General features: G+C 39.7%; 1 protein-coding gene across 46 annotated transcripts; it reads left to right on the top strand.

The window, feature by feature from the left end:
* Nucleotides 1-38,770: 38,770 nt before the first annotated feature.
* On the top strand, nt 38,771-203,120 carry CDC14A (cell division cycle 14A). 46 transcript variants are annotated; one of them, XM_070592401.1, is made up of 17 exons: nt 43,562-43,693; nt 45,623-45,713; nt 63,273-63,348; nt 69,272-69,316; nt 75,905-75,997; nt 102,874-102,953; nt 119,990-120,056; nt 123,099-123,161; nt 135,135-135,222; nt 142,443-142,673; nt 149,498-149,636; nt 168,310-168,469; nt 178,609-178,724; nt 180,963-181,010; nt 183,072-183,194; nt 183,910-184,243; nt 201,128-203,120. In XM_070592401.1, exons 1-17 carry the CDS (start codon nt 43,600-43,602, stop codon nt 201,155-201,157), a joined length of 1,878 nt encoding a protein of 625 aa, XP_070448502.1. In that variant the 5' UTR covers nt 43,562-43,599; the 3' UTR covers nt 201,158-203,120. The 46 variants fall into 46 exon arrangements, 45 of the variants coding, with proteins under 45 accessions (XP_070448519.1, XP_070448527.1, XP_070448521.1 ...); XM_070592439.1 differs by lacking the exons at nt 43,562-43,693; nt 69,272-69,316; nt 201,128-203,120 and adding exons at nt 44,132-44,820; nt 185,432-185,442; nt 188,476-188,667; XM_070592404.1 differs by lacking the exon at nt 43,562-43,693 and adding an exon at nt 44,137-44,820.
* Nucleotides 203,121-210,909: the final 7,789 nt, after the last annotated feature.

The raw sequence follows: 210,909 nt of genomic DNA, 5'->3' as shown, positions 1-210,909 counted from the left end.
CTGTTTTAACAATGGTGCATTCCTCCAGATAAGAATATCTTCAAGGCACCAAATAAAGGGACAATTTGCAATATTAGTCTCTGAAAAGCCTACTCAAACTAAGGTATAAGTAAAGCTGTATCTTATTTTATATATTTGCATGATTTTAAGTAGGGAGGTGAAAGCTTCAGAGTTTATTTTCCACAGATCAACATTATGTCTTCAAATAAATTTTTTTTTCCAGATTATTAGGAGAAACATTTTCATTAGCTTTGCCAAAAGGCTACTAGAAAGTGTAAGTCTTTTTTTTTTTCACTTTGGGAGTTTACTGATTAGTAAGAATTATGACTTACTTCTTTGCTCTCTATTCATCCTTACAATGTAGATTGTGTTTAGCTTCTATAATCTGTATTATTAATATTCTGTAAATATGTACACAATTATCAATATATGTTTTTAAGCCTCACACTTGCTCAGTAACCTTTTTGCTATTGATTTCCACTAAGCTCTGTCTAATCCCAGTAATTAACCACATTCATCTGTATATTTATGATCTAATTTTTTAAAAAAGAGCGTCAATCTCACTAAGATATGTTTCCATAAAATTTTACTTTTATATTTAATAATATTTCAAAATATGTATTTGTTATGCTCAATTGTGTAGTAATACTAATTGTAATTAATCAAGCCAGGAGAAATTTAAAACATTTTTAAGAGTCTTGTTCACTGAGAATTTTAAAATTTAATGCAAATTAATAGGCATATTTTTATTGCAGAGACATAAGACAAGGTGAACTTTTAAGCATAAAAATGTGGTAAAATTGGGTGACGGGAATGGAATGTTGTTTTTTTTTTTAATTTGTTTTTGAGGAAGATTAGCCCTGAGCTAACATCTGCCTCTAAACCTCTTTTTGCTGAGGAAGACTGGCCCTGAGCTAACTTCTGTGCCCATCTTCCTCTGCTTTATATGTGGGATGCCTGCCACAGCATGGCTTGACAAGCAGTGCATACGTCTGCACCTGGGATCTGAACTGGCGAACCCCGGGCCATCAAAGTGGAGTGTGTGAACTTAATGGCTGTGTCACTGGGCTGGCCCCTATTGTTTTTTTAAATAGAGATGGTGGCTGTCAAACAGCTATGGTATTTAGAGTCCAGTGGATAAATTTAAGAGAGATGGAATAATCTTATTTGAAAATGACAATATTTATAGCATTGAAATGAGATTCTTTGTTCTAACTGTTGAAACTTACGATAGAAAAATTTTCATTCCCAAATATCTGGCTAAACAGTATTTCTTTTGTCTGTCTGTATGGGTGTTTCCAGAAGAGATCAGCATGTGAATTGGTGAACTGAGTAAAGCAAATGGCCCTCCCCAGTGTGGGTGGGCCTCGTCCAATTATTTGAGGGCCTGAATAAAACAAAAAGGTGGAGGAAGGTTGAATTTACTCTCTGCCTGACTGCTTGACCTGGAACATCAGTCTTCTGCCCTGGGTGCTCCTGGTTCTGCAGGCTTTCAGACCCAGACTGGCATCTACACCATTGGCTCTCCAGCTCCCAGGCCTTGGAACTATACCACTGGCCTTCCTGGGTCCCCACCTTGCAGATGGCAGATGGTGGGACTTCTCAGCCTCCATAATCACATGAGGCAATAGTTTATAATAAATCTCACTCTCTCTCTCTCTCTCAATATGTATATTGAGTATATATATATAATCTATTGGTTCTGTTTCTCTGGTGAACTCTGATTAATACAAATGGTGTTACCAGAACCTATGAATTTAAAGGGAGGGGTTCTCTGGGACTGATGTTGCGATCTGTCAAGAAGGGGTATATTTATATTTTAGCTGGTGATCAGACCACAGGAGCATTGCAGCTGGTACTCAGACTTTTAAGGGAGAAGGATGCAACCTGGCAGGTGCTTGGATGGTTCAGATGGCATGGGCCAGCAGGTGAGGGAGCACAGTGAGGCTAATATTCCTACTGCCAGGGGGGCACAGGAGGGTATGTGGCAGCACAAGTTGAAAGAAGCTCAGAGCCATAGTCTGCTGCTGCTGGAGCACTCCTCAAGGGAACTGGAAGCAGGAAGAGCCCTTTCTCCCTCTTTCCAAGCTCCATCCAGGGCTTCCCTTTTGCAGAACCTAATCAGAAGCCAGTTGACAAGGAAGTCTGGAAATTATAATTTACACACCCAAACATCATGGAACAGAGTTTTGAAAGGTGTGCTTGGAGCTGAAAGACAGTAAATAGCCAGCAGAATCTATCTTTTTTGGTCATTCAGCATTCATTTACATGTTTCTATCCTACAACAATAGCAGCTTTTTGCTTTTGCCTAACAAGATACAGCTATACTTTTTTCAAACTGATATTTTCATCCTCTTCCTCAAAAGAGAGGCCCAAAGTCCCTGCAGTCACCATAACCATCTCTGGGTGATGTTATTGTCTATTTTACTCAATCCCACTGAATATTCCATAACATATAGACTTAAATTGTTAAGTTAATTAGCAATAACAGTCTTTACATAAAATAGGGATGATGAAGGGGAGGAGAAAAGTGAGTAAATATTTATCAATATATACATAACAAGCAAGCAAATTTGCATAACTACCACAATCCTGTTTACTCATATTAGCAAATGCTGTACACTATATTCCCTTTACCCTCACCTGGCACGACAGCCAGTCAGGGTTCTTTTCCTAGTGGAGGTAATTCAAACCTTCACTCCCAAAGGGTGTAAATCTTAGTGGTCTGTCTTTTAATGTGTTGCTGTAGTTTGCTTAACTTTTACTACTGGATTTGAGAGTACTCAGAGATACCTCAGAGAATGCCTTGGGCTCTAGACATAGTCCTTCCTGCCTCCATTGTTAGAGCGCCACTCAGCTTACCCTTAGTAATTGGGAGCAATTGCTCTAGCAAAAACAATGATCCCTTCTTTGTTATTTCAATATCATGAGAAGCTCAACATGGCCAGTGGTAGTGTAATCTTCCAATTCATTGGAGCCATTCTTGTTGTGACATCTGGTGGAAGCATTCCTCTTTTGGGAATTAAAAACCTCTAAACCAACAGCAATCAAAGTTGCAGGATGGGGAACAAAATTTTGGGAGATGTAATTAACTGTAATAGTGGAGGAGCCACTCCCACTTCTACTTCTTGATCCATGTATTCTGGTGATGGAAGAGAGTACCCTATATTAGTCTCTGGTCCCAAGAAGAGTTCACATCCTATAGGATAGTGCCCTAACCTTTCAGAGTGTTATTTCCCGACTGGCACTGTAACTGAATCTTCAGTAGGCAGTCTTATCAGCTCTGCTGCTTCTGAAGGATGTCATACCTAGCAAGACCAGTAAACTCTATGGGCGTGAACTCACTGGCACACTTCTTTAGCTGAGAAATGAGTTCCTTGATCAGAAACAATGTTGTATAGAACAACCATAAGGCCACAGATCGTCTTTATATTTATCTGTTGCTGCATAACAAGTTGCTTCAAAATTTATAGCAGCTTAAAACAATAAACACTTCCTGTTTGTCAGTTTCTGTTGGTCAGGCATACAGGACCAGTTTAGCTGGGTGGTTCTGGCTCCTGGCATCTCATGAGGTTGCAATCAAGCCAAGCTGCTGGGTGAGCTACAGTCATCTCAACACTTGAATGGCGTTGAAGGATCCACTTCTGATCTCACTCTTGGTTGTTGGCAGTCTTCAGTTCCTCCCAGGCTGATAAGCTGTGGACTTTTCCGTAGGGCTTCTCACAGCAAGGCAGCTTGCTTTCCCCAGTGTGAGTGAACTGAGAGAGAGCCCCCAAAATGAAAGACAGTCTTTTTATAACCTAATCTCAGAAGTGATATCCCGTCATTTCTGCCATATTCTATTAATTAGAATCAAGTTACTAGTCCAGCTCATACCCAAGAGGATGGGATTACTCAATGGCATGAATAGCTGGATGTGGGGATCACTGGGGGCCATTTTAGAGGCTGCCTACAACGGTCGTACTAGCAGAAACACAGACCATAGGGTTTGGGAATAAATAACTATTCTTTTCAGAAACATCTCTTGGTTTGCTGCTGGGCCCTGGTAGAGACTGAACTTCTGATCTGGGACATCTAGAGACCGTATGACCCAAGCTCCCCAGGATGAACTGTGTGTTTTCTGACTCACTAAGATACAAGGTGTTGAAGGCATCAGCAATCCAACATCAAGTGGAAATGATATAAATGAGATTAGGTGCAGATAGCTCCTAAAGACAGAAGCATGAGTCTCCTGCAGCACCTACACCTGCTACGTTACCACCTCTCTGCCAACCGATGGCCCCGTGGAGAAGTTCCCACTCACCAGTTGACTGAGGAAGAAAAAGCTAAGGCCTAGTTTACAGATGGTTTTGTACAATGTGTTGGCGTCAACTGGAAGAGATGCTACAGCATTACAACCCCATTTGGGGATAGCCCAGCAAGACAGTGATGATGGAAAATCCTCCCAGTGGGCAGAACTTTGACCAATACATTTGGTTGTCCACTTTGTCTCGCTTGAGAGCTGATCAGAAGTACAAATATACTGATTCATGGACAGTGACTGGTGGTTTGTCTGAAATGTTGGGGATTCAGAAAAAAATTTTTGGCAGATTGGTAACAAAGAGGATGGGGGCAGAGGTATGTGGATGAAACTTTCAGAATGAGTATAGGGTGTGAAAAAAATGTGTGTCCCACATGAATGTTCAGCAAAGGGCATCCATGTAGAGGAGACTTTCAATAACCAAGTGGACAAAATGCCTCACTCTGACTGGCAGCCAGCCTCTCTCTGCAGTTAGCTTAGTGCTCGCTCAGCAGCCACAGTGGTGGGGATAAAGGTTATGTGTGGGCCCAGCAACCTGGACTTCCCTCACCACGGCTGGGCTGGCCCTCGTTGCTGAGTGCCTAACCTGAGCAGAGACTAATGCTGAACCCTCCTCGCAGCATCTTTCCTTGGGAAAGACCAGAAAACTACCTCATGGCAGGTTGATCACAATGGAGGACGCAGCAATTTGTCCCCACTGGAAAGAACTTACTCAGGATATGGATTTGCCTTCCCTGACCCAGTGCTTCTGCTAGTATGACTAGCCTTGTAGTAACGGAGGTTTGACACAATAGTGCTTCTGATCAAGGAGCTCATTTCTAAGTCATCCTTATGTTCGGAAAAAGCAGCTTTCTTAGAAAAGGGAGGAAGGTAATACATCAAAATGTTAAAAGTAGCTGTCTAATGGGAATTAGGGTAATATGTATATATTGCTGTTTCTTTCCATTTTTCCTTATTTTCCAAATTATCCTGTATCTGGAATAATACATGATATTATAAAGGCAATTGAAGATAGTTTCTAAACTGCACTCCTGAGACAGTCCAGTTTCCTGATAGGAAAGGATTGCTTGGAGGGTGCTCTATTGTGCTCAGGATTTCAGTTCTGTTCTTTTCAATCCCCTCAGGCACAGACCATTGTGGTCTCAGTCAGTGGCATTTCTCTGTAATCTCAGAGATTCTCAAACTTCGGTGTACACAGCATCTCAGGGGGCTTATAAAGATGCGGACTCCCACTTCTCCCCTCCCTCAGAAATTCTGGCTGGGTAACTCTGGGTGGGAGCCAGGAAGCTGTATGTTTTTAAAAGGACCTCCAGGTGAGTGACTCTTGTTTAGATTGTCCACGTAACACCCTTTGAGGAACACTGCTCTAGATTTACAGGAGGCTCCAAGGTTGGGGAAAAGCTAGGAAGAATTCAAGTTAGACTTGGGAAGCAACAGGAGCAAGTTGTCATTCTGTTGTCAGTAGGATCAAATTCCAGAAACACAAGTGGAAAGACAACTCAAAATCTTTTTTGCCTTTGCTTAGCTTTAATTCAAAATGTAGCGTGTTACTGCACGCACATTACCAGTCTGGGGAGGCAGAAGAGTTCTCTCTGCATGAGGAAGGCTGCACAACGTAATGGGTGCTGGGATCAGATGGCTCTTTCAAGAGCGTATCACACCTGGCTCCAGAGCCAGTGGGGACAAACAGATGTAAGTGTTAATACTAGCTTCGCCACTTACTAGTTGTCAACTTTAGGTGAATTAAGTTCTCGGAACATTGGATCTTTTATGGAAATAATATTTTCGATCTATTACCGAAGTATGACTTGACTTGAAATACTTAATCATTGTAGACCTTAGTTCTTTCATAAAATAAAGAGGACTAGAAACTCTGATATTCTTTGCAGCTCTAATATTTTCGTATATTTTACTAGGGACCTATTTCTTTTATAAACTAAGTGAAAACATTCAGATAACTGCAGAAGACATAAAGTCACAATGTTTGAGATAAAAGCCATTAAAATAATTCTGCTTTCTTGGGCAGAAAATTTTTTAATAATCACTATGTTCCTAATTTGAGTAATGATGGATAAGGCAGTGATTACTTCAAGTGAAATGAGACTACATAGTGAAGCTGTAGGGCAGTCTTTGGACCTGCTCCCTAAGGGTGCCTTGTCAGACAAATCCTGTGAACATCCTCAGTGGACTGTCTGTCATGGAAACAGAGTGTCCGGTGATGAGAAACTGGAGTTCCATCACACTGACCCTGAAGTTAACAGCTCCAGAGTGGGGTGTATGGAGAGTGAATGGGGGTCAGCCCCATGGCCGAGTGGTTAAGTTTGCACACTGCTTCAGCGGCCCAGGGTTCGCTGGTTCAGATCCCGGACGCAGACCTTCTGCTCATCATCCCATGCATGCTATGGTGGCATCCCGCACAGAACTAGAATGACCTACAACTGGATATACAACTATGTACTGGGGCTTTGGAGAGGAAAAAAAAAAAAAGAGGACGATTGGCAACAGATGTTAGCTCAGGGCCAATCTTCCTCACCAATAAAAAAGAGTGAATGATGCCAAATTCTTAAGGAGCCTTTGAGCTAAAATAGGGCATGGCAACTCATCTCACTCCAGATGTGTCTCAGATTTCCCCCCTCTCTGTCATCAGCAGAGAATACAAAGGGCAAAGATTTTCCTGTCAAAGACCAGGAGCCTGGAATCCTGCCTTTTCCCACTTTCTCTCACTTTTCTGGCACCCACCTGTGCACTTCAACACACATTGTTTAGGTTTATGTAGACAACTGACTTTCATTGCACAGCAGGGATTCAGAGGCACAAACTACACAGTTGAGGTTTTTTCTCGAGTGTGCTTCATATCATTCGGTGGGCTTTACATAGTTATTGAATCTCCCAGTTATGCATACTTGCCAAATGGACTTGCAGGTTTAAAGTACTGCTCTTCTTGGCATTGCACTTAGCTCTCAGGTCTCTTAAGGACCTCACCCTTGGAAGTATAATTATTCTGGTGGCCCTTTCCCCCTTTCCATGTGGGCCTTTCTGTTCCCTCGAGGGCTTTCCCTCACCCCAAGAGGTGGCAGGTGGCATCACCGAGTCAAACAGAAACAGAATAAATAAATAAACCAGGCTCAAGAAAGCCAGGTTCGATGAAGCACAGAAAACGGAAGGGGCTACTCGAGTCTCCCAGTGGGAAAAAGTTCGTGAGAGTCTGGGGTTGTGGAGAAGTTACAAGACAAACCAGGAGAGCACTCAGGAAACCAGAAGCAGATACCGAGCATCACAGACGAGAAGACCTCGAAACTGAGCTGAAGTCTGCTGCAGAAAGGAAGCACCGTATGCTGTTCTCTTTGTGCTGTTTTGCTGAATTCTCGTTTTATGAGTGACCCGGGTTACTTCCTTTCCCAGACAGGCTAGTCCACTGCAGGGCCTAAAACTCACCTTGTCTCCTCTGAAAGAACATGATTCTGTCCTGTTTGTAATCCAATCCAGATCTATACTCGGGCCGTTGGTCAAAGCTGCCCTGATTTTTCCTCAATAATTTGGCTTGCGTATCTTCTCTGTTCCTGCCCTAGAGATGCTGTTTTTTCTGTCACTCCTGTGTTATCCATAAAGATCCTGGGTAATCTATTGTTCCCTATCTCCTTATTTTTGTTTTTTCTATCAGACAGTGATATTTGGGTTTCTCTCTATTCTGTCTACTTACCTCCTTTGTAATTGATCTTCTGTCACACTCACTTTTCTACCCTCTGCTTTTTCTAGCAGGTGTTTTGGTTATTCTCTTAGAGTTTCCCCCCCTTTCTCTTGCAGGTATTTTTTTTAGCTCATCACAACTTCACTTCCTGTTTCTCCTTCATTATCAGTCATCTTAGATAAAGTAGGGTTTATTTCTCAGGAATTCTCTTGGCTCACATATATCTCATGCCTTTTCACTGTGGCTACCACCTTGATAAAATTTTACTGTCTTGCATTGGAACAGTGTATATCAAACTGCATTTTTTATACAAGAATTTTAAAAATTTTGTTTTTCCAATTCCATTATTATTTTAAAAATTAATATAAGCATATTCAGGATCATCTGGGTGCCTATTTTATGGCCAAATACTATCATAAAATTTCAGTATTCCCAGTTACACATATAATTGCATAAGTACCAAAGAGAACATGGTTAGACTTAGCATATAAGTGACACATTTGAACAAAGTGGAGTCTGAATGACATCGTGGTGCATTGTACAGATGAATGTTTTTCAGTGATGCAAATGCAGAGAACTAATGGGAGAAATGAGTCGCCACAGGCAAACTGAAACAAACCTGTACTGGAGCAGTTAATACCATGCCTAGTTTAAACCAAATCGTATCGTCAGTCAGCTTAATGTATTAATTAAATTAATGTTATTAATTTAAATGAATGTTCATTTTTGGATTTGATTATAATTAATTTATAAAAATTTAAAGCTTTTTTAGTTGTATAAGAGTTGTATATATGAAAGGTCTGTAACTTTTTTATTTGAGAATATTTATATAACATTATAATAAGAAAAATTTGTCAGGCTTCTGTTTCCAGCCAAGATAGAGTAACAGGGACTATTCTTCTGCCTGAGACAGCTTAAAAAGTGAACAAAATATATAAAGCAATAATTTTCAAGATATTAAACATCAGACAATGAAAGATAGTGTTTTCTGAGTGATAGAGAACAAACACAGTGAGCCCTGTGATTGCCCCAGCTGACTTCCAGGAGGACATTTCCAGGCCATGACACAGGGAAGGGAAACCAAGGAAGAGCCTGGTAAACTCTCTGAGTTGAGGATGTTGACTGAGAACTTGAGAGCTTGATGAGTGGGGTTTGCTGGACAGAGTACTGGAGATGGGAGAGAGAGCATCACAGACAAAGAAGTCCAGAGCCTACAGAGGGTTCCCCTCAGATGCTCAGCAGAGTCCTGAAGAGTGCATGCATATCAGGAAACTACCTGAGGCTGTGAATCACCTAAGAGGATTAGAGGGAACAGGTACTTGGTGCTCACACAGGGCTAGGAAAAGTACCTGTCCACTGCCCATCCCCACCCCCAACCAAATTAGAAACCCAGCCAAATTAGAAAATTCACGGCACGTTGTGTAGAACACTCTGAGCAGTCATGCCTCAGAAGTGGAAAATAATTAGCCCTAGAATAAATGCTGAATTGATCCCACCTAACAAAAGACAGATGTAAAAGGGCCAAACTGTCTCCTACTAACTTAAGTGCGGCCTGGAACCAACCTCAAGGATATTTACAAGAATACAAAAATATCCAGCCTCCAACAAGGTAAAAAACACAATGTCTGGCATCCAATCGAAATTACCAGGCAATCAATGCTGCAGGAAAATTTGACACGTGATTATAAGAAAAATAAATCAATAGAAATTCATCCAGAATTGGCAAAGATGTAATCATCAGACAACATTAAAATATTATGACTATATCCCATATGTTCAAAAACCTATGAATGTGTTAATTAGAGACATGGAAGATATTAAAAAAGACCCATTTAGAACTTGAAGAGTTGAAAACTATGATATCTGAGATGAAAAATTCATTGATAGAATTAAAGGCAGATTAGGCATTGCAGAAGAATAGATTAGTAAACTTGAAGACATAGCAATAGAAACAGTCCAAAATGAAACATACAGAGAAAAATGAGTTTTAAAAGGTGAGCAGAGTATCAGTAAGCTGTGGGACAACTTCAGGCAGTTTAAAATATATGAATTGGATCCATGAAGGAGGGGGGATAGAAAAGTATTTGAAGAATTGATGGCAAAATTTTTCCACATTTGATGAAATTATAAGCCCACAGTTGTAAGAAGCTCAACAAACCCCAAGCACAAGATGCGTGAAGAAAACTACGGCAAGGTCCGTCATAATCAAATTGCCCAAAACCAGTGATAAAAAGATAATCTTAAAAGCAGCCAGAAAAAAAAGACACTTTACATACAGAGAAAAAGATAAGGATGACCACAGATTTCTCTCAGAATCAATGGAAGCAAGACAACTGTGGAGCAGTATCTTTAAAGGGCTGAAAGAAAATAATCATAGGCAAAATTATCTTTTAACAGCAAAGTCAAAGTACTTTTTTTGGGCCTACAAAAGCTGAAAGAATTAACCATCAATAGATCTAAACTACAAGAAATGTTAATGAAGTCCTTCAAGCAGAAGGAAAATGATACCAGAGAAACCTAGGAGTACACAAGGGAGTGAAGAGCATCAGAAATGGTAACTCTAGAGGGGGGAGGGCAAAAGGGGTGAATAGGCTCACATGTGAGGGGACGGACTATAATTAGGTTTTGGGTGAACATGATGTAATCTACACAGAATTCTGTTACGATGTACATCTGAAAGCTATATAATGTTATAATCCAATGTTACTGCAATTAAAAAAATTTTAAAAAAAAGAAATGGTAACTTCATGAATAAATGTATGCTTTTGTTCTTATTTCTTAGAGCTCTTTAAAAGAGAATGGACTGTTAAAGCAAAAATAATTTTTTGTGGGGTTTATAATATATAGCAGTAAACTATGTGACAACCGTAGCACAAAAGCTGTGAGGCGAGAAATAAGAATATACTTTTTTAAGTTTCTTATGCTATGTGTGAAGTAATATAATTGGTTCTGCTTCTGTGATTGTGCCCTAAATGATTCAGGCCCCGTGAAAAATGTGTTGGGATTTTTAATGGAATTACGTGCAATCTACAGATCCGTTTGGAGTCTTTCTGTTCATAAACATGGTATGTCTCTCTGTTAATTTATGTCTTCCTTAAAGTCTTCTAATAAAGTATTACCATTTTTTTCCATAAAGGAAGTATACTTCTTTTGCTATACCTAGCTACTTTATATATTTGTTGCTATTTGATTTTTTTAAAATAGACTTTCTTTTTTTGGAGCAGTTTTAGGTTCATAGCAAAATTGAGCAGAAGGTACAAAACTTTCCCACCTCCTGCCCCAGGTACACACAGCCTCTGACACTATGAACGATGCATACCAGAGTGGTACATTTGTTATAACTGGTAAACCTAAAAGGACGCATCATTATCACTGAAAGTCTATTATTTACATTAGGGTTCACTCTTTGTGTTATACATTCTGTGGGTTTGGACAAATGTATAACAACATGTTTCTATCATTATAGTATCATACAGAATAGTTGCACTGCCCTAAAATTCCTCTGTGCTCCACTGACTTTTCCTTTCTTCCTCCCAACCCCTGGCGACCACTGATCCTTTTACTGTCTCCATAGTTTTGTCTTTTCCAGAATGGGATATAGTTGGAATCATACGGTATATAACCTTTTCAGATTGACTACTTTCATTTAGTAATATATATTTAAGTTTTCTACATGTCTTTCATATGGCACGACAGCACGCTTCTTTATAGCACTGAATAATGTTCCATTGTCTGGATGTACCACAGTTTATTTATCCATTCACCTACTGAAAGGCATCTTGGTTGCTTCCAACTTTTGGCAATTATTGAATAAAGCTGCTGTAAATGTCTGTGTGCAGGTTTTTGTGTAGACTAAGTTTTCAGCTCCTTCGAGTAAATACCAAGGAATGAGATTTCTGAATCATATGGTAAGAGTATGTTTAGTTCTGTAAGAAACTGCCAAACTGTCTTCTTAAGTGGTTTTACCATTTTATATTCTCACCAGCGATGAGTGAGAGTTCCTGTTGCTCCACATCCTCGTCAGCATTTGATGTTGTCAATGTTTTAGATTTTGGTCATTCTAATAGCTGTATAGTGACTGAATATGTCTTCTTAAAATGCCAATTTTCTATCTGCTTGTTGCTATTGTATATTGATTTTTTAGATTGATCTTTAAATCAGCAAATTTGCCATACTGTCTTATTCTAATAATGCGTCTGTAGAGTCTTCTGTGTCCTCTATTTAGGGCATCGTATCATTTGTGAGTGATGGCAGTTTATTTCTTCTTTCTAATCCTTATTACCATTATGTGTTAAGAAAATATCTGTTGAAAAAGAGAATTTTCAGCCATAACCTGAAGGAATCTGGCCATAATATGAATAATATAAAACTTGAGACTCTGTTATAAGGCTCCATCAATCTAGACAACTGTTTTTATTGCTCACATTTACCAAGATGGAGATCTTGAATGGTCGTAAACTTATAGCCAAAGAGCTTCTTTAACAATTACTCTAAAGTTCTCAAAAACTGTAAGCTCTGATTCTCTGAACTTTCTTTGATATTATTAAGGCAAATCTAACAGCAGGAATGACAAACAACAAATTTCCCATAAAGGGAATCAGGACCCTTTTTTACTTAGGGCCAAAGTCTTAGAGATATGGTTTAACTATGTTTGCGTTTTCTTTCCCCCCAAGTAGCTGCTGAAGCAGAGCCTAAGCCTCAGCCCTACCTAAACTAAGCAGAGTATTTTGACACATTAAGTACCTTCTCCCCATCAAACAGGCGTCCTGTTCTTTGCCTCCGCCAAATGAGCGGCCGCGTCTGTCAGACAGGAAGAGGGAGGAGTTAGAGGAGCAGAGAAGCAGGCTGGGGCAGCAGGGGGTAACGTAGCCTCCGAGTTGTGGTAAAGACTGAGAGGAAGCAAACAGTAAAGAGGCTTACTTTTCCAAAAAACATTAAATTTGGGGGAAAAAGCTAAGTATTAAAAAATATAAAAATACAGTCCTCCATGGTTCAACCACCATTGGGACTTAAATATGAGCATAAAAGTAGAGTTGGATGAGTAGAAATTTTAAAGAATAAAATTGGGATCATAGTCAATATAGTTGTTTTTCCCCTTTATAGATCATGAACATTTCCTCATGTAAGTATGAATTCTTCAAAAATGCTGTTTTTAAATCCAACAATTCAGAAGAGAAGCAGAGTTCACTGGTCAAGACCAATGTGACATCTAGGCCCCAGAAGAATCAAATTCTCTTGGGGTAAGCAGGACTAGACAACAGCAGAGCAGCAGAGATGAAGGCTATATTGAGTCTCCCCAGGACCCACCCCAGATGCTGTGAGAAACCAGAGTCGCTCCTTGAAAGGAGACTTTGTGTCCTCATTTGTGCTCTGGGTTTACTCGTCTCTGAAAGTCGCAGACCTGAGGCAAAGTCACAGCTCCTCAGGTAAGGAAAGAGGGCACAGGAACTCTCCTAAGAGAGGAAAAGGGTAAAGTGAAGTTGAGGGCAAAGAGAAGAAAAGAAAGAACAAACCCAGAAGAGACAGTGAAGTCTGCCCTGTATAATTTTTGTTTATTTTCTTGTCTGCTTGTTGTAAAAGAAGTAGATGGCATGAGAATCTTGATAACACTCAACTGGGAGTCAGGGAACCTGGGGGTTTTTGCTAGCTGTGATTTTGTTGTGGGGTCTCCCATAAAAACATGAACAGTAAAAAAAATAAATAAATAAATAAATAAAATAAAACATGAACAGTAAAAGTCATCCTTACTCCATGGAGATGGGAGGTAGCATAAGTCCTTGAGCGGTAACTTCATTTAATGATTCCCACAGCCTATATTCAACTCTGCCTTCTTTTCAAAGGAATGTTCCTGTATTTTCAGTCATCAGCTTCACATTTTTATCTTATTATTTCACTTCAAATTCAATTTGAATAAAACTAAACTCATTGCCCTACTTCCACCACCCATCCAAGTTCATCTTCCCTGTTTCCTATTTTTAATTTGTTTTTCACTTTAAAAAACATGTATTAAGCATCTGCAATGTGGCTAGATGCTGTGCTAGGTACCATGCTAAGGCTAACCCTCTCTGGGCTTTAGGGGATTTACAGCACAATTGGTGGGGGCATGGACGGTGACTGGTGAGACGCCTTATAAGTCAGTTTACTAAAGTGTGATTATGCTAAGGACCAGAAAATATCCTTAAATTCTAAATGTAATCAACCAATTAGCCCCTTCCTCTCCATTTCTCAGTTGATACCCTAGACTGAGCTCTGATCACTTTATGCCTGATATATGATAACAACATGGTGAGCATGGAGAAAGGCCCTGGGTCCAAGAAAGAGCCAAGGTTAAGTGAAAGATACTCATGGGGCTTCCTGGCAATTGGTTGCTTCCTTCTATCAGAATTGATATTCTAATTGGAGTGTTTCAGTAATTTTTTACAACAGACATGTCATCAACTATATTTCTAAAATTCTAGTTATTTCTACAAAATAACAATTCCACAAATAACAAATAAACAATTCCACAAAATACAGAAAGCTGGTAGGTGATTGTCAGGATGTTCTGTCAGAAGTTAAGCCTTGTTTTTTCTTCTCTAAGGAGAAAATTGCCAGAGAATTGCTTTGGAACTCAGAAGGAATGTGCCATGCCCCCACCAGAAGGTCAAGGTAGGGTCCTTTACCTTGGAATCTCTGGAGAGGCTCCCTTAGATGGTGCCAATGGACCAGAATCATTGAGGGAAGCTTCTCTGGGAATGGTGGATGCAGGTGGAAGAGCCCTAATTGTCCTGAGAGAGAAGAGAAAAGAGGCACCACCTGGGAGAGAAATTTTAGAATGCTGGATAATTGGGATTTTTTGAAGGCTGAAGAGAAGTCGATACAAATAGTGAGATTAAAGATTCAAGAGAGAATTAACAAGGTCTTACACTAGCAAAGGGAAAGGATGGAATCAAGGACTGTAGTTGAAGGATTAGCCTAGGGATAGAGGAGGAATATTTCCTTCTCTCAAATTTGTGGGAATAAATAAATGGTAGTTAGAGATGCAGGGAAATATTGAGGTGACTGGATAAAAGTTAGTCATGACATTTGGATTATGGCAGAGTCTTCAGAAAGACATGGTTTAAATGCAAATGCCACCTTGGAGGGGACTCATAAACCACCTAGGAAAGCAGAAGAAAATGGGAAGGCTAAAGGCTGTCTCTAGACAAAATTATGAGATAGGAGAAGTTAATTTTCTTCCTCTTCTCACTTCTCCTTTCAGCATCCTTATTGCGTGTTAAATTCTACTTAATCCTGTGTTCCCCTTTTCTTCAGAAGCTATGCTGATGCTCTTCCCCAAGGATTTCACTTTAAGGTAGATGTCAGCCAAAATGATGTTTAACTGCAACCTTCATCTTTGTGTTTCTGAGGTTCAAAGTGCCTTTAAGAACCATGTAGCTGACTATAGAAAGGACCTAGAAGAGGGTGGAAACTTAAAATGTGTTTTCTTCAACTGATTTCACCCAATTACTAGAGAATACACATTCTTTTCAAGTAAACATGGATGTATGTAAAAACTGACCATGTATTTGTTCATAGAACAAATTCTTTAAAGTTTCCAGAGAATGAATGCCAAATAGAAGACACTCACTGACATCAATGCATTTAAGTTAGAAATCAATAACAGAAAGATACTTTAAAAATTCTATACATCTGGAAATTAATCAATGGGTTAAAGATAAATCATAGTAGAAACTAGAAAATAGTTATAATTGAATGATAATAAAGACTGTATAAGTAAACACTTGTAGGAAGCAGCCAGAGCAGTACTTAAGTACACATGGAAGGATGCTTGATCACATTATTGTCATGGAAATGCAAATGAAAACCACAGTGAGAAACTGTATCATGCTCACCAGAGATTGGCAAAATTTTTAAATGCTATGTGTTGGCAAAGATGTGGAACAACAGGAACTCTCATGTGCTACTGGTAGAAGTGCAATTTAGTCCACTATTTTGGAACAGAGGTTGATATTACTCAGGAAATTTGGAGATATACATATCCTATGACCCAGAATTCCTCTCCTAGATACATAACCTATGGACTCTTGTATATGTGCACCCGGGTGTATGTATAAGAACGTTTATAGGAGTATTATTAGAAATAGCCTAAAAGGCCAAGCAATTCAAGTGCATATGAAGAATGGCTAAGGAAAGCGTGGTATGGGCATACAACGGAATATTATAAAGCAGGAAGAGGAATAGCCAATGAATGACTGCCGCGGGGACGAATGGCAAAAAATCTTTAACCTGAGAAGACAAGTCACCGAGACAAACATCAGTGTATTCCCTTTATGAAAACTTTAAAGACATGCAAAACCCTAAATTTATTTTATTGGGCTACAATAAATCCCAAAATAATGGGACAACTCAATATTTAGATAAGCGATTACTCTGGGGATAGCGGGAGGGAAGGACAAACAGACAAAAGGCACAAAGCAGCTTTCCAAAGTGCTGGTGATGTTCTGTGACTTAAGCTGGGTGGTGGCACATGAAAAAAGTCTACATATTATTATAGAAGATATATACATAAGTCATATATGCCATTTTGTATGTTTGACATATTTATATTACACATATATGTAATATTTTTCATAACGTATTTCACAACAGGAAAAATTACTCTGGTAACTATATGGAAGACGGGAGAATAGTAGATTCAGGGAGACTGGTAAAGCTGCTGATGCAGTAGTGAAGAAATGGAACAAACGACGAAGCTCACAATCCTCTTGAAATAGATTTTAGGATTTTTTTTTTGTTTTTTAGATTGGCACCTGAGCTAACAACTTGGCAATCTTTTTTTTTTTTTTAAAGATTGGCACCTGAGCTAACAACTGTTGCCAATCTATTTTTTTTCTGCTTTTTCTCCTCAAATCCCCCCAGTACATAGTTGTATATTTTAATTGTGGGTCCTTTTAGTTGTGGCACATGGGACGCCACCTCCACGTGGCCTGATGAGTGGTGCCATGTCTGCGCCCAGAATCCTAACCAGTGAAACCCTGGGCCACCACAGCGGAGTGCACGAACTTAACCACTCGGCCAGGGGGCCGGCCCCCGATTTTAGGATTTTTGAATTAATGGGATACCGTAAGTCGGAGGAAAAGAAAAATTTGATGATTACTCAATTTTAAAGCTTGTGATAAATTTTATGAATTAATAGAAAATTTTTGGAAGGCTAACCATAAACTAGCAACAATGTTTCATTGGAACAGTTTCACTGGAATAGTTCCAGGCCCAGGAGGGAGGGAAACATGCTTTTCATAGTCTCTTTTGAATTCTGAACATGTTCACGTATTACTTATACGAAAAATGAACAACAAGATTAAAGAGTAGAGATTTTTGTTTAGCTCAGATACGGCTGTTCTAATTTAATGAGGAAGAATTTTGTAGTAGCGATACAATTTTGGAAATGATGCCATCTATGTTTCGTGATCTGCTGCTGAATTGGGCTAAATAGTAGATCATTTGTATTCATCCTGGGCTAGGCTGGAAGTGAGGGTTGAGCACCCTGTGGTCAAGGTCCACTCTTGTCAAGGTAAAACATGGGTACTAGGGTTGCCCCTGGCTAGGGCTGTGGGTGGGGAAGTCCCTGTGATTGACATGTTTGATATAACAGCACAAAGAAACTATAAAATACTCCCAGGTTGATTCTTTTTTTGTGTGTGAGGAAGAGTGGCCCTGAGCTAACATCTGTTGCCAATCTTCCTCTTTGTCTTGAGGAAGATTGTCACTGAGCTAACATCCATGCCCATCTCTATTTTTTTATGCGGGATGCCACCACAGCATGGCTTGACAAGTGGTGCTAGGTCCAAACCTGTGAAGGCCAGCTGCTGAAGCAGAGTGCACGAACTTAATGCTACGCCAATGGGCTGGCTCCTCAGGTTGATTCTTGTGGCTGCAGCAGCATCATTTAAAAATTATGAGGTGAGGTTGATCCTTGACACTATCTTACCTGCTCTTTCTTTATTTTTTCCTGTCAGGATCCCCTCTTGTATATAATTCTACATATATGTTAGCTAGTCCTCTGTAAGCTGATAACTGATAAAGCCTTATGATGTTAACCCTCCAGGGAGGATTCTGCATTTTTATCAGAAATCTGAAAATCAAAAAACCCTCAAAATTAAAAAAAAGAATGAATGTTATTGTGAGCTTTCTGATAGTCGTGTCTTTTCCACTACACTATTTGACTAATCCTAAGGCTGATCCTGCCTCTCATTTTACGATGTCATTTACATAACATAAAAATTTTGATCATTGTTTTATTTAATTTTTATTCCTACCTTGCCTCGTGGCACAAAATATTTGAGGTGATTTATAATAAGCACATACCGTAAAGTGGAGAGCAACAAATAAGAACATTAAAAATCAGGCCCAGAACTAGAGATATATAGAAATAAAAACTACAGTAGAAAGGCATGTTCGGGCACACAAGCAGAACACAAATGAAGCACTAGAATTGAGTTTCAAGTTTGGTCTAGGATTCCGGGTGAAAGTGAAAAGGGAGACATGATAGGTTACTGGTTATTCCCTCCGCCTCCTCCCACCATCCTCCCAAAGCCCACTATTTCCTTAAGGGAAGTATATAGGTTTTCCTAACGTATGACCTTAGAAGAAATTTCTCACATGGCCCTATAAGCTTTTTTATCACCACTGAGTCCACATACCTTTGCATAATAAAGGAAACAAAGCCAAAAAATAAATAAATTTTAGCTGAATTAAAATTGAATGAATGGTTAACTTGTGCTTTGGGCAATGAAGGAAACAGTAGGTATAGCTGACATGACTTGAGAGAGCTGTGTATTTGTTTACTAATTTATGTCTCAGTAGCAAATAACGAGGGATTTAAGAATCCTCATATGCATGCTTTGGAAATATCATGCAATCACCTGATACAATTGCATCATTTTTTTTGGTTTAAATGAAAATAGTTGAAGTGATGTTCACTTGAAAATTTGTTTGCTGAACTTTGTGATTCATGTGTTATTTGATAGCATATTTAAGTTGTTCTCTATGTAATTAAATACCTTTATTTAATGGGCCACTGGGGAAATAATTGTAGGTTCTCAGGAAAAGTTTTGTTTAGCATGCTTAACATTGACCTGGATGAAGAGAGAGCATGTTGGTTAAACGTGTAATGGACACAAAGCTGACAGGGTTAATTCAAACAATGGATGACAGAATCTGGGTCTCAGTCTATCTTGGGCCCTTTAAATGACCATATTACAAATTGTCTGAGACATGTTCAAATCTAGCCAAAAGCATTTCTGCCTGTCTGTGGGATTTTTCCAGACCACTTCTTGCTCTGAGCTTCTGCTCCTTGCCACGCTCTGTGGCTCTGCTTGTTCAGCCCCTCTCATCCCAGGATTTGCTGCAGGTCTTCTCGCTTCCTGACCTATTTGGACCCACTTCTCCAGCTAGGCCCTTGGCGCTGTTTCCTGGAGACGATCTGGTATTCACCCTTTGGCTCTGTGCCCTAAAGCTCTGTGGAAAGGGCGCTTCTGCCCTCCCCTGCTCCTGAGAGCCTGACCCAGCTTGGCCCAACTTGCCATGTTTCCTCATGGTATGTGAGGGTGAGTGTGGAGGAGATTATCAGTGTCTACCTCCTTTGTGTGTTGACTGAAGTCAAAGAGTGAGGAAACCTAAATGCTACTCTGAGTTGTTTGACAAAATGAAAAAGCTCAAAAGTGTATTCATTCATTAATTCATCATTTGTTCATTCACCGTCCATTGTGTGCCAGGTTCTGAGAACACTGAGGTAGAAATGACAGGCACTGTCTGTCTTCACAGAGTTGAATTAATGGCAAGGAAGAAAGTAATTTTAAGGCAGCTTTGTGTGTGTGTGTGTGTGTGTGTTACATAGAGGACATAGGTGACTAGAGGTTTAGGCAAGAGTGATATGACAAAGATGGTGTGTCCTGAACAGCAGGTATTAACTGATCTAGCACAGTGGTTCCAGACTGCAGTGATTTCTCTCCCCTGCCCCGGAGACATCCGCAATGTCTGCAGACACTTTTGATGTCACAACTGGGACACTGCTACATAGTGGTTAGATGTCAGGGTTGCTGCTAAACATCCTACAGTGCATGGGACAGTCCCCCAGTACAAAGAATTACTGAGTCCAAAGTGTCAAAAGTACTGAGGTTGGGAATCCCTAGTTAGCGTATGTGTCAATCCACATGTTTCTGAGAGAGCAGCTATCAGGAAAGATTCCTTTAGCCTGGTAGTTATTATTATTATTAATGGCTGACATTTATTGAGTGCTTGCTATATGCTAGGCATTACGGTAAACACTTAAAATGGATTATCTCATTTAGTCATCAAAAACTCTTTGGGGCGGGTATTATTATTAGCTCTAGCTTACAAGTGAAAAAACAGGTTTAGTGGCATAAAGAAACTCACCCAAGATGTCATTGCAAACAAGTGGCAGAGCCGAGAGTTGGATCCAGGAAGTCTGGCTCTTTACTCTTCACCACTACAGTTAGCAGCTCTAATTCAGAGGCCAGGCCATCCCTTCACTTGTTCCTTAGCTCATTAGAAAATGCTTGATGAGCCAGCCCTGATGGCCTAGTGGTTAAAGTTCAGTGTTCTCACCACTTGGTGGCCCAGGTTCAGTTCGTGGTCACAGAACCACACCACCCTGTCAGTGGCCATGCTGTGGGGGTGGCTCACACAGAAGAACTAGAAGGATTTACAACTAGAATATATAACTATGTACTGGGTCTTTGGGGAGAAAAAGAAAAAAAGGAAGATTGGCAATACATGTTAACTAAGAGTGAATCTTCCCTAAATAAAAAGGAAAAGAAAATGCTTTAGTGACAGACTGAGCTAGCTCAGCCCTCTATTGGTTTATAGGCTTCTTTAGAAAGCTGAGAGGAAAGAGAGGTTGACATAACAGTGCATAGTTCAACCCAAATTTGGGTAAAGAGAATTTAACATTACATCAAAACATCAGCGTCTAATTTATGATTAATGGTTCTCCCACATGGGTGTGCAGCTGGCACATTACTCTGACCCAATTAAAGAGAATCAACCAAAACCGTTAGTCATATCTAATTCAGCCATGATTGTGTTGACACAGAGGAAGCCACAATACTATAAATAGCAGAATTGAGCTAATAGACTTTGATGCAGTCAGCTTTCATTATCTTATACTTTGACATTACTTTTCATTATTTTACACTTCTGCTTGACTAAGAGCTTCTGGGCAGTTTTTGATAGAATTTTAGGATGAGGCTGCACTTTCTGTCAGTTCGGTGTTTTCCAAAGGCAAAGCTACAGTCCACTGTCATCCATACCTTTACCTGCATTACAAAGTCTGAACACTCCTGGACTGTAATTTGATCTAGTTCCTTAACCCTAACCATCTAACTGATAGAAAGTAATCGAACACCACGTCTGCCCATGTGATAGGGCAGAATTCTTCTGTCTTCTCACCTGAGTACAACAGGCTTGTGCCACCCAGAAGAATGAGAAGGTGACTCAGAACATGTGGGGTCCTGACAGCCCAAGGGGATATCCTTATGAAGAAGAGGAAGTCTGGGCTCCACAAATCGCAGGTTAGTGTGAAGTGACTTCACTTTCGTCCCAGTAAGTTTCTGAAATGACTTGTTCTGAGAAATGTATATGTGTGTAACCACAGATTTGGCTGTTTCGTTTTGAGGTCCCGGAGGAATATGTGGCTATGAGCATCTTTAATGTGCCCGAGGTGTTTTTAGAAAGAGTAACTTCCCTAGAATTTGTGTCTCTTTAGCTGACAGTGAATATACCCTTGTACTCAGGGCCAGTAACAACTTCTAGTGGGTTAAAGGGCAAGAATGTTGAGTTTCTTTTTTTATTATCTCTGCAGTCTGAACTGTTCTCATGTAAAGGGGAGGCTGGCTGGTACAGATTTTTTGTGGCTAAGCACCTTTTTTCCAGCTTGTTTTCAAGACTGGTCTATTACCTTTCTCCCTTTTAATTCAATAGGTCTCAGAGACACTATTTCATTAACCACCTCTGAATTCCTGGGATATGGCTGCCTGGTGTTTTTTTTTCTCTTGTCCTTTGAAAGTTATGGAGAGGTTAGATATCTTAAACTGAACGATAATATAGTGATAAAAGCAACCAGCGCTTATTGACTGAAATGTGCCTAGTACTGACTGCCTTAAATGCACTCTCTCACTTCATCTGCGTAACAGCCCTTTTATATATTTATTCCCGTTTTACAGAGGAGAAAAATGAAGTTTATATTAAGTAATACAGGTTGGATTAAGTCATGCAGCTGGTAAGAAAGCAGTTAGGCTGGGATTTGAAGCCAGGTCAACTGACACCAAGGTTCATATGATTAACCACGGTCTGAAAAACTGTAGAGCATTGGGATGATGGAGGAAGAAGGGCAAGTGGAGTGGAGATAAACTAGCGGAACTTTCTTCCAGGAGACTGACGGGATATCAATTTGTTTCTAATTTTTCTCAGCCAAGTCCTGCTTCTGTATTTCACAACAGATCTGAAAGTGGCAAACTGTTCCAGGAATACTGATGCCAACTTTCCACATAGATAATACAATATTTTGTGAATTTCATTTTTAAGGGCACACAAAACATTTTCCTAGTGTTACAGGCTTATTTCAGATAGAGTTTCCTACCCTGCCCTTTTCCCGTTAAGAGGCAAATAGAAGCTTAATTAAGCCTCTTAGTTAAGAGGCTTTGTTACTACTAGTAGTAGTCATTGGATCAGAGATGTAATATGCTGAGTTATAATTTCTATCCGAAACTCTATGTGTCTTTACAAGGACGTTTCACAATACTTAAGTTCTGCAGTCTTTGCACACACCACAAAACTTTAGGGGAAAATAGGAAAGGTAGATTCTTCTTGAATGCTTTCCAATACTCCTTTGACTGTCATCTACTTTTGATTCAGCTATTACACCTGCAAATTTTCACCTGATTCATCCGCAAAAGAAGGTAGTAGAGGTGGCAGCTAGATAAGATATTTCGTTGTAATGTACAATAGTAGCTACTGTTTATTGAGCACTCAACTATTGGCCCTGTGCTAAGGTTAGGTACTTTACACCCCATTATGTCGTTTCATCCTCACAACCCAATATGCAGGTACTAGTGTCATCCCCGTTTTACAGATGATAAAACTGAGGTGTAGAGAGGTTTGGAAACTAGTTCAAGTCTCAGTGGTAGTGACAGAGCCTAGAATCAATCATAGGTCTGCTTTCAACATCAGTATTTTCAATTTTGCCTCCAAGATGTCTGAGCTTCAGACTAATGATGGTGAAATGTATGAGACCATTTTTTCTTTTGTTTTCTGCTAAAAATCTGATGGATCTGTTTTTTAACTCTGACACCAAATTATAGCTTTAAACAGCACCATAAGCCTTATTTACTATAAATGGAAGATCAAGAAATCATGAGGCACAGGTTTGTGTTGTAACACTCCACATGCCTCAGCCTGGTGTTAGAAACTCTCCATTATTTTTCTAGTTTTATATCCTAGAACTTCCTTTCATGTACCCTTTGCTCAGACACACTAGATTACTCATCATACTCTAGACAAGCTTCATCGTTTTATGTAACAAATTTATTGAGGGTTTAATACATGCAAGGCATCCCTTAAATCTGAGAAAAGCTAAAAAACAGACATACCACAGTCTTGCAGGGATGGCAGTCATGGACTGAGATGTCTTTAGTGCAGATCTTAGTATGATAAGCACCCCTAAAGAGAGGAGCAGATAAATTTCTGTGGGAACACAGGAGTGGGAATGACTAAGTCTAATAAAAGTAGCATTTGAGCTGGTTCTTGGCCAAGAGGATCTTGGCAGGTAGAGATGGTGAGAAGAGCATCCCAGGCATTCTAGACCTTCCCAAAGCTGTGCCATCATGGAAGGCACAAGCAATAAAGGGCATGATCTCCAGGGAAGAGAACTCTGCATGGCATGGAAGAGGACACGTATAAAATCAGGCATGGCTGAAGACAAGCTTGCTAGGTGGTGGAGGATGGAGGGCCAAGGGCCTCAACTTCCTGATAAGGAATGTGGATTTTGTTCTATAGGCATAGATACCATTAAAATCCACAGAGCTTACCAAGGCCTGCAGGTGCTCTAAGATCTGCCCCACCCCTCCTTCCTACTTCTCTGGGGCTCTGTTTCCTGTCACTTTCACTTTCACTCAGTCAGCTCCACCTACCCTGATCTTCCCTGATCATCCTTGATTGCTCCAAGAATGCTCATGGCTCACCAGCTGACCTCGATGGAAAACCCTTTCCCTGGAAACAACTCTTTCCTTAAATACCTGCATAGCCTACTCTTCTGTTTTCTTCAGGTCTTTGTTCAAATAGTACTTTATCAGAGAGATTCCTCTGACTACCCTATGTAAACAGCCATGTGTCCTTAAACCCAACTTTATTCTTTTTCGTAACTTTCATCACCATCTGAAATATTTATTTGTTTACTGTTCTTCCTCTCTCCTTCCTGTCTCCCCTACCTGAAATGTAAGCTCTTTAAGGGCAGGATTTTTTGTCTGGTTTGTTCACTGTTATATTTCCAGCCTTAAGAACAATGCCTGGTACAAAGAAGATGCTCAATACATATTTGTTCAATTAATGGATTAATTCAAATTTGAATTTCCAGCCTCTGGAGCCCCTTAGAATGCTCTCTTTTTATCTTATCAAATTTTTCTTATTGGGGCCCTCCCCATGGCCAAGTGGTTGAGTTCCCATGCTTTGCTTCGGTGGCCCAGGGTTTTGCTGTTTCAGATCCTAGGTGTGGGCATGGCACCACTCATCAGGCCATGCTGAGGCAGCATCCCACATGACACAACCATGGCACTCACAACTAGAATATACAACTAGGTACTGGGGGGCTTTGGGAAGGAGGAGGAGGAGGAGGAGGAAGAGGAGGAGGAGGGGGAGGGGGAGGGGAGGAGAAGGGAGGGGAGAGGAAGGAGAAAAATTGGCAACAGTTGTTAGCTCAGGTGCCAATCTTTAAAAAAAAATTTTTTTTCTTATCTTTTAAGGCCATGTGCAAAAGAATCACCTGGAGTGCTTGTTAAAAAATGCAGATTCCTAGCACTCACCCTGAGATATATTTATGCAGATAATCCTCTGATCACGTGTTTAGAAACTGTAAGATCTGTGTCAGTTTGGACTCTTATGTAGCTAGTTACAGACAATAGAACTCAAATGGGCTCAAAGAAAAAGGCTCACAAAATAAAAAGTAAAACATTTCATGTGTAGTTTCTTCCATCATTGTTGATCCAGTCATGTCCCTAAGTCCTGTTTCTATTGCTCTCTACTCTTTCTTCCACTGGCTGGCTTTGGATTCCACTTGGTGGCAAAAAAAGGCAGCTACAGTTCTCTCGACACCGTCCATCTGAGGGGAAGGAACAGCTTTTTTGAAGCTGCTATGGCACAGAGTTTGGGATTCTTTCTCTCTCTGGCCCAAATTGTATCCTCTCTTCATCCCCAACTCAGTCACTGTGACCCCTGTGGAGGATAGGACTTGCTGATTTGCTATGCCAGCTAAAGCCCACCTCTAAAGCTGAGTGGCGAGGATGAGGTTAATGCTACCACAACCATGTGTTTGAGAGTGGTTGAGGGGTAAGTGTTTCAAAGGAAAATTAGGCTGCTATAGGAGGAAGAGGGGGAAGGTAGATGCTAGTCAGACAGCCAACATAAGACTAGCTTCGTCCTTTCTCTTTCCTGTGATTGACTTTCTGTGTTCCCAAGTTTGGTCCTGATGGACCACTACTTTGTGGGTTGGTTTCTAATCTCAGTTGGAAAATATTTTTCCCCTATTCCTTCCTGTAGCTATTTCAAATACTCACCACTCTCCACAAAACTCCTACCTGATCCCACTTCTTCTCTCTTAGGTGATCTCAACTTCCAATTCATAAAGAAAATAGAAGCAATTAGACAAGTATACCATTTCTACTGCTTGCCCATCCAATTCACAAACTTACATGCACTTGTTCTCATCTTACTCTCCCCTCCAATAAACTTAGAGTTGGAGTTGACAAACTATGGCCTGTGGGCCTGTCACATGTTTTTGCAAATAAAATTTTATTGGAAGACAACTGTACCCATTTGTTTATGTATCTATGGCTCCTTGTGCAATCCAAAGGCAGAGCTGAGTAGTTGCAATAGAGACTCTGTGACCTGAAAAGCCTGAAATATTTACTATCTGGCCCTTGAAGATAAAGTTTGTTGATCACTGTCTTGGAAGATGGGGTGATCTTCACATGATTGAGTCTAATCTTTCTCCTTCTTGATCTCATTCTCTTCTGTTTCTTCAGATTATTTAGGCTTTTCCTCTGCCCTCAGCCTCTCCAACTCTATTGGCCCCTTTCCCTCATCCTACCAGTGTGCTCAAAGATACCAGTCTTAAAACAAAACAAAGTGAAAGCCAAACAAAACTTTCCTTTAGTCCTTCAACATTCTCGGAACCCTGCCTTATCGCTCATTTCCCTTCTCATTCAGGCTTCTTAAAAGTGGTGCTTACATGATCGGTGTCATATTCCTCACCTTCCAGTCACTTCTCAAATCAGTGAAGTCTTGTTTCTGTTCTCACTATTTGCTGTTAGTTATTTAAGTCAATAGGTCTAATTAGTTAATTAAACCATTTAACTAATTAATTAAAATATTTGTTGGGGTACCACTATATGGTAGATTCTGTGCCAGGCTCTGAGACTCAATAGTGAACCAAATCGGCAGAAATTCTTGCCATGTGGAGTTTATAATCTAGTAGGGGAGACAAACAATGAACAAAGTGAGCAAAGTATCCAGCATGTTAGAAAGTGATAAACGCTGTGGAGAAAAATCAGTCAGGGAAGGGAGCTAGGGAGTGCTGGTGGGGGATGTCAGGTTCATGTTTTAAAAGAGTGATGTGGTCATGGAAGGATCACTGAGAGAATGACATTTGAGCAAAGACCTAAAGGAAGTGAGTGAGTGAGTCTCTGGCAGAGGGAACAGCAGAGTCAAGAGCCCTGAGATGAAAGTGTATCTGGAATGTTCAAGGAACTACAAGGACCAATGTGGTTGGAGGAGTAGGAATAAAGGGCAGAGTGATAGGAGATGGGGCTGGAGGGGAAATGAGAGTCTAGGTCACTTGGAGTTTTACATACCGTTTTAAGGATTTTTGGCTTTTACTCTGAATGATTTGGGACAGTAGTAGAGGGTTTTGAGCCAAGAATTGATATGATCTGACTTAGCATTTTAAAGTGATCCCTCTGGCTGCTCTGTTAAGACTAGACCATAGTTGACAAGGAAGCCGGTTAGGAGATTGTTGCAGTTATTCAGAGATGGTGGTGGCTTGGATGCAGTACTGTAGTGGAGAACTTTTCCAGTTCTGAATATATTTTGAAGGTAGAGGTGACAAGATTTGCTACAGATTAGATGTGATATATGACATAAAGAGGGGCTTCAAGGATAAATCCAAGGTTTTTGGCCTGAGCCACTGGAAAGGTAGAATCGCCATTAACTGAGATGAGGAAGCTTGTATGAGGAAGTTTTGGGAGAAAGATCAGGAGTTCATTTGGGGGCACACCTAATTTGAGGTGCCTTTTAGACATTCAAGTGAAAATGTCTAGTGCGCAGTTGGATATGCAAGTCAAGAGATCAGTGGAGAGGTCAGGGTCAGAGATAAACATGTGGAGATTGGCAGATAGATCAGAGTTAAAGCCACATGACGAGCTGAGATCATAATGGGAGTGGCTGAGATGGAGACGTGTATAGGCTCCGAGCACTGGGGTACTCCAATTTTAGGAGGTTAAGAAAATAAGAAGAAACAGAGTCTGAAAAAGCAGCAGCCAATGAGTCAGAAGGGGAACCAGGAGACATAGTGTTATGGAAGCCGAGTGAAGAAAGAGATTCAAGGAGGAGAAAGTAAACAGCAGTGTTCCATTTTACTAATAGGTCAAGTAAGATGAGGACTGAGAATTGACTGTTGAATTTAGCATTGTGTGGGTCACTGGTGAGCTTGACAAGAGCAGTTTTGATGGAATGGTGGGTACAGAGGCCTGGTTGAAATGTGTTCAGGAGAGAATGAGAGGGTAAGAATTGGAGACAGGGAGGACAGGAAAATGTTGAGGAGTTTTGCCATGAAAAGCAGCAGTGAAACAATCTCAAGTAGACAAATCCAAAGACACGTGTCATTTCTGATTTTGTTTATCTGTTAACTTTGACACTGTGTACTCTAACCTCCCCTGGCTCTAAGACTTCCATCTGCCAAGCTCTGCATCTCTGTGCCTAAGGAATTTCTCTGAATCCAGCATGTACCAAAGAGAAGTGTCAGAGAATTAACATCCTCAGGAGCAGCCCTCAACCAACAGCTGGTGGGAGGTGGTAGACAAAAAACAGAGCTCCTTTGCCCTTTGGGAGAGTTGGGGATTCTCAGGGGCAGGTGGTTTTACACCATTACCTGGTACACACAGGGAGTAAGCTCCAGTTGCCCACAGTGGTAGCTGGGCTTGAAGACACACCCTCTAATGGTTGCCTCCCCACTCCCCGGTTGGTGTTCTCTGCACCTCTCAAATAAATTACTTGTACTTGAATCCTTGTTTCAGAATCTGCTTCTTGTGGAACCTGAGCTAAGACACTGCATATTTAGACATAATCTAGAACTTGATACAGCTCAAATGGCCCCATGTTACTCAAATAGTGACTTTTGGCTTACAGTTCACATATTTGCAATTAAAGTCCCCTTCCTAAAAAACAGTTTTGGGCGATGTACCTAGGCATTACAAAATGGGGAGATTGAGATAGCTTCCTTCCCCAAATTATCCATGGGTTTTTCTTCCTGTGGTAATAAGAAATATTTGGTCTTTGTTCCTGACACAGAGCTTCTAAAACCCTTGGGATTTCCTGAGTGATAGGAGTGAGAGGAGCATCTTTTGTTATTCACTACAAGTCATATCGGAGTTTATGCTAATGTGCTGACCTCTGGTGGGCCCCCAGATACCTTCCGGTGGAGGCTGGTGACCAGAGGAACAAACCACGTCATTAGAGGGTTGGAACTTTCAGCCCCTCCCTAGACTTTGGTGTCTGAATTGTTGTGAGTAGAAACACTAGAGAACTACCAAGAACTAAATTCTTTTAAAATGGTACGTTGCCTACATTTTGAAAGCATTGGCACCCTGAGAGAATTGCCTGGTGTGGGGATGAGAGTAAAAGTCTGATTTCATGTCAGATGTGTTCCTTTTGTATGTGTGGTTTTTAATCATATAAAGTCTAGGAAATTATTAATTAGACAATAATGTTCTTTTAAGTGATTTTCCTGTTGGAACACGTTATGAACGTTAATTATTCAACCTAGAATCTGTGAAGTAGACAAATTATTTTATGGTCAGAGTAACTATACTCCTCTTAAGAGTCTGCGATTCTTCCCAGTGCAGCAAACTCAATAATTTTTAAAATGTGAGGCTTCTTTATAAGTAGAGAAAGGATACTAGATACCCCCTTTTTAATGTAGCTAAAGACATACTTTCCTTCTCTCTACTTCTATAGAACCTGAGAATGTTGTACTTCTAGAATCATTTGAGAGCCTGCCCAGGAAAGTTGTAGAGAATCTGACTTCAGGAGTTAAGCTCCAATTCTCTTAGCACCACTGTGTCTCAATATCTCAGTTGTGGTGTCTTGTGAGAAGAGGATACCTACTTGGAGCTTCTTCTCATTCTCTTTCAAGAGTACCTCTTTCTCTACCTACATACACCTTAAGGTGTTGATATTCCCCATGGCTAATTCTGGTTTTCTTTGACTCTTGTTACATACACTCTTCACTGGAGATTTTTTTTGTTGTTGAGGAAATTAGCTCTGAGCTAACATCTGCTGCCAATCCTCCTCTTTTTGCTGAGGAAGACTGGCCCTGAGCTAACATCTGTGCCCATCTTCCTCTACTTTATATGTGGGACACCTACCACAGCATGGCTTGCCAAATGGTGCCATGTCCGCACCTGGGATCCGAACTGGCGAACCCCAGGCCACCTAAGCGGAACGTGCGAACTTAACTGCTGCGCCACTGGGCTGGCCCCTTCCTTGGAGATTTTTGAAAAACATATCTATGATATTTACTGTGTGCTATGCACTGTTCTAAGCGCTTTACAAACAAAATGGTTTTGTCTCCATGGTGTTATGAGGTAAGTACTCTTATTATTCCCAATTTATAGACTAGGAAACTGAGACACAGGGAGGTTACTAATTTTCCCAAGTTGCCATCACTGGCCATTTGAGGGGCCAGGGCGTGGCCTTGGAGAGTCTGTCTCCAGAGGTCATGCTCTTTATCACCTCAGTCTGCTTATCCTGCAATTTATAGACTATGCCTATTCTTTGGAGATTTTCTACCTGTCAGTCAAGCCCATCTATCTCTCCTGAGCTTCAGATCTATATATTCCAATACTTAATATGTATTTCCATCTCATTGTCCAGCAAATACTTCAAATTCTAGATAACACAAACTGACCTTATTTTATTCCCCATCAACATCCTATAGAAAATGGCCTCACCATCCAGCCAGTGAAGAGTCACAATTCTGGGAGTTATCCTTGGCTCCCTTCTTCCCCCTCAATTTCTATATACATCTGTTTTGCATATCCTGTCAATTGCACTTCCTAAAGGTGTCTTGAATTTGGGCTTCTCTTTATGCCCACTGCCATTTACCCTCATCATTTCCGTCCTGAATTACCAAGTAGTAGGGGTTCCAATTTGGACATAAACCATGTCCACCACTGGGATTCATACAGGCTTGGGTATATCTGATGAACTAGTAGGGAAAGCCCTCCAAAAGTCTATTTGTAAAAAGAAAAAAAAGTCTATGGAGGGGGGCAGGAGAACTCAATGTGAAGGAAAGAGGAAACAATAATGAGCTTGACCTGGCTGTGTTACTTTTTTTTTTTAAGGATTGGCACCTGGGCTAACAACTGTTGCCAACCTTTTTTTTTTTTTCCTGCTTTATCTCCCCAACCGCCCCCCCATCCCCACCCCGTACATAGTTGTATATCTTAGTTGCAGGTCCTTCTAGTTGTGGGATGTGGGACGCTGCCTCAATGTGGCCTGACGAGCGGTGCCATGTCCATGCCCAGGATCTGAACCCTGGGCCGCAGCAGCGGAGAGCACGAGCTTAACCACTCGGCCACGGAGCCGGCCCCTACAATTTTTAATAATGCCTTTAAAAAACTGAACGTAGAACTTGATACAGAAGGCAATAGTGTAATGGTTAAGATGATGTGCTTTGGGGACAGTCATGCCTGAATTCCAGTCCCAGATGCATTAACTATTCAATTTTGGGCACATTTGAACATCTCTGAGCTCAGTATCATCATCTGAAAATGATTATGTGTGATTAAATATTGTGGCTAAATGATAATGTATGTGAAAGACTTGCCATACAGTCTAGAACAAATAGGTATTCAAAAATAATAACTATTATTACTAATTATCTTCTACGGATATGCATTTACATAATCTTCCTAATCATCACTTTGACTTTTGCATAATAGTCAATTTATTAGATGAGTTATAATATTATATACTTAACCCTTCTCTCTTTTGTAATTTATTGTATCAAAAACAGAGATGGCCTATTGTTCCAACTTGTTTCTTTGATTAATGAGGATTTTTACCACGTGTTTACTGACTGAACTTACTCTTTTGTAAATTGTTGTCTGCATTCTTGTGATAGTTGTGATTTCTTATAGATTTGTATACATTTTATACAGAAAACATAATAACTCATTATTGTCAAATTTCCTGAATATATTTTCTCTGGTTTGATTATTTGATTTTTAAAATATTTAACTCTTTCACTCATGCAAAATTCATTCCAGTGTGGGTGAGGCATTTAAATCATTTCCCCCATATTTCTAACCAATTATCCTAATATCATTTATTGGACAGTCCTCTATCATGTTCAAAATTGCTTTCCATATTTCAAATTCTTTGTATGGTCATTTCAGAACCAAAATTAGTATCCAAAAACATCTTGTGACCCAATTTCATCACTATATATCTCAGAGTTTCACAACACTATCTTAGCCTCTGCTCTTTGTAAACTCCATCTCATTATGTAAACAGCTTTCCACTCAAAGAAAGTATCAGTGCCCCAAATGCTGAAGTATAGCCTTTTAATTTGTCTTCTCATCAACTAACTCCTTTCATCAATGACAGTCCATGCTTAGTCACAAACAGTAAGAGCCTTTTCTGAAATTTTTCCATGGAGCTCAGAGCCCACAGTAGAGTTTCTTCTCTACCTTGGAGTTCTTACGTCACCCATAAACACTCAGAGAAAAAGCTAATCCCAGCTAATAACGATGGGTTTGGATCTTGTAATATCAGCCCTTAGGTACTAATATTCATGTCCTTCCCCATCATTCTCACTTCTACTTAATACTTTTTCACCATTTTCTATGCACTGCACCAGAAACTGTCCAAATAATTATGTGATTTCCCCTTCTAGAAATGCTCTGTGACTCCCATTGCTTGAAGGATAAAGGTCCAAATTCTTTTGAATGGTCTATGAGGCCATATACAATCTGGCTCTTGTCATGTTTCTAGCCTCAACCCCACCTTCCTTCCCCCAAACAGGAAGATAAGTTCTTCCAAGACCAAGCACAGGAACCTATGCTCTGACCAAATATCCTAGGTCAGGTTTACAAGGCCCCATCATTCAGAGCTCGAGAAGAATGAGGCAAGGCAGGAGGGTGGGGTAGACTTGACAATGACCCCATCCCACACCAACTGTAGGCAGTGGACACCTAGATATCCCTTCCCCAGGATACCTTCTTGGGATTGTGAAGGGAAGAACTGACAAAATAGCTGCCCCTACCTTTAAAGGATATAACAGTGGAGGAGTTCCTTGGCCAATAGTCCTTGGGTCCTACCTACAGATCAAAACACTAGAGAAATTTGTGCAACTCTTGCTTATTGCAGAGGTCTAGGGGAAGGGATGATGTCACCATGGAGATGAAAGTAGGATTCAGGATACATTATAAAGGCAGAACAGGCAATTCACTTGGAATGATTAGAGGTGGGGGTAAGTTAAGATGACACTTGGAGTTGGCTTGAGCAACTAGGTGAATGGTGGTAATATGTAGTGAGCTTGGGAAGTCTGGAGACGGAAGAGGATTGGGGTGGAAATCCAAAGGTCTGGCCAGGGGCATAGCCTCGCCTCCCCAGGCACCTGCAGTAGGAGCAACCCTGCCACAACAGAAGGACACATGTAGCCCACACAGGGGACACTCCTGGAACACTTGGAACTGCTGACAAGAGGGAAGAACACTGCTGGTCCTCATAAGGAACCTCTTGCATAAGGCCACTTCTCCAAGATCAGGAGACATAGCTGACCTACCTAATACCTAGATATAAGCACAGAGAAAGAGGCAAAATGAGGAGACAAAAGAATATGCTTCAGGTAAAGGAATAGGACAAAACGCCAGAAAGAGAACTAAACAAAACAGAGATAAACAATCTACCTGACAAAGAGTACAAACTAATAGTCATAAGGATGCTCACTGATCTTGGGAGAAGAAGAGATGGGCTCAGTGAGAACTTCAACAAAGAATTGGAAAAAAGAACCAATCAGAAATGAAGAATACAATACTGTAAATGAAAAATTCACTAGCTGGACTCAAATAGCAGAGTAGATGATACAGAAGAACAGATCAGTGAGTTGGACAAAAGACTAGAGGAAATCACCCAAGCTGAACAGTTAAAAGAAAAAAGAATTAAAAAGAATGAGGACAGTCTGAAGGACCTCTGGGACAATATCAAGCACACTAACATCTGTATTATAGGTGTCCCAGAAGGAGAAGCGAGAGACAAAGGGGCAGAGAATCTACTTGAAGAAATAATAGCTGAAAACTTTCCTAATCTAAGGAAGGAAACAGACATCCAGGTACAAGAAACACAGCACCAAACAAAATAAACTCAGAGAGGCCCACACCAAAACACATTATAATTAAAATGACAAGAATCAAGGATAAAGAGAGAATCATAAAAGCTGCAAGAGAAAGGCAACAAGTTACAAGAAAGGAAAACACATAAGGCTATCAGGTGACTTCTCAGCAGAAACCTTACAGGCTAGAAAGGAGTGGCACTATATATTTATAGTGCTGAAAGGCAAAAATCTCCAACCAAGAAAACTCTACCCAGCAAGGTTATCATTCAGAATGGAAAGAGAGATAAAGAGTTTCCCAGAGAAGCAAAAACTAAAGGAGTTTATCACCAAGAAAGCAGCCTTACAAGAAATACTAAAGGGACTTATTTAAGTGGAAAAGAGAAGAACACAAACAGGAATAAGAAAATTATAAAAAAAAATAAAATAAAATCACTGGTAAATGCAAATATACAGTAAGGTAGCAGATCAACCATGTATGAAGCTAATATGAAGGTAAAAAGACAAAAGTACCAAAATTATCTATTTCCATGATAAGAGGGTAATGGATACAAACACACACATACAAAGAGGTTAGATATGATATCAAAAACATAAAATGTGGGAGGAGGGGAGTAAAAGAGTAGAGCTTTTAGCAAGAGGTCAAACTAAAGAGATCATCAACTTAATATAGACTGCTATATATGTAGGTTATTAAATATGAACCTCATGGTAATTACAAACCAGAAACCTATAATAAGTACACAAATAATTAAGAGAAAGAAACCCAAACATGATACTAAAGAAAGTCATCAAACCACAAGGGGAAGTGAGCAAGAAAAGAAGAAAGGAACAGAGAAGAACTACTAAAACACTCAGAAAAAAGTAACAAAATGGCAACAAGTACATTCTTATCAATAACTACTTTAAATGTCAATGGACCAAATGCTCCAATCAAAAGGCATAGGGTGGCCAATTGGATAAAAAAAAACAAGACCTATATATATGCTGCATACAAGAGACACAGTTCAGACCTCAAGACACTCACAAACTGAAAGTGAAAGGATGGAGAAAGATACTTCATGCAAATGGCAATGAAAAGAAAGCTGGGGTAGCAATACTTAGACAAAATAGAGTTTAAAACAAAAAGTGTAACAAGAGACAAAGAAGGGCACTACGTAATGATAAAGGGAACAATCCAACAAGAGGATATAACACTTGTAAATATCTATGTGCCCAACACAGGAGCACCTAAATAAATAAAGCAATTATTAACAGGTATAAAGGGAGAAATAGAAATGCAATAATAGTAGAGGACTTTAGCCCTCTACTTACGCCAATGGATAGATTATCCAAAGAGAAGATCAATAAGGAAACATTGGCCTTAAATGACACATTGGATCAGATGGACTTAGTAGATAATACAGAATATTCCATCCAAAAACTGCAGAATACACATTTTTTTTCAAATGCACATGGAACATTCTCCAGGATAGATCACACATTAGGCCACAAAACAAATCTCGATAAATTTAAGAAGACTGAAATAACACCAAGCATCTTTTCTGAACACAATGATATGAAACTAGAAATCATGGGGCTGGCCCAGTGGCCAAGTGGTTAAGTTAGTGCACTCTGCTTTGGAGGCCCAGGGTTTCACTGGTTCAGATCCTGGGCACAGACCTAGCACTGCTCATCAAGCCATGCTGAGGCACCATCCCACATAGAACAACCAGAAGGACCTACAACTAGAATAGACAACTATGTACTGGGGGGGATTTGGGGAGAAGAAGAAGAGAAAGAAACAGAAGACTGACAACAGATGTTAGCTCAGGTGCCAGTCTTAAAACAAAAAGAAAAAAAGACCTGAAACCATGAAACTTCTAGAAGAAAACACAGACAGTATGCTTTTTGACATCAGTCTTAGCAGCATATTCTCAAGTACCATGTCTGACCGGGCAAGGGAAACGATAGAAAAAATAAACAAATGGGACTACATCAAACTAAAAAGCTTCAGCACAGTGAAGGAAATCATCAACAAAAAGAAAAGACAACCTAACAATTGGGAGAAGATATTTGCAAACCATATGTCTGATAAGGGGTTAATATCCAAAATATATGAGGAACTCATACATCTCCACAACAAAAAAATTAACAACCTAATTAAGAAATGGGCAAAAGATCTGAACAGACATTTCTCCAAAGAAGATATACAGATTGCCAATAGGCACACGAAAGGATCTTCAACATTATTAACTATCAGGGAAACGCAAATCAAAACTACAATGAGATACCACCTCACTCCTGTCAGAATGGGTATAATTAATAAGACAGGAAACAGCAAATGTTGGAAGGGATGTGGAGAGAAGGGAACTCTCATACACTGCTGGTGGGGCTGCAAACTGGTGCAGCTACTATAGAAAACAGTATGGAGATTCCTCAGAAAATTAAGAATAGATCTACCGTATGATCCAGCTATTCCACTGCTGAGTGTTTATCCAAAGAACAGGATAACACAAATGCATAAAGACATATGCACCCCTATGTTCATTGCAGCATTATTCACAATAGCCAAGACTTGGAAGCAACCTAAGTGCTCATCAACAGGTGAACGGATAAAGAAGATATGGCATACGTACACAATGGAATACTACTTCGCCACAAGAAATGATGAAATCTGGCTATTTGTGACAACATGGATGGACCTATAGGGTATTATGCTAAGTGAAATAAGTCGGAGGGAGAAAGTAAAATACTGTAGGATCTCACTCATAAGTAGAAGACAAAAATGACAAACACACAGGTAGAGACAGAGATTGGGTTGGTGCTTATTAGAGGGGAAGGAGGGAGGGAGGGTGGTGAAAGGGGTGATTAGGCACATGTGTATAGTGATGGATTATAATTAGTCTTTGGGTGGTGAACGTGATGCAATCTACACAGAAATTGAAATGTAACGATGTACACCTGAAATTTATATAATGTCATAAACCAATGTTACCGCAAAAAGAAAAAAAAAGTTCTGGCGAGGAACGAAGTGTTTGGAAAGGGTTGAGTCAGCTCAGTAAGTCAGTGCTCTTCTTGTAATTTTTTTTTCTTTCCAGTGGGCAAATTGGTAATGCTTAGGTTAATGATACTCCAAGAACTAAAATCACTTTTGGAGGAATGCTGTAAATGGCAGTAATGAGGTAAAGTCTATTGGGAAAAATTGACTAGGTAAAGCACCCAAGAGCACCAAGAAAGGCACCACGATACACAGACAGATAGTGTGTGTAGATAAGAATTATGTCTGTACGCTTGTGAATGTTTTCTTCGGGAGGAGATGGGCAAGACTGGGACTGGCTGTCCCTTGGGGGCTCCAGGGTACATGTCATGCAGTATAGCCTCTCTGCTTTTGTTTTTAATCTTTAGGCACAGTCAACTTGGCCTCTACAAAGTCAAGTAATCAAATTGTTCATGTTAATTTACTATTTCTAAAAGTTATTTTTAAAGTCAACTTCTCACACATCCCAAATTAACTTTTGTTAGTTAATTAAAATATTTTAATAAAGTGTAATTCTTTTATATTCTGTTTTTTATATTTCCTTAGGGTCATTTTACTAAGAATTTAGAGGAAATATACATTGTCTCATCAACATTTATCTCCAATATATGCAAATTAAATTTCTGTAATCTCAGACAACTCTTCCCTTTATGCACTTAATTATGTTCTGCTGAAGAAAAAAGGAGCAAGTTCTACTTTGTATTTTTAATAGTGAGAGGAAAAAGAATGAAAGATCCAATTAAGTGGGCCTTAGTCTATCTTCTTGCTATAATTCTGCTTCTATGGAGATTAACGGAGTAAGCTCCAATCTATTTACAATTAGTTTAACTACTTTGCAGACTATTTCTGGCAATTTTAAATCCACACCTGACTAGGCTTTGCCTGTTTAATATATTTCATTTTGGTGCCCCATTGCCATCTGGATAAAGTCCAAATTTTTAGCCTTTGTTACCAAGATCCTGTCCCCTCTCCTCCCACTTCATACTCTATGCTGAATCCAAATGGAATTACTTCAGATCCCTGAACTAACCTTTCTCTCTATTGCTTCCCAGCCTATGTACATACTGTTCCCTCAACTTAGGACTCTTTCCTTGTGTCTTCCTCCTTCCCACCTCCCCTGCCACCTTGCTCCTTCTGTAATCTGGCAACCTCCACCGGGCTAATTCCTCTTCAACTTTCAAGTCTAGGATTCTGCAGGGAACTCTTTCCTTGCTTCTCAGCACTGATGCTCTTCACAAAAGCTGCCTAGTGCTCTGAACTTACTCCAACCTATCATGTATCGTGCTTATGGAGCCGGCTTGCTTATCTATATCCCTTTCTAGAATGTAAATTCCTTAAGAACAGGAAATCTGCCTTGTTCTTGATTGCAATCCCAGCACCTAGCACAGCGCCAGGCAAACAGTAGACAGTAAATATTTGCTGAATAAATGAATGGCATAAATATAAAAACATATGTTTGATGTTACAGGAAAGAAAACACAGTTATGAAGAGAAATAAATGGAAATTACTCTTGTTTGCGTGGCTGTTAGATTATTCATGTCACTATTATCTTACATTAACAAATCCAAATTGTACTTTAGAAATAATCTGAAGAATAACAAACTCCTCATGCAGGAAGGCTTGGCACATGGAAGATATAAAGTGTGTTTTTTCCCATGGGAATCAGTACAATTATAGGCGTTAATAACAACAGCAGCAAGAAGAACCATCAGGAATCTGTTCAATAATTGCGTAGTATTTGTGATTGGAAAAATGGAAACCAAAGGTCTCTCATTAGTTTATTGAAAATATCATTTTTTCCTGGAGTTTCAGCACAGGATCAGGCACCAGAAAACCTAGAGTTCTAAAGGGACATCAAGGGTCACCACGGGAACCGCGGGGAACAACATTTGTGTCCCAGGCTTCTGAAACAGAACGATTGAAAGAACGTGAGCCACAGCAGGGGAATTTAGGAATCCACTGAGGTTGCCTGAATGGGGTCATCCCCAGTCACACCCTAGAGACAGCACCACGGCCACAGGCAATCAGAAATGAAAGACGACAGTAACCTGTACCCTGTGGAGTTGTCTTCAGTTGATAAAAAGAGCTTCTCTGTGAGTGTATATTTTGCTTATGTTGTTAGCTAGGAGTAAACGAAGTAACAATACCTAGATTCAAATAAATATAATAATTTGAGGCTTGTGAACATCGGATTTTGGAAATAATTTAGTATTTAATATAGGCTTTAACATTAATAACAAATATACGTATACTATGGCATTACAGCATGGCACTTGTTTAATTCTACTATTATTCCTGGGAATTAGAAATTATTATAATCCTTATTTAATGCCAGAGGAAACAGTCTAAGATAATGCATATACAGTTGGTGATAGTGTAATGCCTGAAACCCGGGTTTCTGTTTGTAAATTCAGTATTATTTCCACTGCTTTAAGCTATAAAGGAACTGATTTATTATCCAAGTGATGCACATAAGTTCATCTCCCAACATGTTCATTACTCATTTACTTATTCATTCTCCAAATATTTGTTGAGCATCTGTTTTGTGGTAGTTTATTCATCTGTAAAATGGGAATAATAATAGTATCTACCTCATAGGAAACTGATGTGAGAACTGAGATAAATTGCTGTGCTTGGTTTTCAATAAAACTTAACTACTAACTATCATTATTTTCCTGATAGAAAAATGTACAGAGTATAGTAGGGACATGTATTAAACAGGCATATGGGAGCGAATATTAGAAACATGAGATTAAAGCATAAACTTCACTTGATCTTTCTCAGCAGGGTGATGGTGATGAGAGTGTTAGTAATTGAGGTAGTGGTGATGGGGTGAGGAATATTATTTTATATATTTTTGGAGAAAAAAATGTTCCCTTCTTTATTTTTTCTCCAAAAAGAGTAGGAATGACAAATAAATATACATGGATAAATTCTTTAAATTTAAAAACTGCATTGAGACGTTAGCCTATTTGAAAAATATAGCAAACTGGCCAATAAATTGAGCATTATTAAGTATATTGACCTGGCCATTTAATTTCTAAAACTTCATCTTTCTTTACTGGCTGCATTAGTCAAGGATGAGATGATTATTGAAGTGAATTGTTTTATTTACTGCTCACAAAACCAGTATTTCTTAAATTATGTTCTGTAGAATGCTGGTATGCAATTAATAATTCACAAGGGTGGGAAAATAATTCAAATTTTTGTAAAGGCCACATGTCAACAATAGTAATGGCAGATAACACATCTTGTATTTTTTCATTGTTTAAATTCTTTCGATATTTTCCCTAAAATTTTGAAGAAATTAGTTAAGATATTATACATATACACTATTATTGCTTGATATTTTATCATCTCAAAAGCTTAAGAACCTATGAGCTAAACAATGTAAGATAAGCTAACAATAGTTGGTATTAGAGAAAATAATGAATACTGGGCTTATTTTTACCACCAATCACGTTTGTCACTTTGGAAAACATTTACCCACTATACACCTCAGTTTCTTCTTCCCTTTTCTTTCTTCTATTTTGCCCCATAATCTTTTACTAGTGAAATATTTTGTAGGATCCCTGCCTGCTCACCCATCACTGTCCACCCCCATCCCCAGGTGAGGCCTCTGTCACCTTGTGCTCCATGGAGCTGTTTGAAAACTGGAACTAGCTGATCTCTCAGGTCCCTTCTGGTTCTTACTATCTTTGATTTTGTTTTGCAATTCTTAAACAGGCATTGGTGATTAGTGTGATGCAGATTATGGCTGGGTTAGGCCAAGATCTTAGCGTCTGCAGGCAGCTATTTCATAAGCCACATGGTCTAGGTACTTTTGGTATTGTGGTTGTACTGTAATAACTTCTTTTTGGTATCTACATTTCACTAAAAGCTGCTGTAAATTATTTTCAGCATCAGTCAAGAAGTTAATTATCAAAATATTTAAACAATTCAAATTACTTTGAATTTCATATCATTCAGCAGTGCAGGTTTCTACTTCTTGTTTCACAGTTAAACTGAAAATTAAGTTTTAGAAAGAATTTAAAGTACGTATTCTATATTTTCTTTTACTTTCTTAAATAACATCATCATGACTGAACAAGCAACTGAAAGAGCCTGTTCTAATGAGAAATGATAATTTAAAAGAATAGAATAGGTAAATATCACAGCTGTCAGGCCTTTGGCAATCGTAGGTGACTTTTTCTTTGCCCTCTTCCAACAAGAGAGAATATTTTCCTTTTCTCTTGAAGCTAAATGACAAGTTAGTTCTTTTATGTTTTTCGTTGCTTTTGTTCCCATCTGATTCTCCCACTAATGCTTTTTTTCTGATCTCAGAACTGGACACACCAGGTCGCCACTGGCCTGCGTTCAGTTCTGAGACACTTTATGAGGGACACAGACAAACTGGAGAGGAGAGGACTGGACAGCAAGGAGGCGTGAAGCCATGTAATTCAAGAAGAGCTTAAAGAAAAGAGAGCTTTTAATCTGGGGAAAAGAGAAGAAGCGGTCCAAGGGAGCTGCCTTTGCATTTTTGAAGAGTCGTTGTGTGCAAGGGTGCCTAAGGGCGTTCACTGCAGCTTGAGGGGGCAGAATGAGAACCAGAGGGTGGAGCCGTATGTTGAAGCTGCCTCCAGCAGTGAGTTTGTAGCTGTGCAGGTGAACAGGCAAGGGCTGCAGACTGTCTTTCTGGGTGTCCCAGGCAGAATTCAAGTAATGTTTGCACAGTGAGACCAAATGTTGTCGTTTTTAAGCCTGAGACACTTCTAGACTTAACTGCTAAATTTCTATGTATAACATTACCTTCCTTTTCTGCAGTTGAGTGATATCTTAATTCTCTTAGTATTTCCTTAATGCTTGAAACACCTTTCTTTATTGTTGTTTAAAATAAAAGTAAATTCCTAATATTTATACTAATTTGGGTGATTGGCAAGAAGTTTCTTCCATTATGTTCCTCCAGAGACTGTGAAATCATGCCTTTATTATGAAACTACAACCAATAGGAACTTTGACTGTATGACAATTGAGAGAATAGTGTTTTATGATCTCATTAGAACCTTGACATGTGTGTGCTGTGTGCGTACTATCTTGTTCACCATTTTTCTTATAGAATTTTCTATACCATTTAGATGGTATGGATTTTGGTTTAGAGAAATTTGATTATACTGACAATCACTTATTTTCCTTTCATGAAACAATAAAAAAATTACTTAGAGTCTTGTTAACTCCAAAAATTTCATATTGTTATATGCTAAGGAAAGATAAACTTTTGCATTTTCAGTTCTTAATTTTAAGGACTTCTGTTTGTTCAACTCATGATTCACTCCTCATGACGAAAATTTCTAAGCTGGAGAATTATATGAAAGAAAACGTTTTTGTAAATTCATTTTAGAAAATAACGAGAGGGTATTCAATTAAATCTGCCTTCTCTGAAAGTGTAGATTTAGAGTTCTAAGACTGCACTTTGTGAAACTAAAAGTTTACGCATTGAATGAGAACTTGGACATCTTTTTCTAATACAACACTTGGATGAAAAATTGTTGGGAAATTTCTTAAGTGACTACATGAATTTGAAATCATAAATTTGGAAATAGATCGCCATTTTTGAATTAATTTAGCCTTTTCAACAAAGTAGATACGTTTATTGAGACCTCATTGAGTATATTTATATACTTTGCTTTTCCATATCTTTCACATATAAAATTTCAATTAGAATATTTCAGTAAAATAATTTGAATTGGACAACATGATAGTTGACACCAAGATTAGAGGGAACAAATAGGCAAAATCCAACTCATTGTGTGAATATGCACAACATGTTTGAGGTGCTTCCCTGTGGCGGCCCGTAAACCATGAATGCATCTCAAAAGAGTGGCGCACTCATTACAACTCATCTTTTCAGGACTTTTTACAGTTTTAAAAACTCTTTTGAGATATTTTTTTCTCACGTGAAGATTAGGGGCGGTAGAAGGTCCTCTTTAGTGGTTCTTCCAGCTTCAATTTTATATGGTTCTAGCCTGAGAGTTTGAAGATTTGGATGTTCGGATAGGTTTTTCTTTTTACTATCTTACAAGAACATATCCGATTAAAATCACCGAGATGTTGTGAATATTTTTTCCGAATATCTAAGTAACATTCGTTTATCATTTTGTGACTGTTTAGCCAGCAAAGTTGAATAACGGGCTAAGACCAATGAGTTGAGCTTTCCTCGCTGGCCTCAAAGCGCTGCTCCGAACTCAGTCAGTCGGCTCCTCACTTGCGCGCCCCCTTTCTCCCAAGAAGTAAACAACCGACTGCGAATCCCACGGCCGGCGTAAAGCCCCGTTTGCGGGGAAACCACTCAGAGCGCATGCTCCTCTGATGATGGGTCTGTAGCGCCATTTTCATATCGAAGGGACTGCCTTCTAATTAGGCACGTCCGTAGAGGACACTCGGCGTTGCAGTTGTTCAGGCCGTATGAGGAGCCTCACAGAAACCCCTCAAGGGCTTCTTTGAGAGGAACCACTCCCTGCAGCGCTTCAGCCAACTCTACGTAAAGCAATTCTTTTGTGTTAACCTCCCCCGTGGACTAGAGTCCCGCTCTCCTCCGTTCCCCCCTCCCCCCGCTGGCCTTGTTCCCCTGCCCCGCCCCCCTCCTGGACCAGAGCAATATAAAGGCTAGGCATTTGTGATGATTTTGAGCCCACAGTGGCGGCCCACATGAAAGGACGTGGGGAACCGGATGGGAACGTTTTCCTCCGTAAGAACAAAGCACAAATTATACCAGAGTCTAGAATGTGTAGAGGAAACCAGTACGTGTTCTTCTGAGCTAGGAGGTAGTGCTTCTTTTTTAAATTTATTTTTTATAGAGAAGGAGATCCATCAGTGGTGGGGATGGGGGTTGGTTGAAAGATTAGCTATAGGTAAGGCAGGACACGGAGATCTGAGATCTTTAATTGTGTGTGTGTGTGCGCTTACATGTAAGAGTTGAGAGGAACGTGGGTGAGTGGGGCGAGAGAGAAAAATAATGAGACAGAGAAGAAAAATTTGGAGTGGGAGAAGACTTAGTGGGTGCAGGAAAGGGGCGTCGGCGCATCCTTGCCTGTGAAGCTGCAACTTCGCCCTCCCGGACATCCACTCCCAACTCCACCGCTTCATTCATAAGTTTCTGGTCCGGGCGCCCCGCCTGGCTCCTCTGGGCCGACGGCCCCGTTTCCTGTATAGCAATTGGTGGACGACAACAAAGCCTTAGCAACCGGCTCCTAGTGACCCGCAGAACGCCTCGTAACTGGGGCGCGGGGCCGACACGGAGAAAGGAGCGGGGCTGTCCCTTTAAGGGATGGCCGCGGAGCCGTGAAAGTGGAGGGGGCCGAGGGAGGGCGGGGAGGAAGGTCTGGGGGCGGACCTAGGGGGAGGAGGAGGAGGAAGAGTTGCCGCTGAAAGGAGGTGGCGAAGGAGGAGCCAGAGCAGCTGCTGCCAGCCCGCGGGCACCGGGGTCCTGCCCGCTGCTGCACGAGTAGCCACGGGCGCGATCGGTGCCAGACGTCTCCTCCTCCATGATCACTTTGGGAGCCGGGGGAAGACTTTGCCCGGCCGTGAGAGCTGGTCTGCGTTTCCCAGGCGCGGCAGCGGCGGCGGAGCAGCAGCAGCAGCCCGGTCCGAATCGGAGCGGCCACAACCCGGGGCGTGTGCGCCCCGCGCGGAGCGGGCTCGGGTTCCCCACGGAATGTCCCCGGGGCTCCTGGCGCGCTGACCCCCCAGCCGCCGCCGCCTTCGGCGCCTGCTGCCTCTCTCGGGCCGGCTCGGTGTTCGGGTCTGCAAGCTTCCCGGCTCCTGGGCAGTGGGGAAGCCCCCCGGGGCGGGTGACCTCAACTGGCCCCGACCCAGCCCTCCCCCGTGCGTATCTCGCTTAAGATGGCAGCGGAGTCAGGGGAACTAATCGGGGCTTGCGAGTTCATGAAAGGTGAGAAGCAGCCGCCCCGCATCCTCCAACCCTCCCTCGCCCCCAACTCTTCACTTCTCGCCCCTACATCCTAACCGCTGCCCCCGGCTTCTCCTTGGGCCCCCAGTGTCCTGCAGCCGCTGCGCGCGCTCTCGTCCCCTCTCGGCACTATCCTCTCCCCGAGGACCCCCTGCTTCCGGCTTCTCTGTCTTTCTTGCGTCCCTCGTTCCTTCTGCAGCTCCCTCAGATGGCCTCTCCGCTCGGTAATGGGACAGCGCCGGCTTCCGCCGGGCTCCTGCACGCAGTTCGTGGGGATCCTGCTCCGGGTGATCCTTTAGATCGCCTTTATCCTACTATTGCTGGCCTCTATTTTCAGGACCCTCCCCCCCCCCCCACCACACCCCCCTGTCTCTCCTCCCTTCCTCTTCTTGAAGTCGCCTGAGCTGCAGGGGAGAGGCGCGCCTCTCTCTTCCCCTTCCGCGGCTGCTGAGATCTGGAGATTTCTGAACCAAACTTGCATCTCCAGTTCCACGGGCACCCCCGGCTTCTATCTGTCCCCGCTGGCCTGAACCAAGGGACGTATGGGAGCTCTGGCCCTCGCTGAGTCCCTCAGTCAGATGTTCTTGCTTTTCTAATTGTTGTGCTCCTGGGTCTCCGCCGCTTTCTGGGAGAGGTCAGGTTTCTGCAAGAATTCTGCGTGTTCATGGGGTCTTTAAATAATGGGTAGCAGTTATTTTGATCCTTCGTGTATTATCACCGCCCGCCACCTCCAGCTTCCCTGCTTCTCATATGTTTTCTCTCGTCTTTTAAACTTGTCTTTCAGATCGGTTATATTTTGCTACTTTAAGGAATAGACCAAAAAGCACAGTAAATACCCACTATTTCTCCATCGATGAGGAGCTGGTCTATGAAAAGTAAGTTTCTATTTTGTTTTTTCTCAACCATTTAGCTAGTTGGCTCTTTGGTGAGCAGACACTGTGCACCTTTATGGCAGTTTTATTCTCTTTCCCCCAGTGTTGCAAGTAACAGTATCATTTGTTTAGGCTCAGGTGCCTGGGGAGAGGTGCAGGGAAAGTTGGTGTAGTTGGAACCTGTCAGCACTTCAGTCCTTTTAGACATTTGTCTGTATTAGTTCTTCCTGCCGCCACAGCAACTGCGGCTGTCGATTCCTCCCACTCCCCAGGGGAGGCCCAGGGGGACACGCACTCTGTGCTGGTGGACTCCGTCATGGGCCTGTGAATCAGTGACCGAGTATTTATGGAGCAGCCGCGGAGCACAGGGCGCTGTGTGTCTTACAGGTGCTTCAGCTCTCCGGGTCACAAGGCTTCTGGTGTCTCCCAGGAGGTTTTTGTTTGTGCAGCTCATTTTCGGGAAGTGGGACACATTAGCTGCAGGGAACAGTATCCAAGTCATATCTATGAGTAAGATTTCACCTGTATGACACGTTATTGATTGAGTGACTTTATTTGGGTGCCCCCTCCCTGACAGTATTATTTTCTTTGCCTGTGAAGAGCTGGTCGAGGAGTGCTGAGTTACTTTCTTTGGTTACTTTGCTTCTGTGGGATTAGGATTTGAGAGTGGGAGATAAGTGTAGGGAACTGTTTTCTGTGAAAGACCGTTAATTTACAGGAAAAAGATACCCTAACTCTTTAAGTATAGTAAAAATTTAAGTAAAGAGAGATAAATCTCTATTCAGTAAAAGCAAGAGATAATAAGGAATAAAAAGGAGGAACTGACTCGATTATGTCTTTTTATTAAAAGAGCTGGTGTTTCAGACTAGTCTAATATAGTCTAACTTAAACATTTAATTTTACTTTCTTGTTGTTTTAACCAAACATGCAATTAAATGAACATCGTTACATGAACCATAGTCACGCTAGTAAGCTTCCTAGGACTTGTCCTGTTAAAAGGGATCTTGGCAGTTATGCCTATGAATTTGTGGGTACCACCAGGCATTCAAATAGTGAGAATAGTCTTGACCTTCAAGAACGTATCTTTTATTTGAGGGAAAACAGTCTTTAATTGTCACTTGCTCATAAGGATTCTTGAAACTGATGTCTTTGGGACATTTCTCTTAGTGGTGCTGGGAGCAGGATGCTTCTTGAATGGCTGGAGTGAAAGTGGGAATGAAAGAGCCCTTTGCTGCTGCTCATGAATGCCCAGAGTTGCTGCAGCAAAGAGGTCTAAATCTGTGGTGTCAGATTACAGCTCTGCTCCCAGACAGAATGGGGTAATGCTCCCGCTCTCTGACCCTTGTACCTGGATGATGTCACTGCCTGCAGTGTTTATTGAGTATTCACTCTATTGTTGGGAATGTGCGTTGTTGTGGCTTTCTGTTTGTGAGTTTAGGGTTTGGGAACCTCTCGTGAGTCTGAGGGTAGGGACTGTGCATATGCCATTCTGTTCAATTCTGTAGTGACTAACGTACCAGAGGTGGTTAATGTGTCATTGATCAAGCTCCAGTCATTGAGGTCTGAGTTGCTCGTCTTGGGATTGCTAGATGGTAGATCTAGCAGAAAATTACATTTAGCCAACTAAGCACAGGGCTCCTTGGTTTTTTGATTCTAGTGTTGGTAGGTGAGGGACATTTTTGGTGTGATTTTAATGTTGGTATTTAAGAATAGGGCTACAAATCACATTCCTCTTATATTTATACTACTGTGTTTCTTGCTGGAGAGACCACCCAATTTATATTGTGAGTTTTGATGTCATTTGAAACTATGATGAGGACTTCAGTCCGGGGAGAGTGTGTACTTCTTTGCCTTTGGACTTGCCCAACTATTGTGCTACAGGAGTGGCTGTGCTTCTGATCACCCACAAATCCATCTTTCTTGTTACCCCAACAGATTACACGTGGCTAGATGATGTAGAGAATACAATGATGATGAACGCATGTATTACCTTCAGAGAGCTCCAAACCTGTAGGGAGAATGACAGGGCTGCCGTGAGAGGTATAGAAAAGATAACTGCAGTGAGAGAAACGTAACCCCTGTGCTAGGAGGAATTCACAGGTGGATGGGAGCACATCTGGTTGAGGGGGTCAGAGAAGGCGTCACGGAAGAATTAGGATTGGCTTGAAGGAGGACAGGCGGAGATGTGAGATCCCCGAAGCGAGAACAGCACGGATGAGGAGGGAGGCTCTGGAGTGTGTTCAGGGAACAGTACATCCTCCACTTTGCCTGATGTGCATACAAGTCACATGGGGATGTGGAATATGAAGCTAAGAGGTCAGTTGGGGGCAGAGGGAATGCCAGGGTGAGGAACCACAGTTTCCTTGGTACGAAGTAGGACTCCCTTGAGGGTTTGGGGCAGGCCATGGTATGACTGGGTTTGTGCTAATTGCAAATAATGGCAAACATTTATTGAGAATTTAAATGCATGCCAGACCCTGTTCTAGGTGCTCCACAATTATTAATTTATTTCATTTCATGACAATTCTATGAGGCAGATACTATTATCATCATTATTGTGCAAATGATGAGAGTAAGGTACAGAGAGGTTAAGTAACTCACCCAAGGTCACAGAAGGAAGAATTAGCAGAGCTGGAATTTGAAACCAAGCCTTCTGGTTCTTGAGTACATATATCTTCTCTCAAAAAGTTAATGTGATAGCATCACTGAAGGTGGGTTAGAGAGGATGTAGGAACCCACTTGGAAAAATTCTGGAATATTCAAGTGCCTCGATTAGGATTGGTAGCAATAGTGATGGGAAGAAGGGATGTGTATCATGTCACTTGGCAACAGATCAGGTGGGTGGGTTGGCGGGGTGCTGAGGAAAAGAAGTCGTCGAAGTCCTTAAGACAGAAGACCTGGCTTTAGTGGGGAGATCAGGCATTCCATTTTGCTCAGGTTGAATTTAAGGAGTTTAAGGGATATCCACATCAGTGCTGGATCTCACATAAATTCGAAGTTCTTAAATGTGTGAATTTTCCCCAAAGAGAAGGTAAAGCTGTGAGAATGGTCTGATTTCTGGAGAGAAAGAGAAGATATCAAGGTCTGTATTTCACAGGCAGGGCCAGGATGAGAGGAGCAAGGGAAAGTGGTGGAAATAAGCAGCCAGAGACTTTGGTGCACAGACGCTGCAGGAGAGGGAAGAAAGGGGAGAGGGCCAGGAGCTGTGGAAGCCATCTTGTCTTGTCAGCTCCACTTCTTGGAAGTATAGAATAAGAGAGACTGCAAGGCCCCTAGAAGGATGTGTAGTAACCTGGGTTCTATCTGTGGAGGATGCTTGTGGTGAGAAAAATCTTGACTGTCCTATCAGAGTGTACATGTCTCTAAGGAAAGAAGTATATTTATGTCCATTACCACACAGGGCCTTGTACAGCTGTGTACCTGTGTACTTATTTGCTGAATGTATAAGTGAAATGTTGCCTTTCTGGCTAAATTGTCACCTTGGAAATGCATCTATTATTTTTGAATCAGGAAGTAGACTTTAAATATTAGACTGTGGGTACCCTGGACACAGCTGTGTTTTGTGCAGATGTTTATTTAGTTCTAAAAGGATGATAGTGCTCCATGATTAAAATGGCAACCTTCTGAGAAGCTGGTGGAGAAAATTTCAGTGGCCTCATGAGGTCAGGCTATTAGAAATGAAAGTCTGAATTTTCTGCTTGATTTTTAAACAGAACTTATCTCAGTATAAAGGCCTGAACAGTTTTGGTGAAATGGGGTTGATTAGAAAGCATACATTTGTCCTTGGGTTATGATTTCCCAGATCAGAATTAAAATCAGAGTATATCCTATCACACTTGTGGACAAAAATAGCCCCATAAAAAGGGAGCCTTTCAGAGATTTATGTCTATTTGATTAAGCTACAAATAATGCACAACTCTCCAGAAAAGCTAATTCTTTGGTTTTGGAATTGGGCCCTGTAATCCAAATAGAGGCTTACTTTTATAACTTGGCTCAAATTTTTTTGGTTCAAAAGTTAGCAAAATCAGATCTGGCCCTGTGGCCTAGTGGTTAAGTTTGGTGTGCTCTGCTGTGGTGGCCCTGGTTTGGTTCCTGGGTGTGGATCTACACCGTTCGTTGGCAGCCATAGTGTGGCAGTGACTCACATATGAAAAAATAAAGGAAGATTGGCAGCAGATGTTAGCTCAGGGCCAATCTTCCTCAGCCAAAAAAAAAAAAAAAAAAAAACTTAGCAAAATGAAATATGTGAATTGTTATAAGCTTTATGTGCCCCTCCTAATGGTGTTGATGGGTGTAGGGTTGGATGTTAATGCATAGAACGCCAGTTTGCTGTGAAGAGTAGTGTAGAGGGTCTTCCTTTTCAGCCTTGTCTGTTTTCATTTCTTCTCTTATGTTTGCAAAAGGAAGGTATTGAATATGCAGGCGAGAACTCTTCATGGACATACTCTGGGGACTGAATATTAAGCAGTTTCTGAAGTGACTCAAAGAATTTCACCAAATGTTTTAGCATGGAAGAATGAGCAGCCTCTAATGAGGACTAATTAACTAAACTGAAGATTTAAGTAATTTAAAATGTTCAGTTTTCATTTAAACTTTGGTAAAGCAGCCTGATATTAATGCAACCAGGAATTTTTGGATAAATAATTTTAGAAGAATGATTTCTTTTATGTAGTCTGTAGCATAGGTTTGAGTCAAAGTGTGAACCTAGGGCATCTTTGAGAGAAATACAGAAAAGCTTTTTTTTGCCAGGAAATGTTTGTGGGAATGAAGTATTTAGGTTAGATAGAGGTGAGAAGAAACGCTTTTGGTTTTTCAATTTTCATTTCAAATTTAATATGTAGCAAGTAGGTTAATTTAATGGAAAGGGGAATGCCATTTAGGCACCTGCACACATATACATGTATATATGATTTATGGAGCCTGAGGGCCATCATTTGATACCTCGGCTCTCATTATGAGTTGCTACGATGTGGACAGAAGAGGAGATTTAGTTGAATTCAGAGACAAATTTCACTATGAGAATAAAAATAAAATCATAACAACAGCTAAACCTTTATAGTCCTGTGCCAGAGAGTTCTATGTACTTTACACACATTAACTCGATCTTCAGAACAACCCAAGGAGTTAGGTTCTATTATTATGGCCACTTTATAGATGAGGAAACTGAGGCCCAGAGAGGGTAAGTAGAGCCTAAGGTCACTGAGCTAGTAAGTTGCTGAGCCGAGATTCAAGCCACAGGCAGTCGAGCCTAGAGTCTAAGCTCTTCTGCTTCCAGCAGGTTCCCAGTTGTCCTGAGTCTGAGGCTGGTGAGGAGGGTGCAGAACAGCATTGCCCCTCCCTGGTGTGCTTGGCCCCTCTAACTTGGGTGGTGATGGTTTTTGCAAGAAATGTGCCACTGACAGTGTGTGCACAAACTTTATGTTCAGGCCGTATCTGGGAATGTTTTTTTCACAATTCCACTTTTGTGGGTGTAATTTTGCTTTTGTTCCTTTCAGATGGCCAAAAAAAAAGTCAATTAATTAATTATCATTGTATATTAATAGGATGGATGAAAACAAAGGAAGCCCAGTTTTTGTAAGCCTATAAAAACGGCTTTTGCAGGCTGTTTGGTCAAATACTCTTGCTGCTTAACTGGTATAACTTAAGATGTAATGATTTCTGCATAGAATTCTCCTAAAAACTCAGAAAACTCTTTAGCTTTTAAAAGATGGTAGGTTTATACTTTCTTCCCCATTTCTCCTTGCTTCCAAACTAACCTTGCAAAAATAACCCAGTATTGTTCAGAGCCACTTTTTTTTATCCTCTGTTTTGAACACGAGTTTTAGGCGTGTGCTTGTGTATTGCATACCTGCGTGTGTGGCCAGCAGTCCTCTGTAGGATACGTGATGAGGAAACCGACATATCGGGGTACGGTCACCAGTCAAGTCTTAATTCTCTGACCCACTAGAGTCAAATTTTGCTTTCTAGATAGTGATTTATTAAATCCGTAATGTTTTTCTCTCTTAGGCATTCATAGTGGGTAGTTGGTCTCTGATCTTCAAAAAGGCAACCTGTTATTCACTGCTTTCAGTTTGCTTGTGATAAGCTTGATGAAAATCCAAAATTTAACTGAGGTGCTAAGGACTCAGGTAAAATTAACAGGGCTCGTCTCAATCAGGCAGCCGGTGAGAGGGATCCGAATGGGCTGTAGGAGAGTCCAGTTGGGAGCTGTCTGCTGTCCAAGTTCTTTCCAAGCCAAGTCACCACAGGGCGACTTCATTATTTTGTTTGAAGTAGATTCCTAAGACATCAGATGTTCTCATTTGTAAGTTCATAAACACATTCCAAAGCCAAAAGTAAGTGACTTCTACTTAGCCACAGCTCAATACACCTTTGTGCTTAAAAAAAAAAAAGAAAAAGAACAAAGACTTGACATATTTTTATGGGAAGTGAAAAAAGCATAACTTAAAACTTGTAAGCGGTTGAAAATCGCTACCGAAGAAACTACCGTTTAGACGGGGTAGATTTTGGTGCACAGCACTGTGCTAGTGCTATGGGGATACACAAATACGTAAAGAAGGAAGTGAAAACAAATACAGTGCAGGACAATATGTGACAAAAGCTGCACATGTAGATGTTAGGAATCCAAGAAAGGAAGAGATTATTACTGCCCAGGGTGATAAAGACACAGAGTGATGTTTGAACTAGCTTTTGAAGGGTGTGTAAGAGCCAAGAGTATACTTTATGATCTCTGTGAAAACAAGTACTACCTGTTTTTGCTTCCCATGTGTCCCTACACCCAGTACAGTGCCTGCCCTAGGGAGGATGCTCAAGAAATTTTAGCTGAATGAATGGTGAAGAAAGAAGGAAGGAAAGAAAGAAAGAGAATTTAGTGTTTGGGAATAGCAAAGTTCTGGTAGGTGAGGCAAAATATTTGGATGCAGAGAGAGCACAGGTGAGTCTGGACACTCGGTTGGGGACTGGACTATGGAAAGCCATTTGCTGGCTTAAGAATGACAGAGAGACTGATCAGAACTCTGCTGTAGGACAACTACTCATGGCTGGGAGGTGTGGGTGTGTTAGCCTGTTGGTGAATTGGATTACAGTTGCAGTAATTGGAACAGGAAGGCCAGACTCGGGGGCTAGACAGGATGGGTTGACTGTATTTGGGAGTGACCAGATGAGGAGGGAAGGAAGAAGTGAAGGTGAACTCAAGGTATCTGGCTTGGGTGATTGGGAGAAAGTGACACCTCAAAGTAGGCCACGTACGCAAATTGGGGGCAGGGGCCGGCTTTTTGTTGCTTTGTTTTATTTTGGGGATGGGGAGACATGTAAAAAGAGAGGGGTCTATAATGAAAGTAAAAGAGGAGTCTTTGTTTTTTGTGATTTTTAAGTAGGAAATAGACAATGCCTGTCCTGGGTATTTAGATATTTGCTTTTTTAAAATCTCGAGTGGTGGGTGGAACAGCTGATCTCAAGTTCCTTTCTGGCTCAGTGACTTGAGCTGGGCTTTCTGCACTTCAGTGTGGAATTCATTGTTTCTTTAAAAAATTTTTTGAGGCTTTAGTTTCCATTTACTTAAAAAAAAAGAGTTGGTTTTGTTAATCAACTAAATACTTCCAGGACCACCAAAGAATCAGATGTTGAATGAGAACCATCAAAAATATTGCTCTATTTATTGGAAGCACATAATCCTCCCAGTCCTTAACAACTTGGAAACATCTGGTAAATGATCACAATTATTTGTGATTGACAGTGAATTCCTTTATAGAAAATAGTTTGTATGAATAGTTTTTGAATAAAATGTTTGAATAAAACGTTTTGAATAAAATGTTTCATTTAATAATGTAATATTTTGGTCTTAAAGGTATTCACATCTTGTTGATGAATTGAAGAATTTGTTAGTTTGGACTTGTTCTTTTGTTATAAAGTTTAATTTTCTTTTAGAACCAGAAGAGATGGTTTATTTCAAATTTGCTCTCCTTGATGGATATACTCTAGTAATGCATTTATCCAGTGTTGTTGGAGAATGTGTCATTTCAGTGAAGCAGCTTCTACAAACAGTTGGAAAATCACATCTTGAAATATCAAAGCAGGGGTTTTTTTTGTATTTTTTTTGCTGAAGAAGATTTTCCCCAAGCTAACATCTGTGCCAGTCTTCCTCTATTTTGTTTGTGGGTCACTGCCACAGCATGGCTGCTGATGAGTAGTATATGTCTGCGCCTGGGAACTGAACCTGGGCTGCCAAAGTAGAGCATGCTGAACTTAACCACTAGGCTACGGGCTGGCCCCTCAAAGCAGTTTTATAATTTATGGAAACCTTGCTAAAATGAATCTACATATCTGCCCTCTTAAAGAATTTACTGGGGCTGGCCTGGTGGTGTAGTGGTTAAGTTCGTGTGCTCTGCTTTGGTGGTCTGCCGTTTGTGGGTTCAGATCCCAGGCACAGACCTACACACTGCTCATCAAGTCATGCTGTGGTGGCATCCCACATACTAAACAGAGTAAGATTGGCACGGATGTCAGCTCAGGGCCAATGTTCCTCACCAAAAAAAAAAAAAAGAAAAGAAAAGAAAAAAATTTACTGATTATGAGTTGCTTTTTTTCTGTAACACTCAGATTCACTGAATACATTGGTTGTGCAGTTTCACTGTAATTCAGGGATGGTTTCAGCAGCTCCTAAGGAATAAAGGGCCCTCTGCTTATATAGCAGATGGTGCCTGTTTGCTAAACATCTTGTGTCCTTTAGTGGATTTAATTTATTCAGTCAGTTTTTATTGACGACTAACTGCTATGAGTTGAGTACTTTCTAGGTGCTGCTTACTGTCAGTGTAGCTTTTGACGTTGCTGCTGATGTACCAGCCCCTAAAAGCTGCCTTGTCCCTATAAGCTGTCCTAATATACTATGGGCATAGAAACCAGACATCACATTTTATTAGCCTTTGATAGGAAATAACACTAAATAGACTCTCTTATAAACATAGCCAAAGGCTCTGCGTTTTGTGGCAGGCTTTCGAAGAAGCAATAAGATTTTGTGTTTTGGCTTACTTGTGACTCTCTCTTGTATTCCAGATTGAGATTTCTGAATTGGGGGTCCTTGTATAACTGATTTCTTATCCTCTACATTTCTCTTCCTTTTAAGAGAGTGTGGAACTAATATAGCATTTACATTAGTCTTGGGAGTCAAATTGTTGATTCTCCCCCGCTGAGTCAATCTGAAATGTTAAAAATGTTTTATTTTTTTCTAAGTGTGAGATAAAGAGAAATGTTTAAAAAGATCTCTTGTAGGAAGCTGTGAATGGTGGGCTTGTAAAATAGTGCCTTTCCTGTTCTGCCAGACCTTTTCTCTAGTGTCAAGTCTTGTGCTTTGTTCCACATGCCCTCCAACAGATTCTAGAAAACCCAAAAGTAATGGATAATTTTAAAGGTTTAGGATGATTTTTTTTTTTAAAGATTTTATTTTTTTCCTTTTTCTTCCCAAAGCCCCCCAGTACATAGTTGTATATTCTTCGTCGTGGGTCTTTCTAGTTGTGGCATGTGGGATGCTGCCTCAGCGTGGTTTGATGAGCAGTGCCATGTCCGCACCCAGGATTCAAACCAACGAAACACTGGGACGCCTGCAGCGGAGTGCGCGAACTTAACCACTCGGCCACGGGGCCAGCCCCTCTTTTTTTTTTTAAAGATTTTATTTTTTTTCCTTTTTCTTCCCAAAGCCCCCCACTACATAGTTGTATATTCTTTGTTGAGGATGATTTTTAACTTGGCAAAACTCTGAGACAAAATTGAAGGGGCACCGAAGCAAAAAGGAGTTGGGGTAATGTCTAGTTGGAGTGAGTCTGTGTAGATTGAGGGTTACTTCTGGCGCAGGCCACCTTTGGAGTAGACCAATGATAAAGATGCAGGCTGTAGGGGAGACAGGGCTGGGGTGCTCCGACCCTCTCCCTGCCCTGGAGAGGTGGACGATCTCACTGCTCTCCATCCCTCTTGCTGTCCCTTCCTTCTTAGGTCATTTTTGTCAACTTAGTCTTATTTTGTACCCAAATTTAGTAAAGTGTGATATCTGATAGCTCTCCCCACATTTAACCTGGTCTATAGTTTAGAAGGATTTAATGGAAGAAGGCAGTATTTTTGCAGATGAACCAACCAAGTCTCAATCTTTCGTTTGTTTAGTCAGTCATCTCTGTGCCAGGGGCTAGGGATACGATAGTGCATGAATTCTAACCCAGCCCTGTTCTCATGGAGCTTATAGTCCAGTGGGCAGAGGGAGGATGTTAATTAAATATTTGGTCATAGGATTATTTGTCATTGCTCGAAGAAAAGCCCTCCAGTTCTTTGGAAGCTCATAACAATGGAGCCTGGCCTTGTGGGGTGGCGGTAGTGGTGTGTGGGGGGGTGTGTGTGAAGTGGGGTGGGGGTGGAGGTAGGGGTGGGGGAGGGATCAGAGAAGACGCTCCTGAGGAAGTATGATGGGAGCTGAGACCTAAAGGATAAGTAGATGTTAGCTAGGCCAGGGAGAGTAATGTGCTAAAGGCCTGAGGCAGGAATTAAAAGTAATATCTTGGCTGGAGCTTACTAGTAATAAAATGGGGGAAATGGTGCAGAATGGAGCCCCAAAGAGAGATAGGTAGGGCTATACCGGGGCCTCACAAGTAAGTTTGCAGGTTTTGGTTTTAATTCCAAGAGCTTAGAGAGGTAATGTGGTCATCGCCAGGGTGGAGAGTAATTCTTTTCCTTCTCTGGGCCTCAGTTGCTTTATGAAAGGTGAGGAGGGTTAGTCTTTCCTGTTCAGGGATCAGTCGTCACTCTGTTTTCCACCAGAGCCCTGTGAATACTGTCTGCAGAGCCCTCTTGCTTTCAGTACCCGCCGTTGAGTAAAGGGGTTAATTGACACAACTTGGGAATGTTTCTGTAGGAGTGAATTTTAATCTTACCAGTGCATTCCTGAAGAAGTCTCCTTTTGTTTTCATTAATCTGAGTCTCAAAGGGGGTTTTCATTAATTGACTTGCTCCAAAGAGGGAAGTCACAGAATTACAGACCCCAATGCTGGGAGGTTCCTTGAACCGTCTAGTCTGTCTTTTGGCTTTAAGGCAAAGTGGCAACACTAACCCATTTTGCAGTAGCAGCAGCTGATGCTTAAGTGGCCCTGCTACTTGCCGCAGGTTCGGAAGCTACTAAGTGGAGAAGGGTTCCTCATACTCCCAGTGTTGCATTCCTGAACTTTCCTAAAACCCTAGATAAGGTACCAAAGACCAGGAGTGAGAGTTGATATTGGGGTTCTCTCCTTCCTTTGTGGTCTGGACAGATGTCAAACTTTATGCAAGTACGTAATTAGTAGTCAATAGATGTCAAGCTTCCCACCTTAGGAAGCTGCTCTCTGGACTCTGGGTTTGTTCTCTGGCTGTGTGCAAAGCCTAGTGAATTTCAGGGAGAAAACTGTGAGGTTCTTCCCCAGGAGACACTCTGAGGGAAATGCCTCTGTACCCAGACCCAGCACATTGAGAGGGCAGAGCGCATCAGATCGTGCGAGGAGTCCTTGAGAAACATTTGAACTGTTGAATGGGTTTGTCCAATGTGGATAACCAGAGTCATTGACTTTCTGGACTCTCATAGATAATACATATAATAATCTATTATATACATGGCTAGAAATGTTGTATAATGGGGTAATATAATATCATAGCCTGGAAAGAACTTTAGACGCCATCTAATTCAGCAGCTCCGTTTGAAAGAGAGGATGTGGGGTTCCAGAAAGCCTAAGACATCGGCCCAGGGACGTGGAATGGTCTAGTTGGGCCTAGAACCCCTTGCTTCCCAGTGGTCTTTGGTTTTCCATCAGAGTCTCTGTGACCGATGTGGGGCTGGGAAGCTTCTTAGGTGTGCAGCCTCTATTCCCTAGGAAGTCGACATCAGTGTGACTGGTTTGTTATGCTCTAAGGGCTTGAGCAAAAACTCAGCCTTGGAGTTTGGTCTTAGATTTGCTGAGTAGTTGAGGCCTTTTTGGAATTTGATCGTTATCAATTTCAGCCATGTACAGGAACTTTATCATCTGACCGGAGGGGTGCTGATAGCATTCCAGTGCTAGGGAAAACCTTAGATGGTGTGCGCAGCCTAGAGGGCTGTACTGATTAATTTCACCAAAATTTTGCACACACTCACACAAGCACACACGATCTCCCCGTGCTTTGGGGGATACTGCTATCTTAGCATTTAGCACAATGTAATAATATGTTTACTTGTCTTCTTAGTAGGTGGTGAGCTCCTGGTGGGTAGGGACTGGTGGTAGCAGGTTTCAGTAAATATTTGAGTGAGTGAGTGAATGAACAGACAGAAGTGTCAGCAGTGCTGATAAAAAATTGAAGAGTGGCATGCCTTATAATGAACTTAGAGGATCTTTTCATCCTATTTTTTTTGTATTGTCAACACTCTTTGATTTATATGCTAACTTGTAGTGCCTTGCTCAGCATAGATGGTCATAAATTTTGTTGAAGGAGTTAGTATTGCTTGGACTGTAGCTTATTTTTTGGTGAGGAGTTGAACATTTTCAAAGAAAACTTCTGATATGTAGAATAAGGTACAACAGTGCCTTAAACAATGATTCCTTTGGGAATGGCCCCACTTAAATTAGAGTATGTTAGAAAAACCAAACACAAAATGATGATACATCATAAACTTCATAAATCTTGTGAGAAGAGTTAGACATGTTGGGTATAACAAAGACTTCTAGGCCCGACTTCTATTCCCCTTCGAATCTGTAGGACCAGTACTGTGGGTAGTGGATGACCCCGTGGGTAGTCGGTGGCCCTGGTAAATGTTTGCTCTGATCCTTGGGCTCCCATTTCTTTGTCCTCGTCAGAAGCAGATGACTCTCTCTTCCCTCCCCTCCGCACTTGCAGACTCCAGTTCTATTCTTTCCTGTCAAAACAGGAAAGAATTTGATTTTAGCTATTTACACTTACTGAATAAGAGACAGATTGACTGATTTTCACTTAATAATTTATGAGTTTCATTCTAGTTATTAACCCATAATTTGCCAACCTCACAAGGGGGAATTTACAAATAGATAAGGGAGATTTATTCACTTATTTGCTCATTCATTCATTTGGAGGGGGAGCTCAGGGTACTCTGAAATAATAAAATAATATATCCATGGGTTTCCCTGCCCAAATGAGACCACATTTCCCTTTACTCCCCCACCCAAGACACAGTGGGGGCCCTTGCCTGGCTGTGCCTCTGGAGGCCTCTTCCAGGGAGTTGCCAGAGTGGGGAAGACGCTCTCCAGGCTCATTCACTTCAGGCTTTGGGGCCGAGTCAGCCTTCGGGTGTCTTTACTGTGTCTCTGTAAGGCTTATCTCTAACATTTCTCCTTCCCTTTTCACTGTCCCCAGGTTGACGACAATCCATTTCTCCTCTTCTACCGTAAGCCCAATTCTTCCATTCTCCTGCCTCGGCTCCAAGTTACCCGAGTACCTATTTTATACTTTCTAGCACATCTGACTTATCTCAATTGATTTTTTTTTTTTTAAAGATTTTATTTTTTCCTTTTTCTCCCCAAAGCCCCCCGGTACATAGCTGTGTATTCTTCGTTGTGGGTCCTTCTAGTTGTGGCATGTGGGACGCTGCCTCAGCGTGGTCTGATGAGCAGTGCCATGTCCGCGCCCAGGATTCGAACTAACGAAACACTGGGCTGCCTGCAGCGGAGCACGCGAACTTAACCACTTGGCCACGGGGCCAGCCCCTCAATTGATTTTTTCTTTCAAAATTTCTTTCTAGTGAATGGTCTGGCTAATAAATGTGTTTGCGTTTGCCCCCACCTCTGATGAGGAAGAGTCTTGCAAAGAAGCATGTTGTTGGAAGGTGTCTTCTTCATTTGTGGCATTTTATTATACCAAAATGAGTGGTAACCCAGCATGATGTGAGCAGCTATGACCATTTTTTTTTCAGTGATCTTGACATTTTCAGAAATGTGTTTAGCTGGTTAGAAAACTATATATAGTTGTCAAACTATTTTATTATAAATACATATGAATATTCTTAGAACTGTAAGAATTGTAAGGATGTATAAAATGACCTTAAGATAGAGTTTGTTGGCTCTATATTTGTCTGTGACAATTCTGACTTTTGAAGACCTGTTCTGAATTGCTCTTGGCTGTGCAAAATTTTGGACTGAATTTCTTAGAACGCGTCTCTCCTTTTGTAGGATGTAAAAAGCTAGCCCATTAAGCTTCGAGATATGGTGAGGTGGGAAACCCTCTGGGTTGGAGTGCTTCTTTTTCTTCTGCCCTTAACCTGGGGCCATGGCGCAAGGTAGAGGTGTACCTTCTTCATTGTAGCTATGCCATGTTCTTAGAGAAACCTGTCTCTTTGAGGGACAGTAAAGCAGAGTGGGGACTAGATCCTATTCTATTTTTTTGTCCTCCTGTGTTCTATGTCACAAACTGGCTTTTTGGAAATATGACTCCCTTGAACAAAACGGAACAAAAATTACCAGGGCCTAATCTCACTGTTGGGAAATATGTGGGCCCCTGAAGGGGAAGGCCATGGTCTTTAAACATTTTATCTATATCTCATGCCAATGGTCCTTGGCAGTTTCTCTAGTGTTTTATGGTTATTTTTGTTCTTATTTTATTTTTTTATCTTGATCAGTGTTGTTCATCAGCACAGAACATTTTCTGCCTTGCTAGAAATTTTCTGTATTTGCATTGTGAAATTTGGTAGCCATTAGCCACATGTGGCTTTGGAAGGCTTGAAATGTTCAAAAGGAGAGGCCTGACTTTTAATTTACTTAACTTTAATTAATTTAAATTTAAATAGCCACATGTGGCTAGTGGCTACCGTGTTGGAGAGTGCAGATCAACTTAAGGACGAGGTCTGTATTTGATTTACTTTTTCCCGTGTCTTTAGAGTACACCAGTTTATTTTCCTGGTGTTTGGTGAAACAGATGTGTTTGTTTGCCATGTTGCTTCCAAAAGTGCCCATGGCTAAGCTGACTGTATCGTTAGAAACTGTACAGCTTTGAGTTTGAAATTGAAGTTGGCTTGTAATGGTTAGTATGAAACTGGAATGATGTGACCTGAATTCTTTCTGCTTTCCAGAAATTTGTTGAAAGTGAGTTTAAAAAGCTGAAATAACCATAACTAAAAATTCCAGATTTACTTTAAAGTTCTAGGTGTCAGTATTCATGTTCAAGTAGGAAAAAAACAAGGTATGTTGGTCAAGTGTTGCTTCCAATAACCCAAGGACAAGGAAATCTCTGTGATAGAAATAGGGCTGCCTTAATCAATGCCTAGGTGCTTATTTTATACTCTTTTTATTTTGTTTTTTTGAGTGGATTCCTCTTGACAGGTCTTGGACTTGTCAGTAATTAGGTGTTATAGGCATAGTTCATTTTGGATTCATGCATATTTTGTTTATACTTAGCACATAGCATCACACTGGGAACTTTAGAAATGAATCCAGAACTTTTATTTCAAATCATTGCAGGTTTCCTTTTTTGGCAACTCTGTGTTCTTACTCTTATGAAGCCTGTGTACAGCGACAGCTAATTTGGTGTTACCTGGAATAGAGGTTCCAAAATATTACCAACTTACTTACCTTAGGTAAAATACACTGGTTTAGTATTTTTTACTTAGGTGAGGCAAGTGGTTATTCGCAGATTCGATGTAGTGTAATAATATCTATGATAGTGTAATTTGGGTGGCAGAAAAAAATTAAATTAGTATTTCGAAATCAAGGTTTTTTGGGAAACTTGTTGATATTTAGTAAATTTATGGTCTAGGCTAAATTGAGCTTTAATGAGCAAAATGTTCATTATAAAGACTTATTTTTTGAAGTTTGATATTATGAGCAGGATATTTTTCTAAGCGTGTAAGGTATAAGATATAGTCCCTGAGTGGGAGGCTTACACTGTAGGTGGGCAGGTAGTATCTATGCTTGAAAAGGTATTCACAGGATGTGATATGTGTAGTGGGCCAAAAGAGTGTCTCAGATGGTAAGTTTTGGTAAGTTCACCCACAATTTGAGAGAAGGGTAGTTAGTGTTCCCTAAGGGTGATTGGAAAGACTTTATGGAGAAAATAGGATTTGAACTGGGTTTTGAGGAAGCTAGAGGGTAGTAGAAAGAGAAAAGGAGGGCCCTCCAGGCAAGGAGACCGATGTGAGCAGAGGGCGGGATTCAGAATGTGCGTGGAGTATTTGGGAATAAGAAATGGACATGTTCTTTAGAATGAAGATTCCCTATGGGACCTATGAGGAGATAAAGTCAGCCTGGAAGCTAGAGGGGTGAAGTGTAGGGCTTTGATTGCTGGACCAAATTATTCTGAAGGAAGTAAGGAGCCATTAAACATTTTTGAATAGTGGAGGATATATGAGACGTGAGATTTTATGAAGATTAATTTCTCCAGTGGAAGACAGGGCAGAGGAGAGAGAGAATTTAAACACTAAAGATGTGGGAAGAAGAGGATCTGGACTTCTATTGCTAAAATAGGAATAGAAAAGGAAAGGGTGGCGGCTGGCCCAGTGGCAGAGTGGTTAAGTTCACATGCTCCACTTTGGTGGCCCTGGGTTTGTGGGTTCGGATCCTGGCCATGGACCTACACACTGCTCATCAAGCCATGTTGTGGTGGCATCCCACATACAAAAAAAATACAGGAAGATTGGCACAGATGTTGGCTCAGGGCCAGTCCTCCCCCCCCAAAAAAAGATAAAAAAAAAGAAAAGGAAAGGATAACTTAGAGTAGTAGCTTATTTGATATATAAGAATTAAATTAATAATTACTTGTTGCCCTACTTTGAGTAGGAGGTTTCATGTTTGAGTGGCTGGGAGAAGCCGAATGTTTTTAGTCTGGAGGGCTGATTAGAAGGAAAGATGGGTGAGTTTTAGACCTTCTGAGTTCCGCTGATGGAAGGACCTGTAGATGTGAAGTCTAGCGGGTAGTTGAGGATGGAAAAGATTGATGCTGGGTCTTGAGTTAGGAGCCATCTATTTTCCATAGGGTTATCACTTAAACTCGTGGCAGCGGATGATCTGCAGACTGATGACTGTGTCCTGGAGAGGTACGGGGGGAGACGGAGATGAGCCGGTGTGTCATATAATACAGAAAGTCCAGGGAGAGTGAAACTCAAAGAAAAGACGACTGGATGTAAGATACCTGACAACTGAGAGCAAGGTTTGGATGGAATAGTTGGAATTGGAACCCAGAGTACTTGAGCTTTATGATGCAAGTATACTTGGTGGTAAAGAAATAAAACCAGGAAGCATAGGCCACATACATTTTATGTTCATGTTGGTTCTTTCTTTGCCTGCTTTTTAATCCTTTTACTTAATGTCCTGGCGGGGGAATAAAAGGAGGTAGAACTCAAAACTGTCCAATTAGTTCCCTCTTAAGAGACTTGTTATGGTAACTGGATGGCATTAGTAGGGTGAAACCATTAGTTATTTGGATTACTAAGAATCAGTTATATACTGACCCTTATTCCTGAAGACAATTGAAATTTCATTCCAACTTTAATGAAAATAAAAATGAGCATTGATGTTACTGAAAATTAAATTTTTACTAAATACTACATTTTTTGAAAATCTTCAGTTTCTATGCAGATTTTGGACCTCTGAACTTGGCAATGGTGTACAGATACTGCTGTAAACTAAACAAGAAACTAAAAGTGAGTATTGTGGTGATGTTTACATTTTAGTATTAAAAATTTGAACTGTGAATTCTAACCAATGGGATTGCTGCACACACACCGTTTGGTCAGGTCATCTTGATCTTTGGAAATTTATGTGAGTAGTTCACCTAGCAGCTGAAATCGATCCATCTGATTACCCCATAAAGGGCATGTTAACCTCTTTCATTTTTCAGGATGAATTGAAATATGAGCTGAATGAAGTCATTGGAATAGTGATCCAAGAAAGAAAGCACAAATCCTTTCAGATCATCGTTAATGAGTCTATCGAATTCCCTCTTAGGATGATTTTTCTGAAACCTTCAGTTCTGCTTCTAGATAATGTCACCAGGCTTTGAAGGGGCTCAAAGCATTATTGCACAGCAGGAACTCTGGAACATAAGCTTTGTTTGTCTGCTCAACGTTGAAATTTTTGCATATTCTTGAATGTCATCCCTGTAGAGTTGACAAGTAAGGTTGACGAACTAGTAGTTACAGAGCATGGACTTTACTTGTGATGACAGAATTCAGGTTATACGTTCAGTATTCATGTATATTTTTGATTTTACTTATGGCTTTTTTTTTCTCTTAAGTTCTAAGCATAATTTGAGGAAAAGTGACATCTACTTCTAATTTTGGTAAACTTATTTCTATCGTATAGAAAGAAAAGTTATCTTTTTCTTCCACCTTTCTAAATGAGGATCTTAAATGTAATGTTTCTGTTTGGAAGGTGAAATACTACATAGCATGCTCTTACAGATAACCGCTAAAGTATACCCCAGGGTAGTTTATTCTTTCTGCTGGGTTACCGGTGTGACAGTACAGCACCTTGTACATATTAACTACTTAATGATCGTCTTAAGATTTGATTGATTTTTATTGAATTTAGGAATACAAGTCTGTGGTGGAAAATTTCCCGTAGTATGTTGTGTATTTACGAATTCAGAAATTTTTGCCATTGATCTCAAAATGCTAAATGCTCATGGAATGATACCAAAGAGGGATTTTTTTTTTGTCAATAATCATATAACATAAAATCTGTTGCAATCAACTTTTTAAGGAATTAATTGTAAAATATTGTCTGACTTGAAAAGATGTATGTAAATTCCTTTAACTAAACCACTCTACATTTTTTCAGAAAAGAAGCTACTACCTCTAGTTTAGAAAATAAAGTTGAAATTTTTGTTACCACCAAGGAAGCAAATAATATTCTAACAAGAATTTAGTGTAAAAATATTAAATGGACTTTTAATGGAAGAATTAGCAGAGAAAGAATAATTCATAAATAATTGAAGTTCATTTTTTCCTTTTGAGGACCTAGGAATCTCTTTGCTTTCTTTGTTAGTCCTGTTAGTATGTAGTTGGTATGAACTGGGTATTATAATTAACAATTTGAGACCTGTCTACTATCTGGAGTGATTGAAGAGAAAGGATTCGTTATTAGGAAAACAAAATTTTTGGTCTGACTCAGTGTTGTACTTATAACAATTATATAAGTGTAGGTGGATTGAATTAAGACTAATTTTCTACCATATTCTATACTGAACAGTATGGGTAAGTATACACAAGGACTTATTTTGATTTGTTTTCATTTACGAAGCTTTCTTACAACACTGTGAAAGTTTAATAACATTCAGGTAGTTCTCTGGGTTCGTTTCAGTGGTGAGGTAATGTTGAATGCCTGGAATGACATTTTTGGCTTTCGTACAATCAGTGGGCATCCTGTTAGTTGCTGAAGGAATGAATTTTCAAGCTCAAAGGTTAAGAAGTCATGGGTTATCTCAATAAAGCATACCAAGTAGACTCTCTCTATTAGGAGAAAAAGACCAATTCAAAGCCGCCACTGCTGCAGCCTTGTGGAATCTCAGTTTCTTCAGCTATAAATAGGGATTATAGAGCTCTCACAGGGAGGTGGTTAGGATTATGTTAGAAAATATATGTAAAAGACCTTTGTAAATTTTAAAGTCCTAAACAGAAGAAAGTTACTAATGTAATTGACACCTGTGCATTCTGATGGGAAATACATTAAAGACAGTTCTTCAACAAAGGTTATGAACACATTCGCAGTCTCATAGCTGTCGTCTCCAGTATAATTTTAGGTATCTAAATGACCATTTAGTCCAGCCTCCTGATTTTATAGGTGCAGAAAGAGAGGCCTGGGAGAGGCAGGTGACTTGCCCAAGGCTGCGAGGTAAAGTCGGGGCTAACTTTCAGGGCTCTTGACTGCTTTCTTCATGCTCCTTCTTCCCACCTTCAGTGGTAGCTGCAGCCTCGGGTTTATAATCTTTCCATGCTCACTCATGGCATTGCCCTGACTGGCTTCACCTTGTTGTTCCGTAGTGGCCTTGAGCTCTTCTGCCTCTTTTGCTTAGTGACTGTTACTGCCACTCCGGCTGCTTTGCTTCTAGGAAACCAGACTTTGAATGTACCCTTCTTGTTACACCTCCCCCTCTTTTGTCTCTCTCACCCTCGTGTAATCTCCAGACCGTCTCTCTCCTTATTCTCTCAGTCCATCGGCTCCCTGCTGATGTCTCTTGTCTGCAGCCTGTGGCACTCATTTTGGTAAGATCGTTGGGCACCTTGCATCCATGCCTTTTGTCTTGCTTGCCTTGACAACTCTCACCCTTGCCGTCTTCCCAGTGGGTGACTTCATGCACTCATTTACTGATCTACTGACGATTGCAGTGTCCCTGCCACTCCCAGCCTTGCACTTTACTCTGAACTACACCACTGCTCCACACAATTGCTTGTGACGCCCGGTCTTACTGGAATGTCCTTCCTTCTGGTTTGATAACCCTGTTCTTTGAGCCCTTGGTTAGGCACCTCTGCTTCTAGTATGTCTCCTTGTCCTTCTGGACGGGGTTGGAGGTGCCTCCCTTGTTTTCCCATAGTTCTCTGTGCAGATCTCTGTTATTGATGAATTATAATTACCTGTTTGCATCTTTCTTTCTCAATAAACTATGAGCTTCTAGAGGATGGTGACGTGTGATATAATTTTGTGTCCCTAGTGTCCAGCACAGGGTCACCAAATATGCAGAAACTTCTGTTGACCTAATCATGATGCCCTTGACTTACAGGTTCTCTTTTATCTTTTTGCCTCTAGAAGTTTCAGAGTAGTCCACCCCCAGCATGTTCACATCCTCTCTACGCACAGATTTCTTCATTGTCTGCTGTCTCCCTTGGCCTTCTTTATTCTACTGAAACTGCTCTGGTGACATCTTAACACTGAATCGGAGGGTGTTTACTTTGTCTTCAAATTCCTTTACTTCTCTGAATAATTTGGCACTATTTTAACCAATAGCAACTTCTTAGAATATTTCTCTTGTGGTTTCCTAATTCTTTTAGACATGTTTTATTTTCTGCTTTGGAAATTTTTATTTCTTCCAAGAAAGCTTTTACGATTTTTCTCCTTTATTTCATACCTTAGGTAAATAGGTAATATTTTGCAGTACATTCTATTCTAAACCCAACTTTCTTATTTATTATATATCAAAAGGTATTTTTTCAAGTTGACGTTTTGAGGTGGTGATTTGTTGCTGTTTTTCTCTGTGTCAGTATGCGTTCTATTCCCAATGGCCTTTGTTTTAATTCTGTTGATTAGAATGGAAAATTATTCATCAAACATCTGCTTAGGTTAAAAAACTAAAAGCAGAAACCACTGTCACTAACAAAAATCCTGTTTCTTATTTTAAACTATACTTTAAAAAGTGTAAGTACTAAGAGTTATGCAGTAGTAGTTTGTTGTTTGCTATTTCTGGTCAGTAGTTACCATAATGAGGGAGCAGTCAAAAGAAAGGAAGATTTATTGCAGTAAGAACAATTTGTAAACAGTGTATGTTGTTTAATATAAAATGTCATCAATGATTGATCGGCTTAACCAGGAATTATTAATCTGGTATTTCAAGAGATCCATAATCCCCTGAAATTAGATGTAAAATTGTGTGTATTTAAATTTGTTCCTGAGAGGATTCATAACTTTTTTTTTCATTTTCTTTAGATAGCATTGGTTTATAATATTATGTAAATTTCAAGTGTACATAATTATATTTTGACTTCTGTATAGACTACATCATGTTCACCATGAAAGACTAATTACCATCCATCACCACATACATGTGCCCTTTTGCCCCTTTTGCTTTGCCCCCCTCCGCCTTTCTTTCTTGTAACCATCAATCAAATCTCTGTGTCTGTGTGTTTATTTGTTGTTGTTTTTGTTTTTATCTTTCACATATGAGTGAAATCATATGGTATTTGGCTTTCTCGTCTGACTTATTTTACTTAGCATAGTACCCTCAAGGTCTATCCATGTTGTCACAAGTGGCTGACTTTCATCTTTTTTTATGGCTGAGTAGTATTCCATTGTTTATATATACTACTCCATCTTTATCCATTCATCCATTGATAGGCTCTTAGGTTGTTTCCAAGTCTTGACTATTGTGAATAATGCTGCAGTGAACACAGGGGTGTAAATACCTTTTTGAATTAGTGTTTTCATGTTCTTTGGATAAATATCCAGAAGTGGAATTGCTTGATCATATGGTAGTTCTATTCTTAATTTTTTTGAGGTCTCTTTATACTGTTTTGCATAGTGTCTGCATCAGTTTATATTCCTATCAGTAGTGTATGAGGGTTCCCTTTTCTCCACATCTTTGCCAACACTTGTTATTTCTTATCTTTTTAATTATAGCTATTCTGACAGACGTGAAGTGATATTTCATTATAGTTTTGATTTGCATTTCCCTAATATTTTCTATATCATAACTTTTTAACAGATTCTCAAAGGGATTCTTGGCACAGACAATGCCAAGAACACTGGGCTAGAATATTAAGTCTTCTAAGAGAGAAAGCCTTACTAAGAAAAGACAAAGTAGTAGTATTTTAGAAAACAAAATTCAAATTACTCAGTTACTTCAAAATTACTCAGTTAAGAAAATCTTTCAGTTATTGATTCAATAATCTGAAAGTTTTATAAAGATAATATGATTGAACCAGCTTTTCCTAAAATAGTCAATACAGATTTGCCTTTTTCTCAGGGAAAAATAAAACCCCAGCCTGGGGCAAAAATATCTAAGAGCATCACTGACAAAAGGGGACATTTTCAAAGGCAGTGTTTTTTTTTTTAATACCTGCTCTTATGAATCAACAGGACAATTATAGTAATCTTGAGGATGATTTTAAAAAGGTTTGAAAGAATATTGACAAGTGTAATTTTAAATGTACCCAACATCCCACATAGCCCTTTCAGGTAAAAGTAGAAGGGAGGTGGGTGCGGTGAAATGGACGATTGTATTATAGCACTGAAGGTACCTGGCAGGTGGTGGGGCTTGGGGAATGTCCTTGTTGCTGGACGAATCAGTGCAGTAATCCTATCTGGTAACCAGGCACCTGCCATGGTGTCAGGTGGTTGTACACAAGAACTCTTTTGATATAATGATCAGACCACCCTCCTATTATAACTACAAAAACATGTCAAAGATTTCTTCATGAGGTTATCTTCTGTTTCAGGTTCATGGGCTTTGGGAGGAAAAAAGCAAGCTACCCTCTGGACGCAGTTCATGTAGTTTAAAGCGGTCTCCAGGGTTCGAAAGCAGTGTTAATTCCCCTGGGAGTGAGCATACCTAGTTCACAAGGCACGGAGCCCTTATCCCCATTCAGAAATCCTCAGGCAAGAAGAACCCCTTTTACAGAGAATCCCCAAATGCCTTCAACTCGATTATCAGCACGATCAAGTAATCTTTATAAGCAACTTTTCTCTGACATTTTTGACTTCTCCTTTAATCAAATGTGTCATTTCATTAATGAAACATAATGGGTTTGAAACGAAGTAGACCATACAGAGACACCTTTTTCTTTTTAAAGAAACTATTCAATCTATTTTATTTTAGCTGTAAATAAATCATAAACCATATTTTGTTTTGTACAGCCAAAGAAAATTTTCAAGAATATCCCTTTCCTGGGAAAGTTGGAGGTAAAACATGTAGAGGTCATGGCTGCTCTCAGGAAGACCTGTTCATTTTATCGCTTTTGCAATGAGATGACTACCAATTGCTATGGAGACGCTGATTGCTGCGGCCATTACTGGGCTAGCCTAGTCACCTGTAAGAGAATGATGCCTTGGTCACCATGGTCCCTGTGCTGTAATCTACTTAATCTGGCCACCATCACTGGCAGAGCTTGCTTGTTTAGGAAAATGCATGGGCTCTATTTTTTATTAGAGAGCATATTATCCCGCCTATACTAATGTCTTCCTTAGCTCCATCAGGCTGATTCACACAGCTTCATTAAACACGGTGTTCTAAACAAATGACTTGAGGATTTTATTTTTAAGCATGGCAAACAACTTTACTGAAAGGCTGCTTAAAGATCTGTTTCTTTAAATTGGCCATTAATTCTTTTGTTTTTGTGTTTTTGGCTTTGAGCTTAATTGCATCACCTTTTGTTTTTGAATAGTTAGGTAGTTGGTGCTCTCCTGATTTAAGCCGAACAAGTGCAAGATTTGTGTATGTCATCATAATCCAAGGATAGCCTGGGCCATTTGTGATCTGTGTAGCGTTTCATCATTTTCTCTCTTCGAGTTGCTGTGACTTGTTTCTCACAAGGAGTGATCCCACTAGAATGCAACCTGTCACATAGCTTGTCTTTCCAAGGTAGAAAATGTCTGTTTGAGGTCAATACCCTCATCTTAATTTATATTGTTCTATTGCAGCAGTCCTGTACTTTGGTTTACAAGTACCATTAAACATTTATATGCTATATTACACACTTGTCATGATTTACATTAAGAGTGGTGAAACTTTGACTTTCACTCAGGTAAGCAATACAGGTCTGGAAATCTCTATAGGTTTGATTATGTTAATTGATAGAAATTCAATACTAAATCCCATTTTTTTATCTACTGTTTTTTATCTCATTAAATGAAACAGTTACTGTACCTGTAATTAAGATCGTTCCATTGCTCCTTGCTGTGCTGTGAATGCATCTCTAGGTAGTTACTCTCTTCTGTTTGTAATAAGCCTTGGCCAATATTTTCCCCTTGTTTAGCATCAAATATTCATTAGGTTGTGACCGCTTATGAGCCATGAGACTGGGGTTCTGCTCCCCTCATTACCACATTGCTCAGCACTGTGCTTGATGCTCAGCAGCTGCTCAGTTCATGCTGCTAGAACCAACCAGAACTTTCTTCGGCCACAGTATCCCATCACCCAGATTCAGCCAACTGGTTGCCTTTGGGCAGCATTCAGTCCACAGACATCTTGGTTTAGGCATGAATGCTGTTTAAAATTTTTGAATTCGTGGTCAAAAATCTGCAATTTATGAAAATTTCCCTTATATTCTGGATTTCTGGCTTCTTTCAAATATTGCAGTATCTGGTTATGGGCCCAGATTCCTGCATGGGAACAGCAGGTTGGAGCCAGGTCTGCTTTGGATGGGGCACGCTTTTCTAGTTTGCCACCTGACCCACTTCAAGTTCTTGGCCCCCGAGGGCATCCGAGTGGACCCTCTGTGATAACATCCTTTAAGGCAGCTTAGTTACTGAAGCATTGAAGGAACTTGTTCCTAAGGTGTTTTTGCCTGGAATGCAAGAATTTACAAATTATGATAAAGTTTTCTGAGGGATCTGGGGAAATGTGTTTTTTATACCATGCTTTTAAAAGGCATATGGCAGATTTGGAGTTTCTGAAAGAATTTAAATGTCTTTTGAGGCTGGTTGACCAGATGGACAGTGTTTAGGATCCATACAGAACATTTCCAGGGGTGTGACCAGTCACGTTTTCAGGCAGCTCTTCAAAATTTAGCAGTATCTTAGAGTCATGGATTTCAATGTGTGGTCCCTGCACCAGCAGCATCAGCATTACCAGGGAACTGGTTAGAAATGCAGATTCTCAGGCCCTGCTCCACCAAATCAGAAAACTCTGGGGGTGAGGCCCAGCAATCTGTATTTCAGTAAGCCCTCCAGGTGACGGACCAGTCTGTTAAGAGGATGAAGTATAACAATAATGTAATAATAACATATAATTTAGATTGATGTTTAGTTTGTTTTTTATTTCTGAAAAGTTTGAATAATATTGAACAATGCAGCCTGAGACTTATTTAAAATTTCAACCATGAAACTTGATATGGCCTAATAATTGAGATTTACACAAATTTTCAAGCTCAGTGAGAGTGTTCTGGATTTCTCCCATCTACCGCAATTGCTGAGAGAACTCAGCTCTCTGTGATCTGACCCAGGAGATCTTGGCCAAGTGTGATAAACCAGGCCCTCTCTGGCTCCTGGATTATGTTCTTTTGGTAAAAAAGAGACACATTATGCTCATTATATTTCAGGCTTGCCCAGGACCTCTGGTTTGGGAGTCACTCTGTGTCTAGTCAGATCCCTCTGGCACTGTTCCTTTTGCTTTGAGAAATGTTGGAATGTAGCAAATGACCAATAAATGTTAGCTGTTGTTGTTGTTGCTGTTGTTATAGGGGCTGGCTGTGTCCACTTAGGTTAAGAAGATTCAGAAGGCTGTACACTCGAGTTTCCAAGTAGAAATCTAAAATATAGTAGCTGCAGGTTATAATTTGTAATGTGTCATGGGCAGCCTTGCTGCAGAGCAGGCAAATGGTCCAGAGATCTCAGTATTCTTTCTGTGACATCCTCCCCTTTATAGTTAAGACTGTATTCATTTCCTTTACCAATTTCTGGCTTGACTTTGCTATTGTACAGTGTTTTTGTAACCTTTAAGCTTCTCATGTAAAGCAAAAAGAATCTATAAGAGATCAGACAGTTCACTGACAGCCAGAGGAGATGGCATGACCTTGCAGGTGCTCTCCTTTGAGGGGCCTGGTCAGCCTACCAGACCACAGAGGAGACAGGTCAGAGTAAGAAAGAGGCAGCTGTCCAGTTCGGAGGCATGAACTTCTCCTGGTATTAGGGCAGGATCTAAGAAAGTATCTACTAGGCTTATTCATAAAATAGAGTCCTATTGTCTGCAGATGGCCTTTCTCTCCCAGCATGCTAACGTTCTTCCATGAAAGATCTGGAAGGATGAACCAAATGTTCCTGTAAAGAACTTTAGTCATCAGTGTCTCTAATGGATAGTATTGTTTCTTCTGGATTGCTTTGATATGTAATAGATAGTTTTTTTTTTTTTGAAGAGAGGGACGTGTTTAATATTTGAAAGAATAAAACATTAAACAGTTTGTATATAACAACCCAATCATATAGAGCATCAACTAAGGCAAAATGTTTTGCTGTCCCTGAGTTTTTTTTTCAGTGCCAGAATATCTCCTCTGTTGAGCAGCATTGTGATACTGGGGCAGGGTGACCCGTAAGAGGCAGGCCTGGCTGTGGCAAGGAGGGAGATTAGGACAAGGCCAGTAGTCCATAAGATTTTTCTCTCTTATCATTCACTTTGAATTAGTTTTGATTCGTTGAGTGAGAACTCAGCTCCCTGTGATCTGACCTAGGAGACAGGGGCCACACTTCACTAAGCAGAAGGTCGTTTCTTGACTGTAGTGCTTTTGAGACTTAACTGAGAAAAACGCTTAAAGTCCAAAAACATCTAAGTAAGCTAAATGCTAGGAGCTTTAAAAATTTTCCTAAAAATCAAGTAGAAAACTCTCATTTAAAAAAGTCGGTTATTGTAATATACAGCATGGTAACTATAGTTAATAAAACTGTATTGTATATTTGAAAGTTGGTAAGAGAGAAATCGTAAAAGCTCTCATCAGAAGAAAAAAGTTTTCTAACTATGTCTGATGATGGATGTTAAAAAAACAAAAAGTCGGTTATGTTTCCATCCTGTAGGCCGTTTCCAACAGGTGGTGTTTTAAAATGGTTAAAATTTCTAGGTGAATTTTGTGAAGAATATTCTTTATCTGAAATAATTTCTGAAAGCTTGTAAAGTTCTTCTGAAGTCCTTAAAATTTTAATTTGTATTATATTTACTTAAAAAACTTGTAGATATACAGTGAAAAAAATTTTCTTTCAGAATTCTGTCCTCCAGCTTCATGATTCCCATTCTGTTCTCTGCATTCCATATACTTTAGAATAAGAGAGAGAAAAACAAAAAACAAGTGAAGACAGGGCCAGACCTGGTGGCCTAGTGGTTAAGTTTGGTGCACTCCGCTTCAGCGGCCTGGGTTCGGTTCCCAGGAACAGACCTACACACTCGTCATCGGTGGCCACACTGTAATGGCGGCTTACATACAAAATTGAGGAAGATTGGCAATAGATGTTAGCTCAGGGTGGATCTTCCTCAGCAAAAACAAAAAAAACCCCAAGCAAACACAAGAAGTTCAAAAACAAACACACAGAAAAGACCATTGGTGATGAAAGAACACCAATATGTGTTTGTCACTTTTGGCAAGTGATTTGTAAAATAAATTTAATTCCACACTATTAAATTATAACAAGAGTTGGTTATGAAACCTAAATTCTTAGTAGAAAAGAGCATCAAAACAGATAATCTGAACTTCAAGGTAGATTGTTGATAGTTCTTCCCCATAGGTGTTTTAGGGAACCAGGAAGTGTAAAGAGTGAGAGGCTGGGAGCAAGAAGAGCTGAGTCCTTCTTCTCTCTTTTTTTTTTTGAGGAAGATTAGCCGTGAGCTAAGTACCGCCAGTCCTCCTCTTTTCGCTGAGGAAGACTGGCCTTGAGCTAACATCTATGCCCATCTTCCTCTACTTTCTATGTGGGACGCCTACCACAGCATGGTGTGCCAAGCGGTGCCATGTCCGCACCTGGGATCCAAACCAGTGAATCCTGGCCCTCCAAGAAGCGGAACGTGCAAACTTAACCGCTGCGCCACCGGGCCACCCCGAGCTGAGTCCTTATGTTCAGTCAAACGCAGGTTTATGGGGGCCTGGCCTGTGTAAGGTGGGCTTTAGATGTTTGGGATTCAGAGACCATAAAAGTTGCTTAGGTCTTAAGAGCCTTGACTCTGTTTTCAGTAAATCAAACATAACTTATTGGTGGAGAACAGTAAGTGGCAAACACAAACAAATATAATAAAACGAAAGAGGAAATGGCCAGGCAGACAATAGTTCCAAGTTGAGAAAGCAAGTAGACAAGTGTCAGCACCATTGACAGTGACCTTGAAGCTTTAGATAACTTCAGTGTATTAACTTGATTAAGCTGAACTGAATAAAATATTATACATTTTTGTTGTTTATTTCATAGGCGTATTTTAGTCAGCCTGTGAGGAAATAAGGACTTTGGTAATGAGGCCCTCTATGTAGCAAACACTTACTTTTCAAAGTTCAATGAAGAAGGGCAATGCCATTTTCAGAGCTTGTGATTCTTTGTCATCGAAGAATTGCCTGGCCTGGCTGGGAGGGTCTCCGGGCTCGGGCTCGGTGCAGGGATACGTACGCACAGCTACGTTCTCTGTGGTTGCATGTTAAAGCCAGAATGTTGCAGTTTCATCTTAGCATAGACTTCAGTTGGAAGAGTTTCTTTTCCTTGTAGAAAATATCAGAGGAAAGAAGGTATGTAGTTGAACTCTGTTGACATTTTTACAGGGGCTCTAAAAGTCGAGACTCTGTGAGCTGTGGTCAATGTGTGAGGTATAAAAAGCTGCTATTTTATAGTCGGTATGAATTTATAGACAGATGTTTAAATGTGCTTATGTGCCTGTATCTTGAAAACCATTTGTCAAAATACTATAACTATTTTGAAATATGAGAACATTGAGCAGATTTCATTGAGCTGTATCTGTGTTCTCATTGTTTTATATTTATTTGTATTTTGATTAATAATTTGATTTCATTTTAACGGATCTTTTTATTTGTACACTTCTTTTCATGTTTAGCATGTATTCAACATACCATGTTGCTTATTTTGGGTTTAGCTGAATACTTGAGCATGCAGCATATTGCCTGGCATATAGCAGGTGCTTAATAACTGTTTGAATCCATGAATTTAACATATGACTGTTGTATTAAGATGTTTGCTGATATAATCCTTTTGATAGTTTAGCTTTTCCCATTAACCATTTATTTTCAGATAATTAAAAAGAGATCACTATAGAATATTCTAGAAAGAAAATGTTACTATTTCTGCTCTGGTTAATATATTAATAATTTATATATTGTATTATAATTTAGCTAATATATTTAAAAACTTTAGAGAGGAAAATAGACTGGTTGACATTTAAAAACAAACTATAAAATGAGAAGTCTAGATAACTTTTCTGGGAGTGGGGATGGTATGTAAGGAATGAAAAAGGGTGAATAGATTTGACTTATAAGATGAAGAGTAAATCTTCAAAAATGGCTCCTGCTACTAGAGATGCCAATAATTTAAGTATTTCCCACTGTATCAGTCTCCTTTCTTGGAGGAAAACATATTTGTTACATCGTCAATTCTTACATCCTGATTGGGCTGGAAAAAATCTGAGCTAGTGACCCTCCACCCTCCAAATGCTCGTGTCCAAATGTCATAGAAATTAAAGTTGAAAGTTGTTAAATTTAACTGATTGTGACATTTCTTTGGAAGAGATGATGTTTATCTTCTGTACATTTCAACATTGTCTCTGTGGTTACGCTTACTGTTTCTACTCCTTCTTTCTAGTCATACAGTTTATCAAGAAAGAAAATAGTGCACTACACCTGTTTTGATCAACGGAAAAGAGCCAATGCAGCATTTTTGATAGGTGCTTATGCTGTAAGTACTTTTTTCATGATTTATTTTATAATCAAGCCGGTGGAGTGCTAACACTGTCAGATAAAACCTGGGCCACTTTTTCAGTGGAACTGGGAGATGCGAAGATGATTAGCAGCTTGGGAAATGATGTGGAATAGAAAATGTGGACTAGCGTCGATGGGCTTTTTTCTCTGGACTTTATTTACTCGAGGCTAATGAGAGAATCTTGGAACTGCAATGTGTAGCTTGGATTCCACAGTCGTATAGATGTTTTAATAAAAAGAATACCCAGAAAAGATATTTCCAGGAAAAAAAATTATGTATAATGGGAGATTTTTAAAGACTGTTGAGTAGTTCCTTTTTTGGGATAAGAGGAAATCCTAGATTGCACGGGGTGGGGGAGGCTATTGTTATTATTTTTATCAATTCATTCATTTATCTATACAAGTGTTTGTAGTAGGCAAACTGAATATAAATTCTGTGTATATTACAACTTCCCTCATAACTAGAGAAGATTTTTCAAAAATAATTTTGATTAGAAATTTTGTTTTCTGTAAGCACTAGAATGTAAATGTGAGTTCAACGTGAATGTGCTACAGAATGTTGGTGTGAGGATTTCTAGAATTTTCTATATATACTGGGATTGAGCAAAAACTTGGAAGGCAGAAGCCATCGAGGCTAAAATGCATTTGCAATCTATAATAGCTTGTTAGGGACATGTGTGATATCCAGTTAGGAATATGCTGGTTTAAGGGCAGGGCAGAGGGATGCCATTGGGATGTCATTGCCCCTCCTCCTTGGGGAGGGTCTGGGCTTCTCTGAAGCCTGGAAGCACACTGCTGCATGACCTTTCAGGGGCCTCATTCTAAAGATCTTGACAGAAGGAGGCACCAGCTACTAGACATCAAACTCTGTCACATCAAACCAAAAGCTCTGGGGGAACAAACCCGGTGGTGTTGTTGGAAAGACTCAGCTGTTGCTGGGAGTAGGCAGAGAACAGTGGCAGGCTAACGGCCACACTACGCTCCAGAGCCTTGTTTCCAGGCCTCAGATGCCCAACCCTGCCCACTTTTTCTCCACCTTATGTGGCTGCAGTAAAGCCTTCTGCCATCCCTTGTGGAACTCTTCTTTCTCGCTCTGTAGGCAGCATGGTATAGTACAAGGAATCATGACTAAGAATCAGAAACACATTTTTTCATCATGAAGTGGCTCTGTGATGATGGCTAAGCCACTTTATCTCTCTTAGCTTTATTTAGTTTCCTTATCTGTAAAATGAGAGGGTTGGATATAATGACCTCTAAGTTTCCTTCCAATTCTGAGGATACTAGGATTATTTGTTGCCACAGCCAGTCTATTGCTTTTATTTTAAGAGCATCCTTGAAAAGCTGGTTGTTGGCAGGGAGGATAGTGAAGTGCTGATCAGCTGAATGCAGGCATGCATATTTTTCACTTTATATTGATAATTACTACTTACTTGAAACTGATAATTGACACTGTGTTTACAATATGAAAAGCGTGTAATAATCTCTGGATTCAAGCCACATAAACAAGCGTGTCTTTCCTGAGGGGTTTTGTGATGCTGTGTGAGCATGTTATTCATGGGTCTTTTGTCATAAGGGATTGCCATCAGGAAAAGATCACCTGCTGCTCTTCTGCCTTTCCCCTGCCTTCCTCCCTCGCCCCTTCTCTCTCTTCTTTACTTTTTAACACCTGTCTGTCCTGTTTTTAGTGTCATCCTTAATTTCAGTGTGGCAATTCTAGAATTTGGAAAGGAACTTTCATTATAATAGATGCATTGAGCCTGGGAGAAAATGTGTCTTCTAAGGCAGACGTTTCCGCCACTTTAAAGTAACCAAATGAAGGAAAAGCAGTCCCGGCGTGGGGACTAGGGGGGGGGGGGGGGGGGGGGGTGGGGCGGGAAGAAGTGCTTAGGGCAGCGTGCGCTTGTCTTACACGCTAGTCCCAGTCCTGAGAAGCCGTGTAAAGTACTTATTCTTGTATTGGTCATTTCCCAGTTGATTTTCCTTGCTAATTTTGGAAATGCGTTCCCCAGAAAGTTTTTTGACACAACACTTAGTAAAAATAAAAACCAAGAATTGTAATCTTTCCTTAAGGAGAATTTTGTGGCTTACTTCATATCATGTGTGTGCATTTAATTGTTCACGCAAGTCTTCTAAGAAGATAGTCAGTAATGTGCGTTATACATCCGTCTCAGTTGTTTCGCATGTATTAAATGTTGCTGTTTGGATAAGTCATAATCTCCTGGAGGAGTCTTCTTGGATGGGAAGGACTTTTATCTTTGGAGCGGCCGCACAGCCTATATGGGGCAAGCTATGGAGGTGTGTTTCTTCAGAGAGAATTCCTTAACAGTGAAGGTGTTCCTCTTTTTTAAATGTGGAATCAGCTATCAAGTGGCATTGACTAATAGAAAATATTTTGTTCTAAGACAAGTCTTTTTCTCTGAGCCTTAGTTTTCTCATTTGTAAAATTTGGATAATACTAGGATTTTCTGGTGTACCTCACTGGATTGGTATCAAGATTGAAATTCCAAAGCCTGTTTGATAGCTCCACATTATGTATCTAAATGATATCTCATATTAATTGTGGCAAGACAGAACTTTTTATTCCTTCTCTCCACAAATCTATTTATTCCCTCAGTCATTGCCTTTTTTTATCTGTGAACTACCATCAGTGACTTGCTGAATCAAAGGATACTAGTCATTTTGATTTCTCTTGTTTCCTCTTCCCACATTATCCTCATCAGTAAGTTTGGTCAGCTCTACTTCTAAAACATATATTGAGTCAGAATACTTCTTTCCATCTCTATTGCTATCGCTTAGCCCAAGCCACTATCATTATTCACCCGGATGACCACCACAGCTTCACACATTGTCTCCTTTTTACACTCTTGCCTCCCTTGGATCCAGTTGCCACACAATTGTCGGAGTAATCTTTTAAAAATATAAATTAGATCATGTCATTGCCCTGTATCAAATCTGTCTAATGATTGCTCACTGTTCTTGGCATAAAATTCAACCTCCTTACCAATGCCATTAAGATACTCCCTGATCTGGCCCTGCCTACCACTGTGATCTCCTTGCTCTAGATGTTCCCATCACACTGGGCTTCTAACCATGAAAATCCCAAACTTGTTCCCACCAGAAGGCCTTGATACTTCGTTCTCTCTATCTGGAATGTTTTTACCTCAGAACTTTGCATTCCTGGTTCCTTGTGATGTCACCTCCTCAGAGAGACTTTCAAGTTTTGCCATCCTCCACCTGCTCCCAGTCACCCTCTAGCCCTTTACTGTTTTATTTTCTTTACAGCACTCTACTATTTGAAATTATCTGATTCATTTATGTATTTACTTGTTTTTTGTCTCTTTCCTAGACTAGAAGGTAGGGACCTTGTCTGTTTCATTCATTGCTGTGTCTATGAGGTGATCAAATATTTAACAAAAGGTTAGGCCCAGGCATTCACCAGTTGAACTGGAAGCTGGCCACAGTGGAACCTTCCTGCCTTGCTGAATCATGGGGAAGTCCGGGGGGGAGGGTGACCCAGGGAAGAGATGAGGTGGCCACTGTGGAGGGGGTTGGGGTGCTGTGGGCAGCAGCTGTTGATGACAAAATATGAAAGAAAGAAGGAAGGTAACTTCTTTTAGGTAACTTAAGAGGGAAACTCTGAAAACGATCAAATTGGACATAAAGTGTAAAGTGGTGTCTTCCTCATCGCCCCAGGATATTTGTGGTAATGATGAGCCCACTGTGGTGTTTGAGATGCAGAATCAAAGCAGAGATCATAGACCAAGGGCAGTACTGGTAGACAAAGTCACATCATGACCTTGTGTTTTTTTTTTGATAAACTTTTTTTTCCAATTTTTTTTACTGTGGTAAAATATACATAAAATAAAATTTACTGTCCACCATTTTTTCTTTCTTTTTTACTATTTTTTCTACTGAGGTATAATTGACTTAACATTATATTAGTTTCAGATGTACAACATAGTGATTCAATATTTGCATATATTACAAAATGATCACTAAGTCCACTTAACATCTGTCACCATACGTAGTTTCAAAAAAAATATTTTTTCTTGTGATGAGTCTTAACCATTTATAAGTGTGTAGTTCAGTGGTATTAGGTACATCCATCTTGTTGTGCAACTATCATACCTTGCTTTTGAGTGTGACATTTTGCGGCAGACATTGTGTACCTGCAGAGTCAGGGCTTTGCTTGTGGCTTCTCTGTTAGATCATGCCTTTAAGTATGTCAGAGAAGCTTTTGTGTTTCTATTTCCTTATCTCTAAGTGGAGGAGAGGCTTTTTATGTTTTATCTGGGAGAGCTGTTTGAGTATCAAAAATACTCCTGTAGAACACAGAACATCATAAAATATAGAACATCGTGTTCAGTAAGAAATCCACAAACCCCTCTCTGTGGGTGATCCTAAAGCCAGGGTTGCTGGGATGATGTGGCCACTGGAGATCACAGTGCCCCTTAACAGATGACAGACACCCGTTTCAGGGAAGTCCCTGCTCACGAAGCATCTCTTTATTCCTGAGCTGTGATGGTGTGCTCCCTGAGGTGGACGGCTCAGAGTTTAAGATGATCAACTTTGCTGGAAAGGTATTTCCCTTTCAGCACAATACTCAGTGCAATGTTAGAGTTAGGAAATAGAATGCTTGGACCATCAGAACAACCAAAATACTCTCATATGAATTTGAAGAAGATGACTTTAAAAAATAAGCATGAATTAATTAAGTTCTTGCCGTGTGATTAAAGACCAAATCTTCACTAGTTACTGTATCGTTTTGAGTTCACAGAACTTATGATAAAGAGGTCACGGAGAATTTGGATCGGGCCATGATGACTGAAGGATTGGAAAATAATATGTATGAGGAGAAATTAAAATAAGTGTGATGGTTTAACTTAGAAAATTAAATTCAGAGTTAAAGAATTAAGAATTTTTTTCAGATGTGTGGAGGATGCTTCCACAGAGGTGGTAACCATGTTGTATTTTCCTTAACCCACTTGTTAAGTACTCGAATTGCTAAATAAGGGGTCTAATTATGGATTAACTGGGACTGGTCTGAACCAGATGTCATGTCTGGATTAGAGATGACAAGGCTAAGGTGTGTAGACTTTGTAATCATGTCTGTGTCTGCTATTTATTCTGCAGACTGCCCTTAAGGCCTTAGTAGTTATATTCCACCTCTAAGTCTACTACTAATTGCAAAGAGGCCATTCTCTATCTGGAGCAGTGGCTGAGAGCAACCACTTTGGCAGAACCACAGGCTTGGCCTTGAAACCACTTGGTATTTGTATGTCTTGAGCAAGTTACTTAACTCATCCAAACTCCTGTGTTTTTCATCTTTAAAACGGAGATAATAACACCCCGCCTAACATAGTTGTGGTGAGGACTGAAGGAGGTCATGCTTATGAGGGTGTTGAGGCAGCGCCTGGCATTTTAAGCGCTTAGGAATGGCTGGTGGCTCCATGCAGGGAAGTTGTGTGGCCTTCCAGAAGGTTCTCAGAGCCATTGTCTTACCTCCTTTGAAGAGTTGAAGGCTGCTCCCCCTGTCTGCTTATGTTCCCTCCTTTCCACCCATTTTACACTGACATCCTTCCTGTATTTAACATGCAGAGGGTTGTTAATCTGACGACTGCTTAAGATAATTTACTGGAAGGTGTGGGTATGAGCTTTTTTTTTTTTCCCTCCTAGGATGTTATTTGAACTTTAAAGTAAGAACTTGTCTAAACCAAATGAGTTTCTCATTTTTGAGATGTGTGTTCAGACATTTATTAGTTCAGTAAATGTTTATTTAGCTCAGATGAGCTCTACCCAGCACTATAGTGGGCTCTAGGGAATACAAAAATAGAAGAAAAATAGAAAAAAAAGAATGAATGCCTAGCTTAAAATAGAGGACAGTTGAGCAATAAATAATTGGGAAAAGTGTGCAGTGGGTGCCAAATTTGGATAAATATTAATTCACTCAACAAGTGTATTACTAGCCCTTATCATACACACAGCCTTGTTCTAGGAGTAGAGGATGCTAAAGTGAATAACTCCTGCCTTCTGGGGTGGGAGTTGGGGGACCAGAATCAAACCTGGAGGGAGGGTGGGATCAAGGATGGCCACCTCAGCAGGCCAAGTGGTGAGGGAAGATCCGACAGGGGGAATAACTTGGAGGGGAGGATGCTTTTTTTGGGGGGCGAGGAGAGGGGTTGGGAGATGCTTAAATATATTTTAAATATCTAGTTTGAAAAGAGGATGATTTAATTAAAATTAAACTTATTTAAATTAAAAAAGTGGCATAACCACAGTATAGAAGAAAAGTAGGAAAATTCTCCAGCACTCTAAGCCTGAACTATTTACTTACGTGTAATTGCACTGTAGTTTTGTGAACTTTTTTTCAGTTGGCCTATGTATGTTTTGCCTTTTTGCTACTCTGGTGACCAAATAATATTCCATTTAGAGGGCATATCACTATTTAACATTTTAGATTCCTTTAAAAATTTTTTACAATGCAACATACATCTTTTGGCATTATAAATGTTTCTTTTCGTGGATTTTTGATCTTTAGATTGCCAGAAGTAGGATTAACAGAGTTAAAAAAATCAGCATTTTTTAGGCTCTTGGAGCAGGTTGGTATATTTATGCTAGTTCGCACTAAATTTGGTATTATGTGAAGTCTCAAGTTTCATATACTTTTGCATATTAGTTATAAACATTAAAGGTTTAGAAATTTGATTGCTGAAAAATAACTCATTGTTTTACTAATCATTTCTTTGATTATTGAGGATTATTATTCCTATAGTTTTATTTATATGTTTATTGACTTTTTGACTAGTTTGTGTTTTTTAAATTTGTTTCCTGTATTTGAACCATTTAAAAGTTGAAAAGTGGCTATCAGTCTCTTTCCTTTAAAAAAAGGAGTCATTTCCCTGTGTCTAATTTGTATCCAGACATACACCCCTAGAGATCACAGATGGGAAATCATACCTATCAGTCCAGATTTCTTTTTTATTGTTTTATGAGAGTGGATTTTTTTTTTTCTTTTTGTAGGGAAAGATTTGCCCTGTGCTAACATCTGTTGCCAGTCTTCCTGTTTTTTTTAATTTTCCTCCGCAAACCCCCAGTGCATGGTTGTATATCCTAGTTGTAATTCCTTTTAGTTTTTCTGTGTGAGCCGCCACCACAGCATGGCAGCTGACACATGGGTGGTGTGGTTCTGGGACTGGGAGGTGAACCCGGCCGCTGAAGTGGTGAGCACTGAACTTTGACCACTAGGCCATCAGGGCTGGCTCCCATTGGTCCACGTTTTTGTAAGAAATCAGGAAGTCTGTATACCTTAAATTCTGTTTCTCATTGAAATGATGTATTAATAACTACTTCTGAATACCAGAATTCAAAGACGGTTAATTGGAACTGCAGACAATAGACCTGTTGATCATTCAACAATGAGTGATCTACTGAATATACAGAAAATTATCTTCAGAACAGTATTATTTAAAAGTGGTTAGTGTATGTGTATTGAAACCATTGGAAAATGATAAACCAGGCCAACTCACTCTGAATTTGTTTTTGTTGTCATTGTTTGGACCAAGTTTACTTAGTTTCCTTACTCTCAAACTTCCAGTTCATTTGTAAATTGCAGTTTCAGAACTGCTTTATATTGTCATTAATAAACTATAGGTTAAACAAATGTCACTTAAAGTGTAGGTAAAATTATCAAGGAAAATGTTGATTCAAAATAATAAAGGCATTTACATTAAATATTTATGAAAACAGTATTATAGCGGATGTCAGCTACTAGTGTTCTGTCAACCCCCTGTGGTTTCTTGGTAAGTGTGACAGATAGTGTTTGCTTCAGCTTATAGATACTGGGGAGAGGAAGGGAGGAGTGGCACATGGCTGGGGCAGGGCAGTTTCCTGTTTGCAGTTCTTTCCTTTTATAGTTTGATGGGCAAGAATGCTTTTGTGATATTGCCTGTAAATAGGCCAGACAGGCTTTTCTCCTCGTGGGCTTCTGTGTCTGCTGACTTTAAAACAGATCAGGCTCCCTAAAATCGTGCAGAATTTTCAGTTTGAAAGTCCTGTTAGTCTTCTGCATAGGGGTAGAGCAATATTGTCTTTTCTTCAACTCTCCTTGGATGTATCATTCAGCTGTGGGCTAGGAAAATCAGCTGTTTGCTTTTCACTTGTGAAAGGTTTGTTTTTCAAGTTAAACTGAATAAACCTTTCCAGTATTTTTTTTTCTATTGTCCCTTTGGTATCCTGATAACAAGCTTCCTCTGTGCCGTAAATAAGCTCTCAGATTTATATGCACATACTTATCTACACACACACACACATACACTCTCACCCTGTTTTTAGTACCATGTATTTAAGTACTGATACTCTGCGTATGCTGATGCTGTTTACTCACACATTTCTGAATCTCACTAGTAGCCTTGAAATGACATATACTTTCTGTGTGGAAAGCTTATGTCCATTTGTTTCGCTTATATAATGAATTAAGGGAATATATTTTTTTAGTGCTTGGAATTATTTACGTACTTGTTTATTATCTCTCCCTTTAAGGGAGGGAACTTTGTTTTGTTCCCAAAGCCTCAGTATCTAGAACAGTGTCTGACGAATCCTAAGTGCTCAATAAATATTTGTGGAATGAATGACTGAATGTTTAATTTATAAATAAACAATAATAACATTGATAAATACATTAATAATAACATTGCTAAATTAGTGGTTGTATCCATAGTTCTTGAAAGTTTGGTGTGGAGTAATTTAAAAACTGGAGTGCTTAAAAATGAATTATGAAGTCAGTACTAATTGTAAAAATAGCAGCAAGAATGACAGTGTTTTGAGGCATTAATTTATTTTTTTAAAGTTGCTGAATAAAACAAGATGTTTTATATAGATCTCTAAAATTTTGGAATTATTTCCTTTATTTATATTGAAGGATTTTTCCCTCAGTAGGTAAGTAGCTGCTAATGAATGTCAATAATGTTTTTTAACAGCTGTCCTTACAATCTCAGGATAACTTTTAGTAAGAAGCAATCCAAAACCTTGAAAAAAGAATACTAGAAAAATTTGTAATCAGAGTTGAATCTTTAAAAATTTTAACTGTATGCATTTTTATGGAAAAAAATTAGAAAAGAGGCACCGGAAGGCCCGAAGACATTATCTTTCATCAGAGTGTGACTTGAAATGTATTTGCAATGCCTGATGTGGGAGTAGGTCTGCCATCTGGGTTAGTCTACAGTTAACCAGTCCTGTGTATGTCTGCCTGGGCCTCCCCAGGCGCTTGCATGAGTGTGAGCCATCTCTGTTCAATCTTACACAGCCATCTGGACAGAACAGGCTCACATTTACACATGTCCACAGTGCAGAGCTCCAGGCTTCCGAAGCAAGGAGACATTTACTAGAATAGATGCAGAAACCGTAGATAATACTTCCAAGTTTTATGCAAAATGAGGTTATTTGGCTGCCCAGTGATTTCTACCGCAGTAAAATCTGATAGAGGATGCATTTGATTGTGTTTATTACTTTCTCTTAGTTTAAAAATAAACGTATGTTAATTTAAAAAAAAAGACTCACTTTTGCAGAACCATTGATGTATCTCTACAAGAGACTTGATAGGGAAAACCCTGCTCCAGTCCTGTCTTCTCAGGTTTTGCTTGGAGAATCTGAGCCCAGAGAGATCGCCTGCCTTGCCCAAGGTCAAATCCAGATGGTGAAAGAGAGAGACTAGACCAGAGATCCCTAAGTTCCCCATTGGAGCTTTATCCGCTCAGCACGTAACTGAGCAGTGCCGGTCTTGGAATAATACTGCATGTAAACCATAATATTATGCAGAAGATTCAAAACAACATGTAGTGTGGACAAGTAGAATTTTCCAGTTAGAAATCAGTGTTTCAAATACACTAGTCATGCAGTTTCTCTTCCAGGTAGCGTCTGAGATGTAAGTCTAGCTAATGGTGTTAACAACCCAAGTACCTTTGTGTTCCAACCAGGCGAAATGGCCGTTCTCACATTTACTTTGGTGAGGTCCGTGGATGTCTTAGAGGAGGTCTAAGTGTCACCAGTGATAGGGCAATGCGAGAACCAAGGAACGACATGAAGCAGTTTAGGCTGAATCTCACCACAGGGTTTTAAAGCTGTTTTCACTATAATCCACAGTAAGAAACATTTTATACTGCAGCTTAGTACACACGCTCACACGCATGCACACCATTCACATGTATAATTGAAACAAAAGATTCCTGACAATTCTTACCTTAGAATGAATACTGACATTTTCTATTCTATTTTATTTTTTAAAAAGTCTTTACCCATTAAATTGATTTTGCTGCTCACTAGTGGGTAGTTACCTGCAGTTTGCAAAGCGCAGCCACTGGAGGAGCTGCTTCCTGTGCTCAGATCTGAAATGTGTTTCTGTGTTTTTAGGGCATTGCTGTGGCACTGAACGTGTGAGGTGTTGTTTGGCCTGTCTGGGTTAGTCTGCAATTAATGTGAACAGCTTAAGGAAGATGGAAAGTGTTCTGAACTCAGAGCCTCTTATCGCTGAATATCAAGATGTGCGGCTGGCTGCCATGTGACCTTGATTCAGCTGATTCTTGATTGTCAGGAAAAGCTGAGTTTGTTTTAAGCCCTCAAATAATACAATTTATCTTATCACGCTTTCCTTTGGATCACTGTTTCCCTCAAACTCCTCTCCTCCACGTCCCCTTCTTCCTGGCAGCCAAAATGTGTATTTATTCATTTGGGGACAAACTTGAATGAGAGAAGCCTGTGCTCGGGTCAGCGTTTGGGGCCCCGAGGAGCCGGTGCGGAGCCTGCCTCTGGTTCTGTTATGTGAGAGCCTCATCCTGTTTAGTTTCTAAATTTACGCCGATGGTTTGTAATGCTCTAGTCACCTCAAGACCATCTCATCTTAAACCTGAGGTTTATAAGGGGTTTTGAATGCATAATTTTAATCTCTGTAAATTTTATTTCAAGAAAGTTTTTTCTATTTGATATAGTGAGTAAGACAGTGGCCTTTTCTCTATTATGGACAGTGAATTAATAAATGAAAAGCCCTTTCCACACGTACTTTTTGAAATTTGTTTTTGAAATATAGACACCTGAGCTAACATCTGTTGCCAATCTTTTTTTCCTTCTTCTCCCTAAAGCCCCCCAGTATATAGCTGTATATTCTAGTTGTAGGTCCTTCTGGTTGTGCCATGTGGGATGCCTCCTCAGCATGGCTTGATGAGCAGTGCCATGTCTGCACCCAGGATCCAAACCGGTGAAACCCTGGGCCCCCAAAGTGGAGCGGGTGAACTTAATCACTTGGCCACAGGGCCTGCCCCTACTTTCTGAAATTTTAAATAAAGCAGGAGCTAATTGTAGCTCCTGTTGAGGTTGCTGTGCGTTGAGTTATTCCTAAGACTTTTAGTGCCCAAAATATGGTCACCACGGTAATAAACTTGGACCAAGCCCACGTCACCTACCAGGTTCCCATGTTAGCGCCAGCCTGTCTCTGAGTTTTGCTTAGTTCTCTTCTTCATTGCTCTTCTGCCTCCACCTTGCTTCTCCTGTGCCCACCCATCCCCCACCCGTCTCATTCCCCCAGGACAAATGCTTGTAGGGCCTTTGAATTTTCATTATGAAAAACCAAGCTTATATGATGAGCACCTAAAGGCAGGGATGTAGTTAGATAGCAATTCACGGTTAATCAAAGTATGTAAATAGTAGGGCTAGGAAAGGGTAACTTTAGCCTAAAAGAAATGTTCAGAGTTGTGGCAGTGCCTCAGAGAATTAATTTCATAGGGGAGTAACATTTGTGGTTCCTAGTTTCAAATTAATGAGCAGACAGACAAGCCTTTCCATGTGAATCAGACTTTACAGTTCTTTCTCAAGTGGGTGTATGTGAGTCATTTAGTGGGACCTGCTTTGGGAAATTTCTTAGTTAACAAAAAAACCAACATAATTCCTTCTCAGAGAAATCTTTCGTGATGTTTTCTCTGTAGTTTGTCTGCCCACTTCCCACCCCAAGCTGTTTATTTTGTCATTTCTTACAATCTGACCAGAGCATGGCTTAATTATAGCTTTTCTCCCCTTGTCTTGCAATTAATTATGTGTAATATCATCTACTAGAATGAGCTCTTTGTAGTTACTTGCTTTGCCATCTCTCTCTCCTAGAACGAGCTCCTTGGGTAAAGGGATTTACTCATATTTGTATCCCCCGTGCTCAACATAGTGCCTGTCTCTTTTGTTTTAAGAATAAAGAGATGAAATATCAGATTTCCCATGGTGGCTGATCTCGTATTAACAGTGTGTAAGAAACGATGCAGACGGACTCCAAGCTCAGGATCTTCATCACATCACCCCTCCCCCCAGGCCCTGCCCTTGGCTTCTGTCACCAGGGCCTCAGCTGCAGTGCCTTCAATTTGAAATTGACTGCTTGTTAGAACCTATAGGAATGGACCCCTCCTGTACAAAGAATTTAGGGCTATGCTGTAACTCTCCTAATAGCATGGTAGGATATTGTCTGTCTTGGAATTGAGGAAGCCCTAAATCCCACTAGTTTGAATGTGGCAAAGTGTTTATGTTCCCTTCAGAAATGTCTGAAATTTTGAGAAAATTCTTAGTGCTGCAAGTGAGTTGTAGTTTTGGGAGCAAGCCATGTATTTTACCCAGAACCAGATTTTAAATTTTAGTCTTTTTCTGGAAACACATCTGTGAAATAATGGAAATAGTGACAAAATGGGGTTAACATTTTAAACCAGTTTCTAAAATCATTCTGTGTTTTTGCCTCCAAGTCAGATGTATGAGTTAAAAAACAACACCACCTAATCCTGGCATGGGACTATCCCATTATTAGCACAAAGTTTAAAAAATATATTAGATGTTAAATTTGATATATGTGTACTGACTGATGACAATATTTTACTTCTGAATTCATGGAAGAGGAAGTCAGATATAAGTTGTTGATTAAGATCCTTCTATTGCAATTAAAATTTTTGAGATTTACCCAGAATGTGGGCCACGGGGCTCCTTCTGTAAAGTCTATTTTACGTTTTTTTTTTAAGGAACATTGGTTGACCAGGACCTCAGGTTAAATCCAAGACTTCAGAATGAGATTAGAGGGTCTGTGGCCTTTACCGTGTCTCCTCTGGCAATCCAGAGGATAATTTCTCCTCTGAAGAGTTGCATCATGGGAGCTGTACACAGTGATTCTTCACTAAGTTACAGAAACAGAGGTTAGAGAGGATCTCTTCTTGCCCTGCCTGCCCACCCCCATCCTTCTCCCCTCCTCCTCCTCACTGTGCTAGGAGACCCAGAGAAATTAAGTAACTTGTCACAAGAGGCAGAAAAGGGAGCGACAAGAACTCCCCTGTATTGTTGGCATTCCAGTCCTTCTTGCTCTCTTTGTCAGCAACCCCTAGTTTATTTAGACACCCATAGTCCAAGTTAACACCATTGTGTGAAATAACCAGTTACCCCTTTTCTCATCCTTTGCTCTCAGCTTTCCTTTATGCCTGTTGCTCATCCAGCAGTCCTGGGCTGTCTCTGTGTAGCCCTCATCTTTGTCTGTGCTTTTTCCCTGGACTACTTCCCCCTCTTTCTCCTTCCTGTGTTTCTGATCGCTTATCTCCTGTTGCTTTATTTCCTTCCTTTCCCCCAGTCCTTCTTTCTTAATTGGCTTGCATATTGGATAGCAGTACTTTAATAATTGGAAGTTTTTGTTGCATGTTACAGAAACTGGCTCTGACTTGCTCAAGCTCACAACTTTGTAGTGAATTTCCTGGTAGCTTAGTCAAAAGGGGGAAGTAGAGGGCTCCATAGCCTTCACTGTTTAATAAAAACTCTTTATTAGTTTTAATAGGAAATAGTCTTTCCCTCTCCCCTTCCATCTGGTTCATTTGTTCATTCTGTCGTTGAAGAGATAATTATTGAGCAGCTGTGCGGGATACTCTTCTAGGCTCTAAAGATACAGCAATGAATGAGAGAAAAATCTCTGTCCTCATAGAGCTTATATTCTACTGGGGGAGACAAACGAATGAAAGGTCAGCGGTAACAGCTGTGTGGCGACGTGCTAGGGACTGGCTGGCTACTTCAGATGGGAAGTTCAGAGAAGCCCTCTTTGAGGTGATGACAGTTAAGCTGATAAAGAGGAGGAACACTGTAGGCGGAGCTATTACCAGGTACAAAGGCTTTAAGGTGGGCATGAACTTGGGTGTGACTGAGGGACCAAGAGAAAGCCGATGTGGCTGGAGCACAGAGGGTGGAGAGGCTAATGTAGGTGATGAGTCTGCGGTCTCTGACAGGGGTTGTATGTAAGGGGAAGAGTTTGGATTTCATTCTACATGACATGGGAAACTGTTAGAGAGTTGAAATGATCTGATTTGCACCTAAAAAGATTTTTTAAACTCATCCTTTAGAACTCAACTGAAAGCTCTCCATGATAGTTATCTGTGTGTTTCAAATTTCTTTTAAACTGTGCCATAATCATCTGATTATTTACATGTCTGCCTTCCCTATCATCTTCATTTATGTATCCCTAAAATGTAACTCAGTGTCTACAAGTAGACACATGCATGGAGAAGTGGATTTGTCACATGGGTTGTCAACGACATTGGCAAAGCCTGTTGTGCCCTTGGAATTTCATTGAGAAGGTGGACCTCTTTTCTTATATCAGCTATCACTTAAAGCTAAGAAAATAATGTATATTTGTAGTTCTGTGATATAATTCAGATATTTAGCCTTCTGACTTCTGTAAGGATAATATTTATGACATTGGTTCTCAACCTAATTATGTATTAGAAATACCCATGGGCCAGACCTCTCATATCTGGTGAATCAGAATCTCAGGGGGGAGAAGTCAGGATATCTATATCTTAAATAGCTTTAAAGGTTTTTCTGAGGAATATTTTAAGTTGGGATTGCCTGACTTGGAAGATCTGAAGTTACATACAAGGGATGCTCTATGGGATCAGGAAGATATTTGCCTTGTTCTTGATATTATCCATGGTGCCTGGTACCATTCACTCTGCTGAATGAGGAAATGAATCACCAATGTGTAGAATTGGCAAATTCTTTGCTCATCTCCTTCTTTTCCTTTCTTCTTCCTCTTCCTCATTTTCCTTGCTACGACGAGTAAATCTGCAATGCAAGCCTTGCTGCTGATCAAAAGATGAGGGTGAGTGGCCAGCCCAGTGGTGCAGCAGTTAAGTTCACACGTTCTGCTTCGGCAGCCCAGGGTTGGCTGGTTCGGATCCCGGGTGTGGACCGACGCACCGCTTACTGAGCCGTGCTGTAGCAGGCGTCCTACATATAAAATAGAGGAAGATGGACACGGATGTTAACTCAAAGCCAATCTTCCTCAGCAAAAAGAGGAGGATTGATGGCAGATGTTAGCTCAGGGCTAATCTTCCTCAAAAAAAAAAAAAAAAAAAGATAAGGGTGAGAAATCGCTGACCAACAGTGAAGGGGAGGTGTTTTCTCTGGAAGTAGTGGGTTCTGCCTAGAGGGGTGAGCCAGAAGGGGAGGGAAATTCCCAGTAGCTGCAGGGAAGGTGGACAGACTTCTTGTATATTATATATGTTGGGCCTGTGCACAATAGAGCTGTTGGTTGGATTTAGTTGCTTTAAATTAAAGTTGCCTTCACTTGTTTCAATTCCACTGTTTGTGAAATTAGTAAACTCAAATATTTGGGGAACATGCTTACTTCTTAAAAAAATGTACACACATTTAAGAGTGATTAATTCTATTATGTTCTTGAAGGACAGTTCTGTCACGTGGCATGTATTTGAGCAGTTTGGGCTAATGCACAGTAAAATTGCCACAGAATCTTTTCTGCAAACACCTGACGGATGGGCAGAGCTCTTGTTTCTTTTGCTTTCTCTAAGCAACAACACTTTGTGAATACTGGAAGAGAACAGCCAGTGCCTTGTTTGTGTTCATTGTTAGTTTTCTATTCTTGAGTCAATTCAAAGAACACTAGCTTACAAGTCACTGTGAGAATCTAGATCTGAGATTTAGTTCACGTGTTGTGTGGCTTCTGTCTTAGAAATTTGGATAACACCTCACCTACTAACTTCTTCAATTTGAACAAGAATACGATGACTACATTGGAAAAGGCTTTGTTTGTTTGTTTGTTTGTTGTCCCTCAGTTGTATGCTCTAGTTACTAAAATGAATACAATTGATTGTCTGGTCTACCTCCCTCCCTCCTTCTAGGAGATCTTAGGCTGCCATAAGTTACCATAAGTCCACGGGGAAAAAAGCACGCTTTGATCTCAGTGCGCTTGCACCCTGGTTGAGTTCCATCCCTGGCAAGTTTGGCAGTCTTCCTCCTGTGCATGTCCAGGAAGTTTTTGATCTTTCTTGTTCACTTTTCTCCCCAATTATTTCCCTCTGGTTACGTCAAGAAAATCTTTCCCCTCTAATATTTGCCCTGACTGCCATTGCCTCAGATTTTTAAATCATCCTAATCATAATGCCAAATATTGAAGAAGGCTATGCATTTCCAAGTGGAATTAGATATAACAAAGTACCAATCAAAACATTTGAAATAATCCAGAGTTCACTTTAGAGTCATAAACATGTGCATTGGGTTCCTCATGTTTTGCTAATCCAGCCTTTCCTCAAGTGTTAGTGTTGAGGGAAGATAATTTAAAAAGTAAACACACTTATTTAGTTGAATTATTTTGTTTTAGTTTTGAAATGTTTTCTCCCAAGTTTTATTTTAGATATATAATTTTAATTGTAATATGGAATATATTATCATTTTTGGACCAGCCTTGGAAACTAACAACAGTAAGTTTTTATCTTTGGGGAACTCTTTCCAGAGATCTAAATATTAGCCTTAACAAATAAGCTTTTAGAATATAATTCATGTACAAGTTAAGGACTTTCTGTAATTCATAATAGGTGTTAAAAGGATTTAAACACTGGTTCTTGGTCTATTGTAGTGGATCTCTCATCTACATCTTCATCATAAATGAAATTATGGTTCTTTGCCTTCTAAGCTTGATCAACTTCAGTCCTTGGTTTAAAGAACATGTTCTTCCCACTTTTTTTCACTTTTCTTTAACTTGAAAGGTTTTATGAAATACAACTCATACTACTCAGAAGTACGCAGTGAAATTCAGCTCGAGGAGTTTTTAACATGAAACCATTCCGTTTGAGAGTGTGTGTTATTCAAGTGATCTTCTGGAGCCAGTCTGTTTTTGTGTTTTATACAGAGGCCGCCTCTGAGATGAAAGATAGATGATATACAGTGTTGTGTTTACCTGTGTGTTGTAACATAGCAGCCCTGTACTCAGCTTGTGTGAGACTAGGCGCTCACGTTTTCTTGGGACCAAATATTTTCTCCTTTTCTGCTTTAAAGGGTCCTTTTAAACTGCTGTGTGCTGAGAACATTGGCTTAGTGTTTCCTTGGTTTGCTTAATAAGGGGCTGGGCTAGTTCAATGAGATACAACCAGCTTAGCCATGTCTGTTTTGGAACATGAGCTCTCCTCAGGCTCGAGAAGGCTGTAAGTGTTACTGAGACTCTGCTAGCAAGAGACATATATTTGTCCTGGCTGTGGCTGTCAGTTCTGGAAGGAGATCTTTTCAGGCTGATTATGAAGATTCTGGTTCCCATCAGATTAGTTGGGAAGACACACATGGCTGACGTTGTCTGCAGTTCTTCTAAATTGCCCTTCAAAGAGCTCCCACTGGTTTTACTGTAATTACGCCCATGAGAGTGGTGGAGAGAGTATTTCTATTCTGAACTAATTCTCTAATATATGGGATAAAGTTCCCTGCTTGTTCACTGTATATCGTATCTCAAATTCAAATTAAAGTGTTAAGAGATGTCACATAAGAGTATTTCCGAGCAAACATCACCTCAACCAAAAAGCATAATCATTTCTAGACCTTGTTCTCATAAGGATTGTTAAGTATTTTTAGGGCAGAGACAAGGGATGGAGATAAAGACTCAACATCACATTCTGCCTTACTTCTGTAATTAGTGTTGCCTCCACATTTGTTAAGTACTGTCTTATACTTTGCAGGCCTCATAATCCATGATTTATAATAGACTCAAAACTTGAAGAACAGGAAGAATGACTTACCTTCTTTCACAATGTGTTCAAAGACTGTAGAAGACAAGATGCATTCATTCTTGTTCTAATTAGACTATTAGTACAATAGATTTAAAATAGACTGAATAAAATAAGATTGTTTTAAATATACAGTTGCATTTCTGGTTTGTAAATCAGATTTACCTATCTGATTTGTAAGTGATTGTTTCACACTGAATATTTTTATTTCCGTAAGCAATTAGAACAAAAGTAGAATAAGTTGTGCATTTGAGAAATATTTGCCTTTTTCCTTTTTTTTGTTTTAATTTTAAAGTTGAATGCAGATATTGTTTTCTCAGTCACTGGTTATAATGGGAGGAAATGATTAAGAAAAAAATGTTGCTAAAAATAATAAAATTAGACGTTTTGTTTGTGCTTGCATATGACAATTAAGACTTAATGCTGTCTTCCGGAAAAAGCGGTTTATAAATTAAGTGCCTTGACATTTAAGAAGTCTGAGAAACAAAATCTTGGGAGCCAAGAAGGAGACTTTAAAAGTTTTATGTTTCAAATCTTTGCAGAGTTTCTCACCTGATGGTGTGTTTTTTATTTTTTGTTTTACTAGTATTTTTTGTGTGTGAGGAAGATTCGCCCTGAGCTGACGTCCGTTGCCAATCCTCCTCCTTTTTTGCTTAAGGAAGATTCACTCTGAGCTAACATCTGTGCCAGTCTTCCTCTACTTTGCATGTGGGTTGCCTCCATAGCATGGCTGATGAGTGGAATAGGTCCATGCTCAGGATCCGAACCCTCGAACCTGGGCTGCCAAAGTGGAGCGTGTGGAACTTTAACCACTAGGCCACAGGGCTGGCCCCCCATCATCTGAGAGGGTGTTTTTTCAGATGTTCACCCCGTGGACTTCTGTGATTCATTCTTTGCAGGTAGCTGGTAATTGCTTTCCTCTCCTAAAAACAAACCCAGCCTGGTAATCTTACTCTTCTGTTCATGAGAAGTTCACATAAGAAAAAATGAGTGCAGCGTCAACTCCCTCCTGCTTCCATGTACTTTGTTGGAGAGAGATGTGGGCCACCTTGGGATCTTCTGATATTTTGACCACAGATTGATAAAACAGGAGCCAGGGCATTTATTTTATGGTTGTTGATGTTAAGTCACCAGGAGACTCAGGAGACTATTGGAAGAGGCGGAACTGAGACGAGGATCAATGTCTATACTTTTAAAATGAGAAGGTTGTACTAAATGATGCTCTATATGGTCTATATGTTATGGTTTTGGTGTATGGCAATCATGAGGGATCTTTACAACCTCATGTTTTGATGTTTGTACGCATAGACAGGCTTTAGGGCTAAGGTGTCAGAAATAATACAGTTGTGGGTCCAGATTCACAAGGATACAGGTGGTGAAAAGGAGAAAAAAAAATATTTTGGGGCCAAAGTTTTATCTCCTTTCTCTGGTCCCTTGCTAGGGAGAGAGCAATGTGCTAGATCAAATTCTGAGTACTTTACGTATATTATTAATTCATTTGATCTTCCCAACAAACAGCCTTATGAGGCAGCTACAGTTGTGATCCCCACTTCATAAGTAAGGAAATGGAAGCACGTAGAGTTAATGTAATACAGGTCATAAGTAAAAGAGCCTGGATTTGAACCCAGGCAGCTTGGCTGCAGACTTGGGGTGCCTGACCACTACACTCTGTCACCTAGGCTCTAGTTGATGACCCATGTTCTGTGACTGTGTCACACTTGTTCTCACATAAAATGCTGTCTTTCTCTCCATCATTTGTTCATGCAGTTGTCAGACATTTTTTGAGTGTGTGCTATGCACAGTGTTGAGTCCTGCAGATACAGAATAGACAGAAATCTTGTTCTCTGACTTACAGCCTAGACAGGAAAAGGCAGACTAAAATAACCACAGAAACATGTGATGACAAACCGGGGGAAGAGTTTGGAGAAGGGCAGGGAGCTTTGAGAACATAAGATAGGGGCCTGATCTCATCGAGTGGCGAAGAAGTCTGCCTTACCAAAGTGACTTAGAGCTGTGGTCCCAAGGCAGAGGAGAGGTGGCCGTCTAAATGCTACCAGCATGCAAGGAAGGCTCCGGTGAGTCTGGTCCCTTCGTGGACCATTCCCCAGGCCCCTTTAGAGCCCTTGTTGTCAATAACTTTAAGCTCTGTAATGAGATTGCAGACTTTCCCTCTGTCCACATATATACGTATGGGATCTTGTGCTAATTGTAAGCATTAAGTAAATACACCTTGATCTTTGGTGACTTGTGTTCTGTTCCACTTCCTGCTTCCTGCCTTTTTTAAGGTTTTGAGAGTGGCTGAGTGTAGCTTCAGAACAGACACAGGGGAAGTAGGAGAATGAATGTCTGGGTCAGGTAGTATGCCTTGCTCTTGAAATGCTTTCTATAAGCTAATACAGATCATTTGAGTGAGAGCTCTTATTTTTAAAATCATCTTTTTCTTACTTTCTTTTTTTTGCAAATCATTGAGGAATTGACTATACCTAATTTGATGCTCTCATACAACTGGGCTCAAAAAGTTAATTTCACTAGCTCCCCTGGGCATTACAACTGAAGTTGTAGTGACATATTTTAAAAATCTCACTCACTAATTATTAATTAAACTGCATTAACTCTCTAGGGTCGATACACTCTCAGTACCTTACAAGTTTAAAGCTGTCATTCACTAAACATGTATTTACTGAGCATCTGTCTGACAGGAGGCATTGTAATGCTTATAGAAGTATGGAAAACTTGGTTACTGAGCCCAAGGAGCTTTCCACATTAGTATAAAGGAAGTTAATCACAACAGAGCTGTAAGGGGCCCATCAGGAAGTGTTTAGGAGCACGGATGGGGAGCCAGACTGCCTGACTCCGCCACACCCTAGCAGTGTGACCTTGAGTAACTGATTCTCAGCATTTCATGTGTAAAATGGAAATGGGGATTAATGGAACCCATCTCAGGGTGATTATGAGGATTAATGAGCCAAATTACGTAAAGTGCTTGGAATAGTGCCTGGCATATAGTATGCACTATATAACTTTTTGTATTTATCATCATCTTTATCGTGGTCATTATCTCTCTTAGAATTGAGTCTAAAGAGTGAGGGGAAGGGTTTCTGAGCTGAAGAAGAAATCCATTGTGGAGGCAGTATTTGAGTTAGGTCTAATGAAATAGGAAGAATTTGAATAGGCAGAGATGGCGTGGAGAGTGTTCCAGAAAAAAACCTCAGATGCCAGAAGGTGTCAAGTATGTTTAGGGAATGGTGAGGTGCAGTGATAAGGGTTTGAAATAAGGTGATAATGATAATCATGAAGGTCAAGTGCAGATTCACTGGGAAGCTAATGAAACTTAAGATTTGGGGCCCCTCACTTGCCTGGGCCCCTCTTTCAAGGCTGTTGGAGGGACCTTAGTGATATTTTTGTAAAGTTAGAAAAGATATTTGTATCTTTTTGCTGGTCACCCCAAATGATATGTTTCAGTCCCTCAATCCTGGATCTACCTCATAGTTGAAAGAGTCTGTGGGGGAAAGAATCAGTCTGAGTATTGATGTGACATGAGTGGGTGCAGTGAAGGAATGGCCAGTCAAAGATGACTTTTGAAATTTTGAGTGTGGCTGACTGGGAGGAACCCCTGATGGGAAAGGGGGACGATGGGAGAAGCCAGTTAAGGAGCAGTGGTTTCAGACCAAGCCAGTGCTCTATACTAGTTAGCTTTACCAGGGAAAGAAACATTTCTTTGTTAACCTCTGCCCATCCCCATCCTTAACTCTTGTCTTACAAGCATGATAATTTTAAGTGATATGGGGCTGGGCAAAGGAGCACAAGCATGACTGCTAATTAATGGACTAGAACCCAGAGCACATACCATAGGGACATCTTTATAATGTCCGCATTTAGAACTCTGTACATATGCTAAACCTAGTTGTCTGAAACTTTTAAAGAGTCTCTCCTTTTTGATGTAAGTCTTCTATATTTGGTAAATCTTAGTGCTTCTAGGCTGTTTTTAAGTTATAACATCTGTTTTCTGGAAACTTCTATTTCGAAGAAATTTAATTGACTCAGAAATGATTGGAATGCTGATTTCACAGCTAACATGTCAGCGTTCTGCTGGTAGTACCTGACTGGGAAAGGCTGTTCTCAGCATTTGTTTCCTCTTTTATAAACAAATAAAATATTAAACAAATTACAGGAAATTAAATGCCAGAACTCGAGAATATTCTCTTGGATGGCCAAATCAAATCCTCAAGAGTATTTCCACTTTCCAGATCGTAAAATATAGATATAATTAACCTAGCAGCACAGGTTTCATTTTTAAATATTAGGGATATGTGTGTGTGTGTGTGTTGCTCTTTGCAGTGAGCCTTTTTTTGGGGGAAGTAATAGCACCTAAAAATAAAACTAAAAACATAGTAAGATCTGAGGCTGACGTCCCCAGGGAAAGACCGTTAGCAAATTCGTGACTTGAAGTCTGGTTTAGACTACTATATTAAGCCATTTGTTGTTTTAAGAATTACCCCTTGTGTATCAGAGAGATTAAGTTAACTGAGTAGAGAAATATAATTGTAAATTCCAAAATGCTTCTGAAATTCACATATATTATTTTTTGACGGGCTTTAAGGATTTAACAACCATAGTATTTAGTTTAAAGAAATGATTTAGAAGTATTTGCAGATTAATTCTAAGAGGATTTTATTTAACTTACTAGGTTGATCTGCTGTTCTTCTATAAAATTAGTCCAAACTTGATATTTATTACATTCTTTCTCAGTGAGTGGTGTGCACAAGCATTTTTAAATTTTAAGATTATATATTTTAATATTCATTTATGTGTAGCCTCTATGGCAAGTGACATGATTTTCCATTGGTAGCAATGATGTAAAACACTTTAGAATAAGTTGATTTAAGTTAAAAGAGTATGTATGTCTCTTTAAAGAGAAGTGGTAGTATGTGGTGCTACATGTGGTGGCAGAAGTGGGAAAGTTGATGCACGATTAATTGAAGTTTGGCAAACGTTGGTTTATTGGGAAACAACATATATTATGCTAGCTTGTAGTACTGTAATTTTAATTATGCTGTTAAATAAAAACCTCATAGCTATTGGTTATATATATATAAGTTAGAATGCTGGCTTTTTAAGAATCTTTTCTTAGAGAAATTGACTTATTTGGGTCTTTGGTATCTGGCATCAAAGTTAATTAAGCAGAAAAAAATCACTTTGGTTGACTCCTAGACAATTAAAAATAAGAAAGTATATATCAAATGCTTTTCTATTGAGAAGGTTTCTAAGACTTCCTGGCAAGAATAGTGCAATTTTATAAAAGTAATGCATGTACTCACTATTCCATGGTTATGTGCTATACAACAACCTTTGAAAAGCAAAAATACATTTCCCTTCTCAGGGCAACTACATTAAAATGCATGGTACACCAAGCACTATGCACGGGGCTTTGTTACATTTTATCAATCAAAGTTTGGGAAGATTCTTTTGGTTTGGGTTCATATATGCTAATATCTAGTGAGAAAAGTAGCGTATTTTTTTTCCCCTGAGAATCAGAAAAGGGAAATCAGGATATTTAGAAGATGCTTTGAAGTTAATTTTATTTAGAAAATATTTTTAGAAATATTAGAATATATAGTAATACATTTTTGAGTATTAATTAAATATAGATTTTATTTTTGGAAAGAGTACACATTTAATATTTCATAACTGATTTAGTTACTCCACATTTGAAAAACAAATTACGAGGCTGGCTTGGTGGCATAATGGTTAAGTTCGGTGTACTCTGCTTTGGTGGCCTGGGTTCACGGGTTCAGGTCCCCTGGTGTGAGCCTCCGTCACTCGTCAACCATGCTGTGGCAGCGACCCACATGTAAAGTGGAGGAAAATTGGCGCAGATGTTAGCTCAGGGCTAATCTTCCTCAAAAAAACAAATTAATACACATCTTTACAAAATACAGGAAATGTAGAGAGAATAGAAAATATAATTAGTACTCTTTCCTCCCTTTAACAGTTTGAAGTCACTTAATTTTATTTTTTTTAAAGATTTTATTTTTTTTTCCTTTTTCTCCCCAAAGCCACCCCAGTACATAGTTGTATATTCTTCCTTGTGGGTCCTTCTAGTTGTGGCATGTGGGACGCTGCCTCAGCATGGTTTGATGAGCAGTGCCATGTCCACGCCCAGGATTGGAACCAACGAAACACTGGGCCACGTACAGGGGAGCGCACAAACTTAACCACTCGGCCATGGGGCCAGCCCTGAAGTCACTTAATTTTAAAAGTCAAGTGTAATGGGATTTAGGAATTTGGAGGAGTAGGAATCTTTTTTTCCAGATTGTGCTGCTTTTGCCCGCATTTATATTTTTAAGCAGATGTGATGTATGGAATTAGTGTGGGCTAATCCTGTCACAGAGCAGCAATGTGAGTTTGGAAAGTTCTCTACCTTTCTGAGCTTTGGATTGCTCAGCAGTAAATAAATATTGTTTTCCTTCTGAGCTTTAATCAGACCTAGTTTCTCTCTCTCTTTTTAATAGGAGACATATCTAAAAAGATCTATCATAAGAATTCATGACATATTTTCTCCTAGAAAAATGGAACATATTTTAATGACCTTAGCGTGCATGCGTTCAGTAACACACTCATTTATTACATTTCACCACTCTACAAGTGCCTGACATGAGGTTGTGAAAGGTCATTGCGTTTACCTGCTCCTGGAATCTTCCTGGGAATTTAGATGGCTTTGTTGGGTTTCACTTTGCACTTATTAATAATTTAGCACTGGGATAAAAATAAAAACAAAGACTCTCATCTTACAGTGTGAGAACATGGGTCATGTGTGCTAAGTCATGCAGGTAAGATGAGTAGCAAACCCCGTGGGGTAGGCAGTCTAAAGAAGTATTTGATGTGGCCTGTTGCCTCCCTCATGCAGAATGACTGCCTCAGCATTACAGGGAATTAATGTAATTGCTCCTGAGAAGGGAAATGTATTTTTGCTTTTCAAAGGTTGTTGTATAAGCTTTAATTATCTAATCCAAACTCAGAAGCTTTCTCCAAGCAGCTTTCCCTTTTAGCAGCCATAGTCAACTTTCAAATACTGCTACATTTTTAGGCTTGAGAAATCACTGCATTATAAGCAACTCTGTTTATATTATATAACCTACTCATTAGGGTGCAGCAAAATCCTGTTTTAATATTGGTTACTGATAATGGTCTTTCAAGCTAGGGTTGGTTTAAATGGATTTTTTTAATTGTTTGAGCTGCAACTAGGGTCATGATTCTCCATTTGTAGAATGAGTGCTTCATGTCTAGAGCATTCTTTCACAGTGGTTTCATTTTCTGTGCTGTTTTTGTTTCATGTTCAGTTCGCTTTGGTTGGTTGGTTTATCAGACCTTTATGTTGACTTGTCAAATGAATATGAGCCTTTCTTATTAAAGTTAGTAGTATCTTTTGTGTATTTATTTTAGTTTTCTTTCTTTAGAGAATTTAGAATCGAGGTGTTTTCTAGACTTGAAATTTTAAATAATTAAATGCAATATATTGCTAGTGGAAAAGCGTAATGCTCAAAGAAACTTTGTAAGTAGAGAGGAAGACTACTTTTTAAGAACTGAGACTCTCATTCTTGTCATTGAAAAGCATAGTGTTTTGATGTTGGGACATATTAAGAAAATAATGCCACTAATTCTAGGTAGAGAGGGTTTAGGAATCAAATTCGATTCAAACTATAGAGGAAAAGGACCAGTGCCCTTGGCTCAAAATTAAAATAGTAAATTGTACTTGGAATAAAACCAAACTCCATGGTTTGTGTTGCTCTTCACAATCTGGCCACTGCCTGGCTCTCCCTCTCTCTCCTGTTCTAGTGACACCGATCTCCTCTCTGTCCAACTCACCAGGCTCTCTATCCCCAGCAAAAACTGGCGCTTGTTCTTCCTACTGCCTAGAAAGCCCTTCCTCTTTCCCTCAGCTCTTCCCACGGCTCTCACTGTTTGCATCTTGATACCCTAAAGGCTCCCAGAGACCCCTCCATGGCTACCTTGCCTTAAGCAGCCGTTCTATTCTTTTTCCAGGAATTTACATTCCCATAAGAATGTAAATTCTAAGATAGGTACCAGTACCTGATAGAACCCGGGCACATATTATATAGTCAATAAGTTGATTCACTAGAAGTTTACTAGTTTTAAGAGCTCTTTTTTTTGTTTATTTCTTTGTTTAACATTAGTTTATCATGCTGGACTGGAGGAATTATAAGTATCCTTGATAGCAAGAGCCAAGCCACTGTGTGTTCCAACGCCCTCACCTGCAGGCGTTTCCGCTCATTTCCTTGGGATTATTGAGTGGGCTTTCCTCAGGGCGGAGGGAGCGCTCGCAGTAGACCCTCCCTGGGTATTGTCATCACCCTGCGATGTCTCTTTCAAAGTTCACCAGGCACAGAATTACCTCTGGCAGATCTTCTGTGTAGGACAGGGAGGACTCTTGATCTTTGTTGAGCACAGAGTACAGTAATGGAGGTATGATTGTTCTGTTCCCAGAAGGGAAAACCCTGCCATTGTATCTGTGCAGTGTGCCTTGTCGACAGCCCTGGGCGGCCTCTTGATGGCTCTGCCCTCTGTCTTTAAGCTCTTACCCATGCTTAAGTCAAAGGCTGCTGCTCAGCTTCAAGCTGAAAAGGAAATTTTGGCAGCTCGGTTGCCGTCTAAAGATCAACATTATCGCCATGACAGTTGACACTCAAAGTGGAAGACGTGAAATGCAAACTTGGTGAGTAATTAAATTAGTTTTGCGTCATTTTTTGCTGGTGTTCTAAATGTTGTTGTTTATCTGTCTTAGGTAATCTATTTAAAGAAGACACCAGAAGAAGCCTACAGAGCACTGCTATCTGGCTCAACCGCCCCTTATCTTCCGTTCAGGTATAACTGCTTTTGAGACTTGGGCTATAGCCCTCTGCGGGACAGCTCGCGACTTTAGAGTTGGATTATTGTTTTTTTAAATTGTCTTAAGACTGTGACCATTATGTTATATGGGATGAAATGAGATGGTAGTTTTTATTATTTCCTTTTTGCAGAGTTTTTTTCCCCCTATCTAGTAAGAATAAAGTAGCTTTCTCCTTTTAGGAATTAATTTTTTCCTTGAATCCTTTCTATATCTTGACAACTTAAGCACAAACAGTGCCTGATTTATGAGCAAACAACCCTGTCAAGATTCGTTGGATTTCAGTAATGTACATCACTGATTCATCCATTCATTCTTTCATTTCATGAGCACTGATTGAGCTCTGACTGAATATCAGGGGCTAGGTATATAGAATAAGACCCTCCAAGTACCTTCCTTCCAGGAGCACATCCTTAGTGGGGACCCTAAATCATCTGTTTAGCGCACAAAACCAGCTTTCATCCTGAGGAAGCCTGTCTTTATTACAACGTTGGGAAAGAATATTTTCTAAGTATCACCGGAAAAAGGTCTTTAAAAATTTTGAGTAAACTTGAACTTGTTTAAAAAATAGAAGGGAATATACGTCAAAACTCCGACAACAGTCATCTCTGATAGAATTGTAGATGATTCTAATATTTTTGCCTTTTTGCTTATTTGTGTGTCGAAATCTCCAAGCATTTGGATTGGTTGTTATTACTAATACCATAATTACCAACAACAGTGAAAGAAAGGACCGGGAAGGATTGAGGAGGCCTCCTTGCTTGTCTGTTTTCCTTCCTCTCCTGTAAGAGGGCAGGTCACAGTGCCTGATACTTAAAAGTGCTTTTAGGCACCGGCCCGGTGGTACAGCGGTTAAGTTCGCACGCTCTGCTTCAGTGGCCCTGGGTTTGCTGGCTCGGATCCCGGGTGCGGACATGGCACTGCTTGGCAAGCCGTGCTGTGGCCGGCGTCCCACATACAAAGTAGAGGAAGATGGGTACGAATGTGAGCTCAGGGCCAGTCTTCCTCAGCAAAAAAAAGAGGAGGATTGGTGGCAGATGTTAGCTCAGGGCTAATCTTCCTCAAAAAAAAGTAAATAAATAAAAAAGTGTTTTTAGTAAATATTTGAATGAATAAGTTAAGACTAAATCCCTTAAGATCCAGGGGATTCCCACCTCTGTTTCTCAGACCACAGGAGGGAGCATTATGAGGCACAGGGTGGGTGTCAAGGTGGGGAGGAGGAATGGGGCAGATGACACCCGGTGTGCTCGATCTCTCAATGAAATCGAGGAGTGAAGCAGTGAGAGGAAAGTGCCCTCAAGCAGTCTAGAGTTGAGCTAATTAGCTATTGAAGGGCAGATTAAAAAGTGACAGATTATGTATAGGAGAGTTTTAATGATGAAAACAAAGCTTTTTATTTTTTTCTTCCGCTTCTAATGGCTTCTATAATTTGAAAGCTTTTGGTAAAACACAGTTGTATTTTTTAGAAATGGGTAATTGTTTTAGTCAGTCTGGTCTGCTCTAACACAGTACCACAGACTGAGTGCTTATAAACAGCAGAAATACATTTCTCACGGTTCTGGAGGCTGGCCCAGGGTCCAGCCTGGTCAGGTTCTGGCGAGGGCCCTCTTTCGGGGTGCAGACTGCTGACTTCTCCTTGTGTCCTCACATAGTGGAAGGAGGGCAAGAAAGATCTCTGGGGTCTGTTTTATAAGGGCACTAATTCCATTCATGAGTGCTCAACCCTCATGATCTGTTACCTCCAAAGGCCCCACCTCCTACTACGTCACACTGGGGTTAGGATTTCAATATATGAATTTTAGGAGAACAGCAACCTTCAGTCTATTGTGCTGCTGATGATAATAGTAATCATTCTGCCTAAGCTCTGAGCAAAGTGGTTGAGTATATGCCTTGGAGGCAGAGACACTGGGTTTGAAGGCTCATTCTGCTCCTTACTGTCTATAGCAAGCGTAGTAACTTGGACAAGTTACTTCTCCTCCTTGAACCTCAGTTTCCTTTTCTGTAAAATGGCTTTAGGGCTCTCTTGAGGATTAAATGAGGTAATGCGTTTATCACTGTGCCTGGTGTAGTACCTGGTTTTTGTTTTTCTCAGTGTTGTTAGTACTGTTACTAATAAGAAACAAGAATTATCCACAAGGATATGCTAAATATGAATAGGAAGTATTTCTTCTAATGGTCACATATTTAGTAGGAGTGAGTAGCTCTACAGGTACATAATAAGCTATAAAAATAGAAGAAAAGATTCTGACAGAGATTTGGGAAAGTATCAGACATTTAAACTGAGCTTTTAAACATAGATAAGGGTTTGGGAATGGAGGAGGGGAGGTTAGGCACAGATATACCCTACGGAAAGCCCTGGAAAGGATGCCGTATCTAAAATAACTTTAGAAGTTCTCTGTGGTAGGAGCACAGTGTCTGTGGTGAGAGAGGGGCCAGTAACGGTGATGGGATTACTGAGGCACTTTTCCTGGAGACACTGAGGGCTCATTAAATTTCTTTTCTAAATAAGAAAAGTGTTTGCAGGGCCAAGCCCCATGGCCGAGTGGTTCAGTTCACACGCTCCGCTTCGGCAGCCCAGGGTTTCGCAGGCTCGGATCCTGGGCGCGGACATGGCACAACTCATCAAGCTATGCTGAGGTGGCGTCCCACATGGCAGAACTGGAAGGACCTACAACTAGAATATACAGCTATGTACTGGGGGACCTTGGGAAGAAGAAGAAGAAGAAGAAAAAAGGTTGGCAACAGATGTTAGCTCAGGGCCAATTTAAAAAAAAAGTGTCTGCAATTTTTTTTTGTTATTTTGAAAAATACCACACGCACCTGGAAATTGTAATGCTCTAACATTTGTAGAATTGTAGTGCCAGTCAGTAAGTCCAATGGAGGATATAACTATTTAAGCAGTTTAAGTGAAAAATGTATATTAATTTTTATGCTTGTGATATTATCCATTCAGAAGTCAAGGGAGATGTATTTCCATTTCACTACACAGATGACCCTTGTTGTCCTTGTCAATTTAGATGAAAATGTTGGAAAAGGAGGAAAGAATAAATTCTTCCTTTAAGCAAAATTATATTTCTAGCTTATAATGGCCTGGGTAATTAATTTGTTTCCTGAGAACTAGAATTTTTAAATAATTAAGATTAGAATGGAAGGAAAGATAGTAAGAAAGTTATTATTACTTAACATAGAATTAAATCAAAGTTATTAAAGTTATAGCTTGTTTTTCCAGATTGTTTTTATTTAAATATTTGAAAACATAAATATGTTAACATGGTTTAAAAATTTTAAAAATATATAAGAAGGTTTACAGTGAAAATGCCCTTTCCCATCCTTATCCTCATCTCTCTAGTCCTTTCTGAATAACTTCTAGTATTCCAATAACTTCTGTTTATTCCATATCCTTCTAGAATTTCTTTTTTTTTAAGAAGCATTTTATTGTATTTAATTTTTTAAAAAAGATTGGCCCTGAGCTAACATCTGTTGCCAATCTTTTTTTTTTCTTCTCCCCAAAGCCCCCGAGTACATAGTTGTATATTCTAGTTGTAGGTGCTTCTGGTTCTGCTGCGTGGGACGCTGCCTCAGCATGGCTTGATGAGCAGTGCTAGGTCTGTGCCCCGGATCCGAAGCGTGAAACCCTGGGCTGCCAAAGCAGAGCACATGAACTTAACCACTTGACCATGGGGCTGGCCCCTAGAATTTCTTTATGCACATATAAAAAATAAAGATACACGTTTTTATTTTTCCTATTTTTATCACAAAATAGCTTAGTATATATGCTATTCTGCACGTTAATTTTTTTCACTTACCTCATCTTAGGTATCTTTTTCTATCAGTACATAGAGAGCTTCCTTCCTCATTCTGTCTTATTTCTGTGTAATGTACAAGAATGCATTTAACTGGCCTCTACCAAGTAGAAATTTAGATTGTTTCCTATCATTTTAATTGCAGTTTTTTAATTCATATGGTCTCAAGTGTGTTTTAGAGGAAAGAAACTGAGACAATACTATGGGAAAATTATAGTATTGTTGTTAGAGATAAAGAGATTTTAGTAATCCGTTTGCATAAAGATACTCATTATATGAAACAAAATGCTAAGTGCAAGTATGAGGCATTTGTTCCTTGCTTTGGGAATCTATTTCCTACTAAAAGTTTGACCTTGAGTGTAACTCTGAGTTGTGTCTTTCTGATAACTCAAGACATCAAAGAGTTTTGTTTACATTAAGTTGCATTTCTAAATCCAGACTTTTCATAAGCTATGCATTTGAAGCAAAAAATATCACAAATTAGTGTGTATAATTTAGTGAAAAACTTAGTTGAATACCACTAGTTGGCTGGAATTTGACTAAAGAAACTGAATTTTTTTCCCCAACGCTAGGATCAGATGTGAGTTGATTTTAGTCCACAGCCCAGGCCGACTAAGGCTAATGCAGTAGCGTCAAGAATCATCTTCATCCTGGTTCTGGTCAGCCCTCACTGCCTTGGCCTTCACTTAGAATCTGGATTCTGTCATCCACTGGGTTTTTTACGCCGTTTGCTGTTAAATGACACCTTTATTTTTGTTGTCTAGATTTTTATTTAATCTGCTGCTGCATTAACACTTTTATTTAAAAAACAGGAAGCCTTAAAGGAACTTCCTTTTAAGTGTAATTGTTTTTTGGTTTAAAATTTTTTAAAAATGAAGACTATTTTGAAGGCTGTTGAGGTGTGGTTGGCATCTTTATGTACTATCTTCACTGAAATGCCCATGTTCCCTTTTGTGCTATATATTTTTAGTGTGTTTCTAATAAGGGAGTTTTAAGGCTACTATGAATTTAAATAATGCTGTTCTTCAAGATTTATTCATTCAACAAACATTTATCTGAGCAGTCTCTTCTGGAAAGCCTTTCCTCATTTTTCCAGAGAGGCTTAGCAGGTCCTTTGCCTAGAATTCCCTGTTACATTTTGTGTATTACGTTTTGTTCATACACCATTACATTTGCTATGTATACCATTAAAGCATATGTCTTCTATTGTAATTATGTGTTTGAACGGCTGACTTACCACCAAGTATGTCTGACTCTTCTCTTGAAGGCCGAGATTGGGCTCTTTTCTTGTGTGCCAGGGAATACATACATTAATTTATTTATTGCTTTTTCTGTGCCAGTCACTGTAAAAGTCTTAGGGATCTAAAGATGATTTAGGACAACTAGGTACCTGCTCCAGGGAACTCACTATATGACTTGTAAATGCGTAGGTACGTAAAACAACTATACTGCTTTATTAGAGTTAGGAGATTGGTATTTTAGGAGTACTGAGGAAAGAGGTTTAACCGGGGGGAACTGCGAATTGGAGGAGATGTTAGAGGTAGGCCCCGTGAATGCATTTCATGTTAGGATGAAAACTGGAGAATAGCAATCCAGGTGCTGATATTAGGTGCTGTGAGTTTTCATTTGTTTGGTACAGATTGTCTTTTATAATGGTAGCTTCGGTAGAATGCTGTATAATACAGTGTTTGCAGTGTAGGTACATTATTATAACCAAAAAAGATATCTGATTAAGTTTTTCTATTTGGATTCATCTTAAAAAAATTTTTAATTATAGTTTTCTATTAACCTAGTTAAACATTCTCTAAAGATGAGGCAAATTAAAAGAAAAAGAGTTGGGTAGCTTTATTTCCTTTTCTTCTTTTCTTCCAGTTTTATTGAAATATAACTGACATACAACACAGGTTTAAAGTGTACAGCACAGTGCCTTGACACATACATTGCGAAATGATTACCACAGTAAGTTTAGTTAGCATCTGTCACCTCATATAGTTAGAAAAAATTTTTTGTTTTCCTTATGATGTGAACTTTTAGGATCTACTCTTCTATCCTCTTTCAGATGCATCTTACGGCAGTGTTAACTGAGTCATCATGTTGTGCATTACATCCTAGTACTTATTTCTCTGATAACTGGAAGTTTGTCCATTTTGACCACTTCCACCCAATTCCCCCACCCCCTGCTCTCATTTACTGACTATCCTGGATTACATTAGGTATAGTAGACTTTAGAGAGAGTTGAATTTCTGGCTTGGTGTGACACTCAAGAAGTGTTTGTTCTGATGTTACTGTTTGTAAGTCAGTATTAGGGTGTTCCGATTTAATTGTAAAGTAGCGTCAAAAACTATACTTTTTACTTGTACTAAGGATAGCCGGCGTGTTTATCAAGAATGACTTTAGCTGAAAACTAGAGGAATAGGGTGTTTTTCACCTACTTTAATTCTTTGAGTCCATCTATCTTTAGTGGTGGCTTAGCAGTTGGCCTTCAAGGAACAAGGGGCCTTTCAGTTCTGGGGTCAGAGTCAGCAGCATTTGAATTGGCAAGCCTGGTACGAATCTTTTTAGATTCTCTTCCTTTCAGTGTACTAGTAAATTTATAGTCTATACTATTGGCCAATCATTCTACAAAGTCCTATTAATCACAGCTGTCTAAGGCCCCATAAGACCACCAACCCTGAGTGGAATTCCCAGACAGTTTTCTTGGCAGTCAACGGCAGTGGTTTTCAAATGTACATTCTTGGGTGTTCATAAAAACAGCATTTGTGAAAACTATAAGTCTCACAAAACATTGCAAAGGTAATCAAGCTAAATAGCACAAATCTTTTAGGTCTCTTTTGTGCTTTTTAATTTCATTTTGCGCTTACTTTTTTGTTTATCAATCCACATGTATCAGTTTGGTAAGTTTTTTGTATTGATGATGATTCATAAATGTGCTCAAAGCATATTTTTCAATGACATATAAAATTAAATGCAGAATAAAACTATACAGAAAATAAATAATATCCAGGGTCCCAGTTTTGAAGACAGAAAGCTTGACATGAAAAATAGTGACTGGGTGCAGAGGTGAGGTGAGGGTAGCGGGCTGCGCTGACATCCAGTGGATAACGCTGGATGAGCTGGATGTCTTATCTTCAGTTGTTAGTTTAGGGTTATTTTTTTGGTGGGTCTCTTCCTGGATAGGTCCATGAATGCGTTTTTGTGTAGCTATTTTATTTTAGCTTGGAGAAGAGGCTAGAACTCAGATCAGTGTTTCCCAAAGTTATGTTGGTTCTCAAACTTGGTTTTAAAAAGTCTGGGAAGCTTTAAAAAATATTGATGCCTGGGTTCTACTCCTGGAAATTCTGATATGATGGGTCTGGGGTGAAATCTGGGTATTGGGATTTATAAAAACTACCGACTTGATTACAATATGCTGCCAAGGTTGAGAGCTACTGCTCTATAATATCTACCATGGCATAAAAAAAAGATTCAGTGATCAAATACATTTAGAACTCTCAGGAGATTTGTAAAGTACATTCTCATTTTAAAGATTCTGAATGGTTCTTAGTCACAAAATAACCTGTTTAACTTGGTTTAACCCAGAATTTTCCCAAGTACTTCATCGCAAATCCTTTCCCACTCCCCTCAATTTCTATGAACACCCGGCAGAACTCATGTTCTCAAACACTCTAGAGCACGTTTCCTGATCCACACATGTGTGGGACAAAATAGATCTCTTGGGATTAGAATAATATGCTGCCATTTGTGGAACTGTTTTTGTGCTGTTTCCTGAGAGTCTTGGAAATAAATGGCTTATCAAATAGTGCTATTTTATCTAATAGGAACAGGAATATGCAAGTTTTCTTTCGGAACAGATATGAGGGCAGAAAACCTTCCTTAAGAGAGGACCTATAAACCTCCCACTGGCCTTCCTTTAACGACACTTGTCATTAAAATGAATCCATACTGTTTGTATTAAGGGAGGGGTTTGTTGTGTTTGGGGGATGACCCTTAGTGATATCCCCGTTGCTGAGCTGTGTCTTAATGGGAAATCTGTGAAGCAGTTGCTCTGGATCATCTGGGCATGCCCGAACTTGTAGAGCTCTTAACAAAGGCTCAGAGGGGTCAACCACTTAGAACTTGGCATTAATCTTCCTTCCTTCTTCTTAAGCAAAGTAAACATGTGCTGTGGATGTTAGATGTAATTATAAAGTATATCTCTTTACATAAAACATTGAACCGGTATTTGTTAGTTTAAATATGATATTATGATTTTTGTCAAAGTTTATTTAGCAGTTAACTTTGTACTTCAAAGGGAAAGTTCTCCTTACTGTTTTTCTCTTGAGTATCAAAAATATAGAAGCAGAACTTATTTTATGCTCTCTTAAGACTTCCCTTTCATTCGCAGCTTTTCTTTGTGATGGTACCTCTCTGCTTCCCATGGATCTTTAATAAACCTTTGCTTTCGATGCCTGGTATGATGGGAAAGAATCTGTGTTAGTTTTGAATAGTGAGGATGTGCCAGTTCCCTGAGCGTTGAAAACAGATGGACATAGATAGCTTATCCAGTCCAAACGTTGACTCCATTCGCAACAGCTGGAGCATATTGAGTAACATGGACCACCATGAAAAGCAGACGCTTTATCAGCTTTCTCTTGTTAAAGCGGTAAATAAGCGCCACTATACAGGATCTGAGAACAGAAACAACTGTCAGGGTCTTTATACCCATTAAATATGTGTGAGGAGGTGAGTTACATCTGTTCTTTTTTTGGAACATGGCATTGCTTAAGTGGTTTGAGTTGTGAAAATTGGCTCAGACTACTTTTTTGGTTATTCCTATTTTTATGGTCCCAGATCAGTATTACCAAACTTTTTGTACTCTTTATAGTACATTTCCGATAGCCAGCCTTAGGTGATAAAGGTGGTTTGGAATAAGAGACAGTCATTTACATTAACGAACATAGTTATTTTGTGGAATGCCTATTAGGTGAAGCTCTTATTTTCAATACCTGAGTCAAAGATAATTTACTATTATTTTTATCTTTAAAGCAAAACTAATGTGATTAAATGAGTAGCACTTAGGTGCTGATAAAAGGCTCAGAACACAGCCCTTGGTCTTAATTCTGGTGCCTGTTACTGCTGGTTCTAGACAGATTCCATTCTGCTGACTTTATGTGACCTTTTAAACCATGACTTAGAAATGAATTTTCACATATCTCTGTTTCTTTAGATGAGCAAAGTGATTAGTGTATCGCTTTATGTTCAGTCTGAAGAGCAGGTGATCCCGTGTTCCATTTTTTGTTAAGTACTGGTTGTGCTCAGCTTTTGGTCCTACCCATGAAGCCAGCTGATTTTGCTCTTTCATGAGTGGGAGATAGCTCTGTTCTCCCCACTAATTCTTCTCTTGTAGACCTCGATGATATAAGCAGTCAGCTCTTTCTTTTCCCTGGATCTGGTACATATATGGCACGGATGTGTTCAGATTCTGGAAGCCAGGCGTACTTTGGACAATTGTGTAAAGTATTTTGGGGCATTGTCTAGTTCCCAGGTATCCAAACAATATAGTCTAGGACTGAACTGTCTTATATAGTAGCTATTAGCTACATGTGCTGTTGAGCACTTGAAATTTGTTTAGTGTAAACTTAAATAGACCATAACTTTAAAATACACATTGGATTTCAAAGATTTATTTAAGAAAAAAGGTAAAGTATCTTATTTATAACTATGTTGATTGCATGCTGAAATAATACTATTTCAGATATAGTGGACTAAACAAAATATATTATGAAAATTAATGTAATTTCCTTTTACTTTATTTCAGTATGGTTATTTGAAAATTTAAAATTATACTTGGCTCTCTTCTGTGGCTGGCATTATATTTCCATTGGACAGCAATGATCTAGATTATATTTTTGTTACTGTACATAGTTTATGATTAAAGATTGTTTTATGTAACTTTTGCTTTCAAAGGTCAGTAGTTCCCAGCCATTAGAGTTGTTCAGGCTAAAGTCAAATGATCTCCTGGTAACGATCATTTATTCATTCATTCATTCATTCAACATCTACAACGTAGTGATATACCCAAAACTGTACTAGACTCTGGACATCCAGATGTAAAGGACACATTTGCTGTCCTTAAGAAGCTCATGATCTTGTGGTGCTTGTGTAGATGGGATTCAGTTCAGTGCTTAGAAGGTGCTTAGATGACCTTTCAGATCCTTTCCAATCCATGCTTTGCAGATATTTGCATACCTCCTAACTACTTGCTATCCAGAGAATTTATAGAGAATCATCTATGTAGATCATAGTCCTTCCCAATATTTCTTAGTCCATTTACCTTTGGCTCTTTTTTCTTCTTTAATGTGGTCTCCACATTGTAAACACTGGCTGTGCCTCCGTTCTTCTTTCTTTTCTCATTTCGAACAACTTCATTACCAGAAATGCTTTCTTATTGTTTTGTGTAAATATGTTCTTTCATCTCTGGTTTCATCTTCTCATTATTAGTGTTTACAAGGTTGCTTCATTCTGAGTGATTTCTTAGATTCTTAGGTTACAAACAGTGGTGTGTTGGTAAACTGGCTCTCTTAAGTAAAAAGTGTTTATTGATTTCTGTGGTGTAAAGTTTCCCACCAATGCTGATTTGGGATCCCAAAATTTCTGAATATTTAACAATTGACTCTTGAGAGCCTGTAGAAAGACAGCTCTAGGACAACAGTGAATCAAGCCCTTTCTCTTTGTATCTAATTGAGGATGTTGATTCTAGTTTTCTTAATTTTTCTTCTGCTGCATCTCTGCAAAATAAATGCAAAAGCATAAAAATAAACAAAAAAAACCCATCTGTTCCATCTACTTAAATATTCATTCATTTAGTTTTTCGTTCAACAAATATTTATTGAGTTCTAATCCCTCCCAGGGACTTGGAATAGTTATATGGATTTTTATAATCACTTCATAATAGCTTTATGGATCAGTTGCCTTTATGCCGCAAGTCACATTTAGAAAGAATTATCAGGATGGATGCAGTTTAGATGGTCAAGCATGGGGTTGAGCTCAGTTTGTGTTTAGATGTCTATAGACAGCTGTCGGCTGTAACGTTAGTCTTCTGTATTGGGGGTTAGGGACACATTATTTATTCTTCAGCAGAGATGAATGATTAGAAACCTTGGGTGTTTGGGGTGTTACCCTATCTCCTGAATGAAGAGCAGCCTTGTCTTTACCTGTTTAGGAGAGGAATGCAATCCATGGTAAAACCATCATGACAGATAAGAGTAAGAGCTGTAGTTTTCCCAGGCAAGCCAGGGGTGTGCAAACGTTTTCCTTCTGTTGAAGTCTATGGGATTTCAGTGGTCCTCTATGAGGGAGGTGGAAAAATACATGTCCTCTTAGTCAACTCAGTACATATTTGGCTGGATAAATATGAATGAATGAATGAATGCATGGATCAATGAGTGAAAAAGCAAACCAGGAGTTAAGTAAACAACTGGGAACTGTAACTGCAATAAAAACTGTGGGAGTTTAAAACTTTGTAGCACATTGCTATAGTGATTTAAATTCCGAAAGCTCTTTGTAGCCTCTCGAAAAGGTGTTAAAATAAAAAATGATGTTTAATACCACTTGACAAAGGAAGAGAAAACTACTTTGAGCTTTTAGCTCTATTCAATTAGTACTCTGGGAAAGAGAGCAAAAGAAAATGGTCTTAAATGGACAGAAGGAATTTTGGGTTAATGCAAAGAAAGCTTTTCTTGCTAGTGAGGATTGAGGTGTTAGGTTACTGAGTTAACAAAAGTGGCCACAGAATATTATAGAAAATTTTCTTGAGATGAGCTCCTAAGCTCCTTTAGTTAATTTGAATGTTTGCTTACAAACGTTTATTGAGTATCTATTTTGTGCCAGGCACTGTATTAGATATTAGGGACACAATGATGAGTGAAAAATGTATAGATCCTGCCTTCTTCCAGACTATTCCAGAGAGGCAGGCAGAGAATCAAATAAGTACACCAGGATATAATGTCAAACTGTGGTTAAGTCCAATGGAAAAAAAAAGTTAGGGAGCTGGTCTAGCCAGGGTGGAGATAGAGGTTTTTCCTCTGAGACGAGTGATCTTTGAGCTGAGATCTGAAGCGTGAGTAGGGTAACCCAGGCTAAGGTGAGCAGGAGAACATGTGACCAGCAGGAGCAAAGGTTCTGTGGTGAGAGCAGAGTGCCCCATCTGAGCAGCTCAGAGCAGGCCGTTGTGATTTGCCTTTTGAAAATACCACTGGCTTCCGTGAGGAAAACTGATTAGGAAGGCTAGGAGTGGATGTGGGAAGGCTGCTGCAGTAGTCTACGTGATAGGGAGCACTGGAAGTGGAGAGGAGTGAATGCATTCAAGAGACATTTGAGAGGGAAAAACAATGGGACGTAGTGTCAGATGGATAAGGGGAATGAGAGAGGTGGAGGGACTTCCGGGTTCTAGCTTGAGCAATTGTGGAAGCTGTGACTTTTACCCAGATAGGGAGTGCTGGAGGCAGATTATTGTTGTTGTTTTGGGGTGGTGGCAGGTTCAAGAGATTCTTACACAGTGAGTTTGTGATGCCTTAAGACGCCCAAGTGGAAATGTCATGCATGTGGTTGGCTATACCATTTTTGAATTTTTAGGAGTTTGTGCTAGAGTGATAAATTTGAGGGTCATTGGCAGATGGATGGTAATTTATATAAATGGGATTGTGTAAGGCAGTGATTCTCAAAAATGTGCTTCCTCCTACCAGCAGCATCAACACCACCTGGGAACTTATTAGAAACACAGATTCTCAGGCCGGGCCCCAGACCTGTTGAATCAGAAACTTGGGTGGGGCCCAGCCTTGTGTATTTTAAGGAACCATCCAGGTGATGCTGGTGCGTGCTAGAGTTTGAGAACCCTGGTCTAGGAGAGTGTGGAGTGAGAAGAATTGGAGTCTGGAATTAAACTTTGGGGGGCTCTAACTTTTAAAGATCGGGCGGTGAAGGATGACTTTGCAAAGGAGACTGGGAAGGGGAGTGTTTAGAGAGGTAGAAGAAGAATCCAGGAAGCAGGTGAAGAGAGTATTCAAAGGAGGGAGTTACTTGCTGCTGACGTAGTAAATAAAATGATGGTTGCGAAATGTTGCCTGGGCTTAGAATAAGCAAATCCAGAGAGACAGAAAATAGATTCGTGATTGCCAGGGCCTGAGGGTAGGGTGGGGAAGGGAAAATGGGGCGTTACTGCAAATAGGTATAGAGTTTCTTTTGGGGGTAATAAAAATGTTTTGGAATCAGTGGTGATGTGCATTGTGAATGTACTAAAAATCACAACATCGTGAATATAGGAAAATCACTGAATTGTACACTTCAAAAAGGCTAAAATGGTGAATTTTCTCTCATTTAAGAAAACATCCCCTGGGCTTAGCACAGTGGAGATCATTGGTGACCTTGGTGAGGAGTGCTCATGGCATGGATGAGGGTGCAAACAGAACAGAGGAGGTTAAGATGTGAGAGGAGAGAAAATGGAAGCAGGAAGATGAGTAATTCTTTAGCGAAGTCTTGTTTTAAAGAGGAGGCCAAAGAGAGGGTGGTGATTGAAGGCAGTTGTAGAGTCAAGAACGTTTTGGATGGTTTTCTTTAAAATAAATGGTAGAGACCTGAAAATGTTTAAATTCTGCTGGGAAGGACCCAGGAGAGAGATATGGAGAGGAAAGAGATCATCAATTGTACTGAATAATGATATAATTTCAGAGTGGGAAGGGATTTTTGAGGTGTTTTCCTAACCTTGACTTCCGTTTCATGTAACAATGCAGGTGAAAAATATTCCTCACAAGCCATCATTCAATTCAAACATTGTATGGGGTAGGTATCTTGCTGCCTTCCAGGGCCAACCATTCCATTTTCTGATGGTTCTAACAATATTGGGTGGTTGAGGAAAATCACTTGGGAAAACTGATTTATAAAATGGGAGGTAATGTTACTTTTAGAGAGTAAAATATCTCAGCTTCTTTTTTTGGGGGGGAAGATTGGCCCTCAGCTAACATCTGTGCCCATCTTCCTCCACTTTATATGTGGGTCACCTGCCACAGCATGGCTTGATAAGCGGTGTGTAGGTCTGCGCCGGGGATCCGAACTGCCCAACCCCGGGCCACCAAAGCAGAGCGTGCAAATTGAACTGCTCTGCCGCTGGGCCAGCCCCTCTCAGCTTCTTAAATGGACTTTCAGTCTCATTTTGGTCATTTCCTCACTCTCACGTCCAGAAGAACCCAGTGCTGTCAATAACTGATCCTTTTGAGAATTATCTGATATTAATTGTGTAGAGTCTCTGATTTTTTTCACTGTCAGCTTTGTATTCAGTTTTCTTGGTGTTCTAACTTTTTTGCTGCTTATCTATCTGATTTCCAGCTTTCAGAATTTTATTGCTATTGTCTTCTCTCTCATTCTCCCTGACCTTGTTGGATTCCATTTTTAAAAAGCCTTTTAAAGTTCTCTTTTTAGTGGGGTTTTGGTAGATGAACGGGTTCAGTCTGCCACCTTTACTTTCTTTCTCTTTTTTTTTCCTCCTAAAGAGTATATTACATGTTTTTGGGTTCCTTCACTTTTACAGTTACTCTCTTGTGACTGTGTATGAGCCACATGTAGTAAGCCATTTGTCTCTTGCCCAGTGTGGGGCAGGTTTGGGGAACCTGTTGGCTTCACGTGGATGTCATGAGGATTAAATGCACCAGTGCATTGAAATTGCCCGGCCTAGTAGGTGTTCAAAAAGGTGTGGGATCTTCTTTCTTCGGTCCTGAGGATGTGACTTAATTTTATTCCATGCCTTGTTATATTTCAATTTGTAAACTTCTGCCTGACTTCCCAGCTTGCTGTGACTGCTTTGTGCCCAAATCCTGTCAGATGGCACGTTAACTCTCCCTCGAAGATCTTCCGGTCTTCAGCGTTGGTCACCAAGTCACCACAGCTGTCTTTTCAGTCATTGGTAAAAATTTTGGCTATAGGAGGAGATATCACGACAGTCTCACTATACTTAGCAGATGGTCAGAAAGACTGGGTCTGGAGCTTTCCTGATAACTTGTATCTGTGAATTTGTTTAGCTGAGTCTAGGTGTGGGAAGATACACTTGGGGGAATAAAGAGCACTTCCAATTCTTATGTTTTTTTACTCTTTTTAAATACAAAGATGGGTTTTTTCTTTTCCTTTTTTGTTTTTTACTAAAGCAGCAGTTTTTAATCTAGGGTCTGTAGAATGAAATTTGGATGACAAAAATTATATCTTTATTTTCACTAACCTTATAATTTATGAGATAGTATTCAATTATAAGGGTTGGAAATAAACTATTAGAAGTATTAGTAATATAAATGACTTTGTCACAGTAGAAATCATAGAGATTTTTATATCCCATTACAGTTGTTTCCTATATCTTATTATTTATGTTCATTCCTTCTTCAAAATTACAGTAATTATCAGACCTCCTACTAGATATTGTTATATAAATAAAAACTGCATAATAAGGTATTATAAATTTGCTTTTTTAATATTTTGATAACTTTACTTAAATTTAATGGAATAGGTCTTCTATTATTCCTGTGTATTCTATTTTATGCATTTAAAAACATTATTCTGAGAAAAAGGGTTCATAGGCTTCACCAGATTGCTTGCAGGGGTCCAGGGCACACAAAAGATTCTGAACCCTTGTCCCAAAAAGACCAGTGCCTACAAAGGCATGTGTAGTGATTTATATAAACTGATATTTTGTCTTAGCTCCCCAGCTGCTCCTTTCTCTGGGTTAGTCCATTGAAATTTGCTTCTTCATATGTGGTTTACATCTTTACAAGATATTTGAAAAAGGAGCTATTTTGTTTTTCACTGACCCGTGAGTTCAGATGGCATTAAAAGAAGAACTCTTGAAATCAGACTTAAATATCTAGACTAACTCTTCCTATTTATATAGGGCAACTTTGAAGTTTCAGGACTTAAGAAACATTTCTGTTAAGCTGCTTTGCTAACTTACTATTTTTATATTAGCTTATCAGGATGCTGAAACTCAGTAACGTTGATGTTACCTTTTTAATTCATGGCTTTGCAGCCATAGTTCAACTTACCTTGGACAGTTATGATATAAAACTTGGTTTCATGGTAGTTATACGTTAAAGGCCTTAAAAGTCATTTTCTCCCCATGGAACGTCTTCTGGCACCCTCCCCCAAGCTGTCCCTGGACCGACTTGGTGTGGTGCATTGGACTTTGTCATTGGCAGGTGCCTGACAGCTCTGGGCCTTTGGTTCAGCAGTGGGGCCTCTGCAGGGAGACTGAGAGCCTTGAGGTCAAGTTTCTTGCCTTGGCCACCTTGGAACATTGCTAGTATTAGAGCTCCAGTGCCAGTTCTTGCTTAACTGACCTGAACTTGATACTCTAGTTTTAAGTTGCCTAAAGCAGGTCTGCTAAGTTGTTCTAAAAACTTAAATAAAGTATGAAGCACTCAATTTTCAGCGCAGTAGGTTCCCACTCCTTTGGTAGAACACTTCATGGTGTGTTGGAAACTCTTATGGATCCTGAGGAGATTGGAAGCATGACTGCATTTTTCTTAGTTTGTTGGGGGGAGGGGTATGGGAGTGGTGGCATTTAATCCATGAAAATAACTGCTGGTTTCTGTTGACCTGCATACCTTGTCCCACTTTTCTTTTACGCTTCTGTTTACCATATTCCTCTGTCAGAATACCTTTCTTGATGATGAATGTTTTACTTAATGAAACAGCTCGGTTCACTGTTAATTAATAATAATAATAATAAAATATTAATGAGTCATAATATTTATTAAGTGCTTCCTATGTGCTGGGCACTACATGAAGGACTTGACATATTTTTTAATGACTCTGACAACAATCCTATGAATGTTAGCTACTATCAGTAATTTCATTTCCCAGATGAGGAAACCGACTTGTAGAGGGAAAGAAAATAACTTGCTCCAGGTCCCAGCCAGTATGTGGCAGAGGTGGACTTTGAACCAAGGCAGCCTCACTGCAGAGTTCAGGCTCTTAAATCTGCTTTCTTATTAATTCTGCCTGTTGGATTAAAGCAACTTCAGAAGTGCTTCAGTTAAGCTGCAGGAGTAGTTAACGAGTAGGAGCTGATATGTTACATCAGTTTACCGTGTTGACAGCTGTGAAGCCAAACTGGCATGTCTCCCTCTGACTTGGGTATTTTATTATTTGGATATTCTAGATGCAAGTTTTTAATGTGAAGTTTTTTCTGTTTGTAGGGATGCTTCCTTTGGAAATTGCTCTTACAACCTCACCATCCTCGACTGTTTGCAGGGAATCAGAAAGGTAATACAGTTCTCCTTGCTGTAGCTGACACACTAGTTTAAAAATATGAAAAAGAAATAATATCAACATCTTGTTTGTTGCTGGAAAGAAGAGAGGGGAGCCAGTAAGCAGAAGGCTTTCCACTTCTTGAACAATGATGGATCTATAGAATACAAACTACAGGGCAAACGGGGAGAGGGTAGGAGGGTAACTCTGTAACTCCTTATAGGGTGGAAGGGGCCTCCCTTTCTGTTTAAACTATCTGTGTTCTGGGGCAGATTTATCACTTCCATCTACTGCTGTGCCTGTGGTATTGCTTTGTCAGCCATTCAGCCTCATTATCAAACTAGATCTTGGCGTGGGAGAGACAGGAAGTTGCCTAAGCCACTGGTCTCCTCTGTTAGTGTGGAGGAGACATTTCCACATTGGTTTTCTCATTGAATATTATGACACGCCCATGAAGTAGTAAGTAGGCCAGTTATTATTATCTCCTTTTGACAGAGGAGGAAACCACTCCACAGAGGTTAAGTCACTCTCAGGGTCACAGAGTTATTAGGAGGACTAATTTTAACTCACATTTCCCTGTCAATCCAGAGTTCTTTCTCATAGCCTCTCAGGGTATGTCGTAAATCAACAGTTGTCAAAGTGTGAGAACTGGTTGGAGAGGCAAATTCTCAGTCCTCATCCAAGACCGGCAGAATCATAAACTCTGGGAGTGGGGCCTTGAAGTTTGTGTTTGAACAGTCGCTCCAGGTGATTTGATGCACTCTAAAGTTCAGAGTCAGAGTTATTTATATATATAAAACGCAGAAGTTAATCTAGAAGATTCTTGAGAACTATTGGGACATGTTAAACATTGGTTTACAATCTGAGAAGTCATGCAAGCTATACTGTGAATTCTAATGAATGTTCAAAGTACAACATTCCACCTTGAACATATAGCCATGATTTATCAGTCAGGAATGTACGTATGACACAGCCCATTGGCAAGGGTCATCGTGGACTGTAAGTATAGTATTAGCAGCAATTCTAGCTCCAGTTTCTGTTCTCTGAGGTAATGTAAAACTGATTTCATTGTGTTTTGAGTTGAGAAAATTGGTATGCTAAATATGCTATCTGTTTTATGTATGTTTGTTTTTGACATTTCATTTAAAAATGCATGTAAACTCTGTACAACTTTAAAATAGTTTTCAAATATTTTTCTGTTCACTTAAAAACTATCAAGAGACTCTAGCCCACCCCCTGCAAATAATACCACCAACAAGCACTTCCAGTATCACCAGTTAAGGACCCTTATGGAGATGGTACCCAACATAGAATCCACGATTACAGCCTTTGAAAAATACCCCTGAGGGAAAAGAAGTAATTTATTTATTGTCACTGTTATTGTTGTTTTGCCTATCCTGCCATCTGGTAGTGGTTATTTCTTTTCTAACGCTTAGTAAATTCAGAAAGAGTTCACACTGGAGTATCATTATTATCCTGCCCATTATTATAGTGAATGGTAACTTGATACAGAAACTTATGACATCCTCTGTGTTGTAGAGGAAAGGTCTGCCTTTGTTCATGAAGAGGGTCGTCTGTAAACTCATTTTGTTAGGTGTTGCAGTGTATTTTACCCAAATGTAGAGGAGGTTTCCGGGGATCTGGTAGATTTTTCACCATGTCTTTAAACACCGAGACACATTGCCCTCTGTACACTCTCTTACATAGGGCTCGAATGTTCTGGGCCATTTTTGTGACAAGTACCATACCTCCTAAGAATGTAGACAGACTATAGCCACATTTTGCCTTATTTTAGGAAGCGCATCTTTTTGATTTTGATGTATTGACATCATCAGCAGCATAGTTTATGTGTGTGTGAACGTCTGCATACAGAGGCATACACAAACACACACTTTAAAGAAAGGGAAAGTGGCTAGTTCAGGGTATATTTTTCTCACTGTTTTCTCTGGAATGGTGCATATGGATGAACTAGATTGCTTTCTTTAAAGGTGAAATAATTTAAATAAGTTGTTCGGCTTATTCTGTAGAGGTTGTCTAATCCAGTCTTGTCAGAGTTGAGCATTTATAAGAATCACCTAGGAAGACATGTTAAAAATGCTGACCCCGCCCCCAAAGAATCTGATTTAATACTTCTAGGATGGGGCCGAGGAATCTGTATTTTAAATATAAATTACTTAAGTGCTTCTGTTACAGGTGGTCCATGTTCTACGTTTTGAAAAACGTTGGTCTGTAAAGTGTTTTCAAAGATAGATGTACTCGAGCTTGACTTAATGGTTTCTTCTATTTTTAATGACTCGATCATGTAACTTTTCCAAGTAACTGGTTTTGTATTCTGTTGTAATCTGTTTAGCTTCACGGCTTATAACGTAAAAGGCTCTGTCCTCTTTAAGATATTACATCTGAGCAAGCCAGATAGTTTTGAAAAGTTCTAAGTCATTAGTTACAAAAAGCAGCATGAAGTTTTTCTTTGTGTTGTTAAAAATATCAGTCTTCCTTCTAAACTGTAACAGCAGTCAGTTACACTTTTACTCTGTCGGAAACTATCACGACATAAAAGAAGTTCTCCCGAAGTAGAATTTTAGGAACAAATTAAGTAAGCCTACTAAGTAAAAATGCCATTTTTGCTAAATATCTCGTTAATGGTAAAAGGAAAACAAGTCTCCTGGGAATAATTGATTTTGCTGCTATCTGAGAAGTTAATCACTATTATATATTCTGTCACAGTTAAATATGAATTAATTGCATAGGTTTTAACTATAAGGTTGCTAATATGTTCCATTTTATATATATAATTAATTTTATGTGCAAAACAAATGTAAATTAGAATTCAAGAGGCATATTTTGTGGGACATATTTTCCTGTTTTTCTAAGTGCCTAGTCCTATATGTACGACGGTCTTAAAATTAAGAATGTTAGAAGATGATATGCATTAAAAATCAAAGATTTCAGGCTTTCTCTCCAGGTTAGTGAGGATGATTTTGTGAGCAGGAATTCTGGGAATGGCTAGAAGACTTTGTCAATTTAGTGTGGAAAAACTAATTCAAATTCTGCTTTTAGGGATTACAACATGGATTTTTTGACTTTGAAACATTTGATGTGGATGAATATGAACATTATGAGGTTTGTACATTTTAATTGTTTGCAAGATATAATTTCGTGTTGATTACCCCCCCAACACTCAGGAATTGCAAATTGAATGGGTGCTAAATAAAAGCATTCTGGAGTTTTCTATAGGTGTCAGTTTTCTTCTTTTATCTTTGGTTATTACCTTTGAACCAGGAGTCACCAAAATTTTAGCTTGGTAAAATCCTATATCTGTATATATTCTTTTATCAAACCTTGATTCACAATTACTTTGCGTCTTTAGCTTATGATAAAAAATAATTTTAAAGTATAATTTGGTAGCAAAATTATAAATTATCTTTATTTTAAAATTCAAATTTCATTTAAAACAAAACTAGATTTGTGCCTTGTAATATTTTCGACTGCGTAAATTTTATTTTGAAATATGGCTGAATTTACTTATTTCTAATAGTTGGCTGATTTTTTTTCCTATGGCACCATCACAAAGCTTTCAAATAATGTCTTGCCTGCTCAGTGTTGTAGATTTTAGGCAAAGGCTGTCCAAGCTAGGTCACTTTATAAGGAGGCATTGAAGAAGAGCACTTTCTGAGTAGAAGGAGGAATCTAGGAGTTAACTTTTCCTGAAAGATGAGAAGCCTGTAGACCATGAGTAGGCTCAAGGTTCTAAGAAAGTGGGCTCATCTGTTGGGGTTCTCCAGAGGAGTTAGAAAATTTATCACTATCCTTAGCTGGACAAGGGCAGCCCTCACATTTTGGGCTCTAGTTCAGGACATGTCTATTTGGGTATCCTGCTTACATGTTAGACTTAACATATCTGAAAAGAAACTGATCATCTTTCGCCCAAACATGGGCTTCTGCATTGTTCATCAGTATTAATGGCATCACCATCCTACCGTTCACCCAGACTCAAGGCCAGAAACATTTCTCTTTGTCTCCCTAATCTAACAAGTATTTGAATTCCTGTTGCCAATGTCCCAGGATGTGTTTCCTCCCTCCTTCCCTTTGTGTTCTCCCTGGCTCAGGTCTCACATCCTCTCTCGTGGACTATTATAACCACTGTCTAAGGGAGCCCTCACCCTTCTCCTCTTGGTCTTTCACCCACTTGCCTGAGAGATCTTAAAACAGAGCTCTTATCTTGGCTTGTCTTGGCCCCAAACTGGCTGTTGCTCCCATTCCTCCCCTGCAGAAGTAAGGAGAAGCTCCCCTGTCCCGGCATTCTTAGCATGGCTGCTCTCCAGCTCACCTAGCTGCCTCAGCTTGTTTCCTCAGTCATCCCTGCTGAGCTGTGTACTTACTGTTTCTTGAATGTCTCTGTGCCCTGGCTGAGCTTCCTTTCTCTTAGGCGCCCATCTTCTTTAACCTTTCCTCTCCTCTATTTCGTGTGTGTCAAATCCTACACTGGTCAGCTCTCACTCTCTAGAGTATTCTTTCTCCCTCAATTTCACGTGTTAGAATTTGTACTTTCCATTTTTCTTATCTTACATCATAGCTATTGGTATACAAGCTTTATTTTCCCTATAAGATTGCAGATTCCTTGTGGATGGGACATGACTAAATGGAAAAATACATACCAAGTTCTCAGATAGAAAGGTTTAACATTATAAAACTGCCTCTTCTCCAAAATTAATAAATTGGGTGAAATTTGTTAAAGACCTCGAATTTTTTTTTAACCATAAAAACATTGTTATCATGGCATCTTTAGTAGTGCCAAAAAAAAAAAAGTACAACCCCCTAAAAAATTCCCAAAAAACTAGAGACGAAGAGGCTATGTACTTGTAAGGGGGAAGGCTGAATAACCTGTAGTACCTTAGAATGTTATGTCGTCATTTAGAAAAATGAATTTGAGCTATATCACTTGTCTTGGAGTGATTTCTATAATACGTTGTTGAGAAGAAAAGATATAGCAGAGTGCTTACAATATAATCCCCCCTTTTTAATAAAACAAACAATAACAAGATCCACCTCCACCCCATATACATATATGTATATCTGTATTATATGACCAGAAGTGATTTCCTGTGAAGCTAATGAAGCCTAAACTTTAGAGACCCTCAATCGCATGGGCACCTTTTAAAGTCCTATACCTAATTTTGTGTTTGTAATTTTGTATTCTTAAAGTGGGCCTCCAAAGTAGATGTTTCAGGCACCCCCCAAAACCTGGATTTCTGCCCCATGTATATGAGCATGGAGAAAATTATGTGGCAGAACACTAAAGCCGTTTCAGTTAAAGGAGATAGTGGGGTGGGGGTTAGAGAGGGAGAGGAAGGAACAAATACCACACTACAGAGAAAAGACTAGTTGACATTTTACTTATCCCCTCCCTTTTTAAAAAAATTTTAATGGTGATGTTGAGAGTTAGTTGAAAAAGCTATTGAGAAACCTGAAACGGACAATGCAATTTCATTCTTGCAAACCAACCAACCAAACAAAAATCTGCTAAGAATGTGGTCATACCTTCACCCGAATCAACCACCACCATCACCACCACTCAGGTAATGGGAGGGGAGGAGGCAGTTGGCGAACATTTGGAAAGTTTTCTGTCAAATTACTTTCTTTTTGAGAATGACATGTCCACTTTATCAAAAAGCCTAGAAAATAGAAAATCACAAGTAGAAGTGTGATTGGCAGGTAGTAAGCATTTCATAAATGTTGCTTAATGAATAAGTGGCTAAATAAAGGAACTCTCTTCCTGACAATCTGTGGGCCCAGTCATTTTTGTCATAACTTCTGTCTCTGTTCCCTCACCTGCTTTATGAGTCTGGACATTTGGAGAACTTGTGGAAGAGCTAAATTTACATGTTTCGTTAGCTCCAACGAAGTCAGTATTCCCAGGAAGACATAGTTTTCAAAGTAAAATTTTATCATGGACAGCATATTATGAGAATGTAAGTCGTGGATGATTGGGGGATGTTCAAGGTGAAGCTTTTGAAAGGCACGTCTTGACTAAACTACATTTAATATATAATACGGCGGCTCAAGAAAAAGCCTAAATTAATGGCACTGCATCTCTCTGTGACATTAAAAGGGGGAGGCTTATGATAAGAATGTCATTTATAAATGCTATTAATGACAGGGGCAGCAGAACATGGGAAGTACTTGTTTTATAAAGTCTGCAGATAAACCTCTGCTCATTGTGCAAAAGGTTATCTCCATCTTCTTCCTGTAATTCATGGGTCTAGAGCAGCACTGTCCAATAGAAATATAGTGAGAATCGTGTATGTTTATATATTTTAAACATTCTAGTAGCCACATTTAGAAAAAGCAAAAAGAAATGATGAAATGAATTTTAATTATATATTTTATTTAATGCAATATCATTTCAACATGTAATCAATATAAAAATTATTAATGAGGTATTTTACCTTTTTATTTTTGAACTAAGCCTGCAAGACCCAGCGTGTAGTTGACACTGCAGCACATCTCAGTTTGGACTGGCCACGTTTCAAGTGCCCAGTAGCCCCATGTAGCTAGAGTGCAAATTCTGCAAGGACAGCCTTGACAGAGAACTATCATAGTCCCTCAGTATGGCATGAAGCCTAGATAAGCAGAACAGGGTCTGCCTGCTTTCTGAGGCGATTTAATTGTTCACTTAAGTGTTGATTTCAAGGCCCTGTCATATTTAGAAGGCTTGGGATAAGTATCTCAGGCTCTTGCTTTATTTTTGTGTAACTTACAAATGGCCCATTGTATTAAGTATTGATAAACAAAAGTATCTTCTAAAATGTGGCCTCTCAGGTCCTTTGCCAAGCTGTTGTGGAGTTGTGGCTTCCTCACATTTGCACTGATCAAACAGACATCATTCTGGCACTATGCGATGACGGTCTGATGAAGAAATTGTGCAGGATGGTGGTCCAAAAGCTTCTCCTAGGAATCAGTGTCAAACATTCATACTTTCCCAGCAGGTTTCTTATGGTATTCTCAAAGATCTAAGAGCGCGGCCACTCCTTTGATATCTAGCCACGGATCAGTTCACTTGAAAAATAGAAACAGACTTTTTGCCCTAGGGAAAAACAATGGAGATGAAAAAGCTTGAGTATTCTATCAAGTGATGCACTTGCAGGTATGTGAGGACCTGTAGCCTCACATACCTCTATAGAGTTAATGCTCATGTAGGTTAATATTCTGCTTTTAAAAGACTCAGAAAGTAGCACCCATAGAAAGAGTCTGCCTTCAGTCAACTTCTCTTCTTTTTGAGTGAACTATCCTTACCAAATAAGACCTTGTCTGAACACCACCTATCATTAATGACGCTGCTCTTAAGTAGTCATTATTCATCAAAGAGAATTTGAAGTTGTATTTTTAGTTTATTTGGTTTTCCCTAAGGGGCTTTCCACTGTTTACTAGTAGGCTTGCCATTTTTGATCATGCCCCTGTGCTGGCCATACACAGATGAACTCGCAGAACAACAGCGAGCAAGAGTTATCCAGTATCAGTACCCTGTTCCTGCTTAGGGGGAGGGAAAAGAGAGAGAAATGCAAAAAAACAGAGCTTCAGTGGCATCCTTTGGGGGTGCCTCATCGCTGTGGCTTACATTTATTCCCCATCCAGAATGTGGCCCATGCAATTTCAAAGCGCTGCCTTAAATATCCTTTAGGGGATTAGATGGAGCTTAAAGTTCATGGAGAGCCCACTTCAAAAATGAAAAAATTGTTTTGACTTCTTTCTTTGAGCTATTTTCTATCTGCCATCATCTTTTCCTCACCATAAAATTCCTTTTTTGAGAAAAAAATGCATTCTGTGAAGTAGTTTTGTCAGTATGAGGATATTTCCCAGAATATCAAGCTATTATTGACTTGACCCTGTGCTTTTATATGCTGACGAACCCCAGCCACTTCTTTGCCATTGGTTACTCGATGGAAGTGGTTAGAGCTGTGCTTGGCTGCTGCAGGCCTGGTGACAGACAAGCTGGTTACTGCCTCCTTGAGAGTGGAGTCACTGCACAGGGCTTCCTTTTGTTTCTCTTGTCATGGCACACGTGGAGAATGATAATATTTGCTCAGCACCCTGTGATCATAGCTCACAGCTGTTGGCGACTGGGCTGGGGACTCTGGCTGCTCCAGTCCCTGCCCAGGCAACTCCATTCTGTTAGACTGGTTGGGAAGCTTTGTTCTACAGAAATAATGGTGTACAGATAAACTTTTGTTATATGAGAGTCAAGAAGCCGCATTACAGTCTTAATGGCTTCAATTTGATAACTTTTCAATTCGTTTATTGAACGTTTATTATGTGCTTCCTATTTGCTCAGTGTATTTGCTAGGAATAGTATTCTTTTTTTAGGAGGATCCTGTAATTTCATCTCTTCATGTGTGGGATTAGAGCCTTTGCTCTTGTCGCCTGCTATCATAGACTCCGTATATTCTTGTGTAGAAGTTATGTTTGACTTTTGCCGCAAGCCCCGATCTTCGTGTTTAACAAATTAGTTCTCTACACAGAATTTCTCATTGATCTGGGACAGGCTGAGTGTGGGAAATTTGGCTCCTGAGATAGTCTAGCAATTCTTAAGTCATTATTATTGCTATCTTCACAAAGGATATTCTTTGTGGAAAAGAGCGTTGCTCTTCTAAAAGATGATTTCACATTATCTTAGCCACGTTACAATGCGGCCCGTCTGAGAACTGTTTATTAGAAAGTGTTGGTTGATTCTGGATGCCTAGGATTGGGTCTTTCTGGAATCTTGGGCCTCTTCCATCAAGTCTTCATATTACTGTCAGTGTATGTTTCAGAAGTTGTCTGATTGTATCACTCTCCTGCTGCTTTAAGTCCTTCATGGACTCCACGCTGACTGAAAGCGGGGAAGAATTGCAAACCCCTTAATGCGGCGCAGAAGGCCCTTCTTGACTGAGCTCTTCCTTCCTCTCCACGGTTATCTCTTTCCCCTCCCTCCTCATACCCAAGTCTATGCAGCTTCCCAGATGGCAGTGCTTCTTCATGCTTTTGTGCCTTTGGGCATACTCTTGGCCCTCCTCCTGTCTGTGATCCCTTCTCACCTGCCCGTCATATTTATGTGGCTGACTGCTAAGTCATTCTCAGCTCTGTGGGAGCTCTTCTCACACAGTGTTGCTTGAAACTCTGTTTACACATCTGTGTCTTCTCTGTGCTTTGGGTCCTTGAGGACAGGAACTGTGTCTTATTCATCTTTGGATGAATAAGTAATCCAGTAGCATAGTATACTCATAGTGGACTGTCATTAATTGTTTGTAGAATGAAAGAACTAAGGAATAAATAAGTGAATACTAAAAACAGGAGTAGAGCACATTCCAAGATATTTTATATAATTTATTAAATGTAACTACTTTTCAATGGAAAGTGATCAAGACGTCTTAATTAAGAATCCACTCTGGGAGTCAGCCCAGTGGCATAGTGGTTAAGTTTGCACACTCTGCTTTGGCAGCCCAGGGTTTGTGGGTTCAGATTGCAGGTGCAAACCTACACACTGCTCAACAAACCATACAGTGGTGGTGTCCCACACATAAAATAGAGGAGGATTGGCACAGATATTAACTCAGGGACAGTCTTCCTTAAGCAAAAAGAGGAGGATTGGCAACAGGTGTTAGCTCAAGGTCAATCTTCCTCACCAAAAACAAATAAATAAATAGATAAAATCCATTCTGATTTTGCAGTAACACTCCAGGGAAAAATTTACTGACTGTAATAGACAACTTCTTGTAATGATATTTCTGTCTTTCATCACCAACCAATCTATGCTGCAAGAGTGAGTTTTTGAATTATTTGCAACACAGGTTGCTAGATATTGTAACCTTGGATCAGGGCTTGCATGTAATGTCAGTTTAGTTTAATATTTGAACGGAGACTGTCTCCAGGTTGACTGTGTCATCCTTCATTACAGTTAGTAAGTAAATTGTCAAACTGACCAGGTGGTGTAGACTCCCGAGGTTGCCCTTTTGCATGTACCTTGAGAATTAATAATGTTTGTTAGGTCTCCCAGCTCTTGATGTGTCATCCCAGGTCAGCAGCGGGAGTCATTGTTGTTGAAGACCTAAGGTATGATGTTTCGAGGCTTTGCTTTGGATTAGAATTTGTACAGGAAACTAAAATGTAATCTGGACATTGCTTGATCTGCTGTCTTTGCTTGTTCATGGATTATAGAACTGGAAAAATGTGAATTTCTGCCACTGTAATTGTGAATTCCTGCCATAGGACTGGGGTCAGGCGAGTTCCAGAATGGAGGTATATGGGTATGTCCTCACCACCTGGAGGAACTATGGAGGTGTGTCTGCCAAGGTGATTTGACTACTCAAAGAACTCTTAGAAGCATTTCCCTGGAGCCATCCCGTGGTGTTGATTGCACCACTCAAAGGTCACCAGTTTAAGGAAGCAAAGTTGCTTCCCAGACACTGCAGCTGCTAGAGTGGAGGGACCCAGTGCTTCCACATCAGCTAATGCGGGTGTAGTTCAAAGATCATGTTGGTTAAATCTATAAAATGTTTTGAGGTCTACCTTATCCTGAGAAATTTCTCATGGTCTTTTCTTCCTCTTTAATTATTGTTTGGTCTCTGTTCCTTTTTTTTTTTACCTCCAAATGTCTTAAGAGAGCAGTCTTGAGTCTGTTTTTACTCAGCCAGTCATCTGATGATGGCCTGGCCTCTACCTTTGTGACTCTACTGAAATTGGTCCTGCTAACACAAGAGTTCGCACCAGCAAATAGTTGTGTGTGGTCTTGTTCCTACTGGATTGACTCAGTGGCCATTCTCTAATTCTGAAAAGTCACTTTCCTCCCCTAACTTCTAAGGTTCTGTCTCCTGCATTTCTCCTCCTTCCATCTCTGGTCATCTTTCTCAGTCCCCTTATAAGTCCTTTCTCTTCCTTTTCCCACCTGAAATGCTGCTGCTCTCCAGGGCCTTATGATTTCTCGTTATGCACGCTCTCTGTGAGTGAGAGCACCTGTTTCCAAGTTTCAGTAACCACCTAGTCCTGATAGCCTCAGATCTTCATGTCTTGAGCACTGGAATGGCACTCTGCAACTGGCAGATGCATTCCCTGGTCTGGGCTGTTGGAGCAGTACCCTGGATGTTTTTTCCCACCAGCATCTCCCCACCCCCACTGTTGCTAGTGGAGGTGAAGCGATCATCCACATGGGTCACTCCTCTTTCCCTCCGCCACACTGTCTCTCTCAAAAGCAAATCTAAATTAATAATCTAGAGTTGGATTATTATTTAAGCCATGTGGCATGGTAACAATTTAAACCAAATAACTCAAATATTTACTTTGCTTTAAGCTCATAAAGTGCCAATCACTACAGCATGTTTGCATTTATGTAATACAATTATTCTGTCAACTCTATTTTATTGTTTTAGAAGTTAGGAAAACATAAACAAGGCACTTTCCTAATGAATCAAAAAGAACTTTGTAGTTCTGTCTTTTTGATTTTTACAATAGTCTTCGTGCCACCATTAAACCTCTTGTATACTTCTGTTATAGCACTTATCAAGGCTGAATGCAACTTTTCCTTTAATGGGTGTCTTAGTTTGGGCAGCTATGACAAAAATACCATAGACTGTGTGCTTAAACAACAAACAGTTATTTCTCACAGTTCTGGAGGCTTGATCAAGATCAAGTTGCCAGCAGATTTGGTGTCTGGTGATGGCCATTTTCCTGGTTCATAGATGGCCATATTCTCCTTGTGTCTTCACGTGGTGAAAGGAGCAAGGGAACTCTCTGGGGTCTCTCTTACAAGGACACTAATCCCATTCGTGAGGGCTCTATCCTCATGACCTAATCACCTCCTGAAGGCCCCACCTCCAAATACCATCACATTGGGGATTAGGTTTCAACATATGAATTTTGGGGAACACAAACATTCAGACCATAGCAATGGGTAAAATGGAGATGATAATAGCACCTGCATTCATAGGGTTCCTGTAGGGATTAAATGAGTTGCATGTAATAGAGTAGTTCGTAGCACAGAGTCAGTGATTTGCTGCTATTATTATTACAGTTGTTTGTCACTCCCACTTGCTTTCAGACTCCTTTAGAGCACAGAGGGAAGGCTTTTTAATTTTTTTTGTATGACACCAAGTTATAATCCTCGATGTATAATAAAGGCTCAGCACATGGTTCAATGAGTATTGAATTGTGCTTGAAACCTGTTTAGCCATGTTATCTTAGAAAACATATGTTGATAAAGGGAATAATCCTGTAACTGTCAACTTCAAGGTCTATCTTTTCTATCTTACTGTCTGTTTATTACAATGGTAATAAGGCCAAACGTTTTTCAGTGTTTGGTCTGAAAAATATGTTTGTAACCATTACAACAGAGGTATGCCTTACTGGCACAGATGTATTTCTTAGAAGTTATAAAAATTTATGTTTTCAAGTCAATTATATTTTATTTTAAAACTGTTAATTACTTTGTAAGCAACTGTGATTTTTTTTTTCAATTATATTTTAAATGCACCAGGACAGTTAGCTATTCCAAAGAAATCTGGTAAATCTTTTGTAGACTGAAGAATCCTGGTAAAGTGAATAGTAACACCTAAATGTGTCAGTTTCAGGAATTCAGATTTTTATTTTGGGGTTTTCATAGAGTGAGGAACATCCTAAGTTTGTCTACATAGTACGTGGTAGGTAGTAGGCTTTAGATTGGAAGAGGTGAAATACCTTCTTATCTTATCCTTGCTTAGATGTTTGTTTATAAAATGTGGTAGGCTTGGGAAAGTACCTCAAGTTCCCGTCTGATCTAGATTCTTTGAACTGTGTGTGTGTGTGTGTGCATTTAATTAGAAAAACAAATTTTTCATCTTAAATATTCTATTATTGATAAATATTGACATTCTTATAAAACACTATGAAAGAAGGCACAGATATTAATTTTGGAAGCTTACCAAAGTAAGCTTATATTAGTCGGTTAAAAGCTATGACTTTACTAACTTCTTTTTGGATTTGAATCAAAGTCCTAAATCTTTTTGTTTACTCCATCAACCTTATCTAAGCTACTGAATATGGATGAATAATATCTAATGTTTATCTTTTTGGGTGGGCAGATTTGCAAACATTCTTTTTGTCTGTGAGTGAATGTGTCCTAGAGAGTCCACTGCCTGTCTCCATGTCATTGATGATGAAAGGTTACTGTTTAACCCAATGCATGTCTATCATCCGAATAAACAGGCATAAGACAATTTATTTGTTTAGGCCTCCTTAGTGGTCAAAGATACAGAAATAGTGAATGTAGAAACCTGTTTTCTTCGACTGTTCACAAAGAATTGGTTTTAGCCTTTTGATGGTTAGAGCATGCTTTTATATTTGAATTTTAAATAATGTTTTAAGCTTAATAATTACTTAAGAGGGATTTTGGACTGTTAATTTGAGACTGCTTTATTTAACCAAGAAAATGTTTAATTATCATAAAGAGTTTAGATTCTATATTCATATTGTTATAAATAATTATGCTTGAGATTTAATTTGGCGTGTGTGCTCATAACACTCATAGTATCTCTAAGATTTTATTTAGGGCATTGTGGAGATATCATGTTTATTACAATTAGATTAATGCAATTCAGACATTTATAGGGTGTCATATAAAGTTTCATTTATAACCTTTTATAACTGGTAAGAAACATCTGCATTTTAAACATGAAAATTGTACAGCTAAGTTTTGATTATCGTGGACCTGATAATGTGTAGTATAAGTAATTAAAGTGGAGGCTCCAGTTTTCCTTTATGACATTACTCCAGTTTATTTAACGAGTACTTGCTGAGCTCTCACACCAGAGCGCGGACTCTGTATTTGACTCAGATTGCTACCATTGAGGTCTGTGCCACGTAGCAGAAGAGAGAGCCTTTTGTGTGCACAGCCTTAGCCCAGGAAAGAGAACTGCCTTCCTTCCCTGCCTGGGAACTATCCATGCAGAGCTATGAGAGCCCTGAGGGGGCACTTGGAGACTTGAGCTGTGCCTTGTGGTGGGGATGGGGGTGGGCTAAAGATGGCTTACATGAAGAGGTGAAACATATATTTTGTGATGCATTGTACAAATGTCTCCCAATTACCTGCAAGATCTCAGGTACCCTCAGCCCTGCCCCAGTGTTCCATGGGTTCACGGAGACTTGGGGAAGGGAAGGAGATGGAGGAGGTGATGGAGCAGTGGGAGGATGCTCAGCCCCTTCCCTGGTCTTCAAGCCTTTCTGAGGATTCCTTAGAGTGTGTAGACGAGGCCGACAATTGGTAATCCGTCAGCCTGCAGGTGTGTTTTATTTGATTTCATGGTATTTAAAAACTTAATTTAAAAACAGTCAACATTTCACATATAGAGAGATTTCACATGAAAATCCAATTGAAAGATCGGCCACAATCAGTCTGCTTTCTTGCAAGGTGACTGACTGGCCGGAGCTGAAGAGTACCTGCCCTTATTTATGTCTCTGCCTGATCTTGTCACTCTTTGGGTTTGCAGCCCCTGTGGTAGAACGTGGCTGTCTCTGGTTTGTGGTCTACCTGGAGGGTTTGCTGAGCCTCTGTCCCTCACTCCTGCCTCCTTCCATTTCCCAGTCTAAAAATCAGCATTGACAACAGATATCAATCTATAAAAACACAGAAACACCTGGAAGTGTGTTCATCACGACCCTGATATTTATAGATTTTTTTCTTTGTTTAAAGTACGTTTACCATGTTCGTGGAAAGTGCTTATATTTTCCATTTTCTCTTATTTCCCTTTTATTTTTTGCTGGGACAAAAAGCAATGTTTATTTTCATTTCATTTCATTGCAGAGTAGCCAAGAGACAAAATTATTTTAAGCTAAGTCCCTCCACTTTAAATAAAGTTTTCTAAACTTTTCATATAGCCTAGATAAAAATTTTTCTGAAGCAGATTGAATTCATAAATATTATTTTGAGAATCAGATGCGTATTTTTATTTTAAGCTAAATTACTTTGCCTTCATGTATGTCCAGTTAGTCTAATACGAATAGAGTAAAAAGCAGTTTTATTTGTAAGGGTTTTGTAAATTGTATAAGAATTATAAAATATTTTTCTTTTCTTTTCTCACAAAATTCTTCCAGCGAGTTGAAAATGGTGACTTCAACTGGATTGTTCCAGGAAAATTTTTAGCATTTAGTGGACCACATCCAAAAAGCAAAATTGAAAATGGTAGGTTTTTCTTTATTTTACCATCCAAAAATTTATTTCAGTTCATTTTCTTTAATTTCTTTATTTCCTCAGATAATCCTTTCTTTTGGTAATATTTGCCAAAGAATATTTATTCCTAATTTTAAAAATTGAACAGTAGTAATGAGTGTGTTAAATATTTTAGTTTAGTAGGTAGAGCTATAATCACTTTTAAAACTAGCAAATTTTTAGGTTGCCCTAAATAGGATGCTCACTTTACTTGACCCAATTATCAAAGAAAAATCTGAGAAAGAAACTGGTCCATCAATAAGCAGATTGCTGAATCCTATCATTGGTTCTCACATGTGTTTGGTGGTAGAGTGCTACACATCAAGGTCTTTGGGGAACACCATGTTGCATAATGACGATAATGATGACAATAGCTGTCTTTTATTGAGTAGTAACCAGGTGCTAGTTACTAGCTAATCACAGCGTTATCTCATTTAATGCATACATGACTCTGTGAGGTGTAGGTACTATTCTTTCCCTTTTACTGAGGGTTATGAAGAGGGAATTTGCCCAAGCTTCCTAAACATTGCCACTGCACTGATACTGAGTTCCATCATGACAACTTGGAACAGTTTTCTAGCTGACAGTGATTAAATTATGTATTTGCAGTATATGGATAGCCATGGGCATACATAATCAGGAAAAATAAATAAAAGCAAAACAAAAAATAATTCTCTTGAATGAAACGTGATCAGCTATATGAGTTCTCCCATTCGTATTTATTTTCTACTTTATTATTTTTTTCCATTTGGTAACACTCCCTAGAAGATAAGTAATGATAGGTACCAAGGGTTTAAGAATAATTTATGAGAGAAGTTCTTAAAATTGAAAACTATTACCCATGAACATATAGCTTCTTTTTTTGTTCTTATCTGCTTGCAGAGCTGAAACACTAGTACCCTGAGGGAACGTAATTTGAAACCCCTAGTCTAGATTTATTCTTCTTTCATCATCATCATCATCATAAGTATTTATTCTAAAGTCTAGTTTCATTGTATATTGTTACTCATGCATTTAGATTTGATAATTTGTTTGAGTTTCCGCAGATGTGCTTATCATTTCCCCAACTATTACGTATGGACCAGGGAACTCTGCTGGAGTCATGGTTTCCTCTGTGGATGGGCAATCCAGGTCTAGAGAGTTAAGCTGACAAATAGAAAGCCTCTAGACTGAAGCCAGAATTAGATCTTCTCATTCACAAATTTGCTGATGAATCTCTTTTGCTCCAGACATTGATAATTAACCTCTGTCATGTTGGGTTGTTGGGAACAACACGTTGAGTGCCTCAGGAAGCTGCCTTCTGACAGTTGGTCTTTGAAGACAGGATTGATTAAATCCAGCTTTGGCCTTCTGTGCAAAATGATCTGACTCAGAAAATCTTAGTAGGTGTATGGTTGTAGTAGTGCCTTTGTTGTTGGGTGTTCATCTGGCAACATTGAAAGATTTTTGCCATTTGGGAGTCATGTGTTTTATGAAATTTTCTGGAAGAGGAGATGAGAGATATAATTAAAAAATCATTTAAAATATTTTTATAGAGGTAATACATGATTTTTTTAAGAAAAGAAAATGCAGACAAACTATTGAAAGAGCATAAAAATGACCTATAATTCTACCCAAGTTTTCTGGGTTTATATTTGGTGATGGGATTATTGGGGATTTTAATTTTCTCCCATCTGCTTCTCTGTATTTTTTATTTGCACATATTTTTTTTCTCTCTCAATGAATACACACACATTTATAAAAAAAATTTTTATAAGCATGGGATCATTACATAATTATTAGCTTATAGCAGCTTTTTTGACTTAACATATCACAGACTTCTTTCCGTGGCAGTAAGTGTAGAGCTACATTATAAATTTCCATGGCACATTGTATACTATTCAATGACTGTGCCATAATTTTCCCAATTAATTAATTAATTTTTTGAATGAGATCTAAGTTGTTTACAGGTTTTCATTTTATAAAAACTGTTGTTGTTGGCCTACATGTTTATACATCCTTTTTGCAGCTCCAGTTTCTTCTCTAAATTCTTGGAAGTAGAATCACTAGATAAAAGGATATGAATATTTTGTGTGATAGTTCTTAATTGTCAAAAATCTTAAAAAATTCTTTTTGGTCCCATAATGCAATATAGAGAAATAATTAGAGCTGCCATTTGCTTATATGCCAGGAATGGTGCTAAATAGACACACATCATCTATTCACTGATCAGAACTGCCCTCTGGGGTAGGTGACAGCGAGATGGAGGGTTAGAGGAGTTGGTTTACGTGCCCAGGTTCACACAGCCGGAATGTGGCAGCGTGTGGATTCAAACACAGGTCTCTGATTCCAAATTCTGTGTTCTTTTTTATTTTATTACATGTTAGGGGAAGTACATGTTCAAGAAGAAAATTCAAGCAATGTAGATAAAAAGTCACCTGTAATTATATAATCTAGAAATAACTGCTATTAAGTTAAGCACCCTGACAGTGCTGCTTACCTAATATTTATCTGTTTTTATGATGTCTAGAACAATTTCATTTAAGGCTGTCATTAGTGAAATAGTGATGTTTTACTGGAATCACCATTTTAAGATCTGATATTCACTAGAAGGTTCATCATATTTTTCTGTAAAGGGCTTTAACTTTGTAAATCTTTTTTGAACTTAAAAAATAATTTTGTGGGGCCAGCCTGGTGGTATAGTTGTTAAGTTCACACGCTCCGCTTCAGCAGCCTGGGGTTCACCAGTTCGGATCCTGGGCGTGGACCTACACACCGCTCATCAAGCCATGCTGTGACGGCATCCCACATAGAAGAACTAGAATGACCTATGACTGGGATATACAACTGTGTACTGGGGCTTTGGGGAGGAAAAAAAAAGAGGAATATTGGCAACAAATATTGGCTCAGAGCCAATCTTCCTCACCCCAAAAAATGGTAATAATAATAATTTTGTGATGGAATTAGTAAACTTGATCCAATTACAGTGAAATCTTGGCATATATATGTGTAGGTACACATATTTATTTATTTACTGAGGAGGATTTGCCCTGAGCTAACATCCGCTGCCAGTCTTCCTCTATTTTGTATGTGGGATGCTGCCACAGCATGGCTGACAAGTGGTGTAGGTCCACGCCTGGGATCCGAACCTGGGCCACCAAAGCAGAGCATGTGGAACTTTAACCACCAGGCCACAAGGCTGGCCTCTCTCTATTTTTTTTGAATTGGGAAAGCCTGTGTTTCCTGAGGAGGCTGAAAGTCATTTTGGGGGTTAGTAGAAAAGGTAGATTTTCAAGGAATTAACACTCAAATAGCTGTTGCTAGGATGTAGCAAAAAGAGGGGCTAAAATCTTGATGTCGGGGCAGAATGCATTATAAGAGTCTTAAGTGTGTGTTTGTGTCAACAAAGCAGCTAGGAGTTTCTTTCAGCCACCCTGGCTCACATTGTTTTAACAGTGGGGAAGAGAAGACCCCTACTTTCTTTTGATTAAACAAGTTTGAATTGATAATAATATAGCAGTAGAATGGAACATATTTTAGATTTCAAAATTTCCAAAAAAACCCCCAAAACTCTCAGGTGGCAATGTCCTTCTCATCTCTGTTTAACAAAAAAAAGAAAGAGGCTTGCCGAGTGGCTAAGTTCGCATGCTTCGCTATGGCGGCCCAGGGTTTTGCTGGTTTGTATCCTGGGCGTGGACATGGCACCCCTCATCAGGCCATGCTGAGGCGGCGTCCCACATGCCACAACTAGAAGGACCCACAACTAGAATATACAACTATGTACTGGTGGCTTTGGGGGAAGAAGAAGAAAAAGAAGATTGGCAACAGTTGTTAGCTCAGGTGCCAATCTTAGAAAAAAAATAAAAATAAATAAAAATAAAAATTAAGAAAAAAGCACAGAGAAAGACAGCTTGAGCCAGGGAATCCCAGCAATCTGAAGCGTCAGCCTGCTCATCTGGTGAGAGAAGTGAGGTGTGAAGAACCTGGCCGGTTGAAGCCTGGCTCTGCCACTTACTGGCCGTGTGAGCTCTCAACTTCTCTGAGCATCAGTTTCCTTCTATATCAAACGAGGGAGATAGGATAAACATTGCAGGCACCTAGTGAGGATCGGAGATATTAGATGAAGGGCCTTGCACAGTGTCGGGCACATAATAGGTGCTTATTAGGTAGGAGATATTCTGATTACATTTTTATCGTTAATGAGCCTAGTAAATATATTTTATTGTCTTCTACATTTGCCTGCCTATTTTGCAGTTTTTACTTTTAATAATGACTTGGTGGACTATTCATTTGACCCTGCTACCCTTCAGTTTCCTAACTTTAAATGAGGAGCTGGGAAGAGATGAATTTTAAAATCTCTCTTAGTTCTGAAATTCCATTTCTGCGTTTGCTCGGCGCCAGGGTTCTGCCTGTGCTTTACTGATGCTAGGGCACCCTCTAGCGGCCAGATGGAGTAAGGGTCGATGAGTGCTCCGCCTTGCACATTGCTGAAACCAGTCGCCCATCAAAAGCATCCGAATGCACTGATAACACCCACAGACAGTTGTTCAGAGGTCAAAGAATATTGTTACGTTTGTTGGTTATAACTCATTTGAAACAATTTGGAAGATTTTTAAGAAACCTGCTCACCAGCTCTAGAAAGTGCAGCACCTAATGTCATATAATTTTCCCTTATTTGGAAACCCAACAAATAGAATCAAGTTGGATCTTACCCGAAATCAGCCCCAGTACAGGCCCTGGAATCCGGCCACCAGGGTTCTGATGCTGCCCCGTCTCTTGCCAGCTGTGTGTGCAAGGGCCAGTTCACTTTCCAGCCATCAGTCATGGAGTAATTGCAAGGTGTAATCAGTTGATACACACGAAGCACTCAGTTTAGTTCCTGACTTTATAGTAAGCCCTCAATAAATGTGAGGTGCAATTGTTATCATGATTGTAGTTATTTCAATGTCCTATTGCCATGTTTGGTAACTGTCCAGCATTCTTCTCTCAAAAAACGTACAGAGTTGCTCTTAATAGTCGGTTTAGGTGTGTTATCTATAATGCCATTTACTCCTGATGGAAATCCATATGTGAATAGAGAATTTCTTAAATGCTCGGTGGAGGAGGGGAAGGGATAGACACCAAACCAAGCATTAGCCCACTGGCTGACAGGTCCATCGTGGAGGTGCCAGGAATGCTAGGAACCCAGGAGCAGAAGCGCTTGTCAGCCTGACACATGAAGGGAAGGCTTCCCATATGTTCCTGAGCGCTCTCCTTCCCTTTCTCTACATGGTAGGAAAGCTCTTGTTTCCTTATGCCAACTGCAGTTCTTTTTCCCTTTAGGCTGGGAAATACTTTGAGCACATCAACGAACTGAGGAAACAGATTTAATTTTTCCAAGGTGAAAAACATCTGTTTTCTCTAAACGTGTGTGTATAAGTCAGTGTTTCTACACAGAGGATTGTAAATAAGCTCTGTATTACCTGTTTGCTCAAAAGCAGCATGGTCTGTGAACACCATGCATCTGGGCTGCAGATTGGTTAGGCCTGCCTTCCCCTGCTGCCTCCATCCTTTGTGTAACCCTGGCCAAGTGTACCAGGTAGGGCTTTTGGTTGCAGGCAGCAGAACCAATTCTGGTAAATTAAACCAAAAAGAAGAAGGCATCTATTGGAATTATGTTGGGTAGCTCACAGCCTGCAGAGGAAGGCTGGAGAATGAGGCTTAGAAAATGAACAGGATCCAGGGGAGATAAGGCATCGGCAGGGTCCAGGCAGAAATGGAAACCACGCTATTTCAAACAGAGGGAATGTAACACAAGGGATTTGTTAAAGAGAGACCTAAAAAGTAAAAGAACTAGAATATTATGGAGGAAACAGCTACTGCCTTTAAGGCTGGGGGGCCAGAAGGGAAAAAGTGGGGTTCCCAGAACCTAGGAGCTCTGAAGGGCATGCCACACAGCTGGTGTTTGCACTTGGGGGCTGAGGAGTGGAGACTGCGAGCCTGGGCTGCAGGCTGGTGCTGAGAGTGCCAGGCTAAGCTGGGAGCTCCGGCTGCTCCCCTCTTCTGCTGCTGAAGCTCATGCTGGCCCCCAGACAGAAGTGCCTTCTCCCTCCTCTGGCCTCCAGTCGCCCTTCAGTGCCTCCCATTTTTAGAACTGACAGGAAGCCAGCTGGAAAGGCAGTCTGGGAAATGTAATATGCAGACCCCAACCCCAGTATCACTGAGCAGGGCATAGGAGAATGGTCTTGCTGCTGAGAGAAAATAGGAAATGACCAGCATACACAGGGTTCGAGGCCACAGGAAATATGGCCGAGGGCATAGTGCAGAAACAGCTGCTCCCCACGCCTGGAGCCCACCATCATGGATGAGCTCTCAGTGAGATCGTATTGTCTGAAATGCCGGGAGCCCGTAAACCCAGAATGGGTACAGCTGTGATGATCAGTGTGCTGGGAAATTAGCCCCCTTAGCCCCTGGGGCTGCTGGACAAGGCCTATAGTGGCCAAAGCCCCCAGTGTCACCTTGGTTGATTGGCCAAGTCTAGGTCATGTGTCTGTAACCCAGCTGACACCGTAGCTCCTAGGAATACTCACGTGATGCTGAATGCACTCAAAATAGAAGGGGTGTTAGAGGCTGACCACCCGTTCTCCTCAAAAAAGAAAATCTACCACAAAATGACGCAACCTCTTTTAGTTTCTTAATCCGTTAAGTGGGGTTAACTGTTCTTAACAGGCTGTTTTGATAATTAAAAGAAATGGTATGCAGTTGTGACGTGTACATGGCACGTGTCTCGTAATCAGTCTCTTTTGTGGGGGATTGCATTTTACCTTAAAGCTATACTTCTGACCCAAAAGCTTTCACTGTAGTTGAAAAGCATTTGTCAAGTGGAATAAAAATCACGAAGAATCATTGCAGGCCTCCTGTGCACATTTGAGGGCTTCCAGAATGCCTCCGTGTTGGCTCGAGAGGAGTGCTCCAGGATTTGAATTCCAGAGGCTGAGGTTTTGAACTTTCATGAGCGATTCCTGGTAGAGAAGGTCCCCCTCCTCCAGTGTCTTTTACACTTCTTCAGACGGCTGCTTTCAGGAATGTCCTGCCACCTCTTGCTCTCTCCTGAAATGCCTTTTCCTCCTAAGCACAGTTGAGATGGATAAACTTCCTCGAGAAGGTTTTCGTGTCCCCCTGGCTGGGGAAGAGGACACGTGTGCCTTTTGCTGACAGCTCCTTCTTTCCTACAGGCTACCCTCTTCACGCCCCTGAAGCCTACTTTCCTTATTTCAAAAAGAATAACGTGACTGCCATCGTGAGGCTGAACAAAAAGATTTACGAGGCGAAGCGCTTCACAGACGCTGGCTTCGAGCACTACGACCTCTTCTTCATAGACGGCAGCACCCCCAGCGACAACATCGTGCGAAGGTTCCTGAACATCTGTGAGAACACGGAAGGGGCGATCGCGGTTCACTGCAAAGGTGCGTGCGAGGCTGCGGGGGGCACTGTGTTTCTGCAAGTGAGTGAGCCAAAAACCAGCAAGTCGTGTAAAATGAAACCAGCGTCTTAGGAAAAAAATGAGGTTGGTTTGTTTCAGAAAACTGGAACACAAGCCTGTTTAGATCACCGCTTCCTAAAGAAAGATTGCTTGGATGTGGATAGTCGGTGGTGGTGTGGCTTCCTGGACAGGTAGTGTTTCTGGCCTGACCTTAGCAAGTTCATGCCCACCAGTACCAGGGACCACGATGGGGCCACAATTGTTAAGAAGCAGGGGTTGTTGGTTCCCCTTTCTCTTTTTCTTCCAGAATTGCCCATCTCTTTTCCGTCCTCCTCTGGAAAAACCCATCTGATCGTGAATGCCCTCATTTTATGATCCGGCTCTCCGGACCCCCATTTCACCCTCTGCTCCTCCCTTCCCCTACTAGTCTTCTGCACCATGGCACAGCGTGTCTTCCCTGCCCATTGCCAGGGGACAGGTCATTCATTGTCTGGCTTACTTGCCGCAGACATGTTACTGCTTCTTTGAAGGAACTGAAAGACTTCATTATAAAAGTGAATCTCTGGTCTCCAGAGGTGGGTACTTTGGGATAGGGATCGTTCAGATGATAGGAGGCATAAGGTTGCCTGATGTAGCAACTGAAAATATAGGACACCCAGTTAAATTTGAATTTTAGATAAACTATGAATACTTTCTTCGTATGTCTCAAATATAGCACAGAACATTCATTCTGTATTTTATCTGGCAACCTTGAGTCAGCTACTCAGAAAGTATGAAATAACATTTGCTCTAAGCCTAGTCGTTAGACTCTGAGGAAGCTCAAATTCCATGTTAGATTTCCCAGCACGGTGGAAGCTCTTTCGCTGGGTCTTTGGTTTCAGTGAGGAGAAGAGAAATCCCTTTGACCACCCCTGGGGATGAGCCTCTAGTTCCTCACAAGCAGCTCTTTTTCATGCCACTGGGGGGTGCTGTTCTTATGGTTTTGGGTCTGAGAAACGGTTTCTGTCGAGTTTTGTGCTAATTGTCTAGTAGGTGTTGGGGATTGTGCCATTCTTTTCATGTGCCTAGTGCTGCTGAAACTGACTTATTCACACAAACGTGGCTTTGGTTCTGACAGAAATTAAAATACCATTTTGTAGGCCCTTGTTTCTATGTTTAAGATTCGAGTAGGTGGAGGTACTTTGCTGAACATGTGAGCAATAACGGGAAGCTGCGTTTTTCCAGAGACCCAGAGACATGGAGATGAGCTGCACGTGGCCCCGATTTAGATGATGGCTCCTATGTTGGGCTTCATCCACGGTGACATAGACTCCACCTTCCCCTTCCCTGTTTCTTAGCAGGTTGGGGCCCTGACTTGCAGGATTTCCTGCCTTTGGGATGGGGTGGTGGGTCTGTTAGGAAGGTGTCTTTTGTTCCCTCATTGTAACTGCCGCTTTCAGTTCTGTTCAGGTCACAGTGGGGTGTGGTGCATGTGCACCCTAACTTTGCCTTTCCATCCCATTTTGTTCGATTGTCCAGGCCTAACAAAAACCTGCGTTTCGTGTATTTCAAATATCATGGAACTTGAGAATTGGTGGGACGATGGCAGCTACCAACGTTTAGTGGGAGATATTCACATGGTCTCTTTCAAAGTTTTGGTGTCATAAAAATCAGTGTTTTTCCTGTGATTAATTCGGCCTTGTTTCCTGGTCAATTAGTTTTATGATTAAGAAGTCTTATAGTTTATCTGTGTGTCATGTCTTAGATTGACAAATTCAAGGGAGAAGAAACTCAAAGCTTTCATTAAAACTCAGCATCTCTCTTAATTAGCATTCTTCACCTAACAAACATTGTGAAAATAAAACTCTGTGGTGTTAAACATTCTTGTTACAGGTATTCTCTGTGTTACATCCATGACCTGTGAATGTTGATACTTTAAGAAATATATATAGCAGAGGTTTTTACATTTTTTAAATTTAAAATCAGAACCTTTAATATTGAGGTCGGTTCTTGTATAGGAAGGTCACATTTACATGTGGTGACATCTTTTTGAGAGTGTTATTTCATTTGCTTCCACTTGTATACACATGTAGGGTTCTTTTATAAGGATTACACTTTTGATTTAATTACAGCTGGATTGCTTTTAATAGCGTACTTATCTACTATAGGCCTGTTAATTATTTTGACATCTGCCCTAATTAAGTCAGCTTAATTTTCTGGGGAGTCAACCAGCAGTGAGCATTTTAATTGAACTACAAGGAGGAGGGAGAGAGGATTTCATCTTATGTCAAGTGAACTTTGGTAGCTGCTGGAAAGAGAGTGAATATGTCATGTCTCAACATAAAGAGAGTTGTATATATAGAGACAAACTAGAAACTAGTTTGCCAGGAACACGTGAAATCTTGGAATTCAGTATCTGCAGTTTGCCTTCTGGTTGATAAAAGGAATGGCTATGAATTCTTGAAATTTTCCAGCACAAATAATAATTTAAAAGATGGCAACATTGTGACGTCCTGGAATGTGATTGTTGATGTTCTATGGGGATTTCAGAAAATGCCTGGAACTGTGAGGCAATCGGCGTTTAACTTAGTATAAATAGAATACTTTTCAACGTCTTCTCTTGCTGTACCAGGGAGCCCTTTAATTATGAATGCTTTAAAAAATTTGTTAAAGTTTTTATAGAAACTTAGTGAAATGTTCCTATTCTGTTGAATTGTGGTAAGAGCTCCTAACTATTGAGTGCTAAGTAGGTTCTTTTTATAGATCTAAATTATAGACTCTTTTTAAAAGGGAGAAGCAACTTTAGTTTCAGAGAAATTTGAAAATTTTCTGCACCACCTTTTTTTGATCGTGAGTGTGTGTGACCAGGAGCTTAACTGAGGGACCCAGACAGCCCCTGGAACAGAGAGGGGAGCAGAGAGAGAGCGGTAGTGTTGTCTCCACAGAGCCCGTCTTCTCTCCAGACAGAGACCCAAGTTGGTGACTCGAGGGAGGGACCCTGGAAACCAGCTGGGCCCTGGCTCCTGCTGCAGGCTGTCCAGCTGTGTTTTATCAATGTGATCACCTGTGGTCTCGTCAGAGGTCTGGGGAGGTAACAACTTTGCAGAAACAGAAAGTATTCGCCCCGGACGGAAACAGAAAAGCAAATCACTTTTAACTCTTATGTTAAAGAAAAAACCCCACTGAGAGCATAATTAAACTTCCCTCTTTTCTAAAGAATGCTGATGCTTGATCTGGGGCAAAAGGGACTTGAGACGAAAACAGCCCCTCCCCCCAACACAGACCTTGTCTAATAAAACAGTGTAAATAGAATTTTTAAAAAGGGAGGGTGAATGGGAAGGGAATGCCTGGCATCTATAAACAGGTGCTTGATTGTAATTTCATTTGCATTTTTCAAAGGTATTCCTCAATCCCAGGTGATATTGACCACAAGGTGAAAAAACTGCTTTTTGGGGGTAAAAAACATTGTTTTTTGGTGTAAAGCACAGATTTACATACAGTACATAAACAGATATACAGTATATCTGTGGCAGTAAGATCTCATGGGGGATGATTAAGGGAAAAAAAGTCTAAAGAGGCTCTTGGAGGAGGCGGTAATGAAAAAAAGGTTGAGAAACACTGATTTAGAGACAGCTCTTTCACATTTTCATGTTCATGAAACTAGGATGGACCTTAAAATTGATAGCTTGTCATGGTTTAATTTTTTCTTCCTTAGTGAAACTTATTGGTGTATGACACCATTAGACGACTTGATGCCGTCTTAGATTTGCTGACGTACTGTGTGTTTCAAAGCACCGAGCAGGTTAGAGATGATTCTCTGTATCATTTCACTAAGGAAAGCTGACAGAAGGACCCCTCCTTTGCGGGGAAGATTCTTAAACATATGAAAAATAAAACCATCAACTTTCCCCTATTTTTTTCTACCTAAATGTTTTCCCAGATGAAATTGACATTGTACTAGTTTTCCAGGCCAAAACTATCAGTCATCTTAACTTTCCCTGTGACCCAATCAAAGCGTCTTTCTAATTCAGCTCTCCCTTTTTATTACCGCTGTCCACCCCTCCTCTCCTGCCCAGCCTTCCAGCTCCTCTCTCTGGCTCCTGGCTCGGCCTTTTCCAATCCAGAGGTATGCTGCTCCCAGATCCATCTGCTTTTATCATCTCGCTTTCTTGACCCCCAAATATATCGTGCTTTTTTTTTGCCCTTTCCATTGGTTAAAGGGAAAATAACAGATTTTATATGATAGCAGTTGTATGTTTATTAGCTGTTGATAATATCATGAATTCTGTAATACTTTTTAAATGAGTTGAATTTTGTTGCTCGAAGCATCATCTACATACATTTGAGGAGTTATAACACATATATGCAGGCGCTGTGACTTAGTCAGCGCTCAGAGCACCGTGCGTCTGGAACTGGGGACTCCCGATAATGCGTTAGCAATCCTCATTGTCTTTGGCCCACGATTGGTAACCTGCTTCTCCTAAGTACAGGCTCCTCCACTTGACTCAGAGGCGCTCTTTAATCTGGCCCCTCCCCACCCTTATTTTCCTTATTTTCCACTCGACACACACTGACGCATTCCCCAGACCAGCCAGGCTTTCACTCATTAGACCCTTTGCCCAAAATGTTTTGTGACTTTCCTATTCTTTAGTCTGCTACGAAGTCCTTGTCATCCATGACACATTCTTGGAAGACACCAGCAGCTCACAGAGTCCCTCCTCCTTTCTCTGGGAGCCCAGTTTCAGTTTAAATTTCTTTGCTTATTGTTTCTTGGTTAATATTCTTGTGTCTACAACCACTGTGATAACTCATTGTGGTCAAACATATCCTTGCTTATATCTTTATCTTGTGAGCGGAGCCCTGTCTTGCATATCTTGTAGGCAATGAATAAACATTTGACTAGCTAAATCTAGTGTTTAACACTAGAGACAGCCCTGATGGCCTAGTGGTTAAAGTTTGGCATTCTCACCCCTCTGGCAGCCCAGGTTCGGTTCCCGGTTGTGGAACCACACCATCCATCTCAGAAGCCGTGCTGTGGGGGCGGCTCACATATGAGAACTAGAAGGACTTACAACTATGATATACAACCATGCACTGGGGCTTTGGGAGGAAAAAAGAAGAAGAAAAAAGAGGAAGATGGCAACAGATGTTAGCTCAGAGCAAATCTTTCCCTACAAAAAAAAAAAGACAGAGCCTCTTTGTCTTTCTATAAGAAAAGTGTATACGATGGGAACAGATTTTAAGTAGTAGAAAAATAACTCAGCACAGTGCCTTGCTCATGGGTGGTACTTAAAAGTTTATAGTACTGAATTTACTTTCAAGAATCCAGATATGGAAAGATTTAGAAAATGCCTGTAAATAAGCATTATTGGCTCAGCACTATAAACCTCACGAGGGCAGGCATCTGCTTGTCTTCATATTTCTATCCCCAGCATCTCTCATGGTGCTTCACACACAGTTGGTCCTAGTCAATACTTGTGGAATGTTTGTAGAATGAGTAAGTGAACGGATGAGCCAAGAGTGGAAAGAATCTGGGATGAGAAACAGGACACTTGGGGGATCTAAGTCCTGAATTCCACATTCACTTGTTATACTAATATGAGTCAATGGGTTAGTATCTTTGGGCATCAGCTGTTCTGGTATATGGACAAGAATCACTATATTTGAAAACCTACAGTTTGATCAAGTTTTTGAGTATTTTTGGGAAAGGAGGTCACTAGTGTGTGTGTGTGTGTGTGTGTGTGTGTGTGTGTATTTTTTTTTTTTAAAGATTGGCTAAAATGTAAAGTTCTATCGCTTTTATTTCTCTGGAGACAGGAAAAAAATATAACAATTTGTAAAAACACTTTGAAGAAATCAGAGTTCATGTTAGTAACCAAAACTTCTTTGAAAATCATTTCTAATTGCATTACTTTATCCTACGTAACAGAAATTGGGTTCAACATAAAGAAAATACACTGACACAAAAGTTACTTAAAAATGCAGGAGCTTCAGGAAGTGAAACTGGAGCACTTCTGTTTGCTTCGTTCTTTCTCAGTGGGCTGTGTGCTTCCACAAGGGCAGGGACCATGGCTGTTCTGTTTGGCCCTGAATCCCCAGCTCCTGGCACAGTACCTGGCAGGTGGTAGGTGCTCCATCAATACCTGTTGATGGAGGAAATAATGAAATCCTGGTCTCTGATTGATTTCAATAGAGGTTAGATTTGCCGCCTGATAGAGATAGTATTGAAACCATCGTGGGTGAGGTAATTGATGGGGCTTGATGATGTCTGTGGTGTCTTCTAACTTTGATTCTATGATCCTTTATTGGAAAATAAGTTAAAAAAACTAACCATTTAAATAGGTTAAAAACCATGGCCATGATAATATAATCAGTTATACTACTGACTCAGGGGTCACACACACAGGCTGTTAACCGTAGGTTCATCTACAGCCTGGGCTGGGGCCAAGGATGAGGATCATGGAGACAATGGACAGGGGACCTTTATAAGGGCTTGTCATGGAACCAGCCTTGTCTTAACAATACTCACAATGACAGTCATTCCCAAAGCCCCTCAGGGGTTGAACTCCATGGATTTTCAAGACCCTTGCTCTGATTTTTATATTTTCTTATATATGTTTATTTTAATCATGGGATCTATCTGTTAAAGATTTCTTAAGGTAGAATTATCTTTTAACCTTTTTAACATCGTGTAAAAAGCATTACGTTATTGTCTGGGTTCCATTCTGCTTGAAACCACTGCAGTTGCCGGACAGTGTTTGATTTCAGTGTTTTTGTGGGTGCATCTGTTGTATTTTGTATTTCTTGTTCTGTCTCCCTCTCTTACAGCTGGTCTTGGAAGAACAGGGACGATGATAGCCTGTTATGTCATGAAACACTACAGGTTTACACACGCTGAAATAATTGCTTGGATCAGAATCTGCCGGCCAGGCTCCATTATAGGACCCCAGCAGCACTTCCTGGAAGAGTAAGTATATTGTCTTCATCATCACATTCCGTCCTTGCTCCCGATCAGGGCCACCTCTTTTCCTCCGGTTGTGGCCTGTGTCAAGCGTGTGGTTATAAAATGGCTGCATTGTTCGAGGAGTCTGTGCTTCTAATGGAATATTGTTGATTTGACAGCTAATGCATTTTAACTTCGAACTTTTGTATCTTTTAGATCAGGTGAGAGAGAGAGGAAAATCACAGAGCCATCTCTGCCTACCTTTTTTCTGTCATTTTCTATGTGTGATCTGGCTACGGTGCAATTTTCTTGTGTCATCCCACTTGGCGCTTTTCATTCTTTTCTTTTGTTTGCGTGTCTAAAAGCGGAATGAAAAAAAACCCCACAACTAAGGTCAGTGAGTGATTTCCGTGACATTGCTGCTCTCCTGAGAACTAACTAAACTGCTAATGGAGCTGCAACTTACGAGTTACCAAGGAAAGAAAAAAGTAACTGGGTTTTAGTCCTGGCCCTGCCACTAGCTTTGTGACCGTTACTTAGAAGGATACTTATAAATTAATTAGTTAATTCCATCAGTCATTCATTCACAATTTGTCAAACCTCAGCCTACAAGGGGGAGTGCTTTAACTTGTAAGGGCACAACCCTTTCTAGTTTCCCCTTAAAAATGCTAGAAATCTCCATCAATTTACCCATTAATAAAATGAGGAGGTGAAATTAGCACTAGCTCGTTTAGGTCCAGCTCTGAAATGTTATCAGTTACTGATATCTTACATTGAAATTTCATTGTTTTTCTTTTTATGCTGGGATGACTCTACTTTGAATTGCATTCTTTTCCGTATAATTAATTCCTTTCCCCTTTAAATCATCTTATGTTGGTGAGAAACAAATGCTCAAGAATTTCACAGAAGGATGCCATATGTAAGCCATGTAAGTCTCTGAAATGATAAAAGGCTTTGAGCCTGCTGAGGAATTACTTTAGTTGCCAATCCCAGAGGGAATAACAGATAAGAAAATAAGTGCTGAAAGTGGGCAGTTAAACTTTAGCTTCAAAGAATGAGGCAGAAGTCAGATGAATACAGAAGAAAAAATACCTAAGCACAGGATCATTAAGAAGACAGAAGTTCCTAGGTTTTTGCCTATGAGATACAAATAAAATAATTCTGTGATTCGAGAGCTGTGTGCTTTATCAGATCCTCCGCCACCCTCTGTTTTGCATTGTGCGCCTGCAGCTGGAGCTTTGAGCTGTGTCCCCTGCGGGTGCTTGTTGTACTAATTGTTTGAATAAATGCTGAATAAATATCTTTAGAATTAGAAAACCAAAACCAAAACATTCCTAATCCTGGTTCTTAAACCGCTTAATCAGCCTTTTAATGTCATTGTTTGGAAGAATGTCCATTCATTAGGTGCCTACTGAATCCTCACCTTGCACTTGGCGCTCTGTTAGGTGCAGCTCACAAGATGGGGAGACCACGGTCAAGTTCACTTAGTTTTCTCAGGGCGTGCGAACCACTTCCTGCCTGCACGCTCCTGCTTCCTCCCTCCCTACTCTGCCTCTTCTCTCTGCCTCATCTTAGAATAACAGAAGAAATGAGGCTTATGAGGCAGGGGCACACTAGGCTGAAGAAAGTTTTTTTTTTTTCATTTATAGATACGTAAACTATAAAACTTAAGATATTTCCTTAGGTGTGTCCATATTAGAGTTTTCCAGATATTTTTCTATAAAAACTGAGGTGCAGAAATGACTTCCTTGTATAACTGAAGTATGAAAATCATTCATTGCTAATTCCTAGCTTGGAAGCTTCCTGAAGGTAGGTTCTTTGTCTGAGGCACTGTGCCTTCTCTATTTTGCGGTATTTCTTACAGCACCAATGTGGAAAAATGTCTGCATTATTCACGGGCTTCCCCAGGCTTCGTTTAGACGGCCTCCTTCCGGGTGGCCGTCTATGGCCTAATCTGCTTTATGCCTCTCAGTGGCACCAGAGGTAGTATTTTGCCTTCCTTGACTGTGTACATTTCTTTTGTTCTCTCCTTTTCTCACTTTTTTCCTTTCTAAGCCTGTGTCTTGACTTACTCCTTGGTAGAAGACCTACTTGCATTGGTGACATTCATTCATTCACCAGATGTTTATTAGGTGCACACTCTGTCAGATGGTGCTCCTGGTCCTGGGGATGCAGCAGTGAACATGACCGACAAGGTCTTTTAATCCCAGGTTGCCAGTATTGCTAGTGGAAGGAGCACACAATAAATGAGTGTGTGAGTTTATGTGCCAGGTGATTTCTGATGGTGACATGACGATAGAGACTAACGCAGTGGCGGGGGATGATTGATGGGGGCGGGGGAGCCCTTTGGATTGAGTGGGCAAGGAAGACTTCTTGAGGGTGACCCTTGAGGGTGAGAAGAAGCCAGTGCTGTCACAGTCTGAGTCCCGTCCTGGGCAGCAGGCACACAAAGGTCCTCAGATGGGGGCAAACTTCCCACTTTTGAAGCCCAGAAAGAGGCTAGTGTGGATGGAGTATAATGAGCTGGTGGGTGGTTGAGAGCTAGGCTCAGTAAATATTCACAAAGTGGACGTACCCACGTGACCTCCCTCTGGATCAGGAAAGAGAACATTTGCCAGTATCCGGCAGCCCCGTTTGTGCTCCTTCCATTCACTACCCAGTTCTTCTGCCCAAGCATCCATCATTCTTACTTCTAACACCATCGATGAGGTTTGCCTGATTTGGAACCTCATATAAATGGAACCAGACAGTATATTTGTTTGGCTTCTTTCACTCAGCGTTGTCTTTATTGTTATGTGTAGTAATACTGTGTTCATTCTCATTGCTGGATAAAATTCCGTTGTTCAAATATGTGACATATAAGCTCTTCTGTTGATGGATGTTTAGGTGGTTTCCAGTTTTTGGCTATTTTCTATCATCTGGAAATGATATAAAAAATGAAATCCAACACCTATCTGTTGGATGTATACCTATAAGTGGAACATTCAGCCATAGCGGATTTTGCTAAAGAGTTTTCCAAAGTAGGTGTGTGGATTTACACTCCCATCAGCAGTGTGTGCGAGTTCCAGTCTTCACATACTTGCTCATGCTTGGTATTGTCAGTCTTTTAAAGTCAAGCCATTATGTTTTGTTTGTTTGTAGTAGTAATTTGTTTGGTAGTTTTAATTTGCTTTTTTCCCTGATGACTAATGAGGTTGAATATCTTTTCACATATTTATTGGCCATTTGTATGTTCTGTTTTATGAAATATCTTTTCATGTCCCTTACCCATCTTTCTGTCAGACTGTTTGTCTTTTTCTTGTTGATTTGTAGGAGTTGAATATTCTGGATACAAGCACAGTATCCATTCCATGTAATGCAGATATAGTCTCCTAGTCTTGAGATTTGCTGTTTCATTCTCGCAATAGTGCTTTTTGAAGAACTGAATTTCTTAATTTCGGTGCAGTCTGATTTTATTAATCTTTTCCTTTATAGGAATGCATTTTGTATTCTATTTAAGACATCTTTGTCAACCCCAACGTATGAATATATTCTTTTGTGTTATCTTCCAGAAGCTCTATTGATTTTCCTATTGTATTTAGATTGACAATTCATCAAGAATTGCTTTTTAAAAAAACATGCTGTGAGTTAGGAGCCAAGGTTCTCTTTCCCTCCCATGTGGATGTCTATCTGACCCAGCAGAATTTATTGGAAAGATCACCCTTTTCCCATTGTTCTAAAGTGTCACTTTTATTATAAACCAAGTGCTTGTACATGTGTGGGTTTGTTTCTGGACTCCATATTCCATTCTCTTTGTTAATTTGTCTCTCTTGACACTAATACCTCAATGTCACAATTGCTGCAGTTTTAAAATGAGTCCTAGTGTCTGGGAATGTGAGTCCTCCAGCTTTGATCTTGTTCAAGATTGTCTTTATCCTTCCATAATTTGGGTCTTCTTTAATTTCTCTCAATTTTTAAAATATTTCTAGTTCTCTGTGTTGAGGTATTGCACATCTTTTGCATATTTTTTCCTAGATGTTTGAGTTATTGAATGCACTATAAAAGGTATCATTTTTTAGGTTTTCTTTTCTACTTGTTTAAAGCTGGCATTTAGCAATTTGATTGATTTTTTCCTACAAAGTATATATTCACATAGGCTTTTAAATTGAGGTATAATATGCATACAATAAAATGTAAAGGTCTTAGTTCATGAGTTTTCACACTTGTGTACACCCTTGTAACCACAGCCCAAGGCAAGATATAGAACATTTTCAACACCCAGGAAATTCTCTTGTGTTCCTTTTTCAGTTTCCCCTGGCACACTCCAGAAGCAATCACTTTCTGATTTCTAACACCATAGATTAGTTTTGCCTGTTCTTGAACTTTATATGTACAGTAGTCCCCCTTATCTGTGGGGGATAAACTCCAAGACCCCAGTTGGTGTCTCAAGCCATGGTAGTACTGTACCCTACGTATACTATGTTTTTTCCTTTGCATACATACCTATGATAAAGTTTATCTTATAAATTAGATAAATAGGATAGTAACAACAATAATTAATAATGAAATAAGACAATTATAACAATGTGCTGTAATATAAGTTACCACAGATCTTAGCAACCTCAGCATACGATTTTTTTTCTTTCCTCCTTAAGTTGAGAACTTTCATTTTTTTACTTAAGAGAAGCACTTTTCGGGTTCTTTTTGGCATGTCTGAATTGCTAGCATCACTCCTCTTGGCTTGGGGGCCATTATTAGATAAAATAAGGGTTACTTGAACTCAAGCACTGCCGCACTGCAACAGTTGGTCTGATGATCAGGATGGCCACTAAGTGACCAGTGGGTGGGGAGTGTGTACAGCGTGGATCTGCTGGACAAAGGGATGATCCAGCCGAATGGTGCGAGATTTCATCACACTAGCATAATTTAAAACTTATGAATTGTTTATTTCTGAAATTTTCCATTTAATATTTTTGGACTGCTGTTGACCATGGGCAACTGAAACCATGGAAAACAAAACCTCAGGAAGAGGGAGACTACTGTACAATATGTATTCTTTTGTGTCTGGCTTTCTTTTTCTTCTCAGAACAATGTTTTTGATATTCATCTAGGTTGAGTATGTCGGTAGTTTCTTTTCTTTTCATTATTGAGTATTCCACTGTATGACTATATCATGATGTATTTATCCGTACAACTGTTGATGGGTATTTGGGTGATGTTTAGTTTCTGGCTATTTTGAATAAAGCTGCTATGAATATTCTTCTACAAGTCCTTTTGTGGACATATGTTTTAATTTCCCTTATTTAAATACCTAGGAATGAAATTGCTGGATCATATGGGTTACATGTAGTTTAACTTTACGAGAAATTGCCACACAGTTTTCCAGAGTGGTTGAATCATTTCATACGCTAGTTGGTAATGTATGAGAGTTCTAGTTGCTCCACATCTTTGCTACTATTTTGTATTGTAAACCTTTTTTTCTTTTGGTGGGGGGAAGCCATTCTGGTTGGTGTGAAATAATATCTCCAGTTGTATTTTCCTGATGGCTCATGATGTTGAGCACCTTTTCGTACACATATACATCTTTTGTGAGGTGTTTGGCCAAGTCTTTTGCCCATTAAAGAAATTAATTTTTTGAAATTGTTGATTTGTAGTGGTTCTTTATATATTTTAGATATCAGTCCTTTGTCATATATATATATGTATATAGTATGTTTTTTAATAAGCAGAATTTAAAATTTTGCTGACATTGATTTTTTTTATTAAGATTATGATAGTTTACAACCTTGTGAAATTTCAGTTGTACATTATTGTTAGTCATGCTGTGGGTACACCACTTCACCCTTTGTGCCCTCCCACCACCCCCCCCCCTTTCCCCTGGTAACCACCTATCAGTTCTCTTTGTCTATATGTTAACTTCCACCTATGAGTGGAGTTGTACAGAGTTCGTCTTTCTCTGTCTGGCTTATTTCGCTTAACATAATACCCTCAAGGTCCATCCATGTTGTTGTGAATGGGACAATTTTGTCATTTGTTATGGCTGAGTAGTATTCCATTGTATATATATATATATATCATATCTTCTTTATCCAATCATCATTTGCTGGGCACTTAGGTTGGTTCCACGTCTTGGCTATTGTAAATAATGCTGCGATGAACATAGGGGTGCATGGGACTTTTTGAATTGCTGATTTCAGGCTCTTAGGATAGATACCCAGCAGTGGGATGGCTGGGTCATAAGGTATTTCTACTTTTAACTTTTTGAGAAATCTCCATACTGTTTTCCATAGTGGCTGCACCAGTTTGCACTCCCACCAACAGTGTATGAGGGTTCCTTTTTCTCCACAATCTCTCCAACATTTGTCACTCTTGGTTTTGGATATTTTTGTCATTCTAACAGGTGTAAGGTGATATCTTAGTGTAGTTTTGATTTTCATTTTCCTGATGATTAATGATGATGAGCATCTTTTCATGTGCCTATTGGCCATCCTTATATCTTCTTTGGAGAAATGTCTGTTCATGTCCCCTGCCCATTTTTTGATTGGGTTGTTTGATTTATTGTTGTTGAGCTGTGTGAGTTCTTTATATATTATGGAGATTAACCCTTTGTTGGATAAATAACTTGTAAATATTTTTTCCCAATTAGTGGGCTGTTTTTTTCTTTCAATCCTGTTTTCCCTTGCCTTGAAGAAGCTCTTTAGTCTGATGAAAATTAACCTTGTCTCCTGCAAGCTAACTGACTTTACTTATTAGTTCTTGTAGTTTTTCTCTTTTTTTCCTTATAACTAAGATTTCCAGTACCGCATTAGAGGTGGTGAAAATGGACATCCTTGTCTTGTTATTGATCTTTGGGGGAAAGCATTCAGTCTTTCATCATTAAATATGGTGTTAGCTGTGGGGTTTTCATAGATGGCTTTTATCTGAATGAGGAAATTTCCTTCTATTTCTAGTTTGTTGAGAGTTTTTATTAATAATAGGTATTGAATTTTGTCAGTTTTTTCTATATCTATCAAGATGATCATATAGTTTTTTCTCCTTTATTTTGCTAATGTGAATTACATTGATTTTCAAATGTGGAGCCATGATGGTCATGGTATGCTGTTATTTTTTCATATGGCTGGATTTGATCTGCTAATATTTGTTAAAGATTTCTGTGTCTGTGTTCATGAAGGATATTAATGTATAATTTTCTTGTAATACTTTCGTTAAGTTTTGGTATCAGGGTTATGCTGACTTCATAGGATGAGTTGTGAAGCATTTCCTTCTCTATATTCTAAAAAGGATATGTTATAAGATGGATTTGAGGGGTGGGGTGGGAAATTAGGGACGTAAGTGTCATCTGGAGATAAGGGTCTAATTGATACATCAGTTGGATGACCTGGAAGAGTTGGTCGTGTGGTGTGACGGAGGTAAACCAGGATGTGAGCCATGATGGGTTTGGTTTGAATGTCTCTTAGAGCCTGGTGGGTCATCAGTAGAGGCCACAGGGTATAGGGCATCAAGTGACTTTCTATCCAGCAACTCCTAGGGGAATGGTGGTCAAGGGGATGAGCAAGCTTTCTACTGGGACCACTTACTTAGGTGGGTAGAGAGGGGAACGTGAGGTCCAAGGTAATCTCTGCTCTGCTGCCAGTGCTGTGGGCCCCTGGGCGAGGTGCTTGCTCACAGGGAGCCTGAGGTGCTGTGGTGGCGAAACAATTCTGTTCATTTCCTTCCCTGACTATTTCTAACCATCCTGCCTGGAAAGTTTATTTCACATGTGTTTCTCTAACCTTTCTAAACACAACCTCAAGCCTTCTCCTAAGCTATATTTTATGCTAATAATGTTTTTTCTTGTCTTTCCCATGTTCCTCCTATTAGCTGATAAAAGTCTACTTCCTTTGTTACATGTGAACCATTTAGAAGAGAGGGAAAGATTTCATCTCTGGTCTTTCAGAGATCTTTTTTTAAACGTGTCCCTAAGCTTCTAATGATAAAACTTTAAAATAATTTCCCATATTGAATTTTGCTGTTACAGGTACCTGTAGGTTTTACGTTTTTCCCAGTAGTCTTTAATATATCTGTCCATATCACTCTTGTCACAGGTCACAGGGGTCCCTCCTTTCTTCCCTCCCTCATATCCTTCCACAAATATTTGTTGAAAGCCACTATGTGTTATAGGCACCTGGGAAGTTGAAGTAAAATATTCATTTCTGACCTGTGGAGATCACATGAGAGACAGAGAGAGAGAGATTGGTTGATTGTGTGGTTAATAGACAAATACATAAATTGTATAGTTTCTCTGATGATAATAGGTTCTATGCAGAAAAATAAAGCAGGGAAGAATAGGGAATGGAAGAGAAGGCAGTTTTAAATAGGGTGGTGGTGGGGTGCTTACTGAAAAGACTTTTGAGCAAAGATCTTGAGGAAGTGGGAGAATAAATCGTGTGGGTATTTTGGAGAAGAGGTTTCACGCTGAGGGAAGAACAGGGGCTGAAGCTCTGAATGGGATGTGCCTGAGCCCACTATGGCTGAAGGGAGAGCAATGGGACATGAGGCAAGGACGTGAAGGGGTCAGATCACTCATTCTTCTTGGCCTTCTTTGAGGACTTTGCTTTTCTTTGAGTGAGATGATAAGTCAACAGAGGGTTTTTGAGCAGAGGAGTGATGTGATCCGATATGTACACATACACACACATATTTTTAATTAAAGTCTTTATTTTGGGATAATTGTAGATTAACACACAGTTGTGAGAAATAACAGAGGAGAGGGAGTACTTACTTTCCCCTAGTGCTGACATCTTGCAAAATTGTAATGTAATATCACAATCAGGATACTGACATCGATTCAGTTAAGATACACATTTCCACCAACACGAGAATCCCTCACATTGCCTCTTTATAGCCATGCTCACTTCCTTCCTGCCCTTCTCCCCTCCTTAACTCCTGACCACTGCTAATCGGTTCTCCCTTTATATATTTTGTCATTTCAAGAATGTTATATATGTGGAATCGTAGAGTATGTAACCTTTTGGGCTGGTGTTTTTCACTCGGTGTAATTGTCTGGAGATTCATCCAGGTTGTTGCATGTATCAATAATTCATCCCTTTTTATGGCTGAGTAGTATTCCAAGGTAGAAATATACACACTGTTTGTTAACCATTCACCTGTTGAAGGACATCTGGGCTGTTTACAGTTTTGGGCCATTATGAATAAAGATGCTATAAATGTGTGCAGGTTTTTGTGTGACTATGAGTTTTCATTTCTCTGGGATAAGTGCCCAAGAGTGCAATTGCTGAGTTGTAAGCTACATGGTTAGTTTCATAAGAAACTGTCAAAATATTTTCCAGAGTGGCTGTACCATTTTACATTCTCACCAGCAATGTGTGAGTGATCGAGCTGCTCTTTGTGTTTGCCAGCATTTGGCCGTGTCGCTGTTTTTTATTTTAGCCATTCTGATAGTTGTGTAATGATATATCATTGTGGTTTTAACTTGCATTTCCCTAGTAAGTAACAATTAGCAACTTTTCATGTACTTATTTGCTACTCATATTTCTTTTTGGTGAAGTGTCTGTTCAAATCTTTTGTCCTGTTTTTACTGAGTTGTTTGTTTTCTTACTATTGAGTTTTGAGAGTTCTTTATATGTTCTAGCTACTAGTCTTTTGTCTGATAAATAGCTTGCAAATATTTTCTCTCAGTGTATAACTTGTCTTCATCTTCTTAATAGGGTCTTTTGCAGAGCAAAAGTTTTAAATTTTGATGAAGTCCAATTTATCATTTTTTCCTTTTTAGATCATGCTATTAGTATCAAATCTAAGAACTCTTTGCTTAGTCCTCAACCCCCATAATTTCTCATACGTTTTTTCTAAAAGGTTTATTGTTATATGTGTACATTAAGTCTGTGATTCATTTTGAGTTAATTTTTGTATAAGATATGAGACTTAGGTCAAGGTTCTTTTTTTTTGCCTATGAATGTCTAGTTGCTCTGGCACATTTGTTGAAAAGTTTATCTTTTCTCCATTGAATTGCTTTTGTGTCTTTGTCAAAAATAGGATGGTCTTCTTTGTGTGGATCTATTTACTTTGTTCTTTATCCTGTTACATTATCTCTGTGTCTATCCTTCCTCCAATACCACGCTCTCTTGGTTTCTGAGTCTATGTAGTGAACCTTAAAATTAGAAGAATGATTCCTTTCATTTTCTCCATCTGTAACAAAATTGTCTTAGCAACGCCAGTTCCTTTTCTTTTCTTTTCTTTTTTTTTCCTGAGGAAGATTCACCCTGAGCTAACACCTGTTACCAGTTTTCCTCTATTTTCTATGTGAGTCACTGAAAAACTTGGCCACTGACAGACAAGTGGTGTAGGTCTGTGCCTGGGAAGCAAACCCAGGCCACTGAAACAGAGCGTGCCAAACTTAACCACTAGGCCACCAGGACTCACCCTCCTTTTCTTTTCTATGTGAATTTTAGAATAATCTAGTCCATATCTGCAAAAAATCTTGGTGCAGTTTTGATAGGAATGTGCTAAACCTCTATATCAGTTTGGGGAGAATTGACATCTTTACTATTGTTGAGTCTTATAATCCATAAATACAATGTGTCTCTTCGCTTATTTAGATCTTCCTTGATTTCTTTCATCAGCATTTTGTAACTTTCAGCATACAAGTCCTGTTTTGTTAGATTCACTCCTGAGTATTTATTTGCTTTTGAGGGATTATAAATGGTATTATATTTTTAATTTCCATATCCATGTGTTCATTGCTAGTATGTAGCCCTACAACTGGCTTTTCTATATATGTTTATTTTGTATCCTGAAATTTAGGACCGTGTGTGTATGAATTCCTGGGGATGTATGCACAGACAATCATGTTGTCTACAAATAGGGTCAGTTTTACTTCCTTTCCAATCTGTATGTCTTTTATTTCCTTTTCTTTCCTCATTGCACAGGCTAGAAGTTCCAGCACTATGACGAAGAAGAGTGGTGAGAGCAGACGTCCTAGCCATGTTCCCAGTCTTGGGAGGGGAAAGCATCTGGGCATTCACCATTAAGTATAATGTTAATTGGAGGTTTGCTTTAGATGTACTTTATCAAGTAGAGAAAGTTCCCCTCTATTTCTGTTTTTCTGAGAGTTCTTATCATGAATGGGAGTTGAATTTTGTCAAATACTTTTTCTGCATTGATTGATATGATCATGTGATTTTCTTCTTTAGCCTGTTACTAAGGCAGATTCCATTGATATTTTTTCCCTTAATTTTGAATGAGCTTTGTATCCCTGGAATAAACCCCACTTGATAAATTATAAATGGGGACTTTGCAAATGTGATCAAGTTAAGGATCTTGAAGAGATTATCTTGGATTATTCTGGTAGGTTCCATGTAATCACAGGGACACAGGAGGAGTCAGTTAGAGGAGAAGGTGATATGATGATGGAAACAGAGATGGACTAATGTGCTTTGAAGCTGGAGGAGGGGGCCAGACACCAAGGAAAACAGGGAGTCACTGGCAGCTGAAAAGGGAAGGACACAGATTCTTTCCTCAAAGCCTCCAGAAAAAAACAACCCTTCACTACCTTGACTTTAGCTCAGTGAAACTGATATTGGACTTCTGACCTCCAGAACTGTGCGAAAGGAAATAATGTGTTCTTCTGAGCCACTGAGTTAGTGGTAATTTGTTACAGCAGCTTTATGTAGACAGGAAACTAATACATCTGTGTAGAATGTCAGTATATATTTATAGTAATATATGCATAGTTGAACTTTTCTCTTATTCATCATATTTCTCCTTTGGAGTGTTTGATGTGGGAGAGCCCTGTGATCCACATGTTGTTTAGGGAAGATTGGGCTGCAGCAATGTGTAAGATGAATGGGATGGAGGGAGATTGGAGTCCGAGAGGCTAAAAAGGAGACTTGTAATCCAGATGGGGTTGGGGACTTGCTGAAGGGGCTGGAAGTTGGACTGAAGAGTTAGAGATGGGTCCCAGGGACAGTTCAAGGAAATAAATCTCAGGCTTCGAAGACTGACTAATGATAGGAGAGATGAAGAGCTTTGAAGACTGACTAATGATAGGAGAGATGAAGAGAGTGACGTCAATGATGGCGCAAAAGCATGAATAAGTAACAGGTTCATTAGGAAAGAAATAAAAGGATTAAAAAGTTTTCTGATAGGTTTTCATCTCTCAAAAATGACTGAACAAGTTAGAGGGATTGTATTCTTTTGGAGGTGAAAAATCCACTCAGTGCTTTTTAGGTAATGTTAATTCTAAATCTATGACACTAGGAAAGCGGTTTTGTCACATCCTGCTAGTCTTTGAACACCAAAACATGTCCAGGTATTTGGTTTCTGTGTCTTGAGGAAACCTTCCTCTGTGTCACCAGCAGCAAGAGAAATGTTTGTTAGCATCCTTGTGAGTAGATGAATTTATGTGTTGGCAGATCAAGACCTCTCCTTTGTTATAGTCTGAAATTTTAGATTTAACTTTTTTTTCTAGGATATAAATAAAGTTGTTTGCAAAACAACCATCAAGTCTTTTTCTACGTTTAAAGCTGATGTTTTTAAGCTAAAAATACCATTCTGAACCCAAAATATGTCTTTTACCAAACATCCCCAAAGTTCTTAAAATGATGCACAAGGCATCTCCTTTATTCTTGAGCAAGTCTAAACTCACCCTTCTCAGAGACAGCCTGTAGAAGTCTAAAGATGGGATCAGGCTGCTTTCATGATCTGTTGCATTCTATTTATTGAACATTCACTGTGTGGCACTGTGCTGACCTCTGGATCATGATCCATTAAAGCTTTCATTCATTAGAACGGGATCCTTGAAGGCCTGGGATCGGGTTCCTGTGGAGACTTTCAGCTCACAGTGATCCTTTACTTATGGGACCTGCTATGATCTTGTTGTTTTTATTTTTAGATTTCCTCCTGTGACAGAGAGAACTCACATGAAGCCAAAACTTGGCCCTGCAGGGAGTTCTGTCTTTGCGAAGTAGAGCTTCCATTTTGAATGAAGTTATCTTTAAGGAAATGACAATTTTGTGGTTGAACTCTTTTTCATTCCTAAATCCATAAATCAAAGATTTCCCCATTCTGCTTTATCATCATGGATCGGCTTGCAGTCATTTGGATATTGTTCGGTATTCTAATTTAGTTGTAACCCTTCACTTGTCTGCAGTTCTCAAATGTTGAAGTGTGTTAGGAATCATTTGGAGATCTTGTTAAATGCAGTTTCTGGTCCAGTGGGTCTGGAGTGAGACCTGAGATTCTGCGTTTCTAACAAGCTCCCAGATGCGATGCTACTGGTCCACCAACCACATTGTATATTAAGGGTTTGTGGTTATCAGCTTATGCCACATTCAATTTGGTGCTTACAGCATTTGGTAAGTTTCACAGTTGGATTGAGCAACCATAGAAATTAATAGTTCAACCATTGCGTTATATTTCAGGAAATTACCAAAAATAAGATGAAGAAAACTTGTTCGAGAAAAATGCTTGACTATGTCTAACAATAGCGGCTTGAATTTTTGATTATAATTAATTCTTACTATTTTCTTTTTTATTGTCATTTTGAGATACATGTAATAGGTCAAGGAATGTGGATTTTTTTTTTTAATAATCTATTTTAGAGATTTAAGAACTTTGTTTTCCTAAAATATAGAAATTAAAATCTGAAATGCTTTAAACAGAAGAATTTAAAATAATCGTAGATAATATTGTGGTTTATTTATTAGAATAAAAAGTACATTGCATAGGTTTGAGTTGCACTACTTATTTGACAGTCACATTTTTTCAGTAACACTGTTATAAAAACTTCTGAATTGCTTTTCAGTATTTACTGTTAAATCACTTGATCCATTTATTGACTGTCAGTTGGCATCGAATCTATTGGCTAAGCAAAAATAAAATCCTAGTATGGGTTCAAATATTAAGGATAAAGTATGTATAGGGATTTTTGGCAATGGTAGCATCAGAAATTTATCTTGAAATACTCATGCCAATTACTGAAGATAATCTTGAAGATGGAATCGTTTTTTTGTTTCCTGTGTAAAAAGGGTTAGAGTTGAAAAAAAAAAGTAAGCAATAATGCGTTAGTTTTAGTTGTCAAGTTTGTATTTTAGCATGATATGCATGATCCAGCCCCTGATTGTGGGGTTCTATACCTAAACCAGAATTAGCTAGTTGAATCTTTTTTAGGAATTCCCCAGCTCAGTTCTCCTCTTCTAGCTGCATTTTCTTGTATGTGTTTCAGAATCGAGAGCCTTCCCCAATACCCTCATAAATTTTCTTTCTAAACATCTTGCTATGAAATCTTCCATTTGTGCCAAAGTGCACGTACAACTCCTTGAATGCCTGTCTCGCCTCCACCTCCTGAATCTTGGGTACTGCTTTCTGGTCTGTCTTCTCTTGATATCAAGTTAGACCATTTCATTAGCCTAATTCTTTAAAACAGGAACTACTTCAGTTTCCGTAATAGTCTTGGGGTTGTGGTGTAGGAGTTACTCAGGGCAGATTGCTGCTCAAGTCACAGCTAGAGTAGGCCCAGGTTGAGCCGGAAAGTGGGTTGGTTCTCTGTACAAAGTGAACAGATGGTGGCTGTGGTTGGACACTAGGGTCAGGGTCGGGGCGTACTGGAAAAATATGTGTCCAGGATGAAGAAATGATAAAGAGTGAGGATGGTGTGGAAGTAGGATTAGGTAGCATTCAAGGAAGTGAGGGAGAAGGGGTCAGCTACAAACAGAAGAAGCTGCGCGATGACTGTCATTGTGTTCTGAATTCACAACCAGAAATATCTATAACAATACTACTGACTTGACATTCTTTAGAGGAATTTTAAAAGCAGATTTTTAAAAAGACTCATGAAGCCTCTTTATAAGAATTAACAATGACTTGGCTCATAATAGTTAGTTATTTTCTTATGTTCTGGCCTGGCTAGCCCCAAACCTGACTAACTCAGGGCAAGGACGTGGCCAAAAACAGTGACCCCAATACTGGCTCTCTATGCAAGTCAAGACAGATCTCTTCCTGTCATTTCGAAGCACACGTTCTTTTGGTAAAGTGTCAATAATGCCACTCTCTTAGAAAATGCACTGCATTACTGGAGGATTTACTTTGAGCGAATGTGTTAGCTTCATAGGATTTGATTTGTAAATGCTAAATACTTAAAAATACATGTTTTACTTTTTCTGTTTGAGATGAGGCTTTTAAGGAGTAATAGACACCACAATAAAAGCTAGCGTGGTTTCCACTGTCAATAAAAAAGGTATTTGCAGGAAGTGCTGCTTTTTCTTAAGAAGCACTTGCGTACAGCATCGCTTAGCAACACACAAATCAGCTTTGACACCTTATTCATCTTTAATATTCAGGTTCAAGTCAAGTCTTTCCTGTGACGGGACAGATTGAGTCTTTTAAACTGCGCAAGTGAAAGGTGTCACTTTGTAATTTTCATCTTTAGGTTGGCAGCAGCATCAGAGTTTTTATTTTATAACATTTTGGAATTGGAATTTTTTTCAATTTAGCCTCTTAGGTCCTCCAACTTCTCTGCCTCTGTTTCCACTTCATGTTTTTTATTCCTAAAGACCCTTACAGAGTCTTCCCTTCAGTTTTGAGATCAAATTCAAATTCCTTAGCATGGCATGCAGGGCCCATCCATGAGCTGGTTCCCACCCCGTTCTCCTCTCAAATCCTCTGCTTCAGACAACCCGGTTTCTAAAACATATTGTATGCTTTGGTACCACTGTTTCTTCCAGCCCACATTGTTTTCTTTGCTTTGGGAATACTCTTATCTGGCTAAGTCATGCTCATCTTTCTAGATACTTCTGGATTCTCAGAGAACTTCTCTCTGATTCTTTCAGATTGAGTTAGGGGCCCTTTCTCCTAGAGTCCTAAGTAAATCTTGGTCATAGGGCTCTAATATTGGATTTCAGTTGTTGACTTTTCTCATAGTAAACTGGGGATTTCTTGAGAGACAGGAATTCTGTCTTATCTGCATATCCCTATCTTTTGTGTGTGTGTTTCTTCTAACTGAACTTTTCACTATCTGCCAGAGCTGAGTCTTTTCTCCCTGTGAAGTAGTAGTTCTTTGTTAGTGGGAATTTTGACCAGAGGCCCAAGACATTCATTTATGAATTTAATAGTTATTTTTTTAACTGTTCAGACTCTATCAAGGACTGTGCTATTTGTTTCCTAGTATTGGAAGGATATAAGACTCAAGCATCAGATAAAGGGTTATGCTAAATATAACATTAATTGGAAAAAGTCTGGAGGAATAAAAACACAAATGCAAGAATTTTTAAAGATGCAAAGTATCAGGAAGGCTGTTCCATGGTTTTATGGAGATTTCTACAAGGGAAGAAAAAATTAAGAAAATTTGTTTTGAATACATATTTTTACAGCTGGTATCGAAAAATGAAACATGACTTGGTGGTTATGCCAGTCTCATCGGTTTACGTGTCATAAGCTGAGAAAATACTCCTCAGTGGTTTGCTTTCAGAAAGCAAAAAAATCTGCCACAATGGAAGGTAAATCCTGCCACACTCCCTATTGAATTGGTGTGTATAGGTTCCTATTGTATAGATTCCTGGAGTTGTAATTTTATTCATGTATTTAAAAATTCACCAGATTTTTGTTTTTAAATTTAATCTATTTAGAAACATCCTGGGAGTTTTTAAAGGTGATTTAAGCTAGTTTTGATTTTAGAACAATGTTATAAGTGGTAAGTTAGTCTTATATTGGGACAGCATATTTTATATCTCGAGCCTCTATGCTGGTGTCTCAGAAATCGGATCTAAAGGTATTTCTCTTTTTCTTTTGCCTTATTTGGAAAATATTGAGAAATGAGCAAAAAGTAAAACCTCTTGTTTGAAAGTAAGTTATGATATTATATTGAAAAAGAGAAAGCCCCTGAGCCATCCAGTCCCACGCCACGCTGTTAACATTTTGGCACTTATTCTCCTGACTTGTAAAGATACTTATGAAGAATGTTAAAACAATGCAGTGATGTGCTGCCTGCTGTCTTTTGTGATATCAACTTTCAAGGTTCCTCTTCATGCTTACTCTAGCTTTATTCTGCTTTGATCTCTATTTTTGTTCATTAATTTTCAGATCACTTATTTTTTACAAAAGCAAATGAGGCACACTGTTTTAAAAAAGTCAGACAACGTAGACATTATGCAGTAGAAAGCCAAAGTTTCCTTTGTCACTATTCTTCGGGGTAACTAGTTAATATTTTGGGGTATATTCTTCTAGATAATTGTGAACTTTTCGTTAACATTGTAACATTTTCCCTCTTTTTTTGTTGTTTGTTTAAATGGGATCACACTTCCCGCACTCTGTCACTTATATTTTTCATTCACTAATGCTTTATATCATGGCCACTCTTCCCTGTCACCCCGTGTAGGTCCATCCCAGGCTTTTTACTGACTACATAATATTTCACAGAATGGATCTACTATAATTTAATAAGCTGGTTGTCCATTAGGGTGTCTGCAGTATTTTGCTGTTACAAATAATGCTGCAACAAGCGTTTTTGTCTCTTGTATACAAGTGTGTATTTCTATAGGATGATACCTAGATGTGGATTTGCTTGGTGGAAGGGATTGCACATGTAACATTTTGCTGTAATTTAAAAGTTAATCTTTTCTTCAAGACTTTCAACAGTGTTTAACCATACACAATAAAGTTCTGATTTGAGAGTAAACTTTGTTTAAAAGGAAAGATGGATTTCCTTTTATTGTCCCACAGAGACAATACAGTTCAGGGAGGGTTTTTTGTTGTTGTTTTTTCTCCTCAAGTTTTAACCTGAATTTTATGTGATATGTGGAACCTTTGAGAGAAGGTATTACTCAGTCTTCCTTTTGTCTTAAAAAATAAATCTATGTTCTTCTTGGTGGCATCTCCTTGACAATGCTATTATTTCATTGGATGTTGATATCCCTTATGATGAATCACAATGTGTTTAGTTTAATTCTATTCCGTACAGTGTGGCATAGAAAAGAATGAAAACTTCTACAGGGTCATATATCTTACCAGAAATGTATAAAGGTGACTCCACCAACCAAAAATAAAAGCCCCAGTACGTCATTTTATTTACAGATTTTAAGTTCTTTTCTTATAACCTTGAAAACAGTTGCATTATGCCTTATTGAAAGAAAGAAAACTTACAAATGAACTTTAAACATGTTTTCTTTTTCTCAAAGGATAATCTAACTGAGATTATAAGTCTTGCTTTTAGATTCTCAGCGTGGGTTTCTAAAGTTATGTGTTTAGTGTCTTTCATTGTGCCACACATAATTAGCTGTTGAGTACTTTTCAGGTAATATATCTGTCTAACTCAAGTTCCTTCTCGTATATCTTTGAGTTCAGTTTATTCTAGCTGTTTTTATAAACATATCAAATTGCTATTTGAGAAATGCCTTACAGATTTCAAATTCATATTTAAAAGGCAAATAGGCTCACAGTCTTTATTGCTGCGGAATTTGTTCTAAGCATTTGAGAACGTTAGTAGTCAACCCATGGATGGCTGTAGAGAGATAGACTGGGAGATGGGTATTTGTGTTTAATATAGAACTGTAATAAAATTTATTTTGGCTTTCAGAAAGTAACTATTTTTCTTTATTCTAAAATTTCATAATTCTCTGGTCTGATTTGTAAATGTTTATCCACTAATCTTTTTATCTATAAGATATCATGCTGCTGAGATGATAGTAATTTATTTTACAGATTATTTTGTTTTCTCTCCTTTTCACAGAAAACAGGCATCATTATGGGTCCAAGGAGACATTTTCCGATCTAAACTGAAAAATAGACCATCCAGTGATGGAAGTATTAATAAAATTCTTTCTAGCTTGGATGATATGTGTATTGGTGGAAACTTATCTAAAATACAAAACGTGGAAAGATTTGGAGAGGTGAGTTTTCCCCAGGAAGATTTTGTGTCTCCGTTCTGCATTTCTTTGTTTCCCAGTTGAACACATATAACGTAGCAGTATCTCTTCTCTGAGATGCTGAGAGTACCAAATTGTTAGGTGTAGAATCATTCACCTATAAAGCAAGAATCAGAGCAAAGAAAGCAATTATCCTTAAAAAGGAAAAGCTGTAATTTAAGGAGTACAGTTTTAAAGGAGGCCACTCTGGTTTGGAGAATATTTCCAAAAGGAAATAGAAAAGCAAACTTTCTATTTGAAAATGGAGAATAGATATCAAGAAGAAAAATTTTAATCTGACAATTAAAGAAAGAGTGTATACTGCATGAGTGGGACCTTGAAAGCCTCAAATTCATGTTGATTTCTAAAGCAAGTCCAGGGTTGAAAACATAACTAGGGGCAACTCTTTTTTATTGGGTCTCTCTTATAAACAAACCACTGTTAAACAGTTGACGTACGTTGTCTGATTTGATTCTGTAATTACTTGGTGAGTTAGGCAATATTATCTCTATTTTACAGTAAGGAAATTGAATATCAGAGAAGTCCTAACCTCAGTGATTCCAATCTGTCTGTCTAATTCCAAATCTGTGTTTTTTCTATTCTACTCTGCTACTTCCAAATATAAGTGGAAGTGATTTACTAAGAGTTAGGATCATGGGCATTTTTGGAGCTAGAAGCAACCTTGGAATCATTTGTTTTTGTTCCCTTCTTGCGCAGGTCAGAAACCAAGGTCTCACAAAATTCGTTGCTTGTCCAACGTCACAGAGTTGATTTAGTCGTAGAACCACCTTGAGGCTGGGGGGTCTAACTGTTAGTTTAGCTCTTCTACCACAGTGTGCCTGAGGTGAAGCTAAGCACCTGATTTATATTTATATTTTTATGTCCCTAAAGGAGCAAAGAAAAGCTGTTAAAAAGATTTATTAAGGAGCAAGTATAGATTTACATTCTCTTAGGCAGTGACCCATTAGACCCGCCCTCAGGGAACGCAGAATGGAAGGAATGCATCACGGCTCTCTTAAATCAGCAATCCCCAACAGGGTTCTTTCACCAAGAAAGATAACCGGAGGGCTTGGAGATAGGGGCAGGACAAAGGATGGTGACTGCTGAAAGAACTGATTTTTCAGCCCCTGTGGTATATTTTCCAGGACAGCCCCTGATGAAGTGGCTGAGTTTACTTGTTTGAGTCATCTGTCCTGAGCAAATATAAATCTTAGCCAAGGTCATGTTGATGTTCAGAGTCTTTGTTGACATATTCTTGTCTCTGTGTTGTAGGCTGGCCTATTCAAAGCAAACAAAAGGGATCTGAACTGACAGTTTTATGTGATAATACAGCTAAGTGGGAACATTTTTCTTGCCCTGGTCAGCATTTCCTTCCCGGGTTAAGGTCAAGTAAATAGGGCTTTGAGTTATGACCTCTGAAAAGACGCTCAGAATTTATCCATCTATTTGAGAAATATTTATCTCGTAGGAACATAATGCCTTCTATATCATAATCTGTATTAAATTCACATCTGGTAGTTAGAATAGTTCATTCTCATACTGTTTTAGATCCCAATTTGTTGAATTTAAGAATAATTAACATTTTTTAATCACTGAAAGGGTAAGGAATGCAATAGGATTGAAATTTACAATTTAGATGTTGGCTGTTTTACCTCCTCTTCTCTATTCCCTGCACCCCCCAAAATAGTGATTTTAGCTCTAGCCATTCAGGAGTGCTGTTGCTTTAGAAATTAGAGGACAGAAATGAACGGATTCAGAAATACCAGAGAACGATGGTGTGTTGAGATTTTAGACAGGGACATATATACAGGTTTCGGACCACTCTATAGTTAGATGATGCTTTGTGCAGGTAACTCCTCTAAGCCCATTTCTGGCCATGCTTATCTGGTGCCAGCTCCAGAACACTACATGAATTTGGGGAGTTAGTTTGCTCAAAAGTGAATGTAATAGAGTGAGTGATTATCTTCATCGTTCTTGTGAATTCCAAGTGGGAAAATAAGTTGAGGATGCTGTGAGGATTTTAATATATTTCAAGTTCCATACCTGTGTTCAGAACAAGCCCATGGAAAGTGTGGATTTATTTAGTTTGTACATAAAGAAAGTACAAAAGGGCAGTATTCCTCTAGAGGTTTCTTTTTTCTTTTTTTTTTTTTTGTTAAGTCAGATTGAAAGCAAAGATATTAAATAATTTTTTGATTTCTAGGCCCACAGGAACTTTCCAGGGATTGATTATTAGGAAGCTCTGTCGTTACCTGATTTGGGAATTTGAATATATACTTTTTCAGTACTTAGGAGGTGGGTGAAAGGAAAATAACCAAAAGTATCGACCAGAATGAGTCAGGCCATAGTAAGGGGCTAGGCTGTGGCTTTAATGGATTCTCTTAGCCCACTTAGTAGAGTTCAAAAACGGAGGCTTTACCTTTATTGAACCTGGTCCTCAGCGCTGGGATAGGCACTGTGAATACACACAGCCCAGCCCGTGGGTCTAGGTCGGGCTCCCTGCTCCGAGCTCCTGCCTTGCCTGTCCTCGTCCTCTGTGGTCCTCCCCTCTCTTTCCCTGCTCGGTGAGGTGTTCCATAAAGACCACAGCTTCTGTCTGCCCTGTCGTGAGTCCATTCCCAACCCACAGGGCCTTCGTGAATATCACTGGAGTATATGGCGAAGGTTTACAGTTTCATAGAAAAACAAGAACACAGGCCTGGAATTGGTAATAATCCAGGCTATCCAAAGGTAGCATTTGCTGAAACACAAAACAGCACCAGCAGTAAGTGCTCATTTTGACGTTCAGGGGTCTAAGGGTCTGTTACAGATTGGGGTTATAAAAAAAGCGCTTTAAGAAGATGGAATTTAAAGCACTTTGTTTAAGGTGTAGATATTTAAGGAGTTAAATGAGGAGCTTAGAGTGTAACAACAATGTAAATAGCACCCACTATGTGCAGGCGCTGATCTAAGCCTTTACGTGGATTAGCCCTTTTAATCCTTACAACAGCTATGTGAAATAGTCACTATTACTAAGCCCGTTTTACAGCTGATGTAACTGAGGTAAATCAAGCCATCAGTCCAAGATCACAAAATATGAGGTGGAGCTGTCATTTGAACCCAGGCTCTCTGGCTCCAGAGTCCGTACTCAGCCACCCGACCTTGAGCCTCTCCCTGTGCCCTACGCCTCTCCGTGAGGTCCTCAGTGTGGCTGTATGTCACATACAGTCATTTTGAACATAACCTTAGCCAGCCTGTCTTAACACATTTCTCCTGGAATTGCAATTGTTTTTACCTTTTCTTTTCTTACATGGGCAGCAGTCCAATGTTAGCGCACCAATCAGTAGATGCTCTTGACTTAGAGTTATTAATTAGATACAGATGCTGCTAATGTTCAGCAGAGTTCACATAAATTGACAATTAGGTAAATAAAAATGCAGTGTTTTAAATACATCTTTGAGATACTGTAACTTATAAAATCCTTCGCCCTTTTACGTCAAATGCTCACGAGAAGGGTGAATCTTAGGAAAAAATCTAGGAAGTAAAAATTAAGTCTCTAAGGTTCTACTTTTGAGCACCTCCCTTTCCACTCTGAGGACCACTAAGGCATTCCAGTTCCAATCTGAATGCCTCTGGGATCCGCCAGAGGCTGTTAGATGGGAGTGACCGCACACAGGCTCACGGCTGGGGAGATCACTGTGGCTGTGGTGTGGAATGTGTGCTGGAGTCTGTGTGCAGCTGCGGGGGAAGGCCAGGGAGGTGGTGATGGGGGAGTGGTGCGGGTAATAAAGTTCTGAACCAGTGGCAGCAAGGAGAGAGAGAAGATGGACTTGGGGGCGGAGGGGAGGGGCTCTAGTAAATCGAAACTTTTTATTGATCAGAAGCAGCTTGTTATGAACATGACGTCTCTGCCTTTCACCAACTTTTACATTCCTGGTTCAACATCTGAGAGCTGAAAAGAATTTTAGAAATGACACAGCCACCTTTCCTAGCCAAATCATTTAAATCTACTAAAAATTCCATTTTCGTCTTTTTCTTCCAGTCCTTTGACTTCTATTTTTACTCATTTCTATTTCAAACTCTCCTTTTATGTCATTTTTCTATTATAACTCTTCAATCTTTATTCCCTAGTGTGCTGTATTTTATCCAATAGATCTTTTCTTAATGGCACACACCAGGGCCTCCCTGGTAGCTGACTTTATCACCGTTTATTAATGTGTTGGTAAGTAGTAGGTAATTACTTTATCCAGCTGAAATCTGTGGACACGTTTTATTTTGGTTTTCATCTTGTCTATACATAGAGAACAACTGGTAGAATAAGACAAATCTTCATTCTTTACGCTATTATTTGTTCTTTAGCTAGATCATTGTCTGTAAATAAGTATACCTTTTTTTGTTTTTTTAAGATTTTATTTTATTTATTTTTATTTTATTTTATTTTTTGGTGAGGAAGATGGGCCCTGAGCTAATATCTGTGTCAGTCTTCCTCTGTTTGTATGTGGGACACTGCCACAGCATGGCTTGATGAGCGCTGTGTAGGTCCATGCCCGAGATCCCAACCCACGAACCCCACAAATCCTGGGCCGCCAAAACGGAGCGCGTGAACTTAACCACAATGCTGCTGGGCCAGCCCAGTAGATCTTTAAAAATGGTCCTTCTTTATGTATTTTAGTTTGCTCTCATTTGCTTGCCTTAATGTAGGGCAGGCTGGTATCCAAAAGAAGGAGTGCTGATGCTCAGACCCTCCAGAGGGCAATGGGGAGTCTGAGAACAGGCCCCTCTCCTTGGGGAGCAAAGATATGAGGGTCTCACCTGGACTAGGCTCCTTCACTGTTGCTCACCAGCAGCCATGTGGCTTTGTTTCAGGGAATCTGCTGCTCCCTGAGCAGCCTAGGGCGAGAGAGGACCTGCACTGGGACTCTGGGGAGAGGGGCTGGAGCCCCAGGGTATAAGGGAGGCCCGGGTTAGGTTTTCTGCATTCATCATTTATGACTGTGTTCATTATGAGGAATGAGTTTAGTATAAAAAACTCTTGATGAGTAGTCCTCAAACTGCGCCAAGTCCACCAATTCTTGGGATTGATTCATGACTCCTGATATGTGGAACTGTTTTTTCTAATATACACCCCCACCCCCCAGGTGCTTATGACCTAGTATATGTTATAGGGCCCCTAATAAATGCAGGGCTTAGTTATATTCATGTTTGTGTATCACATTCAAGATTCCTGGGGCCAGCCCCGTTGGCCTAGTGGTTAAGTTTGGCATACTCCTCTTCAGTGGCCTGGGTTCAGTTCCCAGACGTGGACCTACACCACTTGTCAGTGGCTGCTCACATGCAAAATAGAGGAAGATTGGCACAGATGTTAGTTCAGGGTGAATCTTCCTCAGCAAGAAAAAAAAAAAAAGATTCTTGGAGGCCAAAGTCCTCTTTCTTGTAGCTTTTTAGTTTTTTAATTCTGTAGTTTAGTTTAAATGTGCTTTGAATAACATTAATTACTGAGAGTTTAATTTAAATGTTTTGAATAACACTAAGTAGCATTAATTACTGAGAATTTTATAGCTTATGTGTTCTATACTTCTTAGTCCTAAAAATGCCCCAAACTTCATATAATAGTCACAGAAATAAAATAAAGGAAGACAAAAATAATGTGATTTATATTTAGTAGGTTTCTTTAGACCTGCATATCTAGATCTTCCTTCCCCTGCCACCCAGACCTGCCTTCTAAGCAGCATCGAATACCCTAATCTGATCCATCCTCTCTCCCCAGACCCCTGCAGTAGCCACTTACCTGTGCTTCCCCCCTCCTCCTGCTCCACACTCTTGACCTTCTCCAATTCATTCTCCTCACGGTAATCAACGGGGAGGAAAATTTGCAACATATTCAAATTAAGGTTTTTTGATGTAAAGAACTCTAAAAAATCAATGTGAAAATGCCATGTACCCAAATTTCAAAAAATGGGAATCTTCATGGCTGGTAAACATAAAAAAAAAGTTCTACTTCCCTAGAAATGAAGGAATCAAAATTTTAAATGATGAGATGCTATTTATGCCTATCAAGTTGTATGAGATTAAATAAGTGTACGCAGCATTAGCAAGAGTTTGGGGAATAAAAAGCTCTTACATGTTGCTAATTGGAGTTTAAAATGGTACAGCTTTTCTGGAGGGCAATTTGATAATATGTAGCAGAGGACTTAAAATGAATTTAGCAATTCCACTTCTATGAATTTATCTTAAGGCAGTCATAGGACAGTGCTCAAAACCCATGTGTGTATAGGAGGATATTTGTTGGAGCTGTTTATAGTGATGAAAGAAAACGGTAAAATAAATGAAATTTGGTATTTCTAGACAGTGGAATTTTATGGAACCATAAAGAATGATAATGTAGAGGGTGTTTTACTTTACCCTGAAACACTTCCACAATATATATATATTTTTTTTGATTTTATTTTTTTCCTTTTTCTCCCCAAAGCCCCCCAGTACATAGTTGTATATTCTTCGTTGTGGGTCCTTCTAGTTGTGGCATGTGGGACGCTGCCTCATCGTGGTTTGATGAGCAGTGCCGTGTCTGCGCCCAGGATTCGAACCAACGAAACACTGGGCCGCCTGCAGCGGAATGCGCAAACTTAACCACTTGGCCACGGGGCCAGGCCCTCCACAATATATTTTTTAAGTGAGAAAGTAAGTCACAAAGCAGCATGTATAATTCAGCCTCTTTTTGTAAGGAAGAAATATGTGAAGGGGCTATGGATAGCAGAGGGAAAGTTCTGGAAGACTATATGCTAGAATGCTAATGTGCGTTGCTTTTGACAGTAAGGATATAGGTGGTTTTAATATTTTTTTCACTCTTGTCTGTATTTTGTCATTACCTATGACAAACAAGTATTATATGGTAAATTATATGTATTTTTCTTTAGAAAAGACATGGTGTTCATCTGCGGAGGTTGAGAACTAGGACTTTGTGTGTGATGTTTTCTTTTTTCCTTGAGAGCAGAATACTTAAGTGAACTCCTTAAGAGAAGGAGCTTAAAAAAATATATAAGGGGGCCGGCCTTGTGGCCGAGTGGTTCAAGTTCCACGCGATCTACTTCTGCGGCCTGGGGTTTGCAGGTTCGGATCCCTGGTGTGGACATACTCCACTCACCAGCCATGCTGTGAAGGCATCCCACATACAAAGTAGAAGAAGATTGGCACAGATGTTAGCTCAAGGCCAGTCTTCCTCAAGCAAAAAAAGAGGAGGATCGGCAATGGATGTTAGCTCAGGGTAAATCCTCTAAAAAAAAAAAAAAAGAAAAAGTAAAATCTGGCTAGTTGGATGCATGGCCATTGCAGTATTTTTGTCATTTTCCTCATGTTTGAATTGTATTATAATTAAAAAAGAAGACTTGACCTTCAAGATTCACAATAGAGTGGGAGACAAAAACACATGTAAAGTAACTATAATGTAAAATATACTGTTAATTTTTTTGTTTAACTGTAGATCTTTTAAATTAGTATTTATTTTTTCAAATAATACATGACTACACTTTTAGAAATATCAAAAAGTATTGAATTCTAATTAAAAAATGCCAGTCCCCTATCCCACCTTTCTGTACCCCTAGACCCACTCCCAAAGTGGGGAAACTCTAAGCAAATTATACTAATATTTTCACTGTCATATTTCTAAATATTTTGCTTATAATGTTATTTTAGAAAAATTTATTAATTTTGGACATTTTTCTATTGCTTCCTGGTTATGGTAGATGGCATTTAGCTCTCCTACCTTACTGTCACCTTACTCCCCCTAGCTTCCCAGTATAGCTATATCATACGTTTTGGTTAAACCCAATAATGTGTACATTATTACTATGTAAATGTTGTTCACTGTTAAGCTTAGTTGTCCACTAGGACTGTTTTCTTTGTTGAACTCTCTTTGTTTTTCCTAGCGTTAATTGCCCTTTTTATTTGCATAGTTTTCTATGTATTTGGGAAAAGATAATGCTACTCTCATCCCACCCTCCGCCTCCCCCCCCCAACAAATTGTGCCAAGCAATTTAAAATTTTTTCAAAATCTCAACACAGCAAAAAAATCTTACCAAGTCCTGTCTTTTCCTGAAGACACTTCTTTCCTGCCTGGCCTGGTTGTTCTCTGGCCTGAGTATGTTGTTCTGACCTGCAGCCTTCTCTTCACGCTCTCCAGTTGAACCCATTATTTTCCTGGCCCTCGTGTTGTCTTCTTTCCTTTTTCCTGAAGCACATTCTGTAAGAGTTTTCTTAGAAAGATTGTGTAGGGTGTAAATTTTTGTACCTTTGTTCTACTTTTATACTTGACTGATAGGTTGAATTTTAGAATTCTAGATTGAGGATCACTTTTCCTTAGAATTTTGAAGGCATTTCAGAGCTGGGAACACAAAGACCCTTCCAGTTGGGTGGACAAACCAGCTTTCCTGGCTTTCCCACGAAGGTGCCCGTTAGGCAATGAAACTGACTGCTTGGAATGAGGATCCTGTCAAATCCTTCAGGAAGCTTTCCTTGCGTATCTCATCATTGCTTGTATACGTCTTGGCCTCGCCCTATATTCTGGAGACTCTGGCTATGTGCTGGTCCTTCCATCAGGTACAAGCACCAGGTAACAACACAAAATATTGAGGAGTGGGTGCAGCTAAGCTCACCTTCTCCGGTGTACCATCCCGCTAGCAAGCCTAGCCTTCAGGCCTTCCTGGTTTCTATTCCTGCAGGCTTCCTTGGGTGGAAATGGATTCCTCCCCCACTGGGATTGTATGGACAGAGATGAATGATATAACCTATTCCTGGAGACTTTGTGGACAGGCAACTTAGAACTCTAAGAGAATCCTCTGACGTTAAGGTTTCATGATCTTGTGACTGTTGAACTGGTGTTTCTTGCCAGGATGACTCTTGCTGTGATCTTATCCTGCTTCACTGGTACTCATTCTTTAAGACTCAGCTAAGGGATTGGCCTCCTCTAGGAAACTCTCATCTTCATCATTCTCATTTCTTCTTCTTTCCTATTGGCTGTGTGCTTTTTATGTCTTTTTTAAACTCAGAGCTGTAGTAGTGAGGTGTGGTCTTTTTACCCAGGGCATGCATACTGAGTCCCACATGTATCCATGGAACCCAACATAGGTGGCAGAGAATGGAGAGGTATTTTGATCCAGGAATGGCTGTCAGAAATGACTAGAATGTGACAGAAGGAAGTATATTTTTGTGTATTCTTCATGAAATTAGAGTTCTAGCTTTGAAGAGGAGAGGGGACTATTATGGCTAGAAGGGATCTTAGCAAATTCAAGCCCTTTGATATTTTCAGGTGAGGAAATGGGCAAAATGCATCCTTTACTGGTGCAATGTTAGTGTGCTGTGGCAGATATTTTAGAAAGAACATTGCATCTGGGGGCAAGAAATCTGATTTTAAAATCATAGCTCTGTCATGAAGAGTTTGGGGGAACTTGGGCAATATTTTTAACTTCCATAAGCACCTCCTTTTTTTTCATCTTTAAATTAAGGTTAACAGTGCCTTCCCCGCTGGTTGTGAGAATTAAATGTGTGCTGGCATGCAAAAAGACCTAGCATGGTACTTATATTTTTCAAACTCTAAGACTTTTTTCAGCAGGAAACACACTTTCCCAATTAGTAAGCTTTAACTCTTTCTGGAAATGTCTTGAGTGCTTTTACTAGTGTTAATAAGTTTCAGTATAGATACCCTAAATTGTTTTATCTTTCATTTTTGTTAACAAGTTATGAATTTGAAGTGCTGGATCCTGGTAGTATCTGGAAGCGTATTTGTACTGTGTCTCTTGAGCTAGCCTATGTCTGAGTTATATTCCAAAGCATGATTTTATCTGTGTGAAAGTCTCTTCAGTTGTGGTCCATGTAGCAAACAGCTCCTTTTAAATTTTACCACATTCACATCTGTGCTTCACTGATTTGCAGTTTGACTCGTATGTTTAATTGGCGAATAGTCGAGCATTCTTTAGTGTATAAGTGGACACTGCTGAATTCATAGTGCACTAAAGCTATTTAAAATAATCTATATTAAGATAATCTATATAAAATATGTCTATATGAGATACTCTATAATCTATTAAGAAATCTATATAAAACAAAATTATTCATAATGACCTTTCTATGGAACATGCATTTTTTTTTTCCAGAATAATTTTGAAGAGGATGAAGATGTGGAAATGAAAAATAGTATAACCCAGGGAGACAAACTACGTGCCTTAAAAAGTCAGAGACAACCACGCTCCTCACCATCCTGTGCTTTTAGGTAGATCCATTTTAAACTCTTTTTTATGCTTGAGGAAGATTGTCACTGAACTAACATCTGTGCCAATCTTCCTCTATTTAATGTGGGATGGCTGCCACAGCATGGCTTGACAAGCGGTGCTAGGTCTGTGCCTGGGATCCGAACCTGCAAACCCCCAGCTGCCGAAGCAGAGCACATCAACTCAACCTCTATACCACTGAGCCGGCGTCTTAAACTCTTAAATTTATATTGTCCTTTCATTTGTGGATAGAATATTTAATCCTCTCTTTTGAATGTCATTCTATGAGTACCCCGTTTACGTCTCGTTTTTTGGTTTATCACCATTTTGAATTGTGTATTGTTTTATCACTGTGGTGAGTAGCTAAGTTTTAGGAGCTTATTGAAAGCAACGGCTGCATCTCAGTCTCTGGACTTCTGCATTAAACTGCTAAGCAGTTGGTTGTATCTGGGACTCTGTTTCAAGTTCCATTTGGAATTCCCTTTCCCGTGAGTGGGGTTCCTGTCTTGTGGTGAATCCTCACAGGTGTGCTGAGACTTTTTTGTTAAATCTAGAGTGTGCAGAAAAGTACTGTATGCCAAGCTTTGGTGTATCCTGACTCCTTAGCCTTACCTTCTATTTTTAAGAATTGAATAAGCATTTCCTGTCTGTGCTTGTAAAGTTATAAACCATCTTCATTTCGAGGTGTGAAATTACTCATCAGAATCAATTGATGGGACTTGACTTCTAACCACAACATTTGAAACCTACTGATAGTTCAGATTAGGTTAAAAAAAAAAGGTTTCAGAATCAATGTAGGTACAAAAATCTGTAGATATTATTAAGATTCCTTATTGTAATGAAAGAAGTAGCAAGTCCACAAATGAATATAATTGGAAATAGCTACTTTTCTTTGACTTTTAAGTGAGAGACAAGCATACCAGGAAGAATGTTTCGCCAGTATGACAAATGTCAAACAGACTCACAGGGAATTTAATTTCCGTGTGTTATTTGGGAGCATTATAGCACTTAAGTCAGATTGGGTCTGGTCACACCATTGCCTGGGCCTTGAGTCCTGGTTTCCTGACTTGAGAAATAAAGGTTCATACAGCTCAGAGTGGAGTTAATCATTTTCTATAGTAAGATGAGAAGATGGGATAGCAAGCCTGGTGCTTCCTAATAACCACCAACTGCCACTAGAAAATGCAAGAGATGTACCATTTGCTGAGTGGCAGCTATGGGCCAGGAGCCATGTTAGGTGCTTAGTTTGGATATGAGGATTAACTGAGATAACGCAAAAGCTGTGCATCGTCACCCACGTTTGAGTGGGTTGCTAGGAGTTAGAGAGGTTAAATCCTTCCCAGTGGAGTGGAGTTAGAATGAGCTGATATTCAAACCCAGCACTGTTCAAAGTCTGTGCTCTTTTCACTGTGTATATGACCTAAGTCAGTGGAAGGGTCTTCAAGATCGATTTACATTGCCAGTCTCTTTTATTCACCATTTACTTCTTTGAAATTCCAAGAAATTACTTTATATTGATTAAAATTAGTTTCAAACAGATTTATATTTGATTCTTTTCTCTTTTTTTTTGGTGAGGAAGATTCACCCTGAGCTAACATCTGTGCCAGTTTTCCTCTGTTTTGTGTGTGGGGTGCCTCCAAAGCATGGCTGACGAGTAGAGTAGGTCCACGCCCAGGATCTGAACCTGTGAACCCAGGCGGCTAAAGTGGAGTACGTGGAAGGTTAACCACATGGCCACAGGGCCAGCCCTTCTTTGATTCTTAAGAAATCATAAGGGGGAGGCAGGGATAAGTTAGAGTATAACTTGGCAAATAAATAGGCTAAAAAAGTGAGAGAATCTCCACAACACAAATTTTAGAAGGCTCGTTCCAGTATGGTTTTTCTATTTTCTTTGTCTTCTCAGAAAGTTTCTTACTTTTTTGGAATGTAGTTTTTCTTAACAGCATCATGGTACCATCACCAAACATTTTTCACCCTGAGTGGATGCAATACCACCTTCTGCTTAAAAAGCCATTTGCTGTAAATGAAATGCAAGATGAAACAGAATGACTAATAGGGATTTCCTGCTGTTTCTAGGGTTTATTTTATAAAGTGAATAAGTCCTCATATCTATTTGCAAGGTTTTTCCCTTTTGCCAATTTAATATTTTTAGTCATCTGACTCCGTATGGTGTCCCTTTTGGTCTTCGCTTAACTGTGTGAACCTGGTGATGTTTGAGCACTTGTGTTTGATTTCCGCAGGTTGGATGATATGAAAGGGCCCCCAAGAGCGGTGTCCCAGCCTTTCAGGTACTGTTAATGAGGTTGAATTTCTAGTGGCTTGTAAATAAATGCTATCTTTTAGATACATTTCCCAACCCTTAAACTGATAAAAACAGACGGCACACAGCTTTTCGCTTTTTAAATTCTTTCCTTTCTGTTCCAGATCGTTATGATACCCTTTATTTTTAATGCTCACTGTGGAAAGGATTTTTGTTTTACCGAAGTGCCCACAGGGCTGTGTGTCTGTGGTAGTGATGTCAGTGTCCTCTGGGCTCCCAGCACGTGGTGGGACCTCTAATAAACTACAGTTGCTCTGCAACATGCCTTTCAATCTCATGATAGATTTTGCCTTGAGTTTTTAACATTTCTGTTAGTCCTCTTTCCTCCTATTTTGCATGAATTTGTTCCCCTCCTTTATTTTCTAGTTTTATGTCCTTCCCTGTCCTTCATTTGAGGAGGAAACATTAGTGTCTTTCTCTAGAAAAATGTCGCCGAACACTCCCTGGGTGGTATCAGGGTACCAGTGGTACCAGGAGCCAGTGGAGGGCTTGGTGAGGCCAGTAGAAACATTTGGCCCAAACTGTTGATGAGATAGAGGCAAAAAAGCTGACCCATTCCTCACCTCTGGTTCTTATTCACCCTTAGGTTTTAGGGTTGTTTAGTGCAGGTACATCTGAGTGAGGCCAGACTTCTCCAGAAGCTTGAGCTGTTTTCCTTGTACAACTTTTCCCATCACTGTTTTAGAGGCAAACTATGTCATAAGCTGCTGTTTGCAGGAGGATGATGAAGGAAAGAGTCTATAAGTAATTAAGCTTTTCTATAGCAGATAGAAAAACAAGGTCCAGCTCCATTAAATGACTTGTCCAGGATAAAATGGATTTGGTATTAAAACCATGACCAGGCCCTGGCTGTCGAGATTTGAATCAAGTTTTCCTTTTTGTGCACTCAGCAAACGTTTATTGAACAGCCACTCTGAGTCTGGCACTGTGCTGGCCACTAAGAATGGAAATGAGAGACAGTTCTTTGCCCTTGATGGAGCTTATATGAAGGGAAATAGACAAATATCCGACAGTGGAATAGGTTGAAGAGCTGTGATTTATTATGAGAGTAGTATGATGAAACAGGATGCTTAAGCCTGGGAATTCAGTGAAGGCCTCCTGTAAGAGGTGCCAGCTAATTGGACCATTAAAGGATGAGCAATAGGAGTGCGTCAGATGGAGGTGGAAGAGAAGAGGTGGAGGGGAGGTAAGGAGAGGAGAAGATGCCCTGGCAGGAAAAATAGCACATGCCAACTGGACAAAGATATGAATGTGGTCCATTCAGGAGCTCTGGTCATTTTGTGTAGCTGGAGTACAGGTGTCTCATGGGAAAGTGTAGACAGAAAGACTTGTTCAGAGAGGCTAATGCCTGATTTGGGAGGGTTTTATAAGCCAAGTCAAGGAGTTTTGCCTTTCTGGGCACCGAGGAAAGATTAAATGGCTTAAACAGTGAAGCAACACCATTAAATATTTTGGATTCCCTGGAAGCTATTCAGAATTTGAATTTTAAAAAATAAGATTAAAAGATGCTACTCTAGTAGTCAGGGATAAGAATAATAATAGCCTCCCCGAGGGCAGTTGCAGAGTGGAAGGGAGAGGATAGACTTAAAATATAAAGATGTAGTAAATCTAAGGACATGGGAGGAATGAATGCCGCGGCAAGGAAGGAAAGTGACCCGGCATGGCCGGATTGTGCTAAAGGGCAGACCCGGGATCCTGGATTTGAATCCCAGCTCTGCCACTCGCTCATCCTTTGGATGAGGAGCTTTTCCTCTGGGCCTCCGTTTCCTCCCTTGCAGAGCGGTACAGCATCTTAGCTGCAGAGGGATGTCATTAGGATGAGCTGAGGTAAGTAAGGTCTGTAAGGTGCTCAGTACAAGGCCTGGCACATAGTGAGGGCTCTGTCAGTGTTGGCTGCTGCTGCTATCACCATTTTTAGGACCTGCCATGATGATTTTAATGTTTATTAGTTTATCTTGTTCTAGTTGATTGCTGAATGTTAAGATGATACAGCTTTTGTGTGACACTTGGCCCATTTTTCTCCACAAAGATCGAGTTCTTCTCCACAAGGATCTGCGTCTACCTTGAAGACCTCAAAAGTGGCTTTGTCTCCTTCAGCGACAGCCAAGAGGATAAGCAGAGGCTCTTTGTCCTCAGGTGCTGGCGTCAGAAGGTAATTTCTCTCTCTCTCTCTTCTGAGGTACTAGCGGGGAGTAAAGGAATTCTGCAGCAAACAATGAGTTTGGCTGAAGTTTGTCAGAGGAGGGGACCACGGAGAAGGGGAGAAACCACAACAGGCTCTGTGACCATCTGGGGCTTCTGTTCCTGTGTCAAATTGCAAGGGACAAGGCTGTGGAGGGAATACTGTATAGCATCCCTTTCTGTGGTAGGTCTCCAGCTTGTCTAACATGATCCAGAAAACAGAGTTCAGTTGCACATACTAATGATGTATGGTGTTGTCATTTCTCCCCTGCTGTGTATGGACGGAAGTAAAATGGGTGGGGACGTTTGGTAGAGTCGTGTGAAGGAATATATATAAGTTAAATCTTGTACTTAGTCTGCTTTTACTCTCCCATTATGTACCCCTTTTCATTTACCTCCTGCTTTGGATGAATAGGACGCCCAGATGTTCTATTTCAAGATCTCTGGTCAAAGTGGTTTAGCCAGCTCCTTGGGTCTTAATTAACTGCTTCTGATGGAGGAAATTGGCATGTGTAATGAAAGGCTGTATAGAATATTGCCACAAGCGATAAAGAAGCCTTTCTGTCACCGTTTGCCTTGATCAGCGCTGTCTTCATCACATTCCCCTGGTGTCATCATTCTGTGTTTAGAAGCGTGAGGATCCATTGCTGTCTCTGTTTTGCCCCTCACCTGTGTTTTCCATTCAGCTTTTCCATAAACTCCCGGCTGGCCAGTTCTCTTGGGAACTTGAACGCTGCCATAGATGATCCAGAGAACAAGCAGACCTCCTCGACCTCGAAGTTGGGTTTCGTAGCCAACCCCTTCACCAACCTCTTGAATGGCAGCTCCCAGGCGCCCGCCAGAAATTGCCCCGAGCTCAACAACAACCAGTACAGCCGGAGCAGCAGCAGCAGTGGGAGCCCCCTGAGCACCCAGCCGAGCACCCAGGGCTCCAAGACCGAGGAGCACGCCACCGCCCTCCGGCCCTCCTACACCGGCCTGTCTTCTTCCTCAGCAAGATTCCTGAGCCGCTCAATCCCAGTAAGTTCGCAGACACCACCTCTTGGCCCTCAGAACCCTGAACGCAACTTTTGTGCCTTGCCCTCCCAGCCGAGGCTGCCACCCAAGAAATTTAATAGCGCCAAGGAAGCCTTCTGATCGATGCCTTCCCTCTGTGCTGTGCAACTGTCCATGCACGTCCATTCTGCTGGCTCCTCTTCAAGTAAATGCCAAGTTCCAACCGGGTTTCTTTCTTCCTTCTTTTTCTTCTCCTCCCCCTACTCCTTTTTAAGTGGTTTCTTTTAGAGAGGAAATAGCTTTCATTCCCTTCATCAAGAACACTGTTGAGTTAAGTTAATTTTTAGTTAAGTTTTCAAATCACTGTGACTATCTGGTGCAAAGCCAGGAGCTGATTCGTGTGATAGACAGTATTTGCTTTGGCTGTGGTGGCGGTCGGAATCATGGCTTTTTCTGTATCGTGTATTAATGAATGCATTTTGGAATATTTAAATGGGGAAGGTGCTGAATGAACAGTATCTTCTCAGGACTACCCATTTGCCCCTTGAATATCTCACCTCCTGCAGAGAACTGAGCCAGAATTAATTAAATGGCAAGTGGAAGGTGTTTCTAAGGAACGCTTATAGATAGGCACCTGGGATGTAGGGGAGGGGAAGGCAGAGGACCAGGATGGAAGCTCTCCAAACACATTTTACCCATCTGCTCTTTATTTAGGTTACCAAGCCCCCTTTTCAACCAGTAACCCCTGTTAGGGTATAATCTGTTGGTTTACCCCCTGCTAGGAATCACTTTAGTCACTTATTTTGATTGCCTCAAAGGGAATTGAGATCTATGGGAATCCATGGGATCTATGAGTTTTGGTCTGAGAGAACAAGGACAAAATGTAAAGCAGAAATAGATCCCACAGATGAAGGAAATGTGAATCAGTGTCAGAATGCATCGTTGATTCCACCCGGGGCACATGCAAGCTCCGGGTGTCCTGGGAAGGCTGCGTTCTGGCACCCTTCATGCCCACTGTTCTGGAACATTTCCTCAGCCATTATCTAGGGAGAGGCTGATTTCTGCAGGGGAGAAGAAGGGCTGAGGAGAAGCCGGTGGCAGTGGCCTCTCCTGGCCCACTCAGCAAAGCAGTAGCCCCAAGGCAAGAGTTAATAGGACCCACTTTCCTTAAAATGGCAGTTTAGAAACCACTTTTCTAACATGAGGATGCAGTGTGCATGTGTGTGTATGCGTGTGTGTGTGTGTTTGTTGGACTCGTTACCACTCCCATCCCTGCCTCAGGCCTCTTTTCAAAGTTTTTTTCTATCCACACACAGTCCTTTCTGGCATTTATACTTTTCCTCATCTGATTTTATTCTGAGTGATGTTTTTCAACATTATTTTGGATTCCTGTGTAAATTAGGGCCCCAGCCTACCTCACCTCTTAATTTGACACTAATCCCACTATGTTATGAGTATATATGTGTCAGTTAAACTGGAATCCTTATAACTGGGGTTAGATGGAAAATGCTAGTGTGTTTACATTTTCCTAACTAGGTTTACAAGTCATAGACTTCACAGCAGGTGTTGAGTTCAGTCAATATTTTCACAGACTGATTGTGGGTCAGCCTCTTTTTCAGACCTGGGTATAGGTCTTTCCATTTTCAGAAAAAAGTGTAATACTTATGGATATATGGATAATTATATAAATATCTTGCAGATTTCACGGCTAAAGGTTTTGTGTAATCCACATTTATAGCTGAATACCAGAAGCACTGGTAGTTTGACAAGAATAACATTCTACTTTTTCTGGCTCTCTGAATTCCTCTTTGCTAGTGCGAGCTTGCTTTAGATGATCATTGATACCCCTCCCATGTTTATATAACTTAATTTTGGTTTCGTCCCATGTTTTGTTATTTTTCTTCACCTCTCCTCCTTCTCCTCCTCCACCTTCTGGCCCGAATAGAATGACTTTCCAATAATTAAATTTAAAGTAATAGTCTGTGTGGGCGGCTGCTGCGATTCCCCTCTTTTCCCTCTTAAATTTGTCATCTTATTGTAAAGAAAAGCATTTATAAATACAATTGCCAGCATGACAACATCTTCCTCCCTCTCACCCTCCTGAGAAGTCAGAAGGAGCAGGTCTCCCGTAGCTGACTTTCCTTCCTTTGTCTTTGCCTAGAAAACCTCTGGAGGAAGGAGGGCTCCAAGTCCTACCCCTGCTGGCTTGCTGGCAGAAGGTCTAATTAAGATGGAAATTCCCATTTCATGTGGAATAAGAGTAGGAGGTTGTGAGTTTTTTTCATTCATCAGTCCAATGCAGCTTTTCTCATTGCTGTGGGCTTCTTGTCCTTCTTTCCAGTGCTTCTGAAGATGTGGGACATGTGACCCTTGAAGAACTAGGAATAAATCACTCAACAAAAATGTTTTTAAGTCCTTAAGTAGGAAATGAAGTCTATTTGGCAATATCCTCTCAATACCTTTAAGAAAGACCCAGAGACTCCTAGGGGATGGGGTGGCGGGTGTTTAGAGGGTGTCTAATATTTTAAAAGCTACAATTAGCATCTCTTTTGAAAGCTGCAATTGCTCTCTCACTTTATGCAGCAATTCAGCCCCCAGAAAAATGTAAAAGTGATTTCCGTGTTCTGTCATTAAATGCTTTAACACAGAAAACAAGAACAGATTTTAAGGAATCCTTATGGTTGTGACAGAATGTTGAGAAACAGTCAGATCTTATTTGTATTTATTTGGCCTCTTCTGTTAGTCTTGAGGTTTCTGCTGCCCAGTGCAATGTGCAAGGTTTCGTTTTGGTTGACCCACTTACTGTGAAAAATCAGTTTTTCCTCTCTGACGTTCAGAGGAGTTTTGAAATACTTAAGAAATGAGGGACGTGTGATTATGGTGTGGGTGGGGTGGAAGTATTTTATTAAATCGAAATTACTTGAGGTATCTGTCTTGAATATTTGCTCTGATTTATTTCTAAGAGCCTTTCCAGTGAATTGCTCTTCATCTACGTTGTCCTTACGTGACCCTGCAAGTCTATGTTAGGTCATGCTGCTTCCACCATAAGCTTGTCTTGTACCCAGCCTTGGTCTTCATTGCGATACTCATCTCACTCTGCATTTTAATCATCTGCTCATTTGTCTGTATCCTCCACTGGACTGTAAGCTCTGTGAGGGCAGGCATTGTACCTCTGTTTTTTATAGTTATATGTCTGTCCCTAGCATATAGTAGACACTCTAAGTATTTCTTGAATAGATATATGGATGGTTGGATGTTTAAATGAATGAATGTGGTAAGAATTATTGCTTCTATTTTAAAGATAAATAACTTGAGGGTTTGAGAGGTTAAATGTTTTGCCCCAGATTGTGCCACAAATATGTAGCAGGGCCATAATTTGAACCTAGGTCAGTTAGACTCCAAAAAGCATATTCTTTTGATTATATGCTGTCGTGTATATACTGTGGTAGGTGTTTGAAAAATCTAAATGATATCTCATTTTGCCATGAAGGATCAGGGAAAGCTGTGAAGAAGGGGTAGCATTTTAGTTAGGCTTTTGGAGGGTGATTAGGAGTCTGCTAGTAATCTAGTGCTGAAAATAGGAAAAGGAGGAAAGGCCATTTCAGGCAATTGGAACAGCAAGAACAGGGCACATCCTTAGTATTGTAGTTAAGTTCTTAGATTCTGAAAACAGGTAGACCTGAGTCAAATCCTATTTCTGCCGCTTCCTCCTGGTGAGTACTTTAGCAAGTTATTTAACCTCTCTAAGCCTCCGTAAAATGGGGATAATAATCAGGGGCAGATCTAGGTTTTGTGCACCTTGATACTTATACAATTTGGTGGGACCTGTTTAAGATAAAGAATACAAAATATTTATTTTGTAAATTTTTATACAAACATATGACTACGTACTTTGAAAGGGGTTTGTGTGACTGTGGACCTTGAAGCTTATGTGGTAAGGAACGAATGGTGTGGCTGTGTTCCAGTAAAACTTCATTTCCAAATGAGGTGGTGGGCTGGATTTGGCCCGTGGGCGGTAGTTTGCCCATCCCACTTTAAAGCATTTCCAGGTAATAGATACTGATCCTATCATCTTACTCTCCTGTTCAAAAGTGACCAGTGACCCCCTAATGCTAGAACATGAATCCCGAATTCCTTTGCTGAGCTTTCAGGACCTCTGTACTCTGTTCCTCTTATTGTATCTTTGTACATTACTTACCCTGCTTGTCCCTGAATGGGTTTTCCCTGATCCTCTTCCCCAACTATGTTCTCGCCTATGTCCTGTCCTTTGGGAAGCCCTTTCTTGGAAGCTCCCTGCCCTCTTCACCAATTTCTCATCTTTGAAGACATATATTACCATCTACTCTCTGACTCTTTCCTCAAAAAGTTGAACCCACCCAACGTTTTCCTTTTTAACCTCTGTTCCCATTCGTGATGAAAATTTAGTGCTTTATTTTATCCATATATGACATAGCTGTTTACTTACATGAGCATCTGTATTTGTTTATGTATTGTCCTTATATACAAGACTTGTCTCCAAATTTTAAACTTTCTTTGTGCAGACATTTCATAAAGTTCTTATTTATATTTCATGGTTTCTAACACAGTGCTAGACACAGAAGGAAATCAAAAATACTTATTTGGTTTAAAGTTGAAAAGAAAATTGAAATGAAATATTGTGTACTTACTGCTTTGCCTTGGCATTCTCCTTGTGACACAGTTGACGCTGGCTCCAATGCAGTTCCTGGTCCCAGTGGTCAAAGCTGTTTTTTTCGAGGGGGAGGAAGATTAGCCCTGAGCTAACATCTGCTGCCAATCCTTCTCTTCTTGCTGAGGAAGACTGGCTCTGAGCTAGCATCCATGCCCATCTTCCTCTACTTTATATGTGGGACGCCTACCACAGCATGGCTTGCCAAGCAGTGCCATGTCTGCACCCGGGATCCAAACCGGAGAAACCCGGGCCGCTGGGCCGCCGAAGCAGAACGTGTGCACTTAACCACTGCGCCACCGGGCCGGCTCCCAAAGCTGTTTCTATACCCAGCTTGTTAGTCTGCTCTTTGGGTTTGAAGACTCTGGATGAGTTCTCCCTCTCAGATTTGACGAGTGTCAGAACAACCTTGGTAGCCTACCAATAGAGAAAGTCTTTCTGTTTTCTAGCAGCAGATGGAATATGTTTTTTTAAAGGAATTATTGTTCCTTAAAGCAGGACTTGGAATAAGATAAAAATGTTAGATCTAGCTTGGTAAAATAACCAGTTTGATGAAAATCTCCTGAGTCATTGGCACACGGTTCATTTTTACCTGGGAGTAATGTTAGTGTGACAGTGATGACCTGTTTACTGATTGTCTGAACTTCCATTCCCAATAAAATGCTCCTACTGTCCAGTGGTATGTAATAGCTTTCTTTGATTTAAACTTGATGTCTTTTCCCTCTGCCTGTTCTCCATGTTAAAAACGGTCATCCTGTCCTGATTTTATTTTATTGTATTTATTTTATTTTTTTTGAGGAAGATTAGCCCTGAGCTAACTGCTGCCAATCCTCCTCTTTTTGCTGAGCAAGACTGGCCCTGAGCTCACATCCGTGTCCATCTTCCTCTGCTTTATATGTGGGACGCCTACCACAGCATGGCGTGCCAAGTGGTGCCATGTCTGCACCAGAGATCCGAGCTGGTGAACCCCGGGCCACTAAAGTGGAACATGCGCACTTAACCGCTGCGCCACCGGGCTGCCCCCTCCCTGTCCTGATTTTAAATATAATGTTTAATCACAAAGATTAAACATTATATTTAATTAAATATTAAGCATTATATTTAATATTGAAGATTAGTACTACCTTTCTAAGCTGCTGTGGTTTTTCCATCTCTCCTCTTTGTTGTGGCATTGCCTTAAATTTAATGCCATTTTTCAGCTAAGGGATGCTAATAATACCAAGAAAAGAACATGAGGTCAATTTCAGTATTGTACAACATCTTTGTTATTCATTCAGCATTGGTATTCCCAAGGGGACTTGGGAATGTTACTTGACAATTAAAGCATCAAATTATTTTGAGGTCAGCATAGTTCAGATAGTGCCTTTAAATTTGCATATAAGCTATTTAGGTACACACAGTGTTTGCAGATAGAGCTAAGGGTAATTTAGGTTTCCACTGTTAAATAGTGGTCTACATTACTTTGCTGTGTAAAGCCTGTCTGCTCTCTTTGACTTTCCATTTGAAAGAACTCTTTCAAACACGGAACTTGCTTTAATCTCAAATACGTTGGAGTTATTTATTGCCTTGGTTGTTCAACTTTGACACCTTCTTTCTTATATCTTGTCAATAATACTGCTAAGTCAATATAAAAGAGTCTTATTTTAATCTTTATTTATTTTGGCCAAGAGTAAAAATGAGTAAGTGCTTTTCATATATGTATAAAGGCTTATCCACTTTTTAAAAATTTATCTAATATTTATATGAGTCTTCACCATGAGTGCTGTACTGTTTTCATGGAGGAAGGTAAGAAAGAGTATAAGCCATTGTCTTCCACTGGATTGAAAGCTCTGTGAGGGTATCTTCTCACTTAATTGATCTTCTACCCTCATTTTTCTGGTCCCTTCTACCTGTCTTTGCACTGCTGCTAAAATCTGCCTAAAATACCAGTTTCTAAATGTCATCCTTTGCTTAAAAAGCTTCTGTGATTGAAGAATAAAAACAATTATTATAAGATTTTTCTCTTTTTCCTTGAATTTCTGCAGTTTCATCATAATATGTCTAGATATGGATTTGTTATAGTTTATCCTTTTTGGCCTCAGTGTGTGCTTTCAATCTCAGAGTGAATGGCTTTTTCAATTCTGGAAAATTCTCAGCCATTATCTTTTTCGATATTACTTTTCTGTCTTTTCCCCTACTCTCTCCTTCTGCATTACCCCCTAGACTTACATTGGAGCCTTTTAATGTGTCCTCAGTATTTCTCACCTTCTATTTTATATTTTTAAATTCCTATTGCTCTAGCTGTGTTCTGATTGAGTCCTTCCTATTATTTTCCAGTCCACTAATTCTCTTTCAACTGTGTCTGTTCTGGAATGTATCCCCAACCTACTGCGTTTTGATTTCAATGGCTGTATCTTTCATTTCCAGCATTTATAATTCGTTCTTTGTGATAGCCATCTGTTTTTTATTTGGACCTGCCTATTTTTGTCTCATAATTTCTTTTTCTTTTTTTGGGTATTCTTCATTTTTCCACCTCGAGGATCTCAGACGATAGGTCATTTTGAGATTGCTTTTTTATTTGCATTTCAGCCTGTGAGAATTCATCTCTTGGTTGCAGGCTTTGTCAGTTCTCTTGATGTTCATATTCCTTGTGTGTTTTAGAATTTTCTTTTGTAGGTTCACACCGAATGGGAGTTTTCTCTTTCTCTGCCCTCTCTCTGTGTTTTTCCCTCCTCATCTACTGGCTTTCTTCTTGGCTCTACTTGGCCCCTGGGTCTTCCAGTCTAGAAACAGATCTTAATCACCGAGGTTCTTTTCCCGGGGTGAGCTTGGCAGGCTGGCTTCTCAGGCAGGGCTGCATAAACCCTGGCCCGAGGGCAGTGGTTGCAGCTTCCTCAGCCTCTTTCGTGGGTGGGAGAGCCTGACCCCAGTCCCAGTTTCAGGCTTGACCCCAGCTCCAGTTTCATTCCTTGGCCTGTGTACCCCGAGGAATGGACAACCCAGTCACCTCTGCCAGCTTCCAGCTCTGTAGCCAGTGGCTTGCCACTGTGCCTTGGTTTGTTTCTGGGCCATAAAAATGTTGCTTTTACTTTTGCATCTGGGCCTTGGATCCCCACTGAGTTGGCTGATAAACTTGAGGTTAGAAACATGATGTTCGAAAACATAGTCTCTTATTTTTATCTTCATGGCATCTAGCATTGGACTCTGCTTATGTAGGCTTATGATTATTGGTTTATTTATTCCATACTGTCACCTTTTCTAATACTGAGTAGGTCATTTATTTCTTTCCAAAACTTGAAATTTACTGTGTGTATGTGTAAGATGTTTAACCCAGAAAGGCATATTTTTATTGCAACCTGCTCCTCCATACAGGCACACGTTCATGTGAGTGTGCATGCATGTGCAAACAAGCATAGATGCCACATGCACCTACTTGTAAGATCATTGGATTTGCCTCTACTGGAAGTCTTTGGTAAATGACACAGGCTCTGTTTGATGGCGACTGTCTAAGCTCAGATGGCTAATATGTGTGAGTGAGAAGTGTCTTATCTGTAGAAGCAGATGTTTCCCTCTCTTGGTCAGACCATTGTGAGCCCCTCAGCTTTCTGTGATATTATAGAGGTCATCTTCTACGTGGGCTCCACAGGTGCTTCAGCATCCTCAGGTTCAGTCTCTGATTGAAAGTGATTGGAATGGGAAGGAAGGATATAAAAAAAGCAGTATCTTAAGGAGCTTGGCTGCTATAACAAAATACCATAGACTGGGTGGCTTATAAACAACAGAAATTTATTTCTCACAGCTCTGGAGGCTGGAAAGTCAGAGCTCAGGTACCAGCATAATCGCGTTCTGGTGAGGGCCTTCTGGTGGGTTGCAGACTGCCATCTTCTTGTATCCTCACACGGATATAAGAGGGCGAGAGAGCTCTCTGGGGTCCCTTTTATAAGAACATGAATCCCATTCAAGTCTCCACTCTTATGACCTAATTACCTCCCAAAGGCTTCACCTCCTAATACCATCATATTGAGGGTTAGGATTCCAAGAGATGAATTTTGAGGGGATACAAACATTAAGTCCATTGCAGGCAGTACACCAAAAGAGGAAGTCCAGAAGTCTCTATTTGAAAGTGAGCAAAAAAAGGTTGTCGCATTCCAACCTGATTCCCCTTATTGACCCCTTAAATGCAAATTGCTTACTGTCTGGTAACTCCCAAATCTTTATAGTGAAGAGGTAAAGGCTGTGTTCTGACTTCTTAGACACCTCGTTTCAACACTCTCCTCTCCTTTGAAAACACCATCCAATGATGTTCTGTACCTTTTATCCTCATCACTGTCATTTACTCATCTTCATTCCTTGAGGACTTTGGCTTTACTTTTAGCTACCAGGCCACTGCCAACATTCTCAACAACTGTAACATTTTTCTAATCATTATCATTATCATCGCCATCACCATCAATGATTTATTGAGTACCTCCTATGTGCCAGGCATTGTGTTAGGTGCTTTATGTAGACATTATGTTGCTTATTTAACCCACAGTTTACAGATGAGGAAATACTCAGAGAGGCAGTGACTTGCCCAAAGTCTCTTCGCAAAGTCACTTTATCGCTAGCCTCCAAAATGAGATCAATTCAACTATCTTGTATCTGTTCTTAGGCTTTCTCTTCTAAGCATTGTTAGAGAAACTCCTATTACTCTGCCAATTGGCTCCATTTCAAATAAATTTCTAATTTACCTGGCCCTTTAGTGCTCATGATTCGTTTACGGAGCCCATTTTGGCTCACTTTCTCTTCCCCATACTAGCTGTTCTAAAACTTCTTAACATTCTTCATCAGCATTACCCCTCCAACCTCCAGGGCTGGTTCACCTTGCCTTGAGTTCTGCCAAGAACATAGAATTTATCAGGAGTAATTTCCCTTAACTGTCCTCTTCTCTACCTCAAAGTTTATCTACATCTGGACTTATCCTTTTTTTCTTCCCTTTTAGATGAAAAGAAACCCTACTGTTTTCCAATGGTAACTCCACCTACCTGTACTATTCTTTCCAGACTCTTTTAGGGAGTTGCCCCATCCTCTCCCTCCCTCTCTTATATTTTCAGTCTCTTCCCCTCCATTTGCCTGTCTCCTCACCTGCAAACAAGTATATCCGAATTGGTCAGCGTGTCTTGCCAATTACTTCCCTCGGTCCTGTCACCTCTCACAATGTCTCCTTTATGGCCAAGCTTGCAACAAGAGAGGTGACCCCCATTCTGGTGAGAGTCTCTCCCAGAGGCTGCCACTGACTTGTTTAAGGCCAGATCCCATGGTCTCTTGTGAGTCCTCATTCTTCTTCTTCTTTCTGCAGCATTTGACAATATTGACCACCCTTGTTTCCTATTTTTTTGTTTCCTTTCAGTTTTGCAATATTATTTTCCCATTTCTCCTTTCCTCCCCTTAAATCATTACCTGTTTGTCTTCCTTTGCCTGTCCTTAATGATTTTTCCCAAGGCTCTGACCTTGGCCCATTTCTCTCTCTGGGTAATCATCTCATGAGCTTTAGACCTACATTTCTAAATTCCTGTGGGCATTACCTGGGAGAGAAAACAGGCTCCTTCAATTGCCTGCTCCTCCTTTAGTTTCCTAGCTTAGTAATTGTGTCTTTATGCATCCAATCATCCAAGCTAGAAACTCGCAATCATTTTGACACCACTTCTGCCTTTCCTTCTGTCATGTCTAGCCACTAAGTCCTATCAGTTCTCGCTCTGAAATGTTGGTTTTTTGTTCCTCCATTCTTATCACTCAAGCCTTAATTGAGGTCTTCGTGGACTATTGTAAGTCTGAAGTGTCTGTTTTTGTCCCTCCATTCTTATCACTGCTGCCCTAATTGAGGTCTTCATGGACTATTGGATTAGCCCTTTAAATTTTCTCCCTGCCTTCAGTATCTCTTGCCTTTAATCTTTCCTCAGTTTTGCTGCCAGTGTTAGATTTCTAAGACACAGCTGATTAAAGCATTTCTGTGTTTAGAATCTTCACCGTCTCCACTTTGCCTACAGGGTCCAGTCTGGACTCCTTGGCTTGCCACTCAGGGCCCTTCCCTGTCGCACGATGCGCTTCCCCACTGTGTCCCCTCCATCAGCTCTACCGGATCCTGACTGGCATTCTGCAAGAGTGCCACACTCTGCTTCATGTCCAAACCCTAGCACATGTGGTTCACTCTGCTTTTCCTCTTGTTTCTGTAGGTTTTATAGTTCCTGGCCTGGCTCAATAGTTATCTTTTTGATGAAGCATTCGTGACGCATCTGTGCTTTTTCCTTCTCATGGGACTTTGTTCATGCCTCCTGGTTGCTCTCGTGTTGTAGTCAGCTGTACCTGATTCTCTCTCTCCTCTGCTGGCTTTTAAGCTTCTCAGAGGCATCTTTGTTTTCTCAGGTTCCAAAGTATAGTAAGCACCTAATAAATACTTAATGAACTAACAGTTGGATAAGATATCCAGGTTCCTGAATGTTAAGCAAAGAGCTCGATGCTTAAGAGCCCCTTATCATTGTTAGCAAAGGAAGCATCAACAAAAAGCAAAACAAGTTTTCAGCTTTAGCTTTAATATACAGTAATCTGAGAGTTTTATTTTTTTTCTAGAAACGTGGCTTTACTAAAATAAGAGAAAATAAATTTTAACGGAGTTTGCATCAGTATAATTTTGGTGTTCAGATGAACTGAAAACACTCATGTAATGGTTGACTGAGTCAAGTTGGGTGTCAACAATCTGTCATCTAACAATTGAGCTCTTTGTGATTGTTGAAAAGCACAGATTAAATTCCCACAGATAAAAAGAATCTATTAAAAGTCATGTAGGAAGGTGAAAGAATATTTTATATAGCATTTTAATTAACCACAATTGGCTTGTTAAATCTTAGGGTCCCTGAAATGCTTAGAGAACGCTATAGAAAAATGTATACACATCTTTCAAATCTGATTTTATCACAAACCTTAGTCTTTTTGTGTTAATATGATGTCAATGAGATGTTATCCAGCTACATTTCTACTAGTGTTATCGGAGGAATATTATTATGTTAGCAAAGGCAAGTACTTTCAGGATTGTGAAACCACATTTGTGGAAATATGGATTAATGCACACATTTTACGTATTAACTTACCAGCAATACAAAAACTGGAAATTGTATTGCAAAGCCGTGAAAGGCCCAGGAGTATAGACGCATTTAGAGATAAACTGATTTTTCCCCAGTGTTTATTTTTCCCCAGTTGTTCTTTAACACTCAAAACACTAGAGTTATATATAAAATAAGATACCATATTGCCAAATGTGTTTTTATTTTTAAATTAGCTATGCCATTGAAACCACTTATTAAGGTAGTTTTTGCCTCTGTAGTTAGAACTCAAACCAAGGATAACTAGTGGACTATTTTTTCTTCCTTAAGGAACTTGGGAAAATGAGGATATGCAGGAAAGAAAAAGTCAGTCTGGCAAAAGCACATGGTGATTTTGAGGCAGGGCTTTGACCTAGTAAGACGCTAACATATAGGGTCCTTTGGTCCAAATCATTTGCACGTTAAGACATTGTTTTATTCATTTGCTGGCAAAGACCTTAATCTTTCATTATGCTTTACAGTTTGCTGTTTTTGATAGCTTATAATTTTATTTGTTAACCATCTGTACAGTATTTATATCAATAATTATGAGACATTTTTCTACCACGATTAGGTAACTGGGCTGTTTAAAAAAGAGACACCTCCAGAATACCTAAATTTTTAAAGTCACTACCTACATCTGCCAAAACAGATTAGTAGCAGATTTCTAGAACAGAACAAATTGTCTTGATCTCCTTACCTAACACTTTGTTTTATGTCAAATCTAACTGCTTTCAGGGAATGAGACTTCTTGATGGAAGCTTGTATTTTGACATAAAAATTTTGGGGGCTGCATGTGTAAGGTAATTTTATCCTTATTTTGCAGGCTGAATATTGCTATATTATTAGTTTTATGGTATTCGTACCATATATTCACGATAAACTTGATCTGTTCTTTACTCACTGTAATCTTGTTAAACTTACTGGCCACATGAATTTGAATATTGTATTTGAGAGATTAAAATCCATTGGTTATATAAATAAATGCTACCTTGTAAAATAATGTTAACACCCCAGGTTTCACTTCCCTCGTAACCATATCCATTGTCATTGCTGAGGGAGTTTTTTTTTAATGTTTTGGGTGCATTAGGCATTAATTCTTGTGATAGTGATAAAAATAATATTGGTCAAGCAAGATTAAAAGTTTCATCAGAATACTTAAGCATGGGTGTTCTTATAAAGAGAATTTCTTTTTGGAATATTCCTTTTTATTTTTTTTTGGAGGAAGATTAGCCCTGAGCTAACATCTGCCACCAATCCTCCTCTTTTTGCTGAGGAAGACTGGCCCTGAGCTAGCATCCATGCCCATCTTCCTCTACTTTATAAAGGAAAGTATACTTTCCTATACTTTATATGTGGGACGCCTGCCACAGCATGGCGTGACAAGTGGTGCGTAGGTCCGCACCCGGGATCCGAACTGGTGAACCCCGGGCCACCGAAGAAGAGCGTGTGAACTTAACCACTGCGCCACTGGGCTGGCCCCACTTTTTGGAATATTCTTGAAAATTCTTTTGGATTCAGTCCTATTGAAAATCACTTTAAAATGTATGTCTCTTTTACACTAATAAATATTACATTCTTTTTTGAAATTTAATATTTCTTGCCTCCCTCAGGATCATCCTTTGCCTCAGGTTGTTATTTGTCTGTGTCAGGGTGAGAGAATATTCGACTAAATTTGCAGTGATCACAGAACAAATGCTAGAAGTGTCTTGAGGCTTATTATGGTGACTAAAAGTTTGGGCTTTACAGCCAGACTGCTGGAGTTCAAATTCCAGCTCTGCCACTTCCTAGTTGCGTGATCTTGGTCAACCTACTTCACTGCTTTGTGCCTCAGTTTCCTCATCTGTAAAATGAGTTGTCTGGAGCATTTAATGACTTAGAACATCTAAAGTGTGCCTGGTGTATAGAAAGTACTCAATAAGTATCTATCGCCGAATAATTGACTTGTTAAGTAATGTATCTGATTTATTAAGAATTCCAGATAGTTGTGCTTCAATTAATCTATTTTTGAATAATGATATTATTTATGGAGTACAAAATACATTTGAATTTTTACTATAAAAATTAAAAATGGTAATAACTGGCTATTGTGTTTTCTGGGACTAGTTACTTTAGAATATCTGTACATTTGGAAAAAAATGAACCAGAGACCCTCAATACAACTGCATCATGCGGTGCTTGAAATTGAAATGCTACCATCATCCCACGCTATTGCTTTTCCAGTGAAAAGGCCTTGAAATATTAGTTATGATTTTTTAAAGCGGGTAGATCTTGTAGAATTTAACTTTTAATTCTTTCTTCCCTAAGTCCACTTCCATTAAGATTTTTGTTTTAGATTGAAAATGAAAGGAAGATAATTTGTTGCAAAATACTGATAGAATAATTTGGTAAACCTTTCTTAGTGATCTCTCGTTTGCTTTAACTTTCTTTACACCATATAAAGAAACCATGTAATTTGTTTTGTTTTGAGAACTTGGGTATTGTACTTTTATACCCCAGTGCCTACTGTATACTACTGATGTTCAATAATGTTTGTTGAATGAATTAACTGGCGTGACAGAAGGTCCTTTGGCCAAATCATGTCTTCATTTGTTTACAGAGGTCTGCAGAGCCACTCAGGCAGCATAAGTGAGCAGATTGGGTGAGGGACTGTGGTAAATGGTATCTGAAGACAGGATTACATACCAGCCAGAGTTTACGGCCTCTGCTGTGTGTAAGGAAAGGCTTCTGCCAGAAGACTAATGAGTATATGCTTTGTATGAATGATAGAAATCTTTAAAGTTATTCTAGGCTATTTCTGTTTTCCTGTTCAGTAGGTGTCATGATTCTATACAATAAATAAATGTATGTACACACACATATTTACCCCCTACATGTTGATGTGTGTATAAAATACTTTGCCCTGGAAGAAAGTTAGTTGAACAAAGGTCACTTACCTAGTATCTGTTCATTTGCTCTATCTCTGTTTATTGAGAATTGATGGAACTTTAGAGGTGCTTGCAGAACCATTTTGTTCTAAATTTAAAGCAATCTGAGGAGCTTTATAATTTCTGTTAGTGATAACACAAGTAACTTTTCTAATTAGAACAAAAGGAAAGGTTAAATATTTCCAAGAAAGCATTGACCGATGTACAGCGTGCACGTGTGGCATTCTTGCAGCCGGGGAGACCACCTGGCTCTGCCTTCTTTGCCTGCTTCCCAGACCAGAGAAGAAACTGGGAAGAAGCAGCTAGAAAAATGATAGTCTGCTTTTAAGCTCTAATTGCCAGGATGGCACCTGATGTCCTGCGAGTTGAATGTATATGGGCTTCAAGGCACTGGACCAGTTTCACTGGACTGGCTCAGAGTCTTACCTCGTTTATTCTGTCTGAGTTCTGGTATATTTTTATTATAGTGCCCTTATTCTTGATCATCTCTCCTGTTTTGAAGCATAAACCACATCCTGTAGCGAGAAAGTCAACTTGCCAAACCTTTTCCATTCTTCCTAGCAGTTCTTGACATCTACCCTCTCCCTTGAAACCTGCAGCCTTGAGACCTCCCCGTGCAGACCTGCCCTCATCCTTTTGCCTAATCCTTTGCTTGTGCACAACGTTACTCTTACCCTGCGTATATTATTATTTAATGTTGATACGTTTGTCTTTTCGTTTTGTGTCTGTAAGACAGTGTGGTCTTTTGCCCTTTCAGGGCGGGGACCATAAATTTTTGACTCATGGTGTTGATAGAGACTTACTTAATACATGGCTGTTGATAGAGTTTAAAATTCACTGGGGTTTTGAAACTGAAAAAAGATAGTTTGAATCCTTTTGTAAATTATTTGTGAAATAGACAGATTCTTTTTTTTTTTTTGCTGGGAAAGATTCACCTTGAGCTAACATCTGTTGCCAGTCTTCCTCTCTTTTTTTTATTTTCTCCTCCCCAAATCCCTAGTACATAGTTGTATATTCTAGTTGTAAGTCCTTCTAGTTCTTCCGTGTGAGCTGCCACCACAGCATGGCTACTGACAGAGGAGTGGTGTGGTTCTGCAACTGGGAACTGAACCCGGGACACTGAAGCAGAGTGCACTGAACTTTCACCACTAGGCCGTCAGGGCTGGCTCTGGATAGATTCTTTTTTAGTGTTGCCTATCCCATCAACAAAATGAACCAGTCTCAGAATTACTAGGACCTATTAATGAAATGCTGCAGGTCAATTTGAAAAATAATTATTGAGGGAGGACAAAAGGGCATTTGGTAGCAAATCAAGTAAACTTTGTTGATCTGAAGTATTTGATTAGAAGAATTGTGTGAAAAATTTTTCAGTGTTTAGACTTACTTTATATTCCCTCTTTCTAACTACTGTTTACTGCTCAAAAATAACTGTTTGGCAGATTTTCTGTACCTCTCTTTTTCTTTTCCTTGTTTATGTCTATTATCAATGCATTCTGATTACATATCCCAATCATGCTCCTTTTATATGTTATTATCTAATATGATGTGGGAGGAACTTGCATTGTTTGCTTTTCTTGAAGGTTGTCCATGGTTTATTATGTTATGACTGCAAGTTTCTCCTGCACAAATGCTTTTGGGTCTTAAGATCAGATTTCAAGGCTAGTAGTGCTTTGTGTCACCCTAAATGGAAAAGATTTGTAAGGTATTGATTAAATTCAAACATTCCTAAGGAAATTTTTTAAATGACTGCTAATTCTACTGCATTAGAAGCATTAACATTTGTTTGATATGTATTGCATTAAATAAAAAAGTACGTCTTCTCAAAGTGTACTCTAATAATCTTCAGTTTAGTTACAAGTGTCATTTAATACTTTTGAGTAAAACTCAATATTATTGCACGAAAGCTTAGAAGTTACTTCAGTGCAATTTTCAATTAATATTTAATTTTTAATCACTGTTAATAAACTAGTAAGCCTTTTAAAATAGAAAGTTTTCTTGTAATCACTTTACATAATTGAATATCTCATTTTTAGCAGATGGTTTGTTTCCCTCATCTTTTTCTGTTTTTCTCTTAGTGTATTTCATTTATCTTTTATATAATAGACCCAAACTGCCTTGTGTGAAGGAAGGAGCTTCATGATGTGCTAGATGTTTTGTATGTGATGGAATTTAACCTCGGTTTATATCTCTCCCCGCACAGTCCCTTCAGTCTGAGTATGTTCATTACTAAGGCCTTGCCACTCCAGCGAGAGCTGTTCCGCCCTTAGACACAATTTCTTCATCTGGACGAGCAATGTCGAGGGAGAGCAGCTGCTTGCTGGAAGAATACCTCTGCCTTCTTACCTTTAATTAAAGAGAGCGCTAAGATAAGACCTTCAAGAGACTTGAAATCAGAAAACTCGGGCTAATGACTACTATAAATGCACTGAAACTGTGTTTATGGAGACGTCAACACTTTTTAAGATAGTTTCAATGTTGAATTTGGTATTTCGAAAGGTTATTTTTAATGTATTTCTGTAATACTTTGTTATTACATGTACAGTGTTACATTATGTATGTATTGTGAACTTTAAAAGACTATTTTGATAAATTTATAAATATATAAAATTATGTAAAAACTAGACTATATTTTGACTTAGATTTTCTTGCCGTTTGCTACCAAAAAATTTGTATTTTGAATTTGTTTAGTATGGTTTTGTCTACAATGAATAAATAATTCCTCTTTATTAAGAAAAAGTAAGGGAGAATGTGTTTAGAAAGTGATTTTTATGTTCCCACTATGAGTATGGCAGATCTGTTCATTCTTTTGGGAAGTCAGTCTAATTTAACGAGTTTATCCAAATTTATCTCTAGCAAGAGTATAATGATTTGATTCGGTGTATTTAGACCATTTCCTTTCCCTTTGTTTTTGCTTCTGAGCCAGTTAGTTTGGCATCCTTGGGGCTCTAACAAAATTTCACATCCGGTTGAAGATCAGAATTCGTTGGGTGTTTCCCTCAAAAGCATAGTTTTTCTCTATGAAATGACTCAACATTCCAAATGTTTTTATTTCTTTCCTCCTCTCAAAAGAGCTCTTAACTCAATTAGAATATTCTGCTTTTGGTACAAGGTGGTTGTTGCCTGTAATCACACATGGTCTGGCACCAGTTTTAAATCAATGAAGAGATAAAACTGAAAAAGATGCTGCTAAGGAGTTCTCTGTATTAAAGGAGTTATGTTTAAAACGATTGCAAACCCCTGACGCACAAGCTAGCGTGTCAAAAACCTAACATGAAAATGAAGGGACTCCTTGTAGGTACTCGCAGCCCTTCCGTGCAAGTGTTAGCTTGTATGTAGACTCCAGAAGCCCGTAGGCTTCATTTCTGTGGGGAGTTGGGGAGCCTTTGACTCCAATTCTCTTCCGTGCTGCTTGCGAATGGACTACTCAGAGACAGTTAAATGGATTCACATGAAGTGCTTTTCTCTCAACCATTGAGTTATTTATAATGTATTTATTAGGAGGGCTACCTTGAGACTATTGTACGTGCTTCAGCAAAACATCTTATTCATGTTTTACATTTTAAAAAAGGCATTTGAATGAATGTTTGACTCAGGTTTGTTGACTTCAATAACTACAGTACCAAATAATTGCACTAAACTGATGAAAAATGAATTGTACGTTTTAAGAATCAAAAACGAAAATAAGTGGAATTAAATTGTGTACCTTTTCTAAAGCTGAAATAGCAAAATATTTTATTATGAGTTATTGTAAAAATAGATTGGTTAATTGTATAGGAAGATGATAGTATTTTTTAAAAAAATTATCCGTGAAAAGTAATTCAGATGACATTTAAGAAGTGGGGGAAAGGGAACCATATTGACAGTTTTAGTTCTGTGAACACTAATTTGTGTGCAGCTATTAAATGATTGTAAAATTGACTACTGTAAATTTTCCACAATTATGTGTGTATATTAGTCATATGTATCTACATGTGTATGTCTTAAAATTATTTATACACATGTGCATACATAGACAAACCAAGAAATGTATGTATATAATATAGAAAGTATAGCATAGTAATTCTACTCCAATAATAAAAATTGTTTGACACATATTTTGTTATGAATAGTTTACCTTCCAAAAGATATTTTGTTCTATTTTAAAGTGTAGAAGAATACACTGCTAATAAATAATAAAAGTTTTGTGCAATTTACGTTTTCCTTGGCTTTTATAATTTGGATTTTCAGTTATCAATGTACTGGAGTCTGTCTCTAATTTTATAGATGATTCAATCTGGTTGGTGCCTTTTGAGTTTCTCAAGATCTCTGTTTTGAACTTTTAGTTTATCTTTTATTGACTTTCCAGGTTGTGGCCATTTCTTGAAATACTCGACACTGAGCACAAAGAAATCTTTTACTTCAAATTTCATAAAAGTCAGATAATGTCAGCCTCTTGCTGTCTTTCTCTCCCTGTAGTTTTCCTTTCTGTTAATACAACATGATGATGATCAGTGTTTTGGGTCCTGCTTGGTCATTTATGACTATTGTATGATACACTGGTTATCGGTTCCTTTCGAGAAAGAATGGCTGTATTTTTTTAAAGGAGAAATTACAGAAATAAATCAGATGGAACAGACCTCACCTCTGTTGGATCTATGCCCTGACGTACCAACCTGGAAGAAACTGCACTATTTATTGGAAATATTTTTATGCATTAAACTGGATCTCTTTGGGTTGTGATGTTTCTGAGCTTTTTCCCTTCTCTTTTGTCTTGTAAATTTTTTCAGAACACAGAGGAGAGGTGGTGGGTGGGAAGGTCCTTTCACTTCTTGAGTTGAGAATGAGCCAATGAGCTGTCCTCACGACACTGCATGAGACAGCTGGGGTACCTTGGCTGTCATGGGGCCACATCTTAGAGAAGGAGATTTCTCATGAATTCATGAACCTGTCTAGAAGGGCAGAAAATCTTTTTCTACAAATTTAGTTCTTAAGAAAAAAATCAATTAACTAGTTCAACAAATTTTCTCACCTACTGGTCATTGAGTTCACATGGTTTTGTTACCCTTAGATGTCGAATGATTTATAAATCTCAAAACACACCTGGAGAAGCTACCGAATGTGTATGTATTCAGCTGTGATTCAGGTAACAGCAGGAACATGAGTTTACCAACGATAAGCTACACAAAAATATTTTCAAAATTATTTTCATTTGTATGCTTTCCTTGGTGACATGTTAAACCATCAATATGTTAAAAGTTTCTACTTAAATCAATTGTTGGTATATAAGCTGAACTGTCCTCTGTGATGTTTCCTGTCATAGAAGAAGTCTGTGCTCTTTCCCAAAGTGCCCTTGTAAGGCAGAGTTAATGGTGCCCACAAAAGCCTTGCAGTCCTCTTTGCGACACTCAGCAAAGCAAGAATTGGTCACTGCATGTCTCCTCAGAAGATTAATCAGGAAGATTTCCAATTACAGCAAGATATAATTTACAGCATAAGAGGAACCTCTTCTATTTACACATAGGTTGCATAGGGGTGGCACCCATGGCAGGGAAAGGAAAGTAGAAAATAATTGTATTAAGTTATTTTGAGCGGCATTGAAATGTTAATATATTCCCACCCAGTTTCTTCTCTATGGATTGAATTATGATAATCATATCAAGAAGGAGAAAAATAGCTTTTCCAGAGAATTTTAAACTCTTTTTGGTAGGTGCAAGGAGAAACTTCTATTGAAAGACTTTTTTTTTTTGAGGAAGATTAGCCCTGAGCTAACTGCTGCCAATCCTCCTTTTTTTGCTGAGGAAGACTGGCCCTGGGCTAACATCCATCCATGCCCAACTTCCTCTACTTTACATGTGGGACGCCTACCACAGCATGTTGTGCCAAGCAGTGCCATGTCCGCACTCAGGATCCAAACCGGCGAACCCTGGGCTGCCAAGAAGCGGAACGCGCGAACTTAACCGCTGCTCCACATGGCCGGCCCCACAATACATTGTTATTAACTACAGGCTGTATGCTATATAGTAGATCTCTAGGACTTGTTCATCTTGCATAACTGAAACTTGGTACCCTTTGACTAATTTGCTAAAAGGGTAAATCTTATGTTCAGTCTTCTTACCACAAAATAATAATGTTACAAAAAATAAAGAGGATAGGAAGAAACTTTTGGAGGTGATGGATGTTTATGGCATAGATCGTGGTGATGGTTTCACAGATGTATACTTTCCTCCAAACTCAATAAGTTACACACATTAAATATGCACAGCTTTTTGTATGTCAGTCATGCCTCAATAGAGTGGTTTTAAAAATGTTTAAATAAGAGATTCTCTCCAGGTGAGGTTGTCAATCTTGACATTCAGATCCCCAAAAGTGACTATGTCAGGTACAGGGAATAGAGTTCAAGAGACAAATTGAAACCAGAGATCGGAATAGGATAATGGTCGTTTATGTAAGTATTTATCTATTTATTTCTCTATCCATCCATCCATCTGGTAATAGATCTGGCCTTTACTGAGAACTAACGGAGACTAAGCTGTAAAGTATAACATGACTTTTTGTACTGAAAAGAAAACTTGGAAGAAACAGGGGTCCATTATGGGAGATTAAGGGAACCAGTCCATTCTTGTCTTTGTTAAAAAAAAAAAAGGGTAAAACTCTGGAGGAGATGGAGGCATTTTTAAAAATCTAGGTTTCTTGCAGACAGACTTTTAATGCCACACTGCACATTCTAAGAGATATACCATACCCCAAGATGCATGTTCCAGGCAGTTTTTTAAATTCCAGAAAGTCGTAACCATTTGGCTTCCCATGTAGCTTGGGTTGTAAAGTAATATGACAGCTGCTGAGCATGCCCAGCACAGTCAGATAGGCCTAGTTTTTCCTCATTTGAGGAAATATGTAATATTCATTTCCTCTTTCTCCCTTGGCCACTATTCATACCAATTTCTTTCACAAGTATAACAGCCAATCCCAGACTTTTCCTGCTGCTTAAGAGCTAGCCAATAGCTTACCTTACCACTTATATCACATGCCTTCAAAGACCAAGGAATAAATGGCCAGGGGCCACATTAAATGACAACACAGCAGAAACCATAAAACAGAGCAGAGACATGGGTGGCCGAATCACTGGGCTCAGATTCTCATGTCCCATCACCACAGAGCCAGCCTTGGAGTCCTCTGTCTCAGATATTGCCCCAGAGACTGAAAGGGACGCTGGCCCCGAGATGGCTATCCTGGCATGACAAGAAGTGGGACTGCTGAGAGAGACCTTGATAATCAACCAAGCTAACAAACTGAGACTGCAGAATATCTTGATCTATTTTAAAGTCAAATCTGTTGGGATAATCAACCCTAATTAAGGATTCCTGTTTAAGTGACAGGTGGTTAGGATTGCTAATTTTTGAGGTAAACCAAAAGAGGAAAAGTTCACTCATCTGGTCGGGAGGAGAGAGAAAAGTCAATTACTAAGTCAGGAACTAATTACTTTTCACGCAGTCGAGAGATAGGAGAAGCACTGTTTGTCAGCATCCCCAAGGTCACCCCCAAGTTCAATGATTTGCTGGAAGGACTCGCAGAGTCAGCATATGGTTGCACTCACAGCTAACATTTATTACGGTGAAAGGAGACCCAGCAAAATCCGCAAAGGGAAAAGGTGCCCAGAGTGAGGTCTGGAGGAAACCAGGTGCAAGCTTTCGGGAGTCCTCTCCCAGTGGAGTCAGATGGAATGTGCTCAATTCTCCAGCAACCAGTGGTGACGGCACATTAGAGACTAAGCACCCAAGGTTTTTTATCAGAGGAAGGTCAGGTAAGCACCCTCTGCCCAGCGCAAACCGAAATCCCAGACTCTCAGGAGGAAAGCAGGAGTTCCGCATAAACCTTTGCGCGGTCTAGGCGCAACGAACCACCCTTCCCACTAGAGGGAGTTTGACGTTGGTGTAGGGAGCTGTTTACCAGCAGGCTCCCAAGTGTAAGCCAAGGCCAAACTTGAAAGCAGGCCTTTCTGAGGACACCCGTCTCAGGCCTGCTGTGTAACCTTTTGTACACTCTGTATCCTAGCCAATTTTGTAGTAACTAAAGCCTGTTTAAATTAATGTGCAGTTTTACCTTACGAAGTTGACCCAAAGTCCCTGTTTTCAGAAGACTTCTTTGTGGAGGGAAGGAGTTGTGAGCTAGGAGACAGGAGCTCTATCCTTTTGGGTCTGCGGTGCTCCAGATGGGCCAGAATTCTGGTTTCTGTTTTGTTTTTAAATGGATAAATTCAGAAATTGTACAGCCTCCCCTTCGTAAACACTCTACTGGTCATAGGACACATGCCACGACCCCAGGTCTCCAATATGCCAAACCCTTTCAGAGCAAACTAATGTTACCGAACCTGAAGTGAGTTTGCTCACCCGCTGCGCAGCAAGCCAATCTCTGACACCGGGTGTGGTGGAAGAAAGTAGGAACTTTATTTTTGCACAGCACTGAGCAAGGAGAGAGGGCAGCTAAGGCTCAAATCTCAAACTCCCCGAAAAGCTAAAAGGAAGGGTTTTTATTTGGGGCTTTAGGTAGATGAGGGGGAGCATATGGCCTTGCTGGTCGGAGCTTTCCCACCAGCCTGTATCTCTTTGTGGGGAGGAGATAGTCCAGGTGCTTGTCCTTGACGTTGTCTCTCTCCATGGAGGATAGTGGATTCTGGAGCCAGGAAGCCAGAGAGTAAGCAGGGAATGAGTGTTTTGGTTTTAACCCCATATATGCTGGGTTTAATGTGGGGAAACTAACACCAGGGTTGGTATCACTAAGAGTAGGAAAGGTTCCCAGAATCTTCTTTCCTTTAAGAGATGAACTAGTTAAAAATTTTTGTTCTATTGTTTCCCCATTATTTAATAAGCAAAAGAAATAAAAATATGGGTTAATAGTTTTTAATATAATTTCAAAAATATTAAAGTAAAAACATATAGAGAAAATTAAAGCTAAAAAAATGATTACAGTAAAAATAAAGTCAGCACTGAGGCTTTTAAAAAGATATACTTTAAACAATAAAGATGTAAATTAAAATATTTATGTAAGTTGATAAACTGCTTAAAATAATATAAAAGGCAAATCTAAAGAATAAAATGCAGTGAAATAATACCACTAAGGAATTCAAGATTTAAAGAAATGAGGTAGAATAATCTGAAATAAATTAAGAATAAATCAAAAAAGACCTGGACTTTTAAAAATAAAAAAATTAAAACATAAGACATAAAGACAAGATTAAAACACTCTTTCACACAGCAACAGAGCTGCTTGAACAGAGAAAGTTACAGATGCCCCAGGCCTCCCATTTGGCCTGAATCCCAAGGTTGAGCTTCCCGGACAGGCCTTATGATAGTCAAAATCCCCAGGGAGAATATTCTAAGGAAAGGACCTATGAGCAAGACATTTTGTCAGCTCTAATTATTCCAAGTAGATTTTCAGCCTGGCATCTGCAGACCTGCAAAAGCTATTCAGCCTTTGGGCAATGTTAATAAGACTGTTTTTTTTTTTGAGTGATTGCTGTAAGCCAGACTATGTGCTAAGTGACATGAACCTATGAGTAAATCTATAAGCTATCTACTTGTATCGTCTTAAGAGGTTTTCGGTGGAGGAAACAGAAGTGGAGAAGCAACGTGACTTACCCAAGGTCATACAGCTAGCAAGTGGTACAGCCCAGATTTAAACACAGCCTTAACGCTCAAGCCCATCTCCTAATTTTTTGCTGTATTACATGTAGCCAGTCTGTTAAATACGGCCTGATTGCTGTGAAAGAGCACATCAAAATATAATGCCAGAAACACCTCAAGCAAGACGGTTCTCAGCATTTTAAAACTTCGGGTTGGAGCACACCTTGGTAAGCCTGGAAAAAGTTTGGTCAAAAGCTATTATTGCTTTGAAAGTAGAGCATGTTTCGAAGCAAGGTGTCTTAGAGATACGTGTGTAAGGAATAATCTCTTGCTGATTCTCAGCTGGCGTGAAAAACCTAAGAAGGCCAAGAATTCATACACTGGGACCCGAGGGAAGAAAATGAAATTCTTGAAATTTTAAAAAATTGTTTTAATACTGTGTTGAAAAGATTTGTTGGCCAGAAGGGAGAGTTCACGTTTGAAGTTTCCAGAGCAACATGCCTGGGTGCTTTTTTGACACGAACCAGTAAAGGCTTCTCTTTTTGTGCTCACACAGCAATGAGTAACATCTAATAAACAAACCAGTGGAGGACTTTTTAATATAAGTTTTAACATAGTCCTAATAATAAATCTGGGACAGTTCTTTTCCAAAGTGTACTGTTCTCTTGGTTTTAATAGCTTCAGATGCTGTGCATGAATATACATGACTATATGATAATTAGAATCCTATTTAATAAAATTTTTTATTGAGACTACATATTATGGTTTTTAGTCAACGTAGTATTTTTATTCTAAAAAGTAATATACTTCTTGTAAAAAATCAGAGATGTATGAGAGTAAAAGCTTCAAATCTTCCTTTTCCTCAAATCTGCTAACCTGAAGTAACTGTACTAACAGATTATACTTCCGGATTTTTTTCTAAAGCATGTTCTGTACTTAAATAACGACTCTATCTGAACACCTGAAATATTATGTGTTTCCTTGTTCCTGCACAAATATGCTCAGTGTTCCAAATGATGTGCTGGATAAAAATAGGCTCTGTCCTCTCTTGTGAATTACACTCTGAGGCTCCTTCTCACATATTTTACGTGCCACATATAGTCGATCCTTTTAGTGGTCAGCTTGCTTTCCACCTTCTTCGGGAAGCCGTTTCCTCTTTTGGGTTTGGTGAAGTGTAATTATTTCCCCTCACTAAGTTGTAACATCCTGAATCAAGGTTGTACGCCTTTTGTTGCTGTAGCCTGAGGAACCTGACTCATAATAGATATAGGTGGGACCCTTTATTTCACTTTTATTTTTTTCATATCTTCTCTGAGTTCTTCAGAAATTAAGTGTGACATAGATTTCATTTTCTTGGGGAGGCCCTCAGCCATTAGATCTAAAAGTCTGAGTGAGATCTGGTTTGGGACCACTTCCTGCTGGGAGCAGAACTTTGAAGAGGCTTTATCAGAAAGTAGTGGGGAAAGTTTAATGGGCTGCTCTCTCTGGTGACTCTGCTGGTCTAGAAAGAATGGAGACAATAAGAAAGAAACTTACTCATATTGACCCATAGAGACTGGAAAGTCGACTGTGGGTTGATATTTCATTCATTCATTCAACAAAGTTTATTGAGAGGCTACTAGGGAGCTACAGATATAAAGCTAAAATTGCTGTGCTCGAGTTCATACAGACACTTAAACAATGACCATCCAGTCTGATGACACGCTTTTCCTGGGTCCTGAGGAGAGAGCGTGGATAAAATTTGTGGAGCGTGTGGTGAGAGGAGCTTCACAGAGGAACGAGCACTCGTTGAGATGGCTTGGAAGGCGCGGGAGGTGAAGGAGTAGGTGTTGATGTCTTTCTCCTAATTAAAAAGCTAATGTGTTCACCCAGCAAGGAATTAGAAGAAACGACAGTCCTCAGAGCAGTGGAGCCATCTGGTGCTGAGGCTTCCACCTGCTCTCTGCCCCAGCAGGGTCCATCCTTTCCAAACTTAAAGGTGGGCCCAAGAGGAGAAGAGCTGGTTCGCAAGATGGAATGAACTGCCTGCTGGATCCTTACTCCTTTTCCATAAATGGACAAAATTGACTAAGGGAGTGGGGCAGCTTTGCAGGCTGGAGGGGGTCATATGGACCTGACAGAGGCATGAAAACACTTTAACTTGGGGCTGGCCTCTTGGCATAGTAGTTGGATTCAGCGTGCTGGGGTTCACAGGTTCAGATCCTGGGTGCAGACCTACACCACCCGTCAGCCATGCTGTGGTGGCAACCCCCATACAAAAAAAAAAAATGAAGGAAGATTGGCACAGATTAACATCTCAAGGCTAATCTTCCTCAGGAAAAAAAAAATTTAACTTTCCTGACTGTCATTTTCCCTGACTGGCTGTGTTTAAGGGATGTATTTA

The sequence above is a fragment of the Equus przewalskii genome, chromosome 24 (genome assembly GCF_037783145.1).
Source record: "Equus przewalskii isolate Varuska chromosome 24, EquPr2, whole genome shotgun sequence".
NCBI lineage: Eukaryota > Metazoa > Chordata > Mammalia > Perissodactyla > Equidae > Equus > Equus przewalskii.
Note: the sequence above shows the minus strand (reverse complement) of the source record. Positions and strands in the feature narration are given on the sequence as shown.

What these genes read in the sequence shown, in the direction of transcription:
- CDC14A (XM_070592396.1), top strand. Translation starts at nt 43,600, where the DNA reads ATGGGAACGTTTTCCTCCGTAAGAACAAAGCACAAATTATACCAGAGT. An exon ending in GAGGAGCTGGTCTATGAAAA is followed by an intron (nt 45,714 to 63,272) that starts GTAAGTTTCTAT and finishes GAAAATCTTCAG; the next exon opens with TTTCTATGCAGATTTTGGAC. An exon ending in TTTTGATAGGTGCTTATGCT is followed by an intron (nt 75,998 to 102,873) that starts GTAAGTACTTTT and finishes TATCTGTCTTAG; the next exon opens with GTAATCTATTTAAAGAAGAC.